A 288,358-nucleotide genomic window follows, 5' to 3' on the forward strand; every position below is an offset into this window, starting at 1 on the left:
TCATGGAAATGATTTGAATTGTTTCCCATCTAATTCTAACTACTACTTCTCACCTCATCCTTCTTCTTTTGATCATCATTATGGACTCCATAAGATTTTTCACCAGATCTTCCATCGTGACCTCTTCCACTATTCTTGTTGTAAAACTTCTTGCTTAGTTTCTCCTCAACTCTTAGGGCAAACTAGTATGCCTTCTCAATACTATTCATTCAAACCAGATTCAACTTGTCCTAAATACTTGGCCTTAACCTATTAAGATAACATGCCACTTTCTCCTTATCAACTTCTACATGGTTGGTTCTAATGAGAACTTGGTAGAACTCTTTGGTATATTCTTGAACATATTTTCCCACTTTCTTCAACCCTTGCATTATCTTCAATAGATCAAGCTCATAATCCACAAGAATGAATTATTGCTTTAGTTTAGCTATTATCTGATCCCATTTGGTAATTTTGTCCTTTTCTTTTTTATTTCTGCCCAATTGAACCTCCTACCACTAGATCTTTGTATGTCCCTTTAGTTTCTCCTTCACAAACTTGACCCTGTGAGGATCCTTAATATCTTTATAATCAAAGTACTCCTCCAGTTCATTGATCAAATTAATCATCTCCTCTGGGTTAAGATTTCTTGAAAATGTGGGAACTTCAAACTTAAGTCTTTTTCAAATCTTGGAGATGGCCTTGAAAAGCCTCTCTTCCTCTAGGTTTAGAATCAAATTTGGTTCGACATTTTCTTCTTCTTCATCCTCATCCTCACTTTCATCTCTTATGAGATGATTTATTCCTCTGCACATTTTTTTTCTAATGCTTGCATTTGTCATTGGAGGGCTCTAAAACCCTCAAATGTAACACCTACAACTCTTTTACCACATTCTCTTTGTGGAGACATTTTTCATGCTTTTGCTAAAACCCTAGTGCAAACTGCCTCACAATTAGTGATCTGTCTACATGCTCAGCCCAAACCATGGTCTTGGTGTGAACTACCTCACAGTCAATGATCTATCCACACACTCAAGAACTAGGATTTGATACCACTTTATGAAGGGTGCTCCCCTTAATACCATAAACACATAAAAAAAACAAAGAAACAACAACAAATGTGTAAACAAAATACAGATTTCTTATTTTCATCGCAAATGTGAAATTACAGAATTCAGAAGTACAATATGCTAACCCACATGGGTGCCTTCATTATAGTAATTTGCAAGACTAAGTTGTGAACTACCACCTAGAGCTATTTTAGATAATGTTTGGGCCTTTCTTAAGTAGGCAATTTTATGCCACTTGAGAAGGTTCTAGATATTCAAACTTAATACCTAGGGCCGAAAGGCCCTAAGAGTACATATAGAGTTAGCCAAATAAATCTTTGAAAATTATTTTAGAAATTTTGGGTAGTCCAACTTCAGAAGGCCCTAACTCTCGAACCTTTTCTCTGATTGGATATTATAACCACCATTTGGAAATGCCAACTCCTGATCTACAACCTCAAAATTGTGCAAAGACTCTTTTGTTGAGTTTTTGGACCTCATCCGGGCACTCTAAGGCCTCCAACGATGAGCCTAGATATTTCCCTCCAAATTTGTCCACCAAAAATCCATAATAACTTCTTTGATACTTAAGCTGGAGCAATGATATTTTTATGGTAGGCTTATATTTCTAAAATGAACCTTCATGTAGAAAATGAGAACATTCAAGGCTCATATGAAAAACTTACTGAAAATAGTAAGCTCCCAGAAATAGTAACCATCTTGTCTACTAGTCCTTATTAAAATAGAAAAGACTAATAAGAAAAATATTTTTGGGTGATGCAAGATTGCTCTTATGCCCAGGATACTCCTGCATCAGTTTTCACTATGACCAATGGTTTCTACATGAATAAATGATTTTTTAATGTGTGATGAATATATTTTTACATTTGAAAATCATTAGGTTAGATTAGTTACTTTCATGTTCAAGCATTGTGGAAGAAGTTATGTGATTATTGAGTTGCTAAAGAGATGGAAAACTATTTAAAATGTTAAGAGAAGAAAGTTCTTGAGGATACTGATTCATCCCCCCTCTCAATATCCTATCTATCTAAATATTACAACAACTGGTGTCAAAGCCCAATTCCCTTATTGAGGTTTTTACCACTTGAGAGTAAATGATCCTATTCATAGAGAAGCATAGATTGGATAAGACTATTGAGAATCAGATATTGGAGTTGAGGATTACCACAAATCACATAAGTGAGTTGAAGAACAACCTAAATTTATCATTGAATAGGAGGTAGGAAATTTCCCAAAAAACTAATGAGACAACCTATCAAGATTAAGAAAGTAAAGAATTGTCTGATGGAAATATGTACAAGGAATCTAAAGTTGTTATAGCTAACATACTTGAAAAGAATCATAGCCTTACTAAAAAAGTAAAAGTACTAAAAAAGGACCATGAAGTTGAATCTATGAGGTATATTGAATTAATTTAGTAGAAAAGAAAATCTAAGGATGACAAGAAAATGATGGAAGAAGATAAGTGACAAATCACTACAAGATTGGATGCCAAGGGTGAAGAAATCTCAAGGTTGACACAAAATCACTATAAAATGACAAATCAACTACTCATCACAAATCATGAAATTGGGACAAAGATGGATAAGCCTATGGAATTAAGAACTAAAAATGAAAGATTGAAGAATGAGATAAGTCTAAGAAGGAAACCAATGCAAGACTAAAGAAATAAGAAGAAAGTATCAAGATAATGGATGAATAATTAGAGGAAAAAGACAACCAAATAACACATGTGGCTTAGGTTACACCAAACACACTACTACTGAGCAAGGAGAATCATCAAAGCAAGTTGAACAAAGAAATGTGTACACCAATCCAAAACCCAAGAAACATACATGTTATCACTATGGAAAGACTAGACACACAAAAATGTCTATAGTAACAAAAATGGTAAGCTTAATGTTACACTCAAATTTGATGCATATTGTTATCATTGTAATAAGTATAAACATCAAGAATATGAGTGTAGATCAAAATTTAATCAATCTCCTAAGAAGTATGAGTTCAATGGATACTAATATGTGTGCAACAAGTTTGGACACAAGTCATGGGATATCAGGTCTAAGATGAAGTCTAACTAGAAATTGAGGAAGAAAGGCAATACTATAAATTGGGACTATAATACACAATATTTGAGTGTTGCATGTGGAAAATGATCACACTACTACAAATCACATGAGACTACATCTTGGAGGAAGACCTAGAAATTGGAGAAATTCTAGAATGACTTGTTATCACTATCACAAGCTAGGTCATTTAAGAAAAAACTACAAGTATTAAGTATCAACTCCTAACAAGGAAGACAAAAACTATAAAGGAAATGTGAATGTTGATGAAATTCATGAACAAATGAACAAGAAGTGGATAAGGAAGACAAGAGAATGAGAATTCAAATGGTAGAGTTGGTGACACCTCATCCAATGGATTAGGTGAAACATAAACCTCTAACTAAATCTCATAAGAAGGTATGAAATTGTATAATTAGTGTTAGATCTTACATCACTTCCAAGATTATCAAGAGATGAAGTCCATCTCTAAATATTGTGTGATGCACATGGATAACTCATGAAGTTTTGACAATCATGCAAAAATGGAAAGTCTCATTGAGCCTATTAGTAACTAAAGGAACAATGTCAACCGAGTACATGAAGCTATAAATAGAGTTGGTATGTTTACAAAATCTGAAATGAACTTGGTACTAATTAAGTCGGTGATGAAAGATAACATGACTCAGTTGTAGATAGTCAATGAGTACATTTCACAGAGAAATTAATATGCACTAAAGTGCATTAAAGGAATTTTTTATCATAAATAGGGTAAAGACCATTCATTTGGTTACCTTGCATTCTCAAGAGAATAGATAAAATTGAAGAAACTTGGGATAGCTATTGAGTGCAAAAATATTGTTAGTGAAAACTTGTGCAAGAATCAAAGTGAAAAGATGAATTCAAAAGTGAATTAAGTGAATTGTAATACCCATTTATTGTAACCCTAATTTGAAATACTGGCTTTAATCTCTACATCTATGAAGAAGAAATCAAAGAAAAATATTATAAAGATGATAAGGAATGAAGCCTGTGAAGATCCTGTTAGAAATAATAGTCCACTGAGATAACTAAGAGGGGGGGTGCAGGGGGTGCGAGGGGGGGGGGGGGGGGGGGGGTGAATTAGTTATCTAAAAATTAAAGCATTAATCTTCCTTAAACAAACTTAACCATTCAATCAAAGTAAACAACCATAATAAAATTCACATAGACAATTGCACCAGATATGTTGACTAGGGAAACCCTTGATCAGAGGGAAAACCCTAGTGGGAATGATGCCTGCAAGATAATGTACTAATATAAATATTCCTTGTTAGAGGATGGACCCTATTAGGAGTCTATTACAATATTTAGTAAATAAAGTCCCTATTAGGAGATTTGGATCCCTATTAGGAGATCCCAACAGTGTTAGGAGTTGTGGTACAATGCATGCAAGATGAGCCCACTGCCCAAATGTGAAATTTCAACTACAAGAAGAGCTCACTACTCAAACAAGTAATTTACTATTATCTTCCTCTTTCCTTTGTTTTTTCAACTAAACCAATCATTGTCAGACCTTGTAGACTAGGTCATGAACCTCAGATCCAAATATCAAACCTCAGATCAACCAACAAAACCTCAGCAATGAAGTTTCCATCACTTTTGCACTGGTCTACTCAACTTTTCCTTCCACACTCTCTGTTGCTTATCATCAATATAATTCATGTCATTATTAATAAAGGAAAATGTCCTTCCTTTATACCAACTCCTCAAAAAAAAATTTAAAGTTAGCTATTAGACCTTCTCAATTAATTATTATAGGACCACATTAAGAACATGTTACACTTAGTCATAACATAAATCTTTCACCTTTCAACTTGAATAACTTTTCATACATGTAATATTATGACAAGAAAAATTAGACATGTCATCATCAACATGTCTTTTTTATGTCCTCAACCTCGATCCTTAGAATATCAACTCGGCTAAAAGATATAACAATTTTACCAGAACATGCTTCTGTAAACTCTATCTCAGAACAGACATCACCAAAACTTACATAACTTCTTCTAGACTTGTCATTTCATCTTATAACATTAACTGCATATATCAGATACTCAAAAGTATCTCCCATAACCTCAGGTAGTTAGAATACTCAACTAGCCATCTGTACCAACTTGATCTTTCCAATATTCTTCGATTAGATACTACAAAAAACTGCTACATTGACATCAATGACAAACTCAGTCATGAATGTAATGTATCATCATAGTAATATATCTATAGTACTCCCCCATAGGAATATCATCAATATTCATGCTTCCAACCAATCTTCTAATAGATCCCAAGTACAAACTATATCTAGAAATTACAACACAAATAGACAAGGTAGGTGCATTGTCTATTGTTCCACCTAGGGTTTTATTGGTCAATGACATTCATTTATTCCATCATTGTAAGACCAAAGAGATTGGTGGTTATGAGATAAGGGAATCATGTGAGGAATTATGTGATGATGGGAATTCAAAGGATGAATTCAAATACTTAGAGACCAAGGGTCTCACCCACACCCTTTACTTCTCAAATTTTTTTAGAGTAAATTGGATTCGTATTGTGGTAAGAACAGTACATGACATGAAGATGTGGCTAGATGAACTGAGTTAGATTACCTGTGATGTCATACAAATGGTCATTAGCTATCCAATAATAGAAATGATCAAAAAATTTCTTATTTCCTCCAAGGAAGAAATTGAGAGGAACAAAAAGGCTCAGTGAGATAATCAAAGTCTAAAGGTTTCAACAATTGAAGACCTTGAGTTAAAATTTGTAGTTTATGTTGTGGCATACATAGTCTTCTAATCAAGCAGGTCCAATAGTGCACCTTGCATAACCATGGACATGGAATATAAAATAGTGAAGAAGGATCACAAATATGATCTTGTTGAGCTATATATGTGTCAATTAATTGACAACATGAACACAATTTAGGTTGCTAGGTCCAACACTTGTAAGTTTGGATTATTCCTAGTTTATATTTTATTCTATATGATTATTTCCATCAATTAGACTAGTGAACTAGAAGACAAATACCTCTATCACATATAAAATAAATGAGTTTGTTAAAACTCTAGGCAACAATTTCAGTATTGTAATGTCTAAGTATTTCAAGAATTTCAAGGAAAGGATGAACTAGAGGTATTGAATTCATCCTTAGTTAGTGGAAAAATATCATGACGACATGTGTTTTCTAGTTGATAGTGCCACCACTTTGGTGAAATCTTCTATTCCTAGGGTTTCATGGCTTGTACCCATAGATTATGAAATAAACATTGACCAGTCCACCGAGGCCATAAAAGCCTTACTAAATGAACCAATCAATCCTGGTGCTCCCAAGTTTGGAACATATGAAAAAGCCAAGGAAAAAATCACAATGAAGATTTTAATTCTTGAAAATGAAAGGAAAGAAAAGAAGATAATTAAGGAACTAGAAGGTGCACTCAGTGTAAGCAAGAATGATCAACCCCTACAAATAACTGAAGGAAAAGGTGAAGATAATGTTAGTACTGAAGACAACGGAGAATCTATAATTGTTGTAGATTCATAGGTGAAGAAAGGGAAGAAGAGACCTTTGGAAACACCCACCAGTCCAAAGCATACCAGATCAAGGACTCGTGCTGCTGAAATAGAAAAGCCCCCATTGAAGAAAGGCACAACTAAAGTGTCTAAACCTGCACAAGTAGAAGTTAAAAAATATTAGAAGAGAAAAGTGGCACATGAGTCATCAAAAAAACCAATTACAAAACATACTTAGAGGAGAAGAAAGTTAATTCTCAAGGATGATGATGATGATGATGTTGAAGATAAGGAGATGATAGATTCAAAAGAGGTAGGTCACTTTCATGTAGCTATAAATATTAAACCCAAAGATGTAGATGACATGGAAAATTCTTTAAGATAGCATGGAGGGTAAGTAGTATTTCAAAATGAATGAGGATGATCAAATAAATATAGAAGATGTTGTTATAGACATGATGGCTAAACTCAATAACACTCCAATAGAGATAAAAAATATGATTCCCAAATATCTGTATAATAGAATTGAACATAGATGGCAATATGCCATGATTACCGAGACACATATGAGGGAAAGATCACTAGCCACACTAATGTCTAACCTACATATATTAGAAATAGGTGAAATAATGAAAATGCACAATAAAATATTCATGCCCAAACATAGAGCTTTGAAACCTCTATCTAGTAAGATGGAAGATGTGGACGCCAAGGATAAAAGAATATTGAGACAAATTTTCAAAGTTAATGAACCTAGTGAAACTACCACTATTGAAGATACTAAGCACTAGGAGAATGTGGAATTAGACAACTAAGAAGATCATTTTGGACACAAAATTGCACTTGAAGTACATGATACAATAACTATAGAAGATACACTTGATGAGAACGTACTAAAAATTTGAAGAGAGATGAGGATGTTTTGGTTGGAACTAAGAAGAAGAAAAGAGGTCTTGTAACCACTCAACAATCCTTTGTTCATATACTAGGGTATGCACCATTAATTGAGCAAATAAAATCCTACCCTACCACTGAGACAAAAGAGGAACCATCAAAGGAGAAAGATATATCTATTGATTCCTTATATACTTTAGCAGAGAGCATAAGTGTAGAGAAAAATGATACTAACACTAAGAAATGGACACAAACTACACAAGGGGACACTGAGAAAAAAATAAGATACTAAATATAAAGATGAAGGTGAAATTGTTTACAATGCAAAAATACAAGGAGATTATACTGAGTCTCAAGTAGACAAGCCTACTATAGGTGAACATGCACCAACCCACGGACCTTCGAGTAAGGCAATTATTGGGCAAGGTCACACAATAGCTGAAAGTTGAGAAAAAGTGAATATTTATCATTGTGTGCATGCACACCTAGATATGTATACAATTCAACACTATTATATCCATTCTCTCGATGGAAAATAAAAGAGTAGAAGAAAGTAGAGGAAAAAAATGTTACTTTATTGAGTCAATCTAAGGTGAAGCCTCAAGTGTCACTTATGCCATTTGTCACTATATAAAATATTGTGCAAGATAAATATAAACAAGAGAATGAGGAAGAGGAAACCCAACAAGAGGCAGTTTCAATAGATCAAACACAACATACAACTCTAAAGAAGTAGGAAAGAAACATTCAAAATAAGGCAAACAACATGCACAAATCATGAATGACAAGAAGAGGTAAAAACATGAACTTCATTAATAGAAGGAAAAAGATTATAGTTGTAGAGCATAAGGCTACTACAAAAAATACAACAAAGAAGAATGCAAAAATATGTACAAAACTACCTTTTTAAAGAGTTCAGGCATAACTTAGTTACAACAATACAACTCAAACCCCCACCAACTAGAGTTAAGATTTACAGAGTACAAATCAAGAAACAAATTAGATAAAATATGCTTCTATACATAAATACTCTCATGAAGTGATAGACAATGGGCCAATAAATGTTCACACAATCAATAAAATCATGCCCATACCCTTTGTAAGTGGCTACACAAAAAGGACAAGCCTTTATGTCACATGAAAAAGCTCCAAAAAGTAGCTCAGCTATAATTTTTTAGCTCTCAGGTTGCAAAATATTTAGTAGAAAAATTTAACTTTGGCATGAAACCACACAATAGTTTTAGCTTGTGTGCCATCATAGTACACAACTCCTCTTTGCACAAAAGACTTGCGACTTTGCAAAGAGCACAAAAAATGTACTCAAGGTCGTAGCATGAAACCTCACAACATAAAGTGGCCTCACGAGCACATGAAACAACGATATCACAACATCACACAGTTGTAAATTCACAACATTGAAAGAGAAAAAAACTTGTCATTTGATGAGAAACTCATTTGACATGCAACTCCTTCGACTCAAAAAGATGCAATTATCATAGGATTGTAACTTGAAAGCTCCCTTCATAAATCTACACTATGACCTTGTGCAAGCACAAAATTGCACCACAATTTTTGACTAAAAAATGTTGAATGAGAAGTTTTACGTTCATTTAGGATTGGACTCATTCAATATAGCTCCTATGATGTCCAAAACTACACTTTGTTTTTATGCACCTGAGAATGCTTGAAATTGCACAACTGTTTCTTGTTGAAAACTACACAACTTATCCCATAAAATGTGTCTTAGATTGGTTATTTGTAATGGGATAAATGGTGACAAAAATGTCAAAAATTACTCCCATAATTAATATGTTTCCATTTAGTGTCAAAAGGTAAATAATTATTTATGTCTTGCTCAAGCACATAGGAAGAAAAGGTCAAGCATACAATTTCCACCAAGCATACTTAGTGCCGAGCAATTTTAGACTCACTAAGCACAAGTAATTACCAAGTCATAAAGAGATCAATGAGCATAACAATTATACTCAATTAGGAACTTCATCAAATGATAGGAAAATGAACATAGTACTTATTGAGCAAGACAATGTCTACATAATAATTTAATTAGGTTAGATATCAAGAATGCAAAAACAAAACTTTAAAATGATTCATATGAAATTGCTACTTTCTTATCATTGTAGTAGTTTTAAATCCTTGTAAATGGTAGACCTAATGGTCTATTATATAAATCTCTTTATTGTGTACACACTTAGTTTAGTGTTGTAAAATCCTTATGAAAGATAGATCTTAATAGATATTATTGTATAATCTTAGTAGATTGAGTCACCAAAAGTGGCAAAACATTGCAGCCCTAACAAGGCACCCTCTTACAACAGTAGTGATGGATTTGTGGGTAACATCCTCACTACACTTTTTCCTTTGACCATAGGTTTTTACATGCCCAAATGATTGTGTTTTGTGTGATGAATATTTGTTTACATTTGAAGATCATTAGGTTAGATTATTTTCTTTCATGTTCAAGCATTGTAGAAGAAGTTATGTTGTTACTAAGTTGCTAAAGAGATAGAAAACTATTTAAATTGTTAGGACTAGAAAATTGTTGAGGATACTAATTCACCCCCCTTCTCAACATCTTATCTATCTAAATATTCCAAAATAAAGGACCTAACTAGTCTACTTCTCTCTCCCCCATGTTTGGGTGCTTCTTCCAAACTCTTAACCACATACAATCCTTCTACATGCTCATTGTAAACATCCCTTAATACCTAGGTTAGCTTCCTCAAATATGATCTCCCTCCCCCCAAGGTCTCTGGTTAAAGCTCCCTATTCTCAATTCTTCTATTATACACAATTTCTAAATGAAATGAAAATTGTTCTCAAATACTTGGGCAACCTAGTAACTGAGGTTTCTCTTTTTTTTTTTGTCTTCATCAAATACAAAGTGTCTTGGTGGCTAGTCTATGTGTAGTTGATCACCAAGTCTTCTGAGTCTTCATTGTTAACATTTCTTATTTGCATAGAATATTTTTAAGGTTGACAAGATATTCTATGTCATTAGGTAGTGGTAATATTTTGGAAATCTTCTCACTCACTACAGATGTGTTGTGGTGTGTTTTCCTCACTAAGTGGCTTTTGCCTCTCCTTGCTAGAACTTTAACTAATACTTTAGTGTTTGCTTCATGTACTTTGAGATTCTTTGATGATTCTTTGTAATCATTGTTTCCTTTCAATTTTTTCTTTCATTCATTATCATTTCCTTGATATTATTAGACAATTTAATTTAATAATTTTGTTTGTATGACCCCAAATTAATATATTATCTTTTGGGATCTTTCTATCTCTTGGTAATGTTTTGGCCATGTCAATACTTTTTGTAATTCGTCAGGAGGTTTCTCTAAAGCCATACCAAAGTCATGTTAGTTGTTGTTGTACTTATGCAAATTTGGTAATTTCTTGATGTATGTGAATTCCAATTAGGGTTTTCTAATATGCAATTTTGGAGGTAAAATATCCTCCCTACTTGGCACTTATAGTTTTGGCATGAGTAACTCCTCACCCTATACTTCTCTCACTAATTCATTTGGCCTTAATTAATGATGAACATTTCCTATGAACAAGGCATTTTGTGTAATTAATTTTTTTTTCTCACAATTGTCAAAATTCTAATAATCTTGTTATCAAAATCTCGATGAAGTATTGTGTTGTCAAAATTTTGATGAACACAAGCAATATTAAAAAAATAAAATTAAACTAATGGTGCGAGCAAACCAGATAATTCTTGTGCAACCCAAAGTAAAACTAACCAAAAGAAAAATAAAATACTATTTTGGAAGATAAGGTGGATGGTCAAAACCAAAACCTAGCTATAATATGTAGTGGAGAGGTTGTAAGGGAAAATGAGGTGACATAGAAAGAAAAATATTCAATGCCAGTAGATCCTGTTGATAGAGAATAAGTTACATGTCCAACACTAGAGCAAGAAAAAATTATTAGTGATAACAAAGCCCATCGCAGAAGAAACATCAAGAGTAAGACATTCCTTCCATCTCTAAGTGCATAACTAGCTCAAGATCTATAGTTTTAATTCATAGCCACACAACACATTCCACCTTTCCATAAGTGAGATAATGGTGATTTGCAAGCATTATATCACATTTTGAGGATACTAGTTGCAGGATATATATATTATGATGTTGAGGAGAATAGGGGTCTATATACACTTTAGAGATTCTTTACAAATATGATCATTAGATGGTATGATATTTTTTTATAGACTATATTTCACTCCTATGTGCCTTACCCTCAAACTCATAGGTTTAATAAATAGATTTACATATCTAAACAAGATGACACACACATTTTTAGTTGGATCGGGTAGGATAATATATATAATAATTGTACAAATGAGATGATATGGTTTGGGATCATTTATATTAACATACTTGTATCATCAGATGTATATGGTTGTTTATAATTGAGCTACTAGTTTTTCTTTTAGAGTAACATTACTATAGAAATAGGTCTGCAAGTACATCCTAGTGACATTGCCATTAGTAGATAGGGTATTGACTATTGAAAACTACAATTGAGATTCTTGTTGTGTTGTCATTGATGTCAAATATTATTTGTAAGATTTTTCTATCTAAGTTGAGTGCCACATCAAGATGATTGATTAAGAGGATTTGAGAAGATGGACATAACAAAAGAAACTAGAGGAAAGGTTGAGTTATGAGGAATTACAATGGACACTTGATTATTTAGATTTTTTCAAGATAAAATGATTGTTTCATCATAGTATAAGTGGAGAAGATAGTTGTACTTAAGCATAGAAGAAGTGATCAAAGAATGACCAAATGCATAGGCTTAACCAAGCAAAAGAGAAGAAGATTCAGGAACTTGAAGTTTATGTCAAGTAATGCTAGTGTCAATTAAGCACTAGTATAAGATGACAAAAATATAATGTTGACTGAGCATTAGTATTGAGCGAGCATCAATATATGTCTCAAATAGAAAAGTTAGTTGTGATTGAGTTATACAGTGATGGCTGAGTGTCATAACACAGTGTTAGCCAATAGACAACATTTGACAGATAAGAGGAAATCATGATTTCCAACGGACATAGTTGATTTCTTAGATTATGTAAAGTGTGTGGAAGATAAGGATGGATGAGTTAGATCATTTAATTTGACAAAAATTGTGTTTGAGAATTTCTTTGCAAGAATTCAAGACAAAGATCTGAGAAGTTTCTAGAGGAGACAAATGATAGAAGGATTCAATAAATCTAACCTAAAACTAAGATCTACAATGATGATTAAGTGGAAAAATATTAGAATTACCTATTTAAGGAGGTACAAGGGCTAAACTTGAAGAGGTTAGTAGAGATGGCAAAGATGTAATAAGCTTGGAGTAGTTATTGATGCTATTAATTGGGGAACTTGAGTAGGAAGTTGAGAAGAGTTTTGAAGAGGTGAAAGGTGATTGCTTGAAGGAGTGCCAACAAGACCAGAGACTGAGATGAAAATGAAGACAAGTTAGTGGATCAACATGTCGACCAAATTGTGATCTATATTTGCAAAGTGAGTTGTATTTGTCAGATCAAAACCTAATCTTACTTTCTAACCATTGTATTAGTATTGAAATTATTGAATCAAGGTTGACCTATTTATCATATGTAAATCCTTTAATCAAGGTGGCATTCTAATAGAATGTTCTTAAGTCCTCTAACAAGGTCACTCCTCATAGGCTAATTAATTCCTTTAACAAGGTCACATTTAATGGTGTGTTTTGTAACCTTTAACAGGGTTGGCTCCTAACAAAGCTCACTTCAAAAGAGTAAAAAATTAGTGACATGTTATTGGTGGTTTTTTCCAAATTGGGTTTCCTCGTTAAACCCTAGTGTCATATTTGTGTGGATTTCATTTGAGAGGTTTTACTATTAATGTTTTACATTCTGCAAGTTTGATAATTATTAGGATAGTAGACTACAAATTTATGTTACTAATTATCTATTATAGAGACTAAACTATTGAATCATTAGATCTGAAATATTTGAAGCGATTAAAAGTCAATTGGTAAATCTGGACCTTGGATAACTATTTCACCCCCTCCTCCTCTTAGTTATTCTAAATATCCTAACAATTGGTATTAGATAATTTTTTTCTTGTAGAGATAATTTTTTTCTTGTAGAGAAACATTTGTAGGTACTTGGAGCTAAAGATTAAGATGCACAAAAAGGAGGTGCCAAAGTTGAACAAAGAGAACTTCCCTACATGGTAGAGTTTGATGAAGTTGCATATGGTAGGAATTGGAGATAATGCATTCTACTATACAATTAATGAATATGTGACTATAACAACAGTTCCTCTAACAACTCAATAGATGAAAGAGAAGAAAGAAGACAACTAGGCTATTTTGGAGATTGCATCAACCCTAAGCTATGCCGATTTTGATGACATAAAGGATTGCACTACTACTAGGAAAATGTGAGATACACTAGAAAACATCTATGGAGGAGAAAAAAATGTGTTGAGATAAAAATTAGAAAGTGTGAGAGGAAAATTTGAGGAAATGAGAATGATGGAAGGTGAGAACATTGTTTAGTATTGCTGAAGAATCAAAGAAGTGGTAAATGTTATAAGATGAGAAAATAGAAATATTGATGATGAGATTGTGATTAGAAAGGTATTGACAACTCTACTTCCTATTGATATTATTAGAGTTTCTAGAATACAAAAATTGAGATGTAACCCTTTGGAAGGAGTAATTGGTAGGCTTACTTCTTTTGAAATGTCAATTTTTGATAATTTCACTCCTACTTTTGTTTAATCTTCTTTCAAATGTCAATTGGTTATTATTAAAAAAGGAAAAGGAAAGTGTGTAATTAGTGACAATGATGCTTCTAATGACGAGCTTGATGAGCTTGAAGCACTAATGGAAAGAGGACTTTTAAAAGGAAAAGGAAAATACAAAGGTAAACTTCCTATAATTTGTTTTTTGTGTAACAAAGTTGGCCATATTGTTTCAAGATATCCTAACAAAGAAGACAAGAATGAAAGAAGGGAAAGAAAGTATAAAAGAAGAGAGGTCACCTAGACAATTAGAGAAACAAGAAATATAAAGAAAAAGGTAAGAAATATTATTACATTGTTGAAGAAGAAACTGATAATTAATCTAAAAGTAATGCTGAAGAAGTTGTCAATGTGGCTATGAAAGAAGATTATGATAAGGATGAGAAAACTACATTAATTTCATATGTGAGTAAAGGTGATAGCTGAATAATTGATAGTGGTTTCTCACATCACATGACTGGTGATAAAGTAAGTTTGAAACTATGGAACCATAGAAAGGTAGTTTTATTAAGTTTGTTAATGATGCACCATGTCTTGTGAAAGGTAAAGGATCAATACAATTGACTGACAAGATCAAATATGCCAATGTTTATTGGGTTGAAGGACTCAACTATAACTTGTGAGTATTTCACAATTGAACAAATTAGGATACATAGTTGAATTCCATTATAGGAAGACCAAGATATTTGATGCTTTTGGTGAGCTGATTGGAAGGGGTGATTAGACAAGAGATAACTTGTTCTATCTAAATTTATCTAATGATACATGTTTTTTTGCACAAAATGAAGATATATGGCTATGCATAAGATGTTATGTCATGTGAATTTTGATAATTTGGTAAGAATTAGTAAGATTAAAAGAGTAAGAGGATTACAAATATTGAAGAAGCCTACTAATGTAATGTGTAAATAATGTCAATTAGGAAAAATGACAAAGTTTAGTTTCAAGACCAAAACCCATTCATATGATGATATTTTGGATCTGGTTCATACTGACCTTTGTGGACCTATTGGAGTACAAAGATACTATGGTGACAAATATTTTTATTTATTTATTGATGACTATTCTAGAATGATGATTGTAATGATTCTTGAAGAAAATTTTTATGCTTTTTAGTTGTTTAAATGGTATTTAGCCAGAGTTAAAAAGGAAATATGTAAGAGTTTCAAGTGCTTGATATTTGATAGAGGAGGAGAGTTTATCTCTAATGAATTCATTATATTTTTCAATGATAGAGGAATCAAGAGCAAGATGTCAACGCCTAAGACCCCTCCCCAAAATGGAATAGTTGAAAGGAGAAATAGATCAATCATGGACTACACTAGAACACTAATGATGGAGAATAAAGTGTCACAAAAATCATGGAGAGAAGTTGTAAGTACAAATATTTATACTTTAAGCATAGTACAAGTCAACAAAGGTACACATGTTACATCTTTTGAATTGTAGTATGGGTATGCACCTAATGCAAAGTATTTAAAAGTTTCTAGAAGAAAATGTTATATTATAAAGGATAATAGAAATGAAAAACTTGATGCTAAAAGTGATGAAAGAATATTCTTAGGATATTCCACTAGGAGAAAAGCTTATGATTGTTCAAACTCTAACACTAACAGGGCTGAGGAAAGTGCAAATGTGAAAGTTGATGAATATGCAGAAAAGAATGAAGTGGAATACAAGAGAAAATGTGAAGATTACATCACATTTAATTATGTGTATATAGGTGTTCCCTACAATTTACCTAAGCAAAAGAATAAAGCTACTAAGAAACAATGAACAATGAATGCCAAGCTCTAGGAACAAGTTGCCGAGCAACAGACTGTAAGTGTTGAATGCTAGCAGAATGATGTTGAGATACATGTAGTAGATGTTGAACATTAGGAGGACAATGTCAAGCAAGCAGACTCTAAACTAGAACTTGAAGCAGAGATACAAAATGAACTTGAGATCAATTTTCATGATGAACCTATGTAAGAAGAAAGAAGAAAAGAACCTACACTAGAAAATATGTGAGAAGACACCACACACTTGAACAAATAATTGGAGATAAAGACTCAAAAGTTATGACACAAAAAATACTTAGAAGTGATAGATGCTTTCTTTGTGATTTTGAGCCTAAATTAGTAAAATTCTCTTTGGAGAATGAAGAAATTGAGTAGATAGAAAAGAAAAAAACTTGGACACTCATACGTAGACCAAAGGACAAGAATGTTATTGGAACTAAGTAGGTATTCAGGAATAGACTAAATGAAAAATGAGAAGTCACAAGGAACAAAGTTAGACTAGTATGCAAAGGTTATGCATGAGAAGAATGAATTGACTATGGGGAAAAAATTTCTCCAATTGCAAGATTGGAAAGAGTTAGAACACTACTTGCCTATTCTGCTTACAAAGGATTTAAAGTGTACCAAATAGATGTCAAATCTACATTTCTGAATCGAATACTTAAAGAACAAGTCTACAAAGAACAACCAGAAGGATTTTTGGATCCCAGCAAGAAGAACATGGTATGTAAACTACACAAATCTCTATATGGTTTGAAACAAGTTCCTAGAGCACAATATGAAAGGTTGCATAATTATTTGGTGAAGATTGGATTTGCTAGAACTAATAATAACAATAATCTATACTCTAAGACTGGAGGTAACAATGAAATATTGCTATCTAAATTTTTTGTTGATGATATCATATTTGGAGGAAAGGCTGCATTATCATAATCATTTGCATATGAGATGAAGAAAGAATTTTAAATGTCTATGTTTGGTGAGATCAAATTCTTTGTTGGTTTACAAGTATATCAAATGAAGCAAGGTATTTAAATTACTCAATCGTAATACATCAAGGAGATATTGAAAACTTTTGGAATGAAAGATTCAGGATCAGTTAACACACATATGGCTATAGAACATAAGCTATCTAAGAATGATGATTCTACTAATGTGAACAAGACATTAGATAGATCAATGATTGGGAAACTACAATATATTGTTCACAATAGACCTAATATTTCCCTAGTAGTTGGGATTGTTGCAAGATTTTCTACAAACTCTAAGGAGAATCACATGATGGCATTGAAAATGATACTGAGATAGTTGAAAGGAACAAAAGACTATGGCTTATATTATAAGAAGAATGAAAAGTTTTAACTAAAAGTATTCACTAATTTTGATTGGGCAGGTAATGTTGATGATAGAAAAATTCTAAGTGGTGGAGCTTTCTTTCTAGGAAAGAGACTAATCTCATGGACAAGCAAGAAGCAAAATTGCATTTCACAATCAATGGCTAAAGCTGAATATGTGGTAGCAACAATAAATTTTTCAAATACTATATGGATCAAAAAATTTATTAAAGGTATGAAGGAAGAGATCAATGATCCTATTGTTATCTATTGTGACAAAACAAGTGCTATAAATATATCAAAGAATCCTATAATGCACACAAAGACCAAGCATATTGCTATCAAGTATAATTATTTGAGAGCGCTAGTTCAAGAAAAAGAAGTGAGATTGGAGTATGTGAACACTAAGGAGAAAATAACTAATATTTTCATTAACACTTTACCTAAGGATGATCATGAATATCTAAGAGGTAAATTAGGGGTGATTCACATTGACAAGGCTAATTAAGTTGAGATGGAGCTCTACATCAAATGTGTTGATCAAAATATCATACAAGTTGATGTGGAAAGTCACACTTTAGGAGTTTCCTAAAGTAGTGAAGTGAGAAGAAGAAAATGTTGTATCGGTCATAAAACAAATGTCGAAGGTGAATTCTATACTAACATGAAGATATCTACATGATAAAGATGCATGAGATAGTTGAAGTGTCTTTGGAATTGTTGTCAAAGAGGGAGAGTATATGCCAATTGCCATGGAGCAATAAGAAAGAGGGAGAGTATAGAAGAAGGAGAAAATGTAAGTTACCATATGGAGAGATAGTTATTAAGTAAGGATATATTGGAAAGAGAAATAATATGGTGTTGCCAATAATAAAGAGGAAGCTGATTGGTTTCATGACCTGATATGATAGAGGGAGCTTATGTGTTGCATATCAGAGATGCATGGCTGAGAATAAAAATAAAACTAAGAGAGAGAGAGATTATTGGAAACAAATATGAGAATTATAATTAGAATAAAACTAAGGATATTAATGAAGATCTGATACTAAATGAAAAGGGAGAGGCTCGAAGTAGTACATGTTTTGGATTGCATGGTAACTAGAGGTGTTGCCATCAATACCAAAGAGGGATACTGTTAGAAACTACAATTGAGACCATTATTATGTTGTCACTGATGTCAAACATGACTGGTAAGTTTGTGTTATCTTATTTGAGTGTCATATGAAGATGATTGATGAAGAGGATTTGAGAAGATGGACATAACAAAATCACCTAGAGGAAAGGTTGAGTTATGATGAATTACAATGGACACTTGATTAGTTAGACTTTGACAAGATAAAGTGACTGTTTAATCATACTATAAGTAGACATGATAATTGTACTGAAGCCTAGAATAAGTGATCAAAGAATGATCAAAAGCCTAGGTTTGACTAAGCAAAAGAGAAGAAGATTAAGGAACTTGAAGTTAATGTCAAGTGATGCTAGTGTCGATCGAGCACTCGTATAAGCTAAGAAAAATATAGTGTTGATCGAGTATTAGTATTGACCAAGCATCGATATATGTACCAAACAAAAAGTTAGTAGCAATCGAGTAATCCAATGATGATTGAGTGTTAGGACATAGTGTTGGCTGAGGGACAACATTTGATAGATTAAGAGGAAATCATGATTTCCAACTAACACAGTTGCTTTCTTGGAATATGTAAAGTGTGTGGAAGATAAGGATGGATGAGTTCAATCATTTAATTCAAGAAAATTGTGTTTGAGTGTTTCTATGCAAGAATTCAAGGCAAATTTATAAGAATTTTCTAGAGGAGACAAAATGATGGAAGGATTTGATGAATCTGACCTAAATCAAAGATCTATGGTGATGATTAAGGAGAAAAATATTAGAATTACCTATTTAAGGAGGTATAAGGGCTAAAATTGAAGAGGTTAGCAGGGCTGGTGAAGACCTAATAAGGTTGGAGTAGTTGTTGATGCTATTCATTGGAAAACTTCAAGAGGTTGAGAAGAATTATGAAGAGGGGAAGAGTGATTTCTTGAAGGAGTAGTTCTAAGAAGATCAAATATTGAGATGACAATGAAGGCTAGTCAATGGATCAACATATGGACCAAACTAGTTGTATTTGTCAAATCAAGACCTGCTGATACTTTGTAACCATTGTATCAATATTCAAATCCTTTAATCAAGGTTGACCTAATAGTCATATGTAAATCCTTTAATCAAGGTGGCATTCTAATGGAATGTTCTTAAGTCCTCTAACAAGGCCACTCCTAATAGGGTGATTAAATCCTTTTACAAGGTTAAATTTAATAGTGTAATTGTTAGATCTTACCCTATTAAAGGATTTCAACACCCCATTAAAAGTGTGCCTAGTTAAAGGATTTCAACTTACAATGAGGTAAGCACCCTATTAAAGGATTTACAACAACTTGTTAAGACTACTCTATTAAGAGATTTAACTGATTCACCTATTAGAATGTCTCAACAATGATCTTGCCATTAGCACTCTACTTCTAGATAACAGATCAACTCTTTGCATGTATCATTGATCCTCTTTTGATCAAATGTATCTTCTATCCTCTAATTCCTTTCCTCTATTCTCCTCTAACTAATTCTATAATTCATATACTATGATATCTCTTCCTTAGTCACACATGAATACTCTATTTGCACATGCAATATTTTTTCTTCGCTCACACCATGTTTTAGGGTTTACCTTAAGAAGATCTAGGTGACTAGGGTTAGGTATGAATCAATGATTATAATTCTTCCATCTAGCTTCTTAATTCATCCCTTTAATTGATTGGCTACATGTACTACATAGGGATTCTTAACTAAGATTCATTCTTATCATCTAGGATCACAAAACAATCCTTAAGTCAGCTTTGAAATGGTTTGCATAGTAGTTTGTGCCATTATAAATAATTATGTCAAAACTATTTTACTCGGCATATAAAGTCCTTAATACTCAAAATCAACTACAACTTCAATGTCTTCACTCAACATCTTTATGACTCAACACATACTGACTGCTTGACACTTGAGTGACTCAACACTAACTATTTACTTGGCACTTACTGAGTATCTCACTTGGCATGCACTATTTGACATGTTATGCTCAACATGCATTAGTTATTTAGCATGAACTAAATTCTAACTTGTAAATGACTTTAAGTGTATAGAAACTCATATGTCAAAACCAATCTAAGATCAACAATCTTCCCCTTTGACATGAGTGGCAAAAACACATGGTCATGCATGAATGATCTTAACTTATGAGCATAACTTAGATACTCACTATCTCTGTTCAACAAATGTACAAAATTTCAAAATTTTGAAATTGTGCAAAACTTTACTTAATGGTCATATGTCAAAATCTTATAACTCCTCCTAAGTTGATTGTGTTGTTTTGAATCTGAACCAATACTCCTACTGAGTAAATATGCATATGTTGAACTATGTTGTACTCTGTTTTTGTCTTTGACTCCCCCTTTGTTGTGTCTCCCCCAAAATTGTATTCGTTCTTTCCTTAGAGTCATTTTCTCTCTCAAAAATTATATATAAAATATCTCTCTCCCATTTCCTTATTTCTCCCCAAAAATTATTTCTCCCCCTTACTTATTTCTCCCCCTTTTTGACACTTATGTCAAAGGGTTATACATGTATAGTGTGTTTGTCCAAGAAAGTTTTATGGACCTCAAGTATTATCTTCAGAGTTGCATCCTAGTTATCACATGCTACCTCTAATGATTTGATTTGGATAGTTAACTCGCTAGCAAGGTGAACTAAGCCTTCACATGTAGAAAGATGGGGATCTTTCTTCATCACTGTTTCTACAAAGGCTAGTTCCTTGTGTAGTATCTCCATTTGTGGTGTCAACATTGACTCGATGTTGATTAGTGTAGCCCAAATGTTTGGATATTAAGCATGTAGGGTTGCCAACTGACATTGGGATCTCATCAAATTCCTCAAGTGCTTTTGACTTTGAGCTAGAGAAGTGGGTAGAGTAGTACCTATTTTCTTCATATCTCCCTCCAAATCGTCAATATGTCACTACACTTCTCATGTGAACAGAGTTGTATCACACAACTTGGTGTAAAGAGAGAAAATATTGTCTAATACTTTCTTTACATTGTCAATATTGGTTGCTAATTCAACTTGACTAAGTGCAATTGTACTTGATATCTTTTCATTGACTTTTCTTTGAAATTTCCTTTCAGACCATTCAAGTAGTTTTACATTTGAATCTAGATCTATATCATTAATATTTTCTAATATGTTTACCAATTGCTCCATGATAGGCTTGTCTTCTTTGAGTGTAGATGGATTGAATGCATCAAGAAAGATGTCCTTGATATCTCACAATGTTTGCTTCTTCCTCAGCTCCCTTTTGAGTAGTTCTTGGTGCTTTTTTCATGCAAGAGAATCCTAAAGTATGCTCATCTATTCAATAGTGATTATTGCAAGATAAAACTTTGGCAACATAATCACTTCATCCAAGTTAACATCACCAAATGATGTAATTTCATCTTCCTTGGATGTGCTAGGACTAGGCCTTGATGATTGTAGTGGTGTAGCTTCTACACTTGTCCTATGAGGAGCTTGACTTGGAGGAGTAGCAGTTTCTAGCAAGGTAACCAATTTTTGTATTTCTAATTTCTTCCCTAGCTTGGTATTCAAGACTAACTCTTTAGTCCTATTCTTTTCTTTCTTTTTATTGTTAGTTGTGCCTTGAGTTTGTGTTGTAAGTACAGGAGTATCTTCCTTACCTACTTGAACTTGTGTCCCTTCCTGTGCTTCTATAGAAACTTCTTGTACCGATACATTTTGCACCATTGTGTTGATATTTTGCTCCTTCCTTTGGTACACTACAATGGGTAATGTAGGTTGTACCACTTTAAATTGAGGTGCTATAGATATTTCTTTTGTTTGTATTTTCTCCCTTGCAGATGCCATGTCTTCATTCTTAATTTCATCCACACTCACCAATACGGGATGATTGCATATTTGTGCCTAGGTGGTGGAATCTACCAATATCTTCTTCATATCTTCCTCTATTAGAGGATTGATGTTCTGAGCTGTAGTATCAAAAACATCCTTGATCTTTACTATATTTGAGTCTATATTTATCACATGTTGTGGACTAGCACTCGACATTTGTATATTTGGTATAGTTTGTTCTATTTGCTTCTCAACTTTAACTATTGCCTATGAATATGCATTCTTCTATTGCCTTCCACATGTGCATCTTTTTAGTTTCATCTTTAGTAACCTCAGTTACTTATTTTTCCCCTTTGTCTTCACCTACCTTAATAGTTATTTTCTCAATTTCCTTAGGTTTTGTCAATCCATATATTACTTTCCATATTTGGGTGGATTTTTGAACAACATCCTCAATGTTATTTTGCAAAATATTGAATACCCTATCCCTATGTACTTCTTAATGGTCTTTGTCATTATGACCTTATCTAATTCTGGTATCACACTTGTATTGGAATTCTTTAGAATAACTAAGAGGGGGGAGGGTGAATTAGTTATCTAAGGTCTAGATGTACAAATAAGACTTTTCACAACTTAGTGAACCCACAAAATATTTATCATCATGCATGTATCCATAAGATTATGCAATCACTTAAAACTTGTAGGTTACTATCAAATCAATTTGTAGAAATGTAAACATGAAACATAATAGATTCAATAAAACACTTGACATAATGATTAATGTGAAAACCCAATTTGGGAAAAACCACAAGTAACATGCTACTCTTTCTCACTCTTCTAAATTGATGCCCTATGAAACACCAACCCTATTAAAGGTTACAATTCAAACTATTAAATGTGACCCTACTAAAGGATTTCAATCACCCTATTAGAAGTGAGCCTTGCTAGAGGACTTTATACCATTCACTTGGAATGTCACCTGGTTAAATGATTTAGAAATGATTGTTAGGTCAATCTTAATCCAAAGGATTTACCCTAGATTGATACAATTATTAGAGAGTAACAATAAGGCTTGATTTGATAACAACTTACAACTCCATTTGTAGATTACAGATCTCTGTTTAGTCCTCCATTCTTCTTGGCTTTCATACACTTCAACTTTGATAGCTTGTTCACCCTTCAAGCATACACACCCTTAAGCCTTCTTTCTTAACTTGCCAATGTAGACTCTTCACTTAGGTCACTGAATGAAGCAATACTCTAGACTTGTTGTCTTCCTTTGGCTTTTGCACATGACAACCCTTTCTTCTGACCAACCATCCCTATAAATAGAGAATTAAAATATTTTTTTGTTCATTCTCCATCATCTAATTTAGGGTTAGGAAAGATTAGGTAGGATTCAATGAATCTACGCCTCATTCCATTTCATTTCTACAAACTTCTCCTTCAATCCTCTTTGAATTCATCTCAAAATGGTTTACCATGAATTTTGTGCCATGAGCTCATCAATCTTATCTTCTACATGGTTCACACAATCCATGAAAACAAACTTGTTACCTTGGATCTATTGAATTCGTGATCTTTCTAATAGTATTGACACTTGGTATTAACTTACTTCTAATTCTCAGCACAAACTACATTGCTCGACATCCTCTATAAAATCACTCGGCATGAACTAAAGTTTACTGGTGCTCAAAATCAACTAAACTTTACTTAGCATCAACTATTTACTCAACATACACTAAAATAGACTTTTACTTGGCTGTAAATGATTTTCTATTTGGCTTGCACTAACTTTGCTCGGCACCTACTATCCATTCAGTTAAACTTGGTAGACAAACTTTGTTTAACTTATTCTTCTGAACTTGCTTAGTGTAACCAACCTTTGCAACCTTAATTTTATTATCAATGCACTATGATATCACTATCTCATCTGATTCTTGTACTACTTTTCATATCATAACTCAACCTTTCCTCTAGGTGCTATTGTTACATCGTTTGATCAAATCTTCTTCATTAATCAAGTAAGTGATAGTACTTAAATCATATATGCAGTTTTCTTACCAAAAAAATAGTAGGTTTGACATTAGTGATAATACAATGATTGAAACACATTTATCATACTTGTATCAATCTATTTTCAACAATCTCCCTCTTTGGCATTGATGACAAATCAAATGGATCATCCAAACTGACTTGGTTTAAATAGTAAGACCAACATAATACCAAAAAGAAAATAATTCCTTGTATTGAAATCTCTCCCTCTATAAGCAACTTTCATCTTTTGAATAGGTTAAAAAAATTTGTTCTATTCTAATTAATAGACAATCAAATCATCCTTATGACTCCCTCTACATTATCTTCCTCTTACTAGGTAGATGTAATCAACAGATACACTTTCTTTCTAAGAATTTTCTCCCTCTTTGTTTATTTCCTTTATGTGTTGTTAACAATGTCTATCTTCAATATATCTTTTGATAAGTATCTCTTCTGATCAAGTATTATCTCCCTTATCTTGTATATATCTCCCTTCAATTATATCTCCCTCTTTGAAAAAAATGCCAAAGATTATGTCATCTTAATATGCAGATATGAACTTCTTTAGTTTTTCCCTTTGTCACCTTGTTTGTGACTGATTTGTAGTGTCAAATCTTTGATTACTTTAGGCAGCCCCTAAAGTAAGATCCACTGCATCAATGTGTAACATATGTCAATCAACTTGTTTGATATAGGGCACTCCTCTTGTTTCTTAGATAGCCTTTGATAGGGGTATCACCCCTAGTTTATCTCTTATATACTCATGGGCATCTTGAGGTAATGCTTTTGTGAATATATCAACAATTTTCTCTTTTGTGTTAACATATTCCATCTTTACCTCTTTATTTTAAAATAATTCTCTCAAGTAATGATACTTGATTGCAATGTGCTTAGTCTTTGTGTGCATCACATGATTCTTTGATATATTTATAACACTTGTATTATCACAATACAATATCATTGGTTCAGTGATCTCTTCCTTCATACCTTTGAGTAGCTATTTAATCCATACAATGTTTGTAGAATTTACTACAACAACAAAATATTCAACTTTAGTAGTCAATTGAGAAGTGCAGTTTCATTTCTTGCTAGTCCATGTAACCAACCTCTTGACTAAGAAAAATACTCCTCCACTAGTGCTCTTTCTATCATCAATGTTTCCAGCCCAATCAACATCAATATAGGCTCTTAAATCAAATTTCTCATTTTTCTTGTAGTATAGACCGTATTCCTCTGTTCCTTTTAGATATCTCATTATTATCTTTACAACCATCAAATAATTCTCCTTGGGATGAGTACAGAATCTTGCAACTATCCCTGTAGATTATGTAATATCAAGTCTTCTATGTATTGCATATTGTAATTTTCCAATCATAGACTTGTATAATGTTTGATTCACCTTAGTTGAATCATCATTCTTTGACAACTTACGTCTTGTCACCATAGGTGTATTTACTAGCTTGGAATCCTCCAAACCAATTTTTTTTAGTATCTCCTTGACATACTTTGACTAAGTGATGTATATGCCATAATTCATCTGGTTTACTTACAAACCCGCATAGAACTCAATTTCTCCAAACATAGACATCTCATATTCTTGCTTCATTTCATTTTCAAAATCCCTACATAAATTATCTTCACTTCTAAATATGATATCATCGATAAAAATTTTAGATAACAAAATACCTTTTCCTTTCTCTATCTTGAAGTATAGATTGTTGTTATCATTAGTCCTTTCAAATCCAATCTATACAAGATACTTATGAAGTCTCTCATACCATGCTCTTGGTGCTTGCTTCAAACCATATAAATCTTTGTATAATCTACATACCATGTTTTTATTGTTAATAACAATAAATCCTTCTGGTTTTTCTATATATACTTCTTCCTCTAATATGTCATTTAGAAATGTAGAGTTAACATCCATTTGATAAACTTTGAAACCTTTGTATGCAAAATAAGCAAGCAAAGTTATTATTTCTTCCAATATAGCAATAGGGGAATTTTTTTTCTCCATAGTCAATTCCTTCTTCTTGTGCATATCCTTTGTAGACTAATCTTGCCTTGTTGCTTATGACTTCACCAATTTCATCTAACTTGTTTCTATATACCCACTTGGTGTCAATCACATTTTTGTCTTCTGGTCTAGGAACTAGAGTCCATGTTTTATTTTTCTCAATTTGTTCAATCTCTTATTCTATAGCTTTACTCTAGTCCATATCTTCTAAGGCATCTTTCACTATTTTAGGTTCTTTCATGCTCAACAAACATGTACCATTTCTCAAATTGTCCCTTTTTATTGATATAGCATCTTTATCTCCAATGATTTGTGTAGCAGGATGATGTCTCTTGACATAATTAGACAATCTTGGTTAAGCTCTAGTTTCTTCATTCAATCTTTCAACTTTAGAGTCACTATGTACATCTATGTTAGTTATTTTAGCATTTCTTTCATGTACACTAATTTTAGAATAAGAATGTGCATAAAATTCATTTTGCAACTCAATACCTGAATGTAGCTTGGTTCCTAAATTCAACTTGACATTCATAGTATGTGACTTGACAGTCACTGAAACTTGCTATTGGTCAATAAATTGATTTGTAACATCTTCTTTAGCAAGCATACCTTCATAAAAGTATACAAATGATTTGTATTCTTCTAGTTCCTTTATAGGTTCAGCCTCATATACTTCTATATATTCATCAAATTTCACATTTGCACTTTCCACAACTTTGTTAGTGTTAGTATTTAAACACTTATAAGCTTTACTTCTTGTGGAATAACTTAGGAATATACCTTCTTCACTTTTTGTATCCAGTTTACCATTCCAGAAATTATTGATAAAAAAACATTTTCTTCCAAATACCTTAAAATATTTTACATTGGGTGAGTATCCATACCATAGTTCATAAGGTGTTGAATGAGTACCTTTCTTGACTTGTACACAGTTCAAGGTATATACAGCTATACTTACAGCTTCTCTCCAATATTTTAAAGCAACATTTTTCTCCATCATAAGTGTCCTAGTACAGTCCATTACATACATATTCCTCCTTTTAGCAATTCCATTTTGTGGAGGATTTCTAGAAGAAGATGTTTTTCTTTTGATTCCTTTGTCATTACAAAACATCTCAAACTCATTTGATATAAATTCTCCTCCTCTAGAAGATCTCAAACATTTCAAACTTTTACCTATTTCCTTTTGAAATTGCTAAGTACCACTTAGATAGTTAGAAAGTATCAAATTTCTATTTCAGAAATATAACTATCATCATTCTAGAATAATCATCAACAAGTAACATAATGTTCTTATCTCCTTTGTAGCTTTTCACTTCAATTGGTCCACACAAGTTAGTATGAAAAATCTCTAGTATTCCTTTAGAGGTATGAGTTTTACTCTTAAAACTTGACTTTGTCATTTTACCTAACTAACATTGTTTGCACATTATACTGTTAGGCTTTTTCAACTTAGGAAAACCTCTAACATTTCAAATGTTACTGATACTGACCAAGTAATCAAAATTAACACGACATAACCTCTTGTGCCATAGCCACACATCATCAAATTTTACAAATACACAAGTGGAATCCTCTATATCAAGGTAGATTAGATTACTCCTAGTTTGATCACCCTTTCCAATTAATTTTCCATCAAAATCATATATCTTAGCAATCTTGTTTTCAAACTCAACCTTACATCTTGAATTATTCAGTTGTGACACACTCAAGAGATTATAGTTAAGTCCTTCTACATAGTAAGAATTATCACATAAAATATTTTCTATGAGTTTGATAGAACCTTTTCCTTTTATCAAACATGGTGCATCATAACCAAATCTTACACTATTTCCATTATAAAAATTTAAGGTAATGAACTTACTTTTATCTTTAGTCCTATGATTTGAACACCCACTATTAGTGATCCATCTGCATTCTTGTTCACACAAGACACCAGTCAGTTTCCCCATCTTCATCTATTTTTTCCTTCATTGCAACATACACCACTTCATCATCATGATCATCAAATTCATCTTTTGTTTCCTCTTCAATAATGTAGAAAGACTTCTTGCCTTTATCTTTGTAATCTTTGCTATCTTCATCTCTTCTGCTTTTGTACTTGTCACCACCTCTATAGTTCTTCTTCCCTTGACATATAGAAACAATATGACCAACCTCATTGCAATTGAGACAAATGATAGGTAGTTTACCTTTAAACTTTCTTTTACCTCTATGAAATCTCCTTTTCAGTAGTGCTTCAAGTTGATCTACATCTTCCTCATTTGTATAACTATCACTGGAAACATATTTTTTCTTTTTCTTCTTCACATTAGGTTCTTTCAGTGATAGCTTAGCTTTGAAAGAATATTCAATATTTTTAAGTTTGTAATTATCAAAGTTTGATAGCTCAAGAGTAATGACTCTACCTACCTAACCTTCAAAAGTTAGAACATTCCCTGGTATACATCTCAGTTCTCGTGTTGCAGAAACTCTAATAGCATATATAAGTAACAACATTCATAAAACTTTTCTTAGTACTATATCATCATCTATTGTACCAATAGATCCTCTTATTTCATTAACAAAATATTTTATCCTTGAGAAATATTGGGCAATGTTTTCACCTTCTTGCATTCTCATATCATCAAACTTACCTATGAGACTCTTAGATTTGGCTCTTAGAAAATTCTTGTCTCCTCCATAGATGGTGTGAAGTGCATCCCACATTTTCTTTGCACTATCAAGACTTTTGATATCATCAAACTCAACGTAGCTTAGGGCAGAGGAAATCTCCAACATTTCCTAGTTGTGCTCTTTCTTCTTTTTTAGATTCTCAATAGTTAGGGCTCTAGTAGGATTAGCATGCTCAATAGCAATGGTAGATTGTACATGATCTCCAAGTCCTCAAAGGTGTAGCTTCATTAGACTTTTCCATGTAGGAAAGTTATCTCTATTAAGCTTGGGTACTTCTCTTTTTGACATCTTGATCTTTTTACTTCTAGTACCTTTAAACTAGTCCTCTTAAGTAGATGACTTTGATACCAATTGTTGGAATTCTTTAGAATAACTGGGGGGGGGAGTGAATTAGTTATCAAAGGTCTAGATGTATGAATAAAACTTTTTACAGCTTAGTAAACCCACAAAACATTTATCATCATGCATGCATCCATAATATTATGCAATCACTTAAAACTTGTGGGTTACTATCAAATGAATTTGCAAAAATGTAAACATGAAACATAATAGATTCAATAACACACTTGACATAGTGATTTATATGGAAACCCAATTTGGGAAAAAATACTAGTAACATGCTACTCTTTCTCACTCTTCTAAACTGATGCCCTATGAAAGGCCAACCCTATTAAAGGTTACAATGCACATTGTTAAATGTGACCCTATTAAAGGATTTCAATCACCCTATTAGGAATGAGCCTTGTTAAAGAACTTTAGACCATTCACTTGGAATGTCACCCAATTAAAGGATTTACAAATGACTGTTAGGTCAACCTTAATCCAAAAGATTTACCCTAGACTGATACAATTATTAGAGAGTAATAGTAAGGATTGATCTGATAACAACTTACAACTCCATTTGTAGATTATAGATCTCTGTTTTGTCCTCTGTTCTTCTTGGCTTCCACACACTTCAGCTCTAATAGGTTGTTCACCCTTCAACCATCCATACCCTTAAGCCTTCTTGCTTAGCTTTCCAATGTAGACTCTTCACTTAGGTCACTGAATGAAGCAATACCCTAGAATCCTTGTCTTCCTTAGGTTCTCACACATGACAACCCTTGCTTCTAACCAACCATTCCTATAAATAGAGAATCAAGGTATTTTTCCATTTATTCTACATCACCTAATATATGTTCAGGATAGATTAGGTAGGATTCCATGAATCTACCTCTCATTCCATTTCATTTCTAGAAACTTCTCCTTCAATCCTCTTTGAATTTGCCTCAAAATGTTTTACCATGAATTTTGTACCACCAACTCATCAATCTTATCTTCTACATGGTTCACACAATCCAAAGAAACAAACTTGTTAGCTTAGATCCATCAAATTCATGATCTTTCTAATAATTCTAACACTCGACATTAACTTGCTTCTGATGCTTGACACAAACTGTGTTGCTTAGCATCCTTTCTAAAATCACTTAGCACAAACTAAAGTTTATTGGTGCTCAACATCAACTAAAATTTACTCAACATCAACTGTTTTACTCAGCATATACTAAAATAGAATTTTACTTAGCTCCACCTAATTTTCTACTTGGCTTGCACTAACTTTTCTTGGTACCTACTATCCAATCGGTTAAGCGTGGAAGACAATTTTTTTTTAACTTATTCTTCTGAACTTGCTTAGTGTAGCAAACCCTTGCAACCTTAAGTAAATTATCAATACACTATGATATCATTGTCTCAACTAATTTTTATACTCCTTTTCATATGATAACTCAACCTTTCCTCTAGGTGCTATTGTTACATCATTTGATCAAATCCTCTTTATTAATCAAATAAGTGATAGTACTTAAATCATATAAATAGTTGTCTTACCAAAAATATAGAAGACTTGACATCAGTGAAAAAATAATGATTGAATCACATTTATCATATTTGTATCAATCTATTTTTAACAACTTGCTAATGTAGTCTCTTTGATTTGCCTTTCTGTATTAAGACTAAACTACCATTTGTGTTCAACTCTGTCATATAGACTCTTGGGTATAGAGTTGGAAAGTTCAATTGAACTCTTCTTGAATGTTTCCATCATAGCATGTATAGACTCATCTACTTGGTTCATGTCAACCTTTCCAAGTTTATCAAACTCAACATGTATGAATCTAGATAAATCAACATTATTATGTATATTCTCACACAAGTTGTCCAAATCAGAAGAAATACTATGACTTACCACTTTGAATTGGTTTTTGTCATCAGATTCTATCCTCTCCTCATCTGATTTGGCTAAAGAAATGTACTTTTCACTTTGTTTCTTCTCAGACTCATCTTCTTGTGTAGTTTTCCTAACTCCCTTTCCCTTTGGCTTTTCTACTTCTTAAGCCTTCTTAGGAGTAGCTCTTGTGCTAGCCCTGGTAGTAGGAACTACAAGCTTAGGCTGTGTAGTTTTTACAACCTTCTTTGGTTTGCTTACTTCTAGAGCTTTAGCTTTCCTCTTCTTCTTCTCTGTGGCTACAGGTGCTTCATTGAATTCTTCTCCCTTGACACCGTCAATTTTTGCTTCCTCTCCAACTTGGTCTTCTCCTTGACCTTGAGTTATGGCCAGTGGTGATTAGGCATGTACATCTTCATTGTTTTCTTATTCATCTTCTTTTGCCCCTTCATCAAATTTTTCTTTGAGCTTCTTAACAATTTTGTTCTTCTTCCTTATTACAAAGGTTTTCTTCAAGTCCATAGTTATCTTAGATTTGGCTACATCATAATTACTAAAGGTTTTAGCCTTCTTATATACTTCTTCTACCAGCAAAGTAGTAATTTTTGCAGATGCCTCATCCACATTTATCTCATAGCCTAGAGGCCTTAGCCATCTCACTATTGGAACAATAGCCTGAACATATGTGAAGTCATTATCAAATAGAAAGAAAACATCATTAAAATGATTCTCAACTAGTGACATTGGTATCCTCATTCTTTATTTCATTGACTTCTTAAAGTCTTCAAAGTAGCTAGTGATTATAGAACTAAAAAAATTTCTAAGTTGCTTAATGTATTCACCTACCTACACTGCAATAGATTTATTTGTCTTCCATGCAACTTTACCAAAAGAAGGAAATGTGTTTTGCACATAGAAAAATATACAAACAAGTATTGAACCAAACGTTCCCTATGCACTATTGGTTTTCCTAATGGCTCCCAAGTTTTTTGATAACTGTTGTAACTGTAGCTCAATAAGGTCATAAGAATGATCCTTCTTGGCTATCTTGTAGCCTACATCAACAACAATACAAGGTACATTGTTCAATCTACTAGATTGAAAGAATTTGTGTGCAATTATCCTTACTACAAAATTAATTAGGAGATATGTAATGGTTTCAATTATCATTCCTCTCTTATTCCATAATGCCCCTATGTTTTTCTCAATAACCTCTTTTGCATCACTTCTCATGGTCTTAGGTCTATCTAGGGTTTGATATCCTATTACCCTCTGCACAATTTTCTTGGTAATCTTGATAGTTCCATCCTCTAACCACATAGAGTTTTAATGAATCCTACTCAAAATATTCTTTATCCACTCTGTCTTGAAAACATTGGGGAAATAATCTAGGGAACAACTTAACCCCTTTTTTTTCTATAATCTTATATTTCTCCTTCAATATTCAATTTTCACATAATTTTCCATATAGGTCTCTAAACTCCATGTCACCTATGCTACCCACCTTACATGTGTAACAACATCTTACATCTTGAATCATTAAAACTTGTGGTGGTATCATCAATAGCACATCAGACGAGGCTTGCTTGTATGCAATGTCAAGAATTCCTCTAAAATTTGGTTGTCTGATCTCATTAATAATTAATTGAATATTCAAAACTTATTTTCCCTCTTCAACCTTAGTAGTAGAAGAACTAGATGCCATATCTATTACCTAGGGTTTGCAAACATTTAAACAACGTAGCTTAACACATGATAAATACCTTTACAAATCTATTGAATGGTGTTCAATAATGGTTGAATCCAGATTACAAATTCTTGAAATGATCTCTTTAATTCACCTTAAGATCTTTGTGCTCTCTCCAAATTTGAATGATGTCAAATGAATTTAAAATTGATCATATAGCCCTTAAAACTTTGCAATTAATGCTCAATGCTTACATAGTTGTAAGCTTAGCTTCAATAGTAATTCCAACTCACTCCACTTCCATGTAATTTTATTTATGCTTAGCAACCACTATGAGATTGGCCAACACTATCACCTATGAGAGCTTGACATCAACTAGACTTCACTCAATAGCTTAAGTGAAACTTTTCATGCTTACTAGCAACATGAAACTAACAAAACTTAAAGATTTCTTCCAAGTTCTAAAAAACACTTTAAATCTTTCATCGTGCATATATAATCATTTCAGAACTAAATCCTTGGAACTTATGTATGGTATATCATCTAAATATCAGTCCCACATATACCTCTTGATTGCTTAATTAGGGGTGGTGTGATCACTCAACCCATTGGATGAAGTGATCCCATATGACCTTGATGTAGTTCAATCTTCCTTCTTCTTCCATGTTTTGTTCATCCACATTTTGACTTTTTCAACATCTACCTTTCCTTTGCCTTTGTTGAACTCACTGCTAGGTGCTTTTGAATTTGTTGGATAATGTCTGCTTATGTGACCAATCTTTAAGCAGCTAAAAAATTTAGTCTGACTTAACCATCTACTATAATCACTTCTAAAATGTGTTCTTATGTAATTCTTAGGAACATGTCCATACTCTTGACAACAATGACAACTATACCTAATATTATAATCCCAATTATAAGAATTTCCATTATGCTTTCCCTTTGTCTACTTGTTTGATGATCACTTGGGCTTCAATTTGCACTCATATGCTCTATGTTTGTACTTCTAATAGTTATAGCAATATCCTTCAAATCTTTGTGTGCACATGGTCTTGGTCCTACATTCATGTGCTTGATGTCCTTGCTTGTTGCACTTGTGGAAATGACCCATGAATCTACTTAAGATTCTGATTTGTAGTCTTTCTCCTACAAACATTAGCAGTATATCCTAATTTTCCACAATTATGAGAAGTAGGTTTGAAGTCTTTAGCTTTGTTGCTCCTTTATTTACCACTTTTGGATGATTCTCCTTCTTAAGTACAGGTGTATCCTAATCCAGTAGTTTCATCCTTGGATCTAGGGGATCTCATCAATTTTTTGAAGTGCTTGATGGCTTCACTTGGTTTGTCAAAACTTTTAGAAAACTCCTTTTCCCTTTTTAGATCATTATTCAATTGTTCATTCTATAATTTTAGGGTTGTGATCACAATGTCTTTACCATTCAATTCATGATTGGCAATCATGAGTTGATTCATTGTCTCCAATTGAGTGCTAGAAATCCTTTGTACTTCTAATGTCTTTTCTTCCAATCTATTGGTCAGTATCCTTTTGTCATCTTCCATCATGACTTTTCCCTCTTTGGCTTTCTTTTTTTGCTTAATCACCTCACATAGCGATATTGATTGGACTTCCTATTCTCTCTTAAGATTTCTAACCTCTTCAACTAGGGTTCCATTCTTTTCCATTATATCAACAACTACAACATCAAATTCATTTGTGTTTCCATCTGCAAACAATTTAGTAGTGTTAATCTCTTGGTATTTTGTGTCATTCTCTTCAATAGCTATATCTTCCTTCTCTTCAATGATCACTTCAACTCATCTCTTGCTTCATTCAGCTGATGTAGGATAAGTTTTATTTCAATCTTTTGGTTCTTAGTAGTCTTTCCCAACTTGTAGACTTCCATCTTCAAGATCTTTCCTCAAAGCTGCAAAGCTTTCCTTTCTAGAGAACCAAAGCTTTGATACCAATTGTTGGAAATAAAATAGGGAAAGTAAACTTTGAGAGGGTGGGGGGGTGAATTAGTCCTTCAAAACTTTAACCATAAATTCATTCACCACACATCCATCTCACAATTTGCATGTAAACTGAAATACCAAATTAAGCATATACATCCACAGTATGAAAAATAAAAAAATTCCCACATGAAACAAGATATAATTACCTAGAAACCCTCCAATGAGAAGGTTAAACTAGGGTGGGGATGACACCCACAAATCTTTACTACTACAGTTGTAAAGTGTATCCAATGAAGGTTATAATTTTTAATCATGAAACATGATCTACTTTGTGAAAGGTCTCTCTTGTTAAAAAGCTTACAAGATAGTTAGATCTTACCCTATTAAAGGATATTTCAACACCCTATTAGAAGTGTGCCTAGTTAAAGGACTTCAACTTACAATGAAGTAAGCACTATATTAAAGGATTACAATAGCTTGTTAGGACTACTCTATTGAGAAATTTAATTGATTCACTTGTTAGATTGTCTCAAAAATAATCCTATGGTTAGCACTCCATTGCTAGATAACAGATCACCTCTTTTATTGTATCCCTGATCCTCTTTTGATCAAATGTATCTCCTTTGTCCTCTAATTTCTTTCCTCTGATCTCCTCTAACTAATTCTATAATTCATACACTATTATCACTCTTCCTTAGTCACACCTAAATACTTTGTTTACACATGCAAACTTCTCTCTTCACTCACACCATGTTTTAGGCTTTACCTTCCTTAAGAAGATCTAGGTGACTAGGATTAGGTATGAATCAACAATTGTCATTCTTCCATCTAGCTCCTTGATTCATCCCTTTAATTGATTGGATGCATGTATTGCATAAGGGATTATCAATTAAGAGTTGCTCTTATTATCTAGGATCGTAAAATAATATTAAGTTAGATCCAAAATGGTTGACAGAGTAGTTTGTGCCATTACAAACAACTATGTCAAAATTATTTTACTCGAGATCTGAAGTCCTTGATGTTGGAAATTTGTTCAGTGCTCCCCTCAAGATTTGTGACAAGGGCTTAACCATCTCCTATGTACTATAAGTTGAGTGGTTGTATCAAGCATTGATAGATCGATCTTTTTGTGCAACAACAACCCCACTCTAGTAAGTGGTATCAGAGCTTGGTCACAGGTTCGAATCCTTAGACCCTAGGGTAACACTGAGGGGGAGATTGTTGTAAGTTTTTTCAATGCTTCCCTCAAGATTTGTGACAAGGGCTTAACTTCCTCTTTTGTAAGTACTATAAGTTGAGTGGTTGTATCAGCCATTAACATATCAGTCTTATGTTGCAATTACAACCCCACTCTAACACCCAATGCTCAACATCAACTGCAACTTCAATGTTGTCACTTGAAATCTAAATGAATTGACACATACTGACTACTTGACACTTGAGTGACTTGACACTAACTGTTTCCTCGACACTTACTAAGTATCTCACTTGACATGCACTATCTGACATGTTATGCTCGACATGCATTACTTGTTTGGCATGAACTAAGTTCTAACTTGTACATGACTTAAGTGTATAAACACTCATATGTTAAAACCAATATAAGATCAAAAAATTATTAGGAAAATAGACCACAAGTTTATCTTACTGATTATCTGCTATAGAGATCGATCTATTGAATGACTAGATCTGAAGCATTTGAAGTGATTAAAAATTTAATTGGTACATCTGGACCTTGGATAGTTCATTGATCCCCCTTTTGAATTATTCTAAATAGTCTAACAAGTGACATGACCAATCAATTAGCAAGCAAGATGTGAGAATTGTTCACTATATTGATTGTCATACCATTGACACCTTTAATTGGTTTTACAATTTTAACATAATCATATTCTATTTCTTAGGGAATTAGACTTCAATATAGGCATCAAAGGTTCATTTGCATTGTATTACCAACAGTTGCCTCTAAAACTTAAAAAAATTGACAATCAACTCAAAACAAGTTATATTGCATTGATGACTTGATGGATCCAAACCTCCATTTCTCTCTTCCTTCTTGACAATCTTTGACAAAGATTTCATACCTTCAAATACCTGACTACCTTTTTTATTTCTACACGAAATAATGAGATAGTTAGAGGTGTCTTTGATTTCTCTTGTTCTCACACCTCCAAACTGACTTTCTCCTTTATATGTATGACCTTTTCTAGGTTATAAGCCATAATAACCCGATCAAAATAGCCCCCCCCCCCCCCCCCCCCCCCCCCCAAAAAAAAAAAAAAAAACCTAGCCATAATAACCCAAGGAAAAAATAACCTAAGCCTAAATAACCCATGGAAATAATATCCCTGTAAGAATATAGAGAAGGGAAAATAAAATTTATAAATTACATATAATTGCTAAAAAAAATTCAAATTTTTAATTAAAGTGTCAAATTATAAGAAATTCCCCTTATATAATCTAACATGTTATGGTTGTCATAACCATCAACTAGTCTTTTAGTCTTTCTGTAAGTTCATGATAGTTTTTCTTGCGTGGTTTCCTAGTGTATCAGCCATGTATTTCTCTATTTAATTCTCTTGGTAACCTTGTTCTCTTTTTAATGCTCTAATTAATTTCCAAACTGAGCTATGTGATGATTGAATAAATTCACTAAATCCTCTATACCATACCTCAATAGTATTATTATTTTTTTGAAGATAATCTTGAATAGTTGAATAGCAATTCCACATTGTGATTGAAAACTTGGGTGATCGCCTATTGCTCCTTTTGGAAAGTCTTCAAATCCACATGTCTTCAAAATAATCAATAATGGGTTGTAGAGTCTCCGCATGTTCTATAAAACAAGGAGATTGTAAAACTATTTCAAATGCATCAACTACTTCTATATGAGGCACACAAGCTAATGCAACAAGTTTATTGATCTCAAATGAAAATACTTCATCAACACTGTAATGTGTTTGTAGACATTCTTCTTGAATTCTCCTCCATGAGAACTAAGATAAATTGAAAAAATATATTCAAATAGTATTTGTTTACCATTTTTCCCCCCTTCCTAAAAATTTGAATATCTAGGGCAACAACCATGCCTACATTCTTGATTGGTTCATTAATTGACATGAAAGCTTTAGGGATATGTAAAAACTTGACTTTTCCTTATCTTCTTAAAGTATGTGTTATCCCTTTTCATCGAATGAGAAAATTCGAGTTGTGATGATGCAAAATGCTTTGTTCGCTCATTCGATGGTTAAAAGATGAGTTAAAATTTTGAGCTACAATGCTAAGAAGTCAGACATGGTAGTCATCAAATAGTTAGGTGCAACATCGCATGTTATTAAGGAACCTCATGTCTAGCAGTTGCAATTTTGTAATCGAGCATCAAAGTGTCAAAGGTATGGCTTTGCAATATCACAAGGATGAGAAATGTTAGATCCATATCCACGGTGATGGTGTGAATGGTCATTTTCATGTTGTTCATAGGGTCACTATAGTCAAGGGTATAAAGTGAAAATGAGCAATGAAGTAGCTATAGGCATAAAGTAAGGAAGGTCACAGTTTCACAAGTTCAAGCAGTTAATAGAAAAAACATGTTGCAAATCCATGAATTGAGGCAGTCAATAGGTCAACATAAAGAAAGAAAGTTGGATTAGATGATGGGATACTTCAAGGATATTGGGCCACATAGCGAGTTTTGATGGTTGAATGAGGGAAATCAAATCCTTTGATTAGTTGCGACCACCTATTGATGTTCTCCATGCATGGTAAATGCAAAGGACACTCCATCACCACCTCACTTATCCATCTACCTAGCCAATATAATTATAGTCATTGTTTTTGCCTCGGCAAAGCCAAATTTGTACATAAAAGATTAGATATTTTGTATGGGGATGTGCATCTGATCATGATCTCTTCTGATCAATAATTATTGCTCTCCTCTGCAATCCAAATCCACCTAGTTGGAGTTTGAACTCAATTTAAATTAAAGTTATGCCTGAACTCTGTAAAAGGAAGTTGTAAATATGTTTTAGTTGTTCTTCCCTAATCTGTTATGTCTACTTGCAATAGCCTTGTGCTCTACAACTATATTCCTTTCTTTCCATTAATGAAATAGTTATTTTTTTACCTCTTCTTGCAATTCATGATTTGTGCAAGTATTTTTCTTTGTCTTGAGTGTTTCTTTCTAGTTTCTAAGGTTTATATGTTGTGTTCAAAACTATTGATGACTATTGTATTGTGAAGATATCTTTCCGTTCAACATTTGATTAGTTCTAGACCTACATGTGATTCTTTGAGAGTGGAATAGAGTCAAGATCTGTGTGTTTGGGATTTTCATTGATGTGTTGTGCATATAAGACCAGAGTTGCAACTGTTTCAATTAGGTGCATCACCCCCTTTAGATTAGATTAGGTAGTTTTTTTTTCCGGCATCTCCTTCTCCCTTTTCCTCTCAAGAGTAGTTAGGTGCATCTTGATTTTAAGGAAGCCGACCTTCTCCAAAGATTCAACCTTAGAGCACAAGTCCTACACTTGGAGGTCATTTCCATGTTACACAAGGTCACTTGAGGGTCATACCTCAAGAAAGGGTGTAGATTTTCATGTCAACATTAACATTTGGAAAAGATTCAAAAATAGCTACCATGAAACTTGATTCAAAACAACTAAGTTAAATTTTTGGGTTTAGATTAGGTTGAATTTGTTTTAATTTTGTAAAAGTACTTGTATATAAGTAGTTTTTTTTTTGTTCATAACAATATACATGAGTGTAAATATTAAATCATTTTTAAGCCATGAACCATATACAACTATTGAAAAATGCTTTTCATTATTTTAAATGTGTTAAGAATAGTTTGAACTTGGTTCTCTTATTTTTCTTGAGTATCTAAAAAGAATCTTGGATAAGAAATGTGAACCTTGAAGTTGAACCTATCAGTTCAAAGTTCAAAGTTCAAATGTTTAGTGTCACCTTGGTAAGTGTCAAGAAACTTTTCTTCAGTTCAACCTTTATTGAGTCAAAGCCTTGAACTTGAACATTGAACCTATCAGTTAAAAGTTCAAAGTTCATTGGTTCACCATTTTACTATTACACACTGACATGAAGAGTTGTGTTTTATAGCAGATTTTGGTGCTCTATTAAAATTGAAGGTTAGTTCAAGTTTATAATTTATGTGTCAAGAGTTTGTTACTTAATCATTCCATACTAGTTTAAGTGAGCACTTTATCCTATCATTTCTTGATAGGATGGACTTAAATCTTGAACCAATTATGTTATGGTTCAAAGGTTCAAAGTTCATGAGCTTAAAGAGCCACCTGCCTATAGATACGTGATAGTATGAAGATATTGGATCTTTCCATAAATGATGAAAATAGATGCAATTAATACCAATTAGTTAAGGTGATGACAAGATAAAAAGTTAAATATATACAAAAGTAAAGGCATTCATTCATGAGTAAGAGATCCTGATAGATTGGTACTTTCTTGATCATTTAATGTGCATGTCCTCTAGGTACATATTACCATAAAACTAGTCTTTTCTAGTAAAAGCCAAAATTTATTGAACAAAGTAAATCTAGTGTGTCTTCTTAGAACCAAAGGTGAATAATAATTGTGCTTGCATCAGAATTTCTTTAGTGAAATCCAAACACAGTGAGTCTTCTTTCTTCACCTAAATTTTATACTTTGTTTCTTTCAATAGTTTCAAAAGATTGTTTGGTTTCTTTCTACATTTTTTCTAGTGTTGTGGGTATAAACTTGTGTATTCTAGTGGATAGCCTACATCCTAAATTACCCAAAGAGAAGAAACTTGGCCCTTTGATGATCTTTTTACCAAATTTAGGAGACACGATCCTTGTGGAAAAATAACTTTAGAAGGTAGTGGGTAGGTTTAGGATTGAGCACCCAGGTTCAATGGCCAAATGTGTGTCTGAAAGTGGTCTTATCCAAGCTATTAGTTTTCCTGAAGTTATACCCTTCCCTGAGTTGGTATTATAATGTAGAGAGAAATATGACACAGTTGAGAGATGTATCCATAATTTTAATGGTGAAGTTATGGTAAATGTGAAAAGTGTTACCATCATAGGAGCCCTAATAATTTGACCAAAAGAAGCAAATAAGGACTAGACTATCATCCTATCATATTACTAATTCACAATTAATTCCAAGGATAATAATAGCATTATTGCTATAAAAAATTCATTTAAACTCAAGAAAGTTGGTTCATGCTTGCCAAGGCACCTTACCAAAGAACACATGATACCATAGGTTAAAGATGTGATCATTCTCCTAAATAGGTGAAGTGAAATGCACACACCTTATTATGGGAAAATTGGATGTATTTCCTCATACAAGATTTTCTTGACAAGGACAAATATATAGACTCAACTAAAATCATTGCAAATAGGCTACATGAAGAGCTTTCTTAGATCTCCAAAACTTCAAGGTTTTATATGTTATCCTATATGTTCTATGTTTTGGATTTTTTATGCAAGGAGAGATGAGATAACTAGGGCCAAAGACACACCCAACTATTCAAGTCACCTACAAGAGTAAACACAATAGAAAATAACAAAAAAAAAAAGTAAACACAAGAGATAGACAAGCAAATTCTTTTACAGATTCATCAAAATAATAGATACATGCCCAAGTATAAGGCCTTCTAGGTTACGACTAAAATTAACATTCAAATTCAATCCACAATGATCAAACTTCACATTTGAGCTTTCTTTTTCTCCTTCTATGCTTCTACCATCTAACTTCCATACCCTAAGACTCTACCCAAAACCTTATTATATACATGCATGGCCACAAGTTGGCCTGTTGCAAAATACTAAAAGATAAACTCTTATATTAAATGATAAAACAAGCCACAAGTCAGCTCTTAGAAAATACTTGTCATCAAATCAAATGCAAAGGTCAACTCCAACTAGAAACTACACGTAGACAAGTTGACAAAAGAAGAACCAAACAAAATGCTGCAACTCGGCGGACTTAGTAACCAAAGGAACTCAACAACCAAAAGAACTTGACAACCAAAGGAACTTGGAAACCATTATGACTTAGAAACCAAAGGATAACTCAATAGCCACTTTGAACTTGACAAACATAGAGAATTGGAGAATGCAGGATAGCAATGAAACCCAAGATGCTCCTGCATCAATTTTTGTTGACAATAGGAGGGTTTTCCCCATGAAATATGGGTAGATAATATGGTCATATATGATTATTACACATTACTTCATAAAAATATTGTTTCTGAATATTTATGTAGGGTTCAAGATACTTTTCTAGCTAGACTGGTGTTTGAATTGCAAGGTAAAGAAAATAAAAGGTTGTTAAAGGAGGCCATGCAATTGATTACAATTTATGGTAGCTATTTTATCTAGTTCACCAAATTAACTTATCTAATATTTGGATGTTTTCAATAAGGATAACTTTATTGGCCAATATTCACCAAATGGAAAATTTCACTCATTGAGGACCTTGAATTTGGCAAAAAAAATTGCACTTTTTGGGTGGCCATATCGCCCACACTTTATGAAAATTGGTTCCTATACATAGGCCAATCACCAATAATGATACTTAATTATCTTTGTATCTTTTAAGAAATGCCAAATCTACCACTTTCTTCATAAACTTAATTCTGAACACTTTAAATTGCTTAGATTTAAAACAGATTTCCCTCCCATGAAGGGTATTGATTAATTTTGGAGATGAATTCACTAATGTAATCTAATCTTTCCACATGATAAATTAAATATGTTCACCTACAATTTTTTATGCATGTCTTATTCAATGGTCACATTCGCCAATATATGGTAAGCCAAGTTATATGTAAAGTACATAGACTTGACAAGTGTCTCTATTTTAGAGACTTTCGAATGAACTTTTTATCCTTCTAATCTTTGGCTCAAAATAGATTTTACTATTGACAAGTGTCATTATTCCATAAACTTTCTCTAAAAATTGTCCTTCTTTAACATTTTAGCCTAAAATAGGATTCATACAGTTGATTTAGGATCATCTAACAATTATTAAAAAGGGTTATTGTATTTTGGATGATATACAATTATGGTTTCTAGGTGTTTGTACTTTTGGTCACAATTTTCTTAAATAATTAAAGATTCCCCAAGGTTTTACATTTTTTCATACGACGGAAAAAAATTGCCAATAAAATTAAAAAATTTCCTACTTTGAAAAAAATTGTGAATACAAATTATTTGTTTCCCCCTAAAATAATGTTGGATTTTCCATAATTTTATACATTTTTGCAAAGGGGGGTTTCTTAAAGTTATCTCTAGTTTTGAAGGGAAGTCTTTGAAGCTTCCCATATATTGTTTAGATATATATTCTTTGATTGAAGTATGATGCCAAGTTGCAGAAGTTGATAAGAATTATAAGATTAGGATAAATTCAAGGTAAGTCTTTGAAGGGAAGTCTTTGAAGCTTCCCATATATTGTTTAGATATATATTCTTTGATTGAAGTATGATGCCAAGTTGCTGAAGTTGATAAGAATTGTAAGATTAGGATAAATTCAAGGTACCTTTTCCCTATTAAACTAGGCCATTACCATTGGAAAAGTATCCAATATGGTTTCTATCTTAAAGAACTAAAAACTATGAATTTTCAACCATACTCTTTTTGGTCTGAGTTTGATAGAAAGAAATTTTCCATATCCCAATTTTAACTCAACCCTTTATTTGTTCATGAACCCTATGTGGAAGACTATTGACTAGACTATGAAGATGATCTAAAAGTAAGGAAGAGGTTGTAATCTTGATTTACAATTAAGCAAATTTTGGAGTTCAATCTCCCAATGAAAGTCTCAGGAGTTGAAGAAGTAGAGAATGAAGAGGTCTTGGAGCCTATGTACATAGAACAAATTGAAGTCCTTCCTATGCTCAACTTAGACTGGGATATGCTAGATTAAGAAGATCTTCATGGGAGAACTATCCTTATAATCGATAGAACTAAAGCTAGGCTTAAAATGAAAAAGTGGGTAAATATAGAAGAAATAGAGAATCCCAAATAGATGACCTCAACTAGTTCTAGTTCATCGATACCACCTACTAATACTAAGACGGTTGCACCTTCTTCCCATACAAGTGAATAGGTTTTGGAATAAGAAGCTAAACCCCATATAAAGGAGCCATTTTTAGTTCAAATTCAAGCACCAATAAGGATCACACACTTTCGGAGTCAAAAAGGGAAAAAGGATAAGGAAGTCGTAGTGATTCTAGATAAGGACCCCAATGAGAGAACCAAATATAGAATCCACTATTGAGAGTCCTGTGAAAGTGATAGAACAAATGGATCAAAAAAAAAGGTGAATGAAGAAATTAATATTGTAAGTTCAAATGCACTAGTTTTTGGAACTCGATGGGATCTCAAAGCCCCCAAACCAAGGGTAATATTTCCACTTCCAATTAGTTTGACCTCTTGGTCAATAAGAAGAGAAGCATAGTGCCTATCACCCTTCCATTGTAGGATATGGTAGGAAAATACCTTAGTAGGACTCCTAAGAGTAGGAAAGCACAAATTGAAGCTATTCTAGATGTGGGAGATAAAAATGGGCATTAGATATTTGACATCTACAAGCCCACCATTGACAAAAACTAGGAAGAAGTCTAGCCACAAGACTTTGTGGTGGAAAGGACTGGCCTTGGAATGATAACTAGGGCTATTGACATGAAAATATTCAATGCTAGTAACAAGAAAATTGAACATAGGATTTGGAGGGACTAGAAAGACAAAAGAGAAATGAAGAAAACCATATAGTTAATGGTAGAGTATATCTACATCCTTGAGAATCCTAATGCATTCATCATCCTAGGTAGTGCTCTTGTAGTATATATTACTTTCCCTGCTAATCAAAAATTCATTGATCAAGTAAAAAGGGACATGAAAATGGATAAAATCTTTAATTATTGGGTGGATATTATGATGGCTAATGGGTTAAGTTACATCTCTAAATTCACTGAAACTAAAACATGGGAAGCTATGATGTTAGTAGAATTGGTGTTTTAACTAAATGCACATGGAAAGTTGAGAAAGTGAAGTGGGATGAGTACATCATCCAGATTACAAAGGTTTAGACTTATGGTACTACCAAGTTCTTGGCATATATACCTGATTCTATCGAGGATGTTAATTTCTTGTTCATTGTGAGAACTAATTTAGAGTCAATAAATATAACAATTGAGAAGGACCTAGAGGAAACAATAGAGTTGTTGAGGGAGATGGAATGCCTCAAAAATATCCTTAGCAATGACATCAAGTGTATTGATGTTAGGATCATGGGAAATGAAGATAAACAGGAGAAGAGAACCTAAGAGGTATTGACATCCCTTTAGGAAAAAATAAAGATAATGAACAAAATTTGAGAGATGACAGTCAAGGATTTTGCCAACATAGCTCGTATAGACTCCATGATGATTTATGCAAGGATCATTTAGAAGAATACAAAAAGAAGATGGAACATATTCATAGGATTGAGTGCATGTGGAAACTAAGGATGGAGTATATCAGAGGTTTCCTACAAAAGGAGTTAGTAGAATTCATTGGCGCTTATAAAAAATGGAAAGACGTAGGTGGCAAACTTCCTAAACAGAACAATAGGCCAATGCCACTATTACAAGTAAAATATGATTAGACAAGATTTAGGGGTTACTTTCCTTAGTAGGATTTCTTTTAATTAGTAGCTTTAAAGACTTTATTTAAGTATTTTAGTCTATAATTTCCTAGGGAGTTATTTTTTAAAACTGAATCTTAAAGCTATGTGTGGCTATATAAGCATGATTTGGAGATTTTAAGAGGGTCAACTCTTTGGATATTAAAACTTGGTTTTAACTAAAAATATTTTGATACTTGATATTCGATGTAGTAATATATGAGATCATATAGCTTTATATAAAAATATTAGTTGTTAAATCACATGGTTTGATTGGCATACTAGTCATTGTTGTGTGGGAGTGGATGTATGTGAAACAAGTTCTTTATTTGCATTACATGTTGATCTTGAAGCTGAAATAATAGATCAACCCTCATTTAATCCTATTTATTTAGAATTATTTTGACAATAATAATCAATCATATGGCTAATCATTATTGTGAAATTTGAATTTCTCTTCAATCTGTACATTCTTTAATTTTAATTATTATGAACTAAGTGTTTTGCCTTATACTTTTTGGTCAAAATTAATCATGAAAATTGTTCTTTTAAAAGAATATTTAATTTGCAAATTCTTCAAAGCTATACCTGTTAAATTTAGAGAGTTTTTTATTAAAGAAATTCATTTGTTAGTGTGCGTGGTTTTCTCCTAAATTAGGGTATAGAGTCAAGAATTAGTTGATACATCAAAGGGGAAAACTATTCACTAATAATTTTTGGCAACTTTACTCAGGAAGTTGCTAGTGTGTCCAAGGCATCAATTGAACTAGGTATGATCTAGAATGGTCTTCTAGCAACAAGATATTTATCTTGTTCCCGAACTAGATTTAGGGTTTGATAACACTCAAGAAGATATTATCTTTGATCTAAACATCCTAACCCTAAACTCTAAAATGAGTTATGCACAATACATGCAAGTGAGACAAGTTTTGGAGGAAGAGGAAGGGAAAAGGTAAATAATAAGGGGATTTCCTATTATACAAGAAGTAACAATTGTAAAAAGATTAGCCTAGTAGCTATCAATAAACACACCTAATCCTTCCCATTGATCTCACCCTAGAAACCCTTATTGAGATAAAATGGCTCGAAAAAAGTATGCCCAGAGTGATAAGTTAAAGGGATTTTTTGATGATGACTATAGGGCTCTAAAATAGTTAAAATTTTCTCCTAAAACTACCTATAGGAGAAAGAAAGTCATTAAATCTACAAGTAGACTTTCTTCACCTCCTAGAAATTCTCCTATCACTACTAGCTTGCATGCTTTAATAATACCTAGAACCTTAGTTCCATCACATTTCAACATTCAACCACTTAACTTCATCTTGCCTAATATGGTTGCAAATTATCCTTGGGGTGCCCAAGTTGGTCCTTAGAATCTAACACACAATCCATATCCTCTACCAAATTGTGTGATAAATGTTCTTCCCAAATTTAGTGGTGATGGGAAGAAATATACTACTGAGCATTTAAATTCTTTTAACACTGCATGTGGGGTTCTTGTTGTCCCCACTAAAAATGTGGTATTTAGGTTATTTGTACAAACCTTGACTAAAGCAGCTATAGATTGGTTCTATCATCTGCCAAAGGGAGCAATCACTAATTGGACTTCTATGAGGAATTATTTTCAAGCAAGGTTCGAAGTAGTTGACTAGGAAACACACTCTCCTACTACATTTGAACCAACTTAAAAATGGATTTCAAGAACCTATGTGTGATTTCACAGAAAAGTTCAACATGATATTGCATAAAATACTTGCTACAAGGAGACCAAATGTTGAAAATAGAAAAGGCTTCTTTGTCAATGTCATGCCACTTGATATTAGTTTTCACTTCAGGTGTGATAAGGTCAAAGATGTTGATGCAACCCAAAGACTAGCCATTGGGTTAGAGGATGACTTGATATCATAGGGAAATGGAGGAGAGGAGTGCAATTATCTAACTCACAAACATCCACATCATGTTCAATTGACCCCTTAGTTAAAATATTAGTTAATGATGTAATGATGATCAAGAGGCAATTGGTGAAGAACACTATACCATACTAGGATATTCCTAGGAAATATCCAAACTAAAGAGGAGAAAAATTTGGTAAACAACCACATATGCTCCTCGGTTCACAAAATTTGATGAACAAAGGCCCTTCTGCCAATAAGGGAAATATGTGCACTTTCCACTTAAAAAATGATCATGATGATGTTTCCTACCTAGAAATGGTGAGATACAGGGAAATAGAAGTGAATAAGGAAATTGTAGAAGAAGCTGTAGTTGAGGAGGGAACCTCAAGAGAACCTAGAGACTTAGTCAACTACTACCTCAAATATGAGTCTGATGCAAAGCATGTAGGTGATATAATTTTTACTCTTGAGGAGACTTCTTTCTTTTTAATTACAAGAAACTAGTGTGATATTAAGTCCCCTACTCATTCTTTGTCATCTTCCACTCTATTGAGCAAAGGGATAAGACTAGTAAGCCAATTTGAAGGAGATCCCAAGGTTCAAAGAACCTACATGCGATAAATAAAGATATTGAAATGACCTAATCCTGAACCTACATTCAATACTATTTAATTATATAAGTGTAGGAAGATCCAAAAATTCCTATTGTTGATTATTTAAGCTCAAATAGTAGTGATATTAATAGATTAATTGAGTATGTAAGAAAAAATTCTTCTCAAAACATGGCCCACTAGGTGAATTATGTGTCATCCCTTGAACCTCAAATTGAAGTTGAAATACCTTCCTTGGCTCAATATGTGTCTATACATGCTCAAACTTCCAAGAAATCCCCTATAAATGAAGAACCAATTTCATTTTATGTCTCATTGTTTGTCCACAACCATAAGTTGAGCAAATGTATGATAGACTCTAGAGCCTTCAATAACATTATGCTATATTCTATTGCTAAATTGTTGGATTTGCCAATGAAAAAAACTTTTGGCAAATTCTACTCCTTGGATTTGAAACAAGATCCTTTGATTTGACATATAAAAAATGCCCATGTCTCTCTAGCTGAGTTCTCTAATAAGAGACTTAAGTTTCATCCTAGTAGTAGACATCCCAACTAGCTATGGAATTTTCTTGAGTAGGACATTTTGTAAGGATCTAGGCTAAGAGATTAAACTAGAATGGTCCCAAGCTACCATAACAATTGGTAATAAGAAAGTTATCCGACACTTTGAGACTATGTCAAAGTATATAGTCTTCCCCTCTAAAGACCCCATATCTCATATCTTGTATAATGAAATTGACTTTTCTAATTATGTAACCTTTCCTAAAGAAGATGTAGAAGGTGTAGGTGAAGTAGTCAATGAAGCCATATGGGAGCTCAAATTCGATTGAAACTATTCCTCAATAGGGTTATGAGTTGGAGTTGTGTTGAAGTCAACCTCATGAAAGATAATTCCCACTGACTTCAAATTGGCATTTGAAAATACAAACAATATCACCAATTATGAAGCCCTATTATTGGAAATTGGAGAAGCCAAAAAGAGGAGAGTGAAACTCCTAAAGGCCTATGGGGATATAGAATTAGTGGTCAAGAAAGAGAGATATGTTTTTTCTATTAAAAATAATAGACTAAAGAACTATAGAAATAGAGTCTGGGATGAGTTGGATGGATTTGATGCCTACTCTGTTAAAGTAGTGCCTAAAGAATTCAAAACTAGATCTGATGCATTCGTAGGATTAACATCTTTGATGATACCACACCTCAATTTTCAAGAAGACCCCTATATTATAGAATTGGTTCATCACCCTAATATACCTAACAATTCTAAATCTTGCCAAGTGTTTCATGATGATTATCAAATCAAAACCTTCCTACAAGGAATTTAACAGTTTTTCTTTGAAGGTTCAAGTTTCAAATGTCAAGATTTTTGTCCTAAATCCATGAATAAACCTACGTATTGAGTCATCCAATTAAAAGGAAACTATGTTCCAAAAGGACCAGTGATATTGAAAACACTCTTTTCTAGGAGAGATTATTATGTGAGGAATATTGTAAAGAAAAATGAGAATCAGTTAGGTGAATGCAAAAAGGTAAATGTAGGTACAAAGAAAAATCCTAAATTTGTAAACTTAGGCACCTATTGCTATAAGATTGAAAAGATGAGGTTCACAAAGATATTGAAATAATTTGGTGATGTTTTTTTCTTGTCATATGAAGATCTAAAAGACTTTAGGAAAGGCCAATTCAAGCATCAGATTCCACTAAAACCTAGAACAACCTTGTTTAGGCAAAAGTTGAGGAACTATAATCCTAAGGTCGCAGATTCCATCTTCAAAGAAGTAGACAAGATATTGAAAGAATGCATCATATACCTCATACATGACTCTACATGGATAGCCAATATAGTGTTAGTCCACAAAAAGATCAGTGAAATCAGAATTTGTGTAGACTTCAAGAACTTGAACCAAGCAAGCCTAAAGGATAACTTTGCACTACCAACTATGGACTACATCTTACATATTATCACTAGCTCTCAAATGATGTCCATTTTTGATAGATTTTTGGTATACAATCATATTAGTGTAGTTGTAGAGGACCAACACAAGACAAAATTTATCACTCCCTAGGGCACTTTCACTTATAGTAACATGTGCTTCAAGTTGATAAATGTAGGTGTAATGTTTCAAAGGGGATTTAGCTCATCTTTTGCACATCTCTTGGATAAAAAGTAATTGTGATTTACTTGGATGATATGATCGTCTTCTCTAGAAGGAAGAAGAAACACCTTAATAATTTGAGAATGATCCTTTAGAGATGTAAAGAGCATGAAAATTCTTTGAACCTAGAAAAATCTATGTTTTGTCACCAAAGGTAAATTGCTAGGATACTTAGTGTTGAAAGATGACATCAAAATTGATCCTGAATGAGTCTGAGTGATCTAACAGTTACTCTTACCCCCAAACATGAATGAGGTGCATTATTTCTTTGGTTAAATCAACTTTCTAAGGATATTTGTGCCAAATTTTGTGGAAACCACTAAGCCTATTAATGATCTTAGAGTGGTTTTGACAAGTGAGTGTCAACACTCTCAAGTTACTTAGTTCATGTTGAACAAGTAGTACATGCTAAGCACAACATTTATATGTTAAAGCATGTCGAGTCACTCAAGTACTAAGAAAACTACATATGTTGAGTGACACAGGAGTGAAGTAAACAATGCATGCTAAGTGATATAGATGCCAAGTACAGTATAGACGATAGTATATGCCGAGCATCGGAGATTTTAGATGCCAAGTGACACAGTTTTGACATATTTTTTTGTAATGGCACAAATGACTATGTAAACCATTTTTGAGCCGGCTTAAGGATGAATTACATTATTTTAGAGATAAGGATGAATCTTATGTTGGATTCCCAATGCAATGACATGTAGCCAATTAAAAAATGGGAAGGATTAAGCGACAAAATGGATGAATCATAGCCGTTGATTCATACCAAACCCTAAGTCACCAAAGTCTTCTTAAGGAGAACAAACCCTAAACCCTCTAGCATGTGTAAGGAGTATGAAGGAGCGAAGAGAGTAGTTTGCACATGAAAATAGAGCATTCATGGTGGCTAAGGTGTTATGAAGTGAGATTGCATTGCAAAATTAGTTAGAGTAGAACAGAGGAAAATAAAAGGATACAAAAAAGTAAGATTTGATCAAGGAGGATTGAGAATACATTAGTTTAGAGGTGATCTATCATCAGGCAAGGAAGTTCTAACTGAAGGATCATTACTAAATCATTCTAGCAGGTGAATCAGTCAAATCTCTTAATAGAGTAGTCCTAACAAGTTGTATTGAAATCCTCCAACAAGGTGCTTACTTAATTGTGAGATAAAGTCCTTTAGCAAGGCACACTTCTAATAGGGTGTTAAAATCCTTTAACAAGGTGAGACCTAATAATCTTTGTAAAGCCTTTAACAAGGTAGACCTTTCATAGGGTAGATCATGTTTCATGGTCAAAACATTCTAACCTTCATTGGATACACTTTATTACTATAGTAGTGAAGATTTGTGGGTGTCATCCCCACCCCAATTTTACCTTCTCATTAGAGGATTTCTATGTAATCGTATCTAGTGTCATATATGTGTAAATGTTTACTTGCTTACATGCATTAGATGTACATGTTTTACATGGTATTTCAATTTACTTGGTAAATGTATGAGATGGATGTGTGATGAAAGTTTTTATGGGTCCAAGTTTAAACTACTGATTTGCCCCCCCTCCCCCCTCTCAAAAATTTACCTTTCTTATTGTAATTCCAATAATTGGTATCAAAACCTTGTTCTCTGAAAGAGAGGATTTGTATCTTTAAGGAAAGATCTTGAAATGGAAGTCTATAAGTTGGGAAATATTATAGAGAATTAGAGAATTGAATCAGAGAAGAACTAAATAAATATTTAAAGAGAAGGAAAGAAATTGCTATTGTAGAGAATGACACACGATACATAGAGATGGACACTACTAAGCTATTTTCTAATGGAAACTCCAATGAATTTGATGCAGCAGTTGCAAATCTAATGGAAAAGAACAGAGCTCAAGCTGAGGAAATCAAAAATCTCAAGTTAGAGCAAGAATCCCAAGCCATATTGCTATGTGAGGTGACTGAATAGAAGAAGAAATCTATGGAAGACAAAGTCATGATTGAAGAAGATAAAAGAATTTTGACCAACAGACTGGAAGAGAAGTCAATAGAGCTAACCAAGATTTCCAACATGTAGTTGGATACTTTGAGTCAAATGATGAATGCCAACTAAGAATTGAATGTCAAAGACATTGAGATAAAAACATTAAAGTTGCAGAATGAAAAACTACAAAATGACCTAAAGAGGGAAAACGAATATGCTGAAAATTTCAACAAACCAAATGAAGCCATCAAATACTTTGAACAATTATTGAGATCCCCTAGATCTAATAATGATACATCTGGACTGGGACATACAAGTACTAAAGAAGGAGAGTCATCCAAAAATGTTGAAGAAAGAAACAACAAAGGTAAGAACTCCAAACCTACTTGTCATAATTGTGGAAAGAAAGGGTATACTGCTAATGTGTGTAGGAGCACGACTGTAAATCTAAATGTCAAGAAAAAGAGCATGGTTCACTGTCATAAGTGCAACAAGCAAGGCCATCAGGCACATGAATGCAAAACCAGGAACATGCATACACAAAGATTTGAAGGATATTTCTATAACTATTAGAAGTATGGACATAGAGCTTTTGAATGTAGATCCAAACCCATGTGGTCATCAAATAGGTAACCAAAGGTAAGGAACAATGGAAACTCTTATAACTGGGATTATAATACAAGATATAGCTATCATTATTGTCAAGAATATGGACATGTTCTTGAGAATTGTATTAGAACACACTTTAGAAGTGACTACAAAAGGTGGTTGAGTCAAACCACATGTTTTAGCTATTTGAAGATTGGTCACATTAGTAGATATTGTCCAACAAGGTCAAAGGCTCCAAGTTGTGAATTTGATAAAGGCAAAGGCAAGGTAGATGTTGAAAATGTCAGAGATGAGATTAATAAGACATGGAAGAAAAAATAGATTATAGCAATACATCAAATGGAGAAGGGATCACTTCACCCAATGGGTCAGATGATCACACCTCATCAAACTAGGAAATCGAGAGGTATGTGGGCTTGATATTTAAAGGTTATATTATACATCAATTCCAAAGGAATTTAGTACTAGAAAGATCATATAAGCATGAACAAAGATTCAAGATGTTAAAAATTCAAGAAAAATCTTTAAGTTTTTCATGATTCTATCGAGCATGAAGTATTTCCTATGGGTACCTAGTAAAATGCAAGTTGATGCTGAGCTAATAGACTGGCTAGTTGATGTTGAGATCATAGTGGTTTTTGAGTGATTGAAATGTTAATGGATGGCGAGTGAGCCCAAAATTGGTTTATGCCAAGCTTATAGCTGTGTAAGCACTCAACATTAATTGTAGAGTTTCAAAGAGTATTTGATCAATTTTTAACTCATTTAATATCATTTCAAATCAAGAAAGAGCAAGGAGAGTAGAAGGCGATCTAGAAATCTATTCAAAGTAGTTGCAAAAGGTTTGAGAAATGATTCTACATCATTTTGTCAAATCTCATAAGGTATTTATCAAGAGCTGAGCTACGCAGTTTATATTTTTGTAAATGTTAGTTTCATGAAGTGGCATCTAGTTCAAAGAATGTAGAGGGTAAGGACATTTTAAGCATTCAACTAATTAGTAATGAAGTCAAGAAACCCATATTCAAAGCTATACCTGATATTTCTTACAAGCAGGACCCCTTCGGTGCGTTATTCATGATACCACCAAATGTTTTAATGGTGCAAGATGTTAGAAAATATTATAACTAAAAAATTGGTAGCATTGGGGATATGGAGATTAGAAAAGCATACAATAGATTATGTGAGAATGGTGTCTTGAAGGAAGAATTAAAAAAATTAGAAAAGAAAGGGTTAATGCAAGACCTAGATTTCTCGAATGTATTTAAAATTGAATGGATAAGAATAGTACTTAGTAGAATTCATGATAGTTCATTAGGGCTGGAAAGTGGACCTATCAAGATAGAAAAAAGGATAATCCATAGGGTTACTAGTTATCCAACCTTAGATTAGCCCAAGACACTGACGAGTGATTCAAAAGAGGTCATTGAGAAGAATATTGGAGCTGTATGGAACAAGAGAGGCATGACAATTGACACAAGTACTGATCCTTTGATAGAGTTTGTAGTAAGGGTTATTGCACACAAATTTTATCAATCTAGCAAATTGAATAGTGTGCCCTGTATAGCAATGGATGTGGGATATAAAATTGTCAAGAAAGATCACACATATGATCTAGTAGAACTCCAACTATAATAGCTAGTTGAGAATTTAGGAGCAATAAGGAAGAGAAAGAGTGCATAATGTAAATTTGGTTCCATTCTAATATGCATATTCTTTTATGTGCAAAACACTTTTCCTACATTTGGCATAGTTGTATGGAAATACAACAGATCGGTAGCAGTACAGATAGGTGAGTATATTAAACAATTGGGTGAGAATTTTAAATTGGTTATGACTAGCTATTTTGAAGACTTCAAGAAGTCAATGGAGAATAGATTGAGAATACTGGTATCTCTAGTAGAAGAACACTATCATGATGTTTTTTTTCTAGTAGATGTTGATTATACTTTTGTACAAGTTGCTACACCAAGGGTGAGATGGTTAAGACCACTTGGATATGAAGTAAATGTGGATGAGGCCTCTGCAGTTGTTGCAACTTTACTTGCAAAAGAGGTAGATAAAAATTCTAAGGCATTTGGAAATTATGAAATGGAAAAGTTCAAAATCATAATGGAATTGGAGACTGCTTTTGTAATAAAGAAGAAGGATAAATTAGTAAAGAATTTGAAAGTCAAACTTGGAGAGGGTGTTGAGCAAGAAGAAGAAGAATAAGAAGAGGATGAAGAGGAATAAAATTCCCAAACACAAGCACCCCTTGCACTTACTCAAGGTATGGGAGAAGGCTAGTAGGAAGAGGAGATTAAAGTTGTTGAAGGTGCCAAGGGAGAAGAAGCTAAGGAAGCACCTATTCCCATAGAAGAAAAGAAAAGGAAGGCTAAGAACCAACCAGTAACAAAAGCCAAGAAGGTAGCCAAGCTGAGTTAGCCCAAACCAACTACACCTTACACAAGGGCTAGTGCACGTGCAACTACACAAAAGGCTAAAGAGAAGAAAAAACCTACTAAGTAGGGAGGACAAGTGCAAAAAAGGCTAAGAAGAAAATATGTTTCACAAGTTGAATCAAATGAGGAGAAAATAGAATCAAATGACAACAACCAATTCAAACTGGTGAGTCACAATCCTCTATTAGATCTTGAGAATCTATGTGAAAATGTCAAAAATAGTGCAGATTTATCAGGATTCTCTCATATAGACTTTGATAATCTTGGTAAAGTAGAGATGAATCAAGTGGAGGAGGTTATGTATGCCATGATGGAAAAATTCAAGACTACCCCACTAGAGATTGCCAACTCAATGCCCAAAAGCTTATATGACAGAATTGAGTAGAAATGACACTATTGTCTAAACTTGGAAACATAGATAAGAGAGTTATCTCTTGCACAAGTGATGCCTAAACTTAGTAAAGCACAAATTGCTAAGGATATAAAGAAATATGTTGTTAGGTTTGTATCTAAATATAGAGCCTTAAGCATTTTACAAAAAAATATTGAAGATGTAGTTAAGAAGTCCACACAGATGTGGAAGCTTACATATGGGTTAACTATAGTAAGGAAGGTGAGGAAGAGTCCATAGTGTTATAATTTTTTTAGAATAACTAAGAGGCAGGGGATGAATCAGTTATTCAAGGTCCAAATGTCCAATTTAAATTTTTTCACTAAGTGTAGCAGGCCCATAAAAATGTTCATTCATCTAAGCTTAAAACATTCCTATTCAGCAAGTTACTATAAATCAACATGCAAACATAACACATGAAAAGATCAACACATGACATAGTGATTTATGTGGAAACCCAATTTTCACTCTTCTGAAGTGATGCGCTATGAAAGGTCTACCCTATTAAAGGCTACAACACACTATTAAATGTGACCTAGTTAAAGGATTTATCCACCCTATTAGAAGTGGGCCTGGTTAGAGGACTTTAGAACATTCACTTGGAATGCCACCCTATTAAAGGATTTAGAAATGGCTAGTAAACCAACTTAAGTCCATAGGATTTAACCCTAACTGGTACAATTGCTAGAGAGTAACAATAAGGATTTTTGACCTAATTATAATTCACAACTTATCTTGCAGATCTCATATCACTCTTCAACTCATAACATTGCCTGGATTTCAATCTCTTCAGCTCTGACAACTTGTCCTCCACTCAAGCTTTGTCTCCTTGTGTCTTCATGCTCAATTTACCAGTGCAATCATCTCTCTCTGACCACTTGTTGAAGTAGATTCTCTGTGCTCTATTCTTCCTTCTCCTAGATGCCTTCTCCTTGACACCCTTCAACCACTTCACAATTTGGCACACCAGTAGCACTTGCTTCTTGGTCTGTGACTCCTTAAATAGAAGTATGGAATCCTTTTGCCTGCTCAATTTTTCCATCCTTTAATTTTAGTTGGAATGCATTAGGTAGGATTCATTGAATCTAACCCACATCTCATTCCTTCTAGAAACATCTTGAAGAATCCTCTTGAATTCGCTCAAAAATAGTTTACATAGAATTCTCTACCACTAGCTCATCATCCTTATCCTCCATCTGGTTCACAAAATAAAAGGTAACAACTCTGTTGGCTCAAATTTGGTGAATCTTTGACATTTCCAATAATGCAACAGCTCGACACTATTGAAATTTTGGTGCTCAACACATACTGTGTTACTCAGCATCTACTACATTTTACTAATGCTCAGCACCTACTATGGATTCACTTGGCATCCACTAAGTTTTCTATTTATTCAGCTCCTTCTATATCACTCAGTACTTGAAGTTCACTTGGCACTTGAAGTTCACTCAACACACACTAAATTTTGCATTTTCTCAGCTTGAACTAAGTTGTTTAGCACTCACTGATGAACTTAGTTAAGCTTTGCAGTCAACCTTGTTACAACTTATACCTCCAATGTTTCTAAGTGTAACGAACCTTTGTATCTTCAAGTATGTTATCAATACATCATTTACCCATTATCTTAGCTGATCCTTGCACTTCATTAAAAAATCATAACTCAACATTTCCCTTAGGTGCTCTTGTTACATCTTGTTGATTAAATCCTCTTCATCAATCAACTAAGTGATAGTACTTGGATCTTATAAGCAATTGTCATTCCTACAAATATCAGTTTTGACATCAATGGAAAAACAATGAGTGAAAACATTCTTTATCAACCAACTTCCTTCTTTGCAACAATCTTTTCAATCAGATTTCCAACAATCTCCCTCTTTGGCATTGATGGAAAACCAAACTAATTAACCATCAGACCAAACTTATTCAACCAAGTTCTCAAAATGCTAACTAGGTTAAAACACTTCTCCCTTCTTTGATCTATATCTTGATTACTTTTTACTTCTGCTTCATATCTCTCCCTTTGTTTTTGGATTTGAAAAGAGTTTGTTACTACTATTTCTCCTTTTATCCAATTGATAGTTGGAGATCAACTTCTGCTCACTTCTCCCTCTACTTCTTTATTCTCTGTCCAACTAAATGTTGTTGATCAATGCTATATATTTCTCTCTCTTTTTCTGTTGATTAGTTTCTATATGTTTCTCCCTCTTTGACAACAATGCCAAAGACACATTACATCAGCATCTTATCATGCAAGTATAGCATTTTCTAGAACTTTCAATTTCTCCCTCTGTCACCTTGCTTGTGACTAATTTAGAATTTTAGTACTTTGATTACTTCAGGAAAAATCCTAAAGTATCCTCTACATCAATTTGTAATATTTGAATAATCAATTCATTTGATGTAGGGCAGTCTTGTTTTATCTTAAGTAGCCTTGGCTAGGGGTATCACCCCTAACTTACCTCTAAGATATTCAAATGCATCTTTAGGTAATTCTTTTGTGAAGATATCAGCAATCTGTTCCTTTGAGCTAACATATTCCATTCTCACTTGCTTGTCTTCCACTAGTTCTCTTACATAGTGATACTTAATTGCAATATGCTTCGTTTTGGCATGCATTATAGGATTCTTTGATATGTTGATGGCACTTGTGTTATCACAATAGAGTATCATAGGTTCAGTTATTTCTTCCTTCATACCTTGCAATAGATGTTTGATCCATACAATATTGGTGCAATTGATATTAGCTACAACATATTCATCTTCTGCTATGGACTGTGAGGTGCAACTTTTCTTTTTGCTAGTCTAGGTGATTAACCTTCTACCTAAGAAAAGTGCTCCTCCATTGGTGCTCTTTCTATCATCAATGTTATCTCCCCAATCTACATCAGTGTAGGCTCTCAACTCAAACTTTTCACTTTTCTTGTAGTATAAACCAAAGTCATTAGTTTCTTTTAGATACCTCAGTATTCTCTTTACTACCATCAGATGATTTTCTCTTGGATTTACAAAAAATCTTACCACTATTCCAACTAATAATGCAATTTTTGGTATACTATGTACAACATATTGCAATTTTCCAATCATTGATCTATACAATGTCTGATTTACTTTAGCAAATTCATCATTCTTGGATAGCTTATGTCCTATTACCATTGGTGTGATGACTGGTTTTGAGTCTTCTAGACCAAATGTCTTGAGTATCTCCTTGATGTATTTGGATTGGGTCACAAATATGCCATGCTTTAGTTAATGTACTTGCAATCCAACAAAGAATTTGATTTCTCCAAACATTGACATCTCAAACTCATGTTTCATTTGATCGGCAAAAATTTTTCATAAAGTATCTTTTCCTCCAAATATTATATCATCAACAAAAATTTCAGATATCAAAATATCTTTACCTTTTTCTACTTTGATATACAAGTTGATGTTGTCATCTATTCTCTCAAATCCTATCTTCACAAGATATTTGTGCAGTCTCCCATACCATGCTCTAGGTGCTTGCTTTAGACCATAGAGTGCTTTATGCAGTTTACAAACCATATCATTGTTCTTGTCATCAACAAACCCCTTAGGTGGTTCTATGTAGACTTCGTCTTCTAGTATACCATTTAGAAAAGTAGACTTTGAAACCTTTGTAAGAAGCATAAGCATGTAGTTTTCTTACTCTTTCCATTCTTGCAATAGGGGCAAATGTTTCCCCATAATCCAATCCTTCTTCTTGTGCATAACCTTTGCAAACTAGTCTAGCCTTATTTCTTGTTATCTCACCATTCTCATCAAGTTTTTTTCTGAAAACCCATTTGGTACCAATTACATTCTTATCAGTTGGTCTAGGAACTAGGGTGCAGGTTTTGTTCTTCTCAATTTGGTCTATCTCCTCTTTCATAGCTTTCTACTAGTGATCATCTTGTAGTGCATCTTTCACTATTTTGGGTTCAATCTTGCTCATTAGACATGATTCATTCCTTAGTCTATTCCTTGTCATTGGTCTAGCATCCTTATCACCAATGATTTCTTCTACAGGGTGATGTCTCCTTACATATTTTGCTAATCTTGGCTCTGTCCTTCTTTCCATGTTTGATCCTTCAACTTCAGAGTCATTTTTCTCTTCTCCATCTCGTATTTCATCATGTCTTTCATGTGTACTATTTTTAGAATCAGAATGTGCAATTTCTTCATTCTACAACTCAGCTTCTTAATGCAGCTCAACATTCACTGGTTCTGACTCAACTAATACTGAGATTTGTTGCTAGTTTCCAACTTGATTGGCAGCATTATGTTTGACAGTCATTCCTTCATAGAGATATACAAAGGATCTATAATCTTCTAATTTTTGGGATTCATCAGCATGGACTTCTACATGCTCATCAAAATTTACATTTTCACTATCCACAATCTTGTTAGTGTTAGTGTTCAAACACTTATATGCTTTGCTTCTAGTGGAGTATCCAAGGAATATGCCTTCATCACTCTTTGCATCAAACTTGTTATTTCTAGTATCTTTAAGAATATAACATTTAAAACCAAATACTTTGAAATGTTTCACATTAGGTGAGTGACCATACCTTAATTCAAAAGGTGTTGCATTTGTACCTTTCTTGACTTGGACTCTATTCAGGATGTAAATAGCAGTGCTTATAGCTTCTATCCAGTACTTTAGAGCAACATTTTTTTGCATCATCAAGGTTCTGGCATAGTCTATCACTTATCTATTCCTTCTTTCAGAAATTCCATTTTGTGGTGGAGTTCTTGGTGCTGATGTTTTCCTTTTGATACCTTTATCATTGTAAAATATATCAAATTCTTTTGATGTAAACTCTCCTCCTCTGTCTGACCTTAGGCACTTCAAACTCTTTCTTGTTTCCTTCTCAACTCTATACAAATACCACTTTAACATTTGAAACGTATCAAATGTTTTCTTCAAGAACATGACAGTCATCATCCTCGAGTAATCATCCACAAATAACATTATGTATATGTCTCCCTGATAGCTTTGTACTTCTATTGGTCCACATAAATCAGTATAGACTAGCTCTAGTACTTCTTTGGAAGTGTATGTTTTTCTTTTGAAACTAGATTTAGTCATCTTCCCTAGTTGACATTGTTTGCACATTGTATTTTTAAGTTTTTTTCAGTTTAGGCAAACCTCTTACTTTCTTCTTTTTGCTGATGCTAATCAGATTGTCAAAGTTAACATGACACAATCTTTTATGCCATAGCCACACATCATCAAGTCTAACAACAAGACAAGTTACATCATCCATATCTAGGTAAATCAAGTTACTCCTAGTTTCTTCATCTTTTCCTATCAGATTTCCATTAGTGTCATAGATTTTGGCAATTTTGTTTCCAAATTCTACTTTGCAACCTACATTGCCTAACTATGATACACTCAGTAGATTGTAGTTCAATCTTTCAACATAGTATGCATTGTCACATGAAATATTCTCTGTAAGTATAATAGATCCCTTTCCTTTGATTTGGCATGGAGCATCATTTCCAAATCTAACACTATTTCCATCATATTGAGTAAAGGAAATAAACTTACCTTTGTCTCCTATCATGTGACGTGAACATCCACTATCTATGATCCACTTGTCATTTTTGTTCACACAAGTTACCAATATTATTGCTTTATCTTCATCTAATTCATCCTTCATGGCTACATAGACTACTTCATCATCATTCTCATCCGAATCTTCTTCAATAATGTAACATCTTTTACCTTTGTCCTTGTACTCTCTGCTATCATCTTCTCTCTTGTTCTTGTACTTGTTTCCTTCTTTGAAGTTCTTCTTCTATGTACACCTTGAAGCAATATGACCTATTTCATTGCAATTAAAACAAATAATAGATAGCTTACCTTTGAATTTACCTTTGCCTCTATGGAATCTTCTTGCCAATAATGCTTCCAAATGTTCCACATCTTCCTTATTTGTGCTACTATCACTAGATGCATGTTTTCCTTTTCTGCTTTTTTTCTTTGATTTCACCTCCTCAGTGTCTTTCAATGTCAGCTTGGCCTTGAAATTAGATTCAAGGTTCTTAGGTTTGCAGTTATCAAAGTTGGATAGTTCAAATGCAATAAGTCTTCCCACTATTCCTTCAAAGGTTAGTGTGTTTCCTTGTACACACCTTAGCTCTTGGATGGATGGAACTCTAATAACATAGATAGAGAGTAGGGTTCTCAAATATTTTCTATTGATAGTCTCTTCTTCCAATTGACCACCCAAACTTCTTATTACACTTATCACTTCTTTGATTCTGGAGCCATATTGAGCAACATTTTCTCCTTCCTCCATTTTCATGTCATCAAACTTTCCTCTAAGGCTTTCTCTCTTTACTCTTTGAACATTATGATATCCTCCATAGATATCTATTAAGACTTTCCACATCTTGAATGTAATGTCACATCCCTTGATGTCATAAAATTCAACATAGTTGAGTGCAAAGGAAATCTCCAACATTTCCTAATTATGCTCATTCCTTTTGTTTAAATCATCTACAGAGAGGGATCCAGCTAGCTCTACATGTTCCACTCCTGTTGAGGTTTTTTCATAATTGCCTATTGATCCAAGGTGCAATTTCATCAAACTTTTCCATGCAAAAAAGTTGTCTTGGTTGAGCTTAGGAATTTCTCTACCTTTAAACTAAAATAACAAATGGCTCTAATACCAATTGTTAGAAATAGGGGGGTTGGGTGGGTGAATCAGTTATTCAAGGTCCAAATGTCCAATTTAAAGTTTTTCACTAAGTGTAGCAAGCCCATAAAACCGTTCATTCATCCAAGCTTAAAACATTCCTATTCAACAAGTTACTGTAAATCAACATGCAAGCATAACACATGAAAAGATCAACACATGACACAGTGGTTTACGTGGAAACCCAATTTGAGAAAAACTGCCATTAACATGTTACTCAATTTTCACTCTTCTCAAGTGATGCCCTACGAAAGGCTTGCCCTATTAAAGGCTACAACACACTATTAAATGTGACCTGGTTAAAGGATTTATCCACCTTGTTAGAAGTGGGCCTAGTTAGAGGACTTTATAATGTTCACTTGGAATGCCACCCTGTTAAAGAATTTACAAATGGATATTAAACCAACCTAAGTCCATAGGATTTAACCCTAATTGATATAATTGCTAGAGAGTAACAATAAGGGGTTTTGACTTGATTACAATTCACAACTTATCTTGTAGATCTCATATCACTCTTCAACTCATAACATTGTCTGGCTTTCAATCTCTTTAGCTCTAAAAACTTGTCCTCCTCTCAAGCTTTGTCTCCTTAAGTCTTCATGCTCAATTTACCAATGCAATCATCTCTCTCTGACCGCTTGTTGAAGCAGAGTCTCTATACTCTGTTCTTCCTTCTCCTAGATGCCTTCTCCTTGACACCCTTCAATCACTTCACAATTTGGCACACTAGTAGCACTTGCTTCTTGGTCTATGACTCCTTAAATAGAAGTTTGGAATTCTCTTTCCCACTTGATTCTTCCATCCTTTAATTTTGGTTCAAATGGATTAGGTAGGATTCATTGAATCTAACCTACATCTTGTTCCTTCTAGAAACATCTTGAAGAATCCTCTTGAATTCACTCAAAAATAGTTTACATAGAATTTTGTGCCACTAGCTCATCATCTTTATCCTCCATCTGGTTCACAAAATTCAAGGTAACAACTCTGTTGGCTTAGATTTGGAGAATCTTTGACATGTCCAATAATGCAGTAGCTCAACACTGTTGAAATTTTGGTGATCGACACATACTATGTTACTCGGCATCAACTACATTTTACTAATACTTGAAACCTATTGTGGATTCACTCGGCATCCAATAAGTCTTCTATTTACTTGGCTCCTTCTATATCACTCAGCACTTGAACTTCACTTGGCACCTGAATTTCACTTGGCACACACTAGATTTTGCATTTGCTCAGCTTGAACTAAGTTTCTTGGAACTCACTAATGAACTTAATTAAGCTTTGCAGTCAAACTTGTTACAACTTATACCTCTAATGTTTCTAAGTGTAACCAACCTCTGTATCTTCGAGTATGTTATGAATTCATCATTTACCCATTGTCTTAGTTGATCCTTACAATTCATTACAAAATCATAACTCAACCTTTCCCTTAGGTTCTCTTGTTACATCTTGTTGATTAATCCTCTTCATCAATCAACTAAGTGATAGTACTTGGATCTTATAAGAAATTTTCATTCCTACAAATATTAGGTTTGACATCAATGAAAAAATAATGATTGAAAACATTCTTTATCAACCAACTTCCTTCTTTACAACAATCTCCCTCTTTGATCTTCAACAATGATCTCTTCAATCAGATTTCCAACACATAGAGGTAAAAGATGATGATTAAGAAGATGATCATGAAAACACTATTGAGGGAGGAACTAAAATGAACATAGATGACAAGGCAATAGCTAAAGCAAAGTAGTAAGAAGAACAGAGTGCAAGATACACAATTGCCTAATGTTAGCCCCCAACATGTAATAGGTGAAAATATTGAAATAGTATTAGGGAAGGATGTTTTTGATGTCACAGCTCACAACATTGATCCCCTTTTAGAAGAATATCTCAAGAACAAACTTGATTAGTCCACACTACATGCAAAACTTTGTGATAATCCTATATTGGTCAGTGTGGAAGAATTGTAGAAAATATTGACTGAAACAACAAGGGAAGAGGTGAAAACACAAGAACCACCTTTTTATTACACCTCAAGTCACTAATGTACAACCTTTGGACAATACATCCGAAGCCACATCAATAAAGGTTGTTATAGTGTCAAAGGACATAGTGGAAACACAAGCCACTACTAAAGAACAAAGTCAGATAGATCAAATAGACTTCTCTGTATCTACAACACAAGTACAAGGTGCATCACAAGGCATTGTGGAACACAAGGAAAAGCTTGAAGAGACTGAGTTGACTCCAAAGGTGAAGGAGAAAGTAGCTATTCAAGCCCTAGTAACCTTACTAGTATCTGACACACCTTCAAGTCAAACTCTTCAAAATTTGAGCATAGATGCAATTCCATTGCATGTCTCAATGATGAATCCTAGCTCATCAAAGGCTAAAGATGTAATGCAATATGGAGATGTGAGCCTTGATGAAGAAATTGTTCTACCAAAATATGATTAGGACACAATAACTATAGAACAAATGTGCATACTTTAAGAATCCCTAGAAAGGAAGAAGCATCGAGAAATGCTTAGAAGGGGGTAGAGGTAGAAGCAAGCATTGTAGGATATCAAAGACATCTTTTTAGATGCATTTAGCTTGCCAACTCCAGATGAGACAAAGCGACTAATTAAACAACTGACAAATATAGTGAAAAAGGTGAGTGATGCTGACCTAGATAGAAATGTTAAATCATTAGAATGGTTAGAAAAGAAATTTTAGAGAAAATTAAATGAAAAGATATCATGTGGCATAGCCTTAACACAAGTTGTATTGGCAACAAAAGTAGAAAGTGTGAAGAAGTTACTTGAGAATATCTTCTCATTGTACACAAAATTGTGCAATCCAAAACTCTTCACACAAGAGACTAGAAGTCACATTTTGAGCTTGGAAAGTCAGATTAGTTCATCAGGTGGAAAACTACCTATGACACCAACTCAGAGTGAAAAACACTTCAGAACATTGCTACAAACCCAGAGTCAGTTAGCTACATTGTAAGCAAAAGAAACCAATATAAGGGCTAAACTAATTAACATATAGACAACTTTGACCCCCCATATAGAATTTTTTGAAAAAGAACTAGGTTATGTTGAAACCCTAATGAAGAAAGAACCAAATCTTTCTACACTAGACTGTCTAGTCCACCTTGTTGCTCAGCTTGTTACCCAAATAAAGTTTTTGGATGTAGTGTATGAAAATTGGGATGCAGCTCTTAAGATAATCCTAGATGTCCATAAATCTTTTCTGGACAAACACACTATAAGTGTATAGACCATTGACATAAGTGTCAAAAAGGGGGAGAATAAGATAAAGGGGGAAGATAAAAGGGAGAGAGAAAAAAAGACAGAGATTTTGGGGGAGATATAAGGAGAATGAGAAATGAGGGAGAGAAAGCACAAAATAGAAAAAGAGAAGAAATAAAGATAAGATAAACAAGAGGGAGAGTAATAAAGGGGCCAAAGAAAATTTAGAATAAGCAAAGGGGGAGCAAGCACAGAACAATAAAACAAACAACATGAAGTATAAGAGTATCACTTGAGGCTTATTTACTCAGCAGGAGTATAAAATTTTGGATGCAGAATAGAACTATTAATTCAAGGGGAGTTAAAATTTTGAGGTATACAAGCAATTAATTTTTTTTTTAATTTTGAAATTTTGTACATAAGCAAAGTTAGAGATATGTTATGCTCATGAGAATAAGGGTTTTAATGCATACTCAAGTGTTTTTGACACTCATGTCAAAGGGGGAGATTGTTGATCTCAGAGTGGTTTTGACAAGTGAGTGTCAACACACTTTAAGTTAATTAGTTCATGCCAAAAAAGTAGTACATGTTGAGTACAACATGTATATGTTAGAGCTTGCCAAGTCACTCAAGTGCCAAGAAAAAATCATATGCTAAGTGACACAGGAGCTGAGTAAATAGTGCATGTCGAGTGATACAAATGTTGAGTCACAGTATTAAGGATAGTATATGCCAAGCATTAGAGACTTCAGATGCCGAGTGGCATAGTTTTGGCATGTTTGTTTGAAATGGCACAAATGACTATGTAAACCATTTTTGAGCTGAGTTAAGGATGAATTGCAATATTTTGGAGATAAGGACAAATATTATGTTGGATTCCCAATGCAATTGCATGTAGCCAATTAGAAAATGGGAAGGATCAAGTGGAAAAATGGATGAATCACAGTCATTGATTCATACCCAACCCTAAGTCACCAAAGTCTTCTTAAGGAGAACAAACCCTAAACTCTCTAGCATGTGTAAGGAGTATGAAGGAGTGAAGAGAGTAGTTTGCATGTGAAAATAGAGCATTCATGGTAGCTAAGGTGTTATGAAGTGAGATTGCATTGCAAAATTAGTTAGAGTAGAATAGAGGAAAAGAAAAGGATACAACAAAGAAACATTTGATCAAGGAGGATTGATAATATATCAATTTAGAGGTGATTTGTCATCAGGAAAGGAAGTGCTAACCATAGGATCATTGCTAAATCATTCTAGTAGGCGAATCCATCAAATCTCTTAACAAAGTAGTCCTAATAGGCTATGTTGAAATCCTCTAACAAGGTGCTTACTTAATTGTGAGATACAGTCCTTTAGCAAGGGACACTTCTAACAGGGTGTTAAAATCTTTTAATAGGGTGAGACCTAATAGTCTTTGTAAAGCCTTTAACAGGGCAGACCTTTCACAGGGTAGATAATGTTTCATGGTCAAAACATTGTAACCTTCATTGGATACACTTTATTACTACAGCAATGAAGATCTGTGGGTGTCATCCCCACAGCAGTTTTACCTTGTCATTGGAGGGTTTTTGGGTAATCATATTTGGTGTCATATATGTGTGAATGTTTACTTGCTTACATACTTTAGATGTGCATGCTTTACATGCTATTTCAGTTTACTTGGTAAATGTATGAGATGGATGTGTGGTGAAAGTTTTTATGGGTCAAGTTTAAACTACTAATTCACCCCCCACACCCCCACCTCCCTAAAAATTTTACCTTTTCTATTGTAATTCCAACACCTATAGCTAATTTTCTAAGTAAGAAGCTAAATTTACACCTATAGCTAATTTTCTAAGTAAGAAGCTAAATTTCAAATGGGATAAAGGAGCCACTAAAGACTTTGAAGAACTTATTGGGCCCCAATTTTGGAGTACCTAGACTTTTTTAAGGATTTTATAATATATCATTATGCCAATGAGAACACCATGTTATCCATCTTCTTGTAGAAGAATGACCAAGGTGAGGAAGTTCCTATCTCTTTCATGAGTGTTTCACTAAATAAATATGTGTTGGAATATTCTCTCACAGTGACGCATGCATTTTCTATAGTAAAGGAAGTGAAGCAATTTTGCTATTACATTCTGCACTCCCATTCAACTATATTTGTCTCCAACATCATGGTAAAGAGAATTATCACTCACCAATAGGTGGTTGTGAACAATAGAGAAAATTGGGTTGCACAAGTTCAAAAGTTTGATCTAGAGATCAGTCCTACCAAACTTGAGAGGGGACATGGTTTATGCAAATTAATTGGACAAAAGCAAGACCTTTTGTACGACATGAACCACTTACATTTTTAGTAATCTTTTTTAGTCTCGGATTAGTTTTGACAATTGAGTCTCAAAACACTTAAGGAATTTCTAAGTTGATGCCGAGTATAATATAGATGTCGAGCTATAGTATGTGCCAAGCCAAAAATTCAATAGGTGTTGAGTTATTCAGGTGTTGAGCAAGTTCCAAGTGCTGAGTGATAATTGATGCCAAGCCAATATATGTGAGGAGTAAACTATAGGAGTTGAACAAGAAGAATTCCTTTAGAAGCCAAGCAAGACATAATTCCTATATATGTCAAGCATTAGCAACTAGTAAGTGCTAAGTAACACAGAATTAGCACAAGAGTTTGTGCCTCCACAAACTCAGATGTAAACCATTTTTGAGCTAACTCAAGACGAATCTTGAAGGATCTAAAAAATAAGATCAAATCTATTACATTCCCTATGCAATCAACATGCAACCAATCAAAAAAATGGAGAGAACATGCAACCAATCAGAAAAATAGAAAGAATTGAGCGCAAAAAATGGATGAATCTCAATTGTAGATTCATACCTAACCCTAAGTCTCAAAACCTTTTTAAGGAGGTTGAAACCCCACAATTTAGTATGCATGGAAATGTATGGGAATGCACGAGATAATTCTAGCAAAGTTTTGAAGGAACAAAGGGGTGTGAAGACTTAGAGGAAGAACAACATTACAGAATCAAGTTGGTCAGAACAGAGCATCAACACTACAAATAGAGTCATATCAGATCAAGAAAGATCAAATCAGATTGGACAGAATAAGGATCTAAAATTAGCAATATGTAACTTGTCAAGGTTACAAAGTTTGACCATTATCAATGGTTTTCCCTATGAAAGGCCTGCCCTATTAAAGGCTCTATCACCCTATTAAAAGTGAAATGTCTAAATGTTTTACAAAGATTCACTTGGAATGTCACCCTATTAAAGGATTTACAACATGGTTGTTAAACCAACCTATCATCATAGGATTTTCATTCTCCTATTAAAATGGCTAGAGATTATAGTAGAATGTATTGACCTGACAACTTACAATCTTCAATTGTTGATTTCAGATCCTTGTTCTATCCAATCTGATCTGATCTTTCTTGATCTGATAGGACTCTATTCATAGTGTTGATGTTATGTTCTGATCAACTTGATTCTATAATGTTGTTCTTCTCTAAGTCTTCACACCCATTTGTTCCTTCAAAATTTTGGTAGCATTCTCTCTTGCATTCCCACACACTTCCATGCACGCTAAATTGTGGGGTTTTGACCTCCTTAAAAAGGTTTCAAGACTTAGGGTTAGGTATGAATCTACGATTGAGAGTCATCCATTTTTTTTATTGGTTGCATGTTCTCTCCATTTTTTTGATTGATTGCATGTTGATTGCATAGGGAATGTAATAGATTTGATCTTATCTTTTATATCCTTTGAGATTCATCTTGAGTCAGCTTAAAAATGGTTTAGATCTAAGTTTGTGGAGGCACAAACTCTTATACTAATTCTGTGTTACTCGACACTTACTAATTGCTAATGTTTGGCACATATAGGAATTCTATCTTGCTCGGCTTCTAAAGGAATTTTGTCTTATTCGGCTCCTATAGTTTACTCGGCACATATATTGGCTCGACATCAATTGTCACTCGGCACTTGGAACTTGCTCAGCACTAGAATAACTTAGCACTTTTTGAATTTCTGGCTCAACACATACTGTAGATCAATATCTATATTATACTTGGCATCAACTTAGAAATTTCTTAAGTGTGTTGACACTCAATTGTCAAAACCAATTGGAGACCAACAATCTCCCCTTTTGACATGAGTATCAAAAACACTTAACTATACATTATGAATCTGATCTCTACGAGTATAATATACATCTTGTTCGGCATATGTACAAAATTTCAAAAACTTGTTCAAAATTTTGTAGAAGACTATATACCTCAAAACTTGTAACTCCCCCTGAGCCGATGTCTCATTCCTGTATCCAAAACTCCTTATGTTGGATTTGTCTCATGCTGATTATTCTGATACTCTTTATCTTTGCCTTATCATTCCTTCCCTTGTCTATTGTGTTTCTATGTGCTCTATTTTTGCTTCCCCTTTTGCACATATTCCCTTGCAATTTTTGCAACCTTTTGGCTTTATCTTCTTATCTCTCCCTTAGTTTTATCTTCTCAAAACTCAAAACTTCATTATCTCCCAAATTTATTATATCTCCCCCTTTGGATATCTCCTCCTTTGGGTCTCCTAATTTATTATCTTCCCCTTTTTGACACTTATGTCAAAGGGTTCTATGCATTAATTGAATACTTAGCCAAAAATTATTTGTTTACCTCTATTATGATCTTCAGAGTAGCATCCCAATTGTCTAATGCTTTCCAGTGCTTTAAGCTAGATGGATGTCTCTATTGCAAGGTGTACTAGGCCTTCCAATGTTGAAAGATTGGGATCTTTCTTCAAGACATTCTCTGCATAGGCCAGTTCCTTCTGCAAAACTTCCATGTGAGGGGTGATGGTAGATTGAAGTTGTATTAATTTGGCCTTTATTTTTGCCTCATCTGATGTTAGCATAGCTAGTTTCTTTTGAGTGTGAAGCATAATAGCAAAATGCTTCTCACTTTGAGCTAGATCCTTGGGTAGCTACATGCTTTATATTTTCAAGTTTCTTTCCAAGCTCATTATCTGTTGGTTGGTTTCTTGTATGAAAATTGATGGATCACATAGTTTCGAGTACAATTAGAATATGTTCTCAAGCACTTCTTTTACCTTTTCAACCTTATTTTCCAGCTCCACCCAAGATAGTGCTATCTCACTTGATATTCATTCATTTAATTTCATTTGGAACTTCTTTTCAAACCATTCTAGCAATTTTTCATTTATGTCTAGGTCTTCATTTTTTACCTGGTCCACTTTACTAGCTAGTTGCTCCCTTATGGGCTTGGTTTCATCAGGTACTTGCAAGTTGAATGCATCTAAAAAGATGTCTTTTATTTCTATCAATGCTTGCCTCTACTTGTACTCATTCCTGAGTATCTCTTGTTTTTTCTTCTTCTCTAGTGCCTCTTGCACTTCATTAATCTGATCTATGTTCATTGTTTTATAGTCATATTTGGGAATGACTATCTCTTCATCAACTACAAGGTCTCCATAGTGAAGTACCCTTGCAACCTTGGTAGAGCTCGAGCCTGGTGCTAATATCTAAAGTGGTACTGCATTAGTGCTCAGCTGCTATGTTGTTCCTATGAGAGTCCCTATTGCAGGAAAATTGATTAGTGTTTGAATGGCCTCATGTTCCTTCTCCTTAGAGCTCTCCTTGTCCTCTTCAATTCTACCTTGATCAATAATTGTGATCTGAGGTGGTGCACCTTGTCCTTGTTCTATAGGAACAAAGATATCCTTCTGTCTTGTTTTCTCCTTTGTTGGCTCCTCAACAATTGAAGTCACTATTATTGTGGAATCAACCCAAGCTGATACATCTTGTGGTTGTCCACTTGTAGCTATTGGAGTATATGAAGGTGGTTCTTATGGATTCACCTTCTCCTTTGCAATCTCAACTATAGCTTTTTGAAGTTCTTCCACACTCACCAAGACTAGATTTGTACACAACTGTGATTGTAGTGTGGTCTAGTGAAGGATATTTTTAAGGTCCTCTGCAGTTAGTGGGTTTATGTTCTAACCAGAGGTATCAGGAACATCTTGTACTGTCACTAAATCTGTAGGTGTGGGAGTCACATGTGGAGGGCTTGGTGGTGGCAGTTGTGTGTCTTGCACACTCTGTTCCTGTTTGTGTTTCCTTCTCCACTATAACATTTTCCTTTTCTTTTTCTCCTTCTTCTTCCTTATCATTTTCCTCTTCTTCTCCATCATTTTTTCTTCCTTCAAAGGGATCTTCTTGTCCTTCCTTTATAGTTGTGAGGCCATAGATTACTTTCCACATTAGAGTAGACTTCTTCACAACATCCTCAATTTTATTCTATAATATGCTGAAGGCTTTATATTTGGGTGCAAATTTGCTCCCATGCTTCTTACTTTCCTTACTTATTTTCCCTTTTGTAAGTTCAGGCATAACATGAGCCAATGTTGAATCTCTTATTTTCTTCTCCATATTTAGGCAATAATGACATTTATTCTCTATTATTGAATATAACTCCTTAGGCATCGTATTTTCAAGTTCAAGTGGAGTATTATTGAACGTGGTCATCATAGTGTACACTAATTCTTCCACTATGTTTTGTTCTTCTCTATTCAACTTGTTAAAATCAATACTTTTCAACCTAGACAAGTTTGCATTTTCTCTTATATTGTCACATATATTCTCCAGATCAAACTTAGTGGTGTGACTTACCACTCTTGATTGTCCATTGTCATCAAACTTTGTCCTCTTCTCATCTTATTCAAGAGGTGCCACATACTTTCTTCTTTGCTTCTTCTCTATTGGTCTTCCCTGCTCTGTGGCTTTCTTCTTTTCTTATTCCTTGGCCACCTTTCCATTGATGATGGTCAAACTTTGTAACCTTGACAAGTTACATATTGCTACAGTGATAAGTTGTGGGTGTCATTCCCACCCAGTTTTACTTTGTCATTTTGGAGGGTTTTTGGGTGATCAAATCTTGTGTTATCTATTTTCATGCATGTCTTTACTTTCATGTTAATTAGATATATTACATGCATGTAATTGATTTTAGTTAAAAGATTTTATAGCTTAAATATTGGTATTTCTTATTCACCCCCTCTCTCAAAAGTATTCTTCCCACTTGTGAATTCCAACAATCTTGAAGGATACATTGTTCTTAGATATTGCATACTACCTCACCTATGATGACTATCTCAATAATCTTAGTGGTAAAGAGAAAAGAACCCTAAGGTTGAAGTCTGCTAAATGTGTGATCGTTGATGATATCTTGTATAAGAAGTGACTAGATGATATATTCCTCTGATGTGTTGATAGTGACCAATAGAAGAAGTTGTTACATGCATTCAATAATGAAGCATGTGGATGGAATTATTCATCCACAATCACAACCTTCAATATCATAAGGAACATATATTATTGGCCTGGGATGTTTAGAGATGCATATAAGTGGGTAGGTTAGTGTGATGAGTGTAGGTTGTTAGGTTGTTTCTAGGAAAACTCGAGTTAGCAACATTACCTTTAAGACCTACAGTCATTGAAGAGTCATTTAAACAATGGGGCATGGATTTTATAGGGCCTCTAAATCCTCCTTCAAGTTCTAGGCACACTCACATAGACTACATTTGAAATAGTGTGCAACTTTCTGAAAGAAAACATTTTGGTCCATTTCAGAGCACCAACCAAAATAGCTTATAATGCTCAAAAAAATTCCTCTAATTAATTGTAGCTCTTTTCTTATGACAATGATATCCAAATTTTACACTCTTCAGACTATTTTCTGCAAGGCAGTAGTTAGGCATAGTCTACTTATATAAAAATCTCATCACTATAATGAAGAAGATGGTTAGTGAGAATGCTAGAGATTGGCACAAGAAGCTATTTGAAGCTTTATGGGCTAAAAAAACATCCCTAAAGATATTTTTAGGAATGATCCCTTTTGAGTGAGTATATGAAGTAGAGGCTTAGTTATCATTTCCCCTTGAACTAATCACAACTAAACTCTAGAAGGTAATAGAAGATGAGACACTTTAAAATGATCTTGAGAAAATAATATTTTATCTTACAAAGACTGAGGAAGAAAGGAAGAACATAATGGACCACATCACAAGCGACTAAGCACGTGTCAAGAATAATTTTGATACTAGGGCTAGATTGATAAAGTTTATGGAAAATGATAAAGTACTTCTTTGGGACAAGAGGAGAGAGCCTTGAGGAGCCCATACAAAATTTGAGTCACTTTTGAAAAGACCTTTCAAGATCAATCATGTGCTTGGCCCGAACTCTTTCAAACTAAAATATCAAGATGGAACAGAGATGCCCCTATCTTATAATGGACGTGATTTGAAACTATATCAATCTTAAGGTTTCCTCTTCACTTATGTATATAATGTATATAAATTTTGTTGTGTTGTAGTCCTATTTTCTTTGGTTTATTTTCTTTTGTTCTTATCTCCATTTAGTCATGTTAGTTGTGAAACCAAAGATTCTAAGTCCCTTTTAAGTCTTGTACATGCCTAATCCCCACTCAGAGATAGTTTTTAGCTACATTTTAATCCTTTTTCTCTTATTTTTCTTGAGCATCTGAAAATAGTCTTGGGTAAGAAATTTGAACCTTGAACTTGAACCTATCGGTTCACGATTCAAAGTTCAAATTTCAAAGGTTCAACGTCGCCTTGCTAAGTCTCAAGAAACCTTTCTCTAGTTCATCCTTATCAAGTCAAAGCCTTGAACTCGAATCTCAAAATTATCAGTTTGAAGTTTAAAGTTCACTCGTTCATCATTTTACTATTGTACACTTGACATGAAGAGTTGTGTTTTAAAGTGGATTTTGGTGCTCTATCAAACCTGAACCTTGAACCACTTGAGGTTAGTTCAAGTTCATAGTCTTATGTGTAAAGAGTTTGTTACTTAATCATTTCATACTATATTTTAGTGAGCACTATATCCTAACATTTCTCGATGGGATGAACTTTGATCTTAAATCAATTATGTAATAGTTCAAAGATTCAAAGTTTGTGAGCTTAAAAAGTCACCCACCTATAGATTTGTGGTAGTAAAGAGATATTCAATCTTTCCAAAAATGATGAAAATGCATGCAATTAATGCCAATTGGTTAAGATGATGGTAGGATAAAAAGTTCAATACTTGCAAAAGTGAAGGCACTCTATAATGTGTAAGAGACCCTCATAGATCAATACTTTCCTAATCATTTAGTGCTCATGTCCTCTAGGTATGTCTTACCATTAAACCCTTCTTTTTTGGAAAAAGATAAATTTATTGAATGAAGAAAATCTGGCATGTTTCCTTGGAATTAGAGGTGAATAACAAACTATGTCTACATTAAAAGTTCATTTTTGAAATCCAAACATAGTGAGTCTACATTCTTTACCTAAATTTGTTGCTTTGTTTCTTTTGGCAATTTTAAGATATGTTTTGGTTTCTTTCTGCATCTTGTGCAGTGTTTTAGGTGTAAACTTGTGTATTCTTGTGGTCACCCCACATCCTAAATTATCCAAAGAGAAGAAAATTGGCCCCTTTGGCGAGCTGTTTACCAAACTTAGGAGACACAACACTTGTGGATGAAGAAATTGAGAAGGTAGTGGGTAGCTTCAAGAATGCACGCCCAAGTTCCATGGTTGAACATGTGTCTGAAAATGGTCTTATCCAAGCCGCTAGTTTTCCTAAAGCTATACCTTGCCCTGAGCTGGTATTAGAACGTAGAGGCAAATATGATCTAGCTAAGAGAAGTATCCTGAATTTTAATGAAGTTCTGGTATATCTGAACTATGTTATCATCTTGGGAGCCCTATGAATTACACCAAAAGAAGTAAATTAGGACTAGATTTTTAGCCTACCATATTCCCAATTCATAATTAATTCAAATGATTATGATAATGCTATCGCTAAAAACTTGTTGTTAAAACTTGAGAAAGGTAGTTCTCACTTGTTGAGGCCCCTTACCAAAGAACACATGATACTAGAGGTTAAATATGTGATCATTCTCTTGAACAATTTGAAGGGAAATCCACACACCTTCTTGTGGAAAAATTGAATGCATTTCCTCATTCAATATGTGCTTGGCAAGGAAAAATATATTGACTAGGTAGAAATCATTGCATAGACATCATGAAGAGCTTTCTCATGTCTCTTACACTTTTGGGTTTTATATGTAATCCTACATGTTTTATGTTTTTTTTTGTTCCTGATAATGGGAGGATTTTCCCTATGAAATATGGGTAAATAATATGTCCATATATGACTATTATCTATTATTGCAAAAAGAGAGAAATTATGAAGATTTTCGCAGGGTTCAAGATACTTTTCTAGCCAAACTGGTGTTTGAATTGCAAGGTGAAGAAAAAAAGAGGTTGCTAGAGGAGGACATTGAATTGATTACAATTTAAGATATCTATTTTATATATTTCACCAAATTCACTTATCTAAGAGTTGGAGGTTTTTAGGAAAAGCATTTGAAGCTTCCTAGATATTGTTTAGACATATATGCTTTGATTACCAAGTTGTCAAAGTTGATAAGAATTACAAGATTAGAAAAGGTTTAAGGTACATTTGCCCTATTGAACTAGGATATTACCATTGAAAAAGTATCCAAGATTCTTTATGTCTCAAATAAGAACTAAAAGCTATGAATTACCTAAGTTTGATAGCAAGAACTTTGCCAATTCAAAATTTGAGCTTGGCCCTTCATTTTTTCATGAACCCCATGTGGAAGACTATTGGGTGAACTAAAATGATGATTTGGAAGTAAGGAAGAGGTTTTCCTCTTGGTTTAAAACTAAGAAAGTTTTGGAGTTCAAGCTCCCAATGAAAGTCTCTGGAATTGAAGAAGTAGAGAATGAAGAGGTATTGAACCCTATGTACACAGAACAAATTGAAGTCCTTCATATGCCCATCTTGGACTTGAACAATCTAGAAGAAGAATCTCTTCATGCAAAAATTGTCCCTATAATCAACATAACTAAACCTTGGCTTAAAAAGAAAAAGCGACTGAAGCTAAAAGAAATAGAAAATCTCCCACAAATGGCCTCAACTAGTTCTAGTTCAATGATACCACCTCCTAATATTGATAAGGTTGTGCCATATTCCCTTGCAGGTGAATAGGTTTTGAAACAAGAAGATGAACCCCATATAAAGGAGGATCACCCACTCCCAGAGTCAGAAAGGGAAAAAGGATAAGGAATTCATAGTAATTTTGGATAAGGAGACTATCAAAAGAGAAACAAATAGATAATCCACTACTGAGAGTCCTATGAAAGTGATATAATAGATGGATTAGAACAAGAAGGTGAATGATAGAGTTAATATTGTGAGTACAAATTTAGTAGCTATTAGGAACTTGGTAGGATATCAAACCCCCCAAACTTAGGGTAATATTTCCACTCTCAATTGATTTGATCTCTCAGTCAGTAAGAAGAGAAGCATAGTTCTCATCACCCTTCCAGTGTAGGATATGGTAGGAAAATACCTTGGCAGGACTCCCAAGAGTAAGAAACCAAAAATTGAAACTATGCTAGATGTGGATGATAAAACAGGGCATTGGATAGTTCACATCTACAGGCCAACTAGTGATAAAAACTAGGAAGAAGTCCAACCACGAGAATTCATGGTGGAAATAACAAACCATGGAATGGTGATGAGGGATATTGACTCAAAAATATTCAATGCCGATAACAAGAAAATTGAACATAGGATTTGGAAGGACTGGAAAGACAAAAGAAAAATGAAGCAGGCCATACACTTAATGGTAGAGTATATCCATGTATTTCAGAATCCTAGTGCATTAGCCATCCCAACTGGTAGTGTTCTTGTGGTAGATATTACTTCTACTACTAATAAAAAATTCATTGATCAAGTTAAAAGGGGAAAGGAAGTGGCCAGAGTCTTTAATGATTGGGTGGATACTATTATGGCCAATTAGGTGAGTTACATATCATACAGATTATAGAGGTCTAGACTTATGTTTCTGTGGATGTTGATTGCATGTTCATTGTGAAAGAAAATTGAGAGTGGATAAATATAACCATCAAGCAATGCCTAAAGGAAACATCAAATTTTTTGAGGGAGATGGAGTGTCTCAAACATTTACTTGACAATGAAATCAAGTATATTTATGTTAGGATCATAAAAAACAAATATAAATATGATAGGGGAACCTAAGAGGTATTGATATCCTTTCACAACAAAATGAAGATAATTAAAATAAATTCAAGAGATGATAATCAAGGATTTTACTGTCATTGCTTATGCAGACGTCGTGATTTTAATTAAAGGTCATTAAGAAGAAAACAAAAAGAAGATGGACCATGTTCATAGGATTGAGTGCATGTGGAAACTAAGGCTGAAGAAAATTGGAGTGCCCCTAAAAAATGAGTTAACATAATTTTTTGTTGCTTATAAATAGTGGAAAGATGTGGGTGGCGTACTTCCTGAAACTTCAGAGTAGCATGCCAATCCTATCGTCACAACTAAAAGATGATTAGATAGGACTTAGGGGTTACTCACCTTAGTAGGCATTCTTTTAATTATTTTCTTTAAAGAATCTATTTAAGTATGTTAGCCTATAACTCACTAGGGAGTTATTTTTTAAAACTAAATCTTAAAGCCATGTGAGGATATATAAGCATATTATTTGGAGATTTTAAGTGGGTTGAATCTCTAGATATTAAAACTTGGTTTTAATTATCTTTCTATTCTTTTTTACTTGATATTTGAAGCAATACTATGTGAGATCATATGGTTTTATATATAAATCTTGGTTGTTAAATCATATGGTTTATTTAAGCATACTTATCATTTTCATGTGGGAGTGGATGTATGTGAAGCCAATTCTTTATTTGCATCACATGTTGATAATGAATATGGAATAACAGAGTAGTCTTCATTAATCATGTTTGTTTATAATTATTTCATCGTAATAATCAGTCATGTGGCTAATCATTATTGTGAAATTTGAATTTCTCTTCAATATGCACATTATTTTCATTATTATGAACTGAGTGCATTGCCTTATACTTTCTAGTCAAAAATAATTGTGGAAAATTATTCTTTTAAAATAAGATTTAATCTGCAAAATATTGCAAGTTGGGAAGTTGTACCTATTAAATACAAAGAGTTCACTATTAAAGGAACTCATTTGTTAGTTTTTGTGTTTTTTTCCTAAATTTGGAAATAAAGTCAAGAATCAATTAACACTTCAAATGGAAAAATTATTCACTAACAAAATGTACCATCACTAAACCAATTTTCAGATTCTTTTAGTAATTACTAATTTTGTGTGGAGGTGAATATTAAAAAATGATTCACATCATTACTATCATGGAAAAGAAACTTTTCTCCTCTATTGGTAATTGTATATTAAATTGGTAAGATAAGACCTATTGATGTTTGAGGATTGGGTAGTGGTTCTTCAAATCTATATATAATGGATATATGGTCTAAAACTAACCTAAACAGCCTATGTGATGCCTCACAATCCCTTCTTTTTTTACTAGCCTCTTTATTTTTATTTTTATTTATCTTAGAAGCTTGATATAAAATGACCATGTGGTATTATGTCCATGGGTTATTTTGTCCATGCTTTATTATGACCATGAGTTATTGTTTCCTTGGGTTATTATGGTGAGGTTATTATGTCTAGGATTATTTTAGGCAGGTTATTATGCCCTCATACATTTGGCCATATATTTCTCTATTTTATTCTCTTGGTAACCTTGTTCTCTTTTTAATGTTTTGATAAATTTCTAGACTAATATATGCTATTATTTAGCATTTTACTAAATCCTCCATGTCATCCCTTAATAGTATTATTGGTTTTTGGAATATCATCTTGACTTGTTGAATAGTGATTCCAAATTGTGAATAGAAACTTGGGTGATCATCTATTGCCCCTTTTGGTAAGTTTTCCAATCCATGCATCTTCAAAATAATAAATAATGGGTTATAGAGTCTCCTCATGTTCTATAAAAGAAGGAGATTGTAGAAGTGTTTCAAATGCATCAATTACAACTATGTGAGGCACAAAAGATAATGCAAAAAGTTTCTTGACCTCAAATGAAAATACTTCATCAAAATTGCAATGTGTTTGTAGACCTTCTTCTTGAATTCTCTTCCACAAGCATTGAGAGAAATAGAAAAAACACCCCCAAATAGTGACATTCGGAAAAATTTCAGAATTAGCTCCAATGAAACCTGATTAAAAAATCAACAAGCAAACTTTTTGGGTTTTGATTAGGTTGAAGTTCTTATAATTTTGCAAGTAATTATGTATAAGTAGTTCTTTTTGTTGTTTTGAGGAGCCTAATCAAACTTGGAGGTTAATTTTTCCCTACTTCATTTGGCACAGTTTCTCCCCCAAATTTGTCTACAAGGGTTCAAGAGTAGCATCCCCAAGACGACGTCAAGAGTCATTTCCACTTATGAGGTCCTAGGGTAGAGCCTTAAGCATGCTCCCTATGGAGATACCAGGTGGGGTCGAGGGGCAACACCCCCACAGGGGCTTTAGGACCAACGCCCCTAAAAGATCATATAATTTTATTATTGTAAAAGGTACAAGGAGCTTTTTTTTTCTATTAGATGACTTATTCTAGCCCTAATTTTTTTAAGTGGAAGAAATCTTATATAAAATGAGTTAGGTTTAGGGATTTCATAATGTATGATGATTTGGTAGCTTCTTGTAATGGTATCGAGTTGCAAGGGATTATAGATTCTAATCAAGTTGTAATCACTAGATAATAAAAATATGGACTCTTTGTTGGTGGATGTAGCCCATGGATTGGGTAAACCACGTTAAATATTTGTTTCTTGTGTTCTCTTCTATATTCTTTATTATTTTTTGATAATGGTTACATTTGCATATAATTTTTATTTATGTCTCATTAATCCTAACACTTTTTTGGTTGGTTGTAAGAGTATAAATGAGTGGAAAAATTGTACTATTTTTAAAGCTATGAATCATATACAACCATTGAAAAAATCCTGACATACTATTTTAAATTTATCATCACTAAACCAATTTTTAGATTCTTTTAGTAATTACAAACTTAGTGTGGTGGTGAATATCTAAAAATGATTCACATCATTATTGTCATGAAAATAAAACTTTTCCCCTCTATTTGTAATTGCATATTCAATTGGTAAGATAAGATCTATTGATGTTTGTGAATTTTGTAGTGGTACTTCAAATCTATATATAATGGATATATGGTCTAAAACTAACCTATATAGTCTCTATGGTGCTTCACAATCTGTTCTTTTTTTACTAGCTTCTTTATTTTATTTTGTTTCTATCTTACTAGATATTGATCTAAAATGCCCATGGGCTACTTTGTCCATGGGTTATTTTGTCCATAGGTTATTTTTTCCATGGGTTATTATGACCCTGGTTTATTTTGTCTTTGGGTTATTATGATGGGGTTATTGTGTCTAGGGTTATTTTGGCTGGGTTATTATGTTTGTATGCTCCAGCCATATATTTCTATGTTTAATTCTCTTGATAACCTTGTTCTCTTTGCAATGCTTTGAAAATTTTCTAGATTGAGCTATGCAATGATTGAAGAAGTTCACTAAATCCTCTAGGCCATCCCTCAATAGTATTATTGTTTTTTGGAAGATCGTCTTGAATAGATGAATATAAATTTCATATTATGAGTGGATACTTGGGTGATCGTCTTTTGTCCCTTTTGGTAGGTCTTCCAATCCACGTGTCTTCAAAATAACCAATAATGGGTTGTAGAGTCTCCTAATGTTATATAAAATAAGGAGACAATAGAATTGTTTCAAATGCATCAAATACATCTATATGAGGCACATAAGCTATTGCAACAAGTTTCTTGATCTCAAATGTAACCAATTTTAAGATTCTTTCAATAATTGCAAATTTTGTGTGGCAATTGTTGGAAATATTCAAGACTATGCTAGGTTACTAAGAGGGGAGGGGTGAATCAGTAACCTCAAAAACTTTATCAAATTTAGACCTTAATTTCAATAATCCAATAACCATTTAATTCATTAAATTAGATCTTACTGCATGCATGAGAAACTAAAAACATAAAACATTTGTGACACATGTACACAATAATTTGGTGACCCATAAACCTTCCAAATAGAAAGTAAAACTAAGGTGGGGATGATACCCACAAAAATTCAATACTGTAGCATAAAGTTGGTATATTAAGGCTTACAATGATCACTTCTAATGATTTTCCATGTTAGGAGCAATTAGGACTGCTAGGTCCACCTTGTTAGAGGTGGACCATACAATAAAGTATGCACTCAGTAAAGAGATTTGACAAAAGACTGTTAAGTCTACCTTGTTAGAGGATTTGGACTAGTTCCTTGTTAGAATGAAATAGTAGATCTCTAACTTACAACTAATTTTCTGATAGAGATTCTTTGAAGTACTAATCACCTTTATGTGATAGATATGACTTTGTTGCTCCTTTGTTGATATGGCCTTACAATACACTTTGTTGTTGATTCACATTCACATGCTTCTTACATATTCTTCACTCTCACTTTTCATTTCATGCATACATATATTCATCTATATGGATATGATACAATATATATATATATATATATATATATATATATATCCAATTTACAAAATTACAAAGTCAACCAATAAACAAGTTAACACCAAATGAAGAGACTCAAGTTCTGAAGACTGACTTGAAGTTCTGATACATGGCATCCACTATCATTACTCAACATCGTCATGCATTTGGTAGAAGTAGAAGCTCAGTCCATACTAATCATCTCAGAGTAGTCTCCAACTCGGTTTGCATTGGTGACTCGGTAGATACTGTGTAACTTGGTAGAAACTGAATTGCTCGTTTACCATGATTGCACTTGGTAAACACTAATTATCATGTAGCTTGGTTAACACTAACTTCACTTCACATGAACTACTAGCTCAGTAGAAACTGTGAAGCTTGGTAACCATTGATCTACTCGAGTTGAACTATTAGACTTCACACTTCCTAAATTCACTTGGTAACCATTGGAATGCTCGGTAGGAACTATAAAGCTTGGTGACTACTAAATTACATGGAAAACACTGTAGATTGTTCAATGAGAATGATAACCATATAAAATCTGAATAAGTGTTGTCACTAATAACAAACTTGACTTAATGTCAATAATCTCCTCCTTTGGAATTAGTGACAAAAACACTTATTAGCGAAAACTTATATACATTACAGTGTGATACTGGCTTGGTACTATTTTTGAAATTTTTCAAAATTTGTCTTTGTAAGTATATATAATATACTTTCCTTTCCTTTGCATGATTCTCCCCCATACAATATACATATTGTCTCTTATATATATACATATTATTTCTCCCCATTTTTGATAGTAATGCCAAAGATTTATTCAAAACTTATTTACATAGAGACACCAATATAAGAAACTCAAAATGTACCTTGAGTATGAGTGCTAAAGCCTTATCCCAATTTTCTTGCAAAACTTTGCACATATGAAGAGCAATTTGGACTTCTATAGAGAGTTCTATCATGTGATCTACAATTGAGAAATTTTTGTCATGGATCAATGTTTTTGAATAAATAATGTGCTTATGCATTGTATCCATGATGGGAAGGATCATATTCTGAATATCTATCAGTGAAGATCAGATCCTTGCTTCCTCTCTCAACAACTTTGCCTACATATCAGATAGGAATATGATTTCCATATGATGTACAAAGCTTGAACTAGGGTCAAGTTAAAACTATTGTGTACTAGCCTTCAAATCTTCATCAATTTTTGTCAGTTTTCTCTTTATTTCCTTTGTGAACTCGGTAACATTGCATAATTTTCCAAAAGGTGATGTTACATTTGTGCAAGAGTTTTCAAGATTGGTCAAAATTTAGGAAAGCTCCACTTGCTAAATGGCAATTTGTTGAGCAATGTGCTCAAGCACCTTGTTATCAAATTTCTTCTATGCTTTCTCAATCAATTTGTCTTGACCACTTTAGTTCTCATTAAACTGTTGGACTGCCTCTTCTAATTGAAACAAAATGTGTTGAGAAGTATCTATGATTTTATATTCTTTGTCTCTTTCCTCTCAATTTATTCTATTTTGCTTTTTTTTGGAGGAGTTGACTAGCTATTTGCATTTTATTTGCAATGGCATTATCAAAATCCCACTTTGGAATTTCAATCTCTTCATCTAGGTCAATGTCCTCCTCTATCTCCTTTACACTCAAAATTTTTGTACTTAGTTGAGCCTTGGGTTCAATTGGCTTTGTACTTAATGCCTTAGAATCCAGAATGGAAACAATAGTAAAGATAGTAGGACTAGCTATGAAAATTGATATAGTACCAATAGATGGAACACTAATTGGTATGCAAACTGAACCCAAAACTGATATACTTACAGAAGTATCCAAAGTTGTACAAAACAAAATTGTAGAATCCAAAATTGTAGAACTTGAAACTGTACTAGCTGCTAAAGAACACAAAATTGTAGAACATGCTATACTCATTGCTGATGATGCTAACTCGTGAGCTAAAGAAGAGGGAGGCTACAACTTGGTAGATGAAGTGGTAGACACTTCCATTAATAAAGTGCTAAGTTGTGAGGGAGCGAAGAGTGATTGGACATTTGATGTATCTATTGTGGTCACAATCAAACTTGCTGAAGTTGTCTCTGAACTTGATGTAGCTGTTGATTTGCTTGGAGAATGAGGAAGTGAGACAATGACTATTGCTGCTATCTTCATAGGATCAGTCTCCTTGTCATCTTCTTTGTCTTCCTCAATAGCTTCTTCCTCTTTATCTTCTTCAAATTCTTCATTGTCAAACTATATTGTCTCAAGGTATGTTCCTTCTTCCTCATCATCACTGTCATCATCCTTTACTTCTACTAGAAAGTCACTTTGTTTATGAAACTGATAAATATTCTTCCACATACCTATAGCATTCTTGACTACATGCTCTATATCCTTTAACAATATTAAACAAGTATTAAATCTAAGAGTCATCGTGTCTTCATTTTTCTTCATAGACTCTTTTACCTCAACATTGGTAATGCACGGTAACAACTACCTCAGGGTTTGTTCATAGATATATTTTGCTGTCTGCATAGTTGAGTCCCATCTTGGCTTCAACTTCTCTAGTAGTTCACTAGAGATCTGAGAGGCTATCTAATTAGGGGAATACTTCCATTTACCCATCTTGGTTAGCACCAATTTTTCAACCTGTTTCTTCTCAGCCTCTATCCCGATCTCATACTTAATGATTTGAAGTTGGTTATGCTTGCATCTTCTTCCAATTGTTTTAGTTTTTCCTGGAAGGTGGGAGGAGGCTTGCTAAACACAACTTCACTACCTTTCTTCCTAGATCTCCTAGTAAACACTACAGTGGATGGTTTGGGTGGCTTGGTGATGATCACCTTGCCTTTCTTCTTTACTGGCTCTTCTTCCTTTTCTGACTCATCTTCATCCTCTACTTCATTATCATCTTCTCCCTTACCCTCGATCATCATAAGAGGTGTGTTGGTTTTGAGTTTTTCTATTCTCCTCTTGCCTTTGTTAACTGCCTATGGAAGCTTGATTTCAAGCTCTATTCTTGCCTTGGCCTCATCATATGTTCCAAAGTGTGGTGCCTTTGGATCAACAGGTTCATTTATCAAGGCTTCAATTATGTCATTTTCTTCATCAATGTTCACCTCATAGGGAAGAGGTTTTACCCATACAACTCTTGGTTTTACTGCCTGAATGTAGACTTTGTCACTATCTACCATGAAACAAACATCGTCTTTGTAATTTTCAACCAATTTTTTGGGAATCTTGAATATGTTATTCATTTTCTCCTTGAAGACATCAAAGTAATTATCCATTATGCTAACAAAATTCTCACCCATTTCTACAATATACTCATTAATTTGATACAAAACTGGCACATCCTTTCTCCATATGAGTGTACCTTTAGAAGGGAAAAACTTTTGAACATAGAAAAATAGACATGTCAACAATGAACTGAATTTACAAGGATTGTTCTTGGATGTCCTTATAGTTTCCATGTTTTTGTTGAATTGTTTCAACAAGAAGTCTACAAGATCATATGACAACTTATTCTTCACGACCTTGAATGCCAAGTCTACTACTTCACACGACACACTATTTAGATGACTAGAACTGTAGATCTTGTGAGCTATCACATGTATGCCAAATTTTAGTTATGCATATGTTACACTACTAATCTTCATGCCTCTGTCATCCCACTCGTCTAGGGTTTTCTTCTCTAACTCCACCCAACCTAGGGTTTTAGTAGTTTTGGCTTTGGATTACCAAAATTTAAAAATACTATGAAAGGCTTCCCCAGCTAGAGATGCATACAATATACAAATTATGCTACAAATGCAGTATTTTTAAGTTAATAATAGTCTCAATCATCTTCAAGCTTGGTTTTCATGCAATAAATCATCTTCGTAGTGATCAAAACTGGTTGCTCAAGCCATAACTAACTACTATGAACTCGGCTTAGGATGTATCTGATCTATTTGATTTGGAAACTTTGGGGTAGGTGGGGAATGTGGGTTAAACCCTTATCTTCCAAGTGCTTATGTTTAGGTTTTAGAACACCATTCACACACAATTCACCTAGGGCATCATCCATCTCTAGGGTTCCAATTTCTTGAATTGCACACTTAAAATGAGTTCAAATATCGTTAATGAGTGGTACCTTAGGATGGATCTGCAATTGTGCTCCATTTGGATTGAGGGTTTCAACAATTGCTGGCACAAGTTTGAAATTGGGTGGTTTCCATTTAATTCCTTGGACCAACATTTATGACCCTTTCTTTTCCTTGCTGTTGTTGCTTGATGCTACCATGGCTACTCGGTAAGTTATGAAAAACTTTGAAAAATTTTACTATAAGTTTCGCTTGATCACTCTGCAATTCGCTTGATCACAACAATACTTTTAAAAAATTTGGTGAAAAATGAAATCAATTTCCTACCATTTGATAACACTTTGCAATTAATGCTTAGTACGAAAGTAGCTGCGATGACATCATTATGTGTGATAGGCTATCATCCACTATTTGTTTGGATCGCTCGATGAATGCTTCATAACTCGGTAACCAAACATATGTGACTAGTTACTCCAGACCTTGGTTGATAGAGTCCATGACCCAACCTTACTCAGTAGATAAAGTAACTCGATGATAACTAATACTAATCTTCTATGATCCCCTTGTATCTTGAATTCTAATTTGGATCTTTCCTTCCTTTCAATTTTGGAACTGTTTAGATGTGATCATGATAATGCAGTTCCAGTTCTTGCTTAAGAACTTAGTTGGAAATGGTGGAGTCACCCACTTCTTGAGTGACATGACCATCATTGCTTGGACTAGCTTCCTTAGTGGATTTAGGAATCCATTGCTGCCTCATTTGCTTTCTGATGTTTTTTGCTTTTTCTTTCTTTTCATCTTCAATTCTACCTGTATTCATGCAATTCTTGGCTAGATGACCAAGTTATGTACAAGTGAAACATCTTATACTAGTATCTCTCTTCCTTGTGTGATGTTTGACACAGTTCATGCCAATGTGTCCATCCTCTCCATAGTAATGACATCTGCACCAGGTGTTATAGTCTCAACCAAATATTGCTTTCACAATTTGCTCTGCCGAATTGAATGACTTGGTTCTACACTTTGATGCCTTGCGACATTGTTTCTTGTATTTGTGGCATTTGTCTTCAAATTTTGGTTTCTCTTTACATTCATTAGCCTTGTGACCATGCTGATTGCAATTGTAACATTTACTATTGAATTTTTCTTTACCATTACTCCAACATTTGTTTGATGTATGACCCATCTTACCATAGTAATTGAAAGTAGATCTCTGATTCCTTTCAACACCTTGTTTGGAGGATTCACCTTCTTCTTTGTATCCAATTCCTACTTCATTTTTTTGTCTATAGAGATTTTTCTCATTTAGTTGATTCAATTGATTCATGTCTGCTTGGGATTTCATCATTCTCTCATTGATTTTCTTTTTAGTGTTTAGGTCATTTTTCAATCTGTCACTGATTTTCTTTTCAGATCTCAACTCATTTTTTATTCTTTCATTGATTTGTCTTTCCAAATTTAGATCATTTCTTAATCTTTCATTGATCTATCTTTGACTGATGATTTCTTCATTTGCATTGGAGATTTGATCTATAAGATCTTCACGTTGAAGGGATTGGTTCTAGATCTCATTGTTTCTTCCATCTATTTATTTTTTCATCTTGTTCCTTTGTTCCAAGATTTCACATAGCCTTACTAACTAAATTTCTTGTTCTCTTTTGAGCTTTCTTATTTCTTCTTGTAGGGAACCATTCTTCTCTAAGAGTTCTTTGATTGCATCATTTTCTTCATTTGAACTACTTGAAGGAAAAAGGTCTTCAATCTTTTCTTCAATGTGCTGGTGATCATTCATTTGATTTATGAGTTCCTTCCTTATCTTCAAGGATTCGAAAAGTTTCTCCTTAGCTTTCTTGAGTTGTGCAATGGCCATTTCCAGATCTAGCTTTTCATTGTCAATTGCCTTATTAAGTTTGAATATCTCCATTGTCCTTGATCTTTTCTCAAGCTGTCAAACTTTATCCTGAGAACCACAAATGCTCTGATACTAATTGTTGGAAATATTCGAGACTATGCTAGGTTACTGAGAGGGGAGGGGTGAATCAGTAACCTCAAAAACTTCATCAAATTCAAATCTTAATCGCAATAATCCAATAACCATTTATTTCATTAAATTAGATCTATCTGCATTCATGAGAAACTAAAAATATAAAACATTCATGACACATGTACACAATAATTTGGTGATGCAGAAACCTTCCAAATAGAAAGTAAAACTGGGGTGGGGATGATACTCAAAAAAAATCAATACTGTAGCATAAAGTTGGCCTGTTAAGGCTTACAATGATCACTTCTGATGATCTTCCATGTTAGGAGCAATTAGGATTGCTAGGTCCACCTTGTTAGAGGTTTTACAAACATACAATGAAGTATGCACTTGGTAAAGAGATTTTGACAACAGACTGTTAAGTCTGCCTTGTTCGAGGATTTGGACTGGTTCACCTATTAAAATGAAACAACATATCTTTGACTTACAACTAATTTTTTGATAGAGGTTCTTTGAAGTACTAATCACCTTTATGTGATAGATATGACTCTGCTACTCCTCTGTTGATATGGCCTTACAATACACTTTGTTGTTGATTCACATTCGCATGCTTCTTACATATTCTTCACTCTCACTTTTCATTTCATGCATACATATCAATCCAATTAACAAAATTACAAAGTCGGTCAATATACAAGTTAACACCAATATTACAAAGTCAGCTCAAATGAAGACACTCGGGTTCTGAAGACTGACTTGGTGAAGTTTTGATACATGATGTCCACTTTCATTACTTGGCATCATCATGCATTTGGTAGAAGTACAAGCTTGGTCCATACTAATTATCTCAGAGTAGTCTTGAACTCAGTCTGCACTAGTGACTTAGTAGATACTATGTAACTTAGTAGAAATTGAATTACTCATTTACCATGACTGCACTTGGTAAACACCAATTATCATATAGCTTGGTTAACACTAACTTTTCTTCACATAAACTACTAGCTTAGTAGAAGCTGTGAAGCTTGGTAACCACTGATCTACTCAGGTTGAACTGCTCAACTTCACACTGCCTAAATTCACTTGGTAACCACTGGAATGCTCAGTAGGAACTATAAAGCTCGATGGCTGTTAAAGTACATGGAAAACACTGTAGACTGTTCAATGAGTATGGTAACCATACAGAATCTGAATAAGTGTTGTCACTGATAACAAACATGACTTAATGCCAGCTAACTATCAAAAAATGATTCACATCATTTTCTTATAGATAAATTACTTAAACCTTGATACATCATAAAGTACTTAGATACGTCTAGATAAACAAGATTTAGTCCCACATTACATATTTTTGCCTCCCTTCTAGGTCATTCCTCATCCTTTTCTTCTTGTTCTACCTCTGAGTAGTATCTGTAAATAATCTAAGCACTATATCTTGCACTTGTGTTGAGGATAAATCTTTGAAAAGTCATGAAACATGAATGCATAAAGAGCATAGAGACAAAATATAAAGTGATAAAAGATTTTCTTATTTAAAAAAATACATCTAAATCATCAGAAAATACATCAATAATTGAAGTCTCAATTTTAATTAGAAGTTGTCCTACATTCATCCTCTTATCTTGAAAAATTATTTGGCTGTGTTCCTTCCATAATTATCATGGGACTATGGAAGGTGTAACTATCAATAAAGAGATATAAATACTATCCTTTCTAAGGAGGGGCCCAACATGTAGCATATTTGTTATAGTGCTTGGAAATACTTTACCCACCCTAATTGTGAATAGACCTATTTATAGCATTGACTTGAATAAGGGAAGAGAAAAAAATGTGGTCAATGGACTCTTACTCATTTTCACAGAGGACATATACTAGGGCCTTGACATTCCATTTTCTTAAATTTTTCTGACGTAAGTACCTTCCTATTTAAAACCAATCAGGTGAAAAAACACGCTTTAGGTAGACACAATTTATTCCAACATAATGTTGTAGGGAGGGAGTCATTTGTGCTCAACTAGAGAGACATAATGAATTTACACATCTCCTTCAACTTGTATTCCCTACTCTAGCTTCCATCCCACATCAATTTGTCCTTGCCAATATTGAAAGTTACTTTCCTATTTGACAAGGTTCTCTTCAGATCTTTCACTTCCTGAGGTAGGAGGTTTATGTCCTTAAAATCCTTTCATTTCCAACCTTTTACTCTATCCTCAAAGGTCACATAATCTATAACTCTTTTTCCCCATCTAGTTTCAAGTGTCAACCTTAATTGGGCTAGTATACCATCCTTATCCAAAGCACCTTATCCTCCCTTAGATTATTGCTAGAATAGAGCTTCTTCCCCCATCTCTAGGCTCCATGTTAGTCTATCTTGGATGGAGGATCTACAATTCATCATGAAGTTCCAAATTCTTGATCCTCTAGGAGGTGATTTCTCCCTGAATATGTTGATTAGATCATAATTTCTTAGATATTTCTTTGTTAGTATCTTTTCCCACTTGAGTTGTGGATTCATGTACATTCTCCATACTAGTTTAGCTCCTAAAGATATTCTTTGGAATTTGACTTCCTTGATCCCTACACTAATTCATCCATCATCTCTTGCATTTCATTAATGGTATCCTCATTGTACATCTAGATGTAATTGTATAGGCCTAGTAGATTGTTTTGGGGCATTCTTGCCTGGATTACATACACAATATCAAAAGGTGCTACACCTATTGCTTTCTTTACTATTACCCTATTAGCCCATATTTCCAACTATAGTTTGGAATCCCATGCCTTTCTATTATTATCCAAATTCCTCTTTATGACTTTTAACAAGCTCTTATTTGTAGATTCAGCTTGCCCATTCCCTTGTGGGTGATAAGGGGAAGATGTTGACCTTGTTATGCCATATTTATCACAAAATTTTATGAACTCTTCTGATCTAAAACACATTGCATTGTTAGTTACAATCTTCTATGGGCATCCAAACCTTGAAATGATATTATTCAAAAGAAAATTATTCACCACTTTGCTGGTAGCATTCCTTGTAGGAATAGCTTATGCCCATTTTGTAAAATAATTAGTGCCTACCAGAATCCATGAATAACTAGTACTTGATTTGGGAGAAATTTCACCTATAAAATCTATACCCCATTGTTGGAAAGGTGCTTGGACTTCAACTAGTTTTAAAGTAGTATTTCTAGAAAATTTTAGCTTACCTACAAATCTTTGACAAGCATCACATTTCCTAACTAGTAACCGAGCATCCTTAAAAAGAGAAGGCCACCAAAATCCAGCTCTCATCACTTTATGGGCTATAGTTTTAGCTATATAGTGTCCTCCATAGATCCCTACATGTATCTCATTCAATATCGCCTTGGATTTCTCTTGATCAGTGCATTTTAGTAATACTCCTTCAAAGTTACTCCACCATAAATTGTTTCAAACAATAATGTACCTTATTGCATGCAACTTTATGCTTCTTTTCTCATTGTCTTTCAAATGGGATGGAGCTTCCATGTGCTGCAAGTAGTATATGACATTGGTGTACCATTCACAATGATCCATATCACATAATCATGATCTTAAGTCATCTACTACCAAATTTATTTGATTGGCATCCAGTTTTGATTAGGCCATGAGCTTTGTTATTCCTTGACCTCTTACTAATTTTATGATCTGGATATCAATATTAACCTCCTGAACCCTATTGATCCATCTGCATCTTCTACCAAACACTTCCTACTAAGAAAATATATCTTTTACAACAACACTTGGTAAAAATGCTATAACAAGAGCACCTACAAGATAACACCTGGTGGCTTTGACTTCTTTTACCAAGGCATAAGCCTATTTCTCATTTATCTCATACTTTAATTCAACGAGCTGAAGGGATTTACTAAAAAATGCAATAGGTTGTTCATACCCTTCTTCATTCTTCTGTAGTAGAACTACTACCACAGTATGAAAAGATGCAAAAGAAAATATGTGCATTGGTTTTGTATAATCTGGAGTCCTAAGGACTGGAGCATTTTTTATAGTTGTTTTAATGTCTTGAAAGGCTTTTGAAGGTTCATCATCCCAATTGATAAAAGCTCCCTTTTTTAGCTTCTTAGATATTGGTCTACTAATTTCAGCAAAATTTGTAACAAATATTCTCAAAAAGTTCACTTGACTAAAGAATGATTGTATTCTTTTTACATTTTTTTGGCTTAGGAACTTTATCAATGACAGCTACTCTTTCAGGATCTATCTTCATGCCATCCTTTGACACTATATGACCTAACAATCTCCCTTCTGTTAGTCCAGATGTACACTTCTTTGGGTTCAGTGATACTCCATATTCCAAGGCTTCAATGAAAATATTTTCTAGATGTTTACAATGGTCCTCAACGTTCTTGGAATATGCTATGAGTTCATCTTGATACACTACCATAAACTTGTTAATATAATCATGAAAGGCTACATCCATAGCGCTCTAAAAAGTTGCCCCTACATTAATTAACCCAAATGGCATTCTCGCATATACATAAGTACCCCATGGAATTGTAAAAGCTGTCTTAAATTGTTCCTTTTCATTTACAAGGACCTAATTGTGTCCTGAGAATCCATCCATCATAGACATCAATTCAGAACCATTCACTTGTTACAGCATGGCTTCCATGTTTGGTAATCCATAGTTGTCTTTCAAAGAAGCAATATTCAAATTTGTAAAGTCCACACATAGCCTTATGTCTCAATTTTTCTTTCTGACAAGAACCAAGTTTGATACCCAAGTGGAATGCCTAATTGGTTTAATTATTCCCCCATCCCTCAGCTTCATTAATTCTTCTTGCATTTTAGGAGCTAAAGTGGGATTTACTGGTCTTTGCTTTTGCCTAAAAGGTTTAACATTTTCTTTGTGGTATATGACATGCTGGAATAGGTCTTCTCTATAGGATTTAAGTTCATCATAATACCATGCAAAAACATGTCTATACTTCCTTAGCAGATAAATCAAAGGCCTTCTAATTTCAGCTGATAGGTTTTTACCAATATAAACTTTCTTTGGGGCTTCAGAAGTACCAAGGTTTATCTCTTCCAGTTCTTGGGGTTTGTGATCTCTTAGTCCAAACTTCACCCAATCTTGGTTATCAAACATGTTTTCCAAAACCACTAACTCTTTAGGTATTTTATTGGTTTTCAATTGCTTGATTTCGTAGTCAAAAATTGTTTCCTTGCCATCTATTGTTTTAATTAAGGTACTAAAATCTATCTCTTCGTTGTGATATTTATCTTCACTTGACAAGAAATTTAAAATATCTCTATCATCTTCAAAGACTTATGAATGTTCTATATTATCAGGTATATAAGGCCGATTTTGTACCTAAATCTATGAAATTCTAGCAAATGATATATCCTTTAGTTTAATATCCATATTTTCCAACAAATTAGCCATCTTATTTTGACTCCTTTCCATCCAAGAAATACCAAATGCATCAAATAACTCAATTTGGTCCCATACGACATTTCTATATTGCTTCAGTCTCTATTCTTTGAAGCATAAGTTTCTCTAATTTGAGAAATTCTTAATCCTAATAAGAGAGCTTCATATTCTACTATGTTATTAGTACAAGAAAAATTCAAGGTGAAAGATTATCTAAAAGTGCTCTTTTCTAGAGAAACAAAAATTGCTCTTTCCCCGAAACCTTCTTTAGAACTTTCCCTATCAAAATACATGGTCCACAAGATCTGTGAATCCATGCAACATTCAACTTCATGTGCAATCATAGCAAGGAGTTTCTCAACCTCTTGAGTAATCAACTCAACCTTGAATGCATTTACACCAGTATCTAGGAAGCAAGTGGAATCCTTATCAATTTCATCTCCCAAAATATGATTGACCCTTGGCTCCTTGTCACCTATATGAAAAGTAGCATAGTATAAGTCACATTGTAGGCTACCTCCCATAGAAAAACTCCATTTTCTAAATAGAAACATTCCATAATGTGGAGGAATATCAACTACAAGGCCTAACATTGTCAATTCTACATCATGGTATGCAGCTAGTTTGAAGGGTAATGCATTGATAGTACCTATGACGAGCACTTCCCCAACATCCATACCTCTACACTTGCCTTGTTTGGTGTCTACTTTCAAGCCTAGGGCTTCCATGACATTGAAAGGCATAATGGTGTTAGGGGCTCATGAGTCTATCATGCAATTCTTAAGAGTTTTCCCTTTTATAATCAAACTGAGAAAAAAATGGTCAATATCCTATAAATAAGCCATAGATGAATCATCTAAGAACATTTGAAGGATTTGAGACACAATGCCACTATCCTCAACTACCATTGGGGTTTGTTGTATAATATTTTGTTTAGCAATGTTCCCACTATTACCTATCCCACTCAACCATGATAAGGCTTTACTCTTATGTTCATCAATTCAAAACAATTCAAATAAAGGCACTTTGACAGTTATTTGGGACAACACAGATATCATGTCAATTGGTTTAGACATAGTAGGTTTTACAAGAATACCTAGAGATGAAGTCTTTTGAATAGCAGGTACTATTATTTTCTTAGCAACATCAGATCATGACTTCTTCTCTTGCACATTTTCCCTAACTATTTCATTTGTTTGAAACTGGACCTTCTTTTTGGGCTCCTATTTCTTAACCTTGCCATCTTTAACCTTTGTTGTCTCTACAATATTTTTCTTATTGTCATCCTTCATCTAATGAGTAATATCCTTTATAAAGATACCAAAAGGTTTACCAGTCTCATAACCAACTATTCTTCTTCTCAAATTATAATTACTATGAACTTGAGAGATCATTTCTACAGTAATTTTGTCAATCTCCTCTTTGGAAGGAATTCTCAAATTTATATAATCAATAATTGAGGATGTTACAAATACCTTATCTTCATCATAATTTTCATTGTCTGAGAATATTTTTTGATGATGTAATTGGTAAACAACTCTCTGAGTAGCAATGTCATTTTCATGTTCTTCTAGATTAGAATCTTCATAGTCATCACACATACTAACCATATTACAACTTACATCATCATGATTCCTTTCTTCTTCCTCCTCCTCATTTTGTACATTTTGATTTGCATCAAATGATCGAGCAACCACATAGTAATCTAAGGAGTGAGGTGATTGGCATATGATGCTCCATGGTACATCATCATTCATGTTAATAGAATTCCTTTGTAGAGGATCCGAGGTACCCTTATCTTTCACATTTTGAGTCTGATTAGGAATAGGTTTACCATCTTTCCATTGGGTAGTATACAAGTAGTTTGATTAGGAATAGGTTTACCATCTTTACCATCAACATTTTTCACAATAGGTTCTACATGGTCTATCTGAACAGGCTTGTAGGGTTGAACTTGAGATATGACAGGTTCTTGCCTTTGGCTAATGAGTTTTTCTTGTTCTAGAACCTTGGATCTCAAACTATCTATATCACCAAAAATAGTAGCATGGAGAATAGAAGTTCTTTCTTCTAGCTTTTTATTCTTCTCTTTTAGGGCAGCCATCCTTCTAAGAAAATTATCCCTTTCAATAAGAGCATTCAAGGTGGCTTGCTCTTTCTTTCTCCAAACGAGCATGTTTGGCTTCCTCTTTTGTAACCCATTTCTTTAGAAGTCCTATATTTGAGTAAACTTCCTTTGGATCTATAGAAGTTGCTTCTAAATCAGTAGGGTCATCAAGATCTATAAGGTTTGTTTCCACATATGGAACTAATCTAGGATTAAAAGGATCATCCATGGCATTCTTATATCCCATCCTATGATTCATCTCATCTACTACATCTGGTCTATGCAATGTATCTCTTACTAAGGAAACATTCTTGTCATGGTAAGTTTATTTTTCTTGTAATGGGGTACTAAATATCTCTCCTAAGAGTCTTATGGTTTCTGATTCAAAGCTTAACGAAGAAGATTCTCTCCCTACCATAGGATGGTATTGAGAATTTACTGATACACTACCCCTTAGCTTCCAAGTAGGATTTGCATATGCTTTCTTCTTGTTTTGGTTCTTGCTAACACCTTGAGGTAAATCGGTATTCAATGGTATTTTAGGATTGGCCCTTGGATAAGCTCGTGTACTAGAAATTACTTGTCAACAGGCACTAGTTTTCAAAACCTTGACTGAGTCGCCAGCCTATCCTAGGGAAAATATAATATGAAAATCTTTGACTCAAAGAAAAATTCACGAGATAATATGAAATAGATTGACACACAAAAGAACCAATCACAAAAAATATAGGACTACAACTTTTTCTTAATAGATAAGATACTTTTTTTAAGTCGGTACACTTTAGTCTACACCTAGGGTACTAGGGACTTTACTTCTTTTTTAAAGTTCTCAAGGTTTTTCACTACAAAACTCCACTATAACCATGAGCAATTACTAAGAGAATCTGGCAGACACATACACAGACATGACTAAAAAAATTGTATTACTTTTCACACATATGCATGTGTTGAACAACTCCCCAACAAAGACACAATTTTGTTGGTGTTTTTACACTGCCAAGTAATAAGGATACCTGATACCAAGATAATGAAGATCAAAATAACCTAAGGATTAGCTACTTCCCATAAACAACTCAATGCTCTTCAAATGTAGACTCAACTTCAACAAAATCATAACAGATTCTCTACTCTTTTGGCTCTGCAAAACCAAGGCAGGTCCAAATGAGGGATACAATATTCACAACTTGATACTACATTCACATTTCATTCATTTCATGACATTTTATAACAATATTCATCCCTTACATCAGATTGGTCACAATTCTTCTCTAATCTACAAATAATTCTAGGCAATAGTAGCTAATTAAGACCTAGAGGTTAAATGTAAACAAGTATTGACCAACTATGATATTCTTCATACATTTAAAGTAAATTGATATTGATTTTTTAGATGTATTCTTGACAATCTATCTAGGATCTTTTCATATGCTAACTGAAATAATTGATCAGTGCCTCATCCATTAGGATTTAGAGTCTATCCAATTTCTTGACCTAATTGACTACATTACAATCAATATCTTCAGCAATTCTCACTAAAACTCATTCTTATACAAATCCTTTTTATTGCCTAGAGATCTTGTCACATTCATTGAAGCATTTACTCAATTCATTGAACCAAAAGCAATAACAAATTGACATACAACTTATCCTATTTCCATTAAACTAAACAAGCTTTGCTCATACAATCTCAAAATAACTAGCTAATAAAAATAGAGACAAGTTTCAGGGACAAAAGATATGGGAACAATTCATTTTTGTATTAATTCTCTTTGAAAATTATGTAACATTGGATAACACTCAAAACAACTCAAAATAAGACACCATGATCATGGAAAATTAATGTATTCTTAGAATTGCAGAGAAAATACATCAAAGAAATAATATCAAGGACACTAGACCGAACAAAGCTTAGCAAAACTAAAAGTTATACAATGACTCTGACACTTTCTCTAGCCTTGGAATCTCACTTATATAGTGTGAGATGCAACAAGCTTTAAGATTAGAGAGTATTGACAGTTGTCCTTAAGATAGAAGGATATTTACAATGTTATTGTCACAAAAGACAAAAATTGGTGCAACAGAATGTCTTTCATTATGAATATTTGTTTGTGGGGACCACTTTCTACTACACTTTTTGTTGCTAAGGATTTTATGATTGGCCTTGCTATTGTTGCTCTTCCTCGAAATGTGTAATCATTGGTCTTGCATGTGATGGGTCTTGTTCTAGTACTTGCAGGCTGAATTGAACCTGAGGTACTCCACTAATGTCATCTTGCACTGACAGATTGACAGTCACTATCGGTTTTCCTATTGCCAAATCATCTATTTGGGCCTTTGTGCTCATAACTGTAATTTGTTGCTTGCCTTTGTCCTCTTATGCTTTTACTAATGTATCAATTATTTGCACTTCATCTGGTTTGATTTCATCATCATCATCAATTTCACCATATTCCAATTGTTTTGCATGAACAAAATCAGCTATCCACTTGTCAAAAAGTGTGTCATCTGGCCAATTAAAGTTCAAAATATCATGTTGTTTCTTTATTACATATTCTCCAATTTTGTCAATTTCAACAAAATCTTCCCTCAAAGAATCATAAAATAATTACACTTTTACATCTTCTTCAGTTGTAGTTGCCCACCATGCATTTCCTTTTACATTTATGACTTTATTTATCTAAATACATAATAGGTCGTTTAGTTTGTGGGCCCATTCCTCTTTATTTTTCAACTTATTCTTTTTATCCAGGGCATGGGGGAAGAGTTTGAAACTTGTACTCTTGTATGTTTTTCTAGATAATTAATGATTCTCCTCTGTAATGTAGTTCTTTTATCATCAAAATTAGAGATATCATTAGTTGATTCATAAGTTTCTTCTATGTTTTCACAAGATAGAGTAATAACTAAGAAACACAAAAGAGTGACATCCTCGTCCCTCTTGCTCCACTTTCTGATAATTGACTTTAGGGCATCATCACTTGCTTTCAGCTCCTCCCACATATTTATTATCTTTTCTAATTGCTCATAAAATTTTGGCCATCAATTTTATTAAATAAATACATGATGGATTTCCTTAACCTATCCTCATATTGAATATCTAACTCTACATGCAATGACCATAGTTTACTCTTTTCTTCTTCAAAAATTTTTGCAGTGTAGTACTGAGGTCTCTATGGTGTGCCTGGAATTTCTCTAAGAGGAGTGGATTTAAAAGGTGCCACTGGTGGATAAGGATAAGTGATCCTAGGCCTACTAGATAGCCCTTGGTGTCCCATTAACTTATTCTCAAGCTCAATTCTCTTCTAAACTTCTTTATTATAAGTAGCTAAAACTTTCTCATACTTATCCTGTAACTCTAACCTTTCTCTCTTATCCCTCTGAGTTGTGGGTAGAGTGAAGTTGATTGATCCAACACCTAGTTTTGTGGCTTCTTCACTTGAAGTTTCTTCAACTCTCTTTACAATTAAATTTCCTATCAGGCTAGTATCATCAGGTTGGGAAGAGCTAGTTTTGGATTCATTTCTCATTGACCAGATTACCAATGCAACATGATCCTCACTAAACTTGGCACCTTTCATCTCCTTCTTCGCCTTCTCATCTACATTTTTTTTTGGTGATAAATTTAAAAACCATTGCATCAACAATATCACAATTCAGCAATAGCAAAACCCCAAATGATTTTATCATTTTCCTTCCCTCTTTAGGGGTCAAGATTTTAAACTCTTGCTTCATTTCCTCTTTTAATTGGTTTTGTAGATCTACCTCCTCCATCTCAGGATGCTCTGTTTTCATTTTATTACATATTTCTTCAAAATTTCCTATGTTTCTCCTCCAAGAAAACTAATAAAAGGCTCTAGACTTAACACAATTGTCATCAAAGATAAATTCATGGCTAGCTTATTCTACAATAGGGTCCAACTCCCTTCCTTTGTAATTAGAAACAATCAACTCAAGGCTTGGCATAGAAGGTTCCTGCAGATTCCTCTCTTCCAACTTTGATGCAATAATGAAAACTCCCCCTTGGGACCCCAACTGTTCCATCTGCTCCTTAGTGAGTTGTTTATCTCCTATGTGTAATAAGGACTGAGTGGGTGAATACTCCTCTATTTGAGGCACTTGTTTTTCTTCTATATTTTGCCTCTTAGGCATGGGCTCATTAGGCCTCTCCTCCAGAACAACATTGGTTGACCCAATTATTTGTTTTCCTTTATCCACTACAAGCCTTTTATTTTGAATTATATTGTAGCTAGGTCTTCTTTGAATAACTAATTGCCCCAATCCTACTGCAGGGGTGAAATACAACCTTCTCATGACCTCTGGGGCCTTATCAGGATATGAATTAATAAAAAATAATTTCTTCCTATTCATAGTTTCCATGATCTCTAGAAAAGTGATCATCAATTTATTTAATTTATCTACCTGTGTCTTGGCATCTTCTAGAGGCTTATAATTCTTATCAAAACAATTGATGAATTCTAAAACCCTAGAGTAAACTCTCCACTTCTCCTTTTTAATCTCTTGCTCTTGAAGAGAAAATTCATTCCTTATTATGTCCTCAGGGAAGTAGGGCTGATGGTCCTTGGCACCAGTCTTAGCCCTTCATTTGAAAATATCAAAAAAATCCTCACTATCACAAAAATGAGCATGGGAGGCAATCATTTTATACTGGTCCAAAAATTTATATAAGAACAACCAACCACCCTTAGTGATTATGAATTAGTGGGTAACAATACAAGATGGGAAAATTGAGCCCCTAGACCTACCAGTCAATTGTGCTTCCTCCAATCCACCTATCTGCCATAGCATTTTAGCTATCCCTACCTTCAGAGGCACTTGGTAAGGAAGTACATGGGGAGTCCCTTGGAAACCATATACTCTAAAAACTATAGAGATAGGGTAGGGTATATTATTTGCCCAATTGTGGGATACCTTCAAACTAGAAGGGTTGTCCATAGGCCTAATAAAATCCAGCAGTGCCTTGGGAATTATGGGATTGTCCCTTAATATGAGGTTTCTCAACCTAAATGTGAAGTATTTATCAAATCTAAAAAAGCTATCCTCCTTTGCATCCTAGGTCATATCTGTGTTCTACAACTGGACTGGTGGAGCTTCTCCCTCATATTCTCTATTTAAAACCATCTCTTTTTCAAAGTAAGTAACCCCTTTAAATAAGAACATGTGCATCAATAATGAATAATGGCCAAATGTTTTCTCAACTTTGCTCTTTGCAATCCCAACCAATCCTACATGAATTTCCTTTGCTAGGTAAGATGCAAAATCAAAGATGATATCCACACCAAAAGAAGAAATCTGTGTCATCATATACATGAACTTTATAGGCATAAAATTTTGTTCATCCTCACCAAAAACCCTACATAAAGTCATGTAAATATCTATGGCCCTAGTAGTAAAAAAATATTTCTTAAAAGGCTCGTTGATTGATAATGTAACAAAGGTCAAATTTCTAATTGTGGTCAGGTGTTCTCTCAATGCACCTTTCCTAACTTGATTCTTTTTAGAAAAATATTCCCTCTCCAAACCCTAAAAATCAGTGAGCTCATGGTAATCTGTAACTAGCTCCAACCCAAAAACCTCTCAAATTTCTTTAGCATTAATTATTATTAGGCACTCCTCGTCTACTCTCCTCACTACCTTGGCTACTAGGTCATAATTTTGGGATATGGCTATGAGAAGGTCTCAATCCATGAAAACCCCAAGGACCACTAATTTACCCAAATCAAAATTCTAGATATTTCTATGGGGGGCAAACAACTTCCTTTTTGAAAACCATTTCCTAAAAAGTTGGAGCCCTATTTTAGAAGTAATAGCATCCCTAACCCAATTCCCTTTATCATATAAATCATCTACAATCTTGAGCCTAGGGTTCACAGGAACTAGCTTTTTAATTTGGGTTAACTCATTTGTGGACTCAATTAGTTGTTCCGAAAAATCATCATGTATACTACTATTGGCATATTCTACTTTTCCTGAGAAACCCTTCTTTGGAGGCATATTTGATGATAATAGTGCAAAAAAACTAGAATTCTCTGAATGATATGCAAGCTGAGATACTTACTTGGCTCTTTGTTATTTCTTCTTTGAGTTTTGCAATAGACAACAGATATAGAAAACTCTTTCACAATTCAACTAGGCAAGAAAAGTTTTTCAACAAGTTCTTGGCTCTCAGAAAAATAGAAACTTGTTTGTGTGGAGAAGAAATATGAAATCCTACATTATATCTCTAGTTTTACTTCGCACAGGGAGCCTTAATTCTCATAAATGGATCATAGGGAAAAATATGGTGGCATCACCTTCCAGTTTAAAAATAAGTCGTCGATTTGTGAAAATTTTGATGATTGAGGGATTAAAACTTTAATGATTCAACTTCTACCTTCCAAGTTTGTGGTCAAACCAATTGAATCCATCCACATAAGCTTTTCTTTCCACTACTGGTGAATTACACCAGACCCACTTGTGCCCTTGGACATGTGTCACACTCTTGCTATGTCACTAAGAATAAACATCGAGCAACTTCTCATGGCGACATAGCAACCATCATTGATGATGCCTTGATCAGATAGTTAAAATTTTATGATAATTCCATTGTAAATATGGTGAGCCCACGTAACTTCCCTTTGGTCACCATGTCGCAAGCAATAAAGTTTGAGCAAATTTTCATACCGACATAGTGACCACTGTTGATCTTGAAGAGATCTAATAGCACATATCAATAGGTACATTTCCTTGAGTGTGATCTTCAATGTCATATTACATCATGCCATTCTGACATGCTGACATGGACATTAATGATATGTAAATATTTGGCACTGCCTTCAGTTTGGTCCCACCATATTCTCTTATAAAAGGTTCTCAGAAACATAAAGGTATATTCTAAAAGATTTCTTCCTTTTGAAATAAAATAAGGAAGCACCTAACCAAAAAAAATTCTAGGGCAACATATTTTTGATGAAACAAAATTAGGGTTTTTCTAGGGTTAAGAAAATTCAGCACACCAAACCTAATTTTGTAAAAGAAAACTGGAACATTCACTTTAGTATATATTCAGATAGACACAAACTAAAAACATGACCAACACATAATGTCATCTACAAATTGTTGGGGGATCTAGGTCAGTAGTGATCCTTAAACCTGTAATGGTCTTCTCATTACTAGCATTGTTTATTGATCTTCCTAACTCTTTTTCCAATAAGAAGAAAATAAAGGGGGATATTGGATCCCTCGGTCTAAGTCCCCTTATAATTCCAAAAAACCCTTTGGGTGATGCATTTACCAATATTGATAACTTAGGGGAGGACATGCATTCAAAGATTAAATTCACCCATTTTTTTCAACCCAAAGGCTTCGAGGTATTTCTTCAAAAAGTCCCAATCCACTCTATCATATGCTTTTTTAATATCTAGCTTGTTGATCATACTAGGCTCTTTGTTGTTTGGAACATTATGTATGGCCTCTTGGACAATAATTACTCCATTGAAGATATATCTACCCTATACAAACCATATTTGTTCCTCACTAATCAGGTTTGGGAGAAGTTTCTAGATTCTCATAGACATATTCTTAGTAAATAATTTATAGATATTATTGAAAATATTTATGGGTCAATAATCATTAAAGGTCTATGATTTCTCCTTTTTTGGGGTAAGGTTGATAAAGGTATTATTTACCTCCCTGGGGAGTTTTCCCAAATTTCATACTCATTCTATAGCCTTAGTTACCTCCATCCATATAAAGTCCCAACATTTTTTGAAAGAAACATGTTAGAAACCCATCTAGTCATGGAGACTTATCTAGATTCATTTTCTTGAGGGTCGTACTTACTTCCTCAAAGGTATAATAATAATCCCAAGGACATGGCACAAAGGTATGATCTTATTTTCAAATATAATGTGCACAATCTATATAATATTATCCTCTAATAACACATAAGTACATGCATAGTGTGACGCAGTTATGGGTACCTACCATCAACAACTACCCAAAACAGATCGAAAGTAGATGAAATTGCATTGATAAGTAGGAGATATTTTCCACGAGACGTCAAACTATGATATATTACTATTAGGATTCAACTATGCAATTCTTGAGTCAAACTAAGTTTCAACTTTCATGAGTAGTGGTTTAGAAGAACTCATCTCTCATGAAAATGAATGGAACACTTGGTACTCATTGCATCTAGGCAACACACTTAAGAGTAAAATATTGAGTTGTAATGTCCATATTTTAGAGACATTGAAATTTAAATTACAACTTAAAAAATATTAAAATGACTTTGGTAGAGCTAAATGAAAATTAATAAAGACATTTTAGTTTAAAAGAAGGGGATGATCAAGAGATGGTTGGTTGGAAAACTAAGGCTCATAGGTATGCTCTCTAAAAGAACATAGAGAAGCTCATTTAGATTGTGCTTGGTATATGTTTTGGAATATGTTTTCTTATAGAGAATTTTGGTAGTCTTTAGGTTTGAGGACAAAAACACTCAAACTTAGATGCAATGGACATGAACCCATTGTCTACTTAGATGTCTTACTTTGTGCTTCAAAATCATATTTATGGTTATCCAATCTTTTCTATGACTAGAGATTTAAATACAATATTCATATCTCATTTCAAAATCTTTAATTTCATTTGGATATTTTATAATTTTTAGTGTTAAATAAATTGAAATCTCTAATTTCATTTGGATATTTTATAATTTTTAGTGTTAAATAAATTGAAATAAATTGTATGCAAATTATTTGTTTAAATTTTTGTGGTAAAAAATTAGAGTTGATATCCAAGGAATATTATATGGACCTTCTCAAGTGGTCACCTATCCTTGTATGAATTATTCCCTCACGTATTTATTCCTAAACTTTCACAAGACAGCCGAAAAACATCTTCACAAGTTGTCTATTCAAGGCAGAAACAAATGAGAATTTAAGACAATTGTTGATTGATACACACAAGTTCACTGACATCTCACCACTATAAGGATCTTGATGGAAATAGAGTTCTTCAAAAAACATATAAAGTTGGCTCCATGCAATATAAGATAGTCTTCAATTGAACATTTCGACAGTCATAGGAATGTCTGACAACCACTAAACTAGTTTACCATTACCAATTCGCCGTCATGTCAGATGTCACACGGGACGCGTATGATTAACAACATTTTCATAAGCTCAACCGTTTAGATTAAAGTCAAAAGATCCAAAATTTGGCCAAAAAAATCACATCCTTGTACAGATGGCAGCTCACGTTTTAAGAACCTGCACAATGCAATTACAAAATGGAGAACATGACAATTCTGGCAATGCTACTAAGGCCAACACACTAACATCCCTGTTCTCCCTTTGTGTGCACGAATAGCTCTTTTCTTTGTATATTTGGTACACTTATCATGAAAACTCATATGCCCGTGGCTTATGCATCTTTCTTAATATGATTTATATAGATAACGCAGTCATACAGATCAACTAGAATTAATTATGTGATGAATCTAGACTGCAAGATTGTATTTGTACAAGATTAAGCAAAGTCTTTAATTCTAGTGTTTAGACAACGGATTTTTGTGGGTTCTGAAATATTGTTATAGTTGGAAGGCTTATTTCTTCTTCAAGCAGTTATCAATATAAAATATATAAACATAAAAATGATCTTACACACTTATCATGAAAACTCATATGCCCGTGGCTTATGCATCTTTCTTAATATGATTTATATAGATAACGCAGTCATACAGATCAACTAGAATTAATTATGTGATGAATCTAGACTGCAAGATTGTATTTGTACAAGATTAAGCAAAGTCTTTAATTCTAGTGTTTAGACAAGGGATTTTTGTGGGTTCTGAAATATTGTTATAGTTAGAAGGCTTATTTCTTCTTCAAGCAGTTATCAATATAAAATATATAAACATAAATATGATCTTACAAACTCATTAACATTTCTTTAATAGTTATTATATATTGATAAGTAGGACATGATTTCCACAGCTAGTCAAATTGTGATGTGAATATCAGGATTTAACTGTGTGATTTTGAGTCAAACTCGATGACTCATGAAACATGGGTCATCGAGTTTGACTCAAAATCACACAGTTAAATCCTGATATTCACATCACTATTATATATTAGTCAACATGAAGCCATAGATGTAATCAACAATAAATTATACTCAATACTTTGCAAATATAATTTTGGAGTTGGGTCAAATTATAGCTAATTGCACAATTTAATTCTTTAAGATTTAAAAAGTGGTAGTTGGAATAGTTCTACTGGTCTCTTCAAAATACATTATATCATCAACTCCATCATATCCTAAAATTCAATAACCGACTTGGCTCATTATCAAAAGTTTTTAAAACACCGTGTGAGTCATTAAAAATTTGAATATATATCCTGTACCTCGTGGACATCATTAAAATCATCATATCATATCATATCACATCACAATATAATGATCCACAAGGAAAGTCCCAAGTTACATGACCATCAGAATATGTCTGTCAAGTGATTTACAAAATTTTACAGTCAACTCTAAGAAATGATCACAGACGAAGAGATACCAATGAGCTAACTGTTTTGTGTTCTTTTGTTTTGCACTCTAGTCCTGAGCCTCTTCTCCCCAGTCTTCTTCCTCACCGCCCTAAACCTTTTCTTCTAATTTGACTTCCACTTGATCATCTTAATCTGAAATCCCATTCATATCTTCCTCATCAACCATAATTACTTCTTCCCATTCTTCTAATTCATCTTCATCCGTATCCTTCTCATATGCATCATGGTCATCCATAGCTTCCTCATCACCATGGGTGGAAATGTTCCAGTATTCCGGAGGTGGTGGATAATCTTCAGTTATGGCTGCCTCTTGTTTTGTTACCAGATGCCTGATGACTCTCTCATCCTTGTCTAATAATTCCTTCAATGCATTAATATGCTCTTTTCCAATTTCAAAATTCATCAAAATATAGTTTGCCTTTCTTGCTTTTTTAATTTTATATGCTAACCTCCTCATGCCCCAGTCGTTGAGTCTCCATATTTTGCCCTTTCTCTCCTCTATGAAGCCTGATACACAGAGACATCAATTAGATTCATATGGTATAAAGAAAATATGGAAAATATAACAGTTCAGAGTTGCAGGGGGTGTAAAAATATAGAATTAATCACCCAATTGAAATTTTAAACTACAAAGAATATATTGTATCTTTAGAGAACCCTATGCTGTCCAATCAATGTCCTACTCAAACTTTGTTTGCTGCATGCATATCAACAACATTTGCACCTGTCGCAAACCCAGATCCCAATAATCTATCTCGTCTATAATCAGGAAGAGATGTTAATATTAGTATGGCAGTAGGTAAAGCATTTTTTTGAGTTTCCCTATTAAATTGTTTCCTAGAGTAACAAAAATCTGTGATTTTAATATGGTACACAATGTTATGGTCATTAATCCCACAATGCAGTATATTCTTCAAAAAATGGCTACTTCGAGAAAATATAAGTAGACTACTCAGAAGACAAAGTCCAATACTGTGACAGAAAAATTGTACTTGTACAACAGCACAATCACTTGGTGAGGAATGCATCTTGAAAACTTTGGGCATACTGTGTCAAAACTTGAGATAAGAGAGAATGGTGGGCTTCTTTAACTAGATAAGTAAATTTAGAATTGGGAATTTTAGTCAATATGATAAGCTCTAGAAGAATGAAAATGGGGAAGTTTTTCACACCCTGGTTACTGGTATATGGTCAATATACTTGATCAGGAGTGAATAGTTATTATATAGGCTTAAACATTTATTTTGTCCTACAGACTAAATAAATAGTTTATATTGGATATTCAGTCAGAAAATAGGACGAGAAACAAAAGTGTGTAATTTGGATAAATACCTGCTCATTAATCAATAAAATATTTGGGTACACACTTTTCTTGAATTACTTCAATATGGCATAAAGCTATGAAGATTCATTAGAGCCTGTGATGTTTTGTTTCTCACATATACAATATTGCTAAAGATCCCCGCATATAAATAACAAAGAGCAGGTTGAATTCTTATTTGTAGAAGACTAGAAGTTAATGCTAACCATGTAAACCCCTTGAAGAAAGGTGCATAAGTACGCAAATACAAAGTGTATCAAACTGGAGGATCAAGAAGAATTATATGTGATGTATGTGTACTTCAAAAACATCGTCATGTTATCAGACAAAGGGCTTTTGGGGTCTGGAGGAAAGCAATCAGCCAGTCTTGTGCAGTATCTGCCCTAATCTTGTCCAAGGTAATTCTGATGTGCTGCCCAGAGTTTATAAAGAGAATGAAGGAGCAAGGGCTCTTTATCATCCAAGCACAATAAATGGAACTGTACTATTGAAATCATATGGTTGGGTATCCCTATAATATGCTGCCCATTCTTTGTAAAATAGCACAAGAGAGAGGAGATTCATAGATTATTGTGAAGGTTAGGTTTCCCAGCTAGAAGAATAGTATAAAAACTAAGCATAGACTGGAAATAAATATTAGAATAAATAGGAAGTGCTACAAGGTTTCTCTTGATTTTCAGACCATGGTAAGCAGATGCTGCACTCAGAAAATTTAGTCCTAAAACAAGGTAGCTTAAAACACAAGAAACCAATCAAAAGAGTGATCTATGATCAGACTAATCTACAAATACATTGTGCTGAAAATGTGAATAGTGAATACACAGCATTGAACTCTGGGAGACAACTGTCTTCCTATCAAATCTGAAAAGGAATGCACTTCACTGGAATGGATTCTTTGAAAATAGACTATTCATTGTGATTAAAATTATAATATGTGATGTTGAATAGAGAAGTGGACTATGATTCTAATTGCAAGAAACTAGATGTGTCAGGTAAAGTTCCAAGTTAAGCTTACAACTCAATGGAGTGAAATATTATAGTTGACGGACAAATCAACTAGACCAACTACTCAATCAACCTAGCCTAACAACAAATGACTCCTAATCAAAGTAGGTTGAGCCTAAGTTACACACACAGGTCTTACTATTTACGCACACTATAGTTTGCACACTTGAGTAAATAAGGAGACACCCAACTATTTGCACTAAGAATAGTGGGAATGGCCTTACTGTCCTTATCCATAGGTGGGGTTTGACCTCACTTCACCTGATTGTTTGGTTGGGTTGGGTCTCACAGAACAGCTGCAAAAAAATAGTAGTGGCATTTGGTTCTCACTATACACAACACTTTCTCATTGTGATCTGATCTCATTGATAAATGTGTATGCAGCAAAAACCACTGCCACTGATCACCATCTTCGGCCTAATAAACTCTTTCATACTGGATTCGCTATTAGAGAAATGAGCCAATCTCTGAGCTTGTAGTAAGTTCAAGACTGGAAATTGTCTCGACTTCTTGTTACCCTCTAGCCTCGTCCAAAATCTGGTATCACTCAGGCAGGTGGATCCATATGGTCATGTGGACAAGAAGATACAATGTAGAACTCTTTGATGATCCAGATTTGTCTGTTGAGGGTACTGATCTTTCCCATGAGAATATGCTTGCACCTCTCAATCAAAACAGTTTGTACGGGAGTTTAGTACCACCAACAATGTATCTCATAAAAAAATGTTTGTTCTCCAGGTTCATGACTATGAATGTTAGTGATATGTAGCTTCAGTCGGATAAACACAACATATAAATATGCATGAAACATAATAAAGAATTTTTTTTGTTATATATACTTATATATATGGTCTTAAAGAAGTTGATTCTAATAATAATTGACTATTAGATATATTTATATATAGTATTTATTAAACCTATCAATTTAGCACTTGTGGATTACCACATACATATTAAATAATTAATATCACCCACTTGTGGTTGAATATGTGTTTTGGGGCATCATGAAGATTGGGGAGACACTCCCGTGAATGGATGTTTCTCCCATGTAGGAGACACGTCCATTCATGGGCATGTCTCCTCAAACATCTAAGACCTCCCTTATTTATTAGCAGATGACAGAGGGAGTAATAGATGAATGAGCGCATACAATTATTTAGTCATCTTCAAACATTACTGCTGCTTGTCACTGTGACATCATATGCAATTTAATATGTCAATATTAATACAACCTGTGTTTACCGTATTGGGTAAAGAAATCCAAGCATATAGATAATAGAATAGACTAGCAGATAAGAATAGCAGAACTCCTTCGATTATATTCGCATACGCCAAGATATTACATTAGGTTCTGATGATGATGCCTACAATGATCCCGAAGGGGGATATAAATACTATCCGAGGAACCTTCTCGAAGGTATCCATCGGCCACATACAACATGTCAATTACAATAATAGAACCTTCCGGATACATCCCAATACATGTCGGCCTGACGGCATACATTCCGATACCTCGTCGGGAACCTCCTGATACACTGTCGAGAACCTCCCAATACTCCGTCAAGAACATCCTGATACACCGTCAGGAACATCCTGATACACTGTTTCCTGACGATATCATCCCCCCCAAAAAGAAAAGTCGTCTCCCGACAACGAGACAAAAACCCACAACTAACTACATTATTCATAAAACAAAAGAACATGAACTGATATATCAAGAGCCCGAAGGCTGAGTATCCGACTGTGAAGACCGGCTGCGTTGAAGCTGATACACCTAATTTGTCCGGACCTACAAATCAGCTCTAATCTAAGAGTTCTCCTCCACCATTTCCTTCAACATCAACGCAACCTCCTGGCACTCAGCTTCCTTCTGATCATGAGCCTGCTACGTCGAGTCCTTCTCCTAAAGTGCTGCTACCAACCATTGCTCAGCTGCTACTAGTTGCTGCTCCACCACGGCTAACTGTTGTTCTGCCTGCTGCTTCCCTTGAGCATTCTCCTTGAGCTGTGCTAATAGGGTTGTCCGCTCTGCTTCCCATGCAAGCTGTTGGGTGGTAAGTCGGTCGGGCATCTCCTCCTGAGCCTTCTTTGCCGTCTCCCGATCTTTCTCCCCAGCCTCTGCCCTTCTTCGCTCTGTCAGCACCAACTCCGCTATGGACTTGCTCTGTTCTGCGATGACAGCCAAGCGAGAACAAATATCCATGTCCTCCTCCTCTGCTGGCAGAGGGTCTGACACCTGCGTTCCTCCATCCACTTTTTCAGTTGCCACTACACTCTGATCCTCCAGATCTGGTGATGCCGGTATCTCGACTATCTCACTGTTCGACCAATTGGCCTCCAAGTGCGTGTGTTCTCTCAGGGGAGACTGAATGGAGGGACTTCTACTGACTGGGGCAAGTAATCGTCGCCTCAAGTACTCACTCACCCGACTTGCTACGCTTGTTGGTACTACTGATGGCTCCTGGGGTGCCGCTTTAGGAATGCCGGAATGCGTACCCTGATCCTCATCCAACAGAGTGTTTGCTATGGTGACTACTGCATTTGACCCAATCACTTCCAGCCGAACCTGCTCCTGCGTGCCTCCTTGATTAACTCCTTCCTCTGTTACTAGCTCCGCCACCGGAAGTGGCTGAGGAAAACTCTCTACTATAGGTATGGGAGCCGGTTCCTGAACTGTTGGTTGCGTACTCGTGGCCGCAAGTGATGTTGTCCGCTGGCGCACTGATGGTTGCACAAGTGCTACTGTTGTTCCTGATGTAGGATGTAGAGTGATTGGGGTCATCACCACTCGATTCCGAAACTAACCGAACCCTGGAATGTGAACATTCGCCATGGTGTGTATGTGTGGTGCTGGAATTATTAGAGCTGAAGTAGTAGTCACCGGTACAACTGTCAACTATCATGGAAAGCGAAGTGGGATTGCTGAAATTAGTCCGGCTTCCTCATCTTCTTCCTCCTCATCCTGTTCCACCTCCATGCCCTCAGAGTCGTCATCCTCGTCGCAGGATGTGTCCTAACGGCCACTATCTGTCTTACCCGATTCCTCCATCTCTTGTCGTGTCCTCTTTTGGTCCACGCTCTTCTGACCTATAGGTGAATCCAAATGCTTCCATTGCATTATCGGAGGCTCGCCAAGTGCCGCCAGACTCGGCTTAACTTCCAATTGCTCATGGGGTATTGTCCTGGCCGTAGCTTCCAGAAAGAGTCTGATGGCGTAGTGCAGCATATAGAATGTTTTGTGTTGCAGGGTCATGAACTCATCCATACGCATGGCTAACAGTGAAGCCCAGTCATACACCTTCCCGTTCATGATTCCATTCATCATACTGACCAATGGGAAAGAAATGTCAGATGCCCTGCTAGATCCTGTAAGCCTGCTTTTCACCACATCCATCAAACACTTCCAATGTCCCTCACGAATATCAAACTTCCACAGCCCTCTTTTCTTCGAAGTGTCCATGAGGGTATCGATGTGCTGCTATACCTCGTCGTTACACACCATTCATATCAGCTGCAACTTCATCTCCTTGCTCATCTTTTTGGGTTTACCATCAATCTTGGCTCCATCTTGCACCGCTCCTGGTCAACCAAATACTCTCATAAAATCAGTTGGCTGAAAAGATACCACGATGTCATACCCTAGATACAGAATTGAGCATTTCTGAGAATGCCTGTCATAAGCCTCAATCATCAGCTGCAAGACGCCCTCAAAATCTCGGATACAGAAAAGTGGCATCCGGATAGCCCACTCCACCTGTGCCTTCCTGATGCTTTCTTTAACCAGGTGAGTATCCAGATGTTCATCCCACCATTTTCAACAATCCCAACCATTCAATCCTTCAAAGACTACCATCCGTGGCGTTGTTTGCACATCCGGCTGATTCTGCACTTTTGCCCTGTGTTTGCCTTTGTCCTTTCCTCGCAGCTGTGCTTGAGAGGGTCCTACCTGCACACACCTTGATTCATGGCCGAATCCTGCTCAAGGTGCTTCCTCCAAGCTCTCTTACCGACTGATTGCATACTATGCCTCTTGCTGAAAAGAAAGTCATTAAGCCAAATACTGGTCCGTATAGCTTTCAAAAATTCCCCTCTTAATGTGAGTGCGGATGCTTATTATCCTTCCTATGCCCATCGTACGGCTGTACGGTTTCCCTTGTTTTACACGTATCTCCTGTACAGTTATAACAAATTAAAACATGTAGCTCTTATAAAACCAAACAACAGAAGTCTCTGACTCTACAAGAAAGCTGATTCATGATGGGTCACTTCTTTCCACCACGCAATTTTACCCCAAGCACCCGTTCCAGTTTTACAATGACCTGTTGATTGGGAATTGCTTTTCCTAACTCGTATTCTTGAATGATCTGTGGTTTTTCATTGATTTGCTGTGCCAGCTGGGCTTGTGTAAGCTTTTTGTCCAAACGGGCTTGCATAATATTTTTTCTCAATTCTGATGGAACTCATTCATGAGAGAGAACTTCTGTCTCATCGTCAAGCTTCTTTGTATTCAAGTTGGGTATGGATACGTGCAGGTTGAAGGATAGCAGATGGTTTACTTGCCCTGACGCCTTCCTCTACAATGTCTCTCCTACGCATTTGTAGAACAAGTCCTCACGCCATCACTCCATACTTACCCGGCTTTGAAAGAAAATCTGTGTGGAATCATGCCGCCTGATACAAAAAGAATCTGTGCAAACATACCATGAATTTCACCCTAAGAGCACTGTAACTCTTGCCGCGTGTGCCCTCCCATCAAACCCTTCAGAGCAATACTTTCAGCATATACTCTAGATGGCCTTCAAATGACAACTAACGACCTCAAGGTTCAGTTGGAACAAGGGAAGCGATCAACCAATGAAGAGGAGGGAGCCCAGTAAGAAAGAGGCTAAAATTCGATTTCAATTGTGCGAGGGTAGGCAAATATGTCTGATACTGAGTATTGAATCGAAAGCCGATGTAGGAGCCTCAAAGACACACCCTCAGCAAGCACAGAAATGGATACATCGTTATGAAAGGCAGGACAGGCAGCCACGAGTATGCAAAGTGTCGCTTGATTGGAACAATGCTAGTCTTTGTTTGCTATTAGCCTTCCTATCTTTCAACTAGAAAATGAAAATGTTAGAAAATCTTCACCAAGGCTGCCGTACGGTGATATAGTCATATGCCTCTAGGAACCTAACAATTGCCTTCAAATAATAATGTCCTTTTATCATTCATACGCTTCATATTGCCTTGTTATTCAACTGTATGGTTCATTCTGTCTTTTCACAAGACATCGTACGTGCCAAGTCCGTACGGTCAAGAGACTCCATATGTCGTACGGACAAGAGACTGTATGGCGCTTCTCTCACACTTTTTTTTTTTTTTAATTTTAATTTTTTTTCTTTTTTAGCAGATACAATACTATTGCTCGTTCACAGTTCTGGATGGCGAAGGCTTACCTTGCATGTGATAAATTTTTAACTTGCACCCGTTGACTGTGTCCGGAACTTCCTGTCCGTCGAGCGTCCACAACTTGATCGCTCCGTTGTCGCCTACCTCCCAGATCTGATATGGCCCGACCCACTTAACCTTGAACTTGCCTGGCTTGATCTCATTCCGGCCGTCATACTTCAACACCCACTGTCCGAGTTGAAACCTATTCAATTTCAAGTGCTTATCGTGCCACACCTTCCACCTATTCTGTGTTACCTCAGTCACCCACTGTGCCAATAATCGCTTCTCTTCTAGCCTGTTCAATTTGTACAACCACTCCCTTAAGCTTTCCATGTCGCCCAACTTGTTTTCCAGTGCTATCCTGAGGCTTAGAATCATAAATTCCATTGGTACTATGGCCTCTTGTCCAAACATCAGTTGAAACGACGTGTGCCCCATTGTGACTTTATATGTCGTGCGATAAGCCCAAAGGGTGGAGGGTAATTTTTCCTCCTAGTCCTCGCCTTTGACCGCACAGGATTTGTATATAATCGACACCAGGACTTTATTGGTAGCCTCGGCCTAGCCATTTGCTCTTGGGTAATATGGGCTTGATAACGAATGATAAATTTTGAACTCCGTGGTGAGTAGGCGGATAACATGGTTTACAAAATGCCCTCCCCTATTACTCGTTAGCTGCAATGGGATTCCATACCTAGTAATAATTTGCTCATATATAAACTCGGTTGTGCTTTCTGCCGAGTTGTCTAGTAGTGCGCGTGCCTCCACCCATTTGGTCAAGTATTTCGTCGCTACAACAATGCATCGGCACTTTCTGGTCCTGCTCGCCTTCGATGAAGTCCAATCCCCATCGTTCAAAGAGTTCCTGAGCGTGAGAGGGATTCAGAGGCATGAAGTCTCTCTTTAAGGGTTTCCCAGCTTGCTGACATGTATCGCAGGAACCGACCCATTCCCTAGCGTCGTTGTGTACCATAGGCCACCATAGTCCTGCCAGGAGTATCTTCTGTGCAGTTGTGTCCGGCCCCATGTGCCCTCCTGCCAGTCCTTCATGTGCTTCCTTCAGTACCTGTGGGATCTCTTCCTCCAGGACGCATCGCCTTAGGATTTGATCGGGACCCATTTTATACAACAGCCCATTAATCAGCTGAAATGTTCGGCTTCGTATCACCAACTTCTGTCTTTCATTCAGTGGCATGCTACTTGGAAACTGTCCCATCGACAGGGACTCGCCGATGCTTGTGTACCACTTCGGTAGTGCAGCAATCTGAAACAACAGTGCATCAGGAAAGTCATCATTCACACCATCTGTCGGTTCTCTTGTTCTAATTCGTGACAGATGATCTGCGCTTACGTGTTTCTTCCTCGATTGTACGATGATCTTGAAGGTAAACTCCTACAACAGAAGTAACCAGCGGCTAATCCTTCCTTGAATGATAGGTTTGTTGATCCTAGACAATAGAGCCTGATGATTGACATAGAAGACGAAAGGTGTCGCCAGTAAGTAATGACGAAATTTTTGTATTGTGTAGACCATCCCCAAAGCCTCCCGTTCGGTCATACTGTAATTTTGTTCAGCTTTTGATAGTAGTCGATTGGCGAAGTAGATCGGGTGATCCAGCCCGTGGGTACCTGTTTGCGCCAGGGTTGCTCCAATTGCATAGTTAGACGCATCGACATGTACATGGAATTCTTTGCTCCAATCCAAATACGCGAGGATGGATGCCGTAGCCAACCGTACTTTGAGCCCTTCAAATGCTTCATCTTGATCCTTTTTCCATCGGAATGATTCTCCCTTGCACGTTAACCTATCTAGCAGATATGCTATTTTGGCAAAAATTTTGATGAAGCGTCTGTAATAGCCTATATGCCCGAGGAAAGATTTTACCTCTGTTACATTGGTAGATGGCTGCATCTCCAATATTACTCGCACCTTATCCGGATCTGTCTTCAGTCCCTCCTTACAGACGATGTGTTCGAGTAACCTTCCCTGCGGAACCATAAACCTGCACTTCTTCAGGTTTAGGGTCAGGCGCGCGCGTCGGCATCTCTCCATACAATCGCCCAAGGCTGCAAGATGTCTGTCCTCTACGCTGAACACCAACCAATCATCCAAAAACGCCTTGAAGTTTCCGACAGACATCTTATCAAAGATGTGCAGTATGATCCGCTGGAATGTCGCAGGCACATTACACAGACCGAATAGCATCCGATTATAGGCGTACACCCCATCTTCTACAACAAATGTCGTCTTCAGCTTATCTTCCTCTGCGATTGAAATTTGATTGTATCCGGAAAAACCATCCATAAATGAGTAGATCTCATGTTCCGCTACCTCCTCCAGGATGCTGTTCGTGAATGGGATTGGGAACGGATCCTTGATGATGACTGCATTCAGGTATCTGAAATCGACGCATATCCGGATCTGAGTGGTATCCTTCTTCAGTGAGATCACTATCGGCGACACCCATTGCCAGTTTGCACTTTGAAGATAATGCTAGCTTCCAACATCCGGTTGATTTCCTCCGTAACCTGTGCCGCATAATTCTTATTCATCCTGTAGGACCGCTTCTGTACAGGTACTGCGCCTTCGATCAACGGGATGCGGTGCACACACAATTCTGGGGGTACTCCTTTCAGGTCCTTGTATGTCCACGCAAACACATCGTTGTACTCCAAAAATATCCTGAATGCTGCTACCTTCAGCACTGGGTCCCAATTATCTCCCACTAGTATGTTCCGTGGTTCGGCTTCATCTCCTAAATTCATGGTCTACAGCGTGGCTTCATTATATTTGATAGGTTCCCCTTCAGTGAACTTATGTGTGGGTGTCACATGCAGTGGTGCATCTCCTTCATTTATCTCGATGAATTTCCTTGGAAAGTCATGAACACTGTGTCCTTCCTCTATCGTCAGTACATTGCAACTCTGAAACAGTCCATAGTCCTCTAGCTGCCAATGGGAAAGACCATTTACTAAATCCAAATTGTCATCTCCTTCCAATTGTAGGACTCCCTCCTGATCTGGTTCCATACTCTGCCTCTGTTTATCCTCTTCTCCTTCAGAATCTAACGATAGAGCTTCTTCCCCGACCATTTCAGTGTGCAGATCGATGACGTACTTCCACCCTTTGCTTTCAAGTGATAAAGTATTTTTCTTCCAATCATGCTTTGGCTTGGCTTGTATCAGCCACCCCTGGCCCAGAATGGCATCGTATCCTTTTCGCTTCAATGGGATCACAACGAAATCCAACAAGAACGGCTGTGTTCCAATCGTCACTGGTTGGGCTGTCAGGATTCCCAGTGGCTTGATTCCATGTTGGTCAGCTGTTAGTAGTTGGAAGGTAGGTGGCCACAATGTCGGCTATCCCAACTTTTTCCAGGTATCCTCTGGTAGCACATTGACACCGGACCCTCTGTCCACGATCGTGTCTGTTAGCACAATCCCAAGAATGCCAATTTCAACAACCGCCGAATAGCGTCCAAATAAAAGAGCTAACAGCATCGGGTCTTCTATAGTTACGCCCCCTTGGTTCTCCTTTTCTTGCTTTGTTGGTTGCTTAGCAATCAATGCTATATTCGTGAGTGCCATACGAAGTTGGGGCATAGTAAGCAACAGATCATTTATTCTGACGGGTACCTCGGTCTGCAATATTTGCTATACAATGTTTTGTTCTGCGCAGTTCCATATGGAGGTACCGAGCGTGTCCTTCAGGTGTGCCATTTCTACCTACGTTGCTCTCTGAATCTCTGCGCGGGCTTCCTTTAGTCTCTTCTTTTCCTCCGTCGGATCAGGGTAGAGCTTCCCCTCTTTCCGAGTGATTGCTAGAACTTCTTCCTCATCCATCCCTACAGTAATCAAGTTTACTCTGGACTTCGGGCACTTAGCATCGTCATGATCGCCAGGTCCACACCATCAGCATAGCAACTTTGATGTGTTCGCCGTTGTGCACTCTCGGGCGAAGTGACCACACAAATTGCATGCGCGGCATTGGACTATCGGTCGGCCACTCACATTATACTGGATTTGACTCCTCCCACCATTATTGTTGTTGCCGCTATTGTTGTTTTTTTGCCCGCGCCGATTATTTCTATATTCTCCCAACATGGCACCCTCCGTACTGTTGTTCTCGCTCCCTCCAGATGCGGACACTACCTGTGTCAGGAACACTTGCTGCGGTGTTCTTGTTTTTAGATTGAAAGGGCATTGCTTTATTGAGTGTCCCATAATCTGGCAGATCTCACAAAATTGCTCTTTCGAGCAGGATCCCTTCGTATGGCCTTCCTTCTTGCACTTCGTGCACCATAGTTCACTGCCCTTAGTCTCCTTGTTCATGCTCTTGAATTCCTTCATCATCCGAATCATGTCCTTCTGAAGGGCACGAACCTTCTTGCTGCTGCCCTCATCATTGCTGCTATCTTCTCCTGAAGAGGCGTCGTCATCCGAATTGGATGAACTATTCTTCTTCTTCTTCTTGGTCTTCTGCTCACTTTCCAGGTTCATTGCCCGGTTATATGCTTCAATGTATGTCGATGGTGGCACAATCTTCATCTTCTTTCGCAGCTTTGGGTGAAGGCCTTCAATGAACCATCTTTTTTATAACCCGTCAGCCGACTTATTCTCCATCTTATTAATCAAGTCCTTCAATTTCCTCGCAAAGACTCGAACTGTTTCATTCTTCCCCTGCTTAGTATTGAATATCTCCGCTACAATTTCATTATCATCGCGCAGGAGTTGAAATTCTGCAATGAACTACTTAATGTTATCCCAACTGTTTAACTTTTGTGGATTGGTATCAGTAAACCAATCAATTGCAACACCCCGTAGGGTTGCCGGAAATTGCCTCATCCATTCATTTGTATCCTTTATGCCATTGGCTCTCCAAATCGTTTCACAGGTTTTACAATGTCGAATGGGATCAGCTACTCCATCACCATCAAATTTAGGTAACTTCTCCTTTGGTCCCGCCATCCTGACACTCATGCTTGGTATCCTGATGCTCACACTTGGTATCTTGGCAGCTGTGTTGTTTGGTGAAGAAGGGTCTCCGTTAAGTGAATCTATTCCTTCTGGAAGTGGATCCCAGATGAAGAGTTCACTCCACACTCTTGCTCCTTCGGCACTCCAAGCTGTGCGAGTCGATTCTCTTCCGTCTAGATTGTCTTCCCTCGGAGAACACCAATTCAAAAACTCCTCATGTGCCTCTTCCACCAACTCTACCCGCTGTCGAGTCTCCTTCAATAATGCTTCCGCGCTTCTGCGTCCGTTAGTAGCAATCTTTTGGAACCTCCTTTTGCGTTTGGCTTGCTGTGCCAAAATTAGATCTCCGTGTGTTGTGCGTATTTCATCCTTGTCCTTCAAGTTGTTCTTATTCTTGTTCAACTAATTTGGCATTACTCTTCATTCTCCTGCCTTTCCAGGTCCATCGGGCAACAGCGCCAAATGTTTACCGTACTGGGTAAAGAAATCCAAGCATACAGATAATAGAACAGACTAGCAGATAAGAATAGCAGAACTCCTTCGATTATATTCGCATACGCCAAGATATTACATTAGGTTCTGATGATGATGCCTACAATGATCTCGAAGGGGGATATAAATACTATCCGAGGAACCTTCTCAAAGGTATCCGTCGGCCACATACAACATGTCAATTACAATAATAGAACCTTCCAGATACATCCCGATACATGTCAGCCTGACAGCATACATTTCGATACTTCGTCGGGAACCTCCTGATACACCGTTGGGAACCTCCCGATACTCCGTCGAGAACATCCTGATACACCGTTGGGAACCTCCCGATACCCCATCGGGAACATCCCGATACACCGTCGGGAACCTCCCAATACCCCGTCGAGAACTACCTGATACACTATTTCCTGACGACAACCTGCTTCAAGTTCTATATGAATAGCTAGTGTTTCCAAAATACTTGAGATTATTAAATACAGTTCAGACTATATTATTTGTGAAATTCAATATAAATCTGATCACTGAAATTTAAATGGTCTCAAAGCAGGCTTAAGAGACAATCAGATCAGATTTTTATTGACAGGATATACATACATTTTTTTTTAAATATTATACTTATCAAAATGGTGAATTGAATTAGAGTTGAAGGTGCTTCAAATTTTGAAGCTTAGAAACTACTAAAATGCTAATACTAAAAAAGCGTGAGCTAAAAGCAATCATAGAAAATCCTCCTAAATCTAAAGAGAATGACGAAGGGAGACAATGGGAAAAGAACAACACCAAAGCAATGGAATTATTAGTAGACGGAGTAAAATATCATCTACTACCTATTATCACAAAGTTAGACTTTGCATATGATATGTTCAAAGCCCTAGAAAACATGTTTGAGATCAACAACACTAGCAAGATTCTTCCTCTTCAAAATCAACTCTCTAATATTAAAATGAATAAAGGAGAGGTCATCACCTCATACTTTATAAGGATAACAGAATTCAGAAACCAACTCTCAACAATTGGTAACATCTATGATAGTAAAGAGTTAACTATGATAACTTTAAATGGACTCCCTATCTCATGGGAAAACTTTAGACAAGGATAAGTGTTCATTCCAAGCTCCCCAAATTTGATCGACTAAAAGTTGATTGCATTTATAAAGAGTGTAATCTAATATCTAGAGGAATCGGTATGGAATCCACAAATGAAGAAATTCAGATTCCCACCACAAATTTGAAAAGGAAAAAAAGGCAAGGACTCAAATGGTAAACAACCATTCAAGAAACGGACAGAGTGTTCTAAAATACAATGTTATAGATGCGACCACTATGGTCACACTGCAGTAAAATGTCCTAATAGACTCAAATGTCAAGCTTCCTTCACTGAAGTCAATAATTCAAACTTGGATTCAGAGAAACTTGTATTCTAAAGAACTTCAAAGTATCTCTGTAATAACCCATGCCAGTTATAGCTCAAACAAACACTAATTTTTCTTTGCTATTTAGTTGTTTTACATTTCATAAACACTTGGCAAGAAAACTCCACTACTACTAAAATGAGCCGAACTGGCTCCTACTGCTCAATTGAATGATAGTATTGATTCTTTGTAAATTTGTTCTTCTCTCCCTTTGTAATCTTTCAATATCTGGACTTCTTTTTTCATATAGCTAAATGTAATTAGTTAAGCCACAACAGAGAAGCCAAAATACTGAATTCATGTAAGCAATCCAACTTAATAAACAACAACTTGCAATTTACTATTCAAGTCTACTGAATTTACAGATATGCTCTTAACAGAGATGGAATTTTGTTTAATTGGCAACAGACTGAAATAACAACAGTGACAATAAATGAACCTGGTAGTCGAATTAGCTCCTAGAAGTAATCACAGCAATTTTCCACCATTATGCCCAAAAAAGATATGATCAGCCAGCAGGGAAAATAATGCCAAGGTAGTGTTGAATGAACAAGCCTGATCTGGATATGTTCCCACCTCTAACACTAGCAGGAAGTTCTAGTGTTAGCAATCAGGACTTCGAACTCCTCAATGACAGGGCAAAATCACGCCACAAAAGGCGATTGGCATCTAGGAAATGAGCTTGGATATTAACACCAAGAAACCCCGAAAGGAACTGACGCCAGCAATAGTGTATCACCTACAGATTTATAAAGGACGGGTGCTATAATTATGCAGCCGCTACCAACAGAGTTTGACCAACAGTTGACGCCAATATCAGTATCTCTTAGGGCCTCCAAAACCCCACTAATAAGGAGTACAACTAATCCAAACTGTGTGGATATAACAGCTCTCAGACTTCCAAATGGACAGTATGAAACTGGAGCAGCAGTTGATCATGTGCATCAACAAGATAATCACCCCAATCAGTATTAATTCGATCAGCAAGAATGATGGATACAATATTGAAAGTCACTGGTTTATTGCTAAAAATAACAGATGCATCCATGCCAATTTGTGGAGAAATAAAACCACAACTAAACCTAAATTCCATGGCATCAAACCAGTAGTAACATACTCCGGCTTATAATGCAATTAAATAGAAATTCAATAGGAAACAAGGCCTTCCCAGCCACAGAATGAACAGTAGGGAAGTCTACAAACTTCACAATGCCAATTCTTGGGATTTAATTCAAATTCACAGGATTCAATCCACCACAAACTCTCAGCACCAGTGATTTCTTCCAAAGCAACAAAAGTACAAAAATGGAAGACTCGATAACTCAGATTCAAACCCTTGTACCTCAGCAAGGGAATTGAATACACCAATTAGAAAACTTGGAAACCCTTCACAAAGACAATAAAAGCAAATAGACAATTGGATCCCCAATTCTCATAATGGTAGCCATATTTATAATCTCAAATGTGCAACTTCGCTTCAACTACACACCATTCACTTAAGAGACTTTTTGCTTTAAGTTTATACTTAAGCTTATATTATAATTTATTAATTTCCTTTGGCTCCCAAACATGATCTTTTCAACCATATCATGATATACTGACACACAGGGCCATTGTTTCTTGTGCCCAAGTTTTTAAAAAAAATCAACCCAATTCCAACGAGCTATGACCCTTAGGTGGCCAATTTAAAATACCAGCAAAAATAGCAACCTCAGCATAATTAGCTAAATAATAATAATAATTCACCCATTTTGCAAAAATGGCTGAAGAAGCATCAGAATTGAAATCTGATAACTTAGGAGTGGTCCTCATTAAGAAATATGGTGAATGAACCTAATGGAGTGACTTACTAAAAATAAACGCTCCCTCCAAAATTCTTGGAGCACAAACTAGAAGCTACAAATAAAAATTGAGAGCATCACTCAGCTCCTCCATCTCATCTAAGCTCATTGGAACCATATGTTGACTTACTGCAAGTAGGTACCTCAAAATGGAGCCAAAACTCATCATAGGCCATTGGAAAGCCTAATAATTCCACAACAGAGACCCTCAAATCCCATTGTTAGCTCACGAGGGTCGCGATGATAAACTGACCAAGCCAACTACAGGAACTTGCTAAAAATGGGGACATTACAATCTCAAAATTTTGTGAAATATTGGATTGAGAGGGGGTTCACTGTTCTTTACAATCCTCAACAAAGAGTTAAAAAAGAAAAGAACATAACTATCAATGAAGTTACCAAAGCCATAATGCAAGATCAAAACATAGAAAATTACCTTAGAGCATATTTGATAAATGTACTAATGAAACTATTTTATTAATAATGAGTATTTTGTCATGACTATTTGGGCTCTGTGTACATCATTTAGAAGTGATTATCACTTGTATTTGCAGAAATTATTGAAAGGTGATGATCTTGCAATAACTTAAACACTATTATGATGGACATCATATGATGTCTAAGTAGATAATGATATATTATATCTTGTAAATCAATCAACTAAGAGATAGATATCGCCACATAGATATCTATGCGTTGTATTGTAAAGATATATCATGGTGGATTAAAATCCTTAAACAAACCATGAATATAATGTTCCTATGGTAGGTATCATTGAGGATAGACGTGCACATACATTATGGACATTTTGAGTATTTGGTGAATATCATGCGACTTGATATTTTGAGGCCATTACTCAGAGTACTTGGTGAATATCACGTGACTTGATATTCTGGGGCCATTACTCCTGATATCATGAGATGATATATGAATGGTGATTATCTTCTGATCAAAGATATTCTTAAACATGCCATTCTTGATATTACATTGAGGAAATATCTAATTTTCTATTTATCCTCCTCAATTTTTGTTATCTAATATTACATTAAGGGTGATATATGTATTATCCTCCCAAGCTAAGAGGGACTGTTAGTGATTTGTAGCATCAGTTGGGTAAACATAACATATAAATATGCATGAAACATAATAAAGAATATTTCTTTGTTATATATATATGTTCTTAAAGAAGTTGATTCTAATATTAAATTGATTATACATATATAGAATTTATTAAACCTATCAATTTGATTGACTCTAGCACTTGTGGATTACCACATACATTTTAAATGATTTATATCACCCACTTACTGTAGAATATGTGTTTCAGCATATTATGAAAATTGGGGAGACACTCCCGTGCATGGATGTGTCTCCCACAAAGGAGACATGTCCATTTACGGGCCTGCCTCCTCAAATATCTAAGACCTCCCTTATTTATTAGCAGTTGACAGCGGGAGTAATAGATAAATGAACACACATGATTATTTAGTCTTCTTCAAATGTAACTGCCTCTTGTCACTGTGACATCACATGGAATTTAATATTCAATATTAATACAACCTGCTTCAGGTTCTATATGAATATTTATACTTTCTAAAATACTTGAGATTATTAAATACAGTTTCAGACTATATCATTTGTAAAATTCAACATAAATCTGATCACTGAAATTTAACAATGAAAACAATCAATTATCATAAACTGTGAGAATAAAATCCTTTTGACAGATGTTTTACAACACTGTCTCATTTATATTGGAAAAGTTTCATCAAAACCTGGTTTATGGACATGGTTAAAAATATAATGAAATTCCTCCAGGCAAGATTTGAGGTCAAACGCTAAATCTATTCCATGAGAGTACAAAAAAATGATTGGATTGCATAAATTAAATAAGCTAATGTAAAGTCATTTTGGGGAAATGTTGAGAACAATACTTGATAGTATCTTGCAAATTTTTTCATCAGAAAACTCCTTTGGGATCAAAAGTTATACAATTATTGACTCTTTCAGGCAAGCTAAATGTTTATTCAGCAGACTAAATCGTTCTTTTTGTTTTTCCTTTTTCCTTTTTTAAATATTTGTTAGTTGCAGACTTTTCCAGAAATAACCTTTAAAAATGACTCCTTAAGCTCGAGATGAAAGACAAACAAAACTAACTGTTGGATAGATTTCCACTGAATGAATAATCTAATCTAAATTTTGGAGGTACATCTCCCTCTTATGATCTGATGGCGGCAGGGGGATAGGGGGATGTTACATACTATACGCATAAAACTTAAAATGCTAGTTATGAAATGATGTTTCAGTATAGCATACCAAATTGAAATACTTGAACATAGCAAAACTGCAAGACGAAATAGAACAATTGAACGTTCAACATAGTAACATAGTTAACATTCAAAAATCAAAATTCAAATAGAAATTCAAGTACCTGTCCTGGCAGCAGCCTGTTTGCGGAATGGTGGAGGTGGGGGTGCTTGGGTACTCCAAGTACCCAGCATGGGGATGTCCCAGGGACAGGTACTTCAAGGTTTTAGGGGGCATGTGAGTCCCCAGATTTCACCAGTCTTTCCCATTTGCATGCATGTCAAGAAAGGTTCAAATTTTTTATCGTCGCCTTGATGCAGATTCCGTAATACTAATAATTCACCTATTGTCGGTACATCTCTTTCATCCACAATGGTGAGATTATGTAACTAATAAGGGTATGAAGTAATACAACACTCATCATTTCCAAAGTTCTTCTTTAAGAAGCTTTAACTTCTCTACTGTTGCCTGCAACTGAGATCTTAGAGTAAATAATATCAGTGATGTATGCTCTTCAACAACAATGAAGATTTGTGTCCTTTAGCTGGATGTAATTCTCTTCTATCAGCTTCAGCAATATTTTCTTTAAAGGCATTCATAAATGAAAGAAGTACCTCATCATCTTCAGCCAGTATTTCTTGGAAAGTTGGTGTAGACTGCCTTCTAGACTGGGGCTGACTGCTTTGCTTGCTCTGGCCTTGAACCATTTTTTTGAGATCCTCTAATACAACAGAGCCGCTAGGATTATTTCTCGAAAAGTGCCATTAGATATTCAAAATAAGAAAAGCACATTGGTCTCTTCCTCCCAACCAGAGTCACAAAAACTCTGTTAGTTGCAGATTTTGTCTTCCAGAAAAAAAACCTTAGAAAACGACTCCTTAAGCTCGACATGAAAGACAAACAGAACTAAAAATTGGATAGATTTCTGCTGAACAGATAATCTTACCCTAAAGTTTGGACTACAACTCCCTTATGGTCATGGGGTTGTGCTTTTGACCAGAAAGTAAAAAAGGGAAACTAACATCCGAGCATAACTATACTACAAATGTGAAGAAAGATTTGAGTAATGATTAAAAGAAACTGAATTGACAATTTGACACAAAATTCATTTCATTGCATGAAATGTTAAGAAAGTACAGGGGAAGAAATTACTATCGTAACACAAAGTTTAATTACAGTAAAGAAAACTAAAACAAATACACAACTTCAAATGCATACATTTCCATTTATTGATACTTGAAGAGAAATTCATGACACAACGTTCAATTTATTTCACTACCCAAAAATGGCTACATCAGCAAAACTTCTCTCTTACAATCTTGTTTCTATTTCGAAAATCCCTCCTGCTACCTGTCTCCTAAGGCCTATATATACAAAAAGGAAAAAAAACATCTCCACTGCAAAAGTAATGGTCTTGAAAATGACCAGTAGCAAAGAAAGATTTTAAAGTGGTAACAGTTTCATTAACCCAAAAATTACTTATTACCAACAAGATTCCATACATGCTAAAACAAGAAATTTAAGAATCCTAAAGGGCAGGATCTCTATCAGCTTCCAACCGCATTTCCATGGAAAGACGATGAAGCCCAGCACGCCCTTCCTCTTCCTCTAAGATGAAGACTACTCTAAGGTATTATGCATAGCTGGTCATTTATTTCCATGCCACAGAACGTAGTTCAGAAATAATGTCATGCTAGTCTGACTCTAGCCAACTATAATCTGGCTGCACCAAAGGCATAGATTCCTCATCCCATTCTTCGCTAGTTGTATTAAATCCCATTCTGAGAAGAACTCTTTGATTGTTACTGAGGAGTAAACTGAGCTTGAAAATAGCACCACCTTTCTTTGTAAACAAGCTTTTAAGCACATTTAATTTCGGCAGCAGATGATAATAATTCCTATTTAGAAAATCATGTTGCCACCACAGTAAAATAGCTCTGTTACATTTCAACATTTAACGAGTTGTACTTTGTAAGATTGAGAAAGATTTTGCATGGAAAGGTGGACCTTGTAATTTAGTCAGGGAGTACAAGTGCCATGTAACAAGGGAACTTCAGTACCAAAGCAGTTGGGTTCATAAGTTTGAAAAGTCTTTAACTTATCGATCATGCATGGAGCTCCAAATTTAGTAAATGCTTTATGGTTTAGTGATCAAGTCCAAGCTTGTTCATATTGTGATGCCTCATTCTCCAATGCATGGTTTTGCAGAATGTTTTTATTATCTTTCTCTGTGCAGATTTGGATCAGTAACTTTAATTTAATGAACTTTTTACTCAGCCATAATGCCTGACAGCAGGTTTGCCACTAAGTTGTGGCGATTGAGGAGTTCAAGAAATGTTGCCCAATAATACACAATATCGGTAAATCAAGAAAAATAGGAACTTTGGAACCATGTCCGGTCTCCACCAATGTTTAGAAACCAAAATTTTGCCTAACAATGCACAGTCGGGAAGTCGGTGAAATAATGAAACCTTAGAACTCAATCGGGGATTTTCGTGGTTATAGACTTCAAAGAATGCCCCATAACCCAACTCAAAAGAAGAACTTCAAATTCGTCAATTGGCCTTTAATTCACCAGTTGGGTCTGAAGATTTCCCTTCAAATTTTTTTCACTTGATACATGACTTGGCATTCAGTTTGGTTGGTATTTTAATTGCATCTTCACTTGATTACCAAAAACAATTAATTTATCCAGCTCTCCATATGAAGCTCTATGTCTAAGCGTTTCGATGGTAGGGTAATAAACAAATCTTTTATCCAAACCATCAAGAGAGATCAAGATAAATGGCAGAGATAGCTTCGAAAGTTTTAAAATTGGTCAGTTTCAAATTTGGGGTAACAATAGTTTTCAATTATAATAAGACAGGAGCCCTAATTTTTTATTGACTAAAACCATTAAGAAATTGTTAGGGATTTCACCTTGATTTACACAAAGTGTTAGCACAGCAGTGACAGCATGAACTTGAAGAGAACACGGTTACAAGGGAAAATGAAACTACTTAGTTTTGCCCCTTGACCCCATAGGGGGCTGTCACCCCTAGACACCCACTCTCGAATTTAAAAACCAAAAACAAAATTGGTGGGGAAATCATGTTGACCCAAGGTGATGTTTTTATAGCCCTCTACCTAATGAATGCAACATAGATTATCTTGATTTTCCAATGTCACTAACATCTACAAATATTATTCCTATTCAGAGCAAGAACAAATAATTGGTGAATTTTTAGGGCAGTGGAATTTTGAGAATGAAGATTTGACCATTTGTTGTGTTGATTGGTGCAAGGAAGAAGCTAAGTGCACATGCCCAACTGATCAAGAGAACACGGTGGATGAGGTACAAGTTGTAAGTGAGCCTCAACATGACAAAGGTGAAAGGGAACAAGTCTTCTTTGTAATACAAGGACATCTTCACATATCAAATCAGGAAGATCCAGGTATGTTTGATAATGTTCACAGCTTATGATTCTAATGGATAAAAAAGACTACAGTTGTTCACAGAATACTTCTTTATCTAGTAGATATGGTAAATGGATAAATAAATACTCATAACAACCACAATACCCATTATATATAATACCATCTCTGCCATACCATCCTACTTCATCCTACCTCCTCTAATTCCACAAGAGTTCTTGTCATTTTCATTATCCCATTCATATCATTTACCATCCACTTCACCATATTCACCAAAGGCAACCATGATACAGTGACACTTATTACAACACTACATGATAAGTTAGTTGAAACTGCATATAACAATGGAATTTCCAGTGTCATGTCCCCCATTTTGATGTCGTCTTCTAAAAGGAAGATTCAACAAGTAGATGAGAATATTTGATATAAATAGTTAAATAGTAGTAAACAACCATAATAATTCAAATTTAAACAAATAGATTACTAATAAATCATAAATAAAATGAGATATTGATCAATAATTAATATAATATAGTCAATATCATAACAAAATAATTTATTATATAGTAAAACTAATAAATAATTCAATAATAATATTTAATAAATAATAATAAAGAAGAACTTAATAAGATAGATTTTTAAATATAAAGAATTAAATGAATCATATAATGTAAAACAATATAATTATAATATAGTTAAATTAATAATATTAAAAATATGAAAATAAAAACAAATTTCTTAATTAACTAATAATAATTAGTAATTAATACTAATAAATTAAATAAATAGAAAAAGAATAGAAATAATTTATATGAATTGGAATATAACATAATTAAACTTAATTAAGTTAATGAAGGGTCAAGAGGCATGAAATGAAAAGTTATGACTCCCTTAAACATGAGATATAAAAAGGGAGAACAGAACTTCACTTGGAAAGGGAGGAGAAAAAGGAAGAAAAAAGAGTATATAAAGCAATAAAGGATATTAGATCTGAAAGCTTGCGACTCTTCTAAAGGGGCAAGAATAATGAGAATTATGACTCTTTCAAAGCGCAACAATGATGGAGAGTCGTGAATCTTATAAAGGGTGGTAATATGAAAGGTTTTGACTCTTGCAGAGTGCAATAATAATGAAGTTTTGTGACTCTTCAAAGGAATAGTAATTGTAAAAATGTTGTGACCATTGCAAAGAGAAGACATGATGAAGAGGTGCAACTCTTCTCCACCTTGGAAGATATAAAGGAAGAATGTTTCATTTTCGAGACAAGGGAGAGAAATTTGAGGAATAATTTAGTACTCTCAAAGGCAATAATGAAAAGTGGTGACTCAATTCTAATGAAAGTTGGTGACCTTTTTAGAAAAAGATACTTCATTCCAAGAAAAATAAAATAAGAGTAATAATAGAAGATTATTAATCAAATTTTGAGAGAAAAGCCAAAGTAAACAGCGATCTTGAAACGGGACATTACATCCAGGATCCTTTTATATTGTGTTAATGTGCTTGATGAGCCCGGTTTATGGTTATTTAGTTTATGGTTTTCTGGTTTAAGACTTGGTATTTCATGAGTTTCTCATAAACAATATTCAGACTCTATGTTTTTATGCTTTGCTTATGTGTGTATTTGATACTTTTAAGACTAAAGGAATATGCTAAATATATATAGATTATATGATTATGTATGAAATATGGTATTCTTTCCATTCTGCATTAATGGAGTAGTGTTCCTGCAGCCATGTGATGAGGATAATGCTAAAGTAGGAAAACTTATTATGAATCTTTATCTTTGGTATGTGTTGCAGTTTTTGCATATGCTAATCTCTTGTACAAAAGGATAAGTCAATAGATAAAGGAGACTTGGCATCGAAGTGGCATCACCAAGACAACGAACAGCTTTCAAGATTCATAATGGCTCCATCATTTCCAATCAGCGGCAGTTGTTGTTGCAAACCAAGTCAATTCATTCAGCAGTTGTTTTGGAGGAAATCAGCAGTCATGGTTTCATATTTTTCTATGGATTTGAATGCGGTCTACTCCTGCATTTAATGTTGTTGTTTCTCTTTTAACTAAAAGTTGTATTCCTAAATGGGAGGATCCTAGTTCTTAGTAGTTCGGTTTTCTAGTTGTTTATAAATAAGCTGGAATTTGTGATTCTGAGGATGCGAGATGTTCAGGAAATCCATTTTGTAATACAGCAAGTAGTAAATACAACTTTGTTAACTTCATCTTGTACTTATGTTTTCATGAATGAATGAATGATATTTTCAGATCTTAGTCTTTGAGTTTCCAATTCAGTCACTCTTCTGTGGGGGCCCACACGGAAGGTGAACTTAGCTCATGATTAAGTAGAAATTAGACTTAAGCTTTCTTGAAATAGTTATACTATGTTGCTCCTGCAGCCACTTGGTAACAGAACCATTGGTTGTTTCCTGCAGCATAGGTGCATAGCTAGGTTTACTGTTTACAGCATTACCTTAAGTTCGAAGTTAAGTTGTTATTTTCATTCCTAGTATAGATTTCCCTCAGCATCATCTATGCAATGACTTTAAAGACAAACTAGAGCATATAGTTTGCAGTCACCTTTTCAAGTTTATGCTCCCGGATTGATAAATCAAATGAGTTCAGTATGCTCTTCTAAGTAAGACATCTGATGTTGTTTAACCATAGAATCATTCTGAAAGGATGCCCAATCCTTCATTACTAAGGTATGATACTGACCAGTCAGTGCTTGAAATTGGTCAATCACAATTGAAATGTATTGGTGCAATTAAGGAATGCAATTTTGGTTTACTTGGATTAGAAGAACAAAATGATCAATTTAAGGGGGTTCAACTTAGTTCTTATATAGGTGAATCACAAACTTCGAAGGATACGCACCTGCATACTGAAGCACTTCAATTTCATCTATTTTGATTATTAAGCTAATAAGTGTGTGTGCTGAATTTTTTTATGCACTAAGAGGTGTTATATTGATAATATTAGTCACTCAAGATGTGTGATCAATGTCTACAAGATCTATCTTTTAATATTTGCATACTCAAATATATAGATCTTTGAAGGCCTATGGTCAAAATGTCCATTCCTGACTTATTGATTTGGGCCCACCGATACTTGATTTTAATAGTTTATGATTATGCATAGTTAGATAGGTTTGAATGCATTCGACCATACTTTAAAAAACATGCTCTAGAAGATGACCATTTATTGAATAAGCTCAAAGGTATTATTTAATATATCATTGAATTTCTTGATTAATTGAATTATCTTAATGACCTTATGATCTTGCAATAAGAAATTGTTACATTGTTACACAGGTAATTGGTAAAAAAATAGATAAATTAATGCATGAGCAAGACATTCATTTATCATTTACAAAGACGATATTTCTATTATAAACAATCGTTATCAGAAACATTCTAAGAACAAAAGAATATCTACAATATTAGAAACGTTATGCTATTTACGAGATTTATAATATTGACCATTAAAATAATAATAAACAGAATATTAAGGAGATATTATTCTAATACCCTTCTTTAATGGTCAATTTGTTTGCAACACTAAGGAGCCTCCTAAACTTAACAAACTTCTTAAAAAGTAGCGACTTGGTGAGAATATCAACAACTTGGCCCGCTATAGGAACATACTGCAAATCTACCGATTCTTGGTAAGCTTGAGGACCCCTTGATTGTCACAGAAGAAGGGTGAAGGACTTTCCTAAGGCATATGGATGTCGAAAAGCATCCTTTGAAGCCAAAATGCCTCACAACCTACTTTGACTATTCCTCGATATTTAGCTTCCTTTTAAGGAAAGAGATACTACCTGCTACTTATTGTTCCCAGTGATAGCGCCTATGCCCAAAATGAAGACATACCCTGAAGTGGACTTTTGTCATCAACAAAGCCTCCTCAATCCAAGTTTATATAATCGATGAGTCAAGGATCTTTAGTTTGTCCATAGAGGACAACAAAATTTGGACTGTCGCAGAATGTACTTCACTGTAACCCAATGATTTGAAGTAGGAGCTTTCGTAGTGTGATATGTAACTCACTGCAAATTTGAGATCAAGTCTAATGGTGGTGAGATAGATCCAACTACCCACTTGTTGCCTGAATGCAGATTCATTCTCAACAAAAGAACCAAATTTGGCTGACAACTTTAGACCGAACTCCACAAGCGTAGATGCAAGTTTGTAGCCCTGCACTTTAAATTTGTCAAGCAAAGCTCAGGCATTTCTTAGACTAAGAAATAAAGATACCATGTGAGTGTTGTTAAACCTCAACACCTAGGAAGTAATGTAGAAGCCCCATGTCAGTCACATCAAAAACTAGCAGGAATTCTATTTGGTTTCTTGAATAAAACATATTGAGCTACATTGATCATCAGATTGAACATAAATAATCGAAAGGATGATATCGCTACTAGTAGTCTTGACATACTGATTTGAGTCAAAAGGACTTCTCTCAAAAACCTGATTAAAGAGGTACTAATCAATTTTCGTGTACCATTCTCACGGAGCCTATTTGAGACTACAAGTGCTTTCGCCAATTTAAGTACCTAGTATTCTTCACTAGCAACCTTGAAACTAGGAGGTTGTGTCATGTAAACCTCTTCCTATAACCCACCATTCGTATTTGCAAGCTAGCATCTTTGCAACTTTCTTTTCTCCTATTTCTCCAAACGCAAGATTGCTTGTTTCATGCTCAAGGAACACGCATGAATCTTCTATGTGGCTTCTTTGCTATTCACACGTCTCTATGCACAAAACTTCTCTGTGACCTCTTCTATTGATGTGACTTCATCTATGAACCTATGCGTGACCCTATGACAAGTTTTATTTTGCATCACCTAAGATTTTTACCCATGTTTCTGCAATTTGCCCTTGTGTTTTTTGATGCAATTTTATGCATTTTTTGCTTGTTGCTTCTATGCGATCTCTTTGTTTTATCTTTCAGCTTGCACGAGAAGGGTTTTTTAATTCCTTGATCTTTGAGCTATTCAAAATTTCTCATTTTGCAAGCATAACCTAGGCTTTCTAGGTTTCTATACATGTGGCTAGAGTTTGTACTACTCCTTGACCTCGAATTTCTATGTAATGTCCCCAATTTAGTAGTTGTCCAATTGTGTGACCGTTAGCCTATTTTTGCGTGGTCCCGAAGGCTAACGAAGAGGTTAGTGGGATCCTGAGATGTTTTGGCCTAGTCATTTCCAGTTCGGGCTAGAATGGAGTTGATTTACATGGTGTTGGAAAAACTTACTATGTTTAGTAAGTCAGCAGGGCATGAGTGATGTCAGAATTAGTGATTGGATTTGATGCTCCTTGATGAGAGCTTTCCGATGAGCTATCACTCATATTATTTCAAGCCTAAATTACTATTTTATTTTAATGCCTGAAGTTTATGAAAGTAACATTTAAATTAAATGTGAAAATAATAAAGTGTTACTTTAATATTATTCATGTTGGGTTGTGTGTTGGAAAAGGGAAGCCCAAGGGAGACATAAGGTGTTATTTTATTTTATTTTATTTTAGAACACTTTATCCCACATTGCTTGTGAAAAGTGGGTTGACCCTATGAAGTAGAAATAAAAAGGAGAGCTTGTGGCCCTTGTTCAGCATGTTGAATATGAGAAGAAATTGGTGTATAAGTTGCAAATATGTTCTTGGCATTAGAGGATGTCTATTCTCTCTTGTGACATTCTAGACATCATTCCCTTGGGGTTTGGTCTTTGGAATACATTGCTATCAGCTTCGCTATCAGACAGTTTGGTTGCATTTCCAGCTACAGGGGGATTTGATATTTTGCTCATATCTTCTTCACTACTTGTCTGACGCTTATGCCGCTTTGAGGGAATTTTTTATGAAGGTAGTGGACTGTTTGAAAGACAAAGTACTATAGCAGCACTATTCACGCAGCACTATTCACACAGTACTATTCACGTCAATGTAGCAGCAAGTTCGAAAGCATGGGCTGGAGTATTATGCCAATGATATTGGAGTAATTAGACAGTTGATAATCTGCCATGTATTTGATTTAATTAAATTCTGAAAATAACATTTTATCGGCAGCAGTTCATTGTCCACTTTGCATATTATTGTAGCTTCTTTCTTGTTTATGTTGTATGATTCCTATTCCATGCACAAAACACAACAAACAAATAAATGTTTGATTTCCGAAATTATAAGGGGTTTAAACTTTAAATGGAGAAATAAGAAGTTGAATGCAAACTGTTTGACATAATTCCTTTCAACAGTTGGTTTAGTTTTTTGGGAAATTCAAGGGTGCCCTTGTAGTGGTATTAGAGCTATAAGTCCTGCCATCTTGTGGAAGTATTATAGAGGATTTGGAACAGCCAGATAGAGGGAAAAGTGTTTGACAAAATGTCAAAACACTAAAATCAGAAACTAAAAAACAAGCTAACCATTTATGTTTGAGCATGCAATAGGGGCCTTAATTTCCGCAATACCAGAGCAAGACAAAATAGGATTTCAGACTTGCAGAGTGAACAGTCTAGTTCATCCATGCAAGTGAACATACAATCCAATCATACAGACACAGAGGAGATATTCTTTGATCAGAACAACAATATGGGTGACTAAGATGATAGGAATATAGGGTTAGGCAGCGGCAGGAATATCGGTCCAGATGAGGGGGAGGTAATGTTCAGACAGTTACTAGATACATTAGAGCAAGGGCAGTGTATGCAGCAAAAGCAGAATAGACGAATGGACATGATGTTGTAGCTTATGGCTAGACAGATGGGCGTCAATACTAATCTAGGTGATGCCAACAATGGAAACAATAATAATGGGGGAAATGATAACAATAGGGGCAATGATAATAATGGAGGCCGAGCAACAACAACGGTCCTAATAATAACATTAATGATAATAATGGACATGGCAACAATGGAAATGAGGCTAATAACTTAGCCATGTTGCACGCCCAACTCGAACAGCAAGCTCGAGACCTCTTCTACCCACCTTCCCACCCAAAGATCCAGTTCAACCAGTAAACGAACCGCAGATTACCGAGTTACAGGATCAGTTCAGGAGGGACTGGGAGGCTACTGGACCAGAGTTTCAGGTGCACATTTTCCTTAGAGATTATATGGACTTGAGGATGAGGCACATGCCTAGTGCAGGAGGAAGGAATCAAAACTTTGAGTTGAGAAAGAAAGTTGGAAAACTTTCTTTACCTTATTATGATGCTTCGGGGAAGATGACTGCACGAGCTTCGGTGCAGAAGGTAGATACATACTTGCAGTTGAATCCTATGCCTGAGGAGGAGGCTATTTATTTGGATGGCCCAGTGCATGAGTGGTGGCACCATGGCATGGTAACCTTGAGGCATAATCAGATCACATCTTATGAGTTCATTGAGAGGCTCATAGAGAGATTTGATACTAGGGATCTTGATTTACAGTTTAAGGAGTTGGCACAACTCAAGCAATGGAGATCAGTTGAGACATATATCAGTAAATTTTAGAGGTTAGCTGTGTTGGTCATAGATATTTCAGAGAGGTTAGTAGTGTTGTTTATGGGCGGACTCTCAGATTCCTTGAGGGGTTGGGTCAAGGGGCATGAGCCAGCTACACTACAGGAGGCTATTAAGAAGGCTCGTAACTTGGCACCTTTTTCTTTTAGGAGCAGATTTCAGCCTAGGGATTCACATACAAAGAAGGATAAGGAGAAGGACAAAAAACATTTTCACTGGGATGCTCAGCCAAAAAGGGATAATAAGTTGGATAATGACACCCTGAATGAGTTGAGGAGGAAGAAGCTATGTTTTCATTGCAGAGAGCCTTTGGACTTATAACTGTCCTCTCAAGGCTAAGTCAAATCAAATGGAGTATTTCTCAGCAGAGGAGTCACAATCAAAGAGGGAGGATCAGCACTCTGATTCAAACGAGGGTAGCAGTACAAAGGAGGGCAGCATTCCTAAGGATGAGAAGTCATGGGCATGATTAACAAGGGCTCAAAAGGCAATCACATTTAAGGTTAGGGGTACTATCCAGGGGCAAAAAGTGATCTCACTCATTGACACTAGGGCTACACAATTTCATAGATGCACAATTGGTAGCCAAGAGAGGTTTACAGACCGAGGAGCATGTTGGGTTTAGAGTCATGGTGGCGAACGGTGACAAATGACTATGCACTTGGAAGATATCTAACCTTTATATAAGTTTTGGAGATGACTATGAGTTGGAGGATGAGTTCTATTAGTAGACATGGGAGATTATGATGTCATCCTTGACATGACATGGATGGCCTCACTGGTTGAGTTCACACTCAGCCTAGCAAAATTGGAGATGAGGCATAAACATGAGAGCAGAACTGTTGTACTTAGAGGACTTTCAGATGAGAGCTACAAAGGAATCTCCTTGAGGAGAATGCAGAGACTGTTTTGGCATGATGATGTAGAGTGGGTGGTAGAATGTTCACTATGCCAGCCTCACAGGAGCTACAGGTGAAGAGTCATCCACTAGATATCCAAGATATACTTGATAGGCATGCTAAAGTTTTTGGCGAGATTCCGCATGGGTTCCTCCTGATAGAGGGATAGAGCATGTTATTGAGCTTGAGGAGGGGGCCAAACCAGTTAGGATTACTCCCTATCATCATCCTAAGAAACACAAGGATGAGATAGAGAAGGCGATTAAGGATTTGTTGGAGATGGGGCATATCAGGCCTAGTAAGAGCCCCTTTGCTTCAGCAGTAGTATTGGTAAAGAAGAAGGATGGGACAATGCACATGCACATCGATTACAGGGCATTAAATAAAAAGACCATTAAGAACAAATATCCCATCCCATGGATAGATGAGCTAATTGATGAGCTACATGGTTCATGCTTCTTTAAAAATTGATTTACGGTCAGGGTATCATTAGACCAAGATGAGGGTGGACATTGAGAAGACAGCCTTACAGTGTCACTATGGCCATTTCGAGTTTTTGGTTATGCCATTTGGGCTAACCAATGCCCCTGCTACGTTCCAAAGTTGCACGAATCAGGTATTCAGGGGATAGCTTCGGAGATTTGTCTTAATTTTCTTTAATGACATTTTGGTCTTCAGTAAGACTTGGGAGGAGCATTTACAACATCTTGAGATGGTGTTGTCCATTTTGAAGAAAGAGTCATTATATGCCAAGGAATCTAAGTGCGAGTTTTGATTGACTGAGTTACTATACCTTGAGCATATCATCAGCACAAGCAGAGTTTAGGTAGATCCCGAAAAGATTAGAGCTATTGTTGATTGGCCTGCTCCTACGAACCTCACACAGCTTAAGGGGTTCTTTGGTCTCTACAGGTTTTATAGGAGATTTATTAAGGGATTTTCACAAACCGCTGCACCCTTGACAAACATCACTAGGAAAGGGGCCTTCATATGGACAGGGGCAGCTCATAGATGCTTCGATCATTTCAAGAAGGTGATGTCATCATGTCCAATATTAGCTTTACCGGACTTCAAGAAGCCATTTGAGGTTCATTGTGATGTGTTAGGTGATGGGATTGGAGCAGTCTTGATGCAAGAGAAGCATCCCATCGTTTTTGAGAGTAGGAAGCTCAATGGACTGGAGAGGAGCTATTCGATCTATGACCGAGAGATGTTGGCCATCATGCATACATTGGCCAAGTTTTAGTCCTAACTAGTTGGGGGGAAGTTTGTTGATGAGCCAGCGTGACTTGAATGATAGACAACAAAAGTGAATTACAGAGTTTCAAGCTTATGACTTTGACATTGAGTTTGTCAAAGGTAAGAAGAATGCGATGGTAGATGCTTTATCCAGGAGACCTCATATTTGTGCTCTAGCTGAGATTACAGGAGATTGGAAAAATAACATTACAGTAGAGTATGAGAGGGACACTTGGGCTGCTGGAATGATTGCAGGCACCATACAAGGTGATCATTAAGTGGTGTTGGACGGATTGATCAAATTCCAGGGTAGGATATATTTGATTCCTTCATCACAGTTTAGGGAGGTAATACTGAAGGCATTTCATGACACACCCACAGCTGGACATCCAGTGGTCTTTAAGACCTACAGGAAGATCCGTGAGCGGTTCACATGGAAAGGGCTCAAGGATGATGTTCAAAAGCATGTCAGGGAGTGTGCAATTTGTCAGCAGAATAAGGGAGAGCACACATATCCTGCAGGGTTGTTACAACCTTTGCCCATTCCGGATAGGAAATGGGAAAGTATTTCTATGGACTTCATCACTGGGTTACCATGAGTACAGGGGAGAGATTGCATCTATGTGGCAGTTGACTGGCTAACGAATTTTGCTCACTTCTTTGCTATTTCATCCACCTACACAGCAACACAGGTGGCCGATCTTTTCTTCAGAGAGATATTCAGGTTACGTGGGCTACCTAGTTTCATTATCAGTGATTGGTATAGTAAATTTATGAGTGCTTTTTGGCAGGAATTGTTTGGGTTGTGTGGCATAGATTTTACACCTAGCATTAGTTATCATCCACAAACAGATGAGTAGATGGAGATTGTGAATAAATGGGTGCAAGGATATTTGAGGAACTATGTGACTGCACAACAGAGAGCTTGGGTCAAATGGCCACATATGGGAGAGTACTATTATAACACCACTTATCATATGTCTATCAAGATGACTCCATTCATGGCACTGTATGGTTATGAAGCACCTAACTTCATGGATCTAGCTTTGGTGGATAGTAGAGTGCCCAAAGCCAAATACTTCTTGCAAGATAGTCAGGATATTTTGAGTGTGCTTAGGGAGAATATACAGCAAGCCCAGAATCAGGAGAAATTGTATGTTGATCAGCACCAGATAGAGCGCAGCTTTGAGGTTGGGGATATGGTTTACTTGAGGCTACAACCATACAGATAGTCATCACTCAAGAAGAGCGGAGCAAAGAAGTTGAAGCCTAGATTTTATGGTCCCTACAAAGTGATTTGTAGGGTAGGCAAGGTTGCCTACAAGATTGAGCTTCCAGAGGGCAGTCGGGTGCATTATGTGTTTCATGTGTCGACGCTTAAGAAAGCCATTGGTCAGAAAATTGCGCCTTCTGCAGATTTGCCACCATTGGATGAGGGGAAGCTCGTATTGATTCCTGAGGCTATTTTGGATACCAGGGAGAGGACTCTACGAAACAAGGTGGCTAAAGAATATTTAGTCAGATGGAGAGACCTACTAGAGGAGGATGCTACTTGGGAGAGTGAGCAGGTGTTATAGCAAATAGGACTGAGATTGCTTGAGGACAAGCAATTTCAAGGGGGGTGGACTATAATGTCCCCACTTTAGCAGTTGTCCAGTTGTGTGACCGTTAGCCTATTTGTGCGTGGTCCTGGAGGCTAACGAAGAGGTCAGGGGGATCCTGAGATGTTTTGGCCTAGTCATTTCTAGTTCGGGCCATAACAGAGTTGATTTACATGATGTTGGGAAAACTTACTATTTTTAGTATGTCAACAAGGCATGGGCGATGTCAACATTAGTGATTGGGTTTGATGCTCCTAGATGAGAGCTTTCTGATGAGCCATCACTCATATTATTCCGAGCCCAATCACTATTTTATTTTAATGACTGAAGTTTATTAAAGAAACATTTAAATTATAATAAAGTGTTACTTAAATATTATTCATGTTAGGTTGTGTGTTGGAAAAGAGAAGCCCAAGGGAGACATAAGGTGTTATTTTATTTTATTTTGTTTTAGAACACTTTATCCCACATTGTTTGTGAAAAGTGGGTTGACCCTATGAAGTAGAAATAAAAAGGAGAGCTTGTAGCCCTTGTTTGGAATGTTGAATATGAGAAGAAATTGGTGTGTGAGTTGCAGATCCGTTTTTGGCATTAGAGGACGTCTATTCTCTCTTGTGACATTCTAGACGTCATTCCCTTGGGATTTGGCCTTTGGAATCCATTGCTATCAGCTTCGCTATCAGGCAGTTTGGTTGCATTTCCAGCTACAGGCAGATTTGATATTTTGCTCATATATTCTTCACTACTTGTCTGACGCTTATGCCGCTTTGAGGGAATGATTTTATGAATGTAGTGGAGTGTTTGAAAGACAAAGTACTTTAGCAGCACTATTCCTGCAGCACTATGCATGCGGCACTATAGCAGCAAGTTCAAAAGCATGGGCTGGAGTATTATGCCAATGATATTGGAGTAATTAGTAAGTTGATAATCTGCCATGTATTTAATTTAATTAAATTCTGAAAATAACATTTTATCAGCAACAATTCATTGTCCATATTGCATATTATTTTAGTTTCTTTCTTGTTTATGTTGTATGATTCCTATTCCATGCACAAAACACAACAAACAATTAAACGTTTGATTTCCGAAGTTATAAGGGGTTTAAACATTAAACAGAGAAATAAAAAGTTGAATGCAAACTGTTTGACATAATTCCTTTCAGCAGTTGGTTTAGTTTTTTCGGGAATTCAAGGGTGCCCATTACATTCTAGATTTTCTTGTGGTTAATTTTTTTGACTATTTTTTCAATAAAAATCAGTTTTTTTGCATTAGGATCTGTGCGTATAGACATCTCTCCCAAGAAATTTGTGCTTGCATCCTAAATTTCCTTTTGTTGATTAAGTATTGGGATTTGTGCCTCGCATCTCATGCAATCGTGATAAAGACTTCTATTTATCTCATTTCCCGTGTCTTCAAAAGTGTGAGCGATGGCTTCTTTGACCAACTTATTGTTGGAAGAGCGTCAGAAGTTCAATGATCACAACTAAAATGTCTAAAAGCAACCAATGATGACTACTCTTGAAATTGGTGCCTTTGACCAAATTGTTTTGGTCAAGTCTTTGCATCCTCCAATGCTAGGTCCAGATCAAGGCAAATTTAATAAGTGGAATTTAGAAGCCATGATGCTCATTAAATTGTTGGTCACTGACAATAAGCTGCTTCAAGTTTCCTCAAGCAAGACAACTACAGAAATATGGGATTACTAAAAGGGCCTAAATGAAAACAGCTATCAAAAGTCGTGGATATTTTTCTTGAAGAATGTGCTTTTCTCGATCATGGTGGATGAGAGGATATCCTTGTAAGAACATCTCCCAAAAATAAGGACATCCTTCATTTTTTAGAAATCTTTAGTATTTGTTCGTCTTGTTTGAATTGTTCAATTTTGCTTTTCTTTTCATCCTAGGCCTCTTTCTTTTTGAATCCTAGTCATTTTGAGCTATTGTGGGCTTAATTCTGAGCTATATTCTAAGAGAAAAAAATATATTTAAGGTGCCTGCAAGTGGTTTTAAAGCCCAACTGCAAATCATCACTACTTTCAAAAACGTGCAATATGAAATCAAAAGTCCAATGGCTTCATAAGTCATTTAGTTGGGCTTTTTTATGAGTCATTGCATATTGTTTTGGGTAGCATTCACTTGCAATAAGGAAATTTAAGTCCATCATTACATTAGTTATAACATTTTTGAAAGGGAATGTGATATTTTAATGGAAATTTTATACATGTAATTGGACTTTTAAAGCCTGATCACATGACATCCTTTGAACTTAAAGTGCTTGCAAATGATGTTTTAAATCCCAACTAAGCTATTAGTCGTCATTTTTTCTAAGGCATTGCAAGCATTGTTTAAAGGTATTTACGATGTATCTAGGCTATCAAAGCCCAACTACAACAACTCATTATAACTTAACATGCCAAAGATTTGCAAAGCAGATAGGAAAGCCTAATGTTTTCATCAAATGAAAGTAAAGCGGATTTTTAAAAAAGTCCTTCCTATATGGTGTCTAGTTTCTGAAGCCCAACTTCATTATTTTTCATTTTATCGTTGACTTGCAATGTGGCTAATAAATCCTGACTTGAGCATTGACATCTCTTTCAAGATGCATTTCATTCAAAAGCTTGTCGTTTTTCTTTGATGGAAGCTTGCAACATTGAAGATAAAGCTCGATAGGGCATTGATTGAAGTGTTTCATGCTTTTAATGTTAGGTTTGGAGGAAAAAAAAATTTACCAAGAAATTTACAGAAAAATTGGACTCTGAAGCTGTTAGAAATAGTAGTCCGCCAATATAACTAGGGGGGGGTGAATCAATTATATAAGTATTTTAACTTTTTAAAACAATTTCAACCATTCAATCAAAGTAAAATAGTAACCATAAAGATATGTGCATACATAATTACACCAGATATGTTGACTAGGGAAACCCTTGATTAGAGGGAAAACCTCGATGGGAATGATGCCCACAAAGTGATATACTAATATGAATATTCCATGTTAGAGGATGGACCCTGTTAGGAGTCTATTACAACACTTAGTAAAATGAGTCCCTATTACAAGACTTTGAATCCTTGTCAGGAGATTCCAATCCTGTTAGGAGTTGTAGAAGGAAAGTTGAACCCACTGTCCAAACAGCTTAAGGATCACATCAACGAACCCACTGTCCAATTGATCTCAGTACAATTCCTTTCAGAATAATAGATGTGAGACAATCTTTTGCTTCTTTCTCTGTCCAGTACGTCGGACTTCTTCACCTTCAACTCATGCAATCAAATCTGGAACTCAGTATCCATCAACAATAACCCTTAAGGTCACTTACATGCATTAGCAAATCACTCTGCTCTGCTGCTTCACAATTCGCAACTCTTCTCTGCTTCCCCATCTTAATCATGATATCTAAAACTCGAAAAACATCTTTCCTTTATACCACACTCAATATTAGGTTCTTGTCTCGGCTTCACACTTTACCATACGTTAATTAAATGAAATACATATTTAATTAATGTTGTCGGCTCATAATTATACCCAATCTTTCACACGTGCGACTTTCGTACCTACGCACTCGTTGACGTCATCAGTGTTTAGTGTACTACCTCCAATTAACTGCGCAACCCTTCATTCCAAGTACAATGTGTTACATCGATTATACAACAGAAATTGTTTTCCCAATGCTCTGTTTCCATGTGGTTCTTTGTAAATCATCAATATTTTTTTTACGCTGTCGATTCAAGTTCTACGCACTTGCCCATGTGTCCAATACATACTGAAGTATGTGCTAGTAACTGCACATAAGCAGATTTGTAATGTATTGTCCTTAATACAAAGATCACAGTCTGTCATTCTGTCAATCTTTATAAACTCATTACTATGTTGTCATCAATGACAAACACAGTCATATCAATGTTCTGCAATACTTCCCCATAGCATCAACATACATGCTAACAGAAGCCCTAGTTAGGTTTGGAGGAAAAAAAAAGATGCAAATTTTGAACACTCAGGCAAATATTTCGAAAAATTTTGAACTATAATTTCAAAAAATAAACTAAATATTTTCAAAGAGGCTAGGAATTTGCTCTGATGCCATATAATGGTAAGATAATGAATGTGTTCTTAAACAAAGATCTTAGTGATCTATATATAAAAAGAGTATACACATGAATGTTTCTATAACTAACAAAGAGAGAGAAATAGAAACATTCTAAATAGAGAAAGAAAAAGTTTCCATATTGAACAAAGAGAGAATACGAAAAACATAAGAAGAGTGGCCATTAGAAATAGAGTAAATCAATGAATGAGAGAGAAATAGAAATAGAGAGATTTAACTCTAATATAGTCATTTCCAAACTGTATCGGGGACAGTGGTCCATCACCAATGTTTTTCACACAAAAAAGTCAAAAAAAATTTGCCAATTTGTTTTACATTATGGGGGGTTGGTTTGTGGGCCCCACCTTACATATCCTAAAAAGCCAAAAACGTAGCTTATACTTGCATCTTCACCATTCTTTTTGCATGCATAAAATTTTCAAGGTTTTTGCTTCTTTTGATGGAAAAATAGTCATTGATGTCAAGGGCACTCAAATATGTTAGCTATATTTTTTCACTGATGTCAAGAGTTTCAACAAGGTTTTTTATGGATGATGATTATGCAGAAGATGAAAGACATAGTATACATGTTAGCAATATACTGAAAGATACAGTTATTTCATCTAATCATATTAAGTATGAACATTTCATTAGACTGATATATATATATATATATATATATATATATATCATTACTCCATTATGTTGAAGTACACCAAAAGTTATGTATATTAGAAGGAATCTGTAATATGAAAAATAAAAACATCAGATACAATGAACAGCAAATAGTTGAGACAAAAATCAGATAAAGACGAACTGTATCTACTCTGAATAAGATATGAGCAAATAAACAACATCAATAACAAATTGAAGGTTTGCTAAGTCAAAATTAGGAATAAAACAATATAAAACAAAATCAGATAAGACATACCAAAGTCAGCAACCATGGAGCAATAATAAACAAAGAAGTTTGGCAAACAATACAGTGATAATATTATTAAATCAGAAGAGAGAATTCAAAAGGCCTAGGTCCTATAAAAGACAAAACAATGGTGAATAGTTTGATTGCCATGTTTTCATCTGAAGTAATAATGTTCAGAGCCGACACAATCGTCTCTTGATAGATAAAAATTATATGACAATGAAACTTGTTCCTACTGCTATTCTTCCAATCAAGTTCCTGCTACAATAATCACAATTGTCTCTTGATAGCTTCTAGTGCGCTGGTGCTCATAAACATAGGGGTCGGAGCCTCTACTAGGTCGTAGCCTAAAAATCTTTGTAAAAGAATAAGTTATAAAAGCTATGTTCCCCGAGGATGTGTCCCTAGCCAAAAAACCCATGTTTCCAAGACAAGGATGTCCAGGGGATGTGGGGACGGGTAGGGGACGTCCATCGGCCGTCCCCAAAATTTGCAAATCACCAGGGGCCGTCTTTGAAACTTGGGGACTTCTGGGAAAGAAAACCAACATAGAAAGGGGACGTCTAGAAGTCCCCTAACCTTCCGGGGGACGTCCAGAAGTCCCCTAACCATACCAAGGACGGTCAGCTGTCCCTGTTTCTTGTGAAGCTTAAATTTTTATTTTTTTTAAAACAAAAAGCTTTATTTTGTTTGTCCTTACTTGGTTGTCCAATGGGCTCTGCCTCTCCAAATGCCCTAAAAGGTCAAAAAAGACCACATTGTGGTTGTTTTGTCATTTGTTTGGTTTTGCCTGTGAAGTTGGAGTGTGTTGCAGCTGGCTGGGGTTTTCATTTTGCAAGAAAAGGTGATTTTTTTGCTTCCAAGAGCTTGAGCATAGTTTATTTTTCTATATTTTTTTTTCTATGTTGAACTTGAACATGATGATAAAATTTTATGACAGCCCTCTAGCCTTTGGGCATATTTAGATTTATAGATTTTTATGATATTGTTCACTACTAAACTTATATTTAAATATTTTTGTTGACATATTGATATGCATATTGACAATTAAGTACTGAAATTGGTTATTATTTCCTACATGGCATTCAAATGGTGTATGTTAAGTCAAGGTTCTATAATGTTTAACGGATATGCTCTGTGCTTAGTTTCATATGAATGACATGTATATTTTAAAATTTTCCTATATATATAACCGTCCCCCCCCCCGGTCCCCAAAATCGCCAAAAACATTTGCCGTCCCAGAAACCCGTCCCATCGTCCCCCTCTTGGAAACTCGGGAGAACATAGTATAAAAACAATTATTTTGCCGTGGTTTTCTCACGCATTGGGTTTTTACATAAATCATTGTGTATTTGTGTTCACGTGCATAATTGACTATTTCAGTATCTAAGGTTATTAAAGTAATTGTTTAGATTTTTAAAAAATTAAGTTTGCAAAATTGTTATTATAGTGATTCACCCCCCCTCGGTATAATCATGTGCTCTTCAACTCTCTCATTAACAATAGCAGCAAGGTTAAAATACAGACGTAGAAACAGATTCACTAATAGTAGATTTAGAGATGGAACGAGAATTAAAAATGATAAACAATTTAAACAAGCCAAAGCAATAAAAGTCACAACATTATTTCTTTTATACAATAATAGACCTCACTTTGCAATTACATAAACATTAGCAAGCCAAGATGTTGGTCATGGCAGGCGCTCATGAGCCAGAATAGATTATTTTCAAACCTGTCCATTCAATACTTGTTGCTTCAAACAAAACTGCTCTAAGTTCTTTTGTCCCTCTCTGCCTTCAGATGACTCTGATTCTGATGCAGAGTTGCTGAATCAGAATAGGAGTAGCAATGTGCTTTGTTTTTATGTATTTTGATTTTTATATTGAACATGAAAACTATATGGCAGCACTTAACCTTTGGGCATTTTGGTTTTGTTTATTAAGCTTATGTACACATTTTTCATATTTGTGTTTTGAAAAAATGAAATGTTGTAAACTTGTATGCTAAGGTTCTATGATGTTTGAATGGCATGCTTTATCCATATTTTTATATGACTGTCATGTATATTTGCAAATTTCCCTATATTTTATACAATTGTCCCTTTTGGCATCTCCTCGCCTTTCCCCACCTTGGCCAAAAAAATTGTCTTCTCTTAGACTCATCCCCCCGTCCCCTAACGTTCCAATCCTAAAAACTTGGGGTAGCCCTACTTTTTATTGAGCATATCAAATAGAGATTGTGTTAGTCTTTTGACATGACAAATTTGGAACTTCTACAATACCATTTTGGTGTTGAGGTTTGGCAAACTAATGATAGTATGTTTATATCTTAGTCAAAGTATAACAGGAGTCTACTAGACAATTTTTGGATGCAAGCTTGCAAACTTACATCCACACTTATGAAGAAGGGTTGAAATTGTCCACCAAATCAAATTCAACTCTGGTGGATGAGTCTGAGTTTAGGAAACTAGTAGGCAATCTCATCTATCTTCTTACCACTAGACCTAACCTTAGTTTTTTCGTGAGTTACATCTCTAGCTTCATGACAACCCCTGGAGCTAAACACTAAGTTGCAACAAAGCATGTGCTATGATATATAAAGGGAATTTCTGATTTTAGCGTTCTATACGACAAAAGAAAAGATCTTAGACTTATTGGTTTAACATCTTCTGTTGATGACTAGAAATCTACTTCTGGATATGTCTTCAGTCTAGGAACAAGTGCAGTCACATGGACTAGCAAGAAACAGCAGACAATAGCTCTTTCCTCAACCAAAACAGAATATGGGGGAACTGTTCAAGTAGCTTGGGTCCGATATGCACACGACTCAAGCAGATTTGACACCTCTCTTTTGTGACAATCAAAGGGTGCTCAAACTTGCCAAAAATCTTGTCTTCCATGAGTGGACCAAGCATGTTGAGCTTCATTATCATTATTTTCGCAAGCTTGCACAAGATGGATCAATACAGTTGCATTATGTTCCAAATGAGAATCAGATTGTAGACATTCTCACTAAGTCTCTAGGTCCGGACAAGTTTGTAAAATTTAGGGGGCACCTTGGTACCATTAACAGATTGACCATTAAGGAAGGGTATTAGAATAATATTTACATATCTATTTAGTTAATGATCAATAATGTAATATTAGTTTGCTTAGATAGTTTCTAAATTAGTCTTCAATTATCAATAATTTCTTTAGCAAACATTGGCAATGTATTCTTTAGCAAACATTGTCAATGTAATTGCCTATATATGTACATTTCATTCTTTAAATAAAATAATTACCACTGTAATAACTTTATGCTTTGATAAATAGTATTATAATAACTTATTCACGCATTGAAGGACCATTGCTAGATAGAAATTGTATGACACTGAGACTTTTTCCTACTGCTATTGCTCCAGTCAAGTTCCTAGTACAATAATCACAATTGTCTCTCGATAGCATTAGCTAACCAATAATAGGCAGAAAATTATAAGAGCCCAAAAAAGGACATTACAAAATGAGACAATATTTAGATGAAATCATGAAAAATCATCTATGAACATCTCAAAAGGAGCAATATAAATTGATAAAAAGATTGTAGAGAGATATACATTTAGATCGATTTACTAAGTTAGAAAGACAGCTATAAGAAAGTAGCAATGAATTAGTTCAAATGCATCGCCAATCACATGTCAATGCCAAGTTTTATTCTAAGGGAAAAATTCAATTACAATTGATCATGTGGCACAAGCACTAGAGGATATAGTTTGGAAATGTGATGAAAATTAATGCTCAAAACAATGTAGAAAACGACAATTTGCAAGAGGAGTTAACATTCCCACAAGGAAGATGGAAACTAATCCAAAGACTGAAAATAATGAAAGAAATCAAAGTACACTTGATCAAAATACAAATATTGAGATTGATTTGAAAACTTTGTAAGTGATATTCCAACATGGACTACATAAACTTGCTCTACCAAACATGAGTTATATTTCTTAATAATGTTACCTGGCAATAAAGGTTTCTCAAGCACTTGACAACTCAATTTGTATAGATGTGAACAAGAAAACAACGAACATTAATTTTCAGCATTAAATAACATGAATTATAATCCACAGCCACCAAAACTTGCAAACAAAGTTGAGATAATGTTGACAATGCATATCAATGCAAATACTTCAAGTTCCACATTCAAATGGAGGTCAATATAAATATAAAGAATATAGCATAAAATCTTCTACAAGAAGTAAAACAAATTTGAAATAGCTAACATGTCACAAGCCCAATAATAGATAATAGATAATGAATAGTTTATCATAAACGCTCAATAATATATATCTATATTTAATAATAGATACATTTGATTGAATTCATTATTGATTTGATATTATTATTATTATTATTATTAGATTGTTTTTAGCCAAATCAATATTAGAATCAATAATATATTAATAATAAAACATCAGTATTAATATATAAATATATCAATACGCATTAATACATTTAAAGAACAAAACATCAATATCTAAAACACCGCTTAGAACACATCTTGGATTAAGTCAAAAACATGGAGATATATCCTAAATCAAAGGTCACAAAACTCTTCCATTGGACGTAACTCTTCCACCCCACATCACCCTGTTTGGCCACCCTACTTATAGGGTATGGGGATAGTACAAAAGGCATCAATTAGGAGGCAGATAAAAGGCTGAAAAATAAATAAAAGATGTATAACTTTTTTAATAAGGCTTTGACCCAATTGCATAGTTAAACATGTGGCCCACCCTAAACACAAATCATCTCTATACATATACATTCTATAATAATGTCAACAACAAAGAGCCATGGCGGAAAAAAGAAATGAAAGAAATCACCAACGAAAGCAACGAAATAAGAAAATGAAACCCAAATAGAGGGACAAAAGGAAGTAATAAACATGGCATTAAAAGCCAATTTACATGGAATAAAACATGGATAAAATATATATCTTTGGAAGATGTGGGAATTTGGAGGAGTTTATAATGATAGGAAATCATTCAAAAAGAAAAAGGGCCGAAATAATATGGAGGCATAAAAATAAAGAGGGGGGAAATGCATATAGGCTAGATGCCCAATAGATATAGGGAAGTTTTTTTAATAAAGAAAAGGTATGTCCTATTTATCCTAGATCTCATTACTTTTTAATAAATTTGATATATTAAATGTTACTAATTTGTTTGAAATAGATATATTAGCTTTTCTGAGTCTAAATCATATTTATAGGCTAAATTTTAGTAATATAATAATGCTCTTAATTATTTGAATAATGAAATTCATTATATTTTAGATAATTGCATGTACATGTATAGACATAAATAATAGTAGTTTCTTGTGCAACACATTTAATTTAATTTCGCGTATAAATGAGATGATAAAACTATTAGTGAGCTGAATAAGAATTATGTTATGTCACGTTACATAATGGAAAGAGAGTGTGCACAGCGGGTGGAGTGAATTGGTCACATTGAGGCAAGAGAATCCCAATAAGATCCAAGGGAGCCCAGTAAATCTTCCATCCATTACATCATTAGAGACATAAACAGAGATAGCCTTATTGAATCTTACTAATAATGTTAAATAAGAGGGATTCAAGAATCTCTGGGTATGAAACAAAATAAACATGGCATTGAATGCCAATTTACATGGAATAAAACATGGATAAAAAAACATATCTTTGGAAGATGTGGAATTTGGAAGAGTTTATAATGATAGAAAACCATTCAAAAAGCAAAAGGGACGAAATAATATGGAAGCATAAAAATAGAGAGGAAGGAAATGCATATAGACTAGATGCCCAATAGATATAGACAAGTTTTTTTAATAAAGAAAAGGTATGTCCTATTTATCCCCATTCTCCTTACTTTTAATAAATTTGATATATTAAATGTTACTAGTTTGTTTGAAATAGATATATTAGCTTTTATGACTCAAAATCATATTTATTGGCTAAATTTTAGTAATAAAATAATGCTCTTAATTATTTGAATAATGAAATTCATTATATTTTAGATAATTACATGTACATGTATAGACATAAATAATAGTAGTTTCTTGTACAACGCATTTAAATTAATTTTGTGTATAAATGAGATGATAAAACTATTAGTGAGTTGAATAAGAATTATGTTATGTCACATTACATAATGGAAAGGGAGTGTGCACAGGGGGAGGAGTAAATCAGTCACATTGAGGCAAAAGAATAACAATATGGATAAAGGTCTGAGGAAGCCCCAAGTTGAGCGTGTCCAAACTCGACCAATAGTAAATCTTCCATCCATTATGTCATTAGAGACATAAGGAGAGATAGCCTTATTCAATCTTACTAATCATGTTAAATAATAGGGATTCAAGAATCTCTAGATACCAAACAAACATAATCTAAACCATGATTAAGAATTATGTGAAAAATTAGGTAAGACCCTATGGGGAGTGATTACATAACATTTTTCCACATCAAAATAAATTACAAATTCTTATTGTTCAAATAAAGAATACATGGAACAAATTATAATTTTAAAATTAATAGAGAGGGGATATACAAAGCACTTGATGAAAACAAAACATGAAAAGTTCGATAGATGTTCAAATTGACGAAAATTATTTTAGCCAGCTTAGATGCAATTCAAATGAACATATCGTTGACCAGTTGAATTTTGTTCATATGGAGTTTGGTTTTGATACAAATGAATATGTATTTGTTGGTTCAATAATAGAGACAGACAAAGGGAACATTATCGATCATGCAATATCAATAGCCTTAAAATTAAAAACCAAGTGTCCCAAGAGACAGAACTATTTCATGCATGTGTAAATGATCCCACCAAAGATCCTCAATCAGTAATTGATAGGGCAATCCTTATATTAGAATATTGTAATGTTTCTTAAATGGTCATGTTAGTTACTCTTAAGTTTATTAGGTAGTTCCTATTTTTGTATTTAGTGCATGAATGTTTTAGAAACATCATCTTTTTAAATCCATATAAGGAGCTTCCATCTCCTCTAATTAAAACATCATTGCTTTACCATAATTAGGCGGATTTTATTTTCGACTTTAATTCACAATTATTTCTTTTAGAAACATCGTCTTTGTAAATCTATATAAGGAGCTTCCATCTTCTCCATTAAAACAACATCAATTTCCCATAACACATTTGAGCATCTTTAGTGGAGTATGCCACAAAAGAGTTATACTTGATACACCTTTCCTAAGACCATTTCCATGAACAATATGTTTAGTTAGAAATAGAACCACAATAAAGGAATGTTAATCTAAATGAATTTGTTAAGTATTTGTTGTGATATAAAAAATACTTGTTTTAATTGACGCCCACAATTTAGATATACAATAGATAGTTGAAAATACACATCGATACATCTCCCTCAAGAGTGGCATTTATAGAACACACAAATTAATTTTAAAAAAAGCTGTTCTACTTCTAGAATTATCCTCTATCTAGACACATCCCCATATTGTTTCCACGAGCACACAACACATATACGTCGTCATCTAAAGCATTCTATACATCATTCATCGTTGCTTATCTTGCTCAAAGAATATACTACATCACAAGAGGTATAGCAAGAAATTTTAAAACAAAATCTCCAAATTTGCTTCAATGCCTAGTTTTTTTCCCTTTTTTAAGCAATTTCACACTTCTCTTTAAAATTAAGATTCTTGAGAAGGGAAGAAATTGGCTACAAGGAGTTAGAGGATGCTACATCCTATGCTTTCTTTTTCTCAATGTTTAAGGACCGTTGAGAATTGTTTGGCACCCTCTAATAGTTTTCGCAATATTTTTGAATGTCTTGTTGGCCTCAACACAACTCAAGGACTGCTAGATGGTTCTAAGGATTCCATGGACTCATTAAGAAATCCACAAAATAAGCTAAAAAAGAAGCATATTTGCAGATATGGAATTCAAGGTTGGGATGTGCCATGATAATTAGAATAATAGGGATCTCTAGAAGAAGAGAGATGGGTTTTTAAATAGGAAATGTTAGGGAGCATTTCTTATGCATGCTCAATACGTGAAATATTTGGGGATGACCGGTCAAACATAGGGAGCATGTCCCTGTGTTGTATTAACCATTTCTTTCTCTCTTTCTTAAAATGAAAACATGAAACACAAGGACGCAAGAATCAAGATTGGGACAAATACTTATGGAAAAGCATCATTGATGTATTTTGATCAAGAGAATGTCCACAAAGGGAGCGATAGTCAAAAATCTCTATGAAACCGGGTTTGCACCCTGCAGCGTGGATTCTAGTCCGGGTTCGCTCAGGTCTAGATTCATATCTGGGTTTGCTGCGGGTTCAGGCAAGATCCGGATATTGGATTTTAGCACGAATCCAAGCGAATTACAATCCAAGTTATGTAACCCTAAAAGAAGCCTAATAAAAAACATTTCACTCATCTAATCTCTCATTTGTTCTCTCATTTTGGTGTGCCCATTTTGCAAGTTTTAAGAGAAGGTTATCGAGATTGTTTGTTCCAATGATGAGGATCTAGATATAGTTGCAGCCAGGGATGAAGCCATTCATCCCTCATTGTTTGATGACCCATTTGACCCTTGACGGGCATTTGATACTATAATCATTTATAAACTGTTAAACACTTGTCATTTATCATTATGTTTCAAACTTTATTATTTGATGAACTACACTATGTTTTGAAATTTCATTTTGCAATTTAGTAATTCAATGTATGAATTTTTTTACAATCATGAACATAGATTAACGAGCAGGTATATAATGTATATCTTTGACATTTGGCATTGATCAATGATCAAGCAACCTATATTCATACTATGAAATGACTAAATTTTACAATTATGCACTATATACACACACACTCACAAACCCACCCACAAAACCAAAAGGGGAAAAAAATTGCCTGAACCCTCGAACCCAAATCCATCCCCGAACAAGAATCGGTAACTCAGAAAAATCTTCTTATCCCCATTAAAGGGTATGTCCATGTATAACTTCTTCAGTTGCTTTGAATGGTAAAAACTATAATAAGTCATTCACGTGGAAGATATAAAGTTATCACTGAGGTTAATGGAAACAGCTGGCAGTGTAGTGTCATTGGTGTGCACCCATACTAATACCCGATCTCAGATGTCACAAGCATGGGTGCACTTTAGAAAACAGATAACCTATGCAAAAGCTTCATACTTTAGGAGACATCTTCTTCAAAAACGAAGTCAATAGTCTTCCCAAATTTTGTGCAAAATGCCCTTCATCTACATTTTAACATATAGCTACAATATTGGTGAATGTTTAGCTTCTCAGAGAACATTCTATAATGTTTTAATTTATCAAAAGGTCCCTCTTTAATATAGTTCACTCAAAAAACTCTTCTGTATTATCAGAAGCAGCTAAATGCTAAATTTATGGAATTACATGTTTCTTATCTTTGCAATATTTAATCTTCACTAGACTTTGTAGCTGCATCATTGACTTCATTCTTAAATTTGTAATCACATACCTATATAAGAAAAGATAGATTAAATAAACCAACACACCTTTAACCACTGAAACAACTTCCTCAACTTCATTCGCATTATCCTCATGGATTAAATACATAATCTCATAGTGACGAGCTGCACAGTCAAAATATAAGTAACAGTTTGGAAAAGTCCAAATTGGAAAACAAAATATACATCAGCAAGTACTATGATGCGGGGTTTTTACTCAATCATTGCAAATAGCAAATGAAAATGAAATACAAATTGATTACTAAACAATCAAACAGTATGAAACATGAGAAACGAAAGCCATTATAAAGTTAGAAATTACAATTAGAATGAATTAATGATTATACCTGCTAATCTCAAAATCTTTTCTTTGGAGACAAATAGCACACATATACATAAAGTCTCATATGCCAAAAAGTAGCAGCATAGATCAAGGACGGCTCTCTATTATAAATGAAAATAACCCCACTGAAAAATGAACCATATAGTATGGACAAAAGCATCTGTCAAAAAGGAAAAGATTCTACACACTCTTGCTCACAATTTCAATATTTGTCTTTTGGAATTCTATATCCACTTTTTCTAGTAGTTCCAGTTGCAGAAACACCAAACAATGAATTTTGAGAGGGTGTTACCAAAATTAGTCACTTCAATAGCCATTCCTCTAATTGGATATTGAAATAGCATTCTTTCCATTTGCAATTATCCAATAGAATTTTAAATGGACTCTTCTAACCATTCCTGTTCCAAAAAAGTTTGGATTTACATTTATCAAGCTTTTGGAAGATAAATGTGTATAAATGTTTTTGCATTAAAAAAAATTCTGGAGTTTTCCAAAAGCATGTCACACATATTTCATGGACTGTGAAAACCTGATTCCTTTAATTTGGATCTTTGATTTTTCAAGAAGCATTAGTTTGTATTCTCCCCTAAGGCTGATTATATTTTAGGAATCACATTTACTCGTATATAAGCTAATGGGTGGGGGACAGCCTAGCAGGTAAAACTGGATTCCTTTAAAGAATGATAGGTATGATGTTGTTCCTTAAAGACAAATTTAAAATGAGTTTTGAATCTGTGATATGGTAGGAACAGTAATGGTTTCTGCAGTAGAACCACAGTCCACGGCTCAAATGATGGATGTAAACTTTGCATTCTAAAGATTTTATGCGGCCAAATTGATAATAATGGAAAGGAAGCCCTATTTTCCCTAATAATTCACTAAAGATTACAATGTTCTTGTATTTTGTCTACGAAAAAGAGTAAATAGAAGCACATTTGAGAAAAAGAAAGGAATTGAGCACTAGTGTAACTTCACATAAAATGGAAGATCCAAAACCTGGAGAGAAGACCTAAGATAAGAATGCCCCCAAGATTTATTTGGAGGGAGTGGCATATTCTCCCTGAGAAGATCAGTGCAGCTCATATCATCCAAATGATAGAGAAGAATGAAACCGAAAAACAAAAGTTGACATCTACCAAAGATAAAAAAATCATGTAAATGTGATTCAAATTTCAATGTCTAGCAACTAGGAACATGTGGAGAATTGCCCAAACATTAGAGAAGAAGCAATGATTGATGAGAAAGCATTCGTCTTGTTGATATGTGTTTTATGACTGCATTAACAGTAGAATAAAATATTGAAGTATTTTGTCCTCTCTTGATCAAAAAATCCATGTATGCTAAGATTGTAAGTAAGATCACAGAGGTAATTTCCAAGGTTCTTTCTAGGTTGGATAAGCTCAATGGAAAATGTGACATGTGGTAACACAAGAGGACTTACATTGTTCCAATGGAATGAAATGGTGCAACAAATTTTTGATAAGTTAAAAGAAGCAATAAGCGCTTGCCCAATTCTCACCTTACCTGATTTCACTCAACCATTCATCCTGGAGTGTGATGCGTCCAGAGAGGGCACTAGCATTGTATCGATGCAGGAAAGACACCCTATAGCCTATGAGAGTCAGAAGCTTACACAAGTTGAGCGCCTATATTCCATTTAAGATAAAGAGATGTTGGCCATTGTGCATGCCTTGACCAAGTTTTGGCAATATTTGGTGGGTGCCAAGTTTGTCATCCATACCATTCATAATAGTTTAAGATATTTTCTAGAGCAAAAAGATCTAAACAAGAGGCAACAAAAATGGGTAAGTTTCAGGCTTTTGATTTTGACATTGAATATGTGAAGGGCAAGAATATTGTAGTTGCAAATGCTTTGTCAAGAAAACCCACCATTTGCTTACTGTCTCAGATTTTAGCTGACTGGAAAGCACACTTATTGGTGGAATATTCTAAAAACACATTTGCATGTAAGCTAATGGATGGCAATACTTAGGACGACCATTACAAGGTGGTCGATGACAACATTTACTATAAGGATCGGGTTGCCTTAGTGCCTAAGTCCAAACTGAAGTAGAAAGTCCTGATGGAAATACATGCCTCACTCTTGCCCAGACACTTGGGGTTTCTCAAGACCTATAGACAACTCAAGGAGAGGTTCTCGTGGAAGGGACTTAAAGATGATGCTTTGCAATACGTGTGGAAATGTGCACTATGCCAGCAAAACAAATCCAAACACCACTTACCGATTGGACTATTATAGCCCTTGCCGATATCAAAACAAAAGTGGGAAAGTATCTCTATGGATTCCATCACTGAACTTCCTAAGGCAAATGGAAGGGATTGTAGCTTTTTGGTGGTTGACAAATTGACAAAGTATGCACACTTCTTCACCATCTTTTCCAGGCCGCAGAGGTAGCCGACAAATTTTTCAAAGAAGTTTTTTGTTTGCACGGGTAACCTTGAAACATTGTTAGTGACAGGGATGGTCAGTTTCTAACTATCTTCTCGACAGAATTATTTCGATTGGCAGGAACAAAATTGTCCCCAAGTACCAGCTATCACCCTCAGACCGACGAATAGACGAAGGTTGTGAACAAGTGGTTGGAAGGCGACCTTCAAAACTATGTTTCAGCACAACAACGAGTATGGATCAAATGGGTGCATCGAGGGGAATACTATAACAATACAACTTATCACATGTCTATTGGGATGGCACCCTTCAAAGCACTCTACGGGTATGAACTCCTTTCATTTATGGACATGGTTCTAGGTGACAGTCGCGCACCTAGGGCAAAAGACTAGCTTCAGGAGGGGCAAGACGTTCTGAGATTCTTGAAGGAAAACTTACAAAGGGCACAAAATCAACAAAAGATCTACACAGAAAACACTGAATCGAGAGAGGTTTTGAGGTGGGCGATCTGGCCTATCTTAGACTCTAGCCGTAGAGGCAATCACCATTGAAGGGAAAAGAGAAAGAGAAACCGAGGCCACATTTTTATGGTCCTTATTGTGTAACTTGCCGTATAGGTGAAGTTACCTATGAATTCGAATTGCCAAAAGGGAGTTGCATCCATAATGTCTTTCACATCTCCTACCTGAAGAAAGTCATGGGACAGAACATCGTAGTAACTACAGATCTTCCACCGCTCAATGAAGAAGGGAAGCTCGTGTTGGAACCAGTCATGATCATTAATGTACAGGAGAAAACATAGCGGAACCATACCCTGAAGGGATACTTGGTACGCTGGAAGCACTTGCCGCTGGACGATTTGCTACTTGGGAGGGGGAACACATTCTTCACCATCTGGCATTGCGTTTTGGGATAGAAGGATTGTAGAGTTCCCATCATAAAATGAATAGATGATCAAAACTTTGTTTATGGACTGATTGATTTAGTATATCTCGGACCCATTTTTATCTTAATTGTATCCATAGGTGTTGTTGTTAGCTCTCTTTGTAAACCCTTGGGAGTTCCTCCAAAGGATATTTAAGTACAACATGTAGGTAGTGATTGTTAGGCAATTTTGGATTATTTTCTCTATACTGCGAATTCTTGTTGCAGCTCTCCATTGTTCACTATTTCAGAAGTGCAAGACCTTCCCTACTTGGCTATCACAATTCTGGTGGGATTCCCTCACCCTATTCCGTCGGTGTATTACTTTGCTCGGATCTAGCAAATCAAAGCACTATCTTTCTCTACAAATATATATTTTGTGATTGGAACTACACTATCTATATTGGTCTATAGCTGTGTCATTGCCAAATTCTTAGCGCATTGATTTGGCTGGCAAAAGATGCAATTGCATTCAAAACCAATACAGGTATACTAACTTACCATACTTCCTTCACGGTGGCATTCATACTATCTCAACCTCCACCTTTCTATACCATGTACGCTTTGGTTCTCTCTCCCTCCACCATACACCCCCTTGCCCGTACATACTTGGCTTCCCATTCCCTATGTACGGTAACTTCCCCCAGTATGGCTCCAACAATCTTCATCCCTCATCATACGACAACCTTACCGAATGGTAACCTTGCCACACCACCGTATGGACCATTCACCTTACACCGTATGATTAGTCTATTGCCACCATGCAAACAAACAAAAGACATCATATGGCTATCATTTGATGTTTTCCCACTATGTATGGCTTCCTCTTACTAATTCCACCGTATGGCAACTTAGTGGACCTTCTAAACAATTGGAATTTTCAACTCCAAGCCCATTATTGGTTCAAGGGTTGATTTGGGAATATTACACTTTCACGAAACTATTCTCCCACTCTTTGCATTGTATCTTGAGTGGTGTGCATGGCAATTGAGAACATGGAATCTCCAAGCCTAGGTCGGATCTCAACCTTGACTTGGACAAATTTTCAAGGTCAAATTGGAATCTAACCTTGACTTGGAAAAACTCTTCATGGACTTGTGATCTTCGCCTTAAAACAATAGATGGATTCTAGATTCCAAGTTAAAATCTAATCCATTCCAAAGAGATTCGCTCTGATATGCATTTGAAATATGGTACTAGACCAAGGAGACAAAACGCAATCTATTTGATTGGGGTGAAATCAAATAAAGAAATTAAATCTACAAAGTTGCCAAAATGTTGCAAAAATTTGAAGTGCCTTAATGTGGATTTCCAAGGGCAGGTCAGAATCTGACCCTGCCTTAAAATTGAATTTTAAGATACCCATGAATTTGGCCCAACTGTTGGCAAGCCCCTTTCAAGACCAATTCAAGATTATTGCCTTGAGACCTGAATTCAATTCTTATAATGGAGAAATCTGGGCATGTTGACATGGACATTCAAGTGTTTATGATCAGATCTGAGGCTACAAAGTGAAAAATTTATGCAATGGAGGATGAGAGTCAATTGGCAAGTGGAAAAAAGGAATTTCAAGTGTGAAGATTGAACAATTGAATGAAAAACCGAGTTGCAAATCAAAAGAATCTGAAAGAATAAGGTAAAATCGATGTTGTGTTGAACTTAGCAACTTTGGAATTAATTCCAAAGGCAGGCTGGAATCTGACCTTGCCTTGGAATTGATTTACAAACCACATAGGTCTTTGCCCTTCATAAGAAGCACTCGCAAGCAATTTCAAACAAGTTGGAGTAGCTAAAGACAAATTGTAAATTTAATGACAAGCACAATCAGGTCAGCGAAGGGAGTAAATCATTTTTCGAATTTAAAAATAAGCAATGCAAGGCGACCTTAGTAACAACTAAGTTGATTGCAGTTCAATGTAGCCTTAATCAGGTCAGCCCAACAAGAGACATTTCTTTTGATTGAAGTGCCTATATATGAGAGCTGAGATTGTTCAATTCTAACCCAAGTTCAATTTAATCCAATAAAACAAAAAGCAGAGCTAAGTACGGAAATCAGGAAAGAGGAAGAAAAATCAGAGCCTGATTTGATTGAAATTGTGAGATAAGGGGAGTTAAGCAAGACGAAGATAATTTGGCTTCCCTATTGTGGACTGAAATTTACAAAATATTGCAGATCTGAAGCGTTAGAAATTCAAATTTCCTTCAAATTCACTATTAGATATAGCTAGGAAATGAGACTGAAATGACAAAATCATAAAATCGAGGTTTTTTGGGCATGTGCAAAAGAGAAATTGGGAAATAAGAATTAGAGATTGTTTTGCAAATACTCATCCATATACAACTCCCATATTAAGTTGAACTCATCTGAACACAATGAAGGTGAGGATAGGGGCACCTAGATATAGGCAGAGCTTAAGTGAGCCCAAATCAAAGAAAGATCTATCAAGAAGATACAAACTCCTAGGGTAGGAGGCAAAACCCTTAAGAAAGTAGGGCAATGCTAGCGCAAGCCAACCCTCAATCTTCCTACATATACAAATCCCATGTCTAATTCTCCCCAAGAAGGGTGACCCAACTGCTACTGATATGAGCGGTTGAGTGGTAAGACATGTATAAGCACTCGAGTGATTTCTATTGTAAATCCTAGGTTTTGCACCCCCTACTATTATATGGCAAAACGTGAAACATCAACAATCCTGACCCATCATACTAGTTAGTTGGCTAACTTTTGCATGTCGTTGTAGAATTGTAGGGGGGGGCATAGAATTGTGTGGGGTCATGGCCTCATACCAATAGAATCTCAATCGTCACTTTTGTACCTATGCAAGGCCAAAGAATCTCATGCCTAGTGCAATGCTTTAATTTTTACCTTCAAAAAAATAATTTTGTTTGAAAATTTTGTATTATCTCTCAGGAATAGTTAAACATGTTGTTAGGAAGTTGTTAGTAACCAAGGCCAATCTGTTATGATGCGACAGTTGGGTCACAACCCTTCGGATAGTATATGTACACTTTCTCATAAAGGAGAAAGGCATCTTATCTTGTCTTGTTCCTTATCTTGATTGTATTGTCATGTGATGTACTTGAAAAGCATTAATGGAATATACATTTGTGGTTTCCTAAAGCATTTGCAATTGCTTTTGTGTTATATTTTCCTATCAGTAGTACTATAGCATGTATTAAACCAATTTGTCATATGCTATAAACAATAAGTAGGCAAGCTTCAGCAATACCGAGAATTGGCAACTCCATCTCTCAATAAAGGAGATCAAATCAATTAGTTCATGAATGCAAACCCCTATCATGGCAAAGGGAAAATCTATCTCCTCCAAAATAATATAAAAAACCCACCCCACATGAAGAGCCTTTTGTCTCCTCCAAAACAATATAAAATGCCCACCCCACATGAAGAGCCTTTCTCTAAGGCAAAAAGATGACCAATCAAGTTGGCTAGAGTTTTCTAAAACTATTGTTGTAAGGGTGTGTGTGTGGAGGGGGGGGGAGCGGCTACAATTCTGTGGTAGCTGCCCCCTACTATTATAAGGCTAGCATGATTACATACGGATTAATCCTGAAGGTTCATATAAAGGTGAAAAAAAATGGCAATTTCATATCCCTTGCAAACCTGTGTAAGGAAATAATAAAAGGGGGAATTATTACAAAGGGACAAAGATAAAGGTTAATTCTCATTATTGGTAGGACCCCTAATTCAAACTCAAGAATAATGGTGAGCATAACATGAGAACACATCATTTATGAAAATAATGTGGAGTAGAGATTTCACCTTAATTAATAATTAAGCTTAATATAAAATGCCATCTAGAGGGCATTATTGTTCAATTACATGAGATAAGTATTCCTCTTGAGTACAATTTCTAAGTGTTACTAATATAGTAAATCTAACATAGTATCTTATTTGTAATTAATGATAACATCCTTATTTGCCTTGATCTTTTCTGAGGTTGCTCTTGCAGGAAGAGGGAGATTGAGATTCAGAGGGAGCCTGACATTTCATTAGAGGAAACCTTGAAAGACAGGGAGTAGACAATGAATATGATTCTGTCAACCTTCAGTGATCTTTGATCATATTGATTTAGAGAGAATAAACCATGTTGTGATGGATTCTCCAGTGATCAATAGATTGTAGCAGTCAAGAGGAATGTGATTCATGAATATACCTCGTGACTAAGTGTTTTTTAATGGACCTACCCCTTGTGTACATCATGAGGAAGTGCCTAGATCTTACAATAACTTAATTTTCTATTATGATGGATATCTTATGATGTCTTGAAAGATCCCTGATAGATGCCCTTGCTGATCAGGCAGATTTCTGATTTATAAAGCCAAATAATAAATCCAATGCAGTTCCAAGGAGCTTACATCTAACAATGATGCCAAACTGCTGCAAATGGCAGCCGTAAGACTGCAATGAATCACGTCCCAGCTGAAAAAATCAATCTATAACCCTGAAACCATAAATCTGCAACCTGAATCCACAATAAAGAATGGTGTACTCTATCCCTGATAGCAACACACACTTTCTGAAGAATCCAATGCCAATAACTGCTGAGGGCTACGTCCCAGCCAATCCAGAACCTGGGGTTTGCGTCCCAGATGAAGAATTGCTCTCTCAGAGCCAATTCACAAAAACAAGTTTTTCAATATGCAAAAGATAATCTTAGAATGAAGTTTCCATCTCCTTATAACCCCCTCTCAATTGCAAATCGAACCCTAAGTGTCTCCAAGTGGTGTTGTGTAGTGAAAATGTTATAATTTCTTATTTTAAAGTAGTCATGTTACTAGAAAATGACCTTTTTCCTCAGATAGAATTTCATTCATTGAAATGCCCTGAGACCAAAGAGAAAGATTTAGAGAATTTTGAGACCTTTCCAACGAGCTATCACACCATAGGATGCACATCCACATGAGGCCAAAAAATCCCTTATTACTCCAAAATGGCTAAAACTTAACTTTATTTAATTTATTTAATCACCAACTTAGGAAATATTTAAATATATTAAAATATTTCCCAAATGGTCCCAAAAGGCCCAAAATGACCAATCAAACATGAATCTAACCTTGTCACCTGTCTGTGACTGATGCCGAACAAGATGGGTCAATTGGCAGTCCATCCCTAAGATCTAGGGATGCTCCTAAAAAGTAGGAGATTGCCCCAATTAACCAAAATTGAGTCCCAATGACTCTCCCCTATTGTGTGCACCTCTGAGAGAACTGCCATTGTATTGGGAGTTCCTCCTAAAAAATAGGAGATGCACTCTAAGTCTCCAAAACGTTCGCCGAGGTCTTCAAATGCCTCTTAGACCACTCCTAGTCAATCCCTACAAATTAAGAATCCCTCCTAAATTGTAGGAAATTGTTGTCTACTGCTCCAAACTACTTGGGAAGCTCATACATGACTCTCAAAGCCCCTGGGTTGGTTCCCTCTATGCTCTACTAGCCTATGGGAACCAGATAATAGAGCAACCTTGCTAGAAATGTTGTCACTAAGGAAGGGTAGAAATTGGGGACATGACAGTCCTCCCTTCCCAAAGATTGCTTGTCCTCAAGCAATGTCAATCCAACTCCACAAACATTAGGCAAGTCCATAGCATAACCAAGAATGATCCCAGGGTCCCAAGCCATCCTAGAAGGTTTGTAGTTCCATCTTCTAGAAACACTGTCCTGCATTGCACCCAAACAAGTAGCCTCATGAAAACCCCTTGAAGGAAGAGCAATCAAATACTGTACCAACTCTGTCAACTCCTCAATGAATTGCTCTTTGAAAGAACCAAACTGGAACACTAAAGGCGAAAACTCTAGTAAGCCTACATTGGCTTCCACATCCTCAACTATTGAACTGCAAATCCAAGTGATTCCAAGATTCCAAATCCGCCTCAAAAGGGAACCACCATGCTGACGCTTCATCATTCTGATATAAATATTAGTGAACCACAAGTTGTAAAGCAATTCATTAGGACCCTGAAGCACCAATGTATCAATGAGACCAGGGCCTGGATCCCAAACCAAAATACCAAATGTACTGAATGAGATGAAGAAGTATCTCAACCGCACTCCATGAAACATACATACAATGAAGCAGACTAGCAAGGTGTAAAAGTGAACTCCCATAAACCAGTATTCCAACCCACATGACCACCTAACAATGCTGCTATAATTCTGACCAGCAACTCGAATGATATCATAGACGTCATCATACCAATGCCAAACAACAAATGTCCCAAAGAAACACTCCTCAATGCCCTCATACTGAATCATGGATGTGGTCAATGCCAAGTCAAGTAGTAAATGATTCCAGCTTGGACAGCCACTAGTCCATAAGGAATCGAAGACTATGGAATCACCAAACAACAAGGATACCACTGCCATATCAATGGATGTAGATGACAAACTCGAAGATGAAGTATGTATGCCATCATGAGAAAAACCAAAGCATGTTTCATTTGTACCCAACATTGTAGAATTATCAATTCCTGAATCCCATATCGATCTGAGAAATGTTGCTCCACCCAAACACTGCGCTACTCTGATGTAAACATCTATATACCAAAAGTGAAGCAACTCAACATGAATCCATTGAAGAAATGCCCAACCAAGATCCCAAATCTTTGCACTGACACATCCCTCCGGCATGTTGATACTCATTATGTTGTTGTTGTGAAACTGTACCTCATCTAACCAACTAAGAACTTCACTCCAAATGAAGCCACAATTACTACCAACAACCAATGCTGTTAGGAATTCACAAATGAGCCAATCATCGGCAAGGAAAGTTTGTTGAATACTTTTCCAAGTCTTCCAAACAGCTGCTGCAACTTTACCTATATTTTCACAATTTAGTGTGCCTTCATTAAAGGTTGTTAAATAAATGTTTTGTTTAACCATGTAACCAACGAAGTCCCTTATATTTTGATCTTGAAAGCCCAATGTAATATTTAAAAAGTCTGAATCTTCAATCAAAAGGTACATCGCTGCCCTATCATATGAAAGAGGTGATAAACCCATTGATGAATGAGAGATGTTTCTAATTCTCAACAAAGATAGGCTCTTGGTGGCTGGTCCACTAGGTATGCAACTTAATATATCATCAACTCTTGGTAGGGAAGGATCAACTTCACACTTGAACACCCCAACTTGAATGTAACCAACCCAAGGTTCAAAGTTTGACTCATGAGATGAAAGAGAATTGCTGTTCAAAGTCAAAAAATCAGAAGTATGTTCATAACTTTCCACAATGTTTTTGCAGTCTTCTCTTGCCTCTCCTTCCAAGGTAGGTGACTCCTCTAAAGGTGCAGGTCCATGGGGTGTGTTCAAACGAATATAACATGTCTCATTAACTACCTTAGCTACCCAAAATCTGATCCATACCTCTATCTCCATAACTGATATGTTTTCCATTACTAACAAACTCCAAGGTGTAGTATGCCAAACAAACCAAACATTATCAAAATGCAATATCTTCTTAGTAAGCAGCCTCTTAGTCTCCCTAATCATCTCTTTAAGACAAGAGGCTTCATATGATCTTAACAATTGTCCTTCCATTGTAGATGATGCATGACTAACCAAATCAGAATCTATAATGTTCCATTCCACACAAATGAAAATAACACTTGTGGCTGGTCTATCAAGAGTGAAACTAATATCATCATTGTTTGGAGCCTTTAAGGGGCTCTTTAAAAGAGGAACGTCATAAACTTCATGCTGCAGACTAGACCAAACTGAGTTTTCTAAATCATAACTCTTTTCCTCTTCACACATCTCAACATGCTCTTCTTGTGGACTTACCTCAAGAAGCTCTTCCCTTGTATGCTCAACATCCTCACTTTCTTCCCTTGGAAGAAATAAGGATCTAATGTATGACTCTCTTTGTCTTCTTGCATTATCAAGCTGATTGCATCTTTCCTTGACCTCTTGTAAGTGTTGTCTTGCTTGGGCAGCAAGCATCTTGGCCTTCTTAGCTCTATGTGACCATCCATTGCACGTCTCTTGGGCCTTTTTCACATCTTCCAAGGTGGGGTAAACACAATCAAAAATTTTGTGGTTTGAATCCACAATATAAATCTCATGTGCAACACACTTAACCTGAGTACCATCATAGGAAGACTCAACAACCTCATTACCTTCATGTGAAATGGATGATACCACATGACTAGAGCTACTATTGCAAAAATTAGAATAGGTATCAGACCTTGGAGACATGCTTTCAGCATCCCTAATGGACTGGTCCATGATTGTAATCTCTTCCATTTTGTGATCAACTTGATGAATCAATGGTGTGCTATGTGTCTCCTCCTAATCTAGAGTTATTTTTTCTTTAGGAATCCCACATGATGACTGATTTTTGTTTTTCATAGGCTGCAACTCAAATGATAACACATCTTCATGCCTTTCTTCTGCATACCCTGCAAGTGACTGATCCATTATGGTGTTTTTATCATGAACATGGATAGGTTGACACAAATCTTCTTTTTCACATGAAAACATATCATCAACTATGGCATGGTATTCCTTTTTTGCAAGTTTAACCTTGTGACAAATTTTTGGATGCATGTCAATGTAATCTTTGAAATGAATGTTCTCCCTAACATATTGAGGAAGAGTATTATACTCCTCAAGTATGCTAATTACTTCCGTTTTCCTGTCTAGTGGCAATGGATCCTTTCTAGAAGAAGATGATGATCCACTAGCATGTCCAAATTTACTTGACATAGAATCATTGAACTGCTGCAATTGAAGCTTGAATTTTTGTTGTGACTGTTCTCATTCTTTCCATAAGGTTATATCTCTTAACAATTTTGCCATAATGAACTACCACGCTGACCAACTGAAACTAACATGCCAGAGCAAAAATCGACCCTGTACTGCTAATATGAATTATCAAAACTTTTGATCCAGTACCCAGATGCCAAAATGAATTATCAAAATTTTTTAGCCAGTCCCCAGATGCTGAAATGAATTATCAAAACCTTTTACCCGATACCCAGATGCCAAAATGAATTATAAAAACTTTTTAGCCAGTACCCCGATGCTGAAATGAATTATCAAAACTTTTTATCCAATACCCAAATGCAAAAATCTGTTGTGACAATTTCTCACAAACCCTACAGGCTGGCAGGATGTAGGCTCTGATACCACTGAAAGATCCCTGATAGATGCCCTTGCTGATCAGGCAGATTTCTGATTTATAAAGCCAAATAATAAATCCAATGCAGTTCCAAGGAGCTTACATCTAACAATGATGCCAAACTGCTGCAAATGGCAGCCGTAAGACTGCAATGAATCATGTCCCAGCTGAAAAAATCAATCTGTAACGCTGAAACCATAAAACTGCAACCTGAATCCACAATAAAGAATGGTGTACTCTATCCCTGATAGCAACGCACACTGTCTGAAGAATCCAATGCCAATAACTACTGAGGGCTACGTCCCAGCCAATCCAGAACCTGGGGTTTGTGTCCCAGATGAAGAATTGCTCTCTCAGAGCCAATTCACAAAAACAAGTTTTTCGATATGCAAAAGATAATCTTAGAATGAAGCTTCCATCTCCTTATAACCCCCTCTCAATTGCAAATCGAACCCTAAGTGTCTCCAAGTGGTGTTGTGTAGTGAAAATGTTATAATTTCTTATTTTAAAGTGGTCATGTTACTAGAAAATGACCTTTTTCCTCATAGATAGAATTCCATGCATTGAAATGCCCTGAGACCAAAGAGAAAGATTTAGAGAATTTTGAGACCTTTCCAACGAGCTATCACACCATAGGATGCACATCCACATGAGGCCAAAAAACCCCTTATTACTCCAAAATGGCTAAAACTTAACCTTATTTAATTTATTTAATCACCAACTTAGGAAATATTTAAATATATTAAAGTATTTCCCAAATGGTCCCAAAAGGCCCAAAATGACCAATCAAACATGAATCTAACCTTGTCACCTGTCTGTGACTGATGCCAAACAAGATGGGTCAATTGGCAGTCCATCCCTAAGATCTAGGGATGCTCCTAAAAAGTAGGAGATTGCCCCAATCAACCAAAATTGAGTCTCAATGACTCTCCCCTACTATGTGCACCTCTGAGAGAACTGTCACTGTATTGGGAGTTCCTCCTAAAAAATAGGAATGCCTCCTAAAAAATAGGAGATGCACTCTAAGTCTTCAAAACGTTCGCCGAGGTCTCCAAATGCCTCCTAGACCACTCCTAGTCAATCCCTACAAATTAGGAATCCCTCCTAAATTGTAGGAAACTGTTGTCTACTGCTCCAAACTACTTGGGAAGCTCATGCATGACTCTCAAAGCCCCTGGGTTGGTTCCCTTTATGCTCTGCTGGCCTATGGGAACCAGATAATAGACCAACTTTGCTAGAAATGTTGTCACTAAGGAAGGGCAGAAATTGGGGACATGACATGTCTATGCAGATCATGATAGATTATACTTTGCTTAGTGGATGTTTATATGGTAAGCATTATGAGAATGCGCGTGCACATACCTTATAAACATTTTTGAGTACATGGTGAATGTTATTGATATTTTGGAAGGCCATTACACAAAGTACTTGGTGAATATCGTGCATCTTGATGTGCTGGAAGGTCGTTACTCACAGAGTACTTGGTGAATATCATGCATCCTGATGTTCTAGGAGGCTATTATTCACAGTATTTGGTGAATATCTTTCATTTTGGAAGGTCATTACTCAAAGAGTATTTGGTAAATATCTTTGATATTCTAGGAGGCCAATACTCATGATATCAAATTTTATTAAGTAATATCATATGTTGATATTTTGGGAGATGAATATTGTTGATATCAAATGTGATATGAAAATGATGGATATCTTTTGATTAATGATATCCTCAATCTTGCTAACATGATATTATTTTGAGGTAATACGTGTGTTTATCCTCACTAGCTAAGAGGGAGTGTTGATGTTTGGTAGCTTTTGTCAGATCTATTATATGTCTGAATTTTTTACCTTAAAGAAAGAATCCACAAAAAATCTCATGTAATAACTCGGTCTAGTCTCCAATTGTAATGCCGGTGGAATTCAAATAGTTATTTTTGCAGTTTTTATGTTTTTCCCTTTTCTGTGTTTTTATGAACATATATATGACTCTGAGGAATTTGAACACAAATAATATACAATGCTGGAAATAAATAGAACATAGACTGAAAGCAGCTTCAAATGGAGTAGTTCCAATTATTTCAATACCTATTAGAGAAAATACAATAATAACATCCAAATCTTAATATAAATTTGAGGTTGTATGCAAGGGCAGATTTATTTACCCCAATGGCCAGATTTCAGCCAATAGTGTGAACAGCTATCCTCAATGACCAAATCGCAGCCTGTAGAATGTTATAAATTTGCACATATACAAAAAAACGTGGCCTGCAATCCTTTCCTTTTCAACCACAGGTCCAAATGAATGTCTGGCAGCCCAAGTATGCAACGCTAGGTGTTGTTGGGCAATGACAATCCAAAATCATGCAATGTGGATCACTGATCCAACCCCCAGAACAAAAACGCAGCCTCCTGGATAAATCGCAGATTAGAGAAAATGCAAGTGTTGCTTCAACTTTACCACGTGGTGCTTGGAGATGACCTCTAGAATGCTTAAAAATACCAAATGCTACAATAGGAAGAAATGACTGCCTCTAAATAGCTCACGAGGATCTTCTGATGCTAACCCCAAATGTTAAAGAATCTTCCAAACCATTCATAAATTCAGTCAATAGAGATTTCTCCCTAGCCACAGCAAACAACAGTAGGAGAAGAAAGCAACTGTATACCTCAGCACAATTGCAAATGCAATCCTCAAAATGAAAACTCAGAATTGAATCTACAATACTTTAGCAAGGGCACGAAATTTCAAAACTTCAAAAGTGTCACAAAGACAACAAGAGAAAAATAATGTTGAATCAGATGCTTTACTCGTCAAATAAGCTCGTATTTATAATCACCAAATGGCACAAGTTTCCTAAAAATACAACCTCAACATATTTAGATGAATAATAATAATATTTCACCCGTCTTCGGAAAACAACTAAAGAAGCATTAGAATCGAAATCTAACAAGACCAGAGTGATCATGATGACAAAAGACGGTGAATGAACTTAATAGGGTGACTTACTATAAATAGACGCTCCCCTCCAAGATTCTTCAAGCCCAAACTTAAAATTGAGAGCACCACTCAACTCCTCTAACTCAACTAAGCTCATTGGAACCAACAGTTTGACTTACTATAAATACTAAGTCCCTCCAACAGAGCGAAAGCACACCATAAGTTGTTGGAAAGCCTATTGTCATGTCCCCATTTTGGAGGCAATTTGATTTAATTAATTTAATTAATTAAGTTGTCCAAAATAATGAATATTTTATGAGGATGACTAATTAATTATTTTAATTAAATAAATAAGTGGTATTAAGTTAATTATTTATAAAGTTATCAAATAAATAAATATTAAAAGGTAACTTTATATTTAATTAATTTAATAAAGTGACTTGAATTATAAAATATTTTATAAAGTCACTTAATAGATAAAATAAAATAATGTTCTAGAAGCTTCTGGAGAAAGTGGAGAGAAAAGAATAAATAGGCACCCCGGGCTTCATTCTAATCATCCAGATCTGTTGTTGTTGATATTGATGTTTGTTGATGTGCATTGTGGAGCCTAGGGTTTCTGCAATAGTCACAACTGGCCATTGAGAACGAAAACTCTCAATTGGTACGCAATTTTGAGGGTGTGAAATATCACTTGAATTATTGCAGCTGGGAGGAAGATACTTCAGTCTTCTATTTGTGCTACATTGAAAAAAAAAATATTTGAGTACAAAAAGCAGTATGAAAAAGCAGGCCGAAAAAGCAGTTCGAAAAAGCAGGCCGAAAAAGCAATCCGAAAAAAGCAGTCCGAAAAAACAATCTGAAAAAAGCAATCCGAAAAAGCAATCTGAAAAAAGCAATCCGAAAAAGCAAATTCGAAAAAGCAAAGAAAATTATTACAGCCATCTACAATCAGGGGCGGCAGCTAGAGAGACACGACTTGGGCACTTGACGAGGTTATTTTCTGTTCAGTGGTATTGCAATACATCTATTCTCTAAGGCGACTTCATATGCCAAGTCTGATATGTATTTTCATAGTTGCCTTTCACTATAGAGTGTTGTTGTAACTATCATTTCGTATTAGACCTATCATTCATTAATAGATACATCATTCATTTTTACATTTCTCACAATGGTATCAGCAATCCATGGCTTTAGTTGTATTTAATCATACATGTGATTAGCGTACTACTGTAGGGGAGTATTGAAGTTAGATATTTAGTATTGCATTAGTTTTCAGTGGCAGCTGTAAGTGCATATTATTTTACCAACAATCATCATATTTTGATATCTTTGTAAATGCCAAGAGTCTTGGCTAACTTAGTATGAATATTGTTTTGGATACTCATTCTCAATCAAGGAGATACAATTGCTGGTCATTAATAGTTGTCTTTGAGCGTTAATATATCATTTTTTATCAGCCAGTTAGCTTGCATACCAACTGTTTGTTAAAATACCCATTGGCTATAAGTGATCATTTTCATGATTAGAACTCATATATGCATTCACTATTGCCAAAATTAGTTGCATCATTGTTTAGACAATTTGGAGTCTTTTGTAAGCATTCTCTTTGAGGCAAATCCAAACAAGAATCACTGCAGCAATCTGAAAAGTTATATCAGTCAGATGACCCTTGCTTGTAAAGTGTTTGACGAAATGTCAAACAACTAAAGTAAAAAGATTTTTGGTGTTTGAAGAAGTTATAACCTATTGGGGTTATTACAGTGGTATCAGAGCTATTGACCTGCCATCCTGTTGGGTAGATTGGACATTGAATCAGTTAGTTAATCATGTTTACTTCAAGTACCCAGAAGCAGTGGGACAAGGATATGAAGAAGCTTAAACAAAATTTGAAAAGGTTGGATGAAAGTCAGAAAAGGATGAATGAATTGATGGTTTCCATGTTTAAGAGGACTACGTCACAGAACAAAGAGAAAGAGGAACAAGAGGTCTCTACAAGTGAGGTATCTAGAAACCTCTACAAGGAGTTTGCAGCAGTTGGTGACCAACATATAGCCGAATCTAGGGAGGACAAAAATCAGACTAGCTTGGAGGAAGATGTTGGGCACACAATACTTCAGGAGGTAGTGGGAATGGATATTACGCAGATTGATAGTAACGATCAACTTGATACTCAAGTTGAGACAATTGTATACAGGTCGTCAGAGGGTGATGTCACAGGTACTCGGGATGGTTTAGTTCCAACAGGCAGTGACTACAACATAGTGGGTTCAGATGATGATTATGAGGATGTTGTGCATGATGGTGAGATACCTGGTAGAGACGAGCAGACATTGAGCATTCATGACTTTGCTGAGAGAGAGTACTAGGCACAGATAGATGCTTCGTCAAATGAGGTTGAGGCTGGTAGTACTTCACATAATTTATCCAGCCAGCTGAAGGTGAGCGAAGACAGTATTGTGACTTCATTACCTCATCATGACAAGATGCGGGATATGATAGAGGATCACATTCGGATAATTCAGTTACAAGATAGACACAAGGGAGTTCAGGCAAAGTCTGCTTGTGTTGACTTACAGGTGATTAGGGAAGAAATGGGAACGATGAAGTTGATTTATTTACATCTTCTATCAGATCGTGACCATCTTCTTAGCCTTGTCGAAGACTATTCAGATGCCTTGAGGAGGAAGGAGGAGGAAGTTGACAGGCTTTCTCACGAGCTTGAGGACACTCGAGCTTCTTTGGGGAATACTCCATTAGCATTACAGGACTGGGAGAGACATGGGGATAAGCATGGCACGGAGTTGAGTTTAGTTTCATCTTGCACTCCTAATACTCAGCTTTCTGCAGTAGGCGGATCATATGTGGTCATTGATAGTGTTGTGAGTTCATCTTGCATTCACATCCAAGATACAGGGACAATATCAGACAGGTATGTGGAGTTAGTTGGTACTAGTCATATTACTCTGGTGAGGAGTTTGCTTGAGTTACCAGCTGATTCTAGTTTACGGATATGGACTCGAGATTGTTATATTGGCGTTTGGGATTCAATTGACTGGAGATCATTATCACTTTTTGGTAGCGGTGATTGTTTGGATGCTATCATGGATTTAATTAGCAGATTGCACGGTGTTGTCTTTCCTTGTGCCAGCAACTTGTCTGATGTTGGTATTAGTTTTTATTCACCGGTGTTGGGCATTGTTCATATATCCAGTCGACCATTATTGCTGGAATGTGTTGATAATCTTTCATATTTTGCAGTGTGTACAGATGAGTCCCAGGATCATATTGGCATTGATGATATCCAGGAGGATGCAGTGGGCAGTTTTGAAGACTTAGTTTCCTTGGCAGTTCCTTTTGGTACAGAGGAGTTGGACAGCAGTGCTACAAATTTTGATACTCCGTATGTTGACATGAGCTTTGGAGTTGATTCACAGGATATGGTTAGTAATACTCTAGAGACCAATAACTTTGAGGATACTCCTTTAGACAGTGCGTCAGAGGAGGTTTATAGGAGACAGTCTAGCCAGTGCCGTCATGTGTCTAGTCAGTTGAGAGTTAGTGAGCGAGACATTGCTATCGCTTGCCAGCATTTCGATGCTGCTCATCAGTTGTTAGCAGTTTATGGATGGGGTTCTCCTACTAGCGATGAGCAAGGAGGCAGTTATCTTTCCTTGATAGAGATCCACTCTTTATGGGAGGCTATTCGGATTTTGAGACAGAATTATATGCAGTTGGTAGCCGACAGAGATTATCTTATGGAGTGGGGGAGTACAGCATACGATGCATTATTGGCCAAGGAAGATGAGGTGAGTGAGCTTACTCAGCAACTCGAGGTGACTTCTGAGATTCTTGAGAGTACATAGTTGGCTTTCGAGGAGTCACAATTTCATTTGGCTAAGGTGACCGTGGAGTTAGAGCGACAGCAGTCTTTACCAGATTCTGTACAGTCACAAGCTGTGGTGTCTGGTGATCCGAGGATGTCTATGGTCGAGATTGTCAGAGACAGTGGAGATGGGGATGCATCCATCCTTGATACTAACATTGGCATATCGGGCTCAGTTGAGTTGGGTGTTGCAGCAGATTGTTGTGGTATGCCTGATATGGTGGTGGCCTCTAGTACTGATGGCACAAAGACTAGAGATGTATCAAAGATCATGTGTGATGTTGGTGAGCCGACAGTTGGCATGGTTCCTGCTAGTAATACTACTCCCTTGGCGATGTCTTCGGAGGTAGTAGTCAGTTCCAACTTGGTTAGTGATCGATTGCAGTTAGTTTCATCTGGATTGCAGTTTGAGCCACTGACTGAGATTGGCGCATTCTATTGGCATTACATTGTGAGGTATGCTCATCAATTTACCTTTGATGACCATGTTGATGAGATGATGATACAGAGATGTACTTTGATTCCTAGTGCTTGTCATCAGTTATGGGATGGTTTGACACCTCGGGATGAGAGTTGTGATGAGCATGACATGGCGATAGGTTCTACGGTTGACAGCTTGATAATACACGACTTAGAGCAGGAGTTTGGGAGTGATGCTTCAGCGGTTGTTGTTATTGATTCTACTCCTTTGGCTATGACATCTCCTGACTTAGCTGGTGATCAGTCACAGTGGGTTGTATCACTTGTTCATGGTGAGTTGTTGACTGAGGTTGGTTCTTTTTATCAACATTATACTGCAGGGTATATACATCAGTTAGTATTTGATCCTTGTGTTGAGGAGTTGATAGCAGGAAAATTTGGTTTGGGTTCCATTTCTTGCTGTTTATCTTGTGATGTCTTTTCACCATTAGCAGTGCATGGGAGTTATGGTTATGAGATAGTGGCCGGTGATCTGCCGAGTTGTGTTGACTGCAGGAGTTGTACAGTGTGTGGATTCTCCATACTTAGTACAGTTTCATTCGAGAGCATCCACCATTGTTGCAGAGTTGGATTGCACGTTCCGTATAGGCCAGTGGGATGCGTTGATGGTATTTATTGTGTTGGCAGCTTGATTTGTCCACTTTACTTGGGTTCTGATGTTCTAAGAGTTTGTGTCTCGAGGGTTTTTTACTGTGGCAATTGTGATTTAGGAGTTTGGTTGAGCTGTAATTGTCAGTTTGAGTAACAATTCCTCTTGGTTATATTGCAAAGGATATTGCAGGAGCCTATGTTAATTGATAGTAGTATAGTTCATGACTACATTTGGGATCCAGGCAGATTGATTGGTTTATTGTTCAACCATTGCTTGGGGACAAGCAATTTCAGGAAGGGCGGACTATCATGTCCCCATTTTGGAGGCAATTTGATTTAATTAATTAGGTTGTCCAAAATAATGAATATTTTATGAGGATGACTAATTAATTATTTTAATTAAATAAATAAGTGGTATTAAGTTAATTATTTATAAAGTTATCAAATAAATAAATATTAAAAGGTAACTTTATATTTAATTAATTTAATAAAGTGACTTGAATTATAAAATATTTTATAAAGTCACTTAATAGATAAAATAAAATAATGTTCTAGAAGTTTCTGGAGAAAGTGGAGAGAAAAGAATAAATAGGCACCCCGAGCTTCATTCTAATCATCCAGATCTATTGTTGTTGATATTGATGTTTGTTGATGTGCATTGTGGAGCCTATGGTTTCTGCAATAGTCACAACTGGCCATTGAGAACGAAAACTCTCAATTGGTACGCAATTTTGAGGGTGTGAAATATCACTTGAATTATTGCAGCTAGGAGGAAGATACTTCAGTCTTCTATTTGTGTTACATTGAAAAAAAAAAATATTTGAGTACAAAAAGCAGTCCAAAAAAGCAGGCCGAAAAAGCAGTTCGAAAAAGCAGGCCGAAAAAGCAATCCGAAAAAAGCAGTCCGAAAAAACAATCTGAAAAAAGCAATCCGAAAAAGCAATCTGAAAAAAGCAATCTGAAAAAGCAAATTCGAAAAAGCAAAGAAAATTATTACAGCCATCTACAATCAGGGGCAGCAGCTAGAGAGGCACGACTTGGGCACTTGAGGAGGTTATTTTCTGTTCAGTGGTATTGCAATACATCTATTCTCTAAGGCGACTTCATATGCCAGGTCTGATATGTATTTTCATAGTTGCCTTTCACTATAGAGTGATATTGTAACTGTCATTTTGTATCAGACCTATCATTCATTAATAGATACATCATTCATTTTTACATTTCTCACAATGGTATCAGCAATCCATGGCTTTAGTTGTATTTAATCATACATGTGATTAGCGTACTACTGTAGGGGAGTATTGAAGTTAGATATTTAGTATTGCATTAGTTTTCAGTGGCAGCTGTAGGTGCATATTATTTTACCAGCAATCATCATATTTTGATATCTTTGTAAATGCCAAGAGTCTTGGCTAACTTAGTATGAATATTGTTTTGGATACTCATTCTCAATCAAGGAGATACAATTGCTGGTCATTAATAGTTGTCTTTGAGCGTTAATATATCATTTTTTATCAGCCAGTTAGCTTGCATACCAACTGTTTGTTAAAATACCTGTTGGCTGTAAGTGATCATTTTCATGATTAGAACTCATATATGCATTCACTATTGCCAAAATTAGTTGCATCATTGTTTAGACAATTTGGAGTCTTTTGTAAGCATTCTCTTTGAGGCAAATCCAAACAAGAATCATTGCAGCAATCTGAAAAGTTATATCAGTCAGATGACCCTTGCTTGTAAAGTGTTTGACGAAATGTCAAACAACTGAAGTATAAAAATTTTTGGTGTTTGAAGAAGTTATAACCTATTGGGGTTATTACACCTATAACCCCACAACTCAAACCCTCAAATCCCACTGTCAGCTCACGAGGGTTGTGATGGTGAACAGACCAAGCCAACTACAAGAACCTGCTAAAAATGGGGACATTACATCTCACCAAAGTTTTCTAGTCACGAAATCTTACATTTGAATAGGCATTTCTAGGATTCTTTACCGATCTAAGTGTCAGGGCAAGGCCTAATTCGCCCCAAAGTGCCTAGATGTCTTGCCAATGCCTAGACCTTACCTCAATTTTCATTCAATTAGATTAAATCACCCAAAATTTAAACTACTCGGATTTTGACAAAACGAGAACTAATTCATAGGTTATAGGGTGCTCTGAACATGTTATCAACACCCATTGAGACCAAAGTGGAATAAAATTCTCTTCATATTGGACCCTCTAGAATTTGGATAGCAACTTAGTAATTCAAGAGTTTTGATGCCACGTTACTTGTTTAAACACGCAAACCCATGAATCATCTGCAAGCAAAACACGCATCACAATAGAGGTCAAGCAAGACCTTGTTTGCACAATATCAACCTTATATGATCAAGTTACGACCAAATTGAAGGAAAGTTGAATGCAAAAAGGGCTTGAAGAGAGGCTTGCAAAAAAGTCGTATTGCTGATGTTAGCATGACATCATGTTAGTGTTAACCAAATATTCCCTAATACCTAAAAATCAACCCATGACCTAAACAATTATGCCAAAAAATCTGTTTGCAAAAAATAGGCAGAATATTCAGAGTAGTCTTGGAGATTCTTGGTTTGTTGATATCACGCCTACTTGTACATGTGCAAGAAACTATACGCATGGAGGCACATGTGATTAAAGTGTTTTCCTTCAAAAGTCTTAAAAGGTTTAAAAAAATTAACCCTACAGATTAAAAAAAAATTGCCTACATGTGCAAACAAGACCCCTACGCAATAATGGAGAATATGATTGCCTTCAAAGACATACAACCACATGGATCTGTTGTATGGATTTTTAAACTCAAAAAGAAACCATAAAACATCTCACCAAAAAATCTTGAATCACGAATTTTTGCATTTGAACAAGCCATTTCTAGGATTCTTTACCGCTCTAAGTGTGAGGGTGAAGTCTAATTCACCCGAAAGTGCCTAGATGTCTTGCCAATGCCTGGACTTTGCCTCGATTTTCATTCCAATAGAACATATCACCCAAAACTTTAGCTCCTTAGATTTTATCAAAACAAAAAACTGATCAAAATGTTTTGGGATGCTCTGAACACAATAGCGAGACCATTTGAATCCAATGTATACCAAAACTCTCTTAATACTACAGCCTCTAGAATTTGAATAGGAACTTATAAAATCAAGAGCTTTGATGCCACATTGGAATTACTTGTTTAACCACACAAGCCCATGAAGCATCTACAAGAAAAACACCTATCACAAATGGAGATCAAGCAAGACAGATTTGCTCAACAACCTAAGAATTGTTTTGATGCATAAAAGAGAAAAAGATTTAACAAATGAATGAATGAATCCTACAGAAAAGGATGAACGAAAACCTAGATGCAAACCCCAAAGGAATACTAAATCAGGTAGCGCCAATTGTCATAATCAAAATAAATGAGACAACATGAGCTATTATTAGCCTGATCTAGTAGAAGAAAAAAACACCTAAGCTTAGCCAAGTGAATAAAGTAATAAAGGACCTATTTAAATGATTAATTAGATAATTTCCTAATTATCCCAACAACCAAGAGATGCAACTTTAATGGGGCAAAGACTTGGTCTCATTCAATAACAAAAAGGTAAGAGCACCCAACAACAAACATCACCAAGATGCACCCATCACAATAAAATCAAGCCCTAAGGCTTGCCCCACTGAAGGACAGGAACTTGACCACTATCTTTCATCACCTTAGGCTAACAATGAAGGACTTGCTGCACCATGCATCATGCCATGAAAAGGCTCAACTATCCACACGTTATCGAATGCGAGGGCCAAGAAACAAGAGAATCTGTGTCCTCGTCTACTCCCCTACATGATTCAAGAGCCTAAACCAACAATGATTTGTCGCAAGTTCACCTACAATAACCTCATTACAACCTCCTCTAAACGATAACATTTGATGAGCCTTTCACTAACATTGTTTATTATCCAAACACTTCATTGAATTATTCAATCAGTAGGAACAACTAGTGTATACAAGGCACAAGAATATAGTCAATGCAAGCAAATGACTAGCACTTACCACAGATTCCTAATTGAAGATTAATTATTGCAATGGTCTATCCCCATCACAATGCAATTTGGCAAGATTTCTCAAAGCTAATGGACAAAGTAGAAAAACTCATTGATTGCATCCATGTAGCACATATAGAATCCTAAACATCAAGGACATCACAAACATGTTATAGTCAATGCAAGCAAATGACTAGCAAATATAGTGTATACAAGGCACAAGAATATAGTCAATGCAAGCAAATGACTAGCACTTACCACAGATTCCTAATTGAAGATTAATTATTGCAATGGTCTATCCCCATCACAATGCAATTTGGCAAGATTTCTCAAAGCTAATGGACAAAGTAGAAAAACTCATTGATTGCATCCATGTAGCACGTATAGAATCCTAAACATCAAGGACATCACAAACATGTTATTCCCTCAAATTTCCATGGCCTAGCAAACCATAGTTCCTCTAAGAAGCCAGCCGAGAAGGAGAATCTCCATGTCACTAGTTATGTGATATCCCTGTAAAAATAGAATCCATATAATTAAATAATAAATAAATGAAATATTACTATGTTAACATTTACTATATTCATTACATAATACATTAATATGAAATCTGAGAATTAAATATTATATAATAATTAGAATAATAACTTAGATATATAAATTAAATATATTATGAGTAGTAACATTGATATTAATATATTTGATATAATCTATATTACTAATATAATATATGTTATTAATATATAATTATATTATCAAATATAATATGATTATTATTTATGTAAAGTTACAGCTCTTAGAATAAAAGAGTATATATATAGAATAAAAGATCTTCGAGAAATCATCATCCAGATATAATAAAAATCTTTAGTCTGTAAAAATCGGACTGGCAAAATCTATAATAAATAATTTAACGTTCTTGCAGGGGACATTACAAATGGTATCAGAGCATCGCACCTGTCGTCCTATTGGGTGTAATCAGAGGTATCATCAGAACATAGTTGCAGACATACAGAGAGAGAAAAGGTCTTTGTGTGAAGCACAAATCTCCTACTTATCGTGAGGTTGTAAATTGTAATAGTTGGCATTGTGAGCCCGTTATGTGATAAACCTGTCCCTTATTTGGTATCGTAAGCAACTGTGAAGTTTATAACATCAAATAAATATTGGAGGTAATTAAATCATCGAGAAGAAACATTTATGTAAATGAAGCTATTTTAATACCGTGGGAATTATAAGTATTCCATTATAACCATAGTTCTTCGACATAATTTCTCATTGCCGCGATTAAATTTTCCAAATCATCAATAGACAAGATGTATGGTTTCGGTGCACTGAGCATATCTAATTATGCAGGCCCGTCTCCTTCATGGCATGGCTTAAGAAATAAATATATTGTGTTTCAGATTATTATTGATTCATTTCATTTATATACGCGGCAGAGAGGAGTGAAAGGGGATTCAAAGGTATAAAGATTAAAATAATCTTTAGTAGATGTTTTATACTCCGGTGATAGTGTTTGGGGGCAATATTGGCACTAGCTATATCAGTATTGTACTCCTCTGTGCAGCAACATTTAATCCTTGTGGGAGAAATATGTGTCTACTAGTAATATTGATGTCAATACATTATTAATTTTGGCCTTCATTTGGTGCGAAGTGTCATCAGTAAATATTGAGTAGCCGACAGGTTGATGTTGTCGGTAATTGTTATTGGTATTGTTGTTTTGCCCTCTGCTATTATTTTTGTACCCACCTGGAGTGGCACCATCATTGTTTGTTTTTCCGTTCCCTCCTGACGCGGAAGCTGCCTGTGTTAGGAGCACTTGTTGATGTCCTCTTGTTTTCATATTGAAGGGGCATTCTTTTGTGGAATGTCCCATAATTTGGCAAATCTCACAGAATTGGTTCTTCGGACAAATCCCTTCGTGTGACCTTCTATCTTGCATTCTGTGCACCAAAGCTCGTTTCCCTTCGTCTCTTTCTACATATTCTTAAATTCCTTCATCATTTTGATCATATCCTTCTAGAGAGCTCGGATCTTCTTGCTGCCCCTTTCGTCATCACAGCTATCTTCTTCCGAAGATGCATCATTTGAGTCGGATGAGCTACTTTGTTTCTTCTTTTTCATTTTTTGTTCGCTCTCTAAGTCCATCGCTCAATTGTATGCTTCGATGTATGATGATGATGGCACAATCTTCATTTTCTTCCTTAACTCCGAACGTAGTCCTTCAATGAACCGTCACTTTTTCAACCCATCTGTCGGCTTACTTTCATTTTATTTATTAATTCTTTTAGTTTTCTGGCATATATACGGACTGTTTCATTTTTCCCTTGCTTTGTGGTGTAGATTTCTGCTACGATCTCATTGTCGTCTCGTAGCAATTGAAAATTCGGTGATAAACTCCTTTTTAACTCCCGGCCACGTAGTTAATTTTTGGGGGTCGGCGTCAGCAAACCAATCAACTGCTACACCCCTTAGGGTTGCTAGAAATTGTCAAACCCATTCATCTGTGTTGGTTACGCCATTCGCCATCCAAATTGTTTCACATATCTTACAGTGTCTGATTGAACCGATCGTTCCATCACAAAAATGTGTGTTCCATAGAGTTTTGTGTGGTTTTGAGAGTGCTGATTTGGTCTTGGCGGCCGGGGCACTACCCCTCGACCCCGCTAGTGTTTACCGTATGGATTAATTAAGAAACGCACATAGACAAAGAATACAAACATGAACAACAACCAGCAGAACTCTTATTATTATTCGCATATGCCCACAGTACATTATACTTCGATGGTAAGATATTATGATAAGATGAATACAATGCTTCCCAAAGGGGTTATAAATACTTTCCGAAGAACTTTCCCGAAGGAGTCTGTCGGCCACATACATGTCGTTACATAAAAACCTTTCCGAGGGATCCGTCGGCTGATACACAATTTCCTTCCCGAAGGGACCCGTCAGCTGATACACAATTTCCTTTCCGAAGGGACCCGTCAGCTGATACACAATTTCCTTCCCGAAGGGACCCGTCGGCTGATACACAATTTCCTTTCCGAAGGGACCCGTCGGCTGATACACAATTCCTTTCCGAAGGGACCCATCGGCTGATACACAATTTCTACTGACGACATCATCCCCCCCAAAAAGAATAGTTGTCTCCTGACGACTATTACAAAATCTCTGAGACAAATCAACAACCAAAATACATTGACTGACTAATTGGTCTTCAACACTGTCACCTTAGCCAATCTGACATCTGACCCTGATAGCCACCTTTGCCACTTTCTGCCTTCCAATTCCGAGTACACTAAATCAAGTGTCGCTGCACTGCCTCCAACTGGATGATCAGCTCCTCCCGAGCTCTCTACGCATCCACCAAGACAGCCTCACGGCCAACACCTACTCTAAGTGCCTCTAATACACAGACACTCCATGCCTACAGCAGCTCCAATTCTTCTCAACTAGTCAGACTCCCACAACTGATATACGCAACGACTGGGGGTCCAGGGGGCAACGCCCCCAGCGAGGTCGAGGGGCAGCGCCCCCGCGGGGTCCTGGGGCAGCGCCTCGGGTGCGCTCCTTATCGTAGTATAGGGCGAGGTTGAGGGGCAGCGCCCCTCGCCGCCAAGACCAAATTAACACTCTGAAACCCACACAAAACTGCATGGAACACACCATTTCTGTCATTTTCTGCCGATTCTACACTCTTTCTGGCAATCGCTAATGCTTCCCCTTCCCTATGGCATCATCTGATACTCATTCTGAGCATTCTTGATTTGTCGACGATTTTTTTTTTTTTTTTTTTTAGAAAACCTCTTGCCACCCTTTGCCATGTTATGCCAATTCCTTATGCAATAACCTGGAATGCCATTCAAAATCTGAATGCAATAACAGGTAGAAGTTGTACGCCATATTTATCATTTATGCAAAACCCGTACCCCATATTATACTGAAAATCCATACATTGGCTACTTCAGAAAATCTGTACGGTGACCATGTTGAAAAATCCACACTGAGATTCGAATTCTATACAACAAATAACATATATATGGGAAAATCCGTACGGTAACTCAACCTCCAAAATCTGTACGGTGACTGGCTCCCGGAATCCATCCAATGATTGGCTCCCAAATTCGCGCATAGCCTTGCAAAGAAATTCAAAATTCGTACAGTACCTATCTAATTGCATCTGGGAAATCCGTACAGCTACACTGCATTTGAAAAGTCCGTACGGTGACAGGGACTCAAAGGCCCTACGGTGACTGCATAAAACCCGTACATAGCCTGCCTAAAATCCGTACACTGCATCTTTATTAGGAATCCGTACGTTGTTAAATCATTAGAAATCTGTACACTGTCTCCACAATCCGTACGGCAGCTGTGAAAATATCCGTATGGGAACTGTCTCCAAAATCCATACAGTATCTGCCCACTAAAAAATCGTACGGTAGCATTTAAAAACCGTACACTGCTCTCTTATTATAAAATCCGTACCGTGAACCATTAAATTCAGTACACAACCTCCAAAAACCGTACGGTGAGCAGGTTAAGAATCCGTACGGTGCTTCAGAGTTTAATTTCAAACCGTACAGCAACTCCCAACTAAAAACCGTACAACTCAAAAACCAAGTGAAAATCGTACGATGAACAAACAAAATCCGTACGGTACTTTTTTTTTTCTTCTTTTTTTTTTTTTTTTTTGGAAAATCTCACTTCTGGAACAATTATGTACAATATTTACATATATACAGTACTTACAGTCTTCTCTTAGTTGTTCGTCCACAGGGGTGCGTTGCTTCTTCCATGGTGGACATTCAACTTCGACCGATTCACTGCGTCGGCCACTTCATTTTCATCTACTATCGATAACTTCATCGCTCCATTATCACCAACTTCCCGTATCTTGTACGGCCCGACCCATTTAATTTTGAACTTGCTTGGTTTGATCTCATTCCAGTCGTCGTACTTCAACACCCACTGTCCAAGTTGAAACCTACTACGCTTGTTCTGTGTCATCTCCATATCACTCAGTTTGTTCCAGAAGCTCGCTACCATGGACTCTGTCAGCTGCCCCTTCTATCCGTCAATAACACTTTCACTCTATACTGCTACAACTTTTATTGAACCCTTCCTCTTTGTTGCCTATGCAGACCGTATCGTGAGTCTTCCTTGCTGCCGGTACCTTTCTGCTATACTTGTGGTTCGACGTAATACTTTCTTCCGACGCAGTCGTACAGTAGAATCTTTCCTTTTTTTGGGTTCGTACTTTATGTTCTGTCCTTCAGCTTCAGTCATACCCGCGTTTCCTTCTTCGGCTTTTCTGTGTTGCTTCGAACATTCATTTCCTCCTTCGGCTTCTCCATGTTCCTTCAGACATTCATTTCCTCCATTGGCTTCTCTGTGTTCCTTCGGACATTCATTTCCTCCTTCGGCTTCTATGTGTTCCTTCGAACATTCATTTCCTCCTTCGGCTTCTCTGTGTTCCTTCGGACATTTATTTCCTTCTTTCTTACCTTCGTCGATCCTTAACATATTACAACTTGGAAAGAGCTCGTAATCCTCTATCTGCCAATGGTAAAGACCATTTACTAAATCCAGATCGTCATCTCCTTCCAATCATAAGACTCCCTCCCGATCGGGTTCCATACTCTGCCTCCTCTCATCCTCTTCTCCTTCGGAATCTAAAGACAGAGCTTCTTCTCCAACCATCTGAGTGTGTAGATCGATGACATACTTTCGGCCTTTGCTTTCGAGTGATAAAGTATTTTTCTTCCAATCGTGCTTTGCCTTTGCTTGTATCAGCCACCCTCGGCCCAGAATGGCATCATATCCTCTCCGCCTGAGAGGAATCACAACGAAGTCCAACAGGAATGGTTGTGTTTCGATTGTCACTAGTTGCGCTGTGAGTATTCCTAATGGCTTGATTCCGTGTTGATCGACTGTTACAGCTGGAAGGTAGGGGGCCATAATGTCGGTCGTCCCAACTTTTTCCAAGTATCCTCTGGTAGCACATTGACACCGGATCCTCCGTCGACAATCGTGTCCGTTAGCACAGTCCCGAGAATGCCCATTTCAACAACCGCCGAATAGCGTCCAGAGGAAAGAGCTAACAACATCGGATCTTTTGCACTTGTACCCCCCTGTTTCTTGTTGTCTTGCTCTACGGGTCGCTTAGCGCTCGGAACTATATTTGTGAGGGCCGTACGGAGTTGAGGCATAGTTAGCAACAGATCACTTATCCTGACAGGTATCTCGGCTTGCAAAATTTGCCATACAATGTTCTGTTCTGCGCAGTTCCGTACAAAAGTACTTGACGTGTCCTTCAGGTGTGTCATTTCTGCCTGTGTTGCTTTCTGGATATCTACCCATGCTTCCTCCAGTCTCTTCTTTTCTTCTGCCGGTTCAGGGTACACTTTCGCTTGCTTCCGTGTGATGGCCAAAACCTCTTCTTCGTCCATCCCGACGGTGATCAAGTTTACTCCCGACTTCGGACACCTAACATCTTCATGATCACCAGGTCCACACCATCTGCATAACAACTTCGGTGTGTTCGCCGTTGTACACTCTCGGGCGAAGTGACCCCACAGATTGCATGCGCGGCATTGAACAATTGGCCGACCATTCGCATCGTACTGAATTCGACTCATTCCTCCATTGTTGTTGTTGCCACCATTGTTGTTATTGCTATTGTTGTTTACCGTATGGATTAATTAAGAAATGCACACAGACAAAGAATACAAACATGAACAGCAACCAACAAAACTCTTATTATTATTCGCATATGCCCACAGTACATTATACTTCGATGGTAAGATAATATGATAAGATGAATACAATGCTTCCCGAAGGGGTTATAAATACTTTTCGAAGAACTTTCCCGAAGGAGTCCGTCGGCCACATACATGTCGTTACATAAAAACCTTTCCGAAGGGATCCGTCGGCTGATACACAATTTCCTTCCCGAAGGGACCCGTCGGCTGATACACAATTTCCTTTCCGAAGGGACCTGTCGGCTGATACACAATTTCTTTTCCGAAGGGACCTATTGGCTGATACACAATTTCTACCGATGACAGCTAGGGGCGATGCCCCCTACACCCCCAATCGATGCAGTTATCTGTCATGGAAAGTGTGACCAGTTGATGAGACCTAGAGCTGCTGCAGGCATAGAGTGTTTGTGTACCAGAGGTCGAAAGATCAATGGAGCAAGCCTTTCGAGAGGGGTGATACGCTTTGAGGCACTTGGAGTAGGTGTTGGACGTGAATTTGTCTTAGTGGATGCATAGAGAGCTCGGGAGGAGCTGATCATCCAATTAAAGGCAGTACAGCGACACTTGGCTCAAGGTACCCAGTAGTTGGAAGTAGAGATAGCAGCACGAGTGGCTATCAAGGTCAGCTTGATTAAGGAGACAGTATTGTGTTAGCAAAGGCTACAGATGCAACGTGGTTTGGAGACCAGTTTGGTGCCGGCACGGGATGAATGTGAAAGTGGTGTGATAGAAACAGATCCATCTTGTTGTAGTTAGTCAGTTAATGTATTACGTTTTGTTCATCTGCCTTGAATATTTTGTAATTGTCGTCTGGAAACAACTTTTTCTTTTGGGGGGGATGATATCGTCGGTAAATATTGAATAGCCGATGGGTTGATATCGTCAGTAATTGTTATGTAGCCGAAGGGCCCCTTCAGGAAGGTTCTTGTTATGTAGCCGACAAGCCCCTTCGGGCTTGAGATGGTATATGTACAACTTTGGATCATTGTTGTAATCATCATTGTAAGCATTATGTAATCTCTTCGGCATATATGCAAATAATAAAGGAGTATTGTTGTGTTACATGGTCTTGACTATTGTCTTATGCATTTATAAACTATTTACTCCATACGGTAAACACGAAGAAGTCTTGGAAATTTTAATTGGAGCTAATCATTTGTGGAAGATGAAAGTGCAGTGCAAGTGAATTTTAGCGTGGCCGAACTTACCACAAAATTTTAAAATATAAAGTGCCAAAATAAATATTGGCAAATACAACCAATATAGGGACCTACTTTGTACGCGGCTGTTATCCTAATGGTGTCGGTGATATTGTTTGGAAGAAAAATATTACTATATAGAATCGCTCCTATTGGTGCTAGCGGCAAGCATTATTTTATATAGGGCTGGGTAATTTTTAGAGAGCCGATAAGTATAGTGATTGGTCCTCCTCATTGTCATGAATGGGTCTGGAATAGCCGACAGTTTCCATGGATTGACTCAAGTGACAAGTTTGGCATCGTGGCTGCATGTAAAGGGAACTGATGAGTCACAAATCCTTTACACGGTATCTTAAAACAGCGAGGAAGAACTGCATCTGAAGTGGGTACACTGATTTAGCCCAGAAACAATCAACTTCACAACTGAAATGGTCCTAACAGATTCCTTATGAGAGCAACTCCAAATACAATACCTCTGTTAAACAGTGGAAAGTATCATCGGGTTGCTACAGAATGCAGAAGACAAAATCGTGTATGAACTTTTCATCTACAATCTAAAGTGTTAAACCCCATGGTGTGAGTATCACACTAACTATCCACCTTTGAACACGACATGAGAGGTAAGAATGGGGCAACAACTCACTAAGTTAGGACTGGAGAATCTCATATTGTTAACCTCTGCTTTGTATCTCTAATATTAATAGCATGGTAACATCTTGTCTACAAGGGTGGATGATACGCTGCAACAAATAATCAAGTGATTATTGATTGGGTTCCCATGAATGAAGTTTAATGAAATATTAGAAGGCAAATATTATGGGCTTAAGGATTAAACTTCTCCCAAGCTTGACATTGTAAGCTTTTCTGTGAGTTTTGTAGGCCATACCAACAATCTCTAGTGTTTTTTAATATGCCACAATTTGCTTAGTGTTAGTGAATAGTTTTTCCTCCGAGATATTTCAAATTATATTAATAGGAAAACAACTTTCACCACAAATGAGTCTTGAAAACTTGCAATGACTCTCTATGTTTAAAGGCGCACTCCCTTCTACAATGATTTGTCAATACAACTCTTATCGTAAATGAATTATAACATCTACTCTTTTAACCTGAAAGAACTTAAGGAAAGTGAAAACATCCTCTCATAAACACAAAAGAATGTTGTAGATTGGGCAATTAATATTTGCTATATGCCATACGACACATACTTAAAAATTCCAGATTGTGATCAGGCTTGCCAAACCAAAACAAAGGAAAATATAACTTCAGCATAGTCAATGAAATAACATCTATGCAAAACATACGAAACCACCATCAAACGAGATAACCACACGATTATCGAAGAGATGCACCAGAAATAACCATAGGATCAGTTCTATTATCATTAACTTTACTGTCCATTCAACAAAAAAGAAAGAACTACTAACTTAATCAGCAAAATAAAATTCTAAGTCCAGAGAGCCGACCCTTCAGGTCGATCAAAACATAACAAATATAGCCATGCAAGGCTAACCGAATTAGTTTCAAAAACCAACTCCTTAAGGAGTTGCCAACTGTTTAAACGGAAAGAGTTTTAAAGCAAAGCTAACTAAAAACAGTAAAATAAGACAAGGGGCCCCTCGATCATTTCCTAAGCTCCAACTGTTTCGCTAACATTGGCATGGGGTCTTGGGAGTTAGAACAACTGCCACCGCTTTCCTTCCAAGCCTTGTGCGCTGTGAAGAAACCAATCAATTCCTATTGTTGCGGGACACCAAGCTACTCCAAGCGAAGCTTTCACATTTTCATAATCCTGTAGATATAATCAAGCTTTTTATCTTGTACATCCAAATGATCAGTGCAGATGATCATCATAGAATCTGCTCTGGTGACAATGGTTAAGTCCTTTACTAAGACTTCACTTGTTTCCTTCATCAGCTTGACCTTGGAGAAAAAGGTTGTTTCCACCTCTTTCAGGAGTTTTCCATTCTAATCTTCATTTTCCATAATTTTGACGTCGATGCATTTAATATTAGCTACTAGGATTTCTTTCAAACACCCCACTTCTTTTAGTAGTTCAGAGCATTCTTCTAATCCTTGTTCAATCACTATGTTCCTCCATCCAGGTTAGCTCTGGCGATGAACAAAAAATCACCATCAAACTTGGCTTCCGAATTTTCAGTCAAGAATCTGTCTATGCCGTATTCTTGAACCTCTGAAATGTCGATGACATACTCATCCCATTTAATCTTTTTAGATTCCCAAGTGTTCATCTCTGATTCTAGGGCAGTCATCATTTTATCAGCTCTTGCATTAGTATTTGTAAAGTGGGAGAAATAACTGGCTACCTGGGCATGAACTGCATTCAACCACTCACCATAGGCTTGGGAAATGGAACAATCCCTTTTGACCTATTCAATAAAACTCTTATTCAGGGGAGATTCAACATCGATAACAAAAATGGTAGTAGGCAAAGCTTCTATATTTGGGTTCTAGATCTCATGAATATATTCAGCCATTTTTCGCAGCGACTGATTTAGCTCTTGTTTATCCCTCTGATCCTTCCATATGCGATGGGAAATCCTGGAGTTCCCTGCGGTCCATATCTTCATATCTGCCACCTTGGAAGCAGGACCAAGGACGACTTTCTCAGTTGTATAATCTTGGGGAAGTATTTCATCTATGCCCTTATAAGTTGTTGGTTTCATCACTTTGGCTACCCACTGCCCTGTATTCTCATCAATATTCAGTATAGTCTCAATTTTTGCCTTTTTAGCTTTAGGAGTCTTCCCAAGACATTTGCTTACCATGTCACCCATTGGGAGAGTTGTTGGCACTATGCTCCTTTTTTTACTCACAGACAACTCAAACCAGTTAGAGACAAAAGGATTCACTTTAGGAGGGGTTTGTAGCACGGGTGATGAACTGAACGCCATTGAACTTAAAGTGTTAGCTCCTCTATTACTTGTTGATTCCCTTGTTCAATCTCACCGCTTGGGGCTCCAATAGAAGTTTCTTCTCTTAAATCAAGATCAATTGTTACTGACTTATCACAAGTCTCCTTCAAGCTACTCGTTGTTCCTGTTTCTTTCTACTACGAAAGCGAGTCCAATTGACAGAGGGAGGAAGATAAACTGAACCTTGATTAAAGAGTTCAAGTTCAACTATTGACTTTAGTTTTCCTACAGCGGGAGAAGGAACAACTTCATTAGTATCAAGAACAACTAAGGGTGAACTAGAGCTAGCATGAACCTTTTGAACACTACGAACCACTGATTTTAACTATCTCTTGCCTATGAGTCATTGTTTTGTTCTGGTTAAGACAGGCAAGGTTCTTATATGCAAGTCACCCTCCTCTAGTATTGTCCAGTCAATTTCCAGCAATGGGTAAGCTTCCACTTGCTCAATGTAAGTTGGGTTAACAATTTCCTCATTTTCTCCTTCAATTACTCTAGAGGTATCTAGCAGGAGACCAAAATCCTTGATCTATGCTAGTGATAATCTAGACCATAACCTCTTCCTAACCTCAAAATCATCTTGACAGTTAGCCCAAAAAAATCTTCTGAATGAGGAACATGGAGAGCAGAGGGATCTAGCTCGAAGTACCTTAGGGAAAATTCTTGACTATGAAAGTTAGGTCTAGTAGAATAGGTTAACAGGTTCATGGATTTAATTTCAGCTCTAAGCTTAAGGGCATCTTGGATTCTCTTGCATTTGTAAGGCCTGAGTTCAACAAGGAAAGTGTAGCCAAAGCCTTTCCGATTTTTACAATTCTTTTTGACCTCTGCCAATTGTCTACATATTTCAGTCAGCACAAACAATCCAAGCAGTGCCAAGGTAACCTTAGAGGCTTTCCTTCATATCCTCCAACCCTGAGGTAGGTGAAATTTGGAAATTGGGTAAAGAAGCTACCATAAATATCAGTCAATTGAGCAGCTTTCTCTATTATCCTCGCGTTCTCTTTCCCTTGCAATTCAAACACTAATTTAGCCAGGAATGTGTCTTGAACTACTTTGAAACCTTCTAGGTTTTTACTCTTTTGCAAGAGAGGATAGTACTCATAAATCAGCATACTCTGATTCCAATCTAAGTGTGGTAAACCTTTCCATTCTTTACCACAAGCCAAGATGTAAAACAAATAGGAAGACATATAAAAACCAAAAATTCCAGAAACTTGAGAAAGTTCTTCCTGCAACCTAGTAGCTATGATGTCTGCCCAGTCTATAAATCTATCTCCTCCCAAGATTGTTTGGATGAAGAAGTACATCCAATTCTCCCAATGAAAGGCATGTGGGTTCCCTTTCACTCTATTCAGCAGCATAATGACATCTTTAATTTCAAGGATCATATGTTCTTTGGTTAGTGGACGCGGAAGGTGGGAGCCCCCTCTCTCAGATTTGAAAAGCCAACCTTTTGCAATGGTATTATTAAATTCAATGACATCCGTAGAGAATTGAGTGTAGGAAGAGTTGATAGTCTAGTCCTCATAGATTTCATGCGGAGGAATCCTTAGTGCATCCATTATAGCAACTCAATTAACATACACCAGAACTCCACCATTAAAGGCACGGATACATTTTTCAGCTACGTCATACATATCTCTGCATGCTAGGACCAATTCAGGGCAAGGGAAAGCTTCAGAGAAAGCAGAAGCTTGCAACAATCCACTATCTAAGACTTTCCAGGATATAGAACCGGGTTTTGGGTTTGCAAATCTAGCCAATAATTTACCCATGTCTTCCTTTGCAAGGAATGTGTCTTCAATATCAGGTAGGATGCTACTTATAAAAGACTCCTTAACTTTATCGGGTAACTTAGGGCGAAATGTGGCAGCCATGGTAAGGAGGTTAACCAAAACATAATAGAACAAAAGGAATTGACAACCCTTAAGATAATACAGGAAAAGAAATACACTTGATAACGAAGGGCAAGAGACTCACCATGCCAGATGCATGCAAGCTTTGCTGAAAGGAAATGCTTAAGCTACCTTCGCATATCTCTAGAAAAGACTAAACCAATCTTTTACTAAAAACAGAAATGGTAAAAAGGAATGAAAACGAGGTAGCTTCTTTTAAAACATAAAATCTGGATTTAAAGCATGCAAGCGACTAACAAGACCGGTGACGGGAGAAGTACTTTCTATCATTAAAAGCTCATTCGGGCTCCACATGTGTCATGACATGCCTTGCCATCATTATCATTAACTTCCAATTAATACATATCTTTCCATAGATCTCAGTAAAAAGTTGCGCTTTCGTTGAGCCACCTGCCGCATGCTTGGGCACGTGGTACCGATGGTATCAGTCTTTCTGACCAAGCGAACATGAACAATTGAACTAGAAAAACAGTTCAATGTTCAAGTTCAGAAGTCAAGATATATTGGACACTGTGCTCTTTGACAACAAGGACTAGACATGAAGGTGGACTTATGAATTTTGAACCTTGAACAAAGTGTTCAATGTTCATGTTAAACTTCAATGATGAGCAAAAGTATCCTTTGGGACAAATGACTTTTCCGACTTTGAACTGTCTTGACCAGGGAAAACTGATGAACTTATGAACCTTGAACTTTGAACAAAATGTTCAATGTTCAAGTTCAGAGATTTGTTCGACCAAAAACTTGGAAACAAAGAATGCCGAACTAGTCAATACTCACAATGGGGACTTAGATAGGAGACCTTCTCTTAACAGCGGCTTTAAAATACCATGACCATGTAAAAGATAAATGTGGACCATTCATGGGTAACACTTAATAAGCAGGACTAGTAATCGAGTTGTATATGTGCTTCACAGAGTCTCTAGATAGCACCAAGCTGGAGTTACAATGCTTAGCGGTCCTATCTGAAGCTAAATGATTTATGGAAAAGAAAGAATGGAAAAAAATCTTTACACCTGCAAGCCAACTGTTTGACAGTATTTCTGGAAACGGAAATCATCATTGAAGAGTGAAAATGTTGGAATAAATATTGTTGGGAATCTTAATGTTATGAGACTTTCAGTGTGCCTGAAATATTCATATTGATTGCAAGAGTAAAAGGGATATAAGAGTAGTTGAGTCTTGTGCATTATGATCCCAGAGACTAGTGTTACTTGTAAAGATCGAATCAGGAGTAACAGTTGGGTGACTCCATTACCAAGGATATTGCAGTTATTCTAGACACTGAAGAAAACATTATATGATCACCTATATGTTGGTCGATTTATCTGAGGGCTACCATAGAAACTTAAGACTAAAATTGGACAACGGTGTGGAAAATGCAGACTACAGAATGCAAAGACTGCAAGCATTGGAGTTACAGCAGACTGAGAATAATACCTCATACCTCAATTCAGGACCACCTTTCCCTGTTTTCCTTTACTCCGCCCTGGAACCTCTTCGGGAGGTTATTAGCCAGAAGTTTTGTGTAGGTTCCATTACAAAAGGTTATTATAATGAAAAGAAGAAGGAATTGAGAACACAATTAATATAGGTGGCACATATAGCCGATAACCAGCAGACGTCTTATTACACATAGTACCCGGGAAGGGCCAACATCAAAGGAAGGATATTCTATTCGTAGAATAACTTATGCATCTTTGAGGTAAGCATGTTATCAACTCATTTAAATAATATATATGCTCAATACAATTATAAAATCTAAGCTAGAAGGAACAGATAGGGATGCAATAAGGGAAAGGCCTGTGTAATTCCAGCCAATGGGTCATTCCGAGATGGCTAAGGATCAGCGTCCTTATAGTTGCCTTAAGGTTTGGCCAAGTGGGATCAAGTTGCCTTGAGGTCACTCCAAGATGGGATCGTGGGATTGGATCCACAAAAACCTTGATGAAGATCATTGAGTTTGGTGTCAGAGCGACCTATTGCATCTTAGCATTCTTTCTAGACCAGAGTTATAATTGGAATAACATGACCTTTTTTCACATATAGTTTATTACTTATCTATAAAGGTAGCCTTAGGATAGAGAACAAAGGTGTATTTAGGCTAGTCCAAACAATCAGTTATTCTGAGATGAGCAGGATCAGCGTCCCTACAGTTGCCTTGAGGTTTGACCAAGACGGAATCAAGTTGCCTTGAGATCATTCCAAGATGGGATTATGGGCTTGGATCCACAAAACTTTGAGGAAGACGGTTGAGTTTGGTGTGTAAGCAATTTTTTACATCCTAAATGTTCTTCTCAACTAAAGAATGATAATAAGTGCAAAACAAAACAAGCATCCCCTTAAGTAAGCCACCTTGAGTGGAAGAATGGGATCAGCTTGGAATAAATTATCTTGACTGATATTTTCTTTGAAACTTATATATACATGTCTAATAATGATCACTTGTGGTTGCAGGATTTTATCAAAGAAGTAAATTTTGTAAATCATCTTCTTGGCTCTAGTGAATTGTAAGGCATTAATCAAGAATGCATGTATTATGTGTCTACATCGTGCATGTTTGCTTCATGTTTTCATGCATTCATATGTCTACTTTGTGTATGTTTTGTATTTTCATGCATTATGATGTCTACTAAATCTTCTTGCATCCAATTATATGCTTCGTATGATGGTTCTACAAAAGTCATGTATAAATAGTTTTTGCTTGAGGGCAAGCAAAATATAAGAGGGGAGGGCTATGATATCCCTGTCAAAATAGAATCCATATAATTAAATAATAAATAAATAAAATGTTAATAAAATATTAATAATGTTAACATTTTCTATATTCATTACATAATATATTAATATGAAATATGAGAAATAAATATTATACAATATTTAGATAAATAATCTAAATATATGAAGTAAATATATTATAAGTAGTAATATTTATATTAATATATTTGATACAATCTATATTACTAATATAATATATGTTATTAATATATATTTGATAATATAATTATTATTTAAGCATAGTCACGACTCTAAGAATAAAAGAGTATATATATAGAATAAAAAAAACTTTGAGAAATCATCATCCAGATATAATAAAAATCTTTAGTCTGTAAAAGCTGGACTGGCAAAAATCTATAATAAATAATTTAATGTTCTGGCAGGGGATATTAAAAGTTAGCAAGGTGAGGACTCATTCGCTAATGGTATTAACCAAAATAAATCACTCTACCAAGAGTGTACATGCACTACAACCCAGAGAATCAAGAACAGCTTTCAAACTATTAATCCTTACAAAGTCTGTACCGAATAATTTTCCTTGTGTTGATCAAATTAGGCCGCAGGCTCCACTCCCAGTGATGCCCTTCCATCAACTCCTTCAAGTTTCAGCCTTGCAACCATACACCCCTTGGAACCCAAACACACTGATTTCTCAAAAGGTACTAGTGGACTACTCAGAGCAACATCTATCAATCTTTGGATGACATTGCTTATGGTTGAGACTAGGACAATACCCAATCATCTTCAAGCCCTCAACTATTTCTGTTGAATATTAAAAAAATCCTTGGCAAAACCTTTTGTGATGGGTCATTTTCCATAGGTCCGGGAATTTCACTTCTGAAAATGAAATACAAATGCCTCCGATAGTGCCTATTAATCATTACACAGGTACTGAAGACCTGTTGAACAGAACCGAACTCCTATTTCGTTATTCCATGCGAATATATTCTTAGCATAGACTTGCTTTGAGCACTCAATTTTTTTCAAAGTGTGCAGCAGAACCACAACCGAGCCAACTAAGGCCAGTAACAAGCTGGACAGTAAAACTGCCCTGATACCAAATTGGACATAGAAGACCTTACAGAATGCAAGGAAAACAGTAAAACCCCAAAACCCAGCAACCACCCTGGTTCCATATTGGAAATGAAAAAGCTTACAGAATGATAAAAACTGAAACATGATTGTGCAGTAATAACATTACATAATATGATAATAATTATAATATTATGTTGTTCAGGATGTTGACTCATATATCACAAATAACTACTAAATCATTAAGGCGACTTTACTACAAAATATAAACCTCTCTCTCTCTCTCTCTCACACACACACACACAATATGTGTGTGCATGCTTACTTGAATGTCTACATTATCAATAAGTTTATGATTGCTCACCAAATTTTGTATGATTGGTGACCAAATATTTTTCAGTTGTATTTCCTGCTTCGTGGTCCAATTTTCTTAAGGGCAAACAGTTAATGTTCATTTCTTGGATCACTTACAGATTTCTTCTCCTTGGCATTTATGGATTTCAGATTCTTCAAACCAAATTGTAGAGTTAGACTTCCTTTCTAGTTTTAAAATTTTATTTCAATTTCATCTTAATTCTGAAATTTGAAGGAGCTGGAGTATTTTAGTTTCAATATTAACATCTTGAGTATTGAGAAACAAAAAATAAATAAACATTAGCAAAAACAATTAGTAAGATAAAAGCAGGAAGGAAAATTGCAGTTGACAACAAAAACAATGGTTGTAATAACATTTCAAATTATGTCCTGGGGTCCACTAGAATTAGGGCCAGGACTTAAGAAGTAAAGGAGCTTCCATTGCATTCTATAAGATAATTAAAATAGTTGGTTCATTTCTTTCTTGTTCAATATGGAAAAGACATTTATCCGCAGAATATCATTTTGTATCAGTTGAAACTGGCAATTGAGTAATATTTTTTTAGTGTTCACATATTCACTGAACTGTTTAGGTTCCCAAGCAAAGCATCTTATCATAGAATCACATCTTATAGAGGGTTGTACCAAAATTCATTTAGAATATTAATGGGAACTCATTATTCTAACAGTGAAAAAAGTGCACAATGAGTTTACGCAAGTTATGGATTACCACAAATAAGACTCATAAAAAGTGTAGTTCACATTCAATGCTGTTAGGCCAACTCAAATATTGAATTTGTCTAAAGGTAAGAAGTCCAATATTCTGGGGAACTGAAAAATATTTTTAGCCTGCAGGAAGGAACTTACTTGTTTCCAAGTCCATGTCAGTCTCGAATTGAAGTTCTAGAGATTTTACTAGCTCTTCTGCACACAATTAGAAAGAACAAGGTTCATGCCTGCCAGATAATTTGTTAAAAATATTATTTAGGATTGCATCACAATGCCATGAACAAAATTCTAAGGTATTAGATAATTGCAAAGGCAATTTTTTCTGCCCAGAATTAAGCAGAAAATTGTTTTAAAGTAAAAAAATATGTTGCAAGCAATAACTGGTGTAATTAAGCTTTCAAGAGAAATGGAATGGCATTGAGCGTTCTCCTCAAACCAGCAATTGATCAGAAGGTATGCCCTGTGACTTGAGGATAAGTGCACAATTAATTTGCTTCACCAAAGACAAGCAGATCTTATGCTGATCTAATAAAAGACTAACAGTATCCTATACTACTACATAAATTGATCTAAAAAGTCCATAGTTAAAGAAACATGAAGAGAATTCAAGTCACCATCCTCTAATTATCAATGATAAAAGATAGATGGACACAAAAAGTATGAATTTACCTTCATCTGCAAAGTCTGGAAGTTGCGATTTCTCATTAGCAGCTTTCCTTGATTCCTACGACAGACAAAATCGATTCTAAGCACTAACCACAGTAATAGACAAGGAAAACCACTCATGTAGCATTCTCTGAAGTCTGAACCACATAACACAAACATATATACTGTGAAAAGTACAGCTGCTATTCTGCCATTAACAAAAGCCACACGATATAGTATATTACATTGTTACTGTAAATTTGTATTTCGAATAACACACGGTAAAGGACATTAGTAATTGTCTCAATATGATATCACCACTTTAACACTGCATATAATTTATAAAGGAAGCTTGCAATTATCTATAAGAGAAATGGGAAGAATATTCAGGGTAATTCATGAGAAAAATCCAAATAATTATTTAAAGGTGACAAAATAAGAAGAAGGTGACAAAATAAACAGGAAGAGAACTTGGAATAGATGCAAGAAACACTTATCAGGCATTAATATTTGTAGGGTAGAAAGTTCGGCATGGCAAAACATTCTTGCAAGATACCATAGAATTCAAATAGAGGACATAGAAAGTTTGATGGAAAAGGATTAGTTTATTAAAGCAAGCCAAAGAAAAAATAGAAGTCGGGTAGCATCTAGTCAATATATCAATGGCCAAACTTTTGGATCTAAATAAAACCCCCCTAGAGACATATTACCCTACATGCTTAGAAGATCAAATATTCCTCAATGAGAATAGTTGTCAATTGTGCAATTAAATCTTATAATTTTAAAAGTATTTAGTAGATTGTAAAGCTTCTGGCATACAACTATCTTATTTGCATCAACATTTTGGATCACATTTGATTTGCAAAGTGAGATTTGAAATATTAATGAAAATAAAGTTTTCTACCAAAATCATTACAATTCATGTCATGTACTGTAAATATCATGCTTTTAAGCTTAGTTACTGATGTGGCCTCCTGGAGCCTAGAGGCAGAAGCAGATACGAACGGATGCGGGATGCGTTTGGAAGCACGTTGGATGCTGGCAGGGGGCGTTTATTGAGTGCTAACTTCTGTTTATTTAGCAAATCACTACCCGGATCTTTGTCACAGACTCAATCACTGCCCAGAACTCAGCTACAAGCCTCGTACGGGCCTCAATCATCTTGTAGGACAACCTTAATGGAGTATTTCAGACTTATATGGAGCTTCTGTAGCAGTCCCTAATATAGACAGCTCATTCTGTGGCAGTACAACCCTCAACAAGTATGTATATAGAGCCTTTGAATGTGTGAAGTCCTGGTCCAACCTTGATGGCTCTCACAAAACTCCCAACATTGCCCAGATTGGTATGGCCAGCTGATAGACAATTTGTAACAGCAATTCGTATTACGATAATAGATAGTAGTCTATTATTAGTTAATGGTAATCTATTGTAAATATCTAGTTAGCTTTAGTTTGCTTTCACTTTTTAGCTTTCTCTATTAGAATTGCATGATCTCGAGTTCATGACTAAACAAACTCGCATCCCGTGCGATTTTAGTATTTTCGCAGAGCAGTCTGCCCTCAAATTGTGATTTTCATGAACTCGTGTTTTCTTCCTGCTCCCGTTTTCACTAGCTAAGGAACACGGCATCTTCTCCACGCGTATTTTTGCAAGGTCAAGTTATGAGTTTGGCAATTATTTTTGAATCACTGCTCTGCAAATCAGAAAAAAAAATGCAGGATGTTTTTCACCCAAAACTAGAACAAAATGTGTCATTTTTTCTTCTGTTTGTGTGACCTTTGGGCATCAATCTCTCCTTCTAGCATTGGTTGTCTATTCATACTGCCTTTTTCGACCTAGTTTCAATAACCTTTTTGCTCAAAACCGCCATTATTTGGAGTTTTTTGCAGCCGGCTAGGGTTTTGCTCGAAACCCTAATTTTTGGGGTCGAAAAAAATTTGATCACATGTTTTTGGTGGATTTTTCGAGAGCTCAACTGGGTTATCACCAAATTTTTCTGGGTGCTTCGATTTTTGAGCCAACGGATCCAAAAAATGACACCATATTCCTTTTGGGTTTTTCGAGCTCTCTTTTGGATCACTCCATTTTTTCTTGGTCTTTTTTTTGCCTCAAAGAACGTGCCTTCACAGATTTTCACAATTTTTCATTGAAAAATGTGCCATGGCATCTCTAACAAACATTCTGCTCGAGCACAACTCAAAATTCATTAGTCAAAATTATGGCACTTGGAAGCAGCGGATCATCGTGATTTTTGAATATCGGAACACTAATCAACTTGTTATGGATGTTATGAAGCGTCCGACTACTCCTGGTTCTAATCAGGATACATGGTATCTGAATAATCGGGAGGCAATGATGCTTCCCAAATTATCCATGGCTAATGATCAACTTTCTCATATTCCATCCGGCAAGACAGCTGCAAAAATTTGGACACATCTCAAAGTCTTCAGGAGACTTCTGACAAAAGCAAAGCCTTCTTTCTAAAAAACACTCTATTTTCTATTATCATGGATGAGAACACCTCGCTCCAAGCACACTTGAATTAGATTCAGGAAATCCGTGATCAGTTACTTGCCATTGGTCACAAGATGGAGGAAGAGGATATTGTGGTTATATCTTCGGAGTTTACCAAAGTCCTATGAGCATTTTATCGAGACTCTCAACATCACATCTTCTAGTGTTGATTTGAAGTTCACTGATCTTTGCACCCTCCTGCTTCAACAAGATCAATGGAAGCAACAATACGGTAGCAGCTCCAGTTCCACCTCCATAGAGCAAGCCTTTGCTGGGAAATCCTTTCAGAAGGATAAAGGCAAGTTTCAGCAGAAGTCTTTTGTTCCAGCATCAGATGGTTCTCCAAAGAAGAACATCCAATGCAACTACTGCCACAAGTTTGGACACATGAAGGTTGAATGTCGAAAACGCTTAGGTGCACAATCTAAGAAATCAGGTTCGCAGCCCAAAGCGAACAATGCAAAGCACACTGAGCAGGCGGAATCTGCCTTTTACGCCTTCATGGCTAAAAGACCTGCAAATCATGTTGTCATCTACCTGGCACACTGATTTAGGTGCCCCATCATTTCACTCACTACAAAGACTGGTTTACTGACTACCAACCTTATTCATACTCTGTTATTTTTGGTAGCGGAGAAGAGTACACAGTTGTCGGCAAAGGCAACATTCAAATTCAGTCTACTAGGAGGAATCTCATATTCCTTGATGTGTACCACGTTCTAGGGATGGAACTAAATCTACTCTCAATCAGTCAGTTGTGACATTCTCCATACTTGGATGTCACCTTCAATTCACATCAGTGCACCATCACTGATCGGGCGACAAGTCTACTGTTGCAATGGCTCTTAAGGATCATGGTCTTTTTAGACTTACTAATTTTGGTAATTCTCAAGACTTAGCTATGGCTGCTCGGCGGTCTTCTATCAGCACACTTTGGCATCAACGATATGGGCACTTAAATGTCCATTATCTCTCACAACTTGCTTGGGGATGATCTTGTTCTTGGATTGCCAGAGATTCAAACTCAACAGCTTGGAGTTTGTGACGCATGCCAGGCTGGGAAGCAACATCGCACACCTTTCACCAATGGTGACTCATGACGAGCTTCTCAGGTACTCCAGCTTGTACATGTCGATATTTACAACCCTATGGCCACTTCTTCTGTTCTTGGGTCCAAGTATTTTCAATTGTTTGTTGATTATTTCAATAGAAAAATGTAGGTGTATTTCCTTAAAATAAAATCAGATGCATTTCCTATATTTCAAAAGTTTAAACCTTTAGTTGAAAAAGAGTCTGGGAAATCTATTATTACTTTTAGATCAGACAATGGGGGGGAATTCTATTCCAGTGTTTTCTCCAGCTTCTTGGATACACATGGCATCAAACACCAATTAACCACACCCCAAAAGCCACAACAAAACAATGTAGTTGAACGTCGGAACAGGACAATCACCAAGATGGCTCGATCCATGCTCAAACATAGACATGTTCCAAAGAAGTTTTGGGCAGAAGTAGCTAATATTGTAGTTTATCTGTTGAACTAGTCGCCCACAACGGAGGTCAAAGGTAAAACTCTGGAAGAGGCCTGATCAGCTCACAAGCCCAAAATCAATCACCTGAAGGTTTTTGGCTCCCTTGCTTTTGTTTGGATCCCTGATGCGTCATGCACTAAGTTGGATGCCAAGAGTCAGAAACTCATGCTTGTTGTGTCATGTCCCCTTTCTAGCGACATGACTTCTACAGTAGATTTGCCTATCATCAACTCTCGTAGGCAAATGATTTTGGAGAGAGAGTCATCCTGTTGCCAGATGATTGCATTTTGCTCTCGGAGAGTTATAATTAATCCTACATCCAATAAGTGGGGCCTACTTGTTCTAATGTTGAATTGAGATTGCACTTTTAATTTTATAAAGTTATTTATTTAATTTTATAAAGTTATTTAATAATAAAGTGCATTATAATAAGATTTTATAAAAGATGTTTCTAGAAGCTCCGAGTGACTTCTTAAAAAAAGTGAATAAATAGAGGGCAGGAGGCACCTATTTGGATAGGCAGTTTTGTGGATTCAACTTCCTTTCCTATAGGAGCAATTTGTAGTCATTTGGTCTGCAAATTCTCAAAGTATCTCAAGGAACGAAAACTCCCATTGATAGCAATTTTGAGGGTGTGGGATATCACCTGAATTATTGCAAATTGGAGGTGACGTTACAGTCATTTCATCAGGGCGGAATCTGGGCCTAAGGCCAATCGCAAGAATCACTACATGAAGATTGTTAGCAGTATAGGTTTACTTTGAAGAAGGGGAACCAGGTCTTATGGTGGGAATTCCTCAAACCAATCTGAAACAGCAGAGGCACCTCTAGACATTGTTACTGAAGCACTATGAACATCGATTTGCATTAAGGATTAAAACACATCATCCTTGGAGTCAGGCCAAAGGTATTAGTGAAATCAGTGATTGGGAAGTGTCTTAGATTATCTGCCCCAGGAAAAATTCACGGGTCTGCTCATGGTCTCCAAATTCCGGGATCAACATTGAAGAGGGCGCAAAGTATATTTTAGTCTCTCATATCGGCTCCAAAATTTCGTGCGACTCAAAGCACTAACCTTCCTGACAACCAGCGGACTCAGTCTCCAACAGTTTGGGCACCATTCAGAAGGTTGCGATTTATAAAAAAATCGCACAAACACAACAGTAGCGGTAAACGGATTGTGAAGGGCAGAAAGTGTAGACTCGAAATCCGTCAGTAAATCCAGACAGCAGGATTACAGTCAGGAAGAAGTACCATTTTGACAACTCTTGGAAGCGAACAAAATCCCAGGTTCTTGTTATTATTGTTTGGAAACTAAGTTCAGAAATGAATATAATCAGACATTATTATTCTTTGCCTTCAGTTGTTACAAATATTATTTGCTATTAAAGTCTATAACAGATCAATTTCTAATGCGAATTACAAAAGATTTTCTTTCCTGAATATTGTTGAAGCTATTGTTATTACATTTGTATAGCTACTTAATTCAGTGAATTTGTTAAGACATCACATCCTCACCCAATTGTCAGTTGCATACCAAGTATTTGACAAATTATCACAATACAACATTGGTTCTATTAGTGGCCTTTAGAGTAAGGGTCGTCTCAGTGGTATCAGAGCGTTGTTCTTGCCATCTTGTTGGGTAAAACATCTTATGAAACCTTATCCTAGGTATTATATACGCAGAAGAGCAACACTTAAGGGCGAACAGAAATTCAAAGATATGGGTGAGAGATAGTCACAGAGTCCACTTAGAATTGATGACGACGAGACCAGAGAGTTCTACAGAATCATGACTACCAGACAGCAAGAAATAGCCCAGTCATTACAAGCATTGACTACCATAATGGAGAGAGTTGTTCCGCCCAGGATTCAGGAACAGGTTAGAGGTACGCCTGATCATGATAATAGAAGTGTGGCAAGCTCACAGGGTGCTCCTAGGCGCAAATCATGGACAGCAAATAGGCCTACTCGTCCCACTTTCTTTAGGGAGGAGGCCCAGGAGATGGAAGAAGATGACTTGCCAGAGGATTTTCAGGATGATCTCAGAGCTGCTACTGCAGAATGGCAGGCATTAGCACTCCATGTGCGTGCGCTACTGAACTTTGATCGCTACCTAAACCAGAGGAGAGAGCATATGAGGAGTAGTCATCATAACAGGAGGCCTAGAGGAAGTCATGATAATGAGTTGCAGCAAGCTACTAGTAAACCCACTTTACCATCTTTTGATGGTAGTGGACAAATGACAGCACAAGCATGGATTCATAAGTTGGATACTTTCCTAGCATTGAGGCTTATGTCAGAGATAGATGCCATCAGGTATGCCACCTTGCATTTGGAGGGCGCAGCTCATGATTGGTGGTCATACGGGATGATTACTTTGCAGCACAATCAGGTGACATCTTACCAGGACTTTGTGGATAGACTGGTTGAGCGTTTTGATAGGAAGGATCCAGAGATCTATTTTCGTGACCTCGCACAGTTGAGACAGTCAGGCAGTTTGGAGGTTTATATTAGTGAATTTCAGAGGTTGTCAGTTATGGTACAGGATGTGTCTAAGAGACAGTTGGTTATCTTGTTCACAGAGGGATTGTCTGAACCCCTCAAGGGTTGGATTAAGGCATTTGACCCACCAACACTTCAGGAGTCTATGAGGAAAGCACGGAGTATGGAACTTACAGCACCTTCTAGCAGGTTCACTTCCAGGAGTACTACTTCTTTCAGAGATAATAAGAAGTTTGATAAGAATAAAGGGGAGAGCGTTGATACCAAAGGAAAATCCACTACACCCCTGGATGCACAAGCACTAAACGACCTGCGTAGGAAGAAGCTATGCTTCTATTGCAAAGGCCCATATGATAGGGACCATGATTGTCCTTTGAGACCTAAGGGAAAGGCCAATAGAGTTATGTGGGCATATTACGAAGGATCAGATTCTGACAGTACAGCACATGAGGATGATCACAGTGATACAGAGCCTAAGGGAGAGATAGGGAATTCAGAGCAAAAAGAGGAACCTGAGTTACATTTACAGCAGGGGCATTTGTCTAGTATTCAGCAGGAGGGATCCTTTAGGTTACGTGGTGTTCTAGCAGGACAGAAGGTGATCACATTGGTTGATACAGGTGCTACGCACAACTTCATTGATGCATGTTTGGTTGAGCGTAGTGGTATTAAGACAGAGGAGTTTGAGGGTCTCCGAGTACAAGTTGCTGATGGTTACACTCTTAAGTGTAACAGGATGGTTAGAGACATGCCTTTACGCCTGAATAATTATGATTTCAAAGCAGATTACCATGTGGTCAATATGGGTGACTTGGATATCGTTTTGGGTATGACATGGTTACGTTTATTGGGTGAGGTCACTTTCCGACTCAAGGACATGGAGATCAAGTTTGAGGTAGATGGGAAGCAGCATGTGTTGAGAGCTATCAAGAATAGTGACATCCGAACCATTTCTCTCAGGCGATTGGAAAGATTGGTGAGGCATAATGATATTGAATGGGCAGCCATGTGTACTCTCATGCCAACAAAGGAGGAACAACAAAAGACAGAATATCACCCAGACATCCAGATATTGAGAAAGAAGTATAACAAGGTATTCAGCGATATTCCACATGTACACCACCTGATAGAGGGATTGAGCACATCACTGAATTAGAAGAGGGTGCTAAACCAGTTATGATTACTCCATACAGGCATCCAAAGAGGCTCAAGGATGAAATAGAGAAAACCATCAAGGAGCTTCTTGCAATGGGACACATTAGACCTAGTAAGTCTCCTTTTGCTTCTTCAGTAGTTTTGGTGAAGACGAAAGATGGTTCACTATGGATGTGCATAGATTACAGGGTGCTGAATAAGAAAACCATTAAGAATAGATATCCTATTCTGCGGATTGATGAGCTGATAGATGAACTACATGGGGCATGCTACTTTAGTAAGATTGATTCGAGATCCGGTTACCACCAGATTAGAGTCAGAGAACATGACATAGAGAAGACTGCATTTAGATGTCATTGTGGGCACTTTGAGTTTGTGGTCATGACATTCGGGTTGACCAATGCACCAGCTACTTTCTAGTCCACCATGAATAAGGTCTTCCATCATCAGTTGAGGAAGTTTGTGTTGTTTTTTTTTATGATATCTTAGTATACATTCGGACATGGCATGAGCATATGGAGCATTTAGAGACAGTATTGAATATCTTCCAGGCAGAGTCCTTGTATGCCAAAGAATCCGAATGTGATTTGGGTATGACCGAATTATTATACTTAGGTCATATTATCAATAGAGGAGTACGGATGGATCCTGATAAGATCCGTGCTATAGTGGAGTGGCCTATTCCTGAGAACCTGACCTAGCTGAGAGGATTCCTTGGTTTATGTGGCTTCTATCGCAGATTTGTTTGCGGATATTCACGACATGTGGCTCCTATGACAAATTTGCTAAAAAAGGGAGCCTTTGTTTGGACATCAAAGGCACAAGCTTGTTTTGACAGATTTAAGGAGATCATGACTTCATGCCCAGTATTAGCATTGCCCGATTTTTCGAAGCCATTTGAGCTTCAGTGTGACGCATCAGGAGATGGTATTGGGGTTGTTTTGATGCAGGACAAACACCCTATTGCATATGAAAGCAGGAAACTCAGTGGGCCAGAGAGATCATTCAACATTTACGATAAGGAGATGTTAGCTATCATGCACGCATTGGCTAAATTCAAGCAGTATCTAGTAGGTGGTAAGTTTTGTATTAAAACCGACCACAACAGCTTGAGACATTTCCTTGGTCAAAGAGATCTCAATGATAGACAGCAGAAATGGGTGAGTAAGCTGCAAGCTTACGACTTTGATATATCATACGTGAGGGGGACTCAGAATGTGGTAGCAGACGCCTTGTCACGCAGGCCACACCTTAGCGCGATGGTTGAGATCTCTGAGAATTGGAAGCATTTGATTGTTGCAGAGTATGCTAGAGACTCTTGGGCCTCTGGGATAGTTGATGGGACAATTGTTGATACCAGGTATACACTTGTGGATGAATTGATTATTTACAAGAACAGGATATTTTTAGTCCCAGGATCCAAGGTGAAGCGGGCTATTATGAGGGCTCTTCATGATTCACCTATAGCTGGTCATCCCGGGTACTTTAAAACATATAGACAGGTGCGAGAACGGTTTACATGGAAAGGGCTCAAGACAGATGTGTTGCAGTATGTTCGTGAGTGTCCTGTCTGTCAGCAGAACAAACAAGAGCACACCTTCCCAGCAAGACTCCTACAACCACTTCCCATTCCGGATCAAAAGTGGGAACGCATATCCATGGACTTCATTACAGGTTTGCCTAAGGCCCAAGGACGCGATTGCATTTATGTGGTGGTGGACAAACTAACGAAGTATGCTCACTTCTTTCCCATCACCACTACTTACACAGTAGTACAGGTAGCTGAGGTATTCTTCAGAGAGATTTTCAGGTTACATGGGATACCCCGAAGTGTTGTAAGCGACAGAGATAGTAGATTCTTGAGTCATTTTTGGCAGGTGTTTCGATTATGTGGCACTGAGCTCACACCCAGTACTAGTTATCACCCGCAGACTGATGGACAAACGGAAATAATGAACAAATGGGTGGAAGGTTACTTGAGGAATTACGTGGCTGATCAGCAGAAGGCATGGGCAAGATGGATTTATTTGTGTGAATATTGTTATAATACCACTTTTCACATGTCTATTCAGATGATACCTTTCCAAGCGTTATATGGGTATGATGCACCGAGCTTTATTGACTTGCTGATGGGTGATGTTCGGGTTCTACGTACCGGGGGTTTGATTCAAGAGAGTAAGGACATTATTAATGCTCTCCGGGATAACATAGCTCAGGCACAGAATCAGTATAAGCAATATGCAAATCAAAAGAGGACAGAGAGGAGCTTTGAGGTTGGCAACATGGTTTACCTCATGGTTCAGCCATTTCGACAATCTACTCTCAAAAAGAGTGGGTCAGAGAAGCTTAAGCCTAGGTATTATGGGCCTTTCAGGATCACCACGCGAATAGGGGAATTGGCTTATGAGCTTGAGCTTCCAGCAGATAGCAAAGTGTACAATGTGTTCCATGTGTCGCGCCTCAAAAAGGCGTTGGGACAGAATGTGGTACCTTCTGCGGTATTACCTCCCTTGGATGATAAAGGGAAATTGATCTTAGTGCCAGAATTCATTTTGGATAGCAAGGAAAAGCAGCTCCGCAGAAGGGTGATCAGAGAATATTTGGTTAATGGAGAGATCTACCAGTTGAAGATGCCACTTGGGAAAATGAAACAATTTTGCAGCATCCAGCTTTGAGATTGCTTGAGGACAAGCAATTTCAAGAAGGGCGGACTATCATGTCCCCTTTCTAGCGACATGACTTCTACAGTAGATTTGCCTATCATTGACTCTCGTAGGAAAATGATTTTGGAGAGAGAGTCATCCTGTTGCCAGATGATTGCATTTTGCTCTCGGAGAGTTATAATTAATCCTACATCCAGTAAGTGGGGCCTACTTGTTCTAATGTTGAATTGAGATTGCACTTTTAATTTTATAAAGTTATTTATTTAATTTTATAAAGTTATTTAATAATAAAGTGCATTATAATAAGATTTTATAAAAGATGTTTCTAGAAGCTCCCAGTGACTTCTTAAAAAAAGTGAATAAATATAAGGCAGGAGGCACCTATTTGGATAGGCGGTTTTGTGGATTCAACTTCCTTTCCTATAGGAGCAATTTGTAGTCATTTGATCTGCAAATTCTCAAAGTATCTCTGGGAACGAAAACTCCCATTGATAGCAATTTTGAGGGTGTGGGATATCACCTGAATTATTGCAAATTGGAGGTGACGTTACAGTCATTTCATCAGAGTGGAAATCTGGGCCTAAGGCCAATCGCAAGAATCACTACATGAAGACTGTTAGTAGTATAGGTTTACTTTGAAGAAGGGGAACCAGGTCTTATGGCGGGAATTCCTCAAACCAATCTGAAACAGCAGAGGCACCTCTAGACATTGTTGCTGAAGCACTATGAACATCGATTTGCATTAAGGATTAAAACGCATCATCCTTGGAGTCAAGCCGAAGGTATTAGTGAAATCAGTGATTGGGAAGTGTCTTAGATTATCTGCCCCAGGAAAAATTCGCGGGTCTGCTCATGGTCTCCAAATTTCGGGATCAACATTGAAGAGGGCGCAAAGTATATTTTAGTCTCTCATATTGGCTCCAAAATTTCGTGCGACTCAAAGCACTAACCTTCCTGACAACCAGCGGACTCAGTCTCCAACAGTTTGGGCACCATTTGGAAGGTTGCGATTTATAAAAAAATCGCACAAACACAACAGTAGCGGTAAACGGATTGTGAAGGGCAGAAAGTTGCAGACTCGAAATCCGTCAGTAAATCCAGACAGCAGGATTACAGTCAGGAAGAAGTACCATTTTGACAACTCTTGGAAGCAAACAAAATCCCAAGTTCTTGTTATTATTGTTTGGAAACTAAGTTCAGAAATGAATATAATCAAACATTGTTATTCTTTGCCTTCAGTTGTTACAAATATTATTTGCTATTAAAGTCTGTAACAGATCAATTTCTAATGCGAATTACAAAAGATTTTCTTTTCTGAATATTGTTGAAGCTACTGTTATTACATTTGTATAGCTACTTAATTCAGTGAATTTGTTAAGACATCACATCCTCACCCAATTGTAAGTTGCATACCAAGTATTTGACGAATTATCACAATACAACATTGGTTCTATTAGTGGCCTTTAGAGTAAGGGTCGTCTCATGTTGGATGTAGTAGTCTTCACAAAGCCTACCACCTAATCGATGTTGAGACATCTCGTCTCATCTACAGTCATGATGTAGTCTTTGATGAGCAGCAAGGACCTTTCATGCCTATTTCTCCTGATCCTCATCTAGCAGACTAGCCTATGAAGGCTCATGATTTGGGAGTTCACCTTCCATTAAGTCCACCTGATAGGAGGGCTCCAAAAGCTCCTGCAGCTCCAGTGATACCTGTTCAAACACCTTCGGCTTCTCTTGCAGGATCACCTCGTTTTGTAGATGCTTCACCTGAGTTTGATCCAGATTCTTCTGATGAGGAAATTGATCATCATGCATCTCCTGATACTCATGTTGGTCATTCTCCTATTCGGCTTAAGCGGTAGGCTAAGACACTTGTTGATCTTCATGATGACAAGCTCATAGATGGGAGAACCACTTGAAAAAAGAACAAAACTACAAAGTCTATTAACTTTTCTCTCATGGCCAACATTTACAATGTGTTTGAACCTCAAACATATTCCGAAGCTAAAGGAATTCCAAAGTGGGAACATGCCATGACATCCAATCACCAAAGCCTGTTGAAGAACAACACTTGGGTCCTATCTGATATTCCACCAGGGAAGAAAATCATTGGTTGGAAATGGGCTTACAAAATCAAATACAAATTGGATGGTACTTTGGATAAGTACAAAACTTGTTTGGTGGCAAAGGGTTTTTCTCAGTGTCAGGTCATTGATTATGAGGAGACCTTTGCTCCTACTGTAAAGATAAGCACCATCAAATTAGTCCTATCCATAGTAGCACAGTTTGACTGGAAGGTCCATCACATGGACGTCAAGAGTGCTTTCCTAAATGGTGATCTCTATGAAGAGTTCTACATGACATAGCCTCCTAGTTTCAAAGTTGCTCATAAAGACCATCAGGCTCTCAAATTGGTAAAAGCCCTCTATGGCTTGAAGCAAGGCCCTCGTGCATGGTACATAAAAATTGATAAGTACCTCAGTGATCAAAGCTTCAAGCGAAGTTCTTCAGACTCAAATCTGTACATCAAGACTATTGACAGTGACATCATCCTTCTATTTATTTATGTGGATGATTTGATCATCACTAGCAACTTGGCATCCTTGATTCAGAGAATCAAACATAACTTATGGCAGTCTTTTGATATGACTGACCTTGGGCTCATGCATTATTGCAGTCTTCTAGTATATTCATCTCTCAGTCCAAATATGCCAGGGCCCTATTAGACAAACTTCGTATGCAGGACTGCAACCCTGCATCTACACCTATGGAGAAAGGTCTCAAGTTATCCGTAAAGTCTAATTCTCCTTCCATTGATGATACTACATACAGGCAACTAGTAGGCAGCCTCATCTACCTCTTTGCTACTAGGCCTGATATCAGCTTCACAATCAGCTATATTTCACGCTTTATGACAGCTCCTAAGGCTTATCATTGGATGGCAGCAAAGCGTGTGCTTCATTATGTGTGCATCATACAATGAAATTATTTAATTTTACAATATTGTATAACTCTATTTATGTATATATATAAATTAAATATATACACAAATGTACCCATACATACCCAACCCCTAAAATAATTTTGTGTACCCACATACTAGGTTCTTGTACTCAAACCTAAACAAGTAACTTAAAACAATAGTGATGCCCTGGACTTCATGTCACAAAGTTGTTAGTAATGAAGAGAAGAATAATTTAGGAAGTATTAAGACCCTATAGAAGATGGTTATTGCAAGGCATCCGTCAAGACATGTCTTGGAAATGGTGCTCAGTGCTCACATAGGTTAGGAATATTAGGATGCATAAAATAATAAGTTAATAGGTTTTTAGAGTGGTAATATATTTTTGTGTCATAATAATATTAAGTTGTTTAACCTTAATATTTTATTAGTTATTTGGTTGTTTAATAGGTTATTTTATTAATGGTCGTACAGTGAGTTGTTAAAACAACTTTGCCTATTTAGGAATGTCGGTTCCTACAAAATAGGATTGAGAATCATATAACTATGAAAGTGTATTGAATGGAAAATAAGAAGCACATAATATATTGTATTTACTCATTGAGTTTCTCTTCTCTGACATATTTTCTGATGTGGTGTCAGAGTAGGATATGGGCATAATGTCATAAGATAAGGTCCAGATCCTTTGCAATGGTTTTAGGAACTAGGCGTTGGAGTGATAAGGGAGATTTGCTTAGTTTGAATTTTCACCAGTGTGGTTAGAGAAGTATGCTGCTACAAGACTCCACAAAGGGAGAACCAACTCATGAGCTTGGGTTCATCCTTCTATTGACAGAGTTTGTTGTTTATGATTGCTTGAAGGCCTATTTTTATTGTCTCCTTGTGTGGGCTTTGCATCATTTGTATGTGAAAAGTTTTGTTAGTGGTTCGAGGCACTTCTCCATAAGCACATGCAATAATGTTAGCACACGTGGCGGTGCTGGAGGAAGATATAGCATTTTTGGCTCGATTTGCATGTGTATTTTCCCATGAGATGTAGTTTGGGTGATTGGTTGGACCACTTCTTTTTCGGGCTCATTGTCTCCTACGATTTGCCATGAGGAACAAACTATTGTTGTTGTTGGTTTTATCTTAGAATTGAGCAGTCAAGGATTCTATTTGAGGCTAATCGAAGAAGATTGGAGAGATCTCTTCTTACTGAGATTAGATATAATATTTTTATGACATTAGCATTTGATGTTGGCCACATGACTCATCTAATTGAGTCCTCCTTGATGAGGCATGATCTTTCATTCTGGGCGTAAGGATGCTTGATGGATAGAGGGTAGATATTCTATTCATTGCTTTGGTAGCTTGTTCATTTGTAAGCATTTTGATTTATCCTTTTGCATCCATTTAATTCTGAAATTCTTTCCTTATCTTCTTATAAGACTATGTTTTAATGTTTGTTGTGACTATTGGAATTCTGTTGGTGGGGTAAAAGTTTGTGCTGCAAAAAGGGATTTTAGGTTTTCTGTAGTGCTCACCAGTGTGAAAGGCGTTATCTAATTGAGGTTCTGAGACCACTGACCTCTTTCTCTTTTATGCCATGAGATTCTCCAGCTAAGAGATTGTGATCTACAAGTGTATCCATGAAAATCTACAGCTTTGTCATGAGGCAACACATCTGAGAACTTGTGGAGACCTAATTCAATGCATTCTAGGTCGCATAAGCCCTAGCATTCTATGGATAGATGACATCAGAGACTGTGGAGAGTATCTCTAAGAAGATGACCTTGGTTGGGTGGTGGAGACCATGAGGTCACAGAATTATCACAAAGTAGTAAAAGTTTTTAGATTTTAGTCTGAATTTTATAATAGTATAATTATGTTTAGTTTCAATTATTTCTAGTTTATAAGCAAATAGTTTGTGTCATAGTGAAGCATTATATCATTTTATTTTAATTATTTTAGCTTCAACTCATCTCTATTCCATATATTTTGAAGTTATATTATTTAGAAAAGATTACAGTGCTGCATCAAAATTCAAAAATGTCAAAATTAATAATTGTAATTGAATGCACTCTTGCTTGTAAACAACATCCATTGGGGGAATCTAAAATTGGACTTCGAAGTCATATTTTCTTAGTAGAACATTAATTGGAGGAAGGAGGCAATGGAGGTCAGAGGACACTCAACAACCTCTCACTAGTCACTAGAAAAGAGGTTACAAAATTGTTATCGTGGCAAAACAATTTGCACCAAAAAGACTATAGCCAAGATCGGTTTCCAAGTGGCAACAACAACCTTCTCATATCATTTGTGGTCAGAGTGGCACTGATCTAAATTGGTGGCCACAAACGCAACAACAAGGACTTGGTTCTCAAACATTTTATATTGTGGTTGGATGTGTATGTCCCCAATCACATTTCTTGATTGTTTGTGAATGGATATGTTTGTACCCATTTTCACAAGAAGCTATAAGTGGTTGGATGTGTTTGTCCCCAATCACCATTGTTGGTTGTTTGTGAGTGGATGCATTTATCCACATTCACAAGATGATGTATGTGATTGGAAGTGTTTGTCCCCATTCACATTTGTCGGGTAACTATGATGTATGTGATTGGATGCGTTTGTCCCCAATCATAATAGCTGTGAGCAAAAGTGTGTGTCCTTGTTCATGGCTGATGTTGGATAGATGTGTTTGTCCCTATCCAAATTTGATGCAAGACCTTGGATACATGTGTTAGTCCCCATCCTTGGTTTCTTCAGTAGATGTTTGTGTCCGTGCTCATAGCATTAGGTGAGCTACTATGTGTGATATTTAGTAGTGTGACGTATAATCTCCCCATGTTCACACGAAGGGTTGGGGGGGGGGGGGGGGGGGGGGGGGCTTGTTGGAGATTAGTGCTCACACAGGTTAGGAATACCAGGATGCATAAAATAACAAGTTTAAAGGTTTTTGGAGTGGTGATATATGTGTGACAAATAAGTGTCATAACAATATAAAGTTGTTTAACAACTTAATATTTTTATTAGTTATATAGTTTGTTTAATAAGTTATTTTATTAATGGTCATACAGTGAGTTGCGAAAACAAGGAATGTTGGTTCCTAAAAAATAGGATTTAAGAATCCTATAAATATATAAGTGTATTGAATGGAAAATAAGAAGCAAGTACTATATTGTATTTACTTATTGAGCTTCTCTTTTGTGCCATATTTTTTTATAACATCAAATCAATTGCATCGTATCACTGAGCAAGAAGACTACGGATTTTGGGATAGAAATGTGAAAAAGAAATAAAGACTTCTATGGAGAGACAATATGTACAATGAATGTCTGCAAATAGATTTAGCTTCAACCTTAAATATTTAGAGATGAAAGGCTGGAAGAATCTTGTCAGTAAATTTAGCGTTTAAAAATAGCCCAACGAAGGTTTGAAATAGATTTAGCTTCAACGTTAAATATTTAAAGATGAATGTCGTCGGTAGAAATTGTGTATCAGCCGACGGGTCCCTTCGAAAAGGAAATTGTGTATCAACCGACAGGTCCCTTTGGAAAGGTTCTTGTTATGTAGTCGACGGGTCCCTTTGGAAAAGTTCTTGTTATGTAGCAACATGTTGTATGTGACCGACGGACTCCTTCGGGAAAGTTCTTCGGAAAGTATTTATAACCCCTTCGGGAAGCATTGTAATCATCTTATCATTCAAGCATAATGTACTGTTTGGCATATGCGAATAATAATAATAAGAGTTCTGTTGTTCGTGTTCATGTTCATTGTCTGTGTGCAATTCTTAATTAACCTATGCGATAAACATTTGGCGCCGTTGCCCGATGGACCTAGTACGCAGGCAGGTGGATATGAATTAAATGTCGAATCAGTTGAACAAGAATAAGAATAAGTTGAAGGAAAATGATGAATTACGCGCAGCACAGGAAAATTTAATTTTGGTGCAATAGGCTAAACGCAGACGAAGATTTCAGCAAGTTACCGACAGACACAAAAGCACTGAAAAATTGTTGGAAGAGACTCAACAGCGGCTCGATTTGGTGGAAGAAGCAAGGGAGGAGTTTCTAAACCTGCATACGCCACGGGAAGAGAATCCTGACGGAAGGAGATCGACTCGCACAGCTCGAAGTGCCGAAGAAGCACGAGCGTGGAGTGATCTCTTCGTCCGAGATATACTTTCGGAACGAACAGCTTCGGTTGACGAAACCTCTTCTTCACCAAACAGCGCAGGTGTTGAAAACAGTGCGAAAGTCGAAAACAACGCAAGTGTTGCAAACAGCGTGGGTGTTGGAAACAGCGCGGGTGTGCAGAACAGCGTGGGTGTTGGAAACAGCACGGGAGCTCAAAACAATGCGGGTGTTCAGAACAGCGCAGGTACACAACAAAACCCCCAACATACAGTAATAATGGCAGGTCCAAAAGAAAAGTTGCCTAAATTTGATGGTGAAGGAATTGCCAATCCGATTCAACATTATAAAACATGTGAAACGATCTGGAGGGCTAATGGCATAACAGATACAAACGAATGGATCCGACAATTTCCCGCTACTCTACGGGGTGTTGCGATTGATTGGTTTACTGAGACAGATCCACAAAAGTTAAACAGTTGGGATAATATTAAGAAGGAATTTATTGCGGAATTTCAAATATTGCGAGACGATAATGAGATTGTAGCGGAGATATTCAATACTAAGCAAGGGAAGAATGAAACAGTCTGAGTCTTCGCCAGGAAGTTAAAGGACCTGATCAATAAAATGGAGAATACGTCGGCTGATGGGCTACAAAAGAGATGGTTCAATGAAGGCCTTCGCCCGAAGCTGCGAAAGAAGATGAAGATCGTGCCACCATCAACATACATTGAAGCGTACAATTGGGCAATAAACCTCGAAAGTGACCAGAAGACAAAGAAGAAGAAGACCAGCTCATCCGATTCAGATGATGATGAGCCTTCAAGAGAAAATAGCAGCGACGATGAAGGCAGCAGCACGAAAGTTCGTTCTCTTCAGAAGGACATGCTTCGGATGATGAAAGAGTTCAAAAACATGAACAAGGAGACTAAGGGCAATGACCTATGGTGTACGGAGTGCAAGAAAGAAGGCCATACGAAGGGATCCTGCCCAAAAGATCAATTTTGTGAGATTTGTCAGATTATGGGACACTCGGTAAAGGAATGCCCTTTCAATTTGAAAGCAAGAACACCGCAGCAAGTATTCCTAACGCAGGAGGCATCCCCGTCAGGAGGGAACGGGAATACCAGTATGGAAGGTGCCACATCGGGAGGATATAGAAACAATCAGCACAGTCAAAACAACAACAATAATGGCGGGAAGAGTCGAATCCAGTACGATGCCAATGGTCGGCCGATAGTTCAATGCTGCGCATGCAATCTGTGGGGTCACTTCGCCCGAGAGTGTACAACGGCGAACACACCGAAGTTGTTATGCAGATGGTGTGGACCTGGTGATCATGAAGATGTTAGGTGTCCGAAGTCAGGAGTAAACTTGATCACCGTCGGGACGGACGAAGAAGAGGTTCTGGCCATCACACGGCAGCAAGCGAAAGTGTACCCCGACCCAGCGGAAGAAAAGAAGAGACTGGAGGAAGCATGGGCAGAGATCCAGAAAGCAACACAGGCAGAAATGGCACACCTGAAGGACACATTGAGTACCTCCATACGGAATTGCGCAGAACAGAACATTGTACGGCAAATATTGCAAGCCGAGATACCTGTTAGGATAAATGATCTATTGCTCACTATGCCTCAGCTCCGATCGACACTCACAAACATCGTTCCCGCCGCTAAACTACCAGGAGAACATGGAAGTAGGAAAGGGGAGCAAGTACAGCGGACAAAAAGGAGAAGGAAAGTGGCGCAAGTGCAGAAGATTCGATGCTGTTAGCTCTTTCATCCGGGCGCTATCCAGCGGTTGTTGAAATGGGCATTCTCGGGATTGTGCTAACGGACACGATCGTGGACGGAGGGTCTCATGTCAATGTGCTGCCAGAGGATACCTAGAAAAAGTTGGGACAGCCGACGTTGTGGCCACCTACCTTCCAGTTGTTAACAGATGATCAACATGGAATCAAGCCATTGGGAGTACTCACAGCACAACCAGTGACGATTGGAACACAACCGTTCCTATTGGACTTTGTCGTGATCCCACTGAAGCGGAGAGGATATGATGCCATTCTAGGCCGGGGGTGGTTGATACAAGCCAAGGCAAAACACGATTGGAAGAAAAATACTCTATCACTTGAAAGCAAAGGCCGGAAGTATGTCATCAATCTACGCACCCAAATGGTTGGAGAAGAAGCTCTATCGTCGAATTCCAAAGGAGAAGACAATGAGAGGAGGCAGAGTATGGAACCCGATCAGGAGGGAGTCCTACGATTGGAAGGAGATGACGATCTGGATTCAATAAATGGTCTTTACCACTGGCAGATAGAGGATTACGAGTTCTTTCCAAGTTGTAATGTGCTAAGGATCGACGAAGGTAAGAAAGAAGAAGGAAATGAATGTCCGAAGGAACACAGAGAAGCCGTAGGAGGAAATGAATGTTCAAAAGAATATGGAGAAGCTGAAGGAGGAAATGAATGTTCAAAGCAACACAGAGAAGCCGAAGAACGGAACGCGGGTATGACTGAAGCTGAAGGAAATAACATACAGTACGAACCCGAAAGGAGGAAAGAATCCATTGTACGACCGCGCAAGAAGAAAGTATTATGTCGAACCACAAATATAGTAGAAAGGTTCCAGCAGCAAGGAAGACACATCATACGGTCTGCACAGGAAACAAAGCGGAAGGGTTTAATAAAAGTTGCAGCAGTACGAAGTGGATGTGTTATTGACAGCCAGAAGGGGCAGCTAACGGAGTCCATGGTAGCAAGCTTAGGGAACAAACTGGGCGGTATGGAGATGACTTAGAACAGGCGTAGCAGGTTTCAACTTGGACAGTGGGTGTTGAAGTACGATGATCGGAATGAGATCAAACCAGGCAAGTTCAAAATTAAATGGGTCGAGCCGTACCAAATTCGGGAAGTGGGCAATAACGGAGCAATAAAACAATGGATGCTAGACGGAAAGGAAGTATTCGATGTAGTGAAGAGGTCGAAGTTGAATGTCTGCCATGAAAGAAGTAATGCACCTCCGTGGACGAACAACTGATAGAAGAAGACTGTAAGTGTTGTATATATGTAAATATTGTACATATGTAAGATCAGTAAGGACATGAACTTTATTTCTTTAAAAAAAAAAAAATGATGAAAAAGCTACTGTACGGATTTTGGAAACAAAGCACCGTACGGATTCTTAACTGTTCATCGTACGGTTTTGGAGGAAGTGTACGTTTTTTGCATATTATAAAGTCTAAGAGTGTACGGATTTTCCAGTTCAGTGTACGGTTTTTTGTGCAGTACGTATTTCATCAGGTTTTTGCATCCTCTTGCCGTACGACGTACGGATTTTGGAAGAAGCTGAAGTAAAGGCAATGTACGGATTTTTCTGGAGCTTGGAATAGTATGGATTTTAATATGTGATGTACAGATTTTATAACAATAATGCGGTGTACGGTTTCTAAGTAAAGGTTACTGTACGGATTTTCTAAGGATTGATTGTTGCACGAGTTTTAGACATTGTACAGATTTCTAGCAGGAGTCACCGTACGGAGTTCTGGAGTGAAGTTACCGTATGGATTTTAAGCCTGTGTTCTTGTACGGCTTTCTACCTCACCGCACGGATGTTATAAAAATCTAAGTACTGTACGGATTTAGCAGAGCACTTGGCGAATGGACTTTCTTGACGTACGGATTTTTCAGGCAAAGCCTAGCATACAAATTTTTGAGACAAAGCATGGCATACGGATTTTAAAGTTTTCATTATAAACTAATGTCATACGGATTCCATTTGTTGTACTGATTTGTATGGTTCTGAGGACGTACGGATTTCGCATAATATGGGGTACAGTTTTTGCATAATGTGGCGAATTGATTCTATAGGTTTTGGCGTACGGCTTCTACCTATTATTGCATTCAGACTTTGGAGGACGTTACAAGATATTGAATAAGGAAGGAGTCGATACAGTGGTAGAATGTATGGTGTAGCTGTACATTGGTAGCACAGAAGAGTGACAGGAGGTTTTCTTAAAAAACAAAATAAAAAGGTCAACAAATCAGGAATGCTCAGATTGAGTAACGGATGATGCCACAGGGTAGAGGAAGAACCAACGGTTGCCAGAAAGAGTGTGGGATCAGAAGAAATCATAGAAATAGTATGTTCCGTGCAATTTTGAGTGGGTTTCGGAGTGCTGATTTGGTCTTGGCGGCGAGGGGCGCTCCCCCTCGACCCCGCCGGGGGCGTTGCCCCCTGGACCCCCAGTCGTTGCGGACATCAGTTGTGGGAGTCTAACCAGTTGAGAAGACTTGGAGTTGCTACAGGCATGGAGTGTCTGTGTACCAAAGGCATTGAGAGTAGGTGTTGCCCGTGAGGCTGTCTTGGTGGATGCGTAGAGAGCTTGGGAGGAGCTGATCATCCAGTTGGAGGCAGTGCAGCGACACTCGGTTCAGTGTACTCGGAATTGGAAGGCAGAAAGCGGCACAGGTGGCTATCAGGGTCAGATGTCAAATTGGCTAAGGTGACAATGTTGAAGACCAGTTAGTCAATCAATGTATTTTGGTTGTTGATTTGTCTTAAAGATTTTGTAATAGTCGTCAGGAGACGACTTTTCTTTTTGGGGGGGATGATGTCGTCGGTAGAAATTGTGTATCAGCCGACGGGTCCCTTCGAAAAGAAAATTGTGTATCAGCCGACAAGTCCCTTCGGAAAGGTTCTTGTTATGTAGCCGACGGGTCCCTTCGAAAAGTTTTTTGTTATGTAGTGACATCTTATATGTGGCCGACGGACTCCTTTGGGAAAGTTCTTCGGAAAGTATTTATAACCCCTTCGGGAAGCATTGTAATCATCTTATCATTCAAGCATAATGTATTGTTTGGCATATGCAAATAATAATAAGAAGAGTTCTGCTCTTCGTGTTCATGTTCATTGTCTGTGTGCAATTCTTAATTAACCTATGCGGTAAACAATGAAAATCAGGAAGAAACTTGTCACTATTGTGCCAAATGGAAACTATGATATTTACAACATAGAGAATCGGATTTTTTTAGATGTCATTTTCTTCCTAGTGAATATGGAGGTGAAATCGTGATAAAAGCAATGAAATAAAATATTTTCTTTGTCAGTCCTTTTTTCACTAAGCTTTGTAATCTAACTGCCTTTGCAGTTTCTAATTCTGTACAGCACCAACTTGTGGCCTTCAAGACTTGTAAAAGGCCACAAGGTGATTGATTTTCTAATATTTGTCTTCTCATTGTGATAACTTGTCTTTTTAAAATTTTATCAAATAAAATATGGAAAAGAATGTTCAAACTATTACTTTGTTGTTACGTCCTCCTAAAGATTGTTAGAAACAGTCACTATACCTTTGATAGCATCGTATGTCAAACATTATGTACAAGTTCAAGTTTTCAATTATTATACTTATAATTTATCATAAATATAAACAATGTGGCCTCTAGAACTGAGGAATGATAACGAAAAATCCATAGTTGAAATGCAATATAGACATTCCTCTTTCTAGTGGAAAGATAAAATTTATTAACATCCAATGAATGACCACAAAAGGATCAATGGGACTAAAGAGAAGTACAAGGGAACAAACAATAGCAAGGACACTAGACAGTGACCAAAGAATAAAGAGAAAGAGAAACTAGGACCACAAAAAAAAAAACCAAGGGGGTAAGGCCAAGAAGAAAACCCTAAGCCACCCAACAAAACTAGGGCATCGAGGTGACAGAGGAAAACCCCAAGACCTAAGGATAAGCCATAGTAGCAATGGGCCGATATCGATGTCCCTATCTCTATAAGCAACCCACCCAATTGGGAAGAATGGATCCTTGCGAGTAAACTCTACGAGATCTCATGGACCTGGAATAATGAGGAAGCCAAATGTCCACGAACTGTCCAAAGAAAGGAGATAACAAGTTGATTGGACAGAAGCAAGAGGCGTTAGAGAGAGTGATCCCAAAACCAAATGGTCTCCCGCAAATAAGGTGTGGCACATCTCTCATCCATATACCTAAAGAAAAGAGATTAAGCCTCTCTAAAAAGATACTAAAACATGTCCTTAATCTCATACTAAGTAGGACAGCAAAAGATAAAGTGCTCCTCAAACTCCAACTCACTAAGAGTACAAAGTTGGCAAATCATGTTGCATCTGTACAAGTGGTTGTCAGTCTCAACCCGAAGATGATGTGAACCCACCTTAAATGATCCAAGTGGAATCCTAAGGGAATGTAGCCAATGACAAGAGGTGTATAAAGGATAAATAATGCTATCATCTTGAAGCTCCAGAAAGTGCTCAGCATAGAAAGCCATCTTCGAGCGAAGACCCCCCTGGGGGTTGACCCGGGTGGTGTGAATGTATTGCTTGTAAATGCCATCTCTAATACACCTATTCAAATCCTGCCTTGGGGGAAGGAAGTGGGGATGGGCATCTAGCGAGTACTAGAAAGGGGGAAGAGGATCAATCTCAATCTGATACAGCCAAGGAAGGTCGCAAGCCCAACAAACCAACAACAGGATCGATAGGAGGGAGAAGCAAAAGAGGCAAGAGACTCTAAGGAGTAGTAAGTAGGATAGGGATACTTCTGGCAACCTCTGCAAGAAACAGCTCACCCACGAAGACGATAAAAGAACCAAATGAGGTAAAAAAATGGCCTCTAGCTTGAGGGGCGGGCCCTGAACCTTGTGAGAAGAATATTGTGAGGTGTAGATTGTTTACATTTGACGAACCGCCAAAGGAGAAGAATCTAAACTCGCTCAATGGAAGCCAAATCAAACTCCAGAAGGGAAGGGCCCCACACCATAGCGTCATAAAGAATAGTGGGTTGAATGAATATCAAGAAGTGTCAACTTGGATATCAAAACCACTATCTTTGAGAAGATCTAAAGAACCATACTACTTGTTGTGTGGCTAAATGGTCGGGCCTCAAGCTGAAGCGAGGACAAGAAAACTTGACCCAAGAAGTAGGTATATGAGAAAACAATCTCAAGCTCGGGGCCACTAAAGGTGAAGTGAAGGTGAGGGGTTTTAAGGCAATTGAAGACCATCACCTTTGTTTTACCCAAATTAACAAATAACATCCTCATATTACAAAAAGAAGCCAAGCAATCTAACTATCTTTGTAAGCCCTTGGAAGAAGAGGCCAAAAGAACACATCATCTGTGAAAAGCGAGATAGAAAACAAAATCTCATAAAGAAGGCACCCATCACCCTCCAAAAGAATCTCACGAAGAAACTCCTCTAACTCATCAATGTAGACCCCAAACAGTGTAGAAGACAAGGGCTCAACACCAATGGTGCTACTAATGAAGTTGGAGAACCAATGGGAGTCTTAAGGCACCCCAAGACCTCCTTGTATAGTCTCATATGGTGGTCAAGAGAATAGCCAGAATGCCAATGTCATAGGGCCTCTAAAAAAGAGCCCCCCAAGAGACCATGTTGAAGGCTTTGTGGAAGTCAACAAAGCAGCAATAAACCTTTGAAGAACGACAACAAGCCTCCTCAATAATGGTGTAGAGAGTCAAGATGTGATCCAAAAATGCAATCCTGAACTAATCAAATCATAGCACCAAACAATGAACACTTCATCTTCTCATTGTCATGGCACATATAGTTATTGCAAAAACAAAAGGTGAGAGTCTACATATTTTCTTGAACCATTCATTTGTTCATTTATGAACATAGACTCTTCACAGTCTTAAGCATTCATCCTCACTACAATAAAAAATTTGGCAGCATCAGAAAATAAGAGAATAATCATTTGAATGAACACATTGCATCAAAGCACATCATGAACAAAGGATCAAAACAATGTTACAAAGGCAATCATCGCAGGTATAAAAGATAACTCTTGCAACTACATATCGCCAACACTCTCTTTTAGCAAAGGAGATATCTTTTCAAACACTCATGTCATGGAATCTCTCAACATGACACTCGCAATGGCTACACCCATTTGTGAGGAAAAATATATCACGAATTCCCTCGACGTGATTATGTCATGGACTCTCTCAAAATGACATCCAAGATGGCTACTCTCATGGGTGGAAAGAAACATACAAGCTCTCATCACGAAATCACTCAACGTAATGCCATCATGGAATCTCTCAACAAAATGTCCACTATGGCTACTCCCATGTGTGGAAGGAGCATATGCACAAACTCTTATCATGGAATCACTCAACACAATATCATCATGGGATCTCTCAACATGATGTCCACCATGGCTACTCCTATGTGTGGAGAGAGCATGTCTCTCAAGGGCTTTCACCTCATATTTCTCTCTCATAATGAAATATGCAATACAAGGGCTTTCACCTCATATTACTCTCACATAGAAATATATACTACAACAAATTTCACCTCATATTTCTCTCTTACAAAGAAATATAAAATACAAGGGCTATCACCTCATATTTCTCTCACAAAGAAATATGTATTTTAGCACATAATAAGAGCAACTGATGTTGAGAATCTGAGATTCCCTATCTACAAAGACTCTCTCAACAAGGGTGACATTCTCATAGCTTTGATTATCACAATAAATTACAGCTGGCTCCAATGTTTGACCAAACAAGGAGCTTTCAAATCCACACTGCTTGATAACCTTGTTGATCCTTTGCAAAGGACTTGGCACTCTTCCTCTACCAATCAAGCTCCTTTTAAATCTTCTTGAGCCTAAAGAAGTCATCCCTCTTCAATCCATCACGATCTCCTTGTAATTAATCACATTCTCCATCTGCCACTCAAGCTCCCTCTAAATCTTATTGAGCCTAAAGAAATCCTCCCTCTTCAACTCATCAAGCTCTTCCAAATGACTGAGATTAGCAACCAGACAAAGATGATTTCTTTTACCACCTCTTGTAGGTCTGTCATATGATGTACCCAAATGGTATTTCAGAACTGCACCAAGAAATCATGGCAGACCCCAAGCTGGGAAGTCTACAAAATTCCTCCACAAGATTTTTAGTTTACATATAATAGCGGGAAAGATCCACAGAGTTGAAACAGTGATTTCAACCTTGAATGGCACCACAGCTAGCAACTGACATCTTTAGAAACTACTGAAAGTCTTAATAGCTCCGCACTAAATAAGAAGTCTGTTCTTTCAATACTCCCAATCTGCAACTACAATCTTCACAGAAATACTAAGGTCAAACTACATATAACAATCATAGGAGACTCCAGCCAGCCTGGCCAAAGTTGAACCTTGTGCATCTTTTTTTGAAGTTTATTGATTAATTCTTTCCCCAAACAGCTAGAAACTGACATATTTAGAAACTATTGAAAGTCTTCAATATCTCCGCATTAAATAAGAAGCTTGCTCTTTCAAAACTCCCAATCTGCAACTACAATCTTCACAGAAATACAAAGTTCAAACTACATATAATGGTGATCATAGGAGACTCCAGCCATCCTGACCAAACTTGAACCTTGTGCATCTTTTCTTAGGTTTACTGATTAATTCTTTCCCCAAACCCACTAATTTGGCAGCTTCAGGCTGAATCAGAGTACCCAAAATAAGTTGTTCACATTACTTGTAAACCTTGAGGGCTGAAAGTATCAGATTCACCCTTGTCCACCCAGATTAGAAGACTAACTTTGAATTCCAAGAAGGGTTTTTGTACTATGGTCCTGCTGATCTCTAACTGAACAAGTTGCAGAGGCCATACGGGCGTGGGTAAGTTGCCAAGAGAGGGTGTACAGACTGGAGTGGAGAGCCATACAAAATTGCTGCAAGGAGGCCGTACAAACTAAGGTGAAAGCAGGTCATACGGTGGGAAATACCCAGGCCGTACGGTATAAGATGTACCTAAGTCACAAGGTTCGAGTTCGAGTTCAAATTCGGATGAAGTTCGACAAGGTAAAAAGTTCGGAAAAAATTCGACATTAAATTCGCCTTTGCATAATTTATTTATTTTAAAATATAAGTAATATATCTACTAGATTATCAAATAATTTAATATAGCTAAATAGATTAGAAATCATTAAATGTAGACAAGAATATAAATATAAACCACAAAGCACACAAGAAATTGCAATCACAAATATCTATTAAAAGTATATTTACAATAAATCATAATTTTGAATAAATTAAAACTACTAAAGTAAATTTGATTTTAAAATTAAATAAACTAAACAAATTTTAAAATATTTATAAATTGACTAGATTATTATTTTTATTTTTATTCAAATTTTGTTAATTTCATATATTACTAACTAATGTATAGAAAAATAACAAAATATTAAAATTTAAGAATGAAATGTTTATATTGAGCATTAATACAAAATAAATAAAATATTATTTTATATCATTATAAACATCGAACAAAAATGTCCTCTTAAATATTTTTATAAAACAACCCTAAAAATTAAACTCTACAAAAAATCTAATTTAAAAATAAGGTGTGTCCGCCACATTCAAAGTTGAAAACTGAGGGAACAGGAGTGGAAGCCACATACGCAGAGGCGGGTGTACCAGTTTTCAATCTTGTTTAAAAAAGAACAATTTTTAAGCCTCTATCAGGTAGTATTATTTGCATAAGGGGCAACGATAGAACCAAAGCCACTAACAGTAGATCGAGTTGTTGCAACGACCAGTTTGCAGCGATTGGAGCTTGAAAGTTAGCTATCACCTATCGAATCAGAGAAGACATGGCCAACTTTCCTGATGAGTTACGTCTGTGACTACAGCATAAAGGAGTTGCAAAAGTCATTCGATAGGACACAAACATTTGCATTCTGTAGGAATAATTGTGAAAACTCCACAATGAAGCCTGCGATTCCTTTTTAATCTAAAAAATACACAGTTGAGAACGTTTTCTAAAATATATTTTGAATAAAAAAACCTAACCCAAAATTCCCGTATGAATTTATGGCGAATGAAAACAAATTTTTTGGGGTTTTTTAAAATTCGCAGGATTTTGAATTTCACTCATGAAATTTGCCGAACCTTGTGACATAGAGATGTATGATGAGAAAGGGATCACTGTTATGGCCGTATGGTAGAAAGAATTGGAGGTCGCACGGATGGGTAGGAATGTCGTAGGGTAGCTGTGGTAGGAGTACGGTGGGGAGAGTGAGGAAGATGTATGGTGGGGCTAAGGGTCTGTATGGCAGGCTGTACTGGGCGTGGGTGAGTGATTGGACCATGTACAGCAATGAGCAAGAAGTAGTACGGAAATGGCAGGAAGCCAAAACGGAATTCACCCTTATTCATACACAAAACACAATAGATGCTGATGAAACCACACAATGAATGCGAATAATAATTGCCAGAAGATAATGCTCCAATTTGCCAGATCTGAACAAAGTATTACATGCACCAACAGAATAGGGTGAGGGTTGAATCCCACCGAAACCGCACAAGCCAAATAGGGAAGATCTTTCACTTCCGAAATGGCGAACACTCCCGAACTCCAACAGGAATTCGCAGTACAGAGAAATATAATCCAAAGCATGCCTACAGACTACCTACAAGCCGTGTTTAAATACCCATCAGGAAACTTTCTGAGGGTGTACAAAGATAGTTGACGGCGACACAAATTACGAAAACAAAATAAAAATGGGTCCGAGATAAATTAAATCAATTGGCCTGTTACAAAGTTTAATTTATTATTTATTTTATAACGGGAACATTACAGTCCTCCCGTCCCAAAATTTGCTTGTCCTCAAGCAAATGCAAACCCGGTTCTAAATCTTCCGTAATCAGCTCCTTCAGTTCTGAGTCAGGGACTAAGTAGATCTTCCCATCGAGATAAATGATGTCCTCAATAACTTTGTATCTTTCATCGCATACATGACCATCCATCAACTCACATGCAAAAGTGTTCTTGGAATATTCGGCCAATAGATGGGACTGCCAATTATCCAAGGAATGCGGTGAGGTGTTGACTATCTTGTTTTTACTTGCAGCGTCTGGGGCCAAATCCTGTTTAAAAATTGCCTCCATCTTCTTGATTGTGACTTCCCTCGATCCTTTATTTGACATTCTTTTTAGCAACACCTTGCCATCCCTCTCAAATGAAAAGTCCATCCTTTTGAAACTTTGAGTGTACTGGTCAAAAGTTTCCAACTACTAGATGCCCAAAATGATATTAGTATCAACCAAATCTACGACAAAGAAATCATCTACCAGGGTATAGTTTCCCATGGAAATCTGTAGCCATGGGATCACATGAGTGCAAGGTAACAAAGTTCCTTCTGCAACCTTAACCTCAATTCCTCCATGCTCAACTACGCGCAGGCCTTTACTAGTGACCAAAGATGAATTGATGAAATTGGGTGTAGCGCCACCATCAATCATGATTGGGACTCGTTTTCCGTGAAGTGTGTCGCGAACTCTAAAGATACCACCTCCAGTCGATGTAGTGAGGGTAGCAATGGAACCCCATTTTTGTATCAAGGCATTTATTCTCTCTTGCTGGGTAATTTCTTCGTCAGTTGCTGCAGATATTTGTTCTTCGTCGTCATCAGGCATCACCTCAATGTAGTGAATCTTTCCCTTCTCGAGGCAGCGATGACCAGGACCCCATGGTTCTTTGCACATGAAACAGAGCTTTTTCCTCTAGAGTTCTTGCCAAGAATCTTCATCAAACTGAGGTTTTTTCTAAATTGACTCCTTGTCTTTGTCTTCTTGTGGAAATGGTGTTGGTGTAACTGCATGAGTTTTGGAGGAAGATGCCGCTGTAATGAGCCTTGCTCAAACTGACCACAATTTGCCCTACTTTGCTGCTTGTAATTTTGTCAAACAAATCATGTGCAACCCTGTAACTTGTTGGTTTGAGTACATAAATGTTTTCCGAATGATATCCAAGGTATTTACTATTTGCAAAAGAGTCCTATGATGTTTAGACAAGGTCCTAGATGCAATGCAGATTTCTTTTTGTATTTTGAAATGCAATAGATGTAGTATCATGACCTAAATGTGCAGCTACAGCTTATAGTCATTATATCAAACAGTTGACGTACATCCTCAGATTCAACATTCAATGCTCAAAACAACAAGTGATAACTACCAACTATTGATATGGTATTGAGAATGCAATCTTCTAACAATGATGTCAATGCCAATGCCAAGACTCTTGGCTTACAACTCATATAATAATTACAAACAGATTTGATACAAAATGTTCACCTACAGCAGCTACCACGAAATGCATCTAAGTTATCATTAAGCTTGTATAAATCAAAGGAACCTGGAACATGAAGTTGCCTTGAAGCTATGATGAATTAGCAAGCAATATCTTGAATGATAATGACCTCTTGATGCCGAAACAATCCTTAGACCCAGCCACCCCTGTTCTTATTTCTATAAAATAATTCTCAGCTTCTATGCCCTCCAAAATGCATCCAACTTCATCTTCTAACCCTCTTATGAATTGCGCCCAGGGTAGAAGAGAGAATCTAACCAAGTTGAGGGAGTTACAAGCAAATTGTGGCCTCCATTATGATTGTAATTTTCTGATGTTTGAATTATCAAACTTTCCCTATGCAATCTACCCTTTATGACCTGGAATCAAAAAGAATTTGCTGCCAAATGAGGAGCTAACAATATACCCTGCAAAGAATCATCATCTCCACATTGTCCCATGCAAAATTAAACGAATATGTTGCTCCTCTATGCCAAATCGAATCTCCTATATGCTGGCCCTAATGACTGTAATAAAATCAGACTGATATCAGATTATAATGAAATCTCCAGCTCCAAGCTTCATCAATGGAAGCTCAAACTTCTCCAATTAATGGCTCCAATTGAAACTCCAAACTGGCAAAAGAACTTGGCCCTTGGCCACCAAATTAAGCACAAGTGAAAGGACTGGAATATCCTTCCCACAGCTGCAATAATTCGGGTGATATTTCACACCCTCAAAATTGCTATCAATGGGAGTTTTTGTTCCCAAAGACAAAGTGATTATCTGCCAACCACTTGGCTCCACAAATACTCAAGAAGAAATCATCAATCATCAACATCCAATCTGCCTAGTGAGAATGAAGCCCAGGATGCCTATTTATTCTTTTTTTCTCCACTTTCTCTAGAAACTCCTAGAACATTATTTTATTTTATTTATTAAGTGACTTTATAAAATATTTTATAATTCAAGTCACTTTATTAAATTAATTAAATATAAAGTTACCTTTTAATATTTATTTATTTGATAACTTTATAAATAATTAACTTAATACCACTTATTTATTTAATTAAAATAATTAATTAGTCATCCTCATAAAATATTCATTATTTTGGACAACTTAATTAATTAAATTAATTAAATCAAATTACTTCCAAAGTGGGGACATTACAGCGGCCATGCCACGCACCTTCTTAATAGCTTCATTGAGTGTACCCAAGTTGAACCCTTTTATCCAGCCTCTCAAAGGCTCTCTCAGCCCATCCATGAATAACACAATTTGACGTCTTTCAAAGATGTCTATGACTAATATGGACAACCTTTGAAACTCAGTGACATAGTTGTCTACTATGCCGGTTTGCTTTCACTAAGCTAAATCTTTAAAGTTTACCTCAGGATCCTTCCCATCGAAACAATCAATGAGTCTCTCAGTAAACTCAACATAAGAGGTCACTTGGTATTGACCGAGAGTGACCAGTCCATGATGCCACCACTCATGCACCACTCCTTCCAGATGAAGTGTTGCGAACTTGATTGCTTCCTCTTCGAGCATTGGATTGAGTTGGAAATAGGTATCTGTCTTTAGAACCCACGACTATGCGGTAATGACTCCAAATCCATCAAATGACAATAAGTTTACCTTTCCGATCTTTCTCCTGAGATTATCATTAAAATAACCACGATTTCCTTCGCCAGAATATCTCATTCTTAGATCAACATAGTCTCTGTAAGATATATCACCTTCCATATTTGCGTTCCGCCAATCTTCTTGAAGTTTTTCTTGCATTTCCTCAAAAGTGGGCTCTCCTCCTTTGTGTGGTGCCTTCGTCCTTGGAAGGAAGATGGGTATTAAGGGTTAAGAGCGAGAGGGTTGAAAGTTTGTCCTTCCGGAAACAAAATCGTCGCTATGCCCATTTTGTTCTCTTATTGTCTTTCCCTTGGCCAATTTTTGTAGAGTTTCCTGCATAAGCCTTTGGGTTTCATTGATTTGCATTTGATTTTTATTCAGCTCTCTTAAAAGATTCATGAGTTCTGTCGAGGATCCTGATGATCTGCCATTCTATCAATAGGGTTATTTTGTCTTCTCCTCCAAGTATAAACTTGCATTCACTTCCACAAGCAGGCAAGATCAAAAGCTCTGATACCACTGCAATGTTCCGGCTGATCTCTAACTAAACAAGTTGCAGAGGTCGTACGGGTGTGGGTAAGTTGCCAAGAGAGGGTGTACAGACTGGAGTGGAGAGCTATACGAAATTGCTACAAGGAGGTCGTACGAACTAAGTTGAAAGTAGGCCATATGGTAGACTAAGAAGGCCGTACGGTATAAGATGTACGGTGAGAAAGGGATCATTGTTATGGCCGTACGATAGGAAGAATTGGAGGCAGTACTGATGGGTAGGAATGTCATACGGTAGCTATGGTAGGAGTACGGTGGGGAGAGTGAGGAAGATGTACGATGGGGGTAGGAGTCTATATGGTAAGTCATACTGGGTGTGGGTGAGTGACAGGGCAATGTACGGCAATGAGCAAGGAGTAGTATGGAAATGACAGGAAGCCAAAACAGAATTCACCCTTGTTCATAAACAAAACACAATAGATGCTGATGAAACCACACAATGAATGTGAATAATAATTGCCAAAAGATAATGCTCCGATTTGCTAGATCCGAACAAAGTATTATATGCACCAATGGAATAGGGTGAGGGTTGAATCCCACTGAAACCACACGAGCCAAATAGGGAAGATCTTTCACTTCCAAAATGGCAAACACTCCCAAACTCCAACAGGAATTCGCAATACAGAGAAATATAATCCAAAGCATGCCTACGGACTACCTACAAGCCGTGCTTAAATACCCATCAGGAAACTTTCTGAGGGTGTACAAAGATAGCCGATGGTGACACAAATTATGAAAACAAAATAAAAATGGGTCCAAGATAAATTAAATCAATCGGCCCGTTACAAAGTTTAATTTATTATTTATTTTATAACGGGAACATTACAGAATGACTAGGTCTACACCATTCAAAATACCACATTAACTTCAATCCACGACAATCAGCAAGTGAATACACCCCATATGTTGTATCTTTCAGTAGCAGGGGCAACTATACAAATAGACTCTTTGTTTACCCTCACTCATGCTGTTCTTCACCATGTATGATATCCAATAATGATTGATGGTCTCCTACCAAGTCTTCAATTTCAACGCGCCATACAAATAGAAGATAAACTCTGCCTGTGATAATAATTCAGGACAATGATTTAATCTCTTGGGAGTTAGTGAAGAAATGAGAATCACATTCACTAGGGAAAGCCTTGGACCAACCGCAATAATATTATCGATTGCTCTAAGAAGGAATCCAGTGGACACCCAAACACCCATCTTGATATGCGGTAAGCTTATGTGCTCGACATTAGAACTTTTTCTCCAAACGTTAGAAATTGAATAAACCGAAAAATGTCAGCCCCGAATGTATTAATCTCTATTACTGCCGCCAAGACTGTAGTGGTTTGATAATATATCTCCAATATATTGATATCAAACAAATATGAAGGCCTGATCACCTTGAATAAATTTCAGGCATCCAAATACTTTGAAGTTCCAACGGGGATTTCTAAACTTCAATTTCTACAATTTATATCTATATATATATATATATAGATTCTGCCTCAATCCATGCTGACTCTCGGCAATAGCAACAATGGCTTCATCGAGCCCACAAGAACATTTAAGCCAATTTTTCATACAGCCAGGGCAAGTTAAAGAATATTTTATTTATTCATTGTGTCGTATAGTACTCAGAATTATTTAATACTATTCAAAATAAGCTCACGTAAAATATATTCCACCAAACTAAAAATATCGAAACTTTATGCTTATTTCCCAAATAAAATAATATTCTCAAATACCTCAGTTCTGCAAATATTTAATACTGCAAATTTGTTTCGAGTTGAGATTCTTTACATTCAGCCCAAATATGGACTCTGTTAGGAATCCACCCTCTGAAATAAGAACCAGGATTCCATGCAGCTCCTCTGTCAAACTCCTGAAGGTTTTCGTCTCCAGAAATCTTTGTCAATGACAAGCGTCACCAATTTTATCAGCTTCAATAAAACATCTGAACATTTGAAAACCTAAAGTGTTCGACGAGGCTCCATTATTATCTGCCTCTGCTCTCCCCAAATTGTATTTGCTCTGATACCATGTTGATTTTTTATAGCAAGAAATAGATGACACAAAATACATAAGACACAGAACAGAGATACCCTGAAAAAACCCTCCAACTTCAGGGGAAAAACCTAACCACAACAAAAAAGCATTTTATGAAAATAGGAGTCAGAATTTTACAAAGCTCACTAACTGAAATAATATAAAATCCTCCTCAGAGTGATAATCACTGACTACAGAATATGGATAATACTGAATGATAACAATGCCTTCAGAAAACAAACATGACTCTAGAACTGTCTTCCAACGCACCTGGCCAAAAATGTGATCCAAGACTAATCAAATAATAACACCACAATGATGAACACTTCATCTTCTGGCTGTTGTGGCAAAATAGAGTAACTGCAGAAACAAAAGCTGTGACTACATATTTTCTTGAACTGTTCATCTTCAAAAAGAAGACTCTTCATATTTCTCAAATCGTTCATGCATGAACACAGATTCTTTATAGTCTTAAGCGTCCATTCTCAATAGAATAAAATCACTAGTGGCATCATTTGAAACACATTGCATCAGACCACATCATGAACAAAGAAGGATCGGAACAACGTTGCAGAGGCAACCATCGAAGGTATAAAAGATAACTCCTGCAGCTATATATTGCCAACAGAGTTTTTCTAATAAATAGAAATTCGAGATCACACAAATATCAACAGTCATATTGCTTCACAACTAACACTGAGTTAACTGTGTTACTGTGCTATCTTTTTGTAAAGGTGGAACTTCATAAAGAAGTGCTGATATTCCAAAAACAACAGATGCAATCACGGAGATTTTAGACATTTTTAGTCAAGCAAAATGAGTTCTCAAAGCCATTTAATATATCTTTGATAGCTTTCTCTGATTCTCATAAACACAAAATATTCTACCATGCAGTATGCCAAAGGGCAGGTTACAGTGATTTGCAAGCCCGTAAAAAACACCTGTGAGCAGTTCAAAACCAAGTTGCACAGGCCAAACAACTTTTGAAATGAATTACACAGGTAATGAATTTAATCTGACAAAGTCTTAAGATACCCATGTGACGCAGCCTAATGCTAAGGGCCTGTTGTACATTGGTAGGAAAACCAGGGTTTCATTGCTAAGGAACTTAATTTTCTTGATTTCATTCAAGTCTCTCCCACACTAAGAGATAAAATTTACAGGAAGGAGAACAAAACTATACAGATATAGTGTTGCTCACAAAGTTATTTCATTTCAGAAATAGCAAATTGATTCATTTTACGGTAATAGATGCAGAAAAAAACCAAAAGATTTTCTATTCATATTTGTAAAATTTACAATTTCTATCACTTTTCTATACATTTTATCCAGATTTTCGAATGCATTTGTTGGATACGATGTCAATTTGAGGTTCATTCCTTTTTTTCAATTTTAAAGTTTAAATGTAAATGATTATCCTAGGAGATGTTAAGCATGAATGCTGATGGTATTCCTATGGGGGAGTATCCTCGCAGTGTTGAAGACATGATTCAGAGGTCGTGTGCTGCATTCATGACAGAGGTTGTCATTGATGTCAACATACTGGTTATTCTGTGAACACTAGCAGTGCAGCAGACAGAGTTTGGCTTCACGCAGTTCGAGGATTGAAGATCAGCTAATATGTACTTGTGATAATGTTCTAGAGTATGTCTAGATGCTAAAATTAAGAGCGCGTGCAGAATTATGAAGACTGGACAGAGTTATAAGAATTTAGTGAAGGCAGCTTTCAGACAAAGTTTCTGGAAAGCAGGTACTGTTGTTTGGATTGTATCTCCTAACAAAGATGGAATTTGGTCAAGCGGACTTGGACAGAGGTTGAAGACATGTTGAAGATGCTTTGGTTAATCACGCACATTCAGATGTTCATCGTACGGAAAGCTATGAAGATTGTGAGCCAACAGATTGCTTGTAATTGAGAAAGCCAACAGATTGCTTGTAATTGAGAAAAGATGTAATTTTGTAATGTAACGTGTAATGTAATATCTTAAGTTGGTCCTCTATTATTATTGTAATTGGGAAAGCTTCAAGGCCAATTCAAAACCTTATTCTAGGACTTGGTATAAAGTACAATATGCGATCATATCTATTTGATGTATTGTGCAAGCTTACATGCGAATATCTTTCAGATCAGAGAAGTGTTTGGTGCAGTTGAGGCATGGTGAGCTTACAAGGAACTGTATTTAGCAAAGAAGTTGTTGTTGGACTGTGTTGATGTATACTTGTATTATTCAGTGAGGATAGTACTGAATTTTTTTGGATAGCGGGTCCATCTGTCTTCCTTTCAATTCCTAACAGGGTTGGAATCTCCTAACAGCGACTCATATTTGTTGGTTGTATTTCATTGACTACTAATAGGGTTCATCCTTTCACAACGAACATTTATATTAGTACAACATCTTGTGCGGACCATCCCCACCAAGGGGTTTCCCTTTGGCCAAGGGTTTCTCTAGATAACAAATCTGGTGTTATTGTGTATGGTTATCTTTCTATGGTTGTTGAATCAATTGTTTACATGTTTTGGAGTTAATAAGGATATTAAAAGTTATTTTAATTGGATAACTAATTCACCCCCCCCCCCCTCTCGGTTGTCCTGGTGTACTTTCTAACAATTGGTATCAGAGCATCAAGTCCTTGAAGGAAGAGCTTAACAGCTTAAGGAGATCTATGGCACATTTCAAGAAAGAAAGTCTGAAGTTTGATGGAGTTAATTATGACAGTTGCAAGGAAAAGATTAAGACACATTTGCTACGCATGGGTCCAGGGTATCGGTTGTTTACTAATAGTCTGAAGGATGTGATTGAAGAAGACAAGTTTGAAGGTTGTGAAAAAACAAAAAAGATATATTCATGTTCAATATCCTTGCTAGAGAAGCACTATAATCAACTCTTCCTGAAACTGAATTTGCTCAGGTAAAATCTTTAAGATTAGCTCATAAAATTTGGAAAGCTTTGCAAAGTACATTTAAAGGTGATAATCATGCTCAGAAGGTTAGATTACAGAATTGGATATGTTTATTTCAAGAAACTATAATGATGGAAGATGAATCTGTAAGAAGTTATTTTGGTAGAATAGGAATTAAAACTTGTGGAGGAGAGAAATCTAGAGATGAAGTTGTATGGAAGATATTGAAGACTTTGCATCTGCATACAGACAGACAACGCAAATGATAGAACAAGTTATTCCCTTGACAACTGATTTTACAAGAGAGGCTCTTCTTGGGAGACAGAAATGTGGATGAGATAGGGTGGAGAATTGCCTAGAGTTGAAAATGTTTTCAGCGCATTAAGTGTTCAACCTATGTTGACAAGGAGTGCAAGTACGAGTGGAGATTATGCCAATAGTTGCCGAACAAAAGTCGAAGACAAGAAGATTGAGGAAGGTCTTGCCCTACTTATGAAGAGAGAGCCTAAAGGTAATAAAATCTGGAAGGGTTGGACTTGTAATGAATTTGGTCATTATTCTTCTAAATGTCCTAAGAGAGTAAAGAAGTGTAAGAAACCCCATCAATCAAGAATGCCTAAGGATTGCCTTTTTTGCAAATAATGAGGAATTTAATGCTAGACTAGAAGAATTTTTGAGTGAAAGTGAGGATGAGAATGATGACATAGGATTTGTTGCTATTAAGGAAGAAAGCCCTAAAAAAAGAAGTTAGAGAAGAAAAAGCTATAGTGTCACAAGTTGAAAAGAAGAAATCTGATTGGATTATTGATAGTGGTTGCGCCCATCCCATGACTGGAGATATGAATAAGTTTGTTGAATGCAATAGCTATGATGGAGGAATAGTTAGAGTTGGAAATAATGCAGCCTGTCGTATAAAGGAAAAAGGATCTATTACACTTGATGAAAAGACTAACACTGATGATGTTTACTTTGTGGATGGTTTGAAACATAATATTTTGAGTGTTGGACAACTAGTGGACAAAGGATATCAGTTGCAGTTTACAGAGAAGACTTACATTATCAAAGACAAAGATGGTTCATTGATTGGTACTGGTACAAGGACAAGAGGTAATGTATTTCAATTGAATCCTACTAAGATGACATGCTTAGTTGCTAAGGTGGATGATAGTTGGTTGTGGCATAAGAGATTTTGTCATATCAACTTTGATAACATTGTGAAGGTCAATATTACATTTACAGTAAGAGATTTGCCTAAGATTGTGAAACCTGCTAATGTGATGTGTAAGGAATGTGTAATGGCGAAATAGAAGAAAAACTCATTTCCAAGCAAGAAATTTACTACATCAACGAAGTTGGAGATTGTGCACATAGACTTGAGTGGTCCTACAAAGATACGAGCATTCTATGGTAAAAGGTATTTTATGATTCTTGTTGATGATTTCACAAGAATGACGTGGGTAGCATTCCTTAAGGAATTCTGAAGTTTTTGAAATGTTCAAGATATTTAAAAGTAGAGTTGAGAATGAATCTGGTTTGAAGATTAGATCTTTGAAATCTAATAGAGGAGGAGAGTTTACTTCAAATGAGTTTAACAATTTTTGTGAAGATAATGGTATAAAGAGATAGCTTTCAGCCCCTGAAACACCTGAACTGAATGGGATAGTAGAAAAAAAGAACAAAACAGTGACAGAAGCAGCAAGAGCAATGATGTTTGAGAACAATGTATCTAGGATCTTTTGGAGAGAAGTGATGAATACAGCAGCATACACTATGAACAGAGTACAAATCAGACAAGGCACTGGTAAGACACCTTATGAACTTTGGTTTGGACATACACCCTTAGTAAAGTATTTCAGAATCTTTAAAAGTAAATGTTACATTAAGAGATGATGATATTGGAAAGTTTGATTCAAGAAGTGATGATGGTATGTTTCTAGAATATTCATTGAAAAGTAAGGCATATAGATGTTTTAATCAGAGAACTAAGACTATTGTTGAGAGCGCAAATGTGAGAGTTGATGAAAAGTTTAAAATTCAGGAAAGAATACTTGATTATAATTCTAATGAAGACACTAATCCAAGAATTAATAGAGAAAATGTTGAACAAAAAATATTTTATGAGACTTGACACTGATTTGCAAAATGAAATTCAGAGAGATGTATAGAGAGAAGAACCTAGAGTTGAAATCAGAGTTGAAGCGGTGATACCTAACAAAATCTTGATAAAGAATCACCCTGTTGAATAGATCATTGGAAGCAAAGATGGGATCTGATTAAGCAAACTTGGACAGAGGTTGAAGACATGTTGAAGATGACTTGGTTAATCACGCACATTCAGATGTTCATCGTACGGAAAGTTATGAAGATTGTGAGACAACAGATTGCTTGTAATTGTGAAAAAGATGTAATATTGTAATGTAACATGTAATGTTATATCTTAAGTTGGTCCTATACATGGTTACCAGGAGACCCGTCTCCTACACCTGGAGACGCGTCTCGGAGACCCCCAGTACCGGAGACACGTCTATAGGTACCGAAGACCTCCCCAAAAATGTTTGGATGCACGAGGTTTTGGTTGCCATCTCCAAAGTCCCCCAACCAATAATTGATGTCTCCCACCAAAAATATTGAGCATAAGGCATCATAAAACTCCTAAATCTTATCCTCTATCATCACCTCTTAAAAATTTGTTATTACTTATATCATATATGTTAGTAATTATAATGATAGCCACTATAGTTTTCCAATCAATTTTCTTAATTGCCTCTAGAAAGACTTGTCAATGATGTATAATTATTTCTTTATTAAACAACTATTAACGTCTCCAAGTTCCCCCGTCTCCTATTTTTGAAAATTAGCCGTACTAGTACCAGTACCAGTCTCCAAGGTCTCCAAGTACCCCAGTCTCCTGGTAACCTTGGTCCTATATTATTGTTGTAAATTGGGAAAGCCTCAAGGCTGATTCAATATCTTATTCTAGGACTTGGTATAAAGGAAAGGTCATTTCCTTGGATGTAAAGTATGATATGCGGTCATATCTATTTGATGTATTGTGTGAGCTTACATGCAAATATCTTTCAAATCAGAGAAGTGTTTGGTGCGGTTGAGGCACGATGAGCTTACAAGGAACTATATTTGGCAAAGAAGTTGTTGTTGGATAGTTTGATGTATACTTGTATTATTCAGTGAGGATAGTACTGAAGTTGTTTGGACAGTGGGTCCATCTATCTTCCTTTCAACTCCTAACAAGGTTGGTGCAACTCCTAACAGGGTTGGAATCTCCTAACAAGGACTCATATGTGCTGATTGTATTTCATTGACTACTAATAGGGTTCATCCTTTTAGAAGGAACCTTTATATTAGTAATCATCTTGTGGGTACCATCCCCATCGGGGTTTTTCCTAGTTAAAAGATTTGGTGTTATTGTGTATGGTTATATTTCTATGGTCGTTGCATCTACTGTTTACATGTTTTGGAGTTAATAAGGATATTGACAATTATTTTAATTGGATAACAGATTCAGCCGCACCTCCCCCCCCCCCCTCCAGTTATCTTGGTGGACTTTACTTTCTAACAGGAGAATGGTTACCCAACTTATTGAAGAACCTAATTTTTTTAAATCAATGATGGAAAAGGCAATTGATGAAAAAAATGTAGACAATGAGAACACCGTAAGCATGTTATACTTCACTGCAAACAAAAAGAAAAGCATGGTTCCTGAACTACTCTTTTTACCAAGAGAGACTAATATTTACCTTCAACAATGCAGCTTCAGGATATGCTTGATAAAGCTCCTTGTATGCAGGTGAGTCACTATGTTTATTCTTCCCAGACTTGGTTGCCATCAATATGACTGATGTTCTCCTAGGTACAATATTACGATAAATCTGGGAAGCAGCAGCTGGCTTTGCAGCACAAGACCCACAAGCCAATGCAGAGACAGGGCATTGCTTTTGCTTGTATCCTTCATTCTTCCTGAATCCCACAGCCTTGAAGTTTGCTCTTATTCCAGTCTGACTCAAGATCTCCATCTAACAAAACAGAGTTTCAACCATTGAAAAATAAAACGCTAGAAACACACAAAAAAAAGATTCGGAATGCATTCAATATCCATTAATTCCAAAGAATGTAATGCAATAGAATACAAGATAGACAAATTATATAAGCCCAAACTACGTAAACAATCCAAAGAATACAAAGCGTCACTGCAGAAATGAGGAACTGCTACGACGTTTGTGTTCGAGTGTCTGCTACTGCTTTTTCTAAAGGTTAATCCTCCTACTGTTAATTTTGATGATAAATTCTCCACTTGGGATGTGCTTGCACGACCTGTGGTTCACAATCCTTCTACATCAGCTTACATGTTGAATGATTACGGACGGATGAAGGAAGTACAATTCATGGTCACATATCTTAAATTTGAACTTAATTTATCCGCACACCTGAATATATTCCATAACCTCATCCAACGTTCGAAAATAAAATTATGATATAAACAGAGGATCCAGCACCCAACATACAGTACAAGCCCTTTCTAAACATAAGGCGCATTGCCGTTAATAGAATAATTTAAAGCCAAATGAACCCTTTAAAACAAAGTCTTCCCGGACTCTTGGTGTTTGCTGAATTTGGATGATATGCAATGAGTATACATGCTCTGTACATATTAAATGAATATACAGCGTTAAACATAACTCAGATATTCTAGTCTGATAACAATAAGCAGAGTTTACGTTAGAATTCCATAGAAATATGAGAGCGTGTACAACCATACGAGGATTTAACTACGACAGGCTAATAGATAAAACCAGAGATTCACATACCTGTTCACAGCCTCTTGCTGAAGTCCAACGCCCTCAAATTTCCTTATGCTCAGAGTGACCAGTGGGATGAATTTGTCGAAATGAAGTTCTAAAATGGTAACTAACTTCTCTTTCGGGTTTACAGGAGTAGAACTCTGGATAAATCCGAATAAATATTTATCGTCAATTTAAAATGCAATTTCGGTTTTTTTTTAAATCTCGTTCTTTGTATCACATCCATTATTAGTAAAAGTAAATTTCTAAAGATCATAGTGTAGGGTACAATAGATTAAATTATAATTCACAAATTTTGTGAATGCAAATCTTTTCACCATGTTGATTACTCGTAACGTATATGTCTAGTGGTAAGATATAGATGTTTCAATCAGGGAAGTGTATCATTACTGGTAACTTTAAACTCTATTTTCAATATAATTATATATTTAGAAATGTTAGAATTATTTGTCAATTTTTTTAAAATATTTTGAAAAGTTTAAAGATCATATTTATGTATTTATTTTGTTTCTAAATTCAATTGTGTGCAATTTTTTATTATCAATCTTTTGAATCACATATTTATCTCTTATAATTCTTTTGTCTTTGATGAAAGATCATGGCATGTGATGCAAAACATTGATGATAATAAATTTTATATAGTTAAATCTAGAAGGAGAACAGATTACTTATTATGGATTGTGGAAATATTGTCTCTCTACAAGATTGTATTGTCATTAAAATACACATATGATGATGGAGTAGACTTTTAACATTTATTCTCTTCAACCTCTCCAAACAAGACTCGCATAACAACTTCTAGGTTCTCTTAGATTGGAAGGTTCTCTTAATTGCAACTATCTTACAAATCCTTCTCTAATAGTAAGTTGACAATAGGAGATTTTAACAAAGGTGTGTGAATTATATATTTGGCTAGTGATGGACTACACATGTGTCAAAGGCTTCATAGACAAGAAGCCTATGGTGGAAGATAGTGAAATTATCATGATCAATTAAGCTAGCAAACTAAAGCTTGATGATTTGTTCTTGCAATCTATTTTTTTAATGGAAGCCTTCCTAGAATAGACCTCTGAAGCCAAAAAGTACATTTTTTAATTTTCTCATATCATTTAGGTTTATAGTTTACTTATCTTTCTTTCTAGTCATTAAACGTTTTTCTAGTTCTAATTCTTTGATATACTACAAGTTTTTCCACAAGTACAAATAAATCAAAACTTTGTTTTCACATTCATGTATACTCCCTTCATACTAGATTGAGATTGACATAGAATAGTCAATTATTCTTTAAGGGTCTGTTTTGTTTGTGGAATTGTAGAAATCAAGATTTCTACAACTCTGGATTTAGCCAAATCAAGGTTTTGCAAATCTTCATTTCTATTTTTGGGATTTTACTTGTATTGTTTGTTTCAATCGAAAGATGAGTGGAAAGAAACATTTTTATGTGTAAGCTTGGAGATGAAGGCATACTCCAAAAAATAGTCCAATCTAATTTTTTACACCCCTTGAAAAGCATAATCAAATTTTGATTTTCAATTCCTAGTTGGTAGTGAAAAGTCTAATAACCTAGTTTTGAGACAAAATTAGAAGCCTAGTATTCTAATTCCATTTTGCCAATTTTGAAACAAATGCAAAAAAATTCAAATCTAGATTATTAAAAAGCCAATTCTCTTCATGTTCCATGAACCAAACAAGCCCTAAGGTTTTTCTCCCTTGAGTTAGTAGTTTTCAATTAAATAATTCCTCACAAAATCTCCAAGGTTAAACCTTGAACCAACATCCCAAGAAATATGTTGTGTAGGAGGGATTAAACTAAAAAATAAATTGAAAAAGTCATCCAACTAGAGTGACAAGCGAAGAAAAATGATAATAACATGATCGAGCTAAAAAATTCAACATTCAAGACCAAGATCGTGTTTAGATTAAAAACCATCTGAATTGGGCACCAAAGATCATATATGGATATGTATCATTGGTGTAGCCCTTACATAAATATCTCATAGTAGGGTAAAAGCACAAACCTGTGTCACCCTTTTATAAAGGAAAAGGCTAACAAAAGTATAACTATTCAACTTCAATGACATAAAACTAGTATTATTATTTAGAATTTGAGAATGGAGTAAACTAATGAAATGTATAGAAATGGACGAAGTTTATGATTGTTATTTTTAATGATTATTTGGAATTAAAATTGACATATTTTCCTAAATTTTAAGGATGATTTTTTAGTTGCTAAAAAATGTTCAAAATGAGGGGTCTAGTTCCCAATACAAAACTATATGAAAATAAACCTTTTTCGCTTTAGTCTTGGATTATGTTATAGATGGCATATATAGCTAGATCAATATTTTAAAAATGGCTTTTGACCTGTATTTTCTCTTTTATAACAATCAAATTTCAACTTACCTGAAATGGATAATTTTCATCTCCCACCACATTTTTCAAAACAAATCTATTTTAACCAAAATAAAAATTATGCATTTTGGAAGAAGACTCTCTCCTTTAGAACGTCATATGCTTTTTTAAAATTTTAATAAGATTTACTATTTTTTCTTTCTCAAAATTAACATTTTCTCAAGTGTTAAAATATGTATTTTTTAGTATTTTTTAATTATAATATTATATATCTAAGTAAAACACTAAAAACTATGTATGAAAATATTCTTAACATTGAGCTCTATAAAATGGTGTTTATATGTTATCAAAAAAATATCATTAAAAAAGTAAGAGTTATTAAAACATCAATTTTCTAAAATAATTATATTTCTTTGAAAATTAGACACAAACTAGTATTAACATGCATTTAATAGACATTTCCAATTGGAAAAGTGTGAGAACACATATAACTTAGCTAGAGTGAATTTATCTAGATCATATGTTTGAAAAAAAAATGATTTTTAGATAGAAATACCCAATTTCAATCATTCAGATAAGTCAACCTGAAAGGTAACACAACTTTGTACTTTTACCTAGTAATTCAACCAATCTTAGCACCTTTATTTTATTTTTAGATTTATAGCTTTGCTCTGATAATTCCTTGTGAATACAACTAGTTGTTAGAATGAAAAGAAGTATGTTTCATAAAAAAATGAAACTTATCTCCTATTAACTTTAATAAAATAGTATATAAGGAAATTTTTGAATAACCAAAAATATATCACTTATTAACATTAAACTTCCATGGTATCAGCTACATTGGTCAATCATACTGCTAGAACATAGACATACATAAGCAATTTTATTAACTTTATACTTTACAAGTAGAAGATGTTGATAACTAAGAGGGAGGTGAATCAATTATATATAGTTATCCTACATGCCTTGAAAACAATTTAGCACCAAATTAAACTTCATATACTTTCACAACAGTAACTCGATAACCATATTCAACATCTCAATTCACACTTATAATCTTTTTACTTCAAACTATTAACTCACTGCTTATGACTATACCAAGTATCAGAGTAACTATCTAGCTTATACCGAGTTGCAACATAAAATCTAAAGCATGAAATAAACTTTGCAACATATAAGTAATCACACAATTGAACACATAATTTTTAACATAAAATCTATAAAGGAAAAAACCACTTGGGACCGGCAACCCAAATAATTCACTCTTCTAAAGTGAACTCAGCTATGAGCCAACCTTGTAAAAGGTTTACATGCACATTTTTAGTGTGACCTGGTCAAAGGATTTTAACCAAAGATCATCTAGACCTTATCACTCCTTGACATTTCTAAAGAGTGTTATGCTTTAAAGGACTTGCAAACATCACTAATTGATGTTCCAATATAGGATTTCATAGACTTTTTAGGTCCACTTGGTTAAGAGATTTTCTATGCTACAATGGTAACAAAGTAATAGTTAAATGATTTGTTTAGGTTTAGCACTACCTTGCTTTATTAGATCTCTAAGTCACTCGGTCTTCTTCCTTCTGATCTTTGTCTAGCCGATTCACACTCTTTCTCTTTCACTTTGCTATGCTTGACCTTCTGACCTTTGTTTTTCTCGGTTCACCTTGATCTTCTTCCTTCTTGAGCTTTAACTATAATTCACACTTAATCAAAATTCAACCAACAAACAAAAATGCTCTCAATTATCTCCATAAATAGTTAATTTTTGCCTTCTAGAGCCTTCCAAATTTTGTTTCTTAATCCGATCGTAGATATTAGATTCATTGTATTTATATACTCAAAAAATAGACTTTCATTGAACTTTGTGTTCATCTTCATCTTTCTTAAATCTCCTTAATCAGATCTTCTTCATATTTTTACATCCATATATCTTGTAACAAACTTTGACTTTAGCCTTTGAACTTCTTGAACATTCTTTATTTTCATCATAAGTTGGTCTCAGATCTCATTTTTTCTTAAATTAGTCTTTAAGCTCATACTCGATGAACATTACAACTTCACTTGGGCAACACTATGCTTCGCTAACACTAAGATCACTTAATTAACATTGAATTCGTTACTTTTCTAAGCACTTGGTTAATATTTTAGTAGCTCAAGAAATATTGCATTCCTTCTTTCACTTGTTATAACTAGAGTATCTCGATGAATACATGAACTTCATTAAAACTTTACATGATTGCAAAACAAGCAAACCAAAATTACACTATCAGGGTCTAAATCATTCAAGTGCCCATTGAATACCAATACTTATCAACTTTGTCATCATTGTACTTTCTTCAAATCCTCTTCATCAATCAAAATCTCTTTATCAATCAAATGATATGACACTCTACTAAATTAGTATAATGTCTAACCAACTAAGGCTTGATATCAATGACAATATAATAATTGATATGACTCTTTCACATACAATAATAACATCCTTAGTTACATTATCAATTGGGTCTAACAATCTCCCCCTTTGCATTGATGACAACACATAACATAGGATTTTACATTACAAAACATTACACATATGATAATCAAATGTATGCATTGACAACAATACAAGTTTTCAACTCTCTGACATCATTCAAATTCTTTGCGACATTTTTAGCATTGGCATCACTTGGTCTGTATCGTTATCAACTTCATCTTCAACATTTCTCCCCCTTTGGGTGTAGTCCACTTTTCTAATTCTCTCCCTTTTCTTACTCTAATTCTCTCATCATTTAGTTATTCTCTCATTCTCTCCCCTTTTGACAACAATGCCAAAGGTATTTATAAGTTCCAATATGAAATATGATGTCCCCATTTTGACATATAATTTAAATAATAAATAAGTATTATATATAAAGTAATAATAATATTAATATTAAAATGATAATATTTTATAGATAATATTATGTTATAATCATATAATAATATCATATTATATATATCACATTGTTATAGCAATATGAAAGTATGAAACAAATGAAATAATAATATAATATAATAAATAATAATATTATGAAAAAGATATATTTTAATATAAAAATGCTATATTAATAAATGTATTATAATATAATAATATTTGATATATTATTAAATAATATTCTTAATAATATAATTATCGATATAATACACCTTATGATATTAATTAATATTAGTAACCTTATTAATATTTAATTAATATAATTATTAATATAATATAATTATTATGAAAGGAGGCAACCCTTTTGAAAAATGCATATATATATAACAATGAAAAGCATATGAGAGGGAAGTAATATAAAATGTATACAAATTAGAATCAGACTAGAAAATGTTTTGAAAGAGGACATTACAAGTGGTTTCAGAGCCACGGTCAAGCCAAATCAATATCAAATTTATTGTATATCACTATTTCCACAAATTGTGATAGAAGGAATCCATTGTTCAAGTGCTTAGAGGGAGCATTGGCGATTCTTTAAAAGTGGTTCAGTTAGTGGTGATATATTTGCCATTTACTGGTTCAAATTAATATATGCTCCTTATCTTGGGAATGGTCACCACATTTTATAAATGAAGAATTGCTCACCCATGGGCATGCCGTCAGGATTAAATTTGGAATATAGATGAAGCATTGGAATGGCACTTTGATGGGAATAGAGGTTACAGACATGCAGGAAATTCATTTATGCAATGAACTATCATGCAAAACTAGTGGCTTTATAAACTCTTGGATACAATGCAAGATTCTCTTAACAAGAAATAGATTCACAAATTGAAGAGACATAGTGAGACAATATTGTTGACAGTAAATCAAGTTTGTTATTAGTGACAACACTTATTAAGATTTTGTATGGCTATCGAGCATCCTAGTAGTTATCAAGTGAAGTCAGACAGTGTGAAGTCCAGCAGTTCAACTTGAGTAGTTCAATAGTTACCAAGCTTCGTAGTTTCTACCAAGCCAACAGTTCATGTCAAGTGAAGATAGTGTTAACTAGGCTATGTGATGATTAGTGTTTATCGAGTGTAGTCATGGTAAACGTGTAATTCAGTTTCTACCAAGTTACACAGTATCTACTGAGTCACCAATGTAGACCAAGTTTGAGACTACTTTGAGATGATTAGTATGGACCGAGCTTCTACTTCTACCAAATGCATGACGATGTCAAGTAATGAAAGTGGACACCATGTATTAGAACTTCACCAAGTCAGTCTTCAAAACCCGAGTATCATCATTTGAGCCGACTTTGTAATATTGGTGTTAACTTGTATATGTGTATGTGTGTGTGTGTGTGTGTGTGTGTGTGTGTGTGTGTGTGTGTGTGTGTGTGTGTGTGTGTGTGTGTGTGTGTGTGTGTGTGATTTATCGTATCATATCCACATAGAGAGATGGATGAATGATAACTGGAAAATAAGTAAAGAAGCATGTGAATGTGAACCAGACACATAGTATATTGCAAGGCCATACCAGCAAAGGAGTGGCTGAGTCATATCTATCACATAAAGGTGATCAATACTTCAAAGAATCTCTTTCAGCAAATCAGTTGTAAGTCAAAGATCTACTATTTCATTCTAACAGGTGAACTAGTACAAATCCTTTAACAAGGTAGACTTAACAGTCTTTTGCTAAATCTCTTTACCGAGTGCATACTTCATTGTATGTTTGTAAAACCTCTAACAAGGTGGACCTAGTAGTCCTAATTGCTCCTAATATTGTAGATCATTAGAAGTGATCATTGTAAGTCTTAACAGGCCAACTTTATGCTGTAGTATTGAAGTTTTGTGGGTATCATCCCCGCCCCAGTTTTACTTTCTATTTGGAAGGTTTTTGGGTCACCAAATTATTGTGTTCATGTGCCATGAATGTTTATGTTTTCAACTTTCTCATGCATATAGTTAGATTTGATTTAATGAATTAAATGGTTATTGGATTATTGCAATTAAGATCATAATTTGTGTAAAGTTTTCAAAGTTACTGATTCACCCCTCCCCTCTCAGTAACTTAGCATAGTCTTGAATATTTCCAACAAATACAAATATGTCAAACATACGCTGCAAAACAAGACGAGAGATCAGTTAAAAAATACCACCCTATATTATTGAATAATGTATCAGTTCACCGTGAAAAACTTCATTGCTAGGTTGAGATAAATTGTTATTAATTTTATATGAAATTGGGGATGACTAAGCGATCATAATATTATGGAGCTTGTGTGCTGATACAAATTGACTTGAATTATTCAAGAACTATAGTATATGAGTAGTAGATCATATTCATCTGAGTACTGAAATATTATAATTGCTGAAATATTTCATTCAAACTATATTATCCCTAGAGGTTCATGGAACATTACAATGGTTTTCATAAATATTTGTGAGATTGGTTCTACTTCATTTCATGTATGCAACTCGTTGATCGTAGTTCTTCCTCAGTTATAGCAATACCTCAAATTTTTGTATTGTGTAAATGTAAGTTAGTGATCAAATTAAAAATGAATCTACGTTGAAGCAATGATAAAAATCTCACAAATGAATATTTGTGTGTGGAGCAGAAAGGAGATTTCTAAATCTAAGGGATTCTCATTTTTGAAGACATGGAAGAAATATTAAATAGTATTTGAAATATAACAATTACTTGCATATGTAGTTGCTCATTCTATTGAATGAAATTTGAGAAACATAATGATCTTAGCTTGTTAGGTATTGGTGAAGGTGTTTGATAAGCACAAGCAAATTATTTTTCTGGTGTTGAGCATATAGGAGAACTATGCTAGGACAAAAAGCCTTAATCATCTTGATTCCTGCTATTGCTCTAATTTTTCACAATGCATAAATTATGGAAAAATTTAGTGAAAAATCATTTGAATCTTGAAATCTTGCAAATAGAGTTTTGTTCCTTATATTTTGAGAATCCTTCAATTTCCCTAGTTCGTGGCTTGGTCTTTGTGTCTTTGAAATTCTATTAAACTCTCAAGGTTTGTCTTCAAAGAATTTCTTAGAAACCCTAGGTCTTGCCTTTTAAATCTTACCTTGGCACGGAAATCTTGAAGGCTGAATATTCTTTCCCACCTATGTTGAGGTCATTGTTAAGTCTTTTTGAAAAAACCTTATCTCGTTGTTGGATCTGGTTAGGATCAATGGATGTCGCATACTCGCTATGAAAACTTGCGAGGTTGTTTCCTATAGCGATGTAGCGACCATCGGAGAATTATGTCTCGGTGCTGAAAAGTGAAGTCTGGTGCTGGAAAAAGGGTGCATTAAGGTTACATGCTATGTCCTAGGCTTGTCAATATTAAGAAGAACGCACGTGGAGGATTTTGTAGACGATGTCATCAGAGTTCAAGTTTCTCTGGCCACTCACTAAGTCGCTATCAGAAAATCCATGCGACTTATCAGTGGTGACATAGCGAGTGCCCAGATTCTAAGGGCAGCGGCTGTGTTGTGGGACCCGATTGTTGATAGCTAGAAGTAGCAAACCAAAAATTGACAAGTGGCATCCAGACAGTGACAAGTCCCTATTGTGATGTCATGGCACATAAAATGGAGATGGAAGGAGATTGCGATGTGTCCTGATTGTGTGGATGTCGTTATCTCACTAGAGGGAAGATGCACGATAATTGCTAAGGCAAGTTGGTGATGATGATGTGGCGCGGGTCTCGACTGGAAGTGATGTGGCAGAAACATGTAGGTTCAAATGAGTTGTGCAGATCAGACAACACGCTAGCATCCTACTTAGCATTTATAGGTCGAAAGTTTTGACTCCACTGGAGTTCGCTATGTCGCTACCTGGATGTTTGTGATTTTCATCTGTAGCGAGGTAGTGACATGCCTAAAAATGACAAACACGACAAAGTCAGGGAAGTGTGATGTCACTAAAGGTTTAAACTAATATATATGTGCTTACATGTTAAGCCAACTCAACGTCATTAGTACCTTGAACCCACGCCCCATTCATATAACATATAAGGGATTCTGACCGTCAGATCAAGTTAGGATCAATGGCCGTCGCTATCTCTCCATGTAGAGTTGCTCAGAGGATATATATAGTGAGGTAGCAACCTGTTGCCATGTGTCCTCAGTTGCCAGTGGGCCCAAACAGAAATGCCATCAAGGAAGGAGCTGTGTACATGGGTAGTTTTCATTGGATTGACTAGCTAGCTTGTCAAGTGAAATGTCGGGTTGTCTTTCTCTGTATCCCATGATTGTAGCATTTTTATCAATCGACGATACTCACTAACTCGCTATGGAAAGATGTGCAAAAGATATGTATAGCAAGGTAGTGAGTGGGGGACCCACCATTGTTCTCATTGGGTTGTATCAAATATCTGCCACAAGATCAAAGAAAAATCGACGATACTCGCTAGCTCGCTATAGAGAGGTGCTCGGAGGATATGTATAGTGAGATAGTGACTAAATGACACATGTCTCAGTCATTTATGGGCCTAGTTAGAAATGCTAGCATTAGAGGGAAGGGTATAGATGGAAGCAGTTTATTGGTTTGACTGCCAGCATGCTAAGGGGAAAAGTGAGTCAGCCCAATTTTCATTCTGTGATCGTTGATTTTATTTTGATCAACGATTGTCACTTACTCACAATTTCAAAGTGCAAGAAATTTAAGGATTACAGGTAAGCAGTAATGAGACACGTTACCCCACTCTTAAGGACATAAGGATTGTTGCCTTTTGAATTTGAACCACTCGATGCGGTGAGGATCTACGTATACAATTTAAAGCTGATTGCAATTTGGAGGTAACAGTTACTGAGAGTTAAATATGGCACGAGGCTCAAAGCTAGGGCACAAAAATTTCATCCAGCGATCCGAAGAGTTGCGGTGAGAATTATGCGGGGAGGAGGTATGAATTTAATGTTGCAGATGAAATTGCAATCAGATTTAGATTTGTTTTCATCTGATTTGACTTCTCTAGCAATTGTAAGGATGAATTGAATGTTTTTGGAGGTGGTTGAAGCAATTGTTTCCTGGCAACATCAGCACAATGTGAATTTCATGGCAAAGTAGATATAACAAGTAAGGATCAAATTTTTGGAGCCTCAATGCAGATTGTGATGATTTCTTGATATTCCTTCATGAGATATTTGCATATTTTAAGTGGGGATATATCAGATATTTTGGCATCATTTATGGTTTTCAAAGTGTAGGTAGATGAGGAAGTTCAGTTTCAACAACTCTAGATTGAAGACTCTTTTAGTGGGACACATGTCAAATTCAGGTAAAAGACCTAGAAAGATTTTATCTCCTATATATCTTCCTTTTCTGCTTATTGTAGTGGTTCCAATTTTTAGGACTTGTGAGACCACAAGGTTGGCTCCAATTTTTAGAGTTGTGACACCAATTTTCTTAGTGTTCTTCAGTTATGAACAACATATTGTATTCCTTTTGAGGCATTTTTAATATTACATAGTCATTCCTTATGTATTTTCTATGTTTTGATATGCAGATCATGTATTGGTTTCAAGGAAATTAATGCAAAGAGTTTGACTTTCTTAGTTTCATTCTGATTCTCATCTCCTTCTTCTATTATCTGTAATGTTTTGTGTTTGAGAAAAAAGAGCTCGGACTCAGTTGCAACCCCTTAAAGTTGTATGTCAGAATAGACTTGCTGTTGGAAAAAAGAGCCAAGCAAAAGCTTGTTTATACTGATAGGGTTGTAGGTTACACCAGAAGGATTTTTTGAGAAGTATGAGAGTTGTCATGAAGATTGATGTCTATTTGCAAGTCAAATAGATAGATCAGATGCTTGAATATATGAGTACACTTTAGGTATCCATCTACATGTTAGGGTTTAGTTGATGTCTAATGGATAAGGGACTGGCCAGCTTGAAGGATGCATGTTCTTTGTTGTTGCATACTTGGGTTATGCTGAGATACAAATCTTAATCAAATATCTTTCTTTTGTGTTTAAAATTTAAAAAAGTTTTCCCTCACTTAGTTTATCAGGTTCATGTGCTTTGTTAAGTAGCTATTCCATCCATGAATGCTTGCATAAACATAGAAGATTAAGAGATTTTATCTTTTTTCCAGATTTAGTTGTATGCCTTTGCACTGGTACCATATAAAGAATCTGAGGTCCACCCACCTAGGTCTAACAGAGCCTGAAGAAGAAGAAGGATTTATCCTTATAGTTGGCCCAAGACTGCAGTCAAGTGCATCCATCATAGGAATTTGCTAGCCTTAGATGCATTTGTCTAGTTTCTTGGTTGTTTGTAAAACTATTAAATCATGAGCCAACAAGATGGCGACTTTGCTGGGGAAACAAGTTGTAAATGCTTGATAAGGAGCTGAAATCTTTGATATATTTTGCATATTCAATTTTGTATGCAAGGTTTTATGTTTCCCAATGATATTTTATCCAGGGATGCAATATCTTTGAAGGTTGAAGAAAGATTGTATTGTCACTATTGATTCCATCATCAGTCAGTTCAGCTAAAGAGTGTTTTCAAAGTTATGTTATGCTTTCAAGAGTCAAGAATATGTTTTTCTTTCATTTTGTTAAGGGTGTGATATTCCAAGGTTGTGTGTGAGTTTTCAAATACCTGTTATAAACTCTGGACCAGCTTGTTGTTTTGTGCAAGTTGGGAAAATATTTTCTCACTTAGTGAGTGCCGACTCGAAAGTATATCTCTGCACCAGTGCAATTGTGAAGTTGAGGGTATTGTGAAAGTTGCAACCATGGGAATGCAGATTTGAATAAATCATCTTAGGCCCTTGGCAATAGTTGTAAAGAAAGTGGGTGATGCTTTGCAAGACTTACTAAATCAAGACAAGATTTGAATCTGCTATTATTGACAGCATTGAAGATGTTTGCAATCATCACATATAAGGTATTTTCCTCTTTCTTGAATTTATTTTTCAGGAAAGTAAGTTATACGAAAGTTTTCTCCATCCAGTGATATTTTAGCACCAAGAAGGAGAAGTGTTTAATGCATCTCAGCATATTCTATGAAAGGTAGTTTCAAAAAATGTTTTTACATCTTGGAATATGTTAGAGATTTAAGTTGGTAGATGAGTTTTCAGATCTATTACAAGTTATAAATTCTAAAAGTTATTTTGGTGAGTTGTAAGTTTGCAAGAGATGGCAGATTTCTTTTCACCTTGTATATAGTCTATTGACCAAAATCATAGATCCTTTTCTACCAAGAGATACACGCCATTATTTTTCAATGGTATCTATGGTTTCCCAAATGTCATTCCTGATGACATTAGAAAACATTTGTCTAAATTCAGTGAGAATTATACTATTTCAGCTAGTCAACATGTTCAAGTTTTCAGTGATTTGATGGGTGACTATGAGATTGCTCATGAGGATGTGTACATGAAGTTATTTGTTTAGACTCTAGAAGGTGATGCTAGAGACTGGTTTTCATTTTTACCAGCATATTCTATTTCATCTTGGAATGAGTTGCATGCAGCCTTCATGGAGCAATTTGGAGAGAGGGTTAACATATATGATTCATATAATAAATTTTTAAGGATTCATATTGAGGATGGTGAGATTATTCCTCAATTTAATATCAGATTGGTAAGAACCTTGAATGAGATCCCTGAGAAATGTAGACCGGAGGATCAAGTATGCCTAATAGTTTACCTTGGTGCATTTGATAAGAAAATGAGTTATCAGTTAAAGGATAAAGAACCTCAGACATTATATCAAGCTTTTATGATTGCTATGGACATTGAGAATAATTTAAAGTATGGACTTACTAGGAATCATTTCTCTAAGGATTCTTGCTTATATAATGAAGACAAAAATAAGGAGCAGTATCACGTTAAGTGTTCAAATATAGATCAAAATGTCAACACCCCTGTTGTAATGTATAATTAGATTGAATTTTCAAATCAGAATGTGTGTGTAGAAAAAAATGAGTCTATTGCAAATAAAGACATATATATTTGTGATGTTACAATAGTAAGGTATATTTTAGACTGTGATAGAAATGAGTAATGTGATGATATTATAGATCAAGGATTAACTACAACCAAAAATTCTTATAGTGCTAATTGTGTACATCATGATGTTACTAATGTTTCTAGACATGAAGTTGTTATACCTGAACCTCAGTCTTGTGCAAAAAGTGGAGGCTGAGAGCTATGTCTCTAATGATCAGTTTGATGTTGTTAATCCAACATTCTGGGGAAAGGTAGCACAATATGAAGAATGTGAATCAAAGTTACTTCAGTCACGGTCAGAAGAACTAAGCTCACATGTTGATAATGTCTTAGCAGTAGATGATAAGATAGATTCAGTTGATCAACAAGATATGCAAGAAATGAACTATCTCATTGAGAGATTGCATTATGTTGAGAATGTTTTAAAGGTTGAAGTGGACAGATATGTATCTCAATATGGGTACAAAGCAACTAAAAGTTGTCTTCCAAGTGATAAAGGTGAAGTTGTTGATCCGACATATTGTGAAGAAGCCTCATGTGAAGATAAAGATGAGAATTGTTGCCCAAGTCAAGAAGAGGACATTGTTAGCATATGTTCATCTTCACATGAATCTGATGCTGATTGGGAAGAAGAAAGCAATGTTGTTAGTGAACATTCATATGAAAGTGAAGATATGATTTATTTTTCTGAACCTGAAAGTGAAGATGCATCTCAGTCTTTACATTTCACAAATCAGTTAGTCAATGAAGAATTTGAGAGTGATTTGTCCTCCAGCTATGAAGATAAAGAAATGGTGAATCCAATTGATACTAATGAATTTGAGTATAGAGATCTCAAGGAAGGTGTGTCAGGTGTTTTTACATCAAACAATAAAGTTTCAACATGTAGTGAAGGATTTAGAAATGAATCATGGTCTATTCATAATGATTATCCTAAACCTGATAATGAAGAGACTGTATTTGTGGATACTATATGCATGGTAGAAGAAATGGAAAGTGAGTCTTCATCAAGTTTTGGTTCTTCTTCATATGCTGAGAGTCTCCATGAAAATGAAATGGGTAGTGAGTTTCAGGTCTATACTAATGTTTTATATGATGAGGACTTGGATGATGAACAACCTATCTTTTGTCAGAATGTTTAGGGAGGATGAATTTGATGGTGATACATTGTCATGCTGCTGCAACAAATCAGATTCTTCTTCTTCCATTTATGACAGTGAGAATTCTAATGATGCTGCATTTTTTGAGTTCAAGGATGAGGTGCTTGATGGGGTTGTCTTTGAAAATAAGTCAGCACTTCATGTGGAGTTTCATAATGATTCATATGAGGTAAGAGCTAATCAACACTTCAATTGTGATGATGATGGGGAGGTGTTAGACAAAATGGTTATTGAAGATCTACGTACACCTTGCATGGAGTTTCATGAGGAATGTTTTAATGTGATTGATCCATATGCTGATTGTGAAGAATCAATGGAGATCTTGGGATTGTTTTTAGTAATTGATAAGGATAAAATGGGTAAGTATAAATTTAGATACTCATTTGAATGTCAACCGTCTATGCATAGAGATACATATATTCAAGATGTGTCTAATCTTTTTCCCAATTTGGATAGCATGCATAATTCATCTATTGAAGAGAGTTATCAGTTTGATCCAGATATATTTGAGCATGCTGATCCCTAATTTTATAGTGAGCATTATGTTAAGGATGTCCCTAGTATGCACTATGAAAGTCAAGAAAGTTATTTTGTTTTACCAGCTGAGCTAATTGAGCATTTTTTCATGTTTGGTAAAACTGATGGAAAAGTTCATTTCAGCTTACCCCAAGGAGACATAAATGAGAATCAAGTGTTTGCTAGAGGTAAGAGGTTTGAAGAAGTTGGGGTGGCCTTGGGTCACCATCTTGTATAGTTAGAGTAGTTTCCTTACTTTCAGTAAGTTATTCCGAGAAATTTTTTGAGTGGTCTTCTTCAGCCAAAGATTTGATTTCTTGCCATGCCCGTATGGGGTGTGCATCCCCAGACAAAGCCACTGTTGGTCTGATTTTTCACAATGTAGAAATTATGCAAAAATTTAGTGAAAAATCATTTGAATCTTGAAATCTTGCAAAATAGGGTTTTGTTCCTTATATTTTGAGAATCCTTAGATTTCCCTAGTTCGTAGCTTGGTCTTTGTGTCTTTGAAATTCTATTAAACTCTCAAGGTTTTTCTTTAGAGAATTTATTAGAAATCCTAGGTCTTGCCTTTTAAATCTTACCTTGGCGCGAAAATCTTGAAGGCTGAATATTCTTTCTTGCCTACGTTGAGGTCATTATTAAGTTTTTTTGAAAAAACCTTATCCCACTGTTGGATCTGGTTAGGATCAACGAATGTCGCATACTCGCTATGAAAAGTTGCGAGGTTATTTCCTATAGCAATGTAGCAACCATCGAAGAATTATGTCTCGGTGCTGAAAAGTGAAGTCTGGCACCAAAAAAAGGGTGCATTAAGGTCACGTGCTATGTCCCAAGCTTGTCAATATTAAGAAGAATGCACGAGGATTTTGCAGACAGTGTCATCGAAGTTCAAGTTTCTCCGGCCACTCGCTAAGTCACTATCAGAAAATCCATGTGACTTGTCGGTGGCGACATAGCGAGTGCTTGGATTCTAAGGGTAGCGACTATGTTGTGGGACCCGATTGCTGATAGCTGGTGTGTGCTAAAATGTTGTCACACTTTTATGAATCATTACATGTAAGAAAACTCAAGAATGAGCCCTCACAAATCAATCCATAGCCCTCTACTCATAGAGTGCAAGGGTTTGCAATAGAGGCCCTCAGTTTGACCTATTTTTGTGCCCATGCAAGTACACCATGAGATGAGAGATTCAAAGAGGAAAAGCAAGAATGCTAGTCTCCATGATCTTCAAATATGCATGAAAATAAGATCTAATCTATGAAAGAAAAATCTAATCTATAAATGCAAGATCTAAGCTAAAAGCCCATGATGGGTGCAAGAGAGAAAAAGACAAGAAAATAGAAGTTCTCCACAAAAACCTTTTGTATCCAAACTCCTTCAAAAATTGGTCTTCAAACCTGCAGCATAACGATAGCATAATCATGGGTGTCTAACATGAGGAGAGGGCTCTCCCTTATAAAGGAAATTATGGAGGTGAGAGGCTTCTCACAACCAATATGGGATAATAGAGCTTGATCCATGTGAGACAAAATTCCACCAATGAGAAAAGAGGAGTGGTTGAGAAGAAAGTGGTGATCCATGTGAGACAAGATTCCCACCAATTAGAAAAGAGGAGTGGTTGAGGAGAAAGTGGAAAGATAAATCTCACTTAGATCACTTTTTTTAAGTGTAGAGAAATTAAATAAAAAGAATTTATTTTATTTCCTTTTTTCATCAAAAGAGATATTTAAGTGGAATTTTTATTTAATTAAAAGGGAGCAAGTTCTTTTTAATTAAATAGAAGATATTTAATTAAATTAAAAGAGAGGTTTTTCTCTTAATTAATTAAATGTGGATGAACTGTTTAATTAAAAGAGAGGTTTTCTTTTAATTAAATGGGGATTTTATTTTATTTAATTAAAAGAGAAGATTTTCTTTTAATTAAATAAGACTTGGAATAAAATGATCAATCTTAGAAATGAAATAAATTGAATTTGATCAAGGAAATTGATTTGAATTGATTTAATAAAATATTACAAACCATTGATTCAGAAAATTTGATAAATTGATAAATTGAATAATGGGGGCCCATAGTCTAGGCGACCATTTTTGGGTGCATATAGCTGGACGTAGTGAACCAAAAATTGACAAGTGGAAGTCGGACAATGATAGGTCCTTATTATGATGACATGGCACATAAAATGGAGATGGAAGGAGATTGTGATACGTGTCTTGATCGTGTGGATGTCTCTATCTCACTATAGGGAAGATGCACGATAATTACCAAGGCGAGTTGGTGATGATGATGTGCCATGGGTTTCGATTGGCATTGATGTGGCAGAAACATGCAGGTTCAGGTGAGTTGTGTAGATCAGACTACAGACTGGCATCCTACTCAGCATTTATAGGCCAAAATTTTTGACTCTGCCAGAGTTCGCTATGTCGCTATCAGGATGTTTGTGATTTTCGCTAGTAGCAAGGTAGCGACATGCCTGAAAATGACAAACATGGTAGAGTCAGGGAAGTGTGATGTCACTAAAGGTTTCAAATAATATATATGTGCTTACATGTTAAGCCAACTCAGTATCATCAGTACCCTAGACCCATGCCCCATTCATAGAACATATAAGGGATTCTAACTATCAAATCAAGTTAGGATCAAGGGTCATCGCTATCTCGCCATGAAGAGTTACTCAGAGGATATGTATAGCGCGGTAGCGACCTATTGACACATGTCCTCAGTTGCCAGTGGGCCCAAATAGAAATGCCATCAAGGGAGGAGCTGTGTACGTGGGCAGTTTTCATTGGATTGACTAGCCAGCTTGTCAAGTGGAATGATGGTTTGTCTTTCTCTGTATCCCATGATCGTAGGATTTTTATCAATCGACGATACTCACTAACTCACTATGGAAAGATGTGCAAAAGATATGTTGTAATGTCCCATTTTGGGACATTAGGGTTTCTTACTGTAAATATGTTTTCTCTCAGGTCCTTTCATTTGTAATGACTTTTTAGGGGTCATTCGTTTGTAACTTTTTCTTTTATTTGTATCCCCTTTTTCCATATCTTTTTTCTCATGTCTTTTCCAATGTGTTGATATATTATATATATGAATATATTCATAGAGTAGTGTCCTTTCAAATTAATATTAATTATATTAATAAGGTATTTTATTAATTATATATTATTTTTAATGATTATATACTATATTATTATATTAACTATATTATATAAATTATGTAAAGACTATTACAATATTATGTAATCTTAGATATTATGATGAATTATAACTATATGATTATTAAACATACCCTAAGATCATTATATTAAATAATGATATATTATTATACGTATTTAGATATATACTATATATATATCATGTATATTTAATATTATTTATCTTATTTATTATAATTTAAATGTGATAATAATTAGATATATTATCATCTTATTGATTTACATTGTAATTATAACATTTATTCCTTATATATATTGATATTATTATTATGAATAATAATTTCATTATATTCATATAAATAATGTAAATAATTAAGTAAAATAGATCATAAATATTTATAGTTTATCAATATTATTTCTTTAGGAATAGTATATGAATTATTATTATATTTTATCCAATAATTATAGGATTCTCTTTAGGAGGGGTCATGACAGTCCACCCCTCTCAAATTTGCTTGTCCTCAAGCAATAAACATTTTCATATTTGTTTCACCTTATATAATGAAATTGACGACTAGATCCTATTCAAATTTTTACTTGTAATATTACTTCGTTTATTCTATAAAAGAGTCACATATGTAGTATGCATCTTAATGCAAAGTATACACATGAATGTATGGACACACAAAGTAAACACGAAGCATGCATGAAGTAGACACATGTAAACACAAAGCATACACGATGAAGACAGATGATGCATGAAGGCACGAAGTAGACATGATGTAGACAGAGGAAGACACGGAGCAAACATGATGAAAACACATCATACATAACCTTGATTAGATCCTAAAATTAACAATGCGCAACGACTATACTTCGTCATTAGGCTTATGAACCCTGCAGCTACAAAATAAGCATTAGTACATGTGTATATATATATAAGCTTCAAAGAAATTCGAATAATAATAATTTAATCCAAGCCAGTTCCATACTAAGCCCAAGAGTGGAACTTTGGCCCCCTTCGCCCCGGTGGTAGGTGTTAGGCATCCACACGAGGTGGTCTACTTAGTGGATTTCTTGTTTGGCTAGAAAGGTTCTTGTGAAAAGGAGCCATTACTATCTTTCCCTTAACTAGCACTACAATAGGGTGTTCTCTCCTGATTGCAGATTCCATAGGAAAGTGGTAGGGTTCCCCTTTCTTATTTACATAATCTTTTAGAAGGAATCTTTCTCTCTCTCCTTATTATGATCATCATAATATGGTAGATTTACAGTGCAGAGGGCGCGTGAAACAAGCTCCAAGCGTATCCGACAAGTGCTCGAAATTACTCTGCCTCTCCCTCCACCAACTCCTTATCTTGGGATATCATAATGTGGATGAGAAGATGAGTATTCAATTTAATTTACTTAGTTCATTTGAAAGATTTCTTCTTATAGTACACAAACAACTTTCTCTCTCCTTGTTATGATCATCTTGATGGTAGAATAATAGTGCAGAGGGCGCGTGAAACAAGCTCCAAGCATATCTGACAAGTGCTCAAAATTACTCCACCAACTCCCTATCTAAGATTGCATAATTTGGATGAGAGATAGACTCTCTGTACTATAATTGAAATGTATTCTAATTACTATGTTTTCCTTAAATCAACATTCATTTATATTTAATTTTTTCATATATTCTGATTTCTTTTTATTTTGTAACTAGAATCATTGATAGATTATTCAATATTCTTCACAATAACAAATGTGTCAGTAATAAGAAAGATACTAACAATTATCTCTTAATAAAACATATGAAGAAGATAAAAACTTACCTCATTACCATACCTTATTACCATTATGTGTTTGAAGTGGTGATTTGGGAGTATGACATAATTCTCATATCCACTTCCCACATTAAAGTCTCTTATCCGATTTTGATTAGTATGGGGCATAGACCAAATGAGTTGGGAGTGACGATGGTCTTTTAAGACTTCATTTCTTAGTTGATTTTTCCTCCCCTTTATTTAATTTTCTTCTTTGAAGACATGCATGTGATTCACCTTTTATTATAGGGTTCTCCCTTCTTCATAAGTTTCCTTCCTATGACCTTATTCAATACATATGACTTGCTCACTAGTAGTGGGTCCATGGTGCTAAATAGCCTTTACAACAAAGATTGTCCCCACAATACCAATGTATGTTGAAAAAAATAGCCAATTTGAGGGTTGTTCAGAAAGCACTTTATCCTTAATTTGTCGATATGGTGGGTGTTTAACTTTATCCCCTCCTCGTGCTATTCTTTGGAATAAAGTTAATGTCTTATGATGATATTTATGTAATCCACTGCTCCACAATTTCCTCTACGCGTTATTTGCCAAATAGAGCTCTTATCATATTTATCTAAAGTGACACTCATTCGCTTCATAACATGTCTAAGGATTAGGTATAATCATCCATGATTTGTTCAATTTTGTATTGTAGAACGTTTGTTGATTTAACTAGATAAAGGACTTCATATTTTTTAGATCATTTATTCCATACAGCATGTTCACATTATTAAAAAAAAAAGATGTCACACATAGGTTGAACAAGTTGTGATCACTATGTATATCCAAATAGCATTACTATCACTTCTTACTTTTCTTTGGCATTAAAAAGAGATGTCCAGTTGTTGGGAGGAGTCGCTATGTAGCATGAAATCTTCTTGATTAAGCTCAATGACTTTTAGAATGGTACTTGATACCTGTTCAGGCACATATGACCAAGATTGCCATTATTTTACCAAAGCATTAAATGGAAACTTGTAAGATTCCCTTATTCTACTAGATTCCACTGAATCCTAGATTTTATAATTTCTTATTTACTTCAATTTAACCCGCAGTTCATTCTTGTTTTTAATATGCTTCTGTGAATGTGATTTGGGTGACGTCTATGCTCGTTCCAAACCTTTGAATTGAGAAAGAGGTATCAATGTTTCTGTTCTACCAAATATAGCGATGTTTGATGAATCATGTTCTGTGTCCCTTCCTTGATTATGCCTGATGGAATGATGTGTCTTTTATACCTGAGCTTCGCATTTCTTAAACATTCGTTGTCTTTGATATGCTCTCCGACTATCTCCATGTCCTTGTTTCATTCAAATTGTTGAGATCTTCATTCGTATTAGAGCCAAATTCATTCAGTAGTTGCACCTTAGAATTGATGATCTCCTACTGGTCATATTAAGGGATGACTAACCTCAATTAAGAACCTAATTAGAAAATTGACACTAACTTAAACCAACTTGGGTCCAAAGGTTACACAACTAACCCTAAACAACATACTAAACAACATAACCAATTTATGAGTGTCAAGCGACACTAAAAGAACATGATTACGAACACTAACATTCACTGAACATAGGAAGATACATAAATAGATCTCACAATACAATACATGAATTACGAACAACAAGGTTTCCAAAATTAGCACACAGAGATCAGTTCTATTCCTTTGTAGGGTTCCTTGGCTAGAATATTTGCACACTCATTGCACACATCAGTAGTCTCGTAAAATCACATCTACATATATGTATACGTATCAGAAATCTACATAAATTGAAACATACATCAATAAGGGTTTCTTCATCCTGCTTAATTCTTAACCATTTAAAGTCTCTTAAATCAAAGTCTCAATCCTACATTACTGATTTCATCAACATACATATACATGAAACATTAAATGACAAACATCAAATATATCTGAATGTAACATCACACAACATGAAATAGTATAGTATGTTCTAAGCATCAGATAATGTCTCGACATCTCGAGTCATGAATATCAAAATAATACTAATGTATCACTATGCTACAATGGGTCGAGGCGAGGCCTCACATCCTCCCCCACTAGGCATGAACTTCCTCTTGGAGTTCATCAAAAAGGTACGGGTACTGAGATCACATCTACGCTGCATCCTCCCATGAAGCCGTGACCTCATCGTAACAATCCCACTGGACCCTAACCTGGTCCAACTCTCAACCTCGAAGTGCTAGGGTCCATCGGGCAATAATGCAGATAGGCTCTAATGCTAGCTGTCTAACCGACTCCACCTGTAAAGCATCCCAGTCTATAATATGAGACTCATCATAAATGTATCCTCTAAGTACTGAAATATGAAACACATCGTGGATGCGTGACAGGCTAGGTGGCAAAGCTAAACGGTATGCAACAGGTCCTATCCTTTCTAGGATCTCGAACGACCCAACAAACTGGGGTGCCAACTTAGAGCCCTTTTCGAATCAAATCGAACTCTTGTGTGGTCGCACCCTCAAGAACACTCTATCACCAACCTGATACTCTCGATCTGTCCTCTTCGCATTAGCATACTTCTTCTGCCTATCCTGTGCCTCTCTCAGGCGCTGTCTGATTAGGGTCACCTGCTGCTCCATCTCCTTTACTAACAGGGGACCAATAGATACTTGATCCTCGATCCTGTCCCAACTCAAGGGTGTCCTGCATGGCCTCCCATACAAGGCCTCATAAGGCGGCATACCTATGGAAGAATGGTGCCCATTGTTATAGGAAAATTTGACAAGATGTAAGTATTCCTCCCATTTGACCTGATGGTCCATCACATACATACGTAGCATGTCCTCCAAAACCTGATTCACACGCTCGGTCTGGCCATCGGTCTGAGGATGGTACGTTGTACTAAAATTGAGCCTAGTGCCCAAGGCTGACTGCAACTCTCTCCAAAATGAAGAAGTGAACAAAGAGTCTCTATCAGAGACAATCTTACGGGGAACACCATGAAGTCTAACAATGTCCCGCAAGAACACTTGAGCTATATCTTGTGCTATGAATGTAGTACACACAGGTGAGAAATGGGAAACCTTGGTCAATGTGTCAACTATCACCAAAATGGCATCATGGTGACGAGATGACATAGGAAGACCAACGATAAAATCCATAGATATAGTGTCCCATTTCCACACTGCAATCTCATGCGGCTGGAGAAGCCCACTAGGATGACAATGCTCTGCCTTCACCCTTTGGCACTCAAGGAATCTCACAACTATGCTAGCAATCTGCACTCTCATGCCTGACCAATGATACAACTTCCTCAAATCTACATGTAACTTCTTAACACCGGGGTGCACTGCATAAGGTGCTATGTGAGCCTCAAGTACAATGAGCTCGCGCAAACCCCCAGTGGAAGGTACATACATACGTCCCCTATGATGCAAAAGTCTATTGGAATCCAAGGAATACTCTGCAAACTTCCCTTCCAAGGGTCTCTGAGAATGTACTAACTAACTAACTTCTGCATAAAGCTCATCAGTTGGTAAGTGCTGTAAGATCCGCTCTCTCAAGTCAGTGCAAGTAGTCACAGATGAAAGCTCATGGCACCTTCTACTTAAGGCATCTGCAACTACATTCTCCTTTCCCTTGATGTAATGTACATCAAAATCATAGTCGCACAAAAACTCCATCCACCTTCTTTGCTTAGCATTAAGGTTTGGGTGAGAAAATATGTACTGCAAGCTTTGGTGATCGGAATGAAGCTCGAATCTATGACCCAGAAGGAAATGTCACCATCTCACCAAGGCATGAACCACTGTCGCTAGTTCTAGGTCGTAAGTAGGATAATTGAGTTCATGAGTCTTCAACTTTCTAGACTTGAAGGAAATAGGTCATCCTTCCTGCATAAGGACTGCCCCTAAACCATCTAAAGATGCATCGGTGCACACCACAAAATCTGCAATAGGATCAGGTACTGCAAGAATCGATGCACTCGTGAGGGCTCTCTTGAGCTCTTGAAAAGCTCTACCATACTTCTCTATCCACTCGTACTTCTTCCCCTTTTTCTAAAGAGATGTGATGGGGTGTGCCAATCTAGAGAACCCTGAAATGAAACGTCGATAATATCCTGCTAGCCCCATAAAGCTCCTCACTTCAATAACACTGGTGGGTGCTGGCCAATCCATGATAGCCCTAATCTTTGATGGGTCTACTAAGACACCATCACTTGATATGACATGACCCAAATAATGTATCTCGGGTCTGAAGAATGCACACTTCGACAAGCTACCAAACAACTAATTCTCTCTTAGCTTTTGCAATACCTGTCTTAGGTGCTCTTCATGCTCTCTCTCATCATGAGAATAAATCAGAATGTCATCAAGAAACACAACCACAAACTTATCCAAAAAGGTAAAGAATGCTCCATTCATGAGGCTCATGAATACAGCTGGAGCATTTGTGAGGCCAAATGGTACCACAGTGAACTCGTAGTGACCATATCTAGTATGAAAAGCTATTTTAGGGATATCACTATCGACAATCCTCAACTGATGGTAACCCGACTTCAGATCAATCTTTGAAAATACTCGAGCACCCTGCAACTAATCCAAGAGATCATCGATTCTGGGAAGAGGATATTTGTTCTTGATGGTCACCTTGTTCAATTGCCGATAATTGATACACAACCTAAGTGATCTGTCCTTCTTCTTGACAAAAATCACTGGTGCACCCCAAGGTGACACACTAGGCCGAATATTCCCCTTCTCTAAGAATTCCTCCAACTGAGCCTTTAGCTCACTAAGCTCATGAGTAGTCATCCTATATGGTGCTCTCAAAATTGGCTCGGCTCCTAGTACAAGGTCTATGTGAAAATCCACTACTCGAGGTGGAGGCATACCAGCAAGCTTTGAAGGAAACACATTCGCAAAATCCTGAACGATTGGAAAATCATCAAGGGATGGCTCCCTCTCTGAATCTTCCTCTCTATCACTAATAGTGATAGCAAACAACTGACAACCCTTTCGCATGCACCGTTTAAGCTGCATAGCAAAAATCATATAAAGGGACACCGACCTCTTCACTCCAAAGATCTCCCTAGAGATACCATCATCATCCACACATTCCACCCTCTTTTGTCGACAATCCATCTTGGCGCTGTGGGCATAAAGCCAATCCATGCCAAGAACAACATCATAAGAACCTAGAGGGGTAATGCGTAGGTCAGTCTTAGTGGACATGTCTCCAATTTGCATCTGACAACTTCGCACCATGGAACTAACTGACACTCTGGCTCCTGAGGCTAACTCTACTTCCCAACTAACATCCTGTCTAACTGCCACTAGTCCGCAACACTCCACCACAAATGGAGATATAAAAGAGTCAGTAGCCCCAGAATCAAATAAAACTACAAGCTTATGGCCCTGTATAATACCTGCAGCCTCCATAACTGTGGCCTAATGCTTAGCCTGGTGGTTGTCAACCACTGCAAAAACTCTATGGGATCTACCCATGTCACCAACTATCGGCTCTGAAAAATTCCCTGCTCTGACCACTGGATGCCTATCCCTGCGGACACTCCCTAGCTAAATGACCCATGCCACCACAAGTGTAGCATGGTCTGCGAGTATAAGATCATGCACCCTGTGACCCAGACTGCTATGGGCCTCCTAACCTGCTAGATCCACTGTATCCACCCCTAGAAGACTGTTGAGTCTTCATTGACTGTGACTATGGGGCCTGTACTTTCTGATCCTACCTAGGACCTTATGACTACCACTGCTTGGGCTTGGAGCCCTGATATTCCTGAGAAGTTTTTTGCTGTTGTTGTTGCTAGGGTTTTGGCTGCTGAGACTGCTGGCCCTTAGAGGACCTTGCTGTATAGTTTTGATTCCCTTTCCAAGGGGGTTTCTACTGGGAAGAGTTTCAATTCTGAGACCGATCCCGTGACTCCTGCCTACCTTGAGTATCCTCAGCAACAAGTGCTATCTCCACTACCTGTCTAAAGGTGGTAGGGAAGGCCATCCTAACTGGGCCCTAAAGTGAGAAATTTAGACCCATGATAAAGTGATGCACCCACAGTTTCTCATCCTTCATGTAGTCCACATAAGGAAGGAGCTCGAGAAACTTGCTCTCGTACTAAGCCACTGTAAGGCCTCTCTGATAAAGAGAATGGAACTCCTCTATCTGTTTCTGTCGAAAATGCTCTGAAAAGTACCTCTCTCAGAATCTTTCTAGGAAAGATTCCCATGTGAGGGTGTCCATCCTCACTCCACCTATGATCTCCTCCTGATGCTACTAGTTGGAGGCATCCCCTCTCAACTGATGAATTGCTAGGCATCCCTTTAGATTACTCCCATAAGGTCATAACCCAAAGCACCACTTTAGGCTCTGTAACCATGCCTCTGCTACTGCACCCGCAGTGGTACTGGTAAACAATGGTGGTCCGAGTCGAATCAATTCCCTAATGTCATCTCCTATATGTCTAGGAGGTCTATCAAGTGGGGGTCCTCTCTGGTGTATTGAATCTTCCTCATGTTCACCCTGACCCTCTAACTACCTCAGTGGGGGACTCCTAGTCCTCTCTCTGACTTTGGGCCCGCCTCCTCCGGGTCCCTTTGCTTCCACTACTGGAATCTGCTGAACTGGTTGAACTACAGGTACTACTCTCTGCTGAACTACACCGATCAAAGTCTGAAGTGCATCTATAATGTCCTGGTTTGGGTTCGGTGGTGGTGGAGGTGGAGGTGGTGGTGATGGAGGTGGTCCATCCTCCTGTCCCGCTCTACCACCCCTAGCCCTACGACCTCTGCCTCGCCGGCTATGAGTAACAGGCGGCATCTACAAAATTAAAAGTTTGAGTTAAGTTTAGGAAGCACAATGGTTTAAGGTTCCTAGTATTAAAACATGGGCTCTGATACCAAAATGTCATGCCCAAACTACGAGGACAAAAACACACAATTTTTTTTTTTAATAATGATATTGCTTAAGTTTTGAAATGATTGTGATTACAGTTTAAGTATAGGATCTCTACGATACATCTTAAGTTTTTTAAAAAATTTCACACATGAATTAATCATTGATTTATCCTTCATCATTAAATCGGTTAATTATCTTAACAATCAAATTTCTAAAAAGTTTTATCACAGTGGAAATTTTATAAACTGTTTTAGAATATCTTTAAAATTATTCGAATAACTTTAGTTATTAGGACACTAATTAAACAAATTATCAAAGATACTATTAAATACTAACATTTCTAAAATCTACAACTTAGCTTAATTCTCAACAAAAATTTAATCGAATCTCAATTAAATCTAAACTAAATTTATTTTAATATTAATTTCATATTAAACTAATTCCATTTTAATACAACTCGACAACTATCTTAAAAGTAAGTAATAACTTAAAACCCAACTTAGTTTTAAATTAAGCACTATCTAAAACAAAATTTAACTTAAATATAAATAAAACAATTATCTATACCTAATCAAATTAGAACTGACTTCACCTAAATTAATTTACATGACATGAATAAAATAAGTAAATTAAAACAAACCAACTAACTTATCTTAATCTAAACTAACATCTAATACTAACTTAATTTAAACATTAAATAACATACAAAATAAAATTAACAAACAACTTAACTAACATATAAAACAACTAAACTTATTAACAACTAACCTACCTACTAACTCTAACCTATATTGATCCAAGCTATCTTACCCCTAACCACTAATCATCCCACTTGGCCACTAGTCAAGTTGATTTGACCCCCAACACCTCTCCCTAGGCCCCATGCAAGTCCAAGCCTTCACATCAGAAAAGAGTAGGTTGGATCATGGAGGAGATGAAGTTTTTAAAAGCAAATTTCATTAATCAAACTTTATTACAACCCAAGAATTATACAAAGACCTCAACTCATGTCATGTCACTAACATGGTAGCAGTCAACACTCCTTCCCACACATCCCAAGCAGTGGGCTCGTGAGCAGAGACAAGGGAAAAGGAATAAGTAAGGAAAAGACCACCCACTTCATACTTATGACAACAAGCAAACTTTCCTCCAAACTTAAATGTTTTACCATCCAAACTGAGCGCTAGATAAGGAGGAGGATGGGGATGGGACAGGGTGGCAAGGTGACATCACCCTCCCATCAAGACAACCAAGATCTTGATTGGACATAACAAGCTTTCTAAATCCAATCTAAACTGACGTCCAAGGCCAAAGGGAAACAATAAACTCATAAAGTTTTATAGGCGAGGAGATAATTAGGAGGAGATGTTATAAATATATATTTTATTTTTATTTTAAATTTCCTTTGTAAATTTAACAACTATTTTGTTTAATTTCAAAATTTTAAATAAAAAGAATCATTTAAGGAATATTCCCTGTTGCTCAAACCCATTTAATTTCTACTCCCATACAAAAGGCAGAGAGTTTTACTCTCTTGCAACGCACATTATTTTTTTTTGATGAAAAATTTTCTAAGTATAGAATTTACAAGGCAAGAAAAAAAAAAAAAAAAAAAAAAAAAAAATATATATATATATATATATATATATATATATATATATATATATATTTAGGTGTATTTTTTTCTTTGGAATAGATTTGAAACATTTATACCAAAATCATTTGATCTCCTACAAATCTTAAATTGGAATAATTCGACCTTTGTCAATAATTTCTTTTAAATGAAAATCCATAAAGTCTAATTACAACCTTAACATACCAAGAATATAAATTATCCATTTTATTCAATAATGCAATACTTGTTGATTCAAATAATCATGCAACCTGAATCTACATCCATGATCATAATTTTCATTTTCAACATAAAAGAAAACTTAAAATTTTACCAAATTGAACATCATCAATTCCATCCTATTATTGAGATTCATCCATCTAAATTTAAATCACGATTAAGTCACATGATGTCCAATTATACTCAAAACAACAATTTTATTGGCAAACCTGATTCAAAGGCTCAACCGGGAAAGAAGCAGGAAGAAAACCCGACTTCATTGCCATTTACAACAAAGTTTGAAATACAATTTACAATAGGATATCAATCCCAAATTTCAACAATTAAATTGAATTTTCTTCATGACCCTCATCAAGGAATTTATAATGTTTTCTACAACTCATTCTAGAACCATGGAGGGAACAGAATCTGATTAGGTGACCAAAAACATGACCAAGAACAATTCAAATATGCATATACATACAAGGTTTTCACAATAAGATCCATAATGAATCAACACTAGGAAAAGGTGGATTCTTCCAATAGGAGAAGTCAAGCACAACACCAAATCAGATGCCCAATCGAGGCTATTAACCAAGAACTTTTGTTCTTCCATTTAACCATGCCATACTCATATGAGTTTTGTGCTGACGGGTAGGGGCCCATAACACCCTACCCTCTCTCCCTCTTCTCATCCTGAGAAGAGACTCTACACTGGTTGGAGTCCAACTAAACAAACCTTTCCCAAAATTGGTCACTTCTGCCCTCTCCAAGGGTGAGTAATACCAAAACACCCATGCAAGAAAAATCTCAAAATTGCAAACATAAACATGAAAGGAAAACATCCAAAATAACATGGTTTTCAAATCTTCCCAACATACCCACAAACATACAAACATTGAAACAACAACAAGGTAGCATAAGCAGGAACAAACATGAAAACTGAATAAGGGAGATGAGAATTTCTTACCTTCACAAAGAGGTAATGGCAATGAACAAGTTTGAGTAGAGTTTCCACTTCCTTCCTTCAATCTTCAAAAAAAACTCCTCTCTAAATGTAGAGATTGGGTAACAACCTCCACAAGTCCAAGAAGGGCCTTTAAATAAGCCTCAAACTCAACCAGCAAAAGGAGCAATAACTACTTCCACCCACTAGCAATTCTAGAAACTCCTAACTCAACCCACACTAGGGTTAAACACTAAGTGGAGGTGAGGTTAGGTAACTCAAGATGGTCATATTCAATTTTCGCACAAAGGCAAAATGAGACTTTTTGAGTGGCCTCAAAAGTCAAAGAAAGGGGCTTAGGGGTTGGAAAAGACCCCTAACCCATACCCATACCCTTTGGGTATAATTATTTCATGTTTTAAGCCTTAGGAAAAAGGTTTAGAGCCAAACAAAATATAAGAATAAAATAGGACCTTCTAACTACTCTAACATGCAGATTAAGCACTAATCTGGATTAAGGGATGACTAACCTCGATTAAGAACCTAATTAGCAAATTGACACTAACTTAAACCAACTTGGGTCCAAAGGTTACACAACTAATCCTAAACAACATACTAAAGAACATAACCAATTTATGAGTGTCAAGCGACACTAAAAGAACATGATTACAAACACTAACATTCACTAAACATAGGAAGATACATACATACATCTCACAATACAATACGTGAATTACGAACAACAAGGTTTCCAAAATTAGCACACAGAGATCAATTATGTTCCTCCGTAGGGTTCCTCGGCTAGAATATCTGCACACTCATTGCACACATCAGTAGTCCCGTAAAATTACATGTACATATATGTATACGTATCAGAAATCCACATAAATTGAAACATACATCAATAAGGGTTTCTTCATCCTGCTTAATTATTAACCATTTAAAGTCTCTTAAATCAAAGTCTCAATCCTACATTACTGATTTCATCAACATACATATACATGAAACATTAAATGACAAACATCAAATATATCTGAATGTAACATCACACAACATGAAATAGTATAGTATGTTATAAGCATCAGATAATGTCTCGACATCTCGAGTCGTGAATATCAAAATAATAGTAATGTATCACTATGCTACGATGGGTCGGGGCGAGGCTTCATAGAATACATACTCATGCAAGAGACTACTCTTCCCATGTGACAAAATCTAACAACACAACAAGAATACAAGAAGAAATGCATAAAAGCATGAAACCTCTAGACTGGGGAGTACCATATCCACGTAATTCGAGGAATGATCACCTAAGAACATATAGATAGATCTAAGATTTTGAATGAAGCTAAAATACACATTGCAATAACATACATCCATCTAATAAACACCATCAATCTATGAAATGAGCATAAGAAATATCATAGTGGAAAAGGGAGAACACAAATGTGAAATAACCAACTCAATGCAGTCATGCTCGTTCCGTCCCTACCATAATGACATCATGAGATCTCAAGGATCCTAACCATACCCCGAGCATGAATCTCAATTTTCCAAAAGGATTGTTGGAGTTGTCTTATGAGATCTTTCTTACCAATAACCATCAATTAACACTATGAGAGCAAGTACTTCCAACATGCTAATCTACCAATAACATCACTAATCCAAAGTAGTGGTAAGAAACATCATCTAAATAATAAGATACATCATCATGATAAAGGAATGCATCAAGAAACATACTTAACATCATCTAAACATGATATCAAATGCATTATTAAGTAAAGCATTAATAAAAAAAGAACATACTCCAGATACACTAAGGTACCAAGTGAATATCCAACACTAACATCGAACTGGAAGTAGACCATCTCTATACACCAATCCTTAGTAGTGGTAAAGGTAGCTATTCCTCCCAACCACATGGTACCCGTAGGCGCACACCTATTGTGCTCATGGAGATAATAACCCAACCACAAACACATAAGACAATCACCCATGGCTAACACATGCCAATCAAGAACATGATACCAACATCTATATGATCATGAAGACAGTGCAATACATCAGGTCACTAGTCAAACCCACTAAAGATAACTATGCAGGGGTTCAAGTGGAGTGTAATTCACTTGGCATCAAAAAGCCTAAGCTATATCTTGTGCAGAATGAATCCCTTAGGAAACTATCACACCATGCCCTCAGATGATCTACACAGACACACACCCTCAGATTAACTATACATGTGTTCTCTTATCTTATAATTAAGTTTTATTACCCAATTATTAATTTTGTTATCACTTGTTATAACTTCTTCACACTGCCTTGTCAGAATATACATTGAGGTATACTAGAGAAGTCACTCCACTACCTACCCTATATACCCATGCTCATCACATGGTGAGTGTCAAAAGGAAATGCAACTTTCCAATCCAACCCCAAATGAACAATCCCTCAATTGACATTTACTAGGAGTTCATGTCTCATAAGATCTCATCATATGCATGCACACATGCTCATGTGGGCATTTTGTGTGAAAAATGTGGACACACTTCTATAGGACATTACACTCAAGGAAAACCATGATAAGTTCCTCAAGAATTGACCTATAGCTTCTTATCTATGTCGTGCAAGGATGAAGCATGCAAATAACAATATGATAATGGCTCTCAAACGAACCCAATCAAGAAACCCTTGCAAGGTGCACCATAGCATGGAAGACTTCAATGAAATGCAAGATCTAAGCTAAATGAGATGCAAGACCTAGATATGGTGAAAGCAAAATTCAATGCAATGTAATGAAGACAACAAGTCAATCTAGGAGTTGAAATTCAAGATGGATAGATGCTAACCTAGCCATGGTGGAAAAGGTCAAGATGCAAGATGAGGGTAAGCTCCAAGTATTCCAAGACACCAAGAATGCAATGAGACTCTAAGGTACCAAGGCTTCAAAATGACAGCATGATGATAGCTCCAACTCCTTCACCTATGCAAGAATGGGGAGAGAACCTCCTCTTAAAGAGAAATGGATAAATGAGATTAAGAGGCAAAAGAGGCATAATCAAGGGAGGAGAATGCATTTTGAGTGATCCATGTGCATAAGAATCTCACCTAATCAAGATCAATGATTGAATTTAAGAGGCAAAAGATGTGTGGAAGAGAATTAAAGTTATTTTGAAAATAGAAGATTCCTCCTCACATAGAAAATTATGCATTCATGTTTAGGCAAACAGTATTTTTCTTTATTTTTAAAATAGGAATAATACTTATGTGTGCACACTTAGGATAAGTGAGAAGTGGGGATTTTGTTTAATTAAAAGGGAGCAATTTCTTTTAATTAAATAAGAGACTTAGGATAAATTGGTCAAACCATAGATTATAATCGAATAAATAGACTTGATGTAATGTCCCATTTTTAGCATTCATAGCATGATGTTATCATTAGCCTATTTCCCCATGGTCCTGTAGGCTAACTAGGACATTAAAGGGGCTTAGAGGCCATTTGGCCTAGATAGTTTCAGTTGCAGATCTTTCTGAGGGGTTTTGAGGCATCTTTGGGCATACTTACTATTTATAGTAAGTCATCTTGGGCATGGGTGGACATCCAGTGGTAGCGGTATGTCGATGGTAATTGTTTAAAATTGGCAAGAAGACTTGTTTATCATTGATAAGATTTGTTTTGCATTGATAAAGCTATTTTATAAAGTTAAATTTAAATATTTAACTTTATTAATGCATAGACTATAGTTTGTGGGAAATATTTAAATTAAAAGAGTCCCCTTTATTTTATAACACATTGGAGACATAAGTTACATAAATGGAGTTATGTTTTATCCCACATTGAGAAAATGAAGGATGGAGCTCTTGTGAGAACACTATAAAAGAAATGGAAGAGCTTCTTTTAAGCATGCTTGGAAATATCAAAGAAATTGGGAAATTTGCTGGAGATTATGTCTCAATAGTTTGGAGGACGAAATCCCTTCAAGCTGGAAATCTTGACACCATTGAAAGATATGGTATTGAGATTCAAAAGAGTAGCAGTTTGAAAAAAGCAGATACGAAAAAGCAGTTCGAAAAGCAGAACCAAAAAAGCAGGCGAAAAAAGCAATCCGTAAAAGCAGTTCAAAAAAGCGAATTCGAAAAAGCAGTCGAAAAAGCAAATGAGAAAAAGTAAAGCAGAAGGGGCAGCATTGTAGAAAATTATTACAGCCATCAACAATCAGGTTCTTCACTTCTCATTTGGCATATTTTCTGAGAAATGTAGGTTTTCAGCTGAGTACAAAATATAGCATCAGCACTTCACTATTTTCATATTGTACTTGTCTTTGTTTTCCATTTGGCATTATTGGTATCAAAGGAAGGCAAGGATTTTGCAATTGAAAGAGCATTGTAATTTTTAGACTATCTATATTGCAAACCTAGAGTTTGATGATCAACTTATTAGTTTGCATGCCAATTGTTTGACAAAATGTCAATTGGTTGTAAGTTCTCTTTTTGGCATAAACAATGTCATAATGTTGCAAACTAAGTGTTTATATTAATGCCACTTGGTTGTAAGTGCATAATGCCATCTTAGGTTGCATCCAAAGTATTTTTCATAATCACTAGTTGCTATAGCTGCATATTGTAAGTAGTTTAAGTCACATATTTGTATTGAATATTGCCAAAATTAGTTGCACATTCATGTTAGGTCATTGTTTAGACAAATCTGGAGTCTTTGTAAGCATTCTCTTTGATGCAAATCGAAACAAGAGTTATTGTAGCAACCTGAAAAGTTATATCAGTCATATGACCCCTTGTATGCAAAGTGTTTTGACAAAATTCCTTGAGCTTTCTTTAGCATTTTTGAGGGCAGATTTGAGGAGGGTCATTACAGTGGTATCAGAGTTTGCTTGTAAAGTGTTTGACAAAATGTCAAACAACTGAAGTATAAAGATTTTTGGTGTTTGAAGAAGTTATAACCTATTGGGGTTATTACACTTGATCAAGAAAAGTGATTTATGGTCTAGCATTGGAATAATTTAAAAGGGAAAAGGGGTCTTATAATTTACTAGGAAATTTTTAGGTGATTAAATTTACCCCTCTTTGACTAGTGTGTGATCGATCTGGGAACACATTATGTCAAAGAAAAAGAGAAAGATCTTTCCCCATAATAGAACAAGTGGCTGAGAAAAGGGGTTTGAGCAAAGACAAATCAAGGACTGAGTGAACTGTGCAAAAACTAAGTAGACTAAGAAAGGACTAAGAAAAGATCAAATATGATTAAAGACTAAGAAAGGCTTAAAAAATAAAGTGAAAGATTGAGAAAAGAATAAGGGAGGCCAATCAAGGACTGAGAAAATTGAGCAAAGATCATACCCCAGGACAAGAACAAGGATCAAACAATATATATGTTTGCCCCTTGAGGATCAAAATTAAAATGATAATAGAGGAGATGAAGAAACCCAAATACATAGATTTGGTCAAATCTATAAAGAATTAATTCCAAGATAGTAGATTGAGTAATGTAGATAAGTGACCACTAGAATGGAAGAACATGCCCCAATGTGGTTAAAGTTAACCAAGAATGATAGAGTATTAAAATCAGGTCAAACTCATAGAAAAAGATCAGATAATGCCTCAAAATAAAAGTCAACTGCACAGAGGAGGAGCAAATTTTAAAAGGCCAATTTGACAAGAAAGATGAACTTAGATTTTGATTTTGAGCTCAAAAATAGATTGAGGAGGTCAAAATTAGGTAAGATCAAAAAGGATAAATAAGATATCCAAAAGGTTAGATATATGTGATGATAAGATTAACCCCTTGTGATGATAGGATAGCAAAGAGATGAGTGAAAGCCAAGAGAAGATGATAAAATATGATCAAGAAGAAGCAAGAGAAGATGAATACAATTAGTTGACACATCCATGAAAGATAAAGAATTCTCTCTCAACATTCAAATGCAAAGCTAAGATAAAATGAACCCTAAAATGCAAGTTAGTATGCAAAGGTACAATTGCAAGGGTTATATAGTTAGGTCCTATTTTTTATTGTCGAGTCTTTTTAGGGACATTAGAAGATCAAACAATCATCACTGGTATAACTATGAGGATATGAATATGATCTATATTAGATTGAAATATAGGAACCCATCCTATGCATCAAAGACATATAGGTCAAGATGACTACATAATGAGATTCCCTAATTTTAATGTAGCGAGATTATGCATGCATCATGACACAAGAAAGTCGAGATGACCATAAGTACACACTCACAAAAAAGACAAGGATGAGGCCTTTGAATTGATCCAAAGCATCCATGGGACCAATAAAAATGATTAAGACACCTAAGATAAAATCAAAGAGAACACCTGCAGACATAAATCAAAGGAAAACATGCCTCATGCACCTAGTCCTCTAGTCCATGGATAACATCCTCGAGACATTATTAGGGAGGGCCCACTCAGGAGAGAAATCATCATAGACAACACACAATTATAAATAAAGCCAACAAGTCTCAACCAATTATTAGTTTAGGTGTGTGTGTGAGTGTCATAAAGCCATCTTCCTAAGACATCAAATCTACTAGTGAGAAATATCACGACATTCTAGATTGTAGCACATGTATCCAATAAATGTTGAGAAACACTCAATGCCAATGGTAAGTATTGAGAAACACTATGCATAGGAGTTTCCAAAGATCCGCTTATGCAACAAAGAGACCCTACATAAAGCAAAAGACTACCTATGCCCAATTAGACCTAGACTAGGATCAACTCCAAAACAAGAATACCAAAAGGGCATATGAAGTGAAATGGATTAAGCTCAGAGTTCAAAGTGATACATTGATAGACATAAGTACAAGGGTTTCAAGTAGGGCATCACTAGTAAATTTAGACCTATTTTTCGACGTGCATCCATTAATATTGCGACTCAAAAATTACTGTCATTAAACTAGAGTTGCAATTTTGATGCACAAGATGGGTGTCGATGTATTGAGTGTAATATCTATCAAAAATTATTTCCATCATTGTCAGATGGCAGCATCAGACAACTAGTTTAGAATTTCACAATATCAATGACCGCAAGAGATGATTTGACGAGTATTACACACCATTGACGGTAGAATTCAATGAACTATCAACGATCGCAAGAAATGATTCAATGGGTTTGTTATACTCTCGAAGATAGGATGTGTTGAATTAGTGATGACTTGTAAAGATGTTTCAATGGGTCGCTTATATTGTCGATGACAATAAGTGTCAAAATATCCTTGCTAGTCAGAGTTTAACAAAAAACTTACCCTTTGACAATAATCAAATTGATTGTCATTAACAGGTCATCGGGGCTCGAGCCTTTTCCTATAGAATTTTCTACTCTTGATCTTTAATTTTTTCTTATAGTTTTATGGGCACTCCAACTAATACTAAAAAGTTATGGTAGCTTTCAAGTAATTAAACAGTCATATATGCTAAGAATTTATTTGTAAATGGTGATATATTTTGACTTCAATATTGTTTGAAGAATTTCATTTATTGGAATTATGTTTCATTAATTGGTACAACAATAACAAGTTTTACATGGGGTTTATAACATTATAGACAACATTATTGTAGGAATTGAAAAGAAAAAAAGAGCAGCAACCAAAAAAAAAATTTGATTATAATAAATAATACATAGAAGGCACAACAAATAAAACTCTATTTTGAATGGAGGAGGCTCTTTTATTTATAGCTGATATGATACTTAACAAAATGCATGCCTTTTATTGAGTCTACTTACTTCAATCATAGACAAAAAATTGAACAAATGTCAAAGGTTGTGAATGAATAACCTATGCTAAAGGAACTTGAAGATCATAGATGAAACTGCAGCTAAAACAACCTATGGTGAGAGTGAAAAAAAGAACATTATTTGAACAATAGTTTAACCAATTTTATTAACTGCTCAAGTTATGGTGGAACTAAGTCTTAAACTCATGATTCTATAGAGCTTATTGCATGTAAAAATCACATTTTATTAAAACTAAAATAAACTAGAGAATTAGTGGTGAAGTGTTGGAGTTATCAATGTGGTGAAATAGTGAGATTGGATCTAACATCAATTTTCATACTCCTCCTTGATGCTAAGAGGACACACAATCTTATCTCATAGTGTAAAAAATAATCTTATCCCATAGAGTTTAAAAAAAATTAAAAAATCTTAGCCTTTGATTTGCATCAATGTTCTTTAGATTGGAAGATGCTCCCATCTTCACTTCTATCACTTGTAACCCCCAATATACCTTTTTAGCATTTATTCTATAGAATATGGACTCTTTTATGCATGGTAACTCTATATCAAATCAATGGGAGTTCTCAACATTTTCCTATCAATCTTTTTGACAAATATTTTTTGTGTGTCTTAAGTTAGCCATCTTAAATAGTTTATAGTGATACTCATTTCATGCTTGAAACATTGTCCCAATCATATCTTTGAATGAGAAACTAGAGTTGTAGTTTTGTGCTCAAGGGCCAATTTTATGACTACATTTTCCAAGTCCAATAGTGGTGAGTTTTGAAGACATTTTCAATGTAGCATCTCAATCATCAATATATGTGAATAATGCACATGCTAGAAATAAACAGGATTGAATTGGAGAACTATGACAAACAAGTCCATTTATGTCAAAGCATATCAAGGAGGGCTTTGAATATGAGAGTGCTTGTAAAAAATGATAGTGGCTAGTTACTTCGTAGGATCATTCCATGATAAATAATCAAGTGTTTTCATGACATACAACACCATTTTGGAAAACAGAAAATAAACATCATTACATAGAATTTTCACTAGTTATGACAATAATTACAATAAAGTAATGATGCACACTTTTTGCATACAAACAAAGGTATGCTGCTATCTTCAAAACTTGTAGAATTCTTGACCTTTTTCTCTCAATATAGACATAACTTTTTCTATGAAATACTTTAAGGAGCTTGGAGAGAATAGGGGCTCAGGGTTTATTTTTTATTTTTTGCAAAATAAGGATGATAATAAATTACAACCCTCATACCCCTCCAATCTCAGAGTCATCTTTCATCCTATGATCTACTTTCATTCACCTTCATTTGACTTGTATATATTCATAGCTCATACTTGTAGATAGTCTCATAAGATATTGATAGTTACAAAGATAGTATAAGAAACCTAAAGCCAATAAACTTAGAAGATTAATATGAATTAATATTGAAAATCAAATACTTTCTCCTTCTTGGTTGACAAGTTTGATACACAATATCTTGCGAGAGTAGCTCCATGTCTACATACAACTTATAAAGAAAGCATCATGTTGTCCATTTCTACCAGAGAAGCAATTGGTAATCGACAATATAGAGAAAACAACATGTTGTAATTTAGAGTACTTATGTTAAGGCCATTTTAAGGCATTCACCTAGAACCTACTATGTTCACCCACTAAAAGTAAGTACCACGTTGGAGACTTCAAAGTTCGAGTATCCCCATCTACAATAATGACATGTTTCAAAAATAAGTTGTAACTAAAATGTTTTTAATGAGTTCAGTTTGAGCTTCACTTGGTTTCAAGAATCCTTTCAAATTCTCTACTTAACAAGGCCAACCACATGAAAGTGGAAGCTCATTTGGCCTCTCCCCCCTATAATCACTCTAAATTCCCATTAACAACTAAGTAAATATTTCATTCATTCATTTTAGAAGTATATTATTGAATCATTATAATCACATAAAATACCTTAACACGACATACAATTAATTAATACATATAAACATTCATCAATAATTTGTGAACACATCAATCATTATATTCACATAACATTCATTAACATGATATATAATTAATTAATACCTATAAACATTCATCAATAATTTGTGAGCCTATCAATCATTATAATCACGTAACAATATTCAATAACATGACATAAAATTCACCAAAATTCATAAAAATCCATCAAAATTCATCATCAATAAACAACATTCATAAATATCCATTAATAAGCAACATTCATAAAAATCCATCAACACATTCATCATCAAACAAGGTTTTTAACATTCATTTCTTCATTTCTTTTTTCTTTTTTTGAAGATAAAGGCTAATAGGCACATCGTGACTATCTTTGACATCCTATGGCTCTTGTGGTTCTGATCTTGCAACATGAGGCTTCCTCTTCTTTCATTGAGGACAAGGCTGATGCGCCCCTACAATAAGAAATAAATGGGTTTAATTCTAAAGATTATTTTTAATGTTATAAGTATTTCATTAATCTAAAGAACGTAATAGGGATTTTTATTTATCTGATAGTGTCACATCTTCTACTATCACATTTTGTTTAGCCCCAACCTCAACATGCTTAACACTAACATCACCCTCTGCATACTAAAAAATTATCACATAAAGGTTACACCAATTGCAATTTAAGATGTCAAATTTTATTAATAATTACATGATTAATTTTTAATAGAAATTGAATATGTACCTATATCATTGTGATGCACATTGAGGTCTTCTTCATGTGTAGGATCTGTGCATTAGTCATCATGAGTATATGTGTCAAGAGTAGTAGGTTGCAGTGAAATATCATGCACACATTGTTATCATCATTTAAAATTAACATCAAATAGATTGTTTGTCATGAAGTTCTCAACTAGTGTTATTATTCATTTGGCCAATTTACGTGTGTGTCAACTGCTACACTAGAATCTTCTACATCTATTTGCCACTGGAATCTATGTGGTGATGAGCAACCACTACTTTATAGCCTTTCTTGAAGCCAATTTGTGTGTCCTCTTTTGTGGGTGCTAGATTGAATTCAATACCCTGCATTTTATTGCATAATATCAATTGTCAATAATTAATGTATTACTTATTTGTAATTTTCTATAAAAAAAATGATATGATATTTCATTTACTGCGACTTACAAGGCATGAGTGAATTTTCATATATCCACTAGAGCCAAGATGCTGTTGACCAACCTTCTCTTTCCTAGCTTGTGTCACCTTTGATGTACCTTACAACACATTTTTGTAAACTTTGAAATATGTTAGATTATATAAATCCACAATCACGCTTCTAGAAATATGTTAAATTTTGTAAATCCACAAATGAATTAAACATGTAAATTGTAAAAAAACAATTGTTAACATTTTTTTTACAAAAATGATAGGTTTTGGAAGATGAAAAGTCATCCATCTTGGACGAGCTTTTAGAGGAGGTGAAATGTCATGTTTTTGTATAAAACAATGTAATATCATATAGACGAGACAAGAGGAGATGCAGAGTTAGAAAGATGAAGAGCAAGGTGTAAGAGTTTGAATTAGTCATTTTTTGTGAAAATTTGCTGATATACTAATATTTTGATTGCAATCTTATTATCTCCTCCTTTTTCTAGAGGTTATAGTGATTATTAAGTTTCTTATATGTGTAAATGGATATCTAGAGCTATTGTTGATATTATAAGTGTGCATACCATCTTTGGGTTATGGCAAAAGGCCTCATTGCTCATTGTTAGACAATAAATACTATGCAAATTTAGAATGAAGAATAAATTGATTGTAGGATTCTCACTATATGGGGATTAGGGAAGGTGTTAATTGTTTATTAGTTGTCTTTATAGATATGTTGTGGGTTTGAATCATAACCATTGCTGCTTGTGAAGAGTTGGCCACAAATCAACATGTTAACTATTGTTACAAACAAAAACAGTGAATTAACATTCTTGAAAAAAATGTGATAGTGGTCATGGTGTGCATGTATGTTTGAAGGTTGGTATGCATTCATGAGATGTTGAATATTCTCTTGGAAGGATAGACTAGATGAGAGACTGAAGTTTATGAGACACATACCTATTTTTGTTAGGTGGTGGGTTAATTCCTTTATCCTTTAGTCTCTTCTCTTTTGCATCTTCAATGATTTCACTCTACTTTAGTTGTGGCACCATAGGAGGACACTCATACTTTGGGTTGAGCTTTAGAGCCCTTCTGTATTGGTCTCTCATAGTCTTTAGATGTTTGCAAACATTTTTTAGAAGTTGGGCTCTGTTCAAAATATTTTGACCAAATAACTCCTCCATAGTTTTGATGAGATGATCTTTTAATTTAGGGGCTTGCTCAATCCAGTTTTTAACAAAAAACAAAATTGTTAGATAAAAAAATTAGTTCAAGCTATGTATGTTGAATATATTACAACAAATGGATGAATGGAAAAATTGTACAAACCAATTATATCAAGCTATGTACCTTTTATGTAATGTGGACCCAAATATCTTCAATGTTAAATCATAAAAGTTTCATAAAAAGATCATTTCTTCCAAAATCATCATGACATCATTAGTTGAAAATGAGTCATGAATAAGTAAACTACAATTACACTCTAAATAATTACAATTTTAAAGTACTTGGAAGCTTAGGCAATTTTAAGGGAATCATATCTTTTTCGGCCATCGATAATGATGCTTCCAACAATCCAGTACAAGTAACATGAGCTACTCTAGGAAAGGTTGGTAAAATATCAGCCTTACTGGTAGAAGTTCTATCAACATGAGAAGGTGTACCTGTCCCTGCACAAAGTTAATCAATGTCATAATATACTTAAATGAAAAAGAAAGTACAAATATTATCATATTTAACACATAAAAAAATGTAGCAAAACAAGGATTTACAGCTCTAGTTGTAGTAGGTGTGGATGTTTGCATACTCCTTGTTGTTGATCCTATAATTAGTAATCTTGGAGTGCTGGCCAACTTCGTGGAAGTAGGCATATGGAAATCATCAACGCTTGAAAAATAATCTCATATATATATATATATATACATGTATATATACATGTATATGTACATGTATATATACATGTATAGGTACATGTATATATACATCTATATGTACATGTATATATACATCTATATGTACATGTATATATACATCTATATGTACATGTATATATACATCTATATCTATATGTACATATATATATACATATATATATATATATATATACATGTATATGTACATATATATATACATATATATGTACATATATATATATACATATATATATATGTACATATATATGTATATATATATGTATATATATATGTATATATATATATGTACATATACATGTATATATATATGTATATATATATATATATATACATACATACACACACACACATATACATATACATACAAACACACACACACACACACACACACACACACAATGTATTTTTCATGTCCGCTATTTTAGTCTAATAGAATTTAATAATAAATAATAAATAATAATGACATCATTATCAGGAGAAATTCTCCACCCATGAGTCCTTCTAGATAAATATTATCAAGTCAAGGATAAACATTATATCACTATAAGCAGAACTAGTCCTATATCAATATATCAAGAGCAACAGATCATCATATCATAATAATCAATATTTGAAAGATAATTACATATGTTTAAGGATCAAAATCAGACACAATGATAGCATCATTGAGAATACTTGAAAGTTTTCATCAACAGATGAAGAATAGAAAATACATCACTATGAGTGATAGTAATTATAGTGAGAGGAGGAATATATTGTAACTTACTTACACTATCATATAGGAGATAGCTATCAATCTCATTAGTTGCATAGTTCAAATTAAAGATCATTCTTCCATAACTATTATCAGTCATATCATAAATAACAGAGATAATAATAACATTGTTGCATTGCACTAAGTGCAGATATATAGACCAAAATCATCTTACATATACCTAATTGTTGTATAAGAGATATCAGCTACATTGTTCTCATATATCATATCAATTTTATAACATAAGAACAATAATTTAAAAGTGGTATTGTAGACTATTTTTCTTAAATCAAGCATTATCAGTTTTAAGTGTTATTTGAGACTTTAAGTAAAGAAGTCTCTTGCAATTGAGTTTTTTAAGTTATTTGTACCTATTTCTCACGTTTTAATAAAAGGGGACATTACATCAAGGGCATTATCAATGAAGAGCTTGTAATGAAAAAGACATTCGTAAAACAATTTATATGGATGTGTAAGTTTTTATTACAATGACAACATAATCATATCATAAGCAATGATAGAAAGTTTCAGAACAACTCTTATGTACAAAAAATATGTCAAAATCATATCATCACAAGCTCATGGACATGGAATTGGTCAAGAGGATATACATTTAAGACTATATCATCATAAAGGTTTAGCAATTATAATTAGAAAAGATATATGAGTTTTCCACATACAGCTAAGATAACATATTAGGAATGAGTATCAATTATAGAGTATGGATAATGGATTGTATCAATCATAAGTATTGAAGAATGAATACAAGTGGTTAAGGAGAAGAGTGAACATGACAATAATAATATAAAACTATCAATAATAATCATGAAGAAAATAATGTCCCTTCTCATGACTGAGAATTGAAATCACATACTTGTAGGATGTACACTAGTACCCTCATTAGGTGGAAGAACTCAGTGTGTTCTCAAAAAATCTTGTAACAGAACATATATATTGTGGTTCATGATCCATAAATTAGTATAAAACATAAAGATTTATTGAACTATTGTCCTAGCAAAAGACTCATTGTTGCTTACTTCTAGACAATGTGCTCTATGACACAATTCATTTCTTGCGGCCTCTTTCTTTTCTATTGGATGTGGATCCATCACAAGCCCAAGAATTTTTAGATTGATGGTCTTAAGGGTCTTTTTACATAGGCTAATAGGGTTACTGCTATATGTGATGTCATCGTCACATAATACTATGGTTGACATATCAACAAGTAATTGCTATTGTGTAATATGTTCCTTTCCCTTTCCCTATGAATCAAATTGTGACAAAAAATATTTGTAAAATAATCAAAACAAGTCTAAAACCTTCACGAAAGTAACATAATAATCTGACATTTTGTAAAATTATAATTGCATTAATTTTTATAAACAAGGTTTACATGCGCTTGAGAAGGGGTGGGAGTAACATCCTTGCCTCTATCATTTGATGGATCACCTATGTCACCCTAAGACAAATAATATATATAAAAACATTAACATAATCAAAGGAATAGTCCACTTAGCAAAAAAAAATTATTATTAAAATGGTATATTGTATATTATAGTTCTAATTAGAAGTAATTAGTTTAAATTTTACATATATAGTACTTATAAGTCCCATGATAGTAACTTTCTTTGTATCTATGTGGTTCAAATTGTAATCTATTAGAAACTCTTCCCCTAAACTTATTGATTTTATCACACATACAAAAACATGATTTCTCTCATGCACCTCAAAAATGCAATTGGGTCGCTTATTAGTTGACTCAGGATGCATACTATTTATAAAACCTACAATGTTCCATATTACTTTTGGCCTTCCATCAATGTATATAGCAAGTCTTTTGCTTTTATCATTTTCTTTCCATTATAGATAATTTGCTGACAGTGCATACCTAAGCATACTTTTTTTATATTGAACTATTTGCATCCAATTTTTGTAATTGTAACAAGGTCCTACATACTCCATCAATTCAACAACTTTGTTATAACTAACCTTTATGCCATCCATTGAAAATAGGCCCAAACCATCCTCTCATTAACACAAAAACTAGTGTTAATTGGAGGTAATTCCTTGGGTACCCATTCTTTCTCAAGATGTGTGTACCTCAAGGGAACCTTGATGTCGCCCTTTCTCTCATCATCATAAGAACATGACCCACCTTGAGCAAGGAAATTTTTTATGCGTTTATTGAATTTTCTTCTAATATTTTACCCTCTAGTTTGTCTCTCTTTCATAGACCTACTACATGTCTCATTGTCATCTTCTATTCTCGCATTTACCTCACTTGAGGAAGACAAATCTAACAGATACCTATTTGGTGGTACCTGGAGCCCATCAAATGAGAGATATAGTTGAAGGAGATAAATATTTTGCTATAAAATGAGGCTAATATTGATGAAGTTTGTCTAAAGTTAATGTCAAAGGTAAAGAGAAATCAAGAATGTAATAAACTTATACCTCCCGATCCATGTCACTTTGTACGATCCTCGTTAAAAGATATAGTTTCTCACATATGTATATCATTTGTCTTAAGTTAGTTACAAATTACATGATACCTATGCTACAAATTATGCATAGAACATAACATGAACAATATGCATACATTACAAAAAACATAAAATTGTATATTTTTAAATGGTTACCTATACAAAAAATTATATTATAAGTAATTAGCACCTAATACATTTTCATTGATCATGTCATTTATCATATTCTTCATCCATCTCATCATCATGAACATCATCATTATCACCATCATCATCCAAATCATTAGAATGACCATCGTCAACATCATGATCATCATTATGACCATCATTGTTGTCGTCATCATTGTTTTGGTTCCACAACACACACCCCATTCCTAGTAAGGAAAGGGGACCCCCTACCTTTTTTCGGATCCTCAGACTCACAATTCAGGATCCAAAGAAATGTTAAAGAATCGAGAAATTAAAAAAAATCCAAAAAGTTGAAAAATCGAAAAGTCATAAAAATGTAAAATTCAAATTTAAAAAAAAAATTAAAATTAGCGCACCCATGCACTACACATGATAAACAGGGTGCACACACCACCCACAGTGATGTGAAGCACACACCTCGAGGTTAGGTAGGCTATAAAGCCTAGCTCCCCCCCTCCAAACCCTCATTCATTCCTTTCAAGATCGCAAATGCTTGAGCATTCCGACGAAGCTCTCGCAACATCTCTGAATGCACTCCACCACTGCATTAAGGTGCACACAATGCATAAACATAATCCTGCGTCGTGCACTCTCTTGCATGGTGCAAGCCTTCATACCCATGATCCACCCACCTTACGTCCACAAAAAACCACCACAACCATGTATCTTGTGCTGTGCATGATTTCTACCATTGCGCACAATGCGGTCTACACCTTACTCCACTCGTCGAGCATGCCTTCTTTTGCCACATGCCTCCATTCGTCGTGTGCACTCCAAAATGGCACTGCGTGCCTTCTTCCACTGCATGCACTCCAAAATAGTGCCACACGCCTCCATTTTCCACGTGCGCTCCAAAATGACACTGCACACCTTCTTCCATCACTTTGTGCTACGTAGGTTTTGCACCGTGCACGGTAAGTGCTGTGCCTGCCACCATAAACTTCGTGCACGCTCACTTCCTCGTCTACCACCACGCACCATGCAAGCCCTAATCGCAGCTCCACATCGCACCATGTGTACCAATTTGTGCCGCACACTCATCCATGCCTTCACCCTAAATTTTTAAAAGAAATTAAAAATAAAATAATAAAATAATAATAATAAATAGTATAAATAAAAGGCACCAAAAATGAGCATTTTATTTTGTTATTTTATTTTTTCATTAATAAATAATTGAATGCTTTTGCTTTTTAATTTGTAAGTTTACTTTATTTTGAGCTAATAAATGCTTTTCTTATATCATCCAAATTAAATAACATCCACATCCAAAGAGAAAATGACTCATAAGCTTGTTGTGTTCAAATTCCAAGGCATGCTGTCGAAGTTGAGGTTTCACGACGACTATGCAGAAATCAAAGATATCGATTTGGGACATACAAACTTGGGAGAGTTCCTCAGAATCTACAACAAACCCACTAAGAGATTGGCTCTATTATTTGCTTTGATCCATTCTAGGTTGGTGAGCGCAGCTTGACATCCAGTATTAGTACAATAAGCAAAATTGATCATGATACTGGCGCAACATTTTTTTCTTCAAGAGAGAGTGGTTAAGAGTGTAGCTGGAGAAGTTGTATTAGACCTACAACCTGATAATATTGAAAAGATCTTCCATCTCCCGAGGGTAGATCAGTTTATAAGACTCTCCTATGAAGTAGCAGAGAGGTGGTATAGGGAGCATCCGAAAGAAGCATCTGAAATCATCCAATCCTCCTATCTCATTGAGAAAACTCCTCTAGGTAAGGTCACACAAAAAGTGGACATGACTAAGGAATGCATGAAGGAAGATATTGGCTATTATATCATTCTTTTGAGCAGAGTTATGGGTCTAATAGTAGCTGGCCACCTTTGCGCTTTCATGATCAACTTTATTGAGACAATCAGGATGGCGAAGATGCCATTGGACTGGGCCACCACATTAAGTGAAAACTTGTGTAAGCAATTGGGGGTGGTCAAAGATAAGAAGAAGTTCTATATGACTTCTTACATGGTATATATGCTTGCAGCAAGGGCCACAAACTACCCTAGTTTGTACAAAAGATGCAATTTGTAGGATCCTAATGCCTGGCCCTACCTTGTCTACCCTTAGTTGGTAAAGAAGAAGCTTTCACCATAAAGCAAGGAGTACAAAATCATAAATGAGGCATTCATCTTTGCGGTCATTCAATTCATAGAGGGGGATTATGCAAAGAGGTTATTTGATGAAGCAATACCACAGATAATAACTCTTAAGGCCTACTTCATCCAATTTAACACATTCACATATCTACAAGTAGCTGGTGCATCTGTCAACCCTAAGAAGCTCCCCTGATATCCAAGTGATGAATTGGTTTTTATGGAGATTGCATGGTAGATTGAATCTACATATGAGAGGGTGAAGAGACAATGAAGACCTTGTTGGACATTGCCTATGGTCATAGGACCATATCAAGTGAAACAGAAGCAAGATATTCCATCCTTTGGGTGGGAGTGGGTGAATTATCCCCTTGAGGAATACAATTCCCCTAGGCCCTATTTTGATAATATCAGGAAAGTGGAGAGTCTGGCTAGTAAGGAGTTCCACCATTAAGATGCTATTGAAGACCATTGGATGAACGCGACAAACGACTATGATGTCTGTATAAGGGACTATTGTAGGATGACTTTTTATTTGGCTG

At 35.9% G+C, this 288,358-nt stretch overlaps 1 protein-coding gene across 2 annotated transcripts; it reads right to left on the reverse strand.

Annotated features, from left to right (window-relative positions):
• Nucleotides 1-106,098: 106,098 nt before the first annotated feature.
• LOC149580455 (protein REGULATOR OF FATTY ACID COMPOSITION 3, chloroplastic-like) lies at nt 106,099-240,225 on the reverse strand. 2 transcript variants are annotated; one of them, XM_089791109.1, is made up of 6 exons: nt 239,910-240,225; nt 238,842-239,117; nt 197,421-197,475; nt 196,890-196,946; nt 154,335-154,412; nt 106,099-106,847 (listed from the first exon to the last, which is right to left on the reverse strand). In XM_089791109.1, the coding sequence occupies exons 2-6, from the start codon at nt 239,115-239,117 to the stop codon at nt 106,468-106,470; spliced, it is 846 nt and encodes a 281-aa protein (XP_089647235.1). In that variant the 5' UTR covers nt 239,910-240,225; the 3' UTR covers nt 106,099-106,467. The 2 variants fall into 2 exon arrangements, with proteins under 2 accessions (XP_089647235.1, XP_089647244.1); XM_089791118.1 differs by lacking the exon at nt 154,335-154,412.
• Between the last annotated feature and the right edge of the window lie 48,133 nt (nt 240,226-288,358).

Source organism: Cupressus sempervirens, chromosome 1 (assembly GCF_028749045.1).
Source record: "Cupressus sempervirens isolate cs-2001-9-10 chromosome 1, ASM2874904v1, whole genome shotgun sequence".
Classification (NCBI taxonomy): Eukaryota; Viridiplantae; Streptophyta; class Pinopsida; order Cupressales; family Cupressaceae; genus Cupressus; species Cupressus sempervirens.

Bases quoted from the DNA above. Each gene is read 5' to 3' on its own strand.
- LOC149580455 (XM_089791109.1), bottom strand. From the start codon at position 239,117: ATGGAGATCTTGAGTCAGACTGGAATAAGAGCAAACTTCAAGGCTGTG. The intron at 196,947-197,420 runs GTAAATTCATAC...AATTGTGTGCAG, and splicing joins TCCAGACTTTGCAGATGAAG to AAGAGCTAGTAAAATCTCTA. The intron at 154,413-196,889 runs GTAAGTTCCTTC...TTGACTGTGCAG, and splicing joins TGACATGGACTTGGAAACAA to CTCGTCACTATGAGATTATG.